A 232,628-nucleotide genomic window follows, 5' to 3' on the forward strand; every position below is an offset into this window, starting at 1 on the left:
AATCTGTGGACATTGTGTTTTAGAACTCGTACAAAAGCACCCAATATCTCTATCATGCCATGGTTGTGTTAAGGACACTGGACGCTATTGGTAATTGTCTAAGACCAGTCTTCTCACTTGGGGTATCTCAACATATGCATAAAATAACAAACCTATGAAAATTTGAGCTCAATCGGTCGTCGAAGTTGCGAGATAACAATGAAAGAAAAAACACCCTTGTTACAGGAAGTTGTGTCCTTTTTCGATGCTTGATTTCAAGACCTCAAATTCGAAATCTGAGGTCTCGAAATCAAATTCGTGGAAAATTACTTTTAAAGGAATCACGTGTCCACATTTTGGAGCATAACTTGCCGCTGTAATAAAATACAAAGTAAGTGATGCGTATCAAACAATGAAATGACAACGATTTGTAGTTGTGCTATATTATGATCTAATTTAGACATAATTTTCACTGAGTCACGGGACACGGTTGGTATTATGGTACCTAGCAAAATAGCTATAGATTATTTTTATTCAAAACATCAAATTATTATGAATACAAACACCAAATATACAGAGTGCGACAAAGACGAGAAAACACATTCATTGAATAACATACGTCATTGCTTGCGTGTCAATAACTCAATAAATAAATAACAAGAATTACTATAATAATAATAACAATAATATAACAGCATTTTTAAAGCGCTCTTAATCTGTAAAACATTCAAAGGCGCTGGTCAAAGACCAAGAAGAAAGTTTCACTCAATATCTGCAAAGGCTAATCTGAAGAGATGGGTTTTGAGACTGTTGGAATCGTGAGATGTCATGTGTGTCCTTGAGATGTTGAGGCAGAGAGTTCCAGAGGCGGAACAATATGGCACTAAAGAAGAAATAACTACACCATCCTTGCAAATCTGGACAGCGGGAAACTTGGTCAAAATTTCAGCCGATTTTTCTCGTTTAGTGGCATTTCCTGGGTGTTTTTTTTTTTCGTTTTTTTTCGTATAAGTCCAACCGTTTTCGTGGTTCAACAGTTTGTTGTTGTTATCATTATTTGATGCTGTATCTATCCTTACGAATGCAGAACTGGGAAAAGTCGAAAATGTTGACCGCCACCTGTGTAAAGTTTAGCTCTCTGTGTCACACTATCGGTGGCACGCTTTGTGGTAACAAATTGCATATTTTGTTATTTTAATTTCAAATCAAACTAAAGTCCTTAATTGCAACTTTATAAAAATAAAAATAAACATATTAATGCCCACATCAGAAGCCAAACACACAACCATGTCTTTTAAAATTATTCTCTTTCCAACTCGAAGGCAACTGATGTAGGGCATGTCTACGCATTCAAACCGAGGACTTTAACAAAAGGGGATCCGGGAAAAGTCACACCGAGGACGTCCTCAATTCGATTTCGTGTACAAAACCAATGGGGACGTCTGAAAAATAAACTATGTCCAAACAATGGGAGAACAAAGAGAAGTCCTCGGTTTACACCATAAACACAGCTGTGTGATCTTGTAGCCGTTTGTCACCACACAACGAAGCATCATTTCATGACTCTGCTTATGGCGGAAGTACGCTAAGTTCCTCAGTCCTGCTTACAGTTAACGTAACTTTGAAGTGCGCACAAGCAAAAACACAACCGTAATTAAAGTGCTTACATTATTCACCAGTGAAAAATGCTACCACAACCTCTAGTATGCCCATCATTTTTCCCCTTTTCTTTTCTGTATACAAATAATGTTCACTCGCGATAAGCAGATCAATGAAGTTGGGCCAAGCATAATATAATACACACCTCATTTTTTAAACAAATATTTACAAAGAAAACAAGACGGGTAAGATTCGTTCAGCGAGTCGTCCTTGAGAATTTAGCATTTTGACTTCATATGCCTATTGTTACAACCGGGTACTGATACTCTTTACTAAAACAAACATCCAAGTCAGAACTCTTTAAATTTACAGAAGTGATCAACCTTGCCAAGTTCTATGACATTTTAATTTTTTCAATTTTACACCTCGTGACTTCTTCAATTGCCCATTCCAGCTGTTTAACGCGTTGATCCTTAGGCTATTTTTTGTAATTAAGTTGTTTTAATTAATTGGTGCCAATAATAGGAACACAAAAATTAAAACAACTTGTTAGAGGTTTAGGTCTGAGCAGCACTTCTGCAGGTTTGTCACTAAGTACTTATCACTCCCAGCAACTGCTTTGTTTGTCACTAAGTACTTATCACTCCCAGCAACTGCTTTGTTATTAACAACCAATTCTGTAATGTTCCTTATAGGATTTTAATATCCACGAGCCGTGAAGTTGCAGCGCTGTCCTCTCTTGCACCGTTCGCACAGGTCACTGCGATGGGGCTTGTTAATATCAACATGACGCTTGCCCCGGTCACAATGACACAGGCTGCCGCTCATTCCGCATATAGAACACTTCAGTCTCTCTACCTTGTGTGGTTTGACCATGATTTTGCAAGTCTGACACTGTTGACCGGACGACGGCTGAAACAATGAAGAAAAACATACATAAGATTATTATTCTAGTTTGAATGTTGACACACAATCACCATGAAAAAAAATATTAAAAACGCATTTTCCTGTTGTATGAATTCCGACTAAGTCACAGGCATGCAGTTCTTTACACACATCAGCAAAACAATAGCCTTTACCTCCAATGCAAATTAAACTCTATTTAATTAAAATAACTGTTGTAGTATTAGATTCTAAAAATTAGGATTCAAACTGTTTAACTACTTTGTTAGACATCTACTATTGAATGGCAAAGGTCGTGTACTGTCGTTGGGGGTTCGAATCCCACCCGAGTAATGACACCCGTGGATTTTGTCCACATAACTGGGAAAATAAAACAGTATGGAGTGCTTTTCACACACTACTAAGGGTTAAACAAAAAATAACAGTTTCCATGTGTGTGCATAGATCTGTACTTAAACAGCCATGTCCCAGCACAGATATTATCATAATGTGGTAAACAGAAGGGTTGTAAATGGTGCTGTGCCCCCAAACCAAGGGTACACTTCTCATAATTATTCACCACCAGAAGTTTACTAAATGAATATCAATGTTTAAAATCTTGTTGTTGTTTTTTTACCAGGATGCTCTCCTTTCAGTGGAGCCCGCCCGGGAAATGACATGGAAAAGTTTTGATTTTTCTTTTCAAATAACATTCCGAATGAATTTAATAGTTCGGTTTTAGTTCAAATGTGCCAGTTTGTTTCTAAAGATGTTTGTGGTATAAACGTACGTTATATGTTCCTTTGAAACACCAAGCGTAGGAGCTCTCCCATCCACGGTTGCAGCTTGGGCATGTGTAGAACCCATATCGGCGCTGGTCGTCATTCGGCATTATTGCGGTCCTGGGTAATTCGTGTCGACGGTTTTTCTTGGCAAAGGAAGGAGTTCCGTGTCCAATAGGTCGTCTCTGATTAAGTTAATAAAAACAAGGATAGTTGTAAAAAAATACTTTGTACACCATAGGTTTTCCATCCTATGTTCACAGTACCAACAACTCAACTCAAGGGTCAACTCACGGGGTCATAATTGACCTGTATTCTGGATACCAGGGATCATGACCATCCCCGGGTCAGGCCGACCCGGGGATGGTTTAAGAAATTAGATTTTAACTCTGCGTCAGCTTTGACCCATTTCGGAGTAATTTGGCATTGATCCGGATTATACTGACACGGAAACTGGTCAGACCCCACTGGAACCGGTAGTTTTAATGATGCTGGACATTAGCAAGAGACTTTCACAATATTATACCACTAACTGTTTCGTATCCTTGTTTTGTATGCGGTTTTCAAACTATGTTTGCTTTGACCTCAAATTTTGACCCGGGAATGTTTTGAGTGTAATTAAGTGTCATGTCAGAACATAGCCCATAGAAGCGTCCATACTCATGTTCATATTCATTTGGTAAACATGAAACAGTGTCATTATGAAATTTTGTCCCCATGTGTGTGTGATTCCTCCATACTATAACATGGTATAAAGAAAATGTTGAGACGACAAAAGAGGGCACTATCCGACAATTAATTCGCTCAATGAAAGATAAATCACAGTACTAGGGACAACATCCAAAGTGACACCAAAATCTGAGACATTAAAAGGTTTTGGTTTCAGATTTCAGCTAGGTCTGGACCTTCAAAAGCAGGTCAAGTTGACTCGGAAAATCTGACCTGCACTAGAGTGATAGGTTCAGTAAATTAAGGTGCATTTACGAACAGGACCCAAATTCATAAGGCTAAGCAGAAAAACTCCATTTGCAAATTCCTTTGCTGAGCAAACCTTGAGTAACAATAATAACGATAATAATTAAGCAATCGAACAATTAACAAATAAGATAAAGAGATACTTCACTGAAAAAGAAAACCCAACCCCATAAAAGGCAGTGTACACTATTGGTAATTACTCAAAATAATTATTGGCATAAAACCTTTCTTGGTGACCAGTAATGGGAAGAGGTTGATGGTATAAACAGTTGTGAGAAACGGCTCCCTTTGAAGTGCCATAGTTTTCGAGAAAGAAGTAATTTTTTCACGAATTTGATTTCGAGACCTCAGATTTAGAACTTGAGGTCTCGAAATCAACCATCTAAACGCACACAACTTCGTGTGACAAGGGCTATTTTTCTTTCATTGTTATCTCGCAACTTCGATGACCGATTGAGCTCAATTTTTCACAGGTTTGTTATTTTATGCATATGTTGAGATACACCCACTGTGAAGGCTAGTCTTTGACAATTACCAATAGTGTCCACTGCCTTTAATGACGCATATCGAAATAGTTGTCAGAAAAGGTATGTTATTCATAGAGCTAATGCAGGTTAAAACAATGAAATCAGCAATTTCATCTAGCCAATTATCCAGGTGTAAGAAGTGCATCCCAAAATAATTAGTACGTGTCCTACCTGGTAAACAAGTGAAGAGCGTTCCAGACAAGTTGAGAACACAACGCTTAGCAGACATCTAACACTGACGGGTTTGTCGATCAACAAGCCAATTTATAGGAGTCTGCAGATTATGATTGCGTGCCCGAAGGGAATTCCCCCTGAACGGGCGCGTGGAGGTTAGCCTTTATTCAAGAAGCACGTAGCCACTCAGCGTTTGTGTTTGTACATGGTGGGTGTTATGCAGTGCCGTGTGCGCCTTGACTAAACGCTAATGATAACGTTGTGTGCTTGTAGGGGATTCCCCATGACATAGCGGAGAGTGGGAATTCTGATGAAATTAACATTTCGCAATCTCGGAGATCCCAAAATATATGTAATTGACTGTTTGCAAGCTCGTTCAAGAAGTGTCAACAATCTCAAAAATAGAACGTTCGTTTTGTGTGCATTTCTTTTGATGATAGGCATTATGGAATTTGATACACTGAGTATCGTTAAAGTAGGCCTGTGTCATTAGACAGATTTTAGGCCTACATCGCAAAATTTGTCTTTAAAAAATGTCATAGGTATGTAGAAGAAAGAAACCATTCAGCCATTTTGGAATTTGAGACACAGTCAGTATTTGAGAACCGTCGCAGATTTGTCTTTTTGTAGAATAACAAACCAAAACATGCAGCCATTTTGAATTGTTTGTTTAAAATAGTGTTGTTATTCTATCTACATTTTGTGAAAGGCCACATAATGTGGCCCTGGGGTTTTGAAACCGTTCATGGTCATGACATGAATCTCTACTCACTGTGAATGAAGATGTATGTAACCAAAACGGGGTCATAGTCAGAGCGATGTTTTCAAGAGAGTGGCGTAAATAATCGTTGTACATTGAATAATCATTTAAAAATTTAACTCCGTCACTTTTATGCTTTCCGTGTAGGCTACTCGAGGTTTTGGGGCAATAACTTCAAGATCTGGTCGAAAAATGTATACTCCCAAAGTATTGCGAATTCACACAAAACAAAATGACTTGAGGTCCAATAATATATACTTGGTCGAATTAGACCCACTTTAAATTTTCACAAAAAATTCCAAATGGCCCAATTTTCCGGAGCTGTGAGAACATTAAATTTGGAAAAAACACAACATGTTGAGTTTATCTGTCTCAATGGGAAAATGGGTGGGGTACATCATATTATAGTGGGTGCATTCAGCTGAGATTGATACATAATTTATACAATGTGTGCAATTACTTTTAACAATACTGACAATTTGAGGGTGGAGTTCCCTTTAATGTTGCCGCCCACTTTCATTATTTAATAAGTGCGCCCTCTTGTGAAATACAGGGATTGAGAATGAGACTAGATAGGAATGGTGGCAAATTTAAGTTCGCAGACGACACCCTCGATCTTGCCAATTTTTGTCGCTCTTTCTTTACACTTTGAAAAGTTCATTGTATAATAAACTAACATCTTGCCCGCCAGTTGTTGATGTAACCGATTAAGATTTAATTGCACAAACTACAATGAGTGCGGCCCGTCAAAGACAAACGTCTGTGTGCCCCGTGTTTACATTGAAACTAAGTAAGCGCTGCACCGATTCCGTGAAAAAATGTCACCACTGCCAGTCTATACTTTCGTTTGCTTCAATTCACTCGTCACAAGTTTCATAGAAGTGTGTACGTGAGCTCAATTAAATCAATGTAGGTATCAACTTCTGAGTCATTTTGTAGAAGATGGGTTGCTTCTTACTGCAAACGTATGTGTTGTTCGAAGCTGTTGTCAAATTGCTGCTTGTCTTCCATGCAGCTGGATTAGGTGAGCCGAAAATTTATAAATGGTATATTTTAAAAATGTTTTCCTTCTAACTATCTAGTTGGACTCATAATTGATCATGTTGTCAGACAAATTATTCAATGCTTTATTGAACAGTATTAATAACTGTAAAGTGGATTGCAAATTGTCTTTTAATTAATAATTGATTATGTGTACAGTTATTTTGCATTGTCTTGATTGTTAAACCCGGTTTTCAGGTGTGTGTTTTTAAATTGCAGACAAACAAAATTGCAATAATTATTGAGAATGTTTTTTAACAAATTCAAGAATGAAAAAATAAATTATTGACAATTGTGTTTTATTAGAAGAATTCAGCTCAATTATTTTGTGTGTTAAAAAAAAAATAGACTACACCGAAAAAAAATATCAGTTTAAAAAAGGTGCAACATTTCAATTGCAATTTTCTCAAAGCATCTTCTTTTTTTTGCTGTGAGAATAGGTAACATTGTGGGGACCAACTCTACACAAGGATCACAGAAGTTTGTTTGTTGATTTACTGTTCTTAAAGGGCGCCACAGCAAAAGCACAGGGTACCACGGCAATTGCTCTGGTGGAAGTGTGGGTGCAGTGGGTTTTAATTCGAGGCCTGCATCTCCACACAATCACCATTATGCTATTAATGGTCCTTATCTTGCAGTGAAAGCAGGGTGGACGCCATGGAGCAGTTGGACGACATGTTCCATGACATGCGGAGACGGGGGATTTACAACAAGAAGTCGTACATGCCTTGACGATGGATCACCATGTGTTGGCGATAACTTTGATGCAGGCCTGTGTAACATGGATCCATGCCCAAGTATGAGTGTTCGTTCTAACACTAACAGCCATTTGCAAGTTAGATTTAAATAATGTCTGGTACAATGACTTGTTTAGTCACACGTTAACTGCTTACATTTGAATTCCTCAGACTACAGTAGACAGTTGCTATGACAAATGGTTCAGGGCCAGGTATGAAAGCAACCTCCAGATGAACCTCCAGATGAGCAGACCCCTATAACATTGTGTGATACAAATTCATTCAGAATTTTGAATGGGTGTTCACCAACTCTCTTACGTAGCTACGCAAATCTTGTGCCCCAAATCATGTGACATAGCAACTGTCTGAGTCTCTATCTAGGCTTAATACAAATTTAAGTGCAACTTATGATCAAGCACGTCATTGTACCAGACAGTGTTCAAATCTAACACACACAAGCTTCAACCTAGTCTTGGTCAAAGACATTTGACTTCATTCTATGTCGTTGCCGAGCAGTCTAGTTCACGGGACCTACGCTCTAGTGTTGTCAATGTAAAGTATGGGTTCGAATCCAAGTCATGACACTTGTGTACCTGAGCAAGGCACTTATTTATAATTGCTTTGTAAAGAGTTGGGAAGGTGTGCATTCTGCTCTACCAGCCAGGCTACTAGTGGATGATACCCATACCCTTGCATTCTGTCAAGGGGGTAATCATTAATGCATAAAAATACGCCTTCTTCCAAAGGGCTATGTCAGTTTGGAACCGGCTCCCACCATCTGCTGTCCTACACATAGCTCCATCCATACAGGTCTTCCAAACATCAGCCATCCCTGCCATCAGAGCAATGCAGCCTCTGCATGGCAATATCGCCCTTTAAATTCTTTCCTTTTTTTTCTTTTCTTGCACCTGTAAAAAGTGCACCTTAAATCTTTTTCTTTTGGCACCTTATTCACCTGTCTGTTGCCGCACTTTCCTACCATCCCAGTTTAGCCCAAATGGGGCTGTTAAGGGATTAATTAACCAAGTACCAAGTACCTTGATTCAGCCCCAGGGGCCAATTTCATAGAGTTGCTTAAGCAAAAATCTTGCTCAATCACGAAAATAGCTCACCTATTTTACACGTGTTACTGGCAAAAATTTCATGCCATATACATTGCTCGAGACTGGTATTTAGCTGTTGTTCACTTAGCATAACAATTGAGTGGAGTCTTGGCCGGTAATCTGATTTTACTAAGCAAGGATTTGTTTGCTTAAGCAAAATGTTGTGCTCAAGCAGCTCTATGAAATTGGGCCCAGGTAGTAGGTGGCAACATATCCCTTGGTGGCTGATCTGGGAGGACAGCCCAAATCAAATAAATGTAGCCTTGTGATGTAAGGCGATCTCTCAATAATGAAATATACAAACAAATACATAAGAACTGTCACTGGTAGAGGGTGCTATATAGGTCGAGATACACGGCTATCACAAGTGCTTCGTCTAGATATAGGCTTAGTGCCCTCATACTTTTCACAAATGGATGGTTTGAAAATGTAACTTCTTTCTCTCTTTTTTTTTGACCAGTCGACGGTGTGTGGTTAGAATGGACTTCCTGGACTAACTGCACCTTAGTCTGTGGTTCTGGGACTCAGTACCATCAGAGGGAATGTACGGAGCCGAAGCACGGGGGGATGCCCTGTCAGGGAAACTTCAATGAAACAGAAGCCTGTAATGTAGACCCATGTCCAGGTAAGTTTAAAGGGGTTGTGTGTTCATGATCAAAGCAAATCCCCAATCTCATGGTGATGGTAACGAATTCTGCTTTAAAGATCATCATTTTCTGCTTACTGTGCAAGCAATTTAACATGGAGTATGCTTGCGCACTCAATTGCAAAGCACAAAATTAGGCTTGTCCAGTCCTAAAACCTCGGGCATAAGGCCTGCAGCCCAGTTTTGATTTGGTACCTAATTTGGTGGATGAAGGGTAGGTCTTAGTGAGTTTTTTTCCTGAATTTATTTGGTAGTATTTTACTCATTTAATGCCTGTGGTTGGGTGTCGTGACCGAGTGGATAAGAGCTCCGAACTCAAGCTCTGGTGGTTCTGTTCATCAGCAGAGTGTGGGTACGAGTCCCGGGTGTGAGCAAGCGATGTGAGCAAGTGGGTGTGAGCAAGTCCTGAGCAAGCGATAAACTATAATTGCTTCTCTTCACCAAGCTGAGGTAAATGGGTACATGTAAGGGCACATATTTGTTGCACAGGCCGTATACCCCCCAAGGAGCTGAGATGGATTAAGGAATTAATTAAATGACCCTGTGACCAGAGGTAATAATGTTGGAAGCGCATTGAGAAGCCCTAAGGGTGTGAAAAGCGTGATATAAAAACCAATTATTGTTTTTATTGTTGCAGTTGATGGGAACTGGACACAGTGGAGTGATTGGAAAGCTTGTCCTGTCTCCTGTGGTGGAAGCACCCACGCCAGGAATCGAACCTGCGTTGGTCCGTTCCACGAAGGGCTTCCTTGCGAAGGAGTGGGTGTGGAAGAGAGAGACTGCAATCCTGACCCATGCCCAAGTAAGTGTCCTCGTCTCAGCACAATTCCTTACAATAACATGAAATACGTACTACAAAAGCAAAGATATTTGAATCTGAGAAGAGCCTTTCTCAGGCATCTGAAAGCACACAAATTTGTGCAACAAGGGTTTTGTCCTTCATTATTTTCTAGCAACTTTGATGACCAATTGAGCCCACAATATTTTTTGAAGTGCATAGTTTGGTCTTTGACCGGGGGTAATAATGTTAGGAGGGCTTAATAAAAATATATAAAAACTGGTTAATTATTGACAATTACCAAAGGTGTCAATGCATTCAATTGGTTTTTCATTACAAGATGTTTTTCTCTTCTTATAATTTCATCTGTTGTATCGCAGTTGATGGGTCATGGGCAGACTGGGCTGACTGGTCTGAATGCAGTTCCAGCTGCAACTTTGGAGAACAATTTCGTCGGAGGACATGTGACAATCCCGCACCGCAGTATGGCGGAGTACACTGCCCAGGCCAAGGGAAGGGAGACAGGTTGTGCTTTTTACTATTTTGCCCCCGTAAGTTGAGGACTTTTTTGTGCTACATGGAAAGATCGGGCCCAATTTTCATGGCTCTGCTTGCTTTAGGCAAAGAATCAACATATTCGGACGTAGGGAATTTCGCCCTTGTGTCAAGCACGGGTTAGCAGGGAACTTTTGCTTGCGTGTGTGCATACTCCATGTTAAGAATTCTTTGCTTACACAGCTAGCACAGAATTTCAACGTTTGCACAGTAAGCAGAGAATGGTAAGCGTATTAGCGCATAGATCAACAGGTAAGCAGAGCCATGAAATTGGGTCCTGTCTGTATGTCTTTTGGACAGCCTTTCTTCAATTTGGACAATTCTGTTGTAATGTAATGTAATGAAAACCAAAACGAGATGTGAAGTAAATAGTTTAAATTCCTGTCAGTTTTTGGCACTTAAGGGGGTACTGTTGTCCTGGTAATGGCACGTCTGTGGCTGTTCATAAAATTATGTACCCAAAGCCAGTATCTGCTTGTTGGCTTGCACATTGCAGTCAGTATCACATGATGCACATCCTGTAAGTTTAAGGAATAGTCAGAATCTATCCGGTTTCCAGTGTAATCTTAAGTCATACCTTCTTCAAAATTGGTTTTCTTCTTTCTGTTATGTTGTCCCAGGTCTTTGTTAATTGTGTGCTTTGTCTAATCTGTATAAATGTACATGGTTTCTTTTGTGATTGTTTTTGTATAGGCACTCCCTAAAACAAGTTGTGCTTACTTGGCTGTGCCCCAAATTTTCTAAAATCCTTGTATTACTTTGTATTTATATTGATTGAAGAATTTGGAAATAGATGTTGATGATGATGGTTTTTAAACGCAAACCAAATAAATATTTAAAAAGTTTGAACTATTTGAATTGCCTCGTTGTGATTCTAGCTCAAACCTGTTTTTTGTCATCATACTTTCCCTTTAAGAGCATGGTGGCTGGTCCTTATGGTCCCCTTGGTCAGGGTGTTCCGAGACCTGTGACTGGGGGTTCCGTGAGCGATGGCGATCTTGTGATAATCCTGAGCCCGCCTGGGGAGGGTACTACTGTATTGGAACTGAGACGGGTGGAGAGAGCTGCATGGAAACACCATGCCCAGGTCAGTGCAAAATAATTCCCAGGTCAGTGTACATGGATATCCAGGTCAGTGCAAACAAATGCCCAGGTCAGTGCTGATAAATGCCCAGCTAGATTCTCATTATAGTATGCATTGGTCAATGCAAAACTAATCCCAGATTGGTGTAGATGGTTATTCAGGTTAGTGCAGACAAATGCCAAGGTAAACACTGAGTTTAAATATATTCATAAATACCTCAGACAGTTTCGCTATTCCTATTGGTGGAGAGCGCGTCACGTGGGTGTGTTTAAACCTTTGTTTAATGACCAGTAAAAAGTGTTGAAACATGGGCGTGACACGCGAGCTTGCACCTGTGCTTATAAGACAGTTTCTTCATTCCTATTGGTCGAGAGCAGTCTCCTTATAAAGAGTTGTTTACACGAGGGCCTTACCATTTCATAGCTGGAGGGGTGTTGTGTTGAAAGAAATCATTGAACAATTATAATTTTTGCATTTATTTTACCTTTTGACTAAAAAGTGTTTATGTTTTTTTATTGACCGAAAAGGTATTACTGAATGGGAATCATTAAAGTGTGTTGAATCGGTTTTGTACTAGTGGTTTAAGGCCTGGTTCTTGATCATTTACCTCGACTTCGTCTCGGTAAAATTATCAAGTCCAGGCCTCGGCGCGGGTTTAAACCAATAGCTGAAAACCTCTTCACCACACATTGATTCCCTTATTATATGATTTCAAATTATGAGATCTAATAAGATTCTTATAAGAGAGTTGTAATCAAATAAGAATCTGATAAGAATCTGATAAAGAATACTCTTAGCAGTTAAATACAGGTTCCTATGAGATTCTTATAAATTTTTTAGAATAGTATTTCATAGGGGTTGTGTACCATTGTTACAAACAGTAGCTTTCTGCTTCTTGTTTTGCATTTATAGCTTTCCATAGTTTTATCCTCGGTTGGCAAACAATTTGGGCTGTGACGTTGGAAAAGAAAGGTCTATACACCAAGGGACATTGACTCCCAAAATTGGGCAACCAAGATTTGTCATGACGATGATGTTAGGTGAATTTGGTTGAAATGAAATAGTAACAATCCAGGTTTTGTGCTTAATATAAATTTAAAAATAGTATTTCTTATACACAGTTGATGCAAGTTGGGGTGTATGGTCTGAATGGAGCATATGCTCACAGTCATGTGGCTCTGGAGGTAACTACACTCGTACCAGAGAGTGTGACTTTCCACCACCTATGTATGGAGGTAAAGACTGCAGCGGGTCGGACTGGCAAATGGCAGACTGCTACGTGGACAGATGTGAAGGTAAACATCTAGAGGCCTGGAATTACATGCAGGCTGCAGAGGCCTTGCCTCCGTTGCCCAGCCTTGGTGCCAATGTTTCACATCAACTTTGAGATTTTCCAATGAGTGCCCTCTGCAGCTCTATTTAAGATGAAATTTCACGCCTGCGTTTGACCTCAATTTTCACTCAATTATTTTCAGTAATTAGGACTTGTAAATTGCGCCACTACACATTGCTGTATTATCTCATATTAGTATGATAAGGATCTAGTGGTTAAGATCTGGGCCCAATTTTATAAAGCAGTCGGGCAGAAAATACTGCTTTACATGTTTCTTTGCTAGGCAAAAATTGAGTCGAGCACCACCCACAGCAATGCAAACTTAATGTTTTTTTTACTATTCTGTGATTAGCGAGTTTTTGTGCTTACACATTCTATGAAATTAGGCCCTGTTGTTTTGGGAAGTCTCACACGGAGTTAATGAGAAGGATTCAAAGGAGGGCGGCAATAGATTTATGCATTTACAAGTTTTCCGTAAGCGTACAAGTCTGTGGTAAGACGCCATGAAAAATTACTTTAAATGTTTTTTTGACTTTGAGTTTTGTTTTTGTTCCCAGATGATGGCGGCTGGTCTGATTGGACTGAATGGAGTAGTTGCAGCAAAGAATGTGAGACCGGAATACAGGTCAGGGATCGAACCTGTGATAACCCTACGCCAACCTTGCCTGATGGTGAACAATGCCACGGACCTTCTAATGAAACTAGGGTTTGCAACACGCATATATGTCCAGGTGAGTAGAGGTTGAAGGTGAATTAAGTCCCCATTTTATCAGCCTCGCTACCATGGGTATTGCGCAAAATTGATACCTCTCGTCACTAACCTCTAGGAAAACAAAAAACCCTGACATCCAACAGTGATGGGCTAACCAAATGTCACTGCGATATGCTTTAAACCAGCAACACAGAGGCGAACCCCTTCTCTTTCAATCAGTGCACTGGGTTCTTTTACGAGCATTAAAGCCATTGGACCCTTTCGGTTCAGGAAAAAAAAATAAAAGTTCACAGATTTGCAAATAACTTACAGGGTTTACAGAAGGCAATGGTGAAAGACTTCTCTTGAAATATTATTCCATGAAATGCTTTACTTTTTGAGAAAACAGCAAAACAATATAAATTCTCGTTAACGAGAATTACGGATTTATTTTAAACACATGTCATGACACGGCAAAACGCGCGGAAACAAGGGTGGGTTTTACCGTTGATTTCTCCTGACTCCAATGACCGATTGAGCCTAAATTTTCACAGGTTTGTTATTTGATATAGAAGTTGTGGTACACAAAGTGTGGGCCTTGGACAACATTGTTTACCATGTTTACCGAAAGGGTCCAATGGCTTTAAACAACATGGGCTCCATTTGCAGGAAGAAGCATCACAGTAAACATGGTTAAGTGTCTTGTTTAAGGACACGGTGTCACGACTGGGACTCAAACCCACACTTTGCGGATCAGAAACAACAAAGTTTGAATCCGGTGCTCTTACCCACTATAGGCCATAACACCCCACATATTTGGCTTGAAAAAGCGCATAAGAAATATGAACTATCATTTCTAATGTTTTGGCTGTTGCAGTACACGGTGGATGGTCTGCCTGGTCCATCTGGACCCTGTGCCCAGTCACCTGCGGTGGGGACATAGAGACGCGTTATCGCACCTGCAATAACCCCCCTCCATTATTCAATGGTGACGACTGTCCAGAGTCGGCTAATGCGGAGAGAGACTGTAGCACCAATGGATGTCCAGGTAAGGGGAGGGAAATGGGAAGGGGGAATGGGTTAAAGGGAAGGTACACGTTTGGTAGTTACTCAAAGCAAATATTAACTTAAAAATTTACTTGTTAATGAGCAATGGAGAGCTGTTGATAGTATAAAACATTGTGAGAAACGGCTCCCTCTGAAGTAGCATAGATTTTGAGAAAGAGGTAATTTCTCACTAAAATAATAAAAGACTTCTAGCCAGAAGTCTTTTATTCCTATCTGAAAGCACACAAATTCGTCCAACAAGGGTGTTTTTTCTCTCATCATTTTCTCGCAATGTCGGTGACCAATTTAGCTCAAATTTTCACAGGCTTGTTATTTTATGCTTATGTTGGGATACACCAAGTGAGAACACTGGTCTTTGGCAATTACAAAACGTGTACCTTCTCTTTAAGGCAGAGTTGTTTAATGAAAATAGTTGTTTGGGCGGTCTGGTTGGCGTAGTAGTATCTTTCCTCGCCTTACACCTGCAGGACCCCAGCTCCAATCCCCCTGGGTGTACTATGTGGGTATTCACAGAAATCAAACTCGTTTTACTGTCGGGTTTGTTAAAGAACAAAAAATGAATGTTTACTTTTGTTATTCCCCATTCGAACACGACACCACTTCCATGTTCTTGTCCTCAGTTGATGGAGCCTGGACAACCTGGTCCTCTTGGGTGGAATGTTCCACAAGCTGTGGAGGGGGGATGACATCCCGAACTCGTACCTGCACCAACCCTGAAACAGTATGGGGAGGGATCCCTTGTCCTGAGGCAGACCCCAGTGAAGAGTGGGATACCTGCAATGAGTTTCCTTGTCCAAGTAAGTAATAATAATAAATAATAATAAAGAAAACTTATATAGAGCCTAAGTCTGCCTAAAAGACGCTTAAGGCGCTTCACAGAGAAACAATTTAAAAAGCAAAGGCCAAAAAGTACTAGTCTAAGTAATTAATCATGAACAAGCCTAAGAAATTTAAAAACAGCAATACAATTATAAAACACACTAAAAAGTCTTAAAATGAACCATCCCCAAAACCTGAACAAGTCAGAAGCAGTTCTAAGCAAACAAATACGATATTGAGTAAACTTAAACTTAAACCAAACAGTAACTAAAACTTGGAAGGAAATACAAACATTTAAAGAACGGGGGGGTCTTCAAAAGGATTTTGAAGGAAGCCATGGTAGCAGTTCTCAGCAAACAAATGAGTAAATTGAGTATAAATTTAAACTTAAACCAAAGTCTGAATAAAATCATACTGTATGGCCGTTTCTCAGACAGGGGTCAGTGGCCAGTGTTTTTTGCACCAGGCCAGTAAACTAACGATGTTACAAGTCCGGCGAACTTGTGTTTTTGAAAAATAATAACTCACTGCATTTTTTATTGAAACTGATAAATAAAAATGTCTTTCAATTCCTTTGAGTATTGAAGTATTACCCAAAGCAAGACAAATCTTCTCTTAGTGCTTGTTTCCAAAAGCAGCTGAAATTTGAAACAGTGTAGTTAGTGACCTATGACCTGTTGTTATACAATGTGACATACAAGAATGACAGGCTGCCACCAGTGTTTATCAATATGGGTTCTATTAGCTTCCCCGGGTTGGCTCCGATCTGCCCCGAGTACGTTTGAATAGCTTTGACGTCATTCCAGGGGCTTACCCGGGTCAGCCCCTTGCTTGTGGAACGGGTCACTTGGGGCTGGCCCCAGGTGCATGAAGTCACCACAAGAGGGTGCGTGATCGTTTGATAAGCTTTTATCAGGGCTCACCTGAATGAGCACCACGGTCGACACAGGGAAGCTTAATCCCATTATTAGGCTCAATGTGAGGTAAGTCCAGGCGTTCCAAAATTCCAGCGTACTATGGCAGATTTTCAGCTATTAGTCATGGCCAAGTTTCTGGAAATCACAGTGACTGCCTACTCAATTTGTTCACACGGCAGAACATTTAATTTAAATTTCTTTTTGTAGCATTGCCTATTGTATCACTTTATAATACCTTGTCCGAATCTAAAATGTTGCTATCACTAACAGTTTCCGGTGGTTGGTCTGAATGGTCAGCTTGGTTGGACTGTCCAGTGACCTGTGGAGGCCATGAGCTGTTAAGAGACCGAGTGTGCGATGACCCAGTACCCCAGCATGGTGGAGAGACATGCCCAGGGGATTCTTAGGGCACTACGATATGAAGCCACTATTATTATTATTATTATTGTTATCGTTGACAGTTCCCGGTGGTTGGTCTGAATGGTCAGCTTGGTTGGATTGTCCAGTGACCTGTGGAGGCCATGAGCTATTAAGAGACAGAGTGTGCAATGACCCAGTACCTCAGCATGGTGGAGAGACATGCTCAGGGAATTCTCAGGATACTACTATATGCAACGACGACCCATGCCCAGGTAGGGGAAAAAGAATTAAAGGTGTTAAATACCGGATTGGTAGAGCTGACAAAATAGTTGATAGCAGACAGTGTTGATTTTTTGTGGTGATCAACCATACATGGAATTACCAGGGATGAGCTTTTTTCGCCTTTTGGCGGAATTCCGTCTTTCCGATTTTTTAAATTCGTCTTGTTTTCACAGTTCTGACTGTTTAAGTTCTGAATTTCATAATTTTTGTTTTAATTGTTTGCATTTTTACATTAGGGCTAGTGAACAAAAATTGCAGGCCACCCAAAATTAAATTGACTCGTCCGGCCAGCGAGTGAAAAATAGTTAAGTGCATTATAGTTTACAAGTGTTCACCTCCTGCAACAAATAAACTTTTATTTTTTTTAATTTTTTGAATATCATCCCTAAATTGCAGACCTTGCATCATGTTACTTTTATTAAAATGCTGTGAGCATAAACACAGCTAAGCACAAATCAATTCTGCTCACCTGCAAAAAGGTTACCAGTCAAAATCCCATGTCAAGTGAATCATTTGTAAATGGCCCTTTGCTAATTTATGTGCAGCGGAATGTTTTTTAAACAATATTTTAAGCAGCTCTATGAAACTGGGTCTTGAATTTTACTAAAGTTTTTGTTTCATTGTTCAGGTTGTTAAGAGGAAGTTTCGATTTATCATTCACAAATACCCCAGACAGTTTTTCTACTCCTGTTGGTGGAGAGCGCGTCACATGGCCGTCGCACGGCCACCGACCCTGCCTGCTTTATTCCCTTATTTAAAACACTTTTATTGATCTCCATCTTGAAATTAATGAGTTTAGTTTTTCAGTTTCACTAGTCTAGCTAAATAAAAATTCATTTTTTTGTCTTTTTTTCTGTTAGTGAATGGGAGTTGGACTGAGTGGTCCTCATGGAGTGAGTGTAGCGTCTTATGCGAGGGCGGACTTCAGTCGAGGGAACGCACCTGCGCTGATCCAGCCCCCGCCCACGGCGGTGCTAATTGCCATGGTAACTGGACGGATACGGACAGTGGAGAGGAGACAGAGAATGAGGAGAGAGAATGCAACCCTCAGATGTGCCCTGGTAAGTTAGCAAAACATATTAGGAGGATATTGCTGAGTAACTTGGCCGAGGGGGAATCGTGATGGTAACCTCTCCCATCTCGTAGTTTTATATCGACTCTTTTTAAATTCCTATTTGTTATTAGTAGGTTTTTTTTTCTTCTTATCTGCTTATTGTCAGATTTTTTGAGTGTTTTCTCTTTGTATTTTAATATGTAGCTGATTTTTATATTTGTGTACAGCGCTTTGAGGCGTTGCATAAGGCGCTTTATAAATGTTTAATTATTATTATTATTAGGTAGGATTTGAAACTTTGCATGATGGAAATGTAATTATGTGAGGTAGCACCGAGTGTAAATCTCTTTTAAATAGTTGTGGTTCAGCATTCTGGTTGTTGAAGGATGTAACCCTCAGATGTGCCCAAGTAAGTCTCAAGAATATTATACGAACAACGAATGTTCATGAGTGCAATGGTGAGAATATATTCAGTGTTTAAAATATATGGAATGTTCCATTCAATGAGGTGACAGAACACGGTGCGCTATTTTGTAAAATCAAATTTTGTACTGCACAAAATGGCAGAATGTATGTTCTCTACAAGTTTTTGTTTAATCACTGCTCACTAACTACATACAAAAACACTGTCAGTGTTTTGAGGCATGAACAACTCTAAAAAGGATAAGCGGGTCTTCCAAATGGCAAAATGTTGAGAGACTTGAAGAAAACGTGGCCCTCTAAACTCAAAACTCCAAATTTTTGTAACTGGGAGGTAGCAATTACGTGTCTAACTCTGTTATGATTCTTTATAGTTCATGGAGGGTTTACTCAGTGGACGGAGTGGCAGGATTGCCCCGTGTCCTGCGGTGGTGCTACCATCTATCGTCATCGCAACTGTACAGATCCCGCCCCCATGTATGGTGGTGTAGATTGCGCTGGGAGTAACCGGAGTCACAAGATCTGTAACGGTGACGTTCAGTGTCCAAGTAAGTGACATGAGTGTGCTTCTCAGAGTCAAATCCTGAGGGCATAACAACTGACATATTTTTAAATATCCCAATTAATTTCAAGTGGCTTTTTTTTTAAAATGTATTATAGCTTCTTTAGACTACCCACCAAAAGTTTTATGTTGACATTCATTTTAAGAGTGATTATTAAAACAAAATGTATTAATGCTGCTTTAGACTTTCCACCAAAAGTTTTATTGTTTAATTTTAAAAGTAATTACCAAATGTATATATTCCCTTTAAAGCCATTGGACCCTTTGGGTAAACAGTGCCCACAAGGCCCACACTTTGTGTACCACAACTTCTAAATCAAATAACAAACCTGTGAAAATTTAGGCTCAATCAGTCATCAGACTCGGGAGAAAACAAACAAACAAAAACCCACCCTTGTTTCCGCGCATTTCGTCGTGTCATGACATGTGTTTTAAGGAACACGTTGCCTTGGATCGGTCGAGTTGGTCTTTGAAAAGCGTTTGTTATAATATGCATATGGGTAGAAAGATGTTGTAAAAGTAGAATACAATGATCCACACAAACATGCCTCGAAATTGCACGGTTTTCCTTTTACCTCGTCAACTAACACGGTCGGCCATTTATGGGAGTCAAATTTTTGACTCCCATAAATGGCCGACCGTGTTAGTTTGCACAGTAAAAGCACAACCACGCAATTTCGAGGCAAACTTGTGTGGATCATTGTATTCTACTTTTAAATTATCTCTCCAACCATATGCATTTTATAACAAACGGTTACAAACGCTTTTTTATAGACCAACTCGTCCGATCCAAGGCAACGTGTTCCTTTAAAATAACTCCATAATTCTCGTTAACGAGAATTTATATTGTTTTGCTGTTTTCTCAAAAAGTGAAGGATTTCATGGAATAATATTTCAAGAGAAGTCTTTCACCATTGCCTTCTGTAAACCCTGTAAGTTATTTGTAAATCTGTGAATTCTTTTTTTTTTTTGAACCGAAAGGGTCCAATGGCTTTAAACATCTGACGTTCAATTCAATTCAATTCAATTCAACGCTTATTGGCCATAAAATAGAAATTTGCTATGTCGAACATGCTTATAACAGTAAAAATATTTATCAATATATATAATTACGGAAAACCAAATCTCTCCTTGACATCTCTCCTTGGTTCGTTCATAGTTCATGGGAACTGGGGAAGATGGCTGGACTGGGCCCCTTGCTCCAAGCTTTGTGAAAACGGCACAACGTCCCGCATCCGTCTGTGCAATGATCCTTCACCTCTCTACAACGGTGACACCTGTGAAGGAGACATGAAGGAGTACACAACCTGTAACACACATAGATGCCCTAGTATGTCATTTTTGTAAATGTGGTTTAAATATGGGAATAAAATGGTTGCATCGAGTTCTCCAATGTACGTTATCGCGCGGCAACGACCCTGCAAGGTTTTAAACAGATGTTTAAGAACGAGTCACTACTCTTTTATTCACACTCATAAATGCCCTTTTGCTAAAAAACGTTAAAAAATACAGTTACAGACACTTTAACAACTAAAAATTTGAGGGTTGAATAATTGTTTTCCAAAAATTTATGAAAAATCTGTTCGATGCGCCTGGGATGTGTGTACACGAGCGCGCTTACATTACGCGCTGATAGCTATGAATTGCGCTGCGCATGATAATTTTGCGTGCCCAACATACGCGGAAGCCAGCTCAGTGTACATAAACAGAGCTCCAGGTTTATGCACTTCAACGTGACACGCTCTCCACCAATAGGAGTAGAGAAACTTTCTGGGGTATTTATGAATTTTGTTTACATGCAAGTCGCCATACACACAATGCCTGAAGTTCTGTCAACCATTATATGGTGCTAAGGATTGGGTCTCATAATTCAAACTTTGCACCGCTCACCTTGCAGTAAATACTTGGCACTTTGTAACCTTTGGAAAAAGGTGTGTTATAAATACAGTTATTCTTATTATTAAGGTGTGGGCTACTATGTTTTCAGGGGCTCTTGCCTCCTACTCTTGAGGTTCAAACAGGCTTACCTCATTTAGTGTCCAAACTGATGTACATTGGAGGCTTGGGTATCATCCATCAGAAGCCTGGCTGGTAGAGCAGAAAGCACTAGCTCCCCAAATGGGTCTTGTGGCACAATGTGGCCGAGCAGAGGGCCCAATTTCATGACTCTGCTTACCGCCGAATTCTGCGCTTACGATCACTTGCAAGGCAATTGCAGAATTTCTGCCCTAGCGTAGTGTAAGAGTAGAATGCCTAGTAGCTTGGAACAAGCACACGCACTAGCCAAACTCCCCGCTAACCTACCTGTGAACTACGCTTGACGTGATCTAAGATTTCCCTGCTTTCGCAAGCGCAGATTCTCTGGCTACAGTAAGCAGAGCCAAGAAATTGGGCCCGATAAGAACACCGGACTCAACCTCTGTCGTTTCTGATCGACAGATGTTTGAGTATCGGTCGCGACACTCGTGTCGTTATGCAAGACGCTCAATCTTTAGCCGAAGGTCCTGTGTGTTGTGCAATGCATGAAAAAGAACCCAGTGCACTTGTCGAGAAGACAAGGGGTTCGCCCCGATGTTTCTGGGCCCAATTTCACAAAGCAATAAAATTCATCACAAGACAACATTTTCAGTATTACCAAAGTGATTTGTATTGTGACATCACACTTTGCTTAACAACTATGATTAGTTTGCATTTAGATCAATCTTAGCTCTTTGTGAAATCAGCCCCAGGTCTGATTGGCAGCATATTGCACCACAGCATCTTGTAAACCACAGGGTGCTATAAAGAGATAGGTCTCATACTTCAAAAGGTAGCTCCACATACCTTCGCTCGTCCCCAGCGCCTTGCTTTAACCAAAGGTGCTGGGATGGGCAAACGCATCATGCACTGTCATTGGTTTAATAATGCACAATCCCATCATGCATCACACTCACACTGCGCCATATTTCTATGCACTGCATACGTGACGTACTTCCTGAACAAGAATCTGTGCAAGCGATTAGCCCATCCCAGCGGTCCTGGATAGACTGGCCGCTGGGGCCGAGCGAACCACATACCTTGCAGAAAAAAAACACTGAGCGCGTCTTGATACTCATTTAGCTTGGTCTCATCAGATATTTATACTATTTTTATAATTGATTGCAAATTTGTCTCTTTCAGTTCATGGTGGTTACTCCCTGTGGACCCCTTGGAGTCAGTGCACCAAGTCTTGTGGTGGAGGCCAGACTCAACGCACTAGGCAGTGCGACAGTCCAGCCCCCTCGCTTGACGGAAACCCTTGTGTAGGTACAACCATAGAGAAGCGGCTGTGTTCAGCTTTCTACTGCCCAGGTAAGAACCATGCAAAACAGATACATTTGACCCCAAATCTCATGATTATTTTCAAAACATTACCCAGCCCAAGTAACATGCCTGTGATATTTTTTCACAGGACTAAGGAAAGTACTGAGTATACAGTGCTAACACACATCGGTGTATGGGTAAATAAAAAAAAAATAAAAAAAAAAAAATTAATATTCTTTATCCCCGATGCAAATTTAACATCTATTATATCAGCTCAGTTTTGTACATGCAAGAAGTATAAGATGCTTAGGTGAGTTTTTTTTTTATTACATGTTTACAAATACTTTTTATTTTTTTAATGACGTTTTTTTGCAACAGTACTTACAACAAGTAACAAATATACGCCAATAAACAATGCTAATTAATAGAAGCATTTTTATGCAAAATGCAAGTTTTGTTTTGCATAATCAATAATCAAGACACAATAAATTTCTGAATATGGTTACGACGATATGTTACTTTTCATCTTTTGTTTGGAGTGGAAGCTGCATTCAAACTTTTTTTACAGAAATGAACTTATTAGTGATATTACTCCTCTTGATTTTCACCTCCAGTTCATGGTGGATTCTCGTCCTGGGGCGAGTGGACGCAATGTCCAGTCACCTGTGGGGGCGCTCAGGTCAACCGTTCTCGTGTCTGTAACAATCCCACTCCCCGACACGACGGCCGACAGTGTGAGGGACCGACGGTTTCAGGCAAACTGTGTGCCGGTGTAGCCTGCCCAAGTAAGTTTCTATGGTTGTTCTTAATCTATTCTCAACATTATTTACCTACAACCTAGTATATCAAACCAAACTGTGTGCTGGGATTTGCCCAAATTATTGTTGTGACTTGTTTTACACATTTCACAAAAACTACAGCACCTCACCAAGTAATATCTTCAAACTGTGTAAGTTTAATGTCAATCTGTTTTTGTGTCCTACAAAAAGTGCCCAAATCCTTTAACGGTACCCAAATGCCAAATCCTTTAACTGGATTTCACCAGTACATCATGAGACTCAAACTCAACATTAAGACATCTTTTTGAGAGAAATGCAAAGACGTTGAATTGAAAATAAAACAAGACCACGATTTGTCCCGTCTTGCGCTTACTGGCATGACACTTAAGTCAGTGTCCTTCGGGTCAGTGTCCAGTGTAAAAGTTGAGCCTTGTATTTGTTACAGATTTTTTTAAATATAATTTTGACAGTTGATGGTTTGTGGACATCGTGGCTACCATGGTCCCAGTGTTCAGTCACATGCGGTGATGGTCACCAGTTGACCAATAGGAGTTGTTCAGACCCTAGTCCTGCCTTTGGAGGATTTGATTGCGTGGGTGAGGGTTACAGAGAAATCATGTGCTACAATCAAGACCAGTGCCCAGGTAAGTAAAGACGGCTTATGATGGGATGTAAAGCCTGGGCTGGATATCACAAAGAGTTAAAGGCACTGGATACTATTGGTAATTGTCAAAGACTAGTCTTCAGAGTTAAAATAGCAAACCTGTGAAATTTGAGCTCAATCCGTCGTCGAAGTTGCGGGATATTACTGAAAGAAAAAAACACCCTTGTCGCACCATGGTCACATGAAGTTATGTGCTTTCAGATGCTTGATTTCGAAACCTCAAATTCTAAATCTGAGGTCTCAAAATCAAATTCGTGGATAATTAATCCTTTATCGGAAACTACGTTACTTAATAGAGGGAGCCGTTTCTCACAATGTTTTATACTATCAACTTCTCCCCATTAATAATTATTTTGAGTAATTACCATTAGTGTCCACTGCCTGCACCCATCCCAGTTTAGCCAAATTTGTGCTGCAAAGGGATCACACTACTCAAGACTCAAGCCTCTAAGATGAGTCTTATCTTGAGTTAGGACGAGTTACTAGTCCTAACTTAGGACTAGCCTTAAGCTTTTAATATCTCCTACCTTACTCTTTGTGAAATCGACTACAGGCCATATGAATTGTGGGTTGCATAATGCATGTAAAAGAACCCAGTACAATTTTTATTTATTTTTTTATTTTTATTTTAGCTATCTAACAGCGGATAGCCTCCACTTATACATGTATCATTAAAAACTATGTAGAAATATAAACATGATTTTTGGGGTTGAACAAAGAATTGACTAGAGTGGGATTCGAACCAACGACCTCCGGATTAACGTGCCGGCGCTCTACCAACTGAGCTATCTAGCCCTATATTGGCGGTGTCCCTATTTTGTCAATATCTTTGTTCGGGGGTGCCAGTCAGAAGCCATACAACCGTTAACTGCCGTGTAGCCAGGGATCACACCCAAATTACGATACAACCTGAGAAGCGGCAGCCAGTCTGTTTCCCTTGTGAAATACAAACATGTATCAACTATCGCTAAGAGTGGGGGTTTGCCCCGGTTTTTCTGGCACAGCATCTCATAACCTGGTTAGCCCATACACAGCGCTTTCAGTTTCATATTTCAAAAACTTGGCATGTCTGTAGCAAAATCTAGCCCATCAGAGTCCATCATTCCCTTGAAGATGATCAGAGCATCTGATTGAACATTGAGTTGTCAACCACTGGTTCTTTTCAGAACCAACACTACACAAGAGAAATTTATGCATGGTGCTACCACAAACCTCACCTAATTATGTCAGTCTTAACAATTCTGCACCTCAGAATATCAAACTAGATCGATGGCACATCATCACAGTTTGATACTGTTAGTATTGCTAAAGTTTTTCATGATTTAAATTGTTTATGTTTCCGTTGTAGTTCTACCTCCAGTACCATTTAATATCACCTTTTCTGTGAGTAAAGCCATCAAGGGAGGTCTGGTTTCAGTCTATGTCAACTGGGATGTAAACCAGACTGATGTAGATTACTTCATTGTGCAGGTATTTCAATCTCTCAATTAGCTCAATACGTTCCATTTTTATCTTGTTGCATCCCACTTTTCAGGTATTTTCACAATCAGCAAATCTCCTCCTTATTATACATGAAGCTCTCCCCGTAATTCCTTAAATGAAGGACTCTATTCTCTCTCTTGCAAGACCCTTGCAGACAGCAAAATGCTACCCAGACGCTGAGGTCACACCCACATTTTTTGCACAAAGAACAGCTATCACCCAGTAAATTTGCCTCCTTTGGCCTAAGTGAGGGCATTTTTTGATAGTGTGACGTGTCGTATGCATTAACCGATAGCCTGTTTTTGGACAGCATAATGGGAAAGTCCCGTTAAAAGCATAATGGGAAAGTCCCGTTAAAGCCATTTGACACTTTCAGTAAACATTATTGTCCAAGGCCCACACTTCGTGTATCACAACTTCTATATAAAACAACAAACCTGTGAAAATTTAGTCTCAATTGGTCATCGGAGTCTGGAGAAAATAACGGGAAAACCCACCCTTGTTTCCGCACGTTTCGCCGTGTCATGACATGTTTAAAATACATCTGTAATAATATTTCAAGAGAAGTCTTTCACCATTACCTTCTGTAAACCCTGTAAGTTATTTGTAAATCTGTGAATGTTTTTTTTTTCTGTACCGAAAGTGTCCAATGGCTTTAAAGAAATAGGCTAGAAAAAGATAACATATCCTTTTCATCTGACAAATAACACCTGTTATCTCCATGTAGTTCCTTCCCAAACAGTGTAAAACCAAAATAAATATGAACACTTGTCTTTGCTGTCAATGTCTTCAGGCTAAACGACTCCACACTCAAGGGGTACCCAAAGGTAATGCATCAGCCTATGAGTGGCAGACCTACGGCACCGTTATGGGCATACATCGCCTTGTTCCGGTCCGGGATGATCCAACGACCGGTGCGGGTTTATTCGAGGGAGACTTCAAGGTCAGGGTCATTGCTGGGAACCAGTTCTTGGAGTCTAGCTCAGAGGAATTGTCTTTCAATGGTGAGATATTTTAAGTAGGATTTGAAACTTTGTATGGTGGTAGTATAATCAGGTGAGGTTTGCAGTAGCACCATGTGAAAATCTCTTTTGACATGCATGATATTTGATACTTGGAAAAAGTAGGACAAGTTTTGTAAGTACATGTACAAACAGAGAGCAAGGTTCCTTGCTCTATGCTGGTACAAGGGCTGACCTACACGACCTGTACACATAGAGCAAGTTCGAGTGCGGACATTTTGTCCACCAGTTGTCGACCACAGACTAGCAACACACATGCGCAGTGATGCACTCACTCGAACAATTCATTTGGAAGTCGAGTCAACCTTCCGTCTTTTCGCGTTAGTGTCACTGGTTCTTCTCTTTTGGATGGGGCATTACTTTGTCTTGAAAAAACGTTGATGGCTTGCTTTAGGTTTATTGTATTAGCGGAAATTGTTTTCTACCAGCACCAGTCTTTGAAAGTACACAAGCGTCATAAAAACTTTCCTATTCAGTTATTGACTGCTAAGGACCAATGCCTTTCCCAATACTTTTGCCTTTATTTGCATCGCTTAATTAATGTAAAGTTTCTTGAGAAGGTCTGTGGTGTAAGCGTTTCTAATGCCAATTATTGTTATTATTGAAGTACTACTTGTAATCTTATTTCTTCATGCAGTTATAAAATATTTGACTGGCGGATCGCAACCTTCTGCTGGCTTTAGAAATCCTGAATTGGTGATTCTGCTAACGGCATTTAGCGTCTATCTCCAATTGTATTCCTCATAACAGTGTACAGGATTCAAGGTGAGGCCCAATACTGAAAATAGACTGGTGCTCTTGATGATGATTTACTTTCAATGGCCAATTGGAACTTGTGAGACAGGGAGCCCGACTTGTAGAGGTAAATTTAGTGGTATCTGGCCTTGCCTTCCACCTCTAGTTCCCTGGTTCAAATCCTGCCATTGTCACTATTATGTGGATTAAGCAGAGTGATGAAACTGCACCTCCCTGCTCCGTTAAAGTCTTTCATTTGAAAGATTTGTTAAAGGCAGTGGACACTATTGGTAATTACTCAAAATAATTTTAGCATAAAAACTTACTTGGTATTGAGTAATGGAGAGCTGTTGATAGTAAAAAACATTGTGAGAAACAGCTCCCTCTGAAGTAACGTAGTTTTTGAGAAAGAAGTAATTTTCCACGAATTTGATTTCGAGACCTCAGAATTATATTTGGAGGTTTCAAAAAAAAACATCTGAAACCACACAACTTCAAGTGACAAGGGTGGTTTTTTTCTGTCATTATTATCTTGCAACTTCGACGACCAATTGAGCTCAAATTTTCACAGGTTTGTTATTTTATGCATATGTTGAGATACTTCAAGTGAGAAGTCTGGTCTTTGACAATTACCAATAGTGTCCAGTGTCTTTAAAGACTCACATTTTACTACCCCCCCGCCCCCCCCCCCCCCTAGGCAGATTGGTTTACTCCTCAGCCTCCACCAAAGAAACTCTTTGTATACATGTAAGTCACCGTTTCTTGCCATATTCAGTTGTTTCAAATAATAATTTACTTTACAATTTACTTTACAATTATTAACTTAACTCCAGTTTACATACTTCAATGTTTACAGACTTTGCCATTTAGATTTATCTGAGGTGCTTTCACATAATTGTATATGATAGTTAAAATGCATTCCAAAAAAGTGATATATTTTTTATATCACGATACTTTAAGTGAAAAGTTTCTCAAAATTCATTATACTATCCAAGGCTGATAGAGATGTGCAGTTTAAATACAAAATATATTGTTAATAAATTTATTAGAATTTCATAAAGTATTTGCCAAAAAATTTCAAACTTGTTGCAATAGTTTTCATGTTGTTCTATGTTTACTTTAAACTCAAATGCAATCAAGAGATGTACAGTACAAATTTATAAATAGTAATTTGTTAGAATTTTATAAAGTATTTGCCAAAGATTTTTAAACTTGATGCAATAATGTTCATATTTTGTTTTTTGTTTAAATTGAGCTGAAAGTTTGAATTGAAGAGTTGTATGATGTCAAAGTTGTTTTTTAAAGAACCAATAAATCCTTGACAGGTAATTTCCCAGGATTTTTCCTGATTTAAAGATTTCCTTGAGCCTTAAATTAATAATAATCTTTGAAGATGTTAAAGCAGTCACCAAATGGAGAAAGAAATAGTCCATATTGTGTCCAATCCTGTAGTCTTGTATTTCTGGTGATTCACAGAGTCTGTGAACCTCCTGAATTGTAACATCTGAGAGGCTCCGGTCAAGGGGGAACTCCAGGCATGCAAGCCATTTTCAGGAATTTTCACAAATTTCAACTCTTACATATATTTTGTAAAATCTTTGCTTGATGTGATTGAATAGACGGCAGGACTTGCAATCACAAGGTTGTGGGTTCGAATCCCACCAAGCCAACCGCTGATTTTATAAATATTGTTGTCCAGTTTACTGAACCACAATTTCTAATTTGTGCAATTCATAATCATAGATCTCAAACCAATGTTTGCCAGCTTGGTATTTATATCCTCATGTAGGAGTTTGCCGAGCTCCCTTGACAGGAATCTTCACAGAGACAACTGATGTTCAGTGTGGCTCTTCCATTATGCTTCTGTACCCCCTCTGGTCATCCACCATTTTAAGGAAGACCCTGTGCTTTCTGTCGTGGAATTGCTTTGTCTTTGGATCAGGGTGGATGACATCACCAGCTCCTCCCATAGACTTCATAGCATCCTGCAACATAAGAACATCAAATTTGTTGGGGCTGTTTGGTCATTGCTCTTACATGCTTACATGCGGTAGCGAGGATAACAATGTAACAATACAAATCCATGGAAACTGCACAAAATGGCAGCCGTTTTTTTTTGCTAACCAGTAAAATACGTTTACACCTTCAAAAATTTGCTCCCCAATAAACAGGGCTATGAAATTTGGCCCTGAACAACTGCGCTTCCATTATCAAACTGTCTTGCAAGCTTATATGATAGTGAGTAATTGGTGAATTATGTTTAAAATGACGTACCTGAACAGTTGGGAACCAGCCAGAGGCACGGGCACCAAGTAAAGATGCACCAATCAGAACAGACTCGCTCTCCTTGGGAAGAACAATGGGAAGACCTATAAAACAAAGCATTGGAGAAAACAATGAAAATCTACTTAACAATTAGACTATTGACCCCTTGCACGCGTGTCACACGCGGCGACTGATGCCACGCTCACCATGTTGGTGGGCAGTTAGGTTTACATGTAATAATGCCGCGTCGCCTAAAATGCGCACTTCACTGCATAACGCACAGCATACTCTATAGAATTATATATGAAAACGCACAGTGAAACTGCCCAGCAGTATGGCGTATTCAAGATTTTTATGATGATGACGTCAGGTGAAATGGGTCAATAGTTGAATACACAATTAACCTGTCTTGTCCTCACTAAATTGCTATTTTTATATTTCAATCCAAAAACTGCAAGTTATTTCAATGACTGTTTTTATCAGGTCATAAAAGTAACCACAAACATTTATTGTGAGAAAGATATTTTTTTTCCTAAAGCTTGTTTGCACGAAGGTAAAAACAGTAGTGAAACTTGCCCTCTGCATTTATCCACCCCCTGCTTATTTTGTGGTGCAGCCTTACCCTCACATCAATAACACCCCTGAGCAGGTTTTGCATCAGTCCAGATTCTTTTGTTAACCCCCATCCATTGTGGAGGTAAATTCAAACGCCCATGTGCTTTTGCTCTGCCAGTATGCAAGCAAGGCAGTGTGCAGGCGTGGCATGTTATACAGGCAGTACAGAGGCAGTATGCAGGCAAGGCATGGTGCTGGCACTGGCAGTGTGCTTTGTACTGTGCTTGAGGAACACAAGTTCAGGGAGTGCTGTGCAGATTTTTTTTTACCTGGATTTACCTGGATGAAGAGACTAACTAAAGCTTACGCTTATTATTTTGTCCATTTTGACTGGAAAACTGTAATATTGGTGTTATCCAGGGAGTGATGTGCAGATTTTTTACCTGGAGTTATACATGTAGAGCTTATGCTTATTTGCCACTCTCGACTAGGAAACTGTAACATTGGTGTTATTCAGGGAGTGCTGTGCAGATTTTTTGAACTGGATTTAACCTGGATGTAGAGACTTAAAGCTAAATGCTTGCCCCTCTTGACTGGAAAACTATAGAATTGGTGTTGAAGGGCTGTGTTTCAATGGATGGTCGGAACAGTGATTCTCAAGTCGAGATGTGAATTGGTTTACGGACGAAGAGCTAATGACTGAGTGGGGTGTGGATGATGAAATCCCAACTGCTATTACCAAGTACGTAAGTTTTGTTGATTTTAGAGCCCTCTGAATAAGTGTACGGAAAAGTTTCCGTATCCACAACTTTTTTATTTGTTATAAAATAGTATCTAAGGGGGCAGGATACATACTGTTTTTATAATATTAAATATTTGTATCCTTCCTGCTATTGGCGCTTGGGCTGTTTGGATGCCGAGCAAACAAAAAATAAAATAAAATTTTAAAATAATATATAAATATTGTGCAACATTGTGAGTTTGGAATTTTGGTCCGAAATTGAAAAAAATCTGCCATGCCGGCATGGTCAAATTTTCAGATTTGGGGTCAACATTTGTTAGGTGATTTTATGGTTTCAAAAGATAAAGAACGGACTACTCAAGACATATTTGAACAGAGTGTGGACTGGGTATATTTGCAAAAGTTTGAAATTTATTGAGAATTTTGTGAGTGGCCCACATTTTACAAAATGGCAGCCCTAAAAATATTGTTTCGGCGCTGGTTTGGGGCTGTCACAGAGTAGTTACAACTTTTGTTTCATCTTTTTGGGGAAAAAAATGTTAATACTTGTTATAAATGTAGAACATATCACAAGCAACCCTATTTGTGACTCATTTAAAATAGTTATACAGACTACAATCTGTCTAATACCTGTGACGTCAGCATGCGTTTGTATAAAAAGTTGATTCTTGCTGAGTCCCCCGCAAGCAAACACCATTGATATACGATGGCCAGCGCCCTCCATTGACGATATGATATGCCTAGTACCGTGCTGCATGCAAGCAATTGACAAATAAAAAGATATTAGTATTCAATTAAAACCATTCTGTGATAGATTTGAAAAATTAACATGAGGCGGAAAAATTCATAATTAACAGATTGCTAATTCGCCCGGGCTGATTACTTATTCACAAGACGGAGACCTTTGTCTCCTACCAAAACAACATACAAATGGGATGGTTTATTACCGGAACTAACCAAAAACTATGGGTTTTTTTCACAACCTCTCTTTGCCCATAATCTTTCGGAAGGTACCGCTGGAATTAGTTTAAAACTCCCCGCACTGTCTAGTGGCTGTCCTTATGGCTAAACACATCGCTAATTCACTAAAGCTTTATTGGGCAGCCTGGACAAATGGCTTTATGTCCCATCCGAAGGATGATGAAGCATCGTGGTAAAGTGTCTTGCTTAAGGACACAGGTGTCATGACTGGGAATCGAACCCACACTCTACTGATCAGAAACACCAGAGTTTGAGTCAGTTCCCTTGTAATTTTGATCAAACTTACAGCAATGGCTTGCACTGTTGCTAAGTAGAGTACAGCAAGGTCACTGATGGAGGTAGACAGGGACTGTCCACTTATCTAGATGGTAGAATAGACAATTCATTTAGAACAATCAGGTTGAAAGTGTGGCCATATACATTGTACACACTGGGTAAGTTGGGTCATCAGGTCAGGTCAGCCAGGTCAGTCTGGAGCAGTCTGGTAAGTCTAGTTGGTCAGTCATGTCAGTCTGTCCGTCAGGCATCAGTTAGACCATAGAGCAAGGTCATGTCAGTCAGTCAGGTCAGTCTGCAGCCAATTTCACAAAACACTAATCCTATCTCGGTAACTCGTCCTAACTTAGGATGGGTTCAATGCGTCCTACTGCTATGGATACGGAAACTAACTTGTCCTCAGTCCTAAGATTAATCCTAGTTTAAAATGAATTTGGTGAAATTGACAGCTGGTCTGTTAGGTTATGTCAGTCAGGTCAAGTCATCAGTTGGTTCTGTTGGTCAGGTTAGGCAGGTCAGTCAGGAAGGTCAGGTCGGTCAAGATGGTCAGGGAAGTCAGTCAGGTCTGTCAGGCAGGTCGGTTAGATCATCATTCCGATCAGGTTGGTCAGGTCAGGTAAGCTCGGTCAGGTTGGTCAGGTCAGGTCAGGTCAGGTTGATCATCACGTCAGAATGGGCGGTTGGTCGACCAGGTTGGATTGATCCGTCAGTTTTTCAGTTCGGTCAGTTAACAGTTAGGTCAATTCGGTCAGTCTAGTCAATAGTTTGGTCATTCAGGTCAGGTCGGTCAGGTCAGCTGGTCGGTTGGGTTGGTTAAATATACCATTCCTTTCAGACTTGAATCTGCCAGTGGTGAGCGGTTTCCATGGAAATCCGGCCATATATGTAAATCTCTCGTCAATTCTGCCATCGACACTGTTGGTTGAGATGCTGACATAATTTCAAGTAAGTTGAACAAGTGCTGATATACAGTTACACCACTACGGAAAGAACACATTGATTTTGTAGATACTTTTATTTAGTATGAAAGAAGTTATTGCCTCCAAAGTTTTGCAAAAACACTAAATCAGGATTTTTATTTCTTCTATCATAATATTAAACCCCATCCTAAGTCCTAAAATATATTCCAGATGGTTTAAGCATCTAGCCAGTAACTTCATGACTGGACAAGTCTCATGGTCTTGTGATTGTTTTCAAATGTTGAATTTTAGTCAAAATGTAAAAAAAAATTAAATTTGTTGATTTATTGCAGAATACTTATACCCACAAAACAATTAGATAAATTTTCTCTATTTTTTTAAATTTTTTTTTTAATCCAAACAGTTCCAATCCCTAAAATGTGAAGGCATGTTTGCTTCTCTTTTCAATGGAAGACTTTTGGGACGCTTGGTGGCAGCAGACTTACCAGGTCAATCCATTGTTCTCGGTCATGTGCGCATGCTCAGAACTACTTAAACAATGGAAATTTACCTGGTAAGTCTGCCGCCCCCCTAGCGTCCCAAAGTCTCCCATTCTGGTCTTGTACACAATTTTCTGGTCCAGTCAGTATTTTGAGCTAAAAGCCCTGTGGTCTGGTGGTTTATTCCCCAAAATTCAAGCCCTGGTCAAAATAATTGTTTTCTCTTATCACGTCTGAAGAACCATCTTGGTGAAGGATGAAAAAGATAACTTACTTGTTTTCAGCTTCCGTCTTGAGTGTTTGGTTTGCAGGATGGGATTCAATAACGTGGTCTATGAGTTTACCAGACACACTCTGCCCTCCTTCATTCAGCCAATAACCTGGGACCATTGCACTATAGTAGGGTCCCCAAACACCAGGGACAAATGTTGGCTCATTGCTGATCTGAAAATAAGGAGAAAGGGTGAAATTTGAGTAATAAGGCATATCATGGCTGAACGATCTAGTTCACTGAACCCAAGCACTGGTGTTGTCAGCAACAGAGTGTAGGTTTGAGTCCCGCGGTCAGGACACTTGCCCTTGATCAAGGCACTTAACCATAAATGCTTCCTAAACAATTCAGCCCCAGGTAGGTGGCAACTTGTCCTGATGGTAGTTGGTTTGGATCTATAGCTCAAATCAAATTAGTGTAGCCTTCACCTTGAAGTGATGTACATGTATAGGCGATCTCTCATACAAAAATAAAAAATCAATAAAATATCAATTGTTTCTATGAAGTTACAGGAACACGTTGCCTTGGGTCGAGTTGGTCTTTGAAAAGCGTTTGTAACCGTTTGTTATAAAATGCATATACAATGTGTGGTTAGAAAGATGATTTAAAAGTAGAATACAATGATCCACTTGAATTTGCCTTGAAATTGCGTGGTTTTCCTTTTACTCTGCGATCTAACACGGTTGGCATTTATTGGCAGTCAAAAATTTGCCTCTCAAAAATGGTCGACGAGGTAAAAGGAAAACCGCGCAATTTCGAATGATACTAATTTTAAAAATATCTTTCTAACCACATGCATTTTACAACAAACGGTTACAAACGCTTTTCAAAGACCAACTCAACCTATCCAAGGCAATGTGTTTCTTTAAGTTTCTTAGTTATTGTTCACCAATTTTGTTTAAACCTGCTTTGCTAGGCTTCTTGATTCAATGTATTGTTCTAGATACAAAATCTGTTATACAAATGTTGTGTTGGGTGGTTAAGTAAAACAAAGAATGCAAAAATAAATACATTTAAATGGGAAGTTTTTCACTCACTGCCATATGGCAAGATGATGTTCCACTTATGAGAGCTAACCGTGATGTCATTGTGACATCATCATTTGACATTCCGCAGCAAGATACATCAGCACCAAGCACACCTGTTAAACAAAAGGGACAATAACTGGTTAACCTGTTAACCATAAGAAAATATGTTGAAATCTGTGGTTCAAAAACTTCCCTGGAGCCAACAGTAAAAAAAGAGACCTCTACTGGTCCCAATTATTAAATATTAGCTACATTGTACCTCTGGGATTTACACTTGTGGTAGCCACAAAACATAGCTAATCGAAAGTTGCAGTGTTTTTCGCTTGACACTCTGGGTGAATTGAGGACAGCTCTGTCGTCTGCTGAATTGGAACAGTTTAATTATATTGCACAGAGCCAACGCTGATGGTTGTTACTGACGTCGTACTGAACTTGTCCCACGCCATCTTGTCATTGTACGCCTGCAACAGGGAAACTGCGTCATTACATTCGAGCCTCCACCAGACACGAATTTCACAAAATGGCCAATGAAATGCTCTTGTGTAAGTTTTACTTGCACTTGTAAGCTAATTTAAACGTACCCATATTTTGATGATTCTACAGTTGTGATGGAATGTCTTTTACATACCTAGACCTCCAGCATGGGCATCAATAATGGAGGTACCTACAGGCGTTCCTGGCAGGAGGCCAAGTTCTGCTGCAGCCTGATTGGTCAGCCCAGAGCCAACGGGCTCCCCTGGCGACAAGACAGTAGCACCTGTAATTTCGAAAGAAAGAAAAAATCCTTAATAACTTCGGTCCTATAAAAGCAATGTATACCTTTGTTTTTTGGAATAGTTTGATTATTCTAATCCTATGTAGATATTATATACAATAAAACTTACCTGAGAAAAATTTCATTTCTAAAGGTTGTAACATTTTTGAGATAGTGCTGAAAATCTGGAGCGGAAAATCCTTACCAATTTTAGCGTAATTATTTTCCTTGAGATCCCCAAGACCGATTTCTTCCCAGAAGGAATCACTCCATTCAGTCCTCCCGTTCTGGTCAGCTTGGTACGTCCATTTACAAACCACTGAGCAAAGAGATCTATCCATTGACAAGTAAAATATAAAGGGCAAACACTCTTTTAAATAAAAAAAAAAAAAGATACACTGCCAGGAAATATTACTCGGTCAAACTTTAAGGATTGTGCACATTGTAGGTTCTTTGTGTTGTGTTAAAGAACACAGTGCTCGAGGGCTCGAGTTTGGCAGAACTATCCACAAGACTGCAGGATTTGTAGATCAACATTTTTACTTCACTAGGTATTTATATATTCCACTGATATGATAGGGAATAAAAGGTACCTTTGAAGCCGGCAGGGTAGGCAGCCGTGTGGTAAAGGCCCTCGCCTTCGGCTCGGGCCTTTATCGCACGGCAACGACCCTGCAAGGTTTAAAATGGACGTTGAAGAACGAGTCACTACTCTTTTATTCCCATTCATAAATGCCCTTTTGTTAAAAACATAAACAAATACAGTTATAGACATTTTAACAATTGCAAATTCGAGGTTTGAAATATTTTTTTCCAAAACTTTGTGAAGAATCTGTTTCGAGGCGCGTGGGTTGTGTTACGCGCGCGCGCTTAGATTACGCGCTGATAGCTATGATTTGCGCGTTCCGCGTGATAGCCAGCTCAGTGTGCATAAACAGAGCTCCAGTGTGCATTAACAAAAGGTTTATGCACACCCACGTGATGCGCTCTCCAACAATAGGAGTAAAGAAACTGTCTGGGGTATCTATGAATATGTGATAACTACCTCAAGGGACTATAATGTCCCAGGGGTCTAGTGCAAACTCTGTGTAGTTTCTAGTAGAAATATTTGTACTTTAAAAGTTTACTTAATGAAATCCTCTTTTTCATCACCTCGATAGTGTTCCAGTTGCCCTCCACGTCAAGTAGTCTGGCAGATCAAAGAAATGGGCAGCTCTGTCCCAACACTTAGCTTTGAGATTCTGGGATGAGAAGAAATTGAATGGAGTTGGTGAGTACCTTTAGATCTACATGTAGTACACAGAATTCTGCACTTATTTGTAGCTGGTTATTCACACTCTTGTCTTGAGCACGATTTTCTGCTTAGCAACTTTCATGCGAACCCATTGGTCTATACCCCTGGGATTAGCAGGAAAACAGATCTCAAAGTCGAAACAGATAACTCAACAGCTTTATAGAATTGGCACTACAAGTGTAGTGAAATTAGTTGCCATTGGGTGCATGGCTGTCTTCTGGATCTGCTCATTGGCTTGGCATAAAACATGTAGTGAGCAGACAAACTTTCTCATCACCATTTCTCTACAAAACAGCCTTACAGAATTGGGTCACGACTGTGAAGTAAAAATCTGCTCACCTTTGGGGAACAGGTTGGCTCAGTGGTTCCTTTCCCTGCCTTTCACCCCTGTGGACCCTGGTTCGAATGCCACTTAGACAAAAGCCTATAGTCTGGCATTGGATTTTCAGTCTTCACCTGGGCCCAATTACATGGCTCTGCTTACCGTAAGCACAGAATCGGCGCTTAAGGAAGCAGGGAATTCTGTGCTTACGGCAAGCGTATTTCATGGTTTAGCGACGAATTTTGGCTTCTGCGCATGCGTACTCCACGTTACTAGGCATTTTGCGCTTACAAGGCTAGCGCAGAAATTTGGCGCTTGCACATAAGCGGGGAATCGTGATCGTAAGTGCAGAATACGGCGGTAAGCAGAGCCATGAAATTGGGCCCTGATTGCGTGGGCTTTTCCCCTTTGGTGCTTTCCTCTCACATCTAAAACTTAAAATATCTTCATGTTTCCTATTAATCCTGTAATTGGCGCTTATTGTGCTGATGGATGTGTAATCATATACAAATATAACAAATAAATTAAAAACCTGTTTCAACCACAACAGTTTAGGAGGTTGCATTTCCAGTGATATTGTCCCTCCCACATAGCGCAGTACGTCATGCTTTGTCAGATTGATCTCAGCGGCCTGCTCTGACGCTCTGTGATCCATCCACATAACTATATTCCTTTGATTATCTCCTGAAAGATAGAACACCAAAAAAAAAAAAAAAAATAGAAAATGTTACTTGAACTACCAAGAATAGTAGTGTAGCAGTACAGAAGGCCTTTATAGGCAAAACAGATTTACTAACACATTTTGGTTTCTTATATGAAATCATATCTGGGTAACTTGAGGGTGTTTTTCCATTTTGCAAAATATCAAAGGCATACTATAATATACCCAAGGCACCCACAGCAATGGACCCTTCCCATGAAATATGCTAATTACATTCACGCATGCGTACAGACCCTGTTGGTTGGCAAACGCCATAGAGTTGTGCACTAAGCAGACGCGCAATCGCGCCATGTACAAAACAGCGCGATTTTCCCTCATTTTGCCAACCAAAATGTTAGTGCGCACGCGCTGTGTGCAATTTACATATTTCATGGAAAGGGTCTATTACAGTAGTGACCTTTGTTGTGGCTGTGGTGCCTTTTCAAAGTTCCAATACAAATTTAAAAGTTCCCTCACAAAAATGTCCATTGCTCCTTCAAGAATGAAATTCAAAGCCTGGTCCCATACCTTAAAACTGAGCATTTCTTCTAGTTTCCCATTCATATTGTTATCGCCACTGCTTTTGCTTTTGGATAGAGCAGTAAAAAAAAAAATGAATTTAACTATATAAAAAAATGAATAAATAAAAAATAATGATTACAAAAATGAAAGTATACATATTATTTCTTACAAAAATGGTTTAGAAGGAACAACATCCCATTTAAAAGTTACTAATCTTTACTTGTGTAAAGACACTAGACTGGGATGTTCCAGAATATATCTCACCACTCTTGCTGACTGTGATTGGTTGGAAGTTGGTATCCATGGCAACAAGGGAGCAGGTTGCATCAAATCCAATTCCCTTGATTAGACTTGCATCTAGTCCTTCCATCGCTTCCTGTTGGGAAAATTCAGGCACAACTGTGAGGGCTAAGTGTTACAAGAGGCGATATTTCTGTGAAAGACCCTTGAGCCTTGACTTGAGGAGTTACCGGTGTGGCGGCCTCAGCGCTCCGGCGGTCTCAGAGCTCCGGGTGACGTCACCGGGGATTTTGGCACGCAGTAATCACGGTCTCAGATCTCTGGCGTGCCAAGCTCTCCGGGATGACGTAGCATGCTGTCGTTGCGAGCGTGAGTCTCCACTGACCTCCCCCGTTCCCCCCCTCCCCCTACCGCCACAAATAAATATTCGAGACCTGTTTTGTTATCGTACGAGTGCTTTTTCGAGGGGGCAACCCAAAATCCTTTTCTGGCTTTCAGAAGAACCTGAACTTTGTAATTCCCACTCCTCAAACACTTATTACGTGATTACTTTTTTCACAATATTGTCCATACGCTCCACTCGTTCACCACACGATATGGGCGCTGCCATGACAGCTACGAGAGTAAACTTGTGGACAAGTCGCTTATGGTCCCACGCGGTGAGATAGTCGAGTTGCAGCGAACTGCTGGTTGCGCGACTACTACGAGCTGCCTGGAGTCGGGCAGCGCAGTAGTTGCGCAACCAGCAGTTCGCGCGTGGAGAGCATCGCTGCAACTCCACTATCTCACCGCGTGGGACAATAAACGACTTGTCCCTAAGTCTACTACGAGAGTGTACACTGCACGGCGCATTAATCAACTGGCATGGCATGACGTAATTCTACCGTATTTGGTAATCTGGAGCTCTGAGAACGCCGGAGCTCCGAGACCGCCACACCAGCACAAAAGAAAGTGATTTTTCTTTTGCATAATGTGATAAAATATAATAAAAACAATAATAAGGTGAGGTTTGCGGTAACACCATGTCAAAGTCTCTTTTGAGTAGGGTAGTTGATAGCTATAGACCTTATGCACATGACGTCATTTTAGTAGGGCGCCCTCAGGAGGTTGTTCATCGGCCAATCCAGTACAAATCTGTGCGTTTTGATTGTTTCATTACCGTTTTACCTCTAAGATGGAGGCTGGATGACGTCGCAATGCATTAAGGTCTACAAACACTTTTCAAAATAGATTTTCACATGGTGTTATCACAAACCTCACCTACATATTCTCTTAGTCTCAGCATAAAGTTTCAAATCCTACTTTATAATAATAATATTAAATAAATAACTAAATTAAAATATACTTTTTTTAAACATCTATTTGACTGCCTATTTCTGAGAGTTTTACAAATATAGAGTACTTCATATAAAGCTTGTAAATAAATTTAATCCATTTTTTTTAGACGTACGTTCATAGCTGCACAACATTCTGACCAAATATTCTCTGAAGATTGCTCGTAGATGTCTCCTTCCGACTGCCAAATTCTGATTGGTCGACTCGCTGTCCTTACCATAGTTCCAGTGTTGTTGACAACTGCTGTCCGTACGCTGGCTGTACCAACATCCACGCCAATAAACAAACCAGCCGAGGCCTTGCGGTCAACCATTTTCAGCTAAAAATAAATGTGGGGTCACTGATAACTTGTGGGTACAAATAACAAAACTGTGCGATTTCCATTTCATAGCGCTACAAACCGTAAGCATGAAAAGGCATGCTTACCGCAAATAAATAAATGACGCCACAATGCAAATCCATGGTAAACGCGCAATATGGCACCCAAATTTTCTGCTAACTGTGAAATACGCTTGCACCGTAGCAATTTTTTCTGCTACAGTAAGCACAAAAATGTGATACTATGCTGTTAAGCAGCGCTATGAAATTGGGCCTGGCAGTTGGGTCATAACCAAAGGGATTGATGAATGATGACCTTTTTTTTACATTTTAATTTTATCGATCGCCTCATTTAATTTCTACCTTTTAAGTCAGAATTTGAGTGATGAAACAAAAAGACACACTTTCAATGTTAATCCTCACATTCACAACGTTGTTGCCATACCAAATAATTACATCTCCTGAATTATCTTATATCTTTTATAATTACCAAGCGCTAGCATTAGCACTACTAGCAGACGATTCCAATCCTCCAAAACAAAATTCATAGTCTGGTACTTTTTAAACTTAGCACCAATCAATTACTACAGAACACGAGGTCCTGGTTTTAAGGCGAATAAGAAAAAACCAATATCACGTGATTGTCACGTGCCTATTGTTTTTTGGCCAGTGACTTCAAAGTTCAGTGCTGCATCCTGTCATACTCACAGAATAGAATGAATTTGCGTGGGCCGGCTGATATTTAAGCCCCCAAATCCCTATTTTATGAAACCGAAGGAAACACACTGGCCCTGCCATTTTGGATCACCATGAAGCCTTCCGTGACCGTGTGTATGTTGGTGCTACTTTGTTGTTACAGATTTCAGTCTGCCGTGTCGCTGCCGTCTGTGTTGAATTATTCACCGCAAGAAGATCACGACCATGAAGACGAAGTCAAAGTATTCGTCCAGAAAAAGAAAGGTAAAAAGGCTTTTCATCATACCACCATGGAAGAACTAAACATCAGATTTATAAAATACTGATTAAAACAGTATTACTATATTGTAACTCTGTAATAACATTTTGACTAATTATAGTATTACTATTATTAGTAATAGTGATGATGACGGGGGTTGGTATACTTGTTTTGTACATGTATATTTAATTTTAAAGAGCATCTTGCAATACATCATTGCAATACAATAATTTTAATTAGCCTCTAGTCTCTACTTTTATACAATAGTAAGGACAATAAGGACACTTTGAGCCAAGTGTCCTTTAAGCAAGACACTTAACCATTGCTTCGTCCTTCAGATGGGACGTAAAGCCATTGGTCATGTTGGTCCCATGGATGTGTTGTGTAACGCATGTAAAAGAACCCAGTGCACTTATCGAAAAGAGAAGGGGTTCACCCCGGTGTTTCCTGGCTGTGGCTGCTGTATGCGCCATACCACATTGTACACCCATAGGCCTATATAAGGTGCTAAATAAAATTCATCACTGCAATTATCTATCTTTCTGAAAGTTTGTACATGTATTACAGGGCCTACTCAACGCCTTGAGTAAATGTACCTTGTTTGGTAGATTCGTGCGCTAGTACATGCATATAAATATAATATTATATTATTATTATTATTATTATTATTATTATTATTATTATTATTATTATTATTATTATTATTATTATTATTATTATTATTATTATTATTATTATTATTATTATTATTATTATTATTATTATTATTATTATTATTATTATTATTATTATTATTATTATTATTATTATTATTATTATTATTATTATTATTATTATTATTATTATTATTATTATTATTATTATTATTATTATTATTATTATTATTATTATTATTATTATTATTATTATTATTATTATTATTATTATTATTATTATTATTATTATTATTATTATTATTATTATTATTATTATTATTATTATTATTATTATTATTATTATTATTATTATTATTATTATTATTATTATTATTATTATTATTATTATTATTATTATTATTATTATTATTATTATTATTATTATTATTATTATTATTATTATTATTATTATTATTATTATTATTATTATTATTATTATTATTATTATTATTATTATTATTATTATTATTATTATTATTATTATTATTATTATTATTATTATTATTATTATTATTATTATTATTATTATTATTATTATTATTATTATTATTATTATTATTATTATTATTATTATTATTATTATTATTATTATTATTATTATTATTATTATTATTATTATTATTATTATTATTATTATTATTATTATTATTATTATTATTATTATTATTATTATTATTATTATTATTATTATTATTATTATTATTATTATTATTATTATTATTATTATTATTATTATTATTATTATTATTATTATTATTATTATTATTATTATTATTATTATTATTATTATTATTATTATTATTATTATTATTATTATTATTATTATTATTATTATTATTATTATTATTATTATTATTATTATTATTATTATTATTATTATTATTATTATTATTATTATTATTATTATTATTATTATTATTATTATTATTATTATTATTATTATTATTATTATTATTATTATTATTATTATTATTATTATTATTATTATTATTATTATTATTATTATTATTATTATTATTATTATTATTATTATTATTATTATTATTATTATTATTATTATTATTATTATTATTATTATTATTATTATTATTATTATTATTATTATTATTATTATTATTATTATTATTATTATTATTATTATTATTATTATTATTATTATTATTATTATTATTATTATTATTATTATTATTATTATTATTATTATTATTATTATTATTATTATTATTATTATTATTATTATTATTATTATTATTATTATTATTATTATTATTATTATTATTATTATTATTATTATTATTATTATTATTATTATTATTATTATTATTATTATTATTATTATTATTATTATTATTATTATTATTATTATTATTATTATTATTATTATTATTATTATTATTATTATTATTATTATTATTATTATTATTATTATTATTATTATTATTATTATTATTATTATTATTATTATTATTATTATTATTATTATTATTATTATTATTATTATTATTATTATTATTATTATTATTATTATTATTATTATTATTATTATTATTATTATTATTATTATTATTATTATTATTATTATTATTATTATTATTATTATTATTATTATTATTATTATTATTATTATTATTATTATTATTATTATTATTATTATTATTATTATTATTATTATTATTATTATTATTATTATTATTATTATTATTATTATTATTATTATTATTATTATTATTATTATTATTATTATTATTATTATTATTATTATTATTATTATTATTATTATTATTATTATTATTATTATTATTATTATTATTATTATTATTATTATTATTATTATTATTATTATTATTATTATTATTATTATTATTATTATTATTATTATTATTATTATTATTATTATTATTATTATTATTATTATTATTATTATTATTATTATTATTATTATTATTATTATTATTATTATTATTATTATTATTATTATTATTATTATTATTATTATTATTATTATTATTATTATTATTATTATTATTATTATTATTATTATTATTATTATTATTATTATTATTATTATTATTATTATTATTATTATTATTATTATTATTATTATTATTATTATTATTATTATTATTATTATTATTATTATTATTATTATTATTATTATTATTATTATTATTATTATTATTATTATTATTATTATTATTATTATTATTATTATTATTATTATTATTATTATTATTATTATTATTATTATTATTATTATTATTATTATTATTATTATTATTATTATTATTATTATTATTATTATTATTATTATTATTATTATTATTATTATTATTATTATTATTATTATTATTATTATTATTATTATTATTATTATTATTATTATTATTATTATTATTATTATTATTATTATTATTATTATTATTATTATTATTATTATTATTATTATTATTATTATTATTATTATTATTATTATTATTATTATTATTATTATTATTATTATTATTATTATTATTATTATTATTATTATTATTATTATTATTATTATTATTATTATTATTATTATTATTATTATTATTATTATTATTATTATTATTATTATTATTATTATTATTATTATTATTATTATTATTATTATTATTATTATTATTATTATTATTATTATTATTATTATTATTATTATTATTATTATTATTATTATTATTATTATTATTATTATTATTATTATTATTATTATTATTATTATTATTATTATTATTATTATTATTATTATTATTATTATTATTATTATTATTATTATTATTATTATTATTATTATTATTATTATTATTATTATTATTATTATTATTATTATTATTATTATTATTATTATTATTATTATTATTATTATTATTATTATTATTATTATTATTATTATTATTATTATTATTATTATTATTATTATTATTATTATTATTATTATTATTATTATTATTATTATTATTATTATTATTATTATTATTATTATTATTATTATTATTATTATTATTATTATTATTATTATTATTATTATTATTATTATTATTATTATTATTATTGTTGTTATTATTATTATTATTATTATTATTATTATTATTATTATTATTATTATTATTATTATTATTATTATTATTATTATTATTATTATTATTATTATTATTATTATTATTATTATTATTATTATTATTATTATTATTATTATTATTATTATTATTATTATTATTATTATTATTATTATTATTATTATTATTATTATTATTATTATTATTATTATTATTATTATTATTATTATTATTATTATTATTATTATTATTATTATTATTATTATTATTATTATTATTATTATTATTATTATTATTATTATTATTATTATTATTATTATTATTATTATTATTATTATTATTATTATTATTATTATTATTATTATTATTATTATTATTATTATTATTATTATTATTATTATTATTATTATTATTATTATTATTATTATTATTATTATTATTATTATTATTATTATTATTATTATTATTATTATTATTATTATTATTATTATTATTATTATTATTATTATTATTATTATTATTATTATTATTATTATTATTATTATTATTATTATTATTATTTTATATCAGTCAGAAATGGTACATGGTTGGCTGGTATAAGTGGTATAATTGTTATATAAGCATAGTGGTATAAGCATAGTTTAATTGCTGTCTAATTTTTTAGACGCGATAACGACGGTGGGAGAAATGTTACGTTATCGCAACTACTACCTTTTGTGCTTAATTAAAAGCAGCTCTTTGAAATTGGGCACTGATATTTAAGGTTAAGCCTGCAAATGTCTGACAGTTCAGTTATGGTCAGATTGATTTGAATTGAATTTTAATGTTTGGTGTTTATCCTTTTGTAGACAGACCCCAGTTAAATGGTACCCTGCCCTTCCTTGTCATCGGTGATTGGGGAGGGCAGACTCTACTGCCGTATACCACCGAGGATGAAGTGGCATGTGCTAAGCAGATGGGCGTGATTGCAGAAAGAATTTCTTCATTGTTTGTCCTCGCTCTGGGGGATAATTTCTATGAGCAAGGAATTCAAACGGATGCTTATGACAAAAGATTCAAGGTATACAAATTAACAGTTTGTACTTAAGACTACCTGGTATGTTTCGGTTTGACCTCATTTAAAAGGGTATTGTGGAAAAGTATGCAAGAGTTGATTTCACAAAGAGTAAGACTAGTCGTAACTCGAGTTAGGATAAGTTACTCGTCCTAACTTAGGACGCCTTGAGTTGTTCATTTCATAAGACTGAGTCCTAAGTAATCACTATCTTTGTGAAATCGAAACCCCCCCCCCAAAAAAAAAAAAAAAAAAGAAAAGTATAATAATATAGGCCTATGGCTACAGGACGTAGGTAAGTTCCAAGGACCAAATATTATGTCTGCAGAAAAAAAGTTATATATCTTGAAACAAAATACTGTTTACTTTTAACACATTTCATAATATATTCCCATGCAAACTCGATGATTAAATTAACTTCAAAATGTTAACTGAAATTTTTTGTGGTGTTTTAAATGAAATGAACTTGTCTTTTTACAGGAAACATTTGAGGATGTTTTTACACATCCATGGTTGCAGACGCCATGGAATGTTATTGCTGGCAATCATGACTGGCGAGGTAATGTCACGGCCGAACTGGAGTACACAAAGTTATCAAAGAGATGGTAAATTATTATTGTTTTTGAGAAGGGTTTGGGTACTTTTTGAAAGACACAAAACACAAACATCTACAGATTTCCATTAAACTTATACGGGGTTTGAAGATAATCATGGTAGTAAGCTTAAAATATTACTTTCTGAGGTGCTGTAGTTTTTGAGAAATGAGTATAAAAATTTCACAAAACTAATTTTTGTCAAATAATAAACTGAAGCTGGGTTTTTTTCAGGAATTTCCCATCGTTGTATTATAAACTGGAGTACACCATTGAAGGTACAAACTCAACTGTGGTGTTCATCATGATTGACACTGTGGTGCTGTGTGGTGTTATGGACGAGTGGAGTACACCTGAAGAGCTAGAGGGACCGGCTGATAATAACGCTTCTGAAGTCCAGTGGCAGTGGATTGAGACCCAGCTTAAGAATTCTACGAGGTAAGACTGACATGGGTGTCCTCCTTTTCAAACCTTTAACCTCTATTGTTTGCTCTGAAACTATACTTATTTACTTACTCTGGTTGTGAAGCCAAGGATTATAGGGTTTGATGCATTGCATGGTGAGGTATCAATATATACTTGGTTTGCGGCATCACCATGTGTGTATCTACTTGCCATTGCCAGGTAGAGATTGTTCTTTAGTATGTTTAGAGAACTGTCTTTCTATACTCTACTACTGCGTAGACCTGTGGACAAGTCGTTAAATCGGCCCCACGCGGTAAGTCGAGTTGTAGCGGTGCTCTCGCAAGATCACTGCTCTCGCACGAACTGCTGGCTCCCCGATTTCTACAGGAGTAGAAATCGGGGAGCCAGCACAGTTAAGTTAGGGCGAGAGCAGTGATCTCGCGTGAGAGCACCGCTACAACTTGACTATCTTACCGAGTGGGGCAGATTTAACGACTTGTCAACAAGTCTACTACACTACCGCGGAGTAGATTTATCGGATTGTTTGGGAGACTTCTCATTTCTGAAAAGAACTGTCCTGCTTTTTAACTACTACCTGGGCGGAAGGTACGGAAAATTGACTGGGACTACTACTTAAGCCGTTATTAACTGCACTACCTCGGAGTCAGTTCTTAAATTTGTCTCAATGTTTCGACTAGCTTGCTCTAGTCATCGTCAGGAGACTAGGATTCTTAGACTTAAGTGAACACAATCACTTGCCAATAACCCTGGAGTGAAGACAAGGAAGGAAGTTTCGGTTTCAGATGTTTAGAGGTGAAAGGGAGGGAAAGACCTGATTTATGAAGAATAAATTTAGAGGTCAATGGGTGAATAAATTGCTTGGTAATGTAGATCCCAAAGATAGCTTACATTAGCTTTATATTATTATGGGTCATCAGTAAATAAACTTGGCTTTCAATATGAAACAGAAAGGGCAGGTTATTTCTAGTGTTTGAATAATACGCAGACAGAAAAAAATACCTCTATTTTTCTTTCTTTATCAGAACTACACACATGAAATTTATAGGGACTAAAAATGTATCAAAGTTCAAAAAGGGATTTATCAATAACTTAGTTGATCAAGTGCTCTGGTTTTGCTTATTTGAATATATTTATGCAGCATGCCTGGCACAATTTGTTTCCACAAAAAAAAAGGAAATTGCATTTCTCCAATAATAATAAAGGATGAACATAACCCTGTTTTTGTGTGTATTTATCCTCATGCAGTGCCGACTATGTGATCGTTGCAGGTCACTATCCAGTATGGTCAATAGCAGAACATGGTCCCACAGAAGGTCTAGTATCCCGTCTCAGACCCTTGCTTACCAAGTACAAAGTCAGTGCTTACTTTAGCGGACATGACCATAATCTTCAGGTAATTCAGGTTTCTTTTTCTTACGCCCGCCTACATAATCTCTGTCACTGTTTATTCAATCTTTTTATATTTCTTCCTTTTTTATTTTATAAGTTTATCTTGTGCTTTTTATTGTAAGATGCACACTGGGAAAACAATTTTCATGTTTGTTAAAGTGACGTTTATAACTAATTTAATTTAATTGAAATGTGGACTACCCCTCACAAACATTATACAATCTCTTTTCCTCCTCCAGCATATACGAGAAGACTCCTCAACTATCGATTACTTTGTCATTGGAGCTGGGCACATCGTCAACGACTCCCAAGAGCACATAGATAAAATCCCTCCAAACTCCCTCAAGTATTGCTTCAGGGATGTCACAAGTAAAGGTGGTTTTGCCTACATCGTTGCTACCCCCATCAGCATGCAGTTTATATTTGCAGATGGACTGAAAGGACAGGATTTGTACATGGCTGAAATTAAACCTCGCACCAGAAGCCACAGTGAAGTAAAAAATGGAAAGAAAGGCTTTTAACAACACCGATCGACGCAGCAACTAAAAAACACCACCGTCTCGTCCAAGTTCGTTGCCCTGCGTCTTTTAATATCACTGCACTAAAATGACATGTACTAACCCTTTTTTATACTCTGTGTCTTCCCTCAAGGATAATGGTACTGGGTTACTCAAAGCAATTGTAATATTAACATTACTGCCAGTACTAAAATCATGTAATTTTTATCAATATTTTTAGTCTAAATATGCATGCAAGTTTTCACCTGATCAACTGTTTACTTAGTAAACTCATGGTTCTTTCCTCTTTTTTGCTTGTCTTGTCACAATGTTGTATACATCCTACTTAAAACTTTGTACATAAATAATTAAACTGTTGGTTTAGTCCAAGAAAAGAAAAAAAAGGTTTCTGAGAAAAATTGTTCGGTGTAAATACTTATTCCAACTACTTGCATTATAAATAGAGAATTAGAACAGCGCAATCTGCAGGATGTTTTTATTGGCCGTAAATTACATCTTGTTGTTATTGGGTCGACCAATCAGAGGCAAGGATTCAAGTTTGCTGCTGGAAGTGAGTAAAGATTACATTTCGGGGCCACGACTGTGGATTGTTCTTGACAAATTGTTAAAAACTCAGACTTCTGTGGGTCGCGTGCCGCAAATTTGTCATGTTTGGAGAAAACCCAATTGAAATTAATTTTTTTTTTATTAAATCATTGTTTCGGACACTGTTTGCCATTTAAAGGAACATGTTGCAGTGGATCAAACAAGTTGATCTTTGAAAAGCGTTTGTAACCGTTTGTTATAAAATGCAAATGGTTAGAAAGATGTTTTAGAAGTAGAATACAATGATCCACACAGGCATTACTCACGGTTTTCCTTTTACGTCGCGAACTAACACGGTCGGCCATTTATGTGAGTCAAAAATTTGACTCCCAAAAATGGCCGACAGTGTTAGTCGACGAGGTATAAGGAAAACCACGCAATTTCGAGTGAAACTTGTGTGGATCATTGTATTCTACTTTTAAAACATCTTTCTAACCATATGCATTTTATAACAAACGGTTACAACACTTTTCAAAGACCAAATCGACCGATCCAGGGCAACGTGTTCCTTTAAAGGACGAAAGTGGACTGAGTGAAAACAGTTACGAATTACAAACTGAATTATTCTTTTTATTTAAAGAGTTTCAAACAGAATAAAAGCTACTCAAAACAAGTAATCTCATTCTTAAATCATGTATTTATTAAGCTCATACAATCTATTGCATGTACTCGCCGGTAACAAGTTACTAATAAAAAGATTAATTCATCCCACTAACAAAGTTTGTTTTAAATGGCAGCATTCTTTTGTAATAAACTTGGTAGGAAAAAATATTACTAAAATGTTAACTTAAAAAAAAAAAATACAATTTCTAAAATGTGCTAGACAGGTGGTACAGTGTTCGGTAAACCTCAAGAAAAAATGTTCCCATCCCGCCACCACTTATTCATTTGTTATGAAATAAATTAGTTACGGTTGTATGGTTTCTGACTGGCACCCCGAACAAAGATATTGGGAAATTAGGGAGACCACCAACATTGTGCGCTAGATAGTTCAGTTGGTAGAGCGCCGGTACGTTTATCTGGAGGTTGGTTCTAGTAAAATTGCCTTTGTTCAACCCCAAATAAATAAATTAGTATCTAATTTACCCAAATGAGATATTCCTTTTAGTAAAAAATGAGTGACTAAGTGGTGGCAGGATACAGAAAGCTTTCCACCCTCTATTGTGTATCGAATGCATCATTATCCCCCCAACCGTTTTTTTTTTAATAAAGAAAGTGTCATCTGAAATCAAAATTACAGTTGATCTCTAAAACAAACGCAACACAAAGCAAATTGTGACATAAAAAGCGCAGATGTGCACAACAACAGGTGCCGAAGAGATGCATGAAAACTTATTGGAAATCTAGCACTTGCTACATATATGCACCGTCCTATTATTGTTCAAAGCTAATTTGACCTTTATTAAAATGATAGTAACTAGATATTCTCACAAAATACTTTCAACCCATTGGCAATGTGTAAAGATAACATTAGAGCAGTAGTATGATTTGAACTCCAATGTTCTTTTACTGAACATAGCTCAGTAAAATCCCATTGACTTGCTTAAAATAGATTGCTGCTAAAAGGGACCAGTTGCAATCATGACATGACTTTAGTTTGCATGGAAGGATCCTCCTCAGCAAGATAAGCTGTGCTTAGCGATTTTGTATTTTTAAACAGCTTTATAAAATTGGCCCTTGCAACTGAAGTATACACAACAACTCATGCATACTACATGTATAAAACAGGTTATCAATGTAAATGCTTAGTACTGTACAGCAATTGGTATAACCTTTCATTTTCGCTAAGCACTTGTATACAATTGCTAAGCAGCAGCTTTTTTGTATTGTTCAGCTTGTACACGGCCTAATTTCATAGCTCTGCTTAACGCAGAATTCCGCGCTTACAAACCTAAGTAAAACACGCTTTACAGGGGACCTACTGTAAACACGATATTCTTTGGTAAGCAGCATCATGACATTGGGCCCTAGTCCCTCTTAGTTAAATAAAAACCGTCTAGATGTTGTTGCGACTACACTGCCATTACTTTTACATATATAATTAAGTAGGATACATCTATACTGCTCACCACCCCAATAAAAAAATAAAATAAATAAAAACTGTTAGAATGTTTGGAGCCTTAACCTTTCAGTCCCAAATCCTTCTACATCCAATTGCCAAAATGGAGGGATTCAAAAAGACTGGGGAATGTAGACCCAACCAGTGTGTGTGGTTATTATCAAGGGTCAGGCCTACCAATCATATCCAAGTCCAAAACAAAAGTTGTCGCATAGTGACATAAGAGAAGAGGCTAATGGAGGACCGAGTCCACACACTAGCAAAGCTACGTAGCCTGTGATCAAAATACTGCACTTTCGGTAGCATCTGTAAATTTTATCATCAGCCATTTCTTTACATTTTACTACTTCAGCCAGTGTTTCTTTTTAAATTTTCCCCAAAGCAAACCTACTGATGTGGGTAGGAGAAAGTCTTTAATTTACTTCAATAAAGTACTTCTATTTATTAGTTTATTAAAGTGACCCAGACTTTTTCTTCTACTTTTTCAAGTGAAAAAAAAAAACACATAAAAATTAAACAGTAGAAAATTCACAATTTCTAGCAAACGATAAAAGTATATTTTGTAACACAACTATTGGCTGATAAACAATGTGTCAGTTATCAGATTGTTTTTAATCATGTAATGCGATAGAAATGATATCTTTACTAAATAAATTTCGCCAACGCAACTCAATTCAATTCATTTCACAGATTGATTGTATTTAGTTGTGCAATAATTGTACATACATGTAAACCTTTTCAAATTATGTCACGCTCTAACTATTTCAAACCAGCTGCAACTGGCATGGGGCACAGGGAACCAGACTGAACTCAGTAGCTTAACTGTTCATAACATTTTGAGCACCAGAATCCTCAAGAGAAAGGTCACTGGTAACCCAAGCATAGCCCAGTTCAGAATATCAAACGACACTGGTACTTGACTATTGTATTATAAAACTTATTTGACACAGCAAGGCTTTTAAACCAATCTTACTTTTTGTAGTCGGTGGTCCAAGCTTCCCTCAACAAAACAACAGTGCATCATCAACCTCGCAGGATTCCACTCCTAGAGAAAAGAAAGGGGAATAACAAACAAAATACTGAAATTAACATTTTGTGGTTGGAGTCATTTTGATGTTGATAAGAATTAAAGGAGGGGGTCATAGATTGGTTTGTGTCAATTTAATGCGGATATGTTTGCAATATCAATTAAGAAAGATACAATAAATGTGAAAGTTTCAGCTAAATGCAGTGTCTACTTGTTGAGTAAACAGCAAAAAACTGTCAGTATTTCCAAAAGAACATTGGATCCATCCAAGTTTAGTGAGACAACACGCGTACCGACCTCGTATCGCACGAGTCGTTCTCGGATTCAAATGATTTTATCGTTTTCTAATTAATGGGCATATCAGATGCAATAGTTTCGCAGGATGCCTACTACCAAAACTATCTTTATAACAAAGCTTTCAGATAGAAATTACAAAAGTTTTTTTGGAGGTCATTACTTAAGTATGATCCTACCTTCAACACAAAAGGATGCTTTCGAGCAGCATTTTAAGAATTTGTTACCCATTAATTTGCAGCAAACATGTGTTTAAGATAAGAATGACAAATTAAATAAGCAAGTAATTTCTTTTTAATAATAGATGATACAAATGAATTCAAAGAGTCAACAAAGTTTACTAAGCAGCAATGAAAATTTTTCATAATTTGTTAAATTGCATTTCACCAAATTACGAGTACCACCAAAAACTTAAAATAGGAAATACTAAAAATCGACACATACATTTTGCACCTAGCCTAAACCTAGCACCCAAACCTGAATACCACGAGTTGCACTGCAGGCCGCCCATTGCCGTTTTTTTTTATCGCGACCTGGAACGATGTCGCATCCTCTTGGGGTTGTCTGACCTTTCCCTGGAGCGAGATCGTCGCCTTTTCTCTGGTGTCCGACTTCGCCTCGAATCACTTTGCCTTCGATACTTTCGATCACTGGAGCGTGATCTAAAGTTGAGGGGATAAAACGGTGATTGCGAAAAAAAAAGTGATTTGTCTTTTTTCTTCAAGAGGCAACAAGATGTTTCTTCAGAATCTTTTCATTGCAGTGTGTTATTTAACCCAGGGATGAGAGTCATTACCAACGAAAAAGTCTGAAACTTGGATACAAATTCAAGGGTATGTTGAAATGATGCCATTTCTACTGTTTGGTAACCCCTGGGGTTATAGATTTTAAGGAGCTTTTGGAAACAGTATCCAAAGCACTAGAGAAGTAGACCAACGATCAGGATATCTTTATTTTTGGAAAACCTTTTGTCTGATTTTCTTCACCAGGCCGACATAAAAAGTCTGAATTCAGCCAAAATAATAACCCTGTAATAACCCTCCTACTTTCCATAAGTTTCGGAAAATTTGGAAATATCCAACTGTGCAGTCACCACATGATATTATATTGCAGAGTGGGATAGTGTATTATTATCTTCTCATTATCAACTTCTCATTATTAACTTGTCTTTATCACTGTCAATGGACTCAGTTTCTCCGCAGAGCAGCAGAGTGGCGTTTGACCCTTGGCAGGCCTCCATCGTTTACCTAGACCTAGACTGGCTGTAGCTGCTGAAACCACTACTTGGGCTTAAAGCCATTATACACTTTCGGTAAACAGTATTGTCCAAGTCCCACACTTCGTGTATCACAACTTATATATAAAATAACAAACCTGTGAAAATTTAGGCTCAATCTGTCATCGGAGTCGGGAGAAAATAACAGGAAAACCCACTCTTGTTTCTGCACGTTTTGCCGTGTCATGACATGTGTTTAAAATAAATCCGTAATTCTCGCTTTCGAGAATTGATACTGTTTTAACGTTTTCTCAAAAAGTAAAGCATTTCATGGAATAATATTTCAAGAGAAGTCTTTCACCATTACCTTCTGTAAACCCTGTAAATTATTTGTAAATCTGTGAAGTTTTTTTTTTTTCTGTACCGAAAGTGTATAATGGCTTTAATGGATCGAGGGGACTTATCAATATTAACTTGTCATTACTACCTTCTAGTTATTAACTTCCTAGTTATTATTTTCTTGCCATTGACTTCTAGTTATCACTGTCAATGGATTCAATTTCTGCGCAGAGCAGTTTTTGACCCAGGTCGGCACCGTTTACCTGGACCTAGACCGTCTGTAGCTACTGGAACCGCTAGAGGACCTGGAACCAGAAGACTTGGATGAACTGGAGCTTGACGAGGACGAGGAGGAGCCAGAGCTACCCGATGGGGTCTGAGAATGGGACCTTGAGACCTTCTCATTGCGCATCGTCGTCGTCTTGGTGTATTCAGCTGAGGGTTTAGAGGTTGGGATATCGTCGTCCGCGTCTAGATCGTACTTTGATAAGTCTTCATCGTCATCATCCTCCTCCTAAAAACAAAAAAGTACAACATCACCAATTTAATCGATGGATATTCGCAATAGAGATAAAAAATATTAATTTGGGTTTTACCAGTTACCCATATACACCAATGTATCTTAGAACCCTGTACTCACAACTCTCACGAGCTCTTTGAAAAAAAAAAATCACAGGCATGTTACTCGGGTGGGACTCGTTGAGCAGTGTCTTACCAACTCGACCACTGAGATTGCCCAGTAGCTAGAGGCAGTTATAATTGACATTGCAGGATAAACATCCAGTTTCTGAGAAGAAAACTAGAAAGGAAAAAAGGAAAAACAATCTTTTTGTAAATGAATACAAATTAATAATGAAAACATACATCTGAGTCTAGTTTATACGCATCCAAGTCTCCATCATCCCCACTCTCCTCCTCCTCTTCTTCTTCTTCTTCTTCTTGAGCTCTCGTTTCTTTTTTCTCATCTTCTGGTTTCGGAGGAAGACTCCCTCGATACTTCTTCTTCTTTCTTCCATACTAAAACAAAAATCAGAAAACCATGATGATCAACTTTGCATAAAAAGACATTCTTAATCTCTGTTTATCTTAAATTTGTCAAAATTTCTTAATCTGTTCAAATTTGTATCCTCTGTAAAACACCCTGGAAGAAGAGCGTTATACAAAAGCAGTTTTATGATTATTTCGTTATGAATGATTTTCATAGACTTACAATATCAAATTCGCCGTCTGAATCGTCATTGTCCGACTTGTATTCCACTCCTAGTCTCTCATTGTAGCCGCCTCCGTACCCTAGGAGGGAAAGAAATCACAAATCACAGCTTTTTTTTTTAAACGCAATCATTTCCTGTTGGTGCTACATTTTTGGGTGTGTAAATAGTTTGCTTCTACCATTACACCAATTAAGCACTGTACACTCAGTAGTAACCCGAGTTCTGTGGGGAAAAAAATCCACAGGCATATCACTCTGGTAGGATTCGAACCATCGACCTTTGCATTGCTAGAGCAGATGTATTACCACTTGATCACAGAGCAAGCCTGGTGGCTAGAGGCAGTATCAGAGAATACCGCAAAAAAATTAATAAATTCTTGTTTGATTTTTTTTGTGGGTGCATTATGTAATTTTATTTTGCATTGACTAACAGCTGACAGCTTCTCTTGTTTATTTGCGGAGCTGCATGTCTCAACAGTCAGAACGGAAGAACTTTCTCATTGGATTAGAACTCAATGTGGTTTGTGAGGGAACGGTTCAGTGTAAAATTCAAGCCCAGGACATTTCAATTCAATAATTTGTTTGTCCATTAAAAAAGATAAAAATGAAAAAATTTAGATGTCAAAACATTGATAAAAAGCTCCAAGATGGAGAAACAAAATACATAAATATAAAACTATGATTTAAATATACAGTGATGAAAGACATTATCATCATTTCATTTTACAACAGATACACATGAAACAAAGGCGCAGTGAGTTATAAGAATACTTGGGAACTGCTCAAGCCTCAAGGTTTGTCTCCACTGATTATGAATTTGATTTCTTACCTGTTCGCGCTTCCTGCTTGCCAAACTTTGGTGTCTTGCAAAGGTTGCAGTCAGATCGTCGTGCCCAGTTGACATTACCGCAGCTGTGAACATTATATAATCATAATAGTTATATGGATTTATTAAGCGCACAAAACACATTAATCATGGTGCTTCGTCAACAGATGAAATAGATGTACAATGCACTTATTCTGCTTAAGCAGCTCTATGAAATTGGGCCCAGGTCAGCTGAAAAAAATGCTGAAAAGTTTATGATACAACCTGGGGAGCAGCAGCCAGGTGATTCCCTTTATACATGTTATAAGGGGATTTAATAGAGGAACAGTTTACGTTTTGCACTGCCAGTCGTCCGCACTGAAGAGACCTTTACTCTTCTCCGCCAGCTGTTTACCGATCGCAGTACCTCCGGCTTTGATTGTAGTGTGACTCTTCTCTGTGAAAAAAAAGGGAAAACAACAATTAACTTGAATACATTTCTATCATATTATATGTAAAGACCCATTGAAAAGGACATCAAAAGCTGAGGTCAATGAAGAGCTACATGTATCCTTGGCTGAGAGTCGTGCCAGCGTGTATACAGGTATGTCATGATGTGCATGCTTCCATTGTTTAACATCTCCAGCCAATCGGGTTTATGCTATTCTATTAAAGAATGTGTTTCAAATCCGAATGACGCAGCAATAATGATTAAGTGTCACAAGCATCATGACGGGACTTGAATTGAACCCACACTCTGCTGAACAGAAACACCAGAGCTCGAGTCTCTGGTGGTCTTACGCTCAGCCTCCTCAGCCATGCCACTGACCGAGTCCGAGGTGGTCTTGTAGTAAACAATACTCACCTGCCCCACAGCGATTACACTGATGCCTACGAGAGAAGTTTACATTTCCACATCTGGGGAAAGAAAACAACATTTTAATGTCACTGTCAAATCAGGTTAGATTAATTTAGCAATATTTTCCAGGCATGACAAAATGAACATGATTGACAAATAATTGGGAAAAGTTTCCGTATGGCGCCACCACTTTTTCATTCGATATGAAACAATATAGTATCTAATTTACCTCAATGAGATATCCCTTTTTGTAAAAATGAGTGAAAAAGTGGTGGCGCCATACGGAAGGTTATCCAATGATTGTCCCAGCCCACACTCTCATCCGATTTCCAATATTTTTGCCATCGATCATGATACATTTACACTAACACTTACATTACAGGGCTCAAAAACTAGTGCACCTAATTAAATAACAGATCACACCACCAACCCGACTGCAACTCAAGAGTTTTTTCCAGCTATCCCACCTAACCCAAACTCGACCAAGCGAAGCCCCTAAAAAAAAATTCCCCAAAATGGCTATGCCCAACAACAAACGAGAAATTTGTAGCCAGTTAAGTTAGCACTGCAGTTGCAATCGAGATCGAGTAACAAGAAAAGGGGCTATTCTTTACAGTGCATACTGTTCATAGAAGGAACTTCTGTCCTACGTGTCGGACTTAACTACTACAACACAATCCCTGCACTTGTCTTCAATAGTTTGAGTTAACTTAAGAAACTCGTTGACAACTTACTTAGCATCCCCACACACCCAGTCTCCATCATTCGTCGACCGCTTTCGCGACGACATCTTGAAAAAAAGCCGTCGTCTGTCCAGAAATTTCCGGGCTATTTTGAAGCTGTCACATGAGGGCGCGATTTCTACTGCCGCTGTTTTCTTTTTGGTCCACTTTTTCAGTTCGGCCACATGAGGGCGTAATTTTTAACACCGTGGATTGTTTTTGTTTGCAATGTGTCATCATCCAAGCCCCCCCCCCCGTCTCGTTGTTTGTGCTTGCTACGATGAGTCTGTGTGTGTGGCAGGTTAGTGCACGATGCATGGGGGATCGGAATCGTACTGTAACTTCGTAAAAGGATCACAGCGTGGAGATCTGAGCTCAGAGGTAAGTCCTCAGAATTTCTCAAAATTTATGTTTCACTTTTTATTCAATGTGTGGAAGTTAAACGAAAAACTACCCCTTTGTATTTTTGTTTGGCTGGAGTAATATTTTGTTCATTTTAAGTGAAGTCCCGAGTGTTTTTTTCGACGGTTTCTGTAAGCATAAAACTGTCGGTGATGGGGGATTTTTTACTTGCCGTGCGTGCTGGTCGTCGGCCGTCGTTTGTCGCGATGAAGGGTCCGCTTGGACTGTAGTGTGGTGGTGGTCGTCGTACGATCATGGTACGATAACTTTTGGATGAGTTGTTTTTACCATTTTTACTATCTACGGTACGAGCGGATTTAGCCTCGAAAGTGGGGCTACGAGAGGGTTCTGACCATGGGGTAGACAATGTGATTTATTTAATATTCAATTAAGAACTTCATTTTGTTTACCAACTTGTTGTTTTAATTGCTCCATCATGATGATGATGTTTTAATAAAAAATACATTTTTGATTTATGATTTCTTACCACAAGTACAAGGCTGCAAGGCATAACAAGCAATTTGAATCACTTTGTGTTGGTTCTACCACCATAGTGACCCTGGTCGTGGAGAAAGGGTTCTACCACCTAATAAATGTGTTGTGCTGATTTTTTTGTTCAGTTGCTGAGTGCTACCACTACTAAAAAAAAACTAGAATAAAATTATTCTAAATTATTTCTAGACCTGTGTACATGTAAATTCGAGTCAACTCATAATCAATACTCCAACCATGGGAGGAATATGAATTAATTCAACCAACTCGTCTAAACAGTTCATCTTGGCACCATTCTTTCAACAACTGATTTTAGTTACCCATATTTTATGCTTCTTAATTCTTCAACACAATTTTGAGTCTGGAGTTTTCGTCCCGAAAGGAAGGTGTTTTTTGCAGATTGCCAAAACCAAAAACTAATATTAATAAACAACAACAAAAAGAAGACACTTTTTCCCTCTTTTTAGCCAAATAAAATAATAAAAAATCTTGACAAACAAAAAAATAAATAATTAATCTTGACAAACAAAAAAATAAATAATTAATCTTGACAAAATCGAGGTGTTAAAAAAACCAAAAAAAAAACCACCAATAAACAAAAGGGAAAAAGAAGACCTTTACATCCCCCACTTTTTGTAAAAAAAAAATCAGATTTTTTTATTATTTGGCCTTGTTTCACCTCAGCTTGGAAAACAAGTTGACACTGGACAGAAGCCCCACACAAGATTGATCCCACTTGGCTTCAGGACTTCTTACTCAATGCAAACTCCTTGATGTGACACTGAAAAGACTTACTCAATCCACTGAGATAATCCCTTCTGTTCACATGGTGAATAATATACCCTGACAAAACTGGTAGGTGTCTGGGCAGGGCCACTTGTTGTACCCCTAATTAGGTGTCTACTCATATCATGGCTTGTTGGAGGCTATGAATGTTGATGGACCAGAGGGGCCAATTGAGTTTCAGTCATTATGACCTAATAATGGATTGATCTGGTGTTGTTTGTTGTTTGTGCGGGTTTGTTGATGAATGTTGAGTGTCCTTAAAAAACCAGTACAAGGTTATTTACAGTTGATGCTTTAAAGGGTGTGGGTACTTTTTTGTAGGACACAAAACACAATGTCCACAGATTTACATTAAACTATAGTTTGAGGATAATGATGGTAGAAAGCTTTCCATATACTTTTTGTGTTTTTTTTGTAATAGGGTGTCACAATCGTCTACCTTTAGTTTTGGGGAGCAGTGTTATAAAATCCTGTCTAAATGGATACAATAAAACAACCTATGATATGGAAATTTAATTTTGAAAAAGGTAGCAATTTTTTATACATTTTTGGTTTGCGGTAACACCATGTGTGTATCTACTTGCCAGGTAGAGTTTGTTCTTTAGAGAACTGTCTTGCTTTATATTCTACAACCACTGAGTAGATTACTGCCAAAACCTAGAGTGGTCATGAAGAGTTAAATCCATTATTTGGAATACACAATCCGAGAATCTGAAAGAAAAGATAAAAAGGCATTTTCCCCTGAAAAAAAGGCAAACCAAAAGCTTTGTTTTGTTGTAAATTCACTGTTCTAATCTGTCAAAGGCAGTACAAATTTGATTTAATATTATTGCGTTTTCTTGAGGGAGCTCAGATTACTTCATAAATACATCGTTGTAAACCCTCTTATTGGATTCAGGTTTCCATATTACAGCCACTTTTAGTGATCTCATTGGTGACATTTCTATTGAGGGGTTATTATTAACAAATACTATCCATCAACTATTGGCATTTAGGCCATGAAAAAAACAAAAATAGTTCTCTGTCACCATTTTGCTTCAATTTCTGCAGATTGGAAGAGAAATCTTGTTCTCCCCCTAAAAAAAAAACTAAAAAAATATACATTTGGGCCAATAAGTCTAATAATTGTATTTATTGTATTGTATCGAATTTTATTCCAAAAACGGAAACGGAATAATAATAGTACAAAAATGTTTACAAAAAATGCAGGCAATGAATTTTTCGCTTCCATGGAGTGCGAAATGTTCTGGAGTTTCTACATTTTAAAACAAAGTGTAAACAATATTTTTGTTTAACATGGCCTAATAGTAGACAAATCCTTCATGAACTGAAGGAGACAAATTGAGAGATTTCTGTCGCCATGTTCCTATCGAATGTCTGGAATTACAGACCCTAAGTCAGTGGGCTACATTTATTACAGCTTGCTGATTAATTTAAGAGCAGATCCTTTCATGTTCTTGATATTTTGATATGATGCGCTTTTGTCAAATGCAGAGAGTACTGGTAGTCTACGTAGATCTTCAAACTGACTAAAACCACCAAGCACACACATACAACAGTCTTTCACATTGACTAGAGCGGGATTTGAACCAACGACCTCTGGGTTATTGGCTGGTTGCTCTACCAACTGAGCCATCTAGCCCTATGTTGGCGGTCTCCGTATTGTGTTTTATCTTTGTTCAGGGTGCCAGTCAGAAGCCATTTAAGGTTGGGGGGGGTCAGAAGTTTTAACTGCTGTGTGGGACACCTTCGGAAGATGCAATTTTTTGTTTTAGAAATCAAAAATAAAAAGAAAAAAAAGGGAAACTGACTTGGTATGGTATATCCTGTCAGTTTCTCTTGAGGTTTATTTGTTTGATAACTTTAACGTGTCGTTTAAATCCATCAAAGTTTTTTCCGCCTCTGATCTTTTTCACATGTTTAAACCATTGTTTCAAACTTGTTCCTTACTCTTTACTTGAATTTCAAAAGTATTCCTTCCTTTTTTTCAAAAGAGTCAATTCTTTCCAGTTTTCAATGCTTTATGACCAACCTGGTCAATATTGAAAACCAGTTTGTTTTGTTGTGGAGTTTGTGCTCCTGATATTTAACAGTAAATGAACTGTAATCATGGATAAAATCTAGGCCATCTAGATATTGGCTGAAGTAATTGTTTTCTATATAATCATGGGCCAGCAGGGCTCCAAATACAAGGCCATTGTCACCGACTCTACATCTTACATATTCCAAACCAAATCAAAATATTTATGGAAAGAAAATATTTTTACCATGTATGAAATGAAGTGTATCCTTTCATAGAACTGAACGTCCAGTTGAAGTGTATCCTTTCATAGAACTGAACGTCCAGTGTCAGTGCATCAAAGTTAAGGAATTTCAGACTTTTATCGGATTTGATTTGTTTATTAAAAAAAAAGAGATAAGACTAGTCTGACGGCGTGTTACTCGTCCTAACCTAGGACTAGCCTTGAGTTTTTAATAACTCCTGAAAAGGACTATAGTCCTTAATGTAAGTTAGGGCTACCTTTTTAAAGCCATTGGACCCTTTCGGTAAACAGTATTTTCCAAGGCCCACACTTCGTGTATCACAACTTCTAAAGTAACGGGAAAACCCATCCTTGTATCCGCACGTTTCGCCGTGTCATGACATGTGTTTAAAATAAATCCGTAATTCTCGCTATCAAGAATTGATCATTGTTTTACTGTTTTCTCAAAAAGTAGTGCATTTCATGGACTAATATTTCAAGAGAAGTCTTTCACCACTACCTTCTGTAAACCCTGTAAGTTATTTGTAAATCTGTGAACTTTTTTTTTTTTCTGTACCGAAAGGGTACAATGGCTTTAAAGTGAAATCGACCCCTGTTCACATATATGTAGCTTCTTGAAAATATGACTCAGTTTTTATTAAAAAACTACAAATTATGCCATTTTTTCCAACATACCTCGTAAATACTGGGACCCTACTTTAAACCCTTTTTGTCAAAAAAATTTGACTACCACAAACCCTGAGTTCCTCTGACTCAAGCACCTTCCAATTGGCATCCCACTGAGGTTGCTATAAAAAAAAATAAAAAAATAAATCTCCTGAGTCCAGCATTGTAGAAAAGCAAATCATCCAATTTTGTGGTTGAATCTGTCAAAGCCTAAGAAACCACAGTGTGTTTCCTGAAATGATCCTGATTCCCGCAAAATGATTTGTATTCAATGGATTACACCAAGGTGTGACTAAAAGGGCAAACAGAGAGAGAGAGTGGTGGGCGTTTTCTTATAAACTGTCAGAGAACTCTCTAATGTTTACTTTGAAATTGTCAAGCTGCTACAGTCTAGTGCAAACAAAGAGTTAAGAACATGGAATGATATTTCGACATGTTGCAAACGTAGAGTTAAGAAAATGGAATGATATTTCGTCATGATGTGTGGTCTGTTTTTCTTGGGAATGAGAGTGTAGGCCCTATTGAGAGGCTTTGTTTGATCTCAAAGAAAAGAAGAATAGTTTTTTTTAAGGAATGATTTTAAAAAATGGACTCAATTTTTTTCACTCTTTTTTTCTTTTTTTTAATACTCAAATTTAAAAGTTGTTTTAGGATAATTTATTCAGGTCAAGCAGCTACATGTATTTTTGTACAGGCATGAATGATAATTTGTTAAGTTAATGTCTGATTTCCAGTTAGAATCCTATTTATCTGTAACAACTTCTTTTGTAATTTAGAAAACAAATCAGTTGTACTGGCATACTTGACACAGTAACTTGTTGCTTGCTATTAAGATTAAACTACTAAATCTTTGCAAATTTTCAACAAAAGTTGTTCAGAACATCTTGCATGGTTTTTCTTTTGTCTGGTTGCAACATTCAACCCTCCAAAAGACCTGTACAAAACAGCAGTGGAGCATTTGTCACCTATACAATGTGTTTAGAACCAACCCCATGAAACGTAATATAATATTACGGTTTATAAGATTCTTGAAATGCTAGCAGTGTGTGTGTGTGTTGCAACAGACCATTCTGAAGGCCACATTCAGTACTTGTTGGAAGCTCAGACAGTCTCCTGCTGTTAGAGCAGATTATGTTCAGCATTTCACAACTTTAGCAAGTAGGCAATACAATACATGTAAGCATCACTCAGTCTTGTTTTCTTTATCGGATTCAGGTAACCGCTGAAAATAAAATACATTTTTCCTGGAGCGGGAAGAGGCTGAACATTAAGGAGGTAGTAAGTTGTCAACATGTCTATGTGATAGGAATAGGATCTGACGTGTGGACAAGTCAGTTATGTTTTGATATCGCAATAAACTCAGAAGCTAGATCTCCGTGGTTGAAGACTGCTTTTGCGAGATCACTGCTGGCTCCCGGACTGCTCTCCGGTTACATTTTGTAAATGAGACCATACATGTAGTCGCTAGAGCAATAGCCTCGCGACCAGCCATCTCGCGAGAAGATCGCCAGTGTTTTCAGAATCACGGAGAACGCTATCATCGCAACAAACATTGACAAGTCTAGGAATACTTATGTATGTGTAGGAGACAGTTAGGAGATAGGGGAGAGGAAGATAGAAGGGGCAAAATCTGAAGTTTTGGTGAGGGATGTTTGTCGAGATGAGAAAAAGGAATCTTTAAATCTTGATCTTATCGTGTAGACCAGCGCGCAGTGCGGTTCAACTATACCTTGATCCTATGAACCTACTATGTATTCAAAGTAGAATGCAATGAAATTTGATTATGGCAAAGTTGTGGCAAGAATTTGACCTGCAGTTCAACTGAGTTCTCAAGTTTTCCAAAATGTTTTGCTACAAACCTCCGATTTCCTGTGCTGTGAGGGGCCTATAAGTTTATTTCCATGGAGTACAAACCAGAGCCAAATTTTATAAAGACGCTTAAAAAAACTTTAAAACAATTTCTGGTAAACAGAAATGGGCAGGATCCCAGTCACAAATTCTACATGTGAGATTGTGGATTGACTGTAGCCATACTAACATAATTTTGTTGGGCTTTGTACATGTAGCTTCTTTTAGTGAGTGGCTCTATGAAATTGGGCAGATTAATTTTATTTAGCACCTTTTTTCTACGATTAAACTAGGTCCCCCTGCTTGTCAACAAGTATAACATGTATTTTGTTTCCTTTCTTGTCTCTCCCACACAGAGGTGAACTACAGAGTGTTGAAAGAATTTACATGCACCGGATCTACCCGTTCCTGATTACTTCGTTCCCGACAAAGACTTTAAAAAAAAACTTAAAACAAATTTATTGGTTTGTTCCACGTCACCGGAGTGAGCTGACCTACCTTTTAGTGAAGACTCATTGTTCGTTCAAGACCGATGCATCGGCTGTATAAGAGCCTTTGTTGTGAATGTATTGTACGTGTGGACTAAAACGCACACATGTTTGCGGAGACCTTGTGGATAGGAGAATTTGCTGGTTGTGTGTTTGTTCATGTTGATGTAAACATCGGGGGCTTTCTACTGTGACCACGAGACAGTTTGGTTTCCACTATATGGTAAGTACAAGACACCAGGTAGGCCCTAAACAATGAAAGAAAACAACAGTTTAGAATTAAATGTGTAGGCCTGATACTTCACAAAGGCAAGCAACAGGGCGATTACCTCCATGCCTTGGTGCCCTTATAACAAATGTCCAATTCCTTCATAAGGTGCCCTTTACCAAGGAGAAAATGCGTTGGTACCTTTGCCCTTTCAAAAACAAAGCATAGGCTACAGTACAGGCCTTGTAATACTAGGGTACATGTACAGTTGATGTTACATTATCTGCACCGATGCTACCATTGACAACTCCACCTATTTAAAAAAAATAAGCATGGCCACAGGTACATGTAGAGAATTTAAGCAAAACCAGTTTGTATCAAGTTCAATAAAGGCAGTGTACAATTTTGGCAAAAATCTGCAGTTAAATGTCATGGTTGACCTATTGGCAAGGTAACAATAGGCTGAACCAGCTTTCCAAAGGGTGAGGTCGCTTAGAAGGATGAAGTGAAATTAATTGAGATTTATAACATCGGTCATTTAGACCATCTTGTTTACAAACCTCTTTTTTCAACGATTTACCCTAACATAGGTAAGTTCAAGAATATTTATGTTAAGGGTTCTCTCCATTTAAAGCTAGCGTATTAGACCGATGTGCGTGATTTGTGTGCCATTACACTTAAATTGTGTGCCGAGAGCGAAAATTTTGGCCGAAATAAATTAATAAATAAATAAAAAACAAATACATAAATAAATAAATAAAATTCATCAAGATAAAACCATGCTCCAAAATGCACACTAGAGCATTTAAAACCAGGATTAACACCAAGTAGAAAACATTCTGAATACCTTGTTTCAATTTAGCGTCCTTTGGCCAAGACGCTCAAAATATGGATCTGGAATGCCCCACAGTTTTGAAAAATCCTGCGGAGAACCCTGTCAATGATTCCAAGTGTTTTATTTTTCTTCAAATGTTGAGGTTATCAAGTAAGGCCTATCTTTAACCTTACAAATATTTGTTTTTGATTAATAGTGCTGACTCAAAAAATATGGTGATTCATATTTTTAGTAATGAATCGGAAACTGAACTTAATTTATTATTATTTTGTTTAGATTATTTATTACAAAAGCACCGCAAGTGACCCCCCATGTAAGGTCGCTGTTGTTGCCCCAGAAATGACCTAAAGGTCACGCTAGTCATGAAAAGAGAATGCATCATAAAATGCTATCATGTAGAAGACCTATTATGAAGGAAGCTAAATTACGTGTGTGGCTTTGCAAAGCTCAATAACGTGGTGTTTCGTTTTGCTGGTACGTACGTAGCAGGGCTTGAAGGCTAGTGATTTTAGCGTTCTGGCCTGTAAACTCTGACTGAACAAGCCTGATGTTTTGTTTATGTTCTTTAAGTGAGTAATAATAGGCTACCTCATTGTGTAATGTCTTTGTGAATGATGATTCAATCCAATTGTTTTTATTTTTGTTTTTTAGATCACTTGACACTTGTACTTAGTTAATAATTGAAAAGAAATTCACCATTCCAGATAGAGAGGCGTCTTTCGCAATTTTTACTTCTATATTCTTTCTCTGAAAAGTTGTTGACTACATTTTTACAAGACCAAGTTGTAAGAAAGCTCACGTTATGTACTTTGCAGTTGACACTTAATGTGAATTGAACTTTAATTCAGAACATTGAAGAAGTCAGGGTTGTTTTGAGACTCGAAAAGTGACACAGCACCCACACCCCATCCCCTTGATTTAAACAAATTGCTTCTCATACAGTCGGCCGTTACTGACACCTCAAACGCCATTGGTGTCCAGCATCGTATTACCGCCGACCCAGCCATTTTCCCATGGTCTAGATGAACGCGATCACTGGTACCCAGTGCCAGCTGTGGTCCTAGGCAACCGCTGGCGAGTAAATTGAGACCAATTATCTGTCTCTTCCTGACCAATTAAAGTGAAATGAAATGCATACCGTGATAAATTGAATGCAGACGATCAGACCGTTTGCCTGCGAAAAGATTTGTTCCAATTTGCAAGTCCTGAGCAGTTTCGAGACAAACTGCAGCTAAAACGATTTGTTTTCTAACTTGTTGACATTCTGAGTGAATGATACAGAACATGATCCATGAATTGAAGAAGTGTGGGCATACAACTGTTTGTAAACACTTTCTTAAATTAATAGCATATTTCTTGTCACATACTCGTAAATTCCTTGTAACGAGTTTGTGACAAAAAAATATATAAAATTAAATGCACAAAAAAATCAAAAGTGCATAATTCTTGATCTTTTTTTTTTACACTCTTTTGAAGACTCCAAATTCTGTAACTTAAAAGTTTTCAAAAGTGTGTTTTAAAAAAAAGATCCAGAATTATGCGCTTTTGATTTTGCGCTTTTGATTTTTTTGTGCATTTAATTTTTATTTGTTTTTCTATATGTATTAACTGTTTAATTTTCACAGTTGTTCTTTTTTTCCAACAAGAGTATGGAATAAACAAATTATTGAATTGAGAATCTGTGGATAGTATTGTTGTTGTAAAGGATTATACTCAGTGTAAACTTTTCTTCAGCAAACCAAACTCGGGCACTTTCCCAAAGAAGGGGTAAACTCCAGGGGTGTCACCCAGCAACCCATCATAAATGGTTATACTCAGTCAGCATTTTTGGGACCTCAGGTGTGGGATTAAGCTCCAAATCATGTTTACTTGTTATAATAATAAGAAGAATTCAAAATAGCTTTTATATAGCGCCTCTAACTCCCAAAGGGTCCTAAGGTTCTTTACAGGGGTTAAAGATTTAAGCAAGTTAAGAAAATACTGAACAATTTTAGATAAACCGATTGAAAATGCTTACGAAAATTAAAAGCATCCAATAACAATGACTACAAATTTAGGCTAGTTGAGAACAATTTAGAACAAAATCAGAAGTTCAGTTGTTTTGAAGAACACAATCAGGCCTTGAAATTTACCCCTTGGACCATTTGCCTGAGGACGGTGATTTGAGCATAAGGCCAGTAAACTCATAACTGGCTAGGACATAAGTCTTGTGCTCTTGTTGTTTTTTTCAATTGAATAATATTACCTCTTTGTAAACAACTGATCAATATCTTTCAATTCTGTGGAGTATCAACACAAGCCCTTTTCACACTGTAGCTCTTATCCCCGTGGTATACAGCCCTGGGGAAACACTTGGACTTTTTCACCCCTCGGTTAGGAGCGCACTTTCCCTATTCCACGGGTTCTCTTGTTCATGGTACACTGTGTTCTGCAATCAAGGCGGCAGGCAAATTCAAGTTGGTTTCACACCTTATAGAGAATGCACAATTCAGCCCCTCCTTGCCCAAAAAGTCTGTTCTCTTTAGAGGAACATTACAGAATTGGTTTTGCTTGCAAAACAGTTGCTGGCAGTGTAAGCACTTTATGTAATCATAGTACATGAACTGACAAACCTGTAGAAGTTTGAGAGCGATCAGCCATCTGGGTCAAGAGAGAATAGTGAAAAACATATTACAAATTTTGCATTGTATCGATGCCAAAACAAAAATAAATAAAGCGCTCACTGAGCGATAAACTCCAAACGTGAAAATAGATTATTTATTTCTCATCAAATGTTACATTTCAGACAAAAATATTTCAAGGAATGTTTTCTACATTCATTAGCCCGTGTAAATCTGTGATCTTCACAATTTTTGTTTCTCATTTTATAATCATTCCTTTAAAGATCACAAGTTTTAGTTTGTTTTAATTTGTGTTCAGTCAGAAAGTCCTCCTGCTTTATCCAGTTTTTGCTGAGCAAACTGATTGTTGCTCAGCAAATTATCCTTAGCCTGCCAGATTCATCAAGTTGGAACTTATGCCATGATCCATCTTTACTTGGTGGATTTCCTCCAATATGCCTATCATGCAGATCTTTTATGAATTCCAAAGCAACATGACTGTGTATATATGTAGAAAAGTTACAAGTGGAGAGCGAAGTTTGTTTGCTCCTTGTTTGTTTGTTTTATTTGTTTATTTGTGTTTTGAAAGTGCTTATAAACTGGATTACAAAGTGGCTTACTTTTGTTAAAGAAGCCAGGTCTGTTTTTGGCTGGTCTTAGCTCAAAATGTACAATATAGATACATAAATTTTCCGTTCAAAGTTTTTTAATTATATAAATTACAAGGTAACACAAAACAAAAATTCAGAGAATAAAACAAAACAAACAAACCCCCAAAAGTAAGTTTCTGTTAATAATCATGCCATTTAGCTTTAACTAGCAGTTGACGTAACCTTGAGAAAATACACATGATGCAGCATTTAGCTTTTTGTTATGCATCAACATTCAAAATACATGGAACATTTGTGAAGGTGTGGCTTCTATATTACATGTAGTCTATTACTTGACAGTCATCCATTTCACGGGTCTAAGGGTTTGGCAGTCATTTCCAGTCCGCAGGATTGGCAAAATTAATTTCAATTGTAGTTTGGTAATGGTTCTGATGTTAACTTTACAAATGAAAGTGAACTTAAATTGTGTGTTCATTTCCCTTTATCAGCCCGATGCATAATGTTTACCTTTCTATATTCTAATCAGAGTTTTATTGTTTGTAATCATCACATGAAAGTAGACAAATCATGTGACTATAAGAGACATTTTAAATGTTTGTTGAGAAAAATGAAACTATTACAATCTATTCTAAACGGATGTAAAATATTCAATGTAAGCAAAGAATATCAAGAAAAGTTGTGGTTAGTTTGGTAAATAAAACAATACTTCAGGTCTCAGATAGCTCCGTTGGTAGAGCGCCGACACTTTAATCCGGAGGTTACAGGTTCAAGTCCCCAAAACTTCAAAAGAACGTTACAGAATTGGTAAGAAACAAAAATCATGAAGATCACAGATTTACATAAAACTTACACGGTCCACAGATGATGATTGTTGAAAACATCCCTTGAAATATTTCTGTCTGAAATGTCATAGCCTATTTGATGAGAAATCAATAATCTAACTTCGCGTTTATCGCTCAGACTTGAGCGTTTGATTCATTTTTATTTTGGCATCGATGCAATGCAAAATTTATAATCGTTTTTTTCCACTATTCTCTCGTGACCCAGATGGCCAATCGATCTAAAACTTTTACAAGGTTTGTTAGCTTATGTGTATATATGGTGGGTTACATAAAGTGCTTACACTTTCAGCAGCTGTTTTGTTAGCAAAAACCAATTCTGTAATGTTCCTTTAGCCAAATGACACCTTTTGCTCAGCAAATAAAATGTAGGGCCCTAACTGTTGTTGTGAAGCAAACTGACAAGGTTTTCAGGGTCAAGTCCTCACAAAGTGGAATTAAATTTCAGTCATGCTTGGACCATTTTTATACCTGTGAAGCTGCCTAAAAAGCACAACAAGTAGTACGTGAGCAAAGACAGATTATGCTAACCCGAATAAGGTTACAAGTCAAAAATAGAACTTTCTTGCGCTGAGTTACTTTTAGTGCCATAAAAAGCAGTCTAGCTTCAAAATTGAGCACTGAAGTAAGCATGCCTACAAGCAAAACTTTCTCTTTCAACTATGAAGTAAATGATGTTTAGCTTAGTAAGCATACATGTAGCCATTAAAGGCTAATAGCCATGAAATTAGACCTTGAGTTATCAACATTATCAAGTGCTTTTATAATAACGAACAAGGTAAAATAATATGATTACATGGGATATGTATGAAGCTCCCCTTAATGGTTTAAAGTTAACATCGATCATAACCTCGCTTGTTGATTCAACTCCATTGGTGAGTCAATTTTACCTCCCATATACATGTATATAGGAAGTCAATTGCGCAGAGATTGAGCAATGGACCAATTGAATACAGGAAGTAATCGAGGATGGGCACAGTGGGTGTCACACTGATAACATTTCACTCCATTCAACGTAGAAGCCAACCCGCAAAAAAACTGAAAGTGGTATTTGAATCTAGTTTGTATTTGTATTTGATGAAGTGGAAGTGATGTCAGTGTAGTCTTGGCTCAAGACGTCCTGTGTCGATAGTGGATAGTGTACTTGGCCCGGTTGTAATATCGCAACAGCGTGCCCTTTCACGGAATGATTTAACCGAGTCAGTCAAGTTGGTGAAATCATGCCGTAAGACGATCACTGACGTCTTGGGCCAAGACTAAGTCCAGTGGTGACTGCACTGACTGGTGAAACAAAAAGCAATAAATGCATAAACCAACTAGTTGAGAGTACATGTAGCATTCATTTTTAAAACATTGTGTTTGAACATTCTGAAGAGGTACACAAGCCGAAACAAGAGGGCAGTCTCACAGATTCGCCAGAAGTTTTACTAAATTAAAACCCATACTTGTACAAAACACAATGTTACCCTGTGCATTGTATTGAATAGTGGCCTTTACCACCATTGAAAAGACTTGCAACATTGCACCTTGGGTAGGATAGGAATCATTTTTAAAACTTCGTGTCCATCATGTTCCAAGGGTCCCTCTCTTGCAATCTCCCCATCTGCGAGGGAAGGTCGGTATTGAAACAAGGTTGAATGCTGGCAGATAATCTGGAAGAGGTTGACCGCTAGGTATTTGTAATCACGTTTTTAATTTGAACTTGAAGTAGAAAACAGTGCACACAGTGACCTATAATGCTAAGTGTAATTTAGCTTGCTGGCAAAACATGCCAGATGCATGCATTGTACTGTAAACATATTATTCACAATCATGTTCTTTTGTAATTTGTGTACAAATGATGAATTACATGCCTGCCCTCCTCCCCCCCCCCCCCCCTCACACTACACTGATTAAACACTCCAATCAATGCAAGCACGCAATCCACAGACTAGAGAGAGAAAAAACATGGAACACACTGTATTTCAAGGAACCCTGTGATCTGTTAAAGCCAACGTGTGCTTAGTATCTATCAGCATGAGGTGTCTTGTGGAGGTATGTGATTTATATCATCCTTGGAGGCTTCATTTGGATCTTAAAGAGATGGGGAAGAGCTGGAAATTGGAAAGCCTTTCTTCCTTGGAACTTTGACTTGTTCATTGGACTGACTGTATCCGTCAAGTAGTGCAACCGTCTCTCATACCTGGAATTTCACCGAGGGCACTGCCTCCGTTGCCATGGTCTTGGCCTTAGTGTCCCTTCAGAAAGTTCCCCAGAGACTTTGATGTTTTTTCCAATGGAAGTGCTCTTTTCAAAAAACGAAAATGTGCTGATTTTCACACGTTGACATACTAGTTGCAGGCGCAATAGCGGGCAAGTGAATAAAACAATGCCCCCCCCCCCCCCCCCCCGCGCTACATTTATGTTCACATGAGTAGCTAACTTCACTGCAATATTTGCTGTACACAGAGCAGGGGTTTCGCTTGACAAAATCACTTACATAGTATACATACGTACATGTACAGTAGCTAAAATTGATACCTTGCTCTGGGGGATAGCCTTGCTCATAATAGAAATAATAATAATAATGATACAGTTCTTATAGCGATTTATCACACCTGAAGGGCCTCTCATATCAAGCACTTGTTTTTTCTCTCTATTATTTTGTCAGGTGTGCGGAGCAATTTTAATTATAAGACACGTTCTACACCACGTACATACATGTAGCATGTTGTTTTGTTTTAAACAAGGTGCTGCATGCGGACCATGCCAGAAACACTTGTTAAATCCCTTCTCTTAACGTTTCTAAGTTAATTTTCCTTCATGTACATGTACTTACTTGTCTCTATTTTCTTACCTTATTGTATTACTGCTCAACCTTACTTTCTTGTATTAACTGCTCAATTTTTTTTTCTTAGCGCATAAAGATTTCTGTGATCAGCTATACAAGAATGGTTCATTATTAAAAAATGTTTTGTTAGGGCTTATACATGTTTTATGTACATGTCTTACACTCTATTTTAAGGACTAAGTGACAATGATTTTAGTGTCTTGCTTAAAGACACAAGTTTAAGCTCGGGACTAGAACCACAATCTGCTGCTAAGAGTTTGAATCCAGTGTACTTGACTGCTTGGCCATGACACACCATTTAGTTCTTCACAATACGATCACCCCCCCCCCCCCCACCCACACTTTCCAAGAATGTGTGGGAAAACTTACTGCAAGAGATTAACAATTGGGAGGAGTCCAATCAGTCAGATTTCCAGGTGGTAGTTATTTGCAGAGAGGGATATTAATAGTGGCTTGTTATATCTATTCAGTGGTGTGGGACTACGTTTAAATCATGAGACTTCTTCTTTTATAGCACCATGTAGAATGGTTTAGTACAAGGAGCTGGGGCACAATATGCTGCTGATCAGACCAGGAACACCAGGGCGAGCCCCTTCTCTTTGCGTGCAATTACACAACACACAGGACCTATGGGTACACAAAGAGAATTTATTTTTGTTCAACAACTTTCTTGAAGGCCAGATGCCACGGGGGCGGTGGGGGTCTATGGAGGAGAAGACGAGCTTTCCTCATTCCTGCTCATAACCGATAACCACTAAATTATCGGTATTGTCATCATACAGCAATGCCAAAACTATCCAAAAGTTCGCTGTATTCTCAACTTGAACAGAATGTCAGCTGTGGTTGATCATCAACGCTAAACAAAATGTTTAGGGCCTATAGAAATATAAAAAATATAAAAAATATCTGAAATGAAACCGGCGGTCTTCCATGATGGAAAGAAAAAACCTTAGTTTCTTGGTATCCAGTGAGGCTCCAATTAGAGGGGCAGGAACCAGACCCAGCATCCCATGTTGCTTCGGTCCAGGGGTGCCGGTCTTAAGAAAGCAGAAAGTCTTGACCTCCGAAGATGCCTACGGGATGACTTGGTGGTGTACGGTTGCCGACAACACGCCCCTTTGGCTTTAGTTTCATTGATGGGAAACCAGCGGGTGGTTGTGAGGCTTTTTATTTTTTTACCTCCCTATTTTTTCTTTCTGCTGAGAAGAATGCGTCAGGCTGAGGTTGCTTTAAGGGAGGAGGTTATGGAGAAACATAGACCCTTGGGTGATCTCATGGGATGCTTCATCCCTCTTGTTTTAGCAACTTACGTAGAAACTTTGGTTGTTGGTCAGCAAGCTACATTTGTAATTGTAGTAGTTGCTGCAAAAGTATGCATTTTGTACAAGAGGCCTTTATGTACAGTACAGTGTGTCTAAATTGTATTCATTTTAATTGCGAATTAGTCAAACTAATAGTAATAAAACAATTATGTACCTATAAGTAACTGTATGTACCCTAACATGTGGCTACATACAACATTGTACTTTATGTACCTCATATAGAGTCCTCTAATCTGAATGGTTAGAAGTGGAGTCATGGAAATAGCTATGCCCGCTTTGTCTATCAAGATGACGTCATAGTTGAGTATGCCTGGGGCATAGTCAATCGACTGTGCTCGCCCTGAAAATAATGGTCACAATATAGGTTGTTCTTGTGTGCTGATGTACATGTACATGTACGGCTTGCGTTCCTTGTCACGACGCGACACAGATGACCTTTCATCATTGTCACTTTTGTTGATTTGAAGAATCTTTATTGAAATAGTGACTGCTTAAAGGAACACGTTGCCTTGGATCGGTCGAGTTGGTCTTTGAAAAGCGTATGTAACCAATTGTTATAGAATGCATATGATTAGAGAGATATTTTAAAAGTAGAATACAATGATCCACACAAGTATCACTCGAAATTGCGTGGTTTTCCTTTTATCTCGTCGACAAACACGGTCGGCCATTTATGGGAGTCAAAATTTTGACTCCCATAAATGGCCGACTTTGTTAGTTCGCAAAGTAAAAGGAAAACCACGCAATTTCGAGGCAAATGTGTGTGGATCATTGTATCTTACTTTTTAAACATCTTTCTAACCATATGTATTTTATAACAAACGGTTACAAACGCTTTTCAAAGACCAACTCGACCGATTCAAGGCAACGTGTTCCTTTAATAATCGGGGCACAGTTAAAATTATAGGCCTTCGGTGATGTCAAAACCATGGCTATGCTCTCAGCTTCGCTTGGGGCATAGTCATGGTTTTGACATCACCTTGGGGCACACGTCTCTATATGCACACAGCCAGGGTTCCCAACGGCTCGGGTTCCCGACATGACGTCACATGAAGGCTCCCTTTTAGGGGCGGGGTGGGTTCCCCTAATCTCTTGAAAACCATTTTTAACAAACTTGCGCATTAAATAAAAAAAAATTAAAAATATTTCAGGTTTAAAAAGTCATGTTTAATCGTTTAAATTTTTAAAAAACCCACTGCAGCCACCCTTTAAGTTAGGAAGAGTTTTGTGAAATCGATGGCTGTACTAGCGCACCACTATCGCAGTCAAATTTGGCCCTTGTCAAGTAGACCTGTAGACTAGATGGGACTGGATCAAGTACTCTGTCACCATATTGACCAGGATTTAAAACAGGATGACTGATGTTGTCTGTGCTTTTCTTGGTCAAAGTTTAAAGCCATTGGACACTTTCGGTAAACAGTGTTGTCCAAGGCCCACACTTCGTGTACCACAACTTCTATATAAAATAACAAACCTGTGGAAATTTAGGCTCAATCGCTCATCGGAGTCGGGAGAAAATAACGGGAAAATTTCGCCTTGTCATGACATGTGTTTAAAATACATCCGTAATTCTCGCTACCGAGGATTGATATTGTTTTAATGTTTTCTCAAAAAGTAAAGCATTTCATGGAAGAATATTTCAAGACAAGTCCTTCACCATTACCTTCTGTAAACCCTGTATATTATTTGTAAATCTGTGAACTTTTAATTTTTTTTCTTTACCGAAAGTGTATAATGGCTTTAATAAAGAGAAACAGGCATTGGGTCACTTGTGTTGCTCAAAATGCCAATGGACTAATGTACATTATGAATCCTCATAAATGCACCTGTGAATTTTTTGTGCACAGTGCACAGTGTAAATATTACTTTATTAACAACAAAAAAGTGTTACTGTTAGTCTTATTTCTCAGATGCGCCAGTTGTGTTATAACGAATAGTCACAAAGGTTTTGACTAAATAAGGAGACTGCCAATATTTGTGCTGTATGTGTAATCTCAGTCGGTAGAAACAGTTTGCATTTTTACCTTTTGGTACTTTACACATGGTCGAGCATCTCTGTCATGCATTCAGCTATAAATTAACCAGTGTGTCACAAAGCTTCTCAAGCATTACGTACAAAGAAGCAAATTCTCACAAGAGATTTAATTATGGAAAACTCAATTCATACACTAAGTAGCATGTTCCCGCAGATGTACTTTATTAAATAGTTCAATGCCTGTACACTGCACTGAAAGCAAGAATTTCATTTTTTCATGGCTGCTTTATATTAGCCTTGCCTATGAAATATGTTTTTACATACATTTACATTGTACTACTATAGATGCATTCGCTATTGATTGGCAGACGCCATACATGCATAATATTAATAACAACAATATTTAAGCAGACATAGGTGCGCTCCCACTGTTGGTTGGTAAACACCGTAGAGGGCCCCATTTCACAAAGCCTGCTGTGCACTGTATAAATATCCAGTCAGCAAAAACAGCTTACCAGCCAACATTTCATAAAGTTTACATCGTTTGCAACTGATGCCCCACTCTTTTTGTACTTATCAAAGAAATTGGTTTTAAAGTATTTTCTGCTATAAAGCTTTTATGAAATTAGTCATAGAGACATGAGAGAAGAAGTGCATCTTAAAACCGAGTCACACTGCAGCGATAGCGAAATTGATAAGGCTCACAACGCAAAGAGAATGCATTCTATTGGTTGAATTGCTCAACGCAGAAGCATGCACGCTCATTCAACCAATCGAGGGCTTGCATTTTTATCGATCTTGTTCTCATTGTGTTACCGCGCCTTAGGGATAAAAACTCTGCAGACACCACCCCTGCATCAATTCCCATAACTAATGTAAATTTCCTTTTCCCCAAATAATTTACATAATATCTGTGCCATACCTTTTGACGGCGGTAAAAGCACACAGAGTTCCATACTTGAAAACGACAGTGATAAATGAGGAGACATGATAAAGACAGTCATTTTAAAGCTTCAAGGTTTGAGGGGCAGTCTGTTGCAAAATTTATTCATGAAGTTTTTATCACCATATGGCCATTGACATTGAATGATGATGGTTTCTGTTTTGAAGACCAGGATGTGGGGACCACACACAAGCCTTTAGTTGGATGGGTGAGAAAAATGATGTGGTCAACCAGATGACTAGAAAATGTGTTATTCGATGCGAACACAAAACATGTACAGGTATGGGACAATTCATAAAAGAGTTAACTGGGCCCAATTTCATGGCTCTGTTTACTGCTGAATTCTGCGCTTACTATCACGATTCCCCACTTGACATGCTAGCGCCGAATTTCTGCGCAAGCCTTGTTAGTGTACATGTAGAATGCCTTGTAATGTACATAGAGTACGCACGCGCACAAGTCAAAATTCGCCGCTAAACCGTGAAATATGCTTGCCGTAAGCACAGAATTCCCTGCCTCTGTAAGTGCCGATTCTGTGCTTACGGTAAGCAGAGCCATGAAATTTGGTGCAGTATAGCTGAAAAATGGGGTCATGTAAAAGTTCAGGCCTGATACTCTAAGAGGCAATGGAGGTGATTGCCTCTATGCCCCTTGGTCGTTGCCTACAGGTAGGTTCTCTTTCCTCATAGGGTGCCCTTTACCACAGGGGAAAATGGTGCCCTTGCCCTTACAAAAATGAAGCAGACATGCCTGAAAGTGTTCATAAATTATTAAGGAGATTTGACAGCGCGTACGTTTGCGTTAAAGATGGATTGCATTGATGCACCTTCAGCAAGTTAGCGTGCCTCTTGCTTTACTTATAGAGGTGAACTGTGGGGACAGACTCCAGTAGAAGCATACAGAGGAAATTGTGTAGTATGTAGCTGCTGTAAGAATGCCTTTTTTTATGATGGAAACATTTACGAAGTTCACTTGCATGGGCTGCAACTGTTTGACAACATCTCACGTACATATTACGTATAAATGTTGTGTCATTCGGTTTTTACCATAACACCGATCTGTATTTAAAAACATTGTACGTTTATGTATTAGGCCTACTGGTGTTGTGAGACGAAAAAACTTGTGCAATTCATATTATTAGAGTTTCTATAAGTGGAGTATGTCAATGCAAGTGTTTACGAACATTTTAATTTAACTAAGTTGGCAGCCGTCGATTTCACAAAACTCTTCCTAACTTAAGACTAATCTTATGACTTAGGACGAGTCCCAACCCTGCACTGTAGCATGCAGACCTTAAGATTAATCCTAAGTTAGGACGGATTACTTGTCCTTACTCGAGATAAGACGAGTCCTAACTCTTTGTGAAATCGACGGCAGACTATTGCCTAAATTTGCTATGCATTTTGCAATGCATTTTGCTGTTGCATGTAATGGGTCAACAATCTTGGGTACATCATAGTATTTTTTCTAATGTAATACACTTACTGTGAACTGATATAAAATGCCTCGTGGCATAGGACTACATGATACAAATTGGGAAAATGCACTAGTTAGTGGTATTGTCTGAGACAGCTACTCTTTGCTTTCTCATGGTTTTAAAGACAGTGAACACTATTTGTCAAAAACCAGTCTTCTCACTTGGTGTAGCTCATTATGCATAAAATAACAAACCTGTGAACATTTGAGCTCAATATTGGTCGTCTAAGTTGCAAGATAATAATGAAAAAAAACAAAAAAACACCCTTGTCACACGAAGTTGTGTACTTTCAGATGCTTGATTTTGAGAACTCAAATTCTAATTCTGAGGTCTCAAAATCAAATTGGTGGAAACATTTTTATTTTCTTCGGAAACCGTTACTTTAGAGGGAGCTGTTTCTCACAATGTTTTATACTATCAACCTCTCCCCATTACTCGTCTCCCCATTACTTGTCTCCACATTACTCGTTACCAATTGTTAGTGAGGTTTTATGCTAATGATTATTTTGAGTAATAACCAATAGTTTCCACTGCCTTTAAGAAATAGAAATTCTGCTGAATAATACACGTAGTATTCCATTAGAGGAAAATTCCTGCTGGGACGTTTTATGAAACAATTAATGTACAATTACCTTGTACTAAATAGGTTTCCATATCTTAACCAGTTGTTTAGGTATGTGCTGGTACACACATGTTTGTCAACCCTGTTTATCAAGGATTTCTCTTTGTTCTCCTGCGCTTTGGAATTTTTTTTAAAGTGGCATCCCCACTGGTTTTGTACAAGAAAGCGAAGTGAGGTTGTCCTCGCTCTGTCAAGATGTGCGGATCTGTTTTGTTAATGTCCTCTGTTTCAATGGGTTATAAATACTTATGGGTAAGCTAAAATTTCGGTGTCACATCCCTGTTTTCGTTGTGAATGTTTCGCAGGAGTTGAGCTACATGTAATATCCACTCTTACAAAATATTCCTTTTGAATTTGTTGACCTCAAAATTTGTATCGCAGATCCACTACCGCAGGGAGTATACACCAGGCTTTATAAACCAAGTGTGAACCAGAAAACAAGAGTGGTCCACACAATGAAGGGATATGAAACACGAACTGTGGAACACTCCCACATTATTTTTTTGCCAATGTTGAGGAATGTTTGCTAATTAGTGCACAGAAATAAAGAATATCCACAGTGTTGTTTACACATTGGCTTGATCATTTTACATTATCAAGGTTGGAGACAGAGACAAAAACAAAAGAGGGGAAACAAAAGGTCTCAGTGTGGACATTCTACAGACTGGCCCGCTCCACAAAGAAATGGGTAAAAATTCTATGTGGAAACAAAGGAAATAACAAAAGAATGCTCCACAAGGATGCATTTTTAAAATATATGTACCTACAATGGAATTATTACCAGTTATTACTAGTTATTTGGTTCATTGGAGATCAATGAAAACAGAACATTTAGTCAAAGAAATAAACGCATTGTTGTTGTCTGTAATACTCAAAAGTGTTTAGATTTGATTCAACACTTCAATATCAGTACATGTACATCCTGAAAATTTGTTCTGTTTGTACAGAAGGCTGGGTGAAAAAATTATATGTAATCCCTCAGGATTTGTGATTTTTGAAAGTTTGTTACATTAGCTTACAAGCTCAACTTTGAACAAATCAACCCCATCGGACATGGACCGTTGTAGTACTAGTAGGATTCCTCAAAGCTATATTTGGAGTCCGTGACTTTCCCAACATTCTCCATGAAAGTGTACCCATGGAGCACAGTGGCACATCCCAATGGTAACCAACGAAAGCCCCCCCCCCTCCTCCCCTTCCAACCCTCCCCCCTCCTTCAATCTGAAACTCATCTTTAAACACCTGTCATATCTATCAGTGATTGATATCTAATATTGTAACCTGATCATCACCACAGAGCAGTGAAACCAGCTCTCAACAAGATAATAAACACAGCAATTCCCACATGGTGTTTCAAATCACCATCCTTAGCTTTAACGCAAGGAGACAGTTGATGAGTTTTTGTAGTAGAATACTGAAGCGTTCGGGAGATATTCATAAAAGTCTGAAAACACCTGGTCAGGGAATTCTTTTTGAAGATCTGTAGATGACATTTTATTTAGTGATGTTAGCACATTGCGGAACACTAGTAATTTTAGGTGTAAACATAGGATCGCAATGTATAGGCCAAGTCTATTATTAATGACTGAGATCTGCAATTCTACTCTGCTTCAAATTCATTTTCTTTTGACACGGCATACTATCAAGCATTGGTTAGAGCTTAATTGGGGAATGGTATGAGATGATCATCATTAGTTGTTTGAAGAGTCACACCCATTCTGATCATCTACACTGTAGAAGGAAGTAACTAAAAGTTACCGGGGAAAGGACGCAAGCAATTAATGTGCAAAATTGTACTTTGAGAAAACAAAGTATGAAAGTTTTATCGTTTTTCTACCATTTTTTTAGTCATTATACATGTTGGAAAGTTCAATTCTTCATAGGAATTGGGAAACATCATCTGTGGGGTAATTTTAGAAAAATGGAAATGATGGTGGCATATTTTTGACAGAGGCCATATTAGTATTGGCTCTCATATTTTTTAGTTACTAGAGAAAAATCTTTGTGTGTCTAGACGGAGGATGAAAGGTAAAGCCTTATGCCATTCTTCCAGGCACATGATGACTTGTGTGTGTATGTTGTGTTATTCACTCTTTGAGAAAGACTCTGTGTACTAGGGTAGAAATGTCAGACCATTAACCATTTTTGCGTTTAAACCATGACCATAAAGCAATTATTAGCTCTTTATTTTTTTTTTCTCCCAGTTGGTATTTTTGAAGTTTTTAGGCACAATGCAGTGAAAGTGTCCGAGCTAAGCGCTGTCTATTCTTCTGAGCCTAGCATCATATTGTCGCTGTTATGGAATGGGCACTTTGTACCACATTAGACTTCATTGTCACTGCATCAAGGCCATGAATGTGTTTTTCCAAGTCTGCCATTATGATTATGTAGTCTCTGTATGCAAATGTTCCATTGTGTGCTCAATGGGTTCATACAGCTGTGGTAAAAAAAACCTCTTTTAAAACCCATGTTGTCTGCTGCTATGTATTCTGCGGTCTAATCTTGTGCACAGGCACTACAATACACGTATTTTGGACAAAGACGCTATTGCCACGTACACATGTATGTATAATTTCAACAACATTAAATAATAATGTTGTGCCAAAAATTGAGAATTTATTTTTTTCTTTATTGATGTCGACTAAGGGTGGTTGGTTACTTAGGCTAGTGGGAAACTGAGATTTGTAAACAGATGCAGTTTTCTAGGCAGTATACATGTATAGCCAAAGCCAGAAGAAAAAGCCAAAGCAAATAGCCAAAGCCCTTGCCAATAGCCAAGCTTTTGTGCTCTAGAACACAAACCTTTCTGGTTTAAGTCATGATGTATGGAGCTTCACTTTCTGGGCTGATATGAACTTTATCAATTGAGGCCCCTTGCCCCTGATCTTTGCCTTGGTGCCCTTTGAAATGCACAATGAAATACATTAAAATATTTCCATAATAGAGGTACTCTTTTTACCACAAAAAATCTGCATCGCAAAACCAAACCTTCCCAATATGTTCAGTTTTGTTTTGCTCTACATAAAAAGTGGTGCCGTTCAGGATATATTGATGACGTCTCTCTGTAAGTGATTTCATAATTGCGTTAATGTGTGTCTCATCCAGCACATCCCTAGAGCTCTGTTAATTTTAAACCCTCATCCCATGTGTCAAGCAACATTGCCTTCTCTGGGGAAATAATTACGCTGTGGCAATATCTGTTTGGATGTTAATAAATTACTGGACTTGGGGCCCTTAATTCTGAGTGAGTTTTCAGACAAACTAAAGAGTGTCGAACCATCTGTGGGGTTGGGGGTGGTATTTGAAGTGGCGGTACCCGACATAACAGTCACAGCCGAATATGACAGAGCAGTGCTGCCCGACAGCTCTGATTAATATCCAATAATAATTTTCTCTGTGAAATTGTTACATCGTTTCCATCCAGTTTTATTTTATAAACACACCATCCAGCTGACCTGTGATTTCACTAGATTATGGGATCCTATTTGAAACAGTAACATGTTTATAATAAAAAAAATTCCATTAGAATTGTTGCGAGCTAAGCCAAAAATGTTCAACTTTACATAAAGCTAATCTTCAAGCCAGCACATTGATTTCTTTACAACAACAATAGCAATGAAAAATCCGCACGACTGCAGCTTGCCAGGGTTCTCACCAAACACAAGCTTTAGCATATCAGACCGATACAAGTGAATTGCAGGCCGATACGCTCGTATGAGGGTCTTTAGATGCTACAAAATTTACTTAGAAATTTTCTTACTTCGACAAGTAGTTCAAATACTTCTCTGGAGGACTGGTATGAACTGTACCATCAGTATCTTCAGATACCGCTATTAGTTTGACTTGAGAATAAAATTTCAGTTTTATAATAATTTTTGATATTTCTCTTAGTGATTTTCAGTTGTATGGACTTTATAATGGGTGCTTTCAGATTAGTAAAACAAAAATGTGATTTGCTTGTTATCATTCAATTGTGTATTTTGTTCATTTGTTACAGCTGTTGACGTAATTGGGGGAAGGGGGGGGGCTGGCCCTCAATGCCCATTAGGAAAAACAGGTGCATGGGCAATGTATACTTAGGAAATCTCAGTCAACAAACCAATTCATTTATTTGAACGGTAATTTATTTATCTTATTATAAAGCCCCCTTCCTCAGTAACATTGGGAACGGGGGAGTGGAGTACACACACATTGTATGGCCTGTCATAACCAATAGAGACATCAAGCATCCTGAGATCAAATGTCTGGATGATTCAATGCAATCGTCTCCCCCACAAATTGATCGTTTAATCAACGCAGCAATATTATGGTGAAAACCGCGGCGAGCTGCGCTTTCATCAGGAGATCGAGACCCTCGGAGCAGGACTCTGTGGAGCCTAGCTAGGTAGTCATGCGGAGCACTGGGACTCCTTTAAAGTGCAAGTTTACATTTCCAATCTTAAAATAAGTGGCAAATGTAAACTAATGGTCAGAAACCTACATCAGCTTTTGAAAGTATTTATAAAGTATTTTGAGAAACATTTCCCTTCAAAGTAATGGGGTTAATTACAGGGAATGATTTTGGGAAGTAATAGGGTATAACATTGATTGTACCCCAAATTTGAATCTGAGCAGATTGTGTATTCCTATAAGGGATTATTCTACCTGCGGGGACATTCACTCCAGTTTGTCAGGCTTTTAATCTCAAAAATGCGACCACCTTTTGAAATGAAATTTCAATTGGTTTTATTGTTTACATTTATATTTATATAAAACAATCAAACGGTTCCAAAAACGAAAAGTATACTTTGCCTTTAAAGTATCCCTTTACAAATTTGTGGGAGACATTGGAAAAGAGAGAGAAGGGCTTTGGAGACCAAATCCTCTTGTAATGTGAGCTGTCGACAGCCAGTGGTCGAAATTACCATAGATGGGTTTTGGGGATCCTTCTAGTAAGACAATCTTCCATGCCCTCAGGTTGTAGATTTAATACATTGTAGATTTAATACATTGTAGAGGAAGTTAAATTTTCTGAATCCACTGTAACATCATTTAAATCTGTACATGGCCAGCTATGTAAAAGAAATTGTGGTTTAAATTGAAATATATTAATTTCTAATCTTCAGACAGAACAATTTGAATTTTTTATTGAATGAAAAATAAAGCAGCAAGACACACAGTGCTCATAAAATGCAGTTTGTGGAATTTAAAGGATTTTTTATAATAACAAGTAATAAACCACAGGGGAAACTGACAGGCTAAAATTTAATTAATTTTAGCTTGAACTACGAAGATAAACACCAAGTAGAAAACATTCCTAAGATGTTGTTTCAGTTCAGCATACTTTGTCCAAACATTTGAATAACCTGGGAAAAACCACTGTGGCAGTCTCCCTAATTTTATCAATATCTTTCATCAGGGGTGCCAGTTAGAAGCCAAGTTTGTACCAATTTAGATTTTTATTTCCTGCTCACCCTCTTTTTCTACGACGCAATTTAACATGGTTAATGTCACAGATACTATTAGTCTGGGCTTTTTTTAACCTCATTGAGAAAATGCTGCTCATTTTGTGTGTGAAAATACTTTTTATTTTTATTTTTTTATTTTATTTATTGCATTCTCGTAAATTCTACTTTGTTAAAAAAAAATATATATTTTGAAGTCAATGTGGCAGATATAAAATATGGCATTGAGTAAATCTGTCAGATATAGATGACAAAAACATTTTGTTACCGAAAAATTTAAAATTAATAGGCACTATACAATGTAAATAAAATTCAAGTGAGCCGCTTGTATTTGTCGCACAAACACTAAGTGCAGTCATAAATTTGTTTTTAGCATTTCTACAGCGTGAACTAATTTTCATTGCAACATCAAAATTTCTGAACTTTGCCCTGAAGAAAGTGATAAAATAATAGATATTAACGCCGCCTGAACGTATGCAAATAAATACCTTTTTCCGAGAAAGGTGGTCTGTACAGAGTGACTCATCCTATAGAGTTGTACAGTGGAGAATGCGTGTGTCGCTGCATATCAGGAGCAATGTCTTCATCGCGCTCTAGGTACAATACTCCATTATCATAATTAAGTTGTAATGGCATTTAGTTCTCAGGTATGGCCAGCTACACATGTGCAGCTTCAATTTAATTATTTATTTCTTGTTAATCCTGTAATTTGTTTTTGACCTTGCACCAATGTGTACAAAGCACTGTATACTCAGTATTTTTTAGAGTTCTGTGAACAAAAATTCCACAGCAAAATCACTCGGGTTGGATTCGAACCTGCTAAGTGGAATTAGCAGGGAGCCAGTCGGTACTTTTTTGGAGTTCTGTAGAAAAAAATCCACAGACGAATTACTCGGGTTTGGATTCGAACCTGCTAAGCAGAGTTAGCAGGGATCCAGTCACACATAAATATTATCACATGGTGGCATTCATGCTAATCAAGACTTTTTATGCTTAGCAGTTTTGTTTTTGCTTACCAGCTTTATGAAACTGGACCCTGTAAACAAACGGTGTGTAATCCACATTCACTATTTCTACTTTACATTGCGGCTGAAATTATCCAGTCAAGAATTGATTAATGAGTCATCTATTGTTTTAGCTGTTCAAATATTATGGGTACAGAGTCGATCAAAATGTAAATTTGCTCAATGCAATTATTTGAAAATTCTGTCAAAGTTGAGGGTTTTACCAGTGGTAGGCACAACTCAATTGTCAAGCAAGCATTATTGCTATAAAAACAGTGTAACATTATGCCAAATCATGTACATGTACATGGGGAAAACAGTATTTCAGAAACAATCTGAGTGAAGTGTACATTTATCAAGTGTAAAACCATGGAGTAGGAACACCAAGTGCTGAAAATAAATTCACACCATGGTACATAAAATAACCTGCATGCCTTGCTGAATGGTAGAAATTTCTACCTCCATGATTATATAGCAATTCTTTTAATCCTATACAAATTATATACTTGGGCCCTATGCAATTAGAGTGATAACCAAACTTCTACTATATCTTGAAAACACTCAAAGGTTAATCCTATTTCTACCTCCATGGTTTAATCCGAGCTTTCCAGTGTACATCAAAGCGTTTCATATTTACCCTCGTTGTTTGACAGCTCTACAAACCTTGACAAGCTCCTTATCCTGCCAAAGAAACAGGAAAGACCCATTATCCAACGGGACTGACTTTTAAGATAGAAGGATTATGTGGGATATTATTAGTTTTTAGGTTATTATTACACAAATCTTAAAGTGTGTTAAGTAAAAGGGGTTGCAAAGAGTAGTGGACCTTTCCCATGCAATATGCAAATTGAACACGACGCTACTGGTGGGCAAAATGAAGGAACATTGCACCCTTTCGTAGTGGGTTGATTGATGGTGGTGCACAACATGTAGGCCTACTCCCTATGTAATTTTGGTGGAACCTTTTTTTATTAAGGACTACATGTTGTTCGGGTAATTAAGGGTAAGGGTTATAATAACAATGTTTTTTGGGTGTGGGAACATACAATGTACACGTACATGATAAAGGAGTGTAATACCATGGGTTTCAGAAATTTGTGTATTGTGTTTTTGACACTGTTTGCTGTAGATTAAATTCTATGCCTCGAACTGGTGACTAATATTACTATTATTATGGTTTAAAGGCAGTGGACACTATTGGTAATTACTCAAAATAATTATTATCATAAAACCTTTTTTGATCACGAGTAATGGGGAGAGGTTGATAGTATAAAACATTGTGAGAAACGGCTCCCTCTGAAGTGGCGTAGTTTTCGAGAAAGAAGTAATTTTCCACGAATTTGATTTTGAGACCTCAGATTTAGAATTTGAGGTCTCGAAATCAAGCATCTGAAAGCACACAACTCTGTGTGACCATGGTGCGACAAGGGTGTTTTAGTCTTTCATTAATATCTCGCAACTTCGATGACCGATTGAGCTAAAATTTTCACAGGTTTGTTATATTATGCAAATGTTGAGATACACAAAGAGAGAAGACTGGTCTTTGACAATTACCATTAGTGTCCATTGTCTTTAATATTAATACATTAGGACACTTACTGTTTTTGAAAGGAAAAATACTCAACAAACAAAACCAAAACATTTTAAGAGTTGTTAAATTTAAGTGTTGGGGTCTGGGAGATATAAAGTTAGTAAGCCGTTGTAAATCATTTTACTACCAAGCATTTCTTTCCATATTACGCAGACCATTTAAGGCCCTTTCCTGTGAGCTTTGTTCAGGCAGCTCATGAATGTGAACATGGCGAGATTTATGACTTTATTATTTTCCCCATTTATATAGAAGAAAAAAAATGCACCTGTTTTAACTTTCTCCTACTGTATTAAGACGAGAGAAAAAAAAACTTCTGAAACTTTTTTTTTCTTTCCCACAACTATTTGAAAGCAAAACAAGATTGTGCTGGCTCTGGAGTTTCCAAAAGGGTGTATTTATGTGATATGAGTCACCACTGGTTATTATCTAAGGTGCTGTAAAGCTGTCACAACTAGAGAGTAATCGGACTCTATTGACATGCATACAATGAAAAGAAAGAAAAGTGAAGTTGCTGATGTCTGTGGGGCTTGAACTCCTGCAACCCCTGAGGGGGATTAGTTTGCAGGGTATACCAGTAGGCTACACACATGAGCACAGGGGCAGAAAGTTTGCGTTTTTGTCTGGGATGTATTGTACTCTTAAACAGCTACCTGAGCGGAATGTATTCAACGGAAATGGTAATTTTACTTGTTTATAATGCACTTGTTCACCATTTTAATGTAATTTTGATATGTATACACTTCTGAATTTTTCGTAATTATCGAGTAAAAAATCAGGCCCCTACCTAAAGGTTTTTTGAAAAACTAAAAACACTTCTGCCGTTGAGAGCAGGCGTCAAAGGACAATGCCGCTGACGTCATTTGTGGGAGTTTGCTTTGTTATACATCCACGCTGCAACAAAGCGGCTTTATCTACTTAAACGTAATCGTTTTGAGAGTGATTACGTAGCGGGGCTTTTCGCAAATTTCGCAGAAAAGCTCTGGACAAGGGCATACAAAATGATTGTTATTTTACACAATTGAAACCTATTTATGATCATATGACTCGATTTCCTTATTCATCGAAAACATTTTATGTGGAATTCAACAAAGTTCACGACTTGACATTTTCGTTCAAGCAGGTCTTTAACAATGGGGTGGAGTCTGTGTTTACTTTGGTATACAAACCAAGGATCCTTCCATTGGCTTAAACCTGATCAATTTAGACCCAAGTTTACAAAGCTGCTAAGTACAAGGCAAAGCATACCTTTGGTTTTTGGAACTGTTTGATCGTTTTAATCCTATTAAAACATAGATTTATGGTGTGTCTGTTCGAATGCTGCCCTCAATGCTGCTAGAGATGCAGTCCTTCCTCCATTGTCTGACTACACTTGGATGGATTCTATGCTCTTGATGAAAATACTGTGATAGGTTTTTATTGATATTTTTCTCAACAATTAGCAAACTATTTTCAATTAAACCATTCAAAGGTGACTTTTATTCTATTTCTTGATAATTCGCTTAAAAAATCAGCATAACTTCTGACAAAAACTGAATGATGACCTTAGACCGTTTTTGTTTAATTACTTCGGTTACGGAATCACTGCTCAAAAAAAGATTATCTTTCAGAAAAGAAAAAAATTCCTGGCGGGAAAAATTAAACTTTGTGTAAAAAAAAAACTTTAAATACAGGATGCTTTTGCCTACTTGATAATATTACAGTATCCAGTGTGTAAGGAACGCCCAATTTCCTCAAATACTTAGGTTTCTTATGATATGTCACATAGCGGCCACAGAAAAAACTTATTTGAAGATGTAGACGTGTTGTGACTTCACATTACTTGCACCTATGCAGCCATCGTAGAGCAAGGATGCGGCAATTTATATTGATTCATTGGCTAAGTCGTCTTAAGATGAGCTTTAACACTTCTTAATCATGCCCATCGTTTCTTATTACCAAAAATACTTGAACAGGCGTGCGCTCAAGTTAGTATCTATGCATGACATGGACATTTTGTTTTCACTGAGCTAAATGTATATAAAACTATTAAAAGTTCACAGATTTACAAATAACTTACAGGGTTTACAGAAGGTAATGGTGAAAGACTTCTCTTGAAATATTATTCCATGAAATGCTTTACTTTTTGAGAAAACATTAAAACAATTATTAATTCTTGATATCGAGAATAACGGATTTATTTTAAACACATGTCATGACAAGGGGAAACTTGCGGAAAATTTTCACAGGTTTGTTATTTTATATATAAGTTGTGATACACAAAGTGTGGGCCTTTGGACAATACTGTTTACCGATGTTGTGCGATTGCTTTTACATTATTATTATAATTATTTGGTGTGAAGTCAGGTGCAATGGTTTGACATGGGACTAGTCTTGGTCCCAAGACCATTGGTGTTGCGCGGTCACACACAACCAACGTTCCGATTATGCACGGCAAAAACTGTCCACGCTTGTAATGAACGAACGCTAGCGGGCGCTCTGTTTCTCTGATTTAGATCTCACCATGGTCTTGAATATTTGCAACGACGGGTCTTAACTTTTTTATTGTTTTTCGGCAAATCTCCCCCGACTTTCCGGTGGAGCCAATCAGAGGCTGCGTTGCGGTTGGCTCATGAATAATTCATCAGTGTTGTGCATGTAGTGTACAATGCATGCAGTAATTCCATTGCATGACTTTTGCTTTACTCTGTGTGTGGGTATATATGTTTTTATCGGAGTATAATAATGTCCAGATCAGTAGGATTTGAAACTTTGACACAGGGTGGAAATACGATAAAGAAAGGTTTGTGGTACCAGCACAAACATTTCTGTGTATAATGTCCAGATCCAGACACCTGCATTGCCATGATATGCAGCTTGAAATGCGATCGTGGCGTTATGCTCCCGACGTGCCAGGGCCCACACTGATGAAGCCTGTATTGGCTAAACAATTTGCTTATAGTTAGCACAAAATAGTATTGCTTAGCAGAAACTGGTTGCCAGCCAATTTTTAATTAAATTTGAAATTTTGTAGTGCCCAAGTAAATTTTTGGATAGTAAAGAAATTGTGTACAGTATTTTCTGCCAAACAGATATTAACTGGTGGGCCCTGTAGTGTTATTCACAGTGAAAGTTTTTTAATCTTGGGGGAAGGAAATCTTGAGGGATTCAAAAGCATCTTTGTGAGAACGTATTTTGAAACGTAACCGTAGCTGCATATCTTGGAACGTAAGCGTAGCTTGACTTGGGATTGAAAGCGTACTTTTTGATATTGTAGCGTAACCTATTAGTATCTTGGAGTGTATAAGCGTAGCTGAGTAGCTGCGTAGCTTGGAACGTAACAGTATCTTTTGGTGGAGCGTAAGCATATCTTGGAACATAATTCATAGCTGCGTATCTTGGAACGTAAGCGTAACTTGACATGGGATTGAAAGCGTACCTTTTGATATTATGGCGTAACTTGAAGGAACGTAAGCAGATCTGTAAGCGCAGCTGAGTAGCTGTGTAGCTTGGAACGTTGACATCTTTTGGAACGTAAGCATATCTTGGACTGAAGCGTAGCATCTTGGAACATAAACGCAGCTGCGTATCTTTGAACGTAGGCATAGCTTGACTCGGGTTTGGAAGCGTACTTTTTGATATTATAGTGTAACTTGAAGGAACGTAGACCTAAGCGTATCTTGGAACGTAAACGTAGCTGCGTATCTTGGAATGTAAGCGTAGCTTGACTCGGGCTTGAAAACATACCTTTTGATATTATAGTGTAACTTGAAGGAACGTAGACCTAAGCGTATCTTGGAACGTAAACGTAGCCGAGTAGCTGCGTAGCTTGGAACGTAACCAAATAACATTTTTTGGGAATGTAGTCGTAACAATATCTTTTGGAATAACTCATGAGAAATTTCGAGTTTTGATTGCTTGTCCAGCGGCGACTACTGCTATTCAACTCCCAGTTATTTGAGGCGAATAGTCGGGTCATTAAATTCCACTAGTTGCCCAGTTTAATCATTACCTCAAAAATAACTCTTCATTCACAGAATTAAAAAAATAATACTTTGTTTGACAAAATTATGCTATGAGGGAATTTTGTTTTAGCATTATTTTTATTTAAACCTTTTATAAAAAATTCTCATAATTTTTTTAAGCTACTCACACAATAACACTGTCAATATAACAATATGCGATATTCCTAGGTTTTGACATCATCAAAATTACCTGAAAACTCATAACAAAAAGAAATTAGGGGCCATGAATTAAAATGGAGCATATTGGAACGTTGCGATCATAAGAAACAACGGATTCGACACCCGCAAGCTGGGAGTTCATAGCGCCTGGGATTTAACACCTTCAACCCCACGAGACACGGCATGGGCGGTACGTGATATTCCACAAGGCTTATTTCACGTTCGGATTGCTCCACGCCGTGGGGCCATACAGCGTCCGATACACGGACTCTCTGAATGCTAATTTTACGTTCGATTTTTGACCATTATTTACGATTTCAAATCGTCACGTATCCATAATCTGAATAGGTACCTATACTTAAAATTTCACTGTTTTCCTTTTAATAGGCCTATAATGACCACGGAATCACTCTTTGAGCAAAGATTATTAAAAATAGACCGCCGATCATATTGACCTTTGACTCGATCTAGTTTGAATAGTCATCTTCAATTCGTCACATGATATGAATATTGCATGCATTAAAAGTAATTTACATAGTCTGGCCACGCCTTCAATTTGCAAATATCCAAGACCATGGTGAGCACAGGACATGGTGAGATCCGTAAATCAGAGAAACAGCGCCCGCTAGCGTTCGTTCATTACAAGCGTGGACAGTTTTTGCCGTGCATAATCGGAACGTTGGTTGTGTGTGACCGCGCAACACCAATGGTCTTGGAACCAAGACTAACATGGGACATGTATATGTACATGTACATAATAAGGAGGAGTTGGTGGACTAATCTTAAAACAAAACACCAGTCTCCCACATTGGCATACCATAGAGTATTAAAGTTATACCAGGGGTGTGATTCACTAGGTGCACCACCACTGAGAAGGAGGTCCATGGTGTTTGGTGAACCTTTGTACTTTCATATCGACTCTACTCTCCAGACATTTCATTCATGAAAAAAATGATTCACCCAAATATATTAAGTCAATAAAAGTTAAAGAACTTTTTTTCCTTTTTTTTCTTATTTGTAGAGTGCACAATCCTAACCCTATAGGTTATTGTGCAAGCAAAGCACCCTGTGTAATCAAAGTTCATGCCCGCTGTCCGTGACTCATTCTTTTGGAATTTGATTTCTGTACTCACCAGTCAGATTAAGCCCCCCTTGTTGTGAATAATAAAGAGAATTTATGATATTGGGAAAGTTGCGTTTTGGCACTTTGGTTTCGGGGGAAGTGTGTACGTGTGTGGCTGCCAGATGTTAGGTGATCCATGCCTAGTGTGATTGTGTTATTCTAGGGCTGTTGAGATTATTATTTTATTTTGAGGGCAATTATATTTGTTGACGTTGGATTGATACGTGGTGGGGAAATGAAATAACATGATGGAGTCGACTTTCAAGGCAAAATGTGTTTTGGATCGTTTTTGAGGACTTTTTACAAATCGTCAGCTGTGGAAGCGGTATGTGTTATTAGTTTCCAATATGTTGAAATGTTCAGAATATTTATTGTCAAACTTGCTGGAGGATGGTATTTGTGTATGAAATACTAAACATACTGATGTTATCAACAAAGATTGTATTTCCCGAGGACTTGCAGCAATATGTATTTTCCTTTGCTATAACTTTCTACCAGGAAGTTATATACATTCAACATTCTTTGCAAGCCAATCCATTTCACTTAGAATTTTTATATTAAATCTTTTACTCGCTTGAATTATTTACTGGGTTGGGTGGGGACATGGGGGATTTTTGATGGGTTTGGTATGGTTTACTGTTTGTTTGTTTGTTTTGGGGTTTATTTAAATGAACTTTGCAATGGAACTTGGCAAAAATAGGGCATATAATTTGTCTAACATCTATGATAATGAGCTGCACAAATCAATAACTTGTGATTCAGTAACTAGTGGATGACATGGCAGTAGTTATTTGAGTTATTGTGAAATCAGTGGTTAGCCGGATTCGAACCCACAATGTTGTGATTACAAGTCTAACTATTAAAGGGAAGGTACACGTTTGGGAATTGTCAAAGACCAATCTTCTCACTTAATGTATCCCATCATAAGCATAAAATAACAAGCCTGTGAAAATTTGGGCTCAATCGGTCATCAAAGTTGCGAGAAAATGATGAAGGAAAAAACACCCTTGTTGGACAAATTTGTGTGCTTTCAGATAGGAATAAAAGACTTCTAGCTAGAAGTCTTTTATTATTTTAGTGAGAAATTACCTCTTTCTCAAAAACTACGTTACTTCAGAGGGAGTCGTTTCCTACAATGTTTTATACTATCAACAGCTCTCCAATGCTCAATACCAAGTCAGTTTTTAAGTTAATGTTTGTTTTGAGTAACTACTAAACGGGTACCTTCCCTTTTAAACCATTTGACAGTTAGGAATAATTGGGGTTAGTATGATGTAGAATTTAAAGTTGACAACAGCAGTTATTTTCTTTCAAAACGTCTCCATACATTTTTCAATTCTGAAACTTTTCATCTGCACTTCCAGCTCAACTGCTATTCCGTGTCCCACAAATAATTGCAATCATCACCCGTTTTTAATAGCAACATAAAACAGTTACAAAACAACACTCCAGGATTTAAATATACCCCTGTCAATGATTGACAAAAAAAATATTATAATTGATGGAGCAGACTGCGGGTCTGGCCTTCGGACATTCCTGGTAGCTGTAAATCACTTTTCTCTGACCTTCTTTGCTGTTCATAATATACATTCACAGTACTGTACCAGTGTCTTGTGGTTGCTGCAAAGTTATTTTATAGATTAGGCGGCTGACCCAGTTTTTAAACCATTTAGTTTTAAGTTATAAATGTTGCATGTACAGTTAACAATAAAACCAACATATGAAAGTTTCGTTTCAAATGGTGGTTATGTTTTTGGGTTATTGCCAAAAATCCTGGATGAAATTGTCCGCGCAGGAAGATAACCCCTAACAGGAATACACAATCTGAGTTACGCTTTTTCTGATTCAAATTTTGGGGGATAAATTTAATGTTAAGAGTGATTATCAACATATTCCTTCCCTTTAATAATTGTACCTGAAGTACAGTATAGGGTTCAAGATATGGCTTTATTTAGTTTCTTCCACCATGATTCAATTTGCTTGTCATGCTTCTATGCAGAATCAGATGTGATTAGCGTTAGCCTACTTCCAATCCTGTGCACAACTTTGATGTCTAGATTCAATCCCTGTGTGGTCTTTGGCCAATGGAGTGTTTGTTTCTGGCGCAGTAAACTAGCAGGTACATCTACCGAAGTGTTAAAGATGATATTCACTTGAATAAGTTGCCCTTTTTATTGATAACTTACTGCACGTCATCAATTTGAAAACCATCTACTGTCTGTAATTTTTTAACCCTTCTCCTATGTCCCAGAAATGGAAAAATGGAAGATTTATCAAAATGATATCGTAAACAACTTTATTAAAATAAATCTGGTGACTTTTAAAATGTCCAACTTTTTCCCCTTCATGTAATCACATAGTTCGTTCATTGTATAATGAATGGTCTTAATTATTTTGTTATAATGAATGGTCTTAATTATTTTTGTAATAAAAAAATAATTTAGACCATTTATTATACATTGAACGAACTGTGTGAATAGATGAAGGGAAATCGTGTACTGATGTTTGTTTATAGTTGCTGGGCACCTCTGAAAACAGTGTTTCACTGAGAGCTCTCCCAAGGGTAAAGAAGAATTAAACAAAATAAGAAATAAACATCATTATTTAAACACCTTTCCTTCTTTGTTTCAGTAACTTTCCTATGCCCTCTTTCTTAAGATTTACTTTCTTGGTACGCTTGGTTCTTAAAAAGTTTAATAATCACGAACAGCGCGGAAGGAATGGTCCATATCAGGATTCTGCTTTTTGTCAGTTTGATGGTCAATAAATTCCAGAGGTGTACTTGAGTTTCATTGATCCACGCAAATGCTCGTCTACAATTTCAGCGAAACCACCCCCCCCCCCCACACCATGCAAAGGCATTTTCATTATAGAGTTCTCGTACCCTCCAGATGCATGGGAGTTGTTCGAGCTCTGTGACAGCTTCTGCCTGAGCTTGTTTCTAGGGTGCCCAGCGAGGGGGAACGGGTTATTATTGGAATTCATGTCGAATCCTTGTGAAAAAAATTGATCGGTGACTAGCAGTATATTGTCAGGATAGTAAGCTGTGTCGGGATGAAGTTTAACTTTTGCAGTAATTGCTTGTATGATAGTTAAAGGAACACGTTGCCTTGGATCGGTCGAGTCGGTCTTTGATAAGTGTTTGTAACCGTTTGTTATAAAATGCATATGATTAGAAAGATATTTTAAAAGTAGAGGATAATGATCCACAAAAGTATCACTCGAAATTGCGTGGTTTTGCTTTTACCTCATCGACAAACATGGTCGGCCATTTATGGGAGTCAAGTTATTGACTCCCATAAATAACCGACCGTGTAAGTTGCAAAGAAAAAGGAAAACCACGCAAATTTCAGGCAAATGTGTGTGGATCATTGTATTCTACTTTTAAAACATGCATTTTATAACAAACGATTACAAACGCTTTTCAAAGACCAACTCGACTGATCAAAGGCAACACATTTGCATATTACTGACCTGGAGAGGTGCGAATGGCTTGATGGGACAATATTGGGTCATATAAAGAGCTAACAGTCACAAGCCATTTGACCTGACCACAAACAATAGGCCTAACTGAGCACAGTTATAATTGTGTGGTTGGATTGTGCACTATAGTGCCAATAATGCACTGGCTGATTGTGGTTTTCTCTTTTAACTGCCTGCATTTGTTTAGCAGCTGATTGTGAAGTGTTGGGTCATTTATATTTTGCTGAATGCAATAATAGAAAGGTGGACAGGCTGTGGCTGTTTTGTCCAAACCAATGGAGGAAGAAATCACTTAGCCTTTGAAGAATTGTGGTCAGATAGGGTTGTAGTTGAACTTTCTGGCTGACCTTGCAGTTTGGTATCAGAGGAGGCGGTTGGAGTCATTTAGCCTGAAAATGTACACATATTTTGTGGCTTATCTCTAAATTTAATATCATATAAGACAAGACATGGGTCAATTTCATAGACTGCTTTTAAAAACAGTTTACTGCTTAGCAATTTTTTTCCCGAACCATTTCCTGTGGAAGTAATGTTGTTTGTAAAACAAAAGTTAAGTGTTATTGCACAGATTGTGTATAAATGGATTATTTTTTACTGCATCAGCATATTCGCTACAGGTTTTTGGTGATATCTCGAAAATGCTACAAACTTTTAAAATTATATTTAAGCCTGTATGTTCAAATGTATTTAACAATCGAATGGTTAAAACAAATCAAAGGTATACTTTGCCAACAGATCCATGACCTTCTTAACACCCCACCCCTCCTCTCCTTGTCCGTCACCTTCCCCTCCCATCCTTTCCCCTCAAACAGTAATCCCTGAAAGATGTTCAAAGTTGTTGGATGACCCTAACTTTTATGAGTTCAACCTGTACTCATCCCCAAGAGACTAAGGGAAACAGACAGCCATATTCAGTGACAATGACCAGTCACTTTTCCTCTACGTCCCATCTTCTAGAGTTTACTAACCCTCCCATTCATACTCCACTCGCTTACACTTTTATCTCCTGCAGACACACTTGTAACCACAACCGGACTGACTGTACGACCCACTGGGGGTCTATATTTGTAGCCGAGCCCGGGCTATTGGATTAGTCCTGTTACCCGGTTGCAGTAGCTCACTCAACGCCAGCGTTGTCCCGACTAGAAACACCAAACTCGTGGTCTCGTCACTGCTGATGTCGTAGGACGTTATTGAAACACGGATAGTAACACTGTGAACCTGAAGCTGGCAGACTCTACTGGAGGAATACGTTTTTGAAGGTGGTGTGTACCAAAGTGAGGTCGGAAGGGATTTTTTATATATTTCAAGATGGCCGCCTGGCCAACGAGGGGAAGGATTTTTACGATGAAAGAGGTATGCTGGTTTCTACTGGTACTCTGCATGGTGCAGCAACAAGTTGGTAAGTTTCTTTTTGCAATAAAAAAAAACACACTCCTATGCACTGGTCTGGTACCACAAGGTGCCATAAAGTACCATACCATCTACAATCCCGGCCATATCTCCTTGGGCTTCCAGCCCCCTCCAGTGTTGGCTCTCATTGCGTGGTCTCCACTCAAGTGAGGGTTTTGAATGGGGGACCAGGGGAGGGTATATTTTGTGTCACATTGCCTGAACATCTTGGCCCAGATTGAAGACTAGCATTAGGTGTTGGTTTTCTTCTGTTTGTTCATGGGTTTCAGTTTGTAAGGCTGGTATTATAAGGAAACCCCACGCCTTGTGCATTATGGACTTGGTCACTGCATTCTCCTGTGGAACTTTGTGGCACCGGGCCAGTTGGGTAACAAGTACACACCGTAGGGTTTTTAATCTGGTGAGGGGGTCTATTTATATGCAGTTTCTCAGGAAACATTGTGCAATTTATTTTCTATTTTGGAGAGTGGGGGAGGGGATACAGGAAATAACACAACTTCATGAATACCCACTTCAGAAATGAATAGCTAATTTGGCCTTGACTTATCAAGTACATTTTTGACAGTCTGACTTTTAGAAGGAACCTTTATCTCCAGTCTACCAGATGAAAGTCTTGTTGGGCCTTTGATGTCGGCCAGATTTTTTTTTTTTTTTTTTAAGATTTTGGTTTTGTCTCTATACTCAAAAATTTGACTGTATTCTGGATTTGTCTTTTACATGTGCACTGAACTGTCTTTTATGTTTACAATTGTAGGTGGCGTACCAACAAACAAGAGACAGAAACGTGTAGCTCAGAACACGCTGTACAGCAGTGTGTGCGAGGGCAAAACTATGGACCTCCGCTGCCCGCCAGGACTGCAGATTCTCATCGAGTCCGCCAACTTCGGACGGACTGACGCAGAGACGTGCCCACGGGCCAACACCAAGAACACCAACTGCATCGAGCCACTGTCGTTTGATATCGTGTCACAAAAGTATGATTAAAACCTTTTTTTTTTCAAATCCCTTTTAGATGTCATCCAAAATGTACAACGATCAGAACGTCCTTATGATGCGTGCCAATGTTTTCTCTTTGTTTTATTTTTTAATGAATGTGTTATTTAACCACCAAATTGACTACAGACTGTTTAGTGAGTATTGTTCAAAACACAATTTATGTTGGTGGATTGTTGGCTGCTTTTACTTCATCACCCAACATTCCCCAAAAAGGGGAACCTCACAACAAGCTAAGAAAAAAAATGAACCAAACATGGGGGAATGTTGGTATAAAAAAAACATGACTCCATCTTGTTTTCATTATCATTCCATTGGTAAACCTCACTCCACAACATTAGCTGTGCTCTCCTGTTAGTAAGTCATTAGGTCACACACGCTTCATTTGCACTCACAAAGTTTGCACCACTTCCAGCTCCAAAATTTGCACACCTCTGTGTGTAGTAAAAGAGCACCCCTTTCACCGTTCAAAGAGTTTTCTTATCCATCCATTCTAAGAAGACCTTGAGTCTTTGAAGTGCAGTAAAAACCAGGTCCAATTGGGGACTTTTGTGATGCTAGGTGGCAGCAAACTTACCAGGTCAATCCATTGTTTTTGGTCTTGTGCGCAAGCTCAGAACAAGGTAAACAATAAAATTTACCTGGTACAATGTAAGTCTGCTGCCACCTAGATGTTCCAACGTTTACCATTGTTCAAGTTTTCTTGCATACATGTTAATCGTCAAAGAAAAACTCGTAAAAAAAAAGCTCAATGCAACTTCTATTGGCTTCTGGTAATCAGTGAAAAAGTGGGCTTGTTGTTACAATTACGCTGTACTTACAAACAGGATACACTACACTACATGTAACTCTTAGAACTATGAGGGTGTGTTCCGCTATCGTTCATTCTGCTATCATTCATGGAGAAGATAGCAGAACGGACCCTTATAGTTCTAAGAGTGCAGTATACACTACACTTCTCATTTGTTTATTTCATGTTATGCACTTGCACTTCGTTTTTTTCTTCGGAGTTGATCGTCTTTGAATCAGATGATTGGTGAGGAACCTGGGGTGGGTTTCACAAAGAGTTAGGACTAGTCTTATCTCGAGTAAGGACCAGTTACTTGTCCTAACTTAGGACTATCCATGCAATTTGTATATCTCCAACTAGTCCTAAGTTAGGACTAGTACTAACTCTTTTGGAAATCGACCCCTTGTCTTGCAAACATCTTATCTTTGGTGCGTTTTTAAGGAATGTTAAATTTTTATGCAGTGACATTGCTAAGTTTGAGGAACAATATGCAATTCTTGCGGTGATTTACTTGAACATGCATGCCATGTGTCATTCCCAATGCGCATTGATTTCAGAAAACTTTTTGAAAACAAAAATTATGAGGTTAAGTTTTGAAACATGCATATAAGAAAACAGTCCACAAACTAAAGACGTCTGGTATATGCATGGAAAGATATGAAAAACACCACACTACAAAATTTGCATGCAAAAAGAGGTAATTGTGAACACCAATGCACAGGGGCCTAATTTCACGACTCTGCTTACCAGAAGCAAAGAATCGGCGCTTACATAAGCAGGGAATTCAGCACTTACATCAAGCGTATTGATTCACAAGGCAGATGTGACTTTTTGCTTGTTCACTTACTGTACACACAGCTTGGGCAGATACTTGCACTTTCCCTGTAGATGGTAGACGGAGCATGGTGATCGCTAGCGCAAAATTTGGCGTGAAGCAGAGCCATGAAATTGGGCCCTGATGTCCTGACGAGGCAATGTCCTGTGTACATGTAGTGTGCATTTTATGCAATGCAGTGTTTATACTTCTTACGCGCAAGTTAACTTCCAAAATTGAGAGTGTGGCAGACAGAAACTGCCTGTAATGTGACAAGGGTGCAAGGGGGTCAACGCATTATGTATTCACTTCACTTACACACCATCAATTTGACCATCATATACTTTTCATTTTAGCTGCTATCACACAGCCTCCAGATTGCCGCCCACTTTATTGTTCTATGACCCTATCACCATCTTCACCCTTCACTTTTCACTCTCATAGTCCTTGCACAGTGTGTCATCACCACTGCGACCTTGCATGTGTCCTGTTTATAATATGGAAATGTTTTATATTAGTTTGACCTCCAATGATTTTGATTGACTATATTATCCTCACCACCATCACCTTCCATTCGAATCCAAAAGTACCTCTCACCCCCATGACCTCTCATTTGACCTCTTTATACAATTATTTTTTACCACCATAGCTTCAGCTTGGACCATGTTATTATCCTCACTACCATTACCTTCCATTCGAATCCAAAAGTACCTCTCACCACCATGACCTTTCATTTTTCCTCTTTACTTGTTGTTTTTACTAAATATGTATAGTCCAGTATCTGACCATGGTGACGGTTTTTCCTTACAACTACGGACCCCATTCAAATCTCCTCAATGATTCTTATTTTACCATGATATCTTCACCACTGTAATTGTCCATTTGAATCCCAAAGTACTTCTCACCCCCATGACCTTTCATTTGACCTCTTTATTCAATTGATATGTTCTGACCATGGTATTTCCTCCCCATCATGACCCTCTCAATCAAATACCCCAATCACTACCATTTGACCCTGATGACCAATGTCTTTAATACCCCCTCTGTAGCTGTAATAACGCGACACATTGTACGATTCCTGTAATTGTTGACGTCTTTGGGGACCCCTGCCCTAAGATTTTTAAGTTCTTAGAGGTGAGGCTCTGGTGTTTACCACAGCGTAAGTATACAACAACGGCACTTACTGCAACAGTGCATGGCCCTGTATCTATAATCACCCGAAGCCCGTGGAAAAGGCTTGCTTTAGAATTCCTAGAATCCTAGAATGAAGAGACATTGACAAAAAAAGGCTCATTAATAATAATTGTTAAAAAAATGCTGCATGACAATTGACTTACCGCTGTTTTTAAAAATACACCTATTACAACTAACTTCAGTGTGTGTTTGCGTGTGTACCAATCATGTAATTTAGCTACTTCAATCTTTATCTCGTTAACCCCTCATAAAAAATCAACGCTGTGTGACCTCATGAATAATTCATCTATTTTTAACGAATGTTGTTTGTGCTGTTTGTGGCCTGAGTCATAAAAAGTGTGTTCCTCCATCGTTTTAAGTGATCAATCATAACATCTTTGTATTGATGGATCATGTTTACTGTTAAATTTAGATAATATTTATTCATGCCATAATATGAATGATAGATAATTTACTACAATCACAAGAGTAGGCAACTTCACGGTTTCGAAATCTCCCGTCGACTTTAATTCATTTTTTTTTTTTTTTTACCCTTTTGGTTTTTATGGTAACACTTTAATGTATCCATACCAAAGGCCAAATATCTCTCCCACCTGTTGTACTTACAAACACAAATTCTGTGTAAAGTTGTGAAACGATACTTGCAAGCAACAAGGCCAGTTTGTACTCAAGTGCCAAAGTTGACACCACAGGTTTCGCCCTGAAGGATTCTTGCAGCGGTTGAACTCTGCTCAACCTTTCGGAATGTTTCGGCCGCAAGTCTCGGTTTTCTTGTGTGTACGTCACATACTTCCCTTTGTATTGGCATTTTTATGTTTGAGTAAAAACACAACATGGTAATGTGTAAAATGTATGGCCTACACAATTTGTAACAATCTTTGGAGTAATGCAAATCTTGAATAAGAAATTTGCATTCGCTATGACACATGTGTTGGATGCCATTTGGCTGCTCCTTGGCTGCTTAATTCAGAAATATAGGTGTTGATTGTCAATAAAAAAAATAAAAAATTACAATACAAATATTCGCCGTGACCCAATGTGATGGATACCATTTGAATGTTCCTTCAAAGCTAAATTCAGAAATCTAAGTGAATTGATTATTAATTAAGAAAAAAAGAAAAACAAAACAAAACAAAAACAAAAACACCCCCATTAAACATTACAAACAAACACTATGGGAGTTTCTTAACCTGAAGTGCCTGATCGTTGAAATCCATTTGCATTACAAAATCACCATCATGTTAGTCTTCATTGCATGTTCTTGTGTTTCTAACTCCTTCTCCATATCTCAGATGTGACTATCGGTCTGCCTGCTCTGTACGTGCCACCAGCGGGGTCTTTGGCAACCCCTGCCCGGGCACCTTCAAATACTTGGAGGTACAGTTTGAGTGCACCAGCCCGCCCAGTAAGTACTTTGCCTCCCCTGGCTTTCGGTGACAGTACGGTTTGTTGGTGATGGGTAGGAGAAAGTTTTGTTAAAAAGTATGTTTGGGATTATGGTGCGTGGACAAAAATAGAGCATCAGGAGAATTTAAAAGGCAGCCTGGTATACATGGCAATGGGTTCTGGGTATAAGTTAGCTGGGTTCTGGGCGTAAGATAGCCTCGTTCTGGGCATAAGGTGGGCCTGGTTCTGGTTGTAAGGTATCCTGGCAGGTTCGGGGCATAGCAAGGACATTTTTCTTGTGAAAGATGTACAAAAGCCAATTTGCTGACTTGCTTTCCTTTTTCTGGCAAGAAAGTGTGCTTCCGTGGTCCTGTGGCTGGCTGACGATGGCACCCTTTACAAGCTTGTGGAGCAAACAAGCCTACGGAGTAAACATGTTATATAGCTGCATCCTTCGCAATTCAGCTTTTCAGCTGCGAGTAAGGATGATTGGCCTCCCAAATCGTCATTACTATTATTGAAAGAGGAAAGTAAAAACTTTTTTTTTTTAAAGCAAAGTGACCGAACGCTGTTCTTTTTAAGTTGGGGCTTCATTTGCCAACAGGGGCTCAACATGCCAACTGAGAAAGTGCATTGATGGGGTGTCACATTCCCATGACCTTGTTGGTCTTTGCCCCCCTGGTTGTTTAGTGCAAAAGACTTCTTGCATACTCTAAACAAGTTCAAGACACATAATGAATTCTCTACATGGATGTATGTAGGTTATCAAAAGGTTAGTGTAAACCTTATCCAGCGAAACAAAACAAACGATTCGATGCAATGAAATGGAAACTCAAATAAAAGATTCATGGCGACTTTTTATTTGAAGATTTGTTTTCTTTATCTGGAGGATATAGTTGTATGAAATCTAAAACACAAGTTATAATGTCATTTAAAAAAACAAAAAACATATTTCAGTCTTAAAGGGAAGGTACACGTTTGGTAATTACTCAAAACAAATATTAACTTCAAAACTGACTTGGTAACGAGCATTGGAGAGCTGTTGGTAGTATAAAACATTGTGGGAAACGACTCCCTCTGAAGTAACGTAGTTTTTGAGGAATATGTAATGTCTTACTAAAATAATAAAAGACTTCAAGTCTTTTATTCCTATCTGAAAGCACACAAATTCGTCCAACAAGGGTGTTTTTTCTTTCATCATTTTCTCGCAATTTTGATGACCGATTTAGCCTAAATTTTCACAGGCTTGTTATTTTATGCTTATGATGGGATACACCAAGTGAGAAGACTGGTATTTGACAATTACCAAATGTGTACAGTGCCTTTAAGGGAAGGTACATTTGGTAATCACTCTTAAAATCAATTGCAATCAGAACTTTTTGTTGAAACCCTTTCAGCAGCTTGCATTAGGGTGAAGCATTGTGAGAAACATTTCACTTTGAAGTAATGTGGTTATCTTAAAAGATATCAGTTTTATGCCTCAAATTTGAATCTGAGAAATGTTACTGTCAGTAATGTTTCTCAGAATGTGTATCCCTAATGGGGTTTATCTTCCTGCGTGGACATACATGTACTCACTCTGGATTTTCTGCGATGTATCAAAACTTAAAGGGACACACCGGCCGAATTGGGCTATTTTGGCTACAAAATAGACTAAGATGTGACTTCAACAGTCTTCCAGGAATGAAGAAGAACAGTCCTTAAAAAAAAATCATCAAATTAAGCCGTTTTTGAGCATTTTAAGACAAAAACGCAGGTCGCGTGATTGTTCTAACCAAAAAGTGGTACAAACAATCACGTGACCTTCCGGGCTAGTTTTACTTGCAGCCGTCTAAAAGTAACTTACTTAACCAAATTTAAATCTTTTTTTTACAAAATTATGTACGATAATTGACGAAAAAGATCACGTATTCAAATTATCGCTACAAAATGTAAATAATGGTGAAAATTCTAACATAAGATTCACATTCAAAGAGTCCGTGTAACTGAAGCTTGTTATATGGCCACTTTGGTTTTTTAAATCATTTTTCGCTTAATACGTGACATTTTGATGATTTTTGTTTACAGCAACCATCTATAAACACATTATTTATGATTCTCCACCCCTAAATTGCGTAAACGGTGAGCCGGTGTGTCCCTTTAATCAGGAAATGAGATTTTCTCATGTAAGTTATATTGTATTTTGTACATGTACATATACATTTATATAGGATTAAAACAATATAACCTTTCCAAAAACAGCGTAAACTTTTCCTTGAACTGATAACCGAGACAAAATATTCAGAGGGTGTGAAAGTTTCTGTTTATTTTCTTTTAATGAAAGTGCTGCAATGTTAGTGTTTGAACAGAAAGCAGAATTAGTTTATTGCCTGATAGGTTGAATCCAGTGGCTAACCACCATCCCTAATACCGCTTTGCATGCAAGAGAAACTACTTGTCATTTTCATCATAACAAATCTAACCATTATTGTTATGTTTAAAAGCAAGGATATGTAAACATATACTACATAAATGTTTAAATTACTTGGATAGTGGAAGATTTTTTATATCAGTTTTGTCTATTTATAGTTTTTATTACACAGTCAATTCTGTCATTTTTCTGTGAGAACAAAAAGTTGTTGAATGAGACACTTTTTTTTTTACAACTTTAATCTTCTTTCCATATTTTGTGAAGATATTTGTGAAGTATCTTTTCATTTTTGGAACAAACATTAGATAAAGATTAGTATATTCAAGCTAAGAAATATCTTTCTTTTTTCCATTATGGAAAAAAAAACACAGAGTTTTTGCATTAGAATTTGGCTATACTACAGCTTTTGCCTTTGAAAAACTTTAAATGCTCAAATTATAAACAACAACAACTGGAGTTCAACTCTATAATTCATAGAATTTTGCATGTAATTCAGGTCAGGTTTACGGAAGCACCATGTATACATGTACATATATCTTTTGGATAATGTTGGTTCTAAGAAGAACTGGTGATTGACAACTCAACATTTCAATCTGTTAAAAGAGATAAACTCATGATGCTCCCGCAAACCTCGTCTAACTATACTCTCACCATGCAAAGTTTCACATCCTACTTGTTCTTCAGGTTGTGTTTCCCCCCCTGTCCCGTGCCTTTTTCCTTTGACTTATTCGTTCTGTGACTGTTCGTGTACTATTTATCGCAGGAGACACAAGGAAATATTATCTTGTCACACTTGCAGATCGCCCCATCATCGGTAAATATTCTGATGATTCCACAACAAATAAAACCCTCCCCCCTGGCGTTTTCAAGCCTTTGAAAGAAAATCCACCCTGAAAAAAAAAATACCCACCCTGCTTAGCCCCAAAGACAGTGTTCTCTCTTAACAGTATTCCGCTGGCCAAATTCCTATTAAAAACACGTGAGGACCAATCAAAACTCACTCCCAAGTGGTCCGACTGGCTTGTTCAGTGTTAAAAAGGCTTCCTATTCCATTTGAACTGCCGTGTTGTGGCCTACATGTAGCGGTTAAGAGCACCGGATTCAAGCTCTGGTGTTCGATCAGCAGAATGTGGGTTTGAATCCCTGTCGTGACACTTGCTACATAAAGTTGGGGAGGTAGTGCTTTCTACTACCAGCCAGGCTTCTGATTGATGATACCCAAGCCTACATCCGTATGGACTGTAAAGGGGGTAACCCTGTTTCAGCCCTTGGGGTAGGTGGCAACGGCCCCTGGAAGAACAAAAATTGTAGCCCACACCTTAAAGTGGCCTTCAGGCCTTGTGTGTCTGGCGAATTGCATAAAAAAATATAAAACAATATTGACCAGTGAAAAAGCTGTTGGACTAATGAAATAACGAGCTCTGGCCAGTCACTAAAAAAGTCTAAGGCAAACCCTGTAAGAAATTACGATAGGCCTTTTGTGTTCGGAGTTGTTGAATTACATGTTACATGTTGAACAAAATTACTGTTCTATTTTGGAAAGTCCTGGTCAAGTTCGCGCAAGGATCAATGGTTAACGAGTGGTTGTTTAGTGACATACGTAGAGCATGCACAAAGACCCCCAACTACTGTCATGTCATCTCAGGGCGAGTGGCAATTTAACGCTCGTTATCATATGGCTGACCAGAACTGCTGATTTGATAACCAGTGATGTGACCATGCTTGGGAGGTTGGTTCCAAATATTCGACTGGCGTAGTCCAACTAGATAGAGTTCGGGCAAAGTTAGTCAAACTATGGTCACAATGGTCCTTGTGCAAGCTTGGCCCATGTATGGTTAATTTCATTTTTGGCTACTGGAAGAAAAGGTGTGTTGTGAACTTGGTTTGCTGAGGTATTGTTTGTAACAACTTATCAATTATGTGTTACGTGTAAAGTTCTGGTCAGTAAGTTGAAACCAAGCTGTCATGACTGATTCACACTGCATTTTGAATGGGATGCAGCCCGTAGAAAGGTTATCTAAAACTTTGACTTCGTAAATTTGTTATCACCAGCTGTGGATGAGACCACCACGCCGCCTACAACAACCCATGCACCTGCGGCAACCACCGCTCCAACGAGGGCTCCAACTACAACACGCCTGGTGACAACTGAACCCGCCCCAACGACCCTTCAGGCCACAACCACGGTGACGACAACAATGACGCCAGCTACAACTGTGTCACCGACTACGAAGGAAGAACTCATAGGTTTGTTCAATTCTTGGTTCATTTCTTAGGCCGTATCCGAATTGACGTTTACAGCTACGACTACGGCTGTTGCTAAGGGTGTTGCTAAGGGCATCCTATACCTCAACGCATGATGACGCGGCAAAACTAGCCGTAGCCGTTTGTGTAGCCGCCAATTAGGACATGGCCTTAGTCTCTGTGCAAGGGCCTCCTTGCTGCCCAATTGGTAACTGTACCCTGTGTAGTGATCCACAGATAGTGGAGCATTCTGTACACATGCAGCTCTTTGAGCAAATAACCTGCCCAACTGCGGTTTCACAATATTTTGCAACCCAATTAGGTACTGGATACTGCACAGTGGTCCAGTGGTAAGACTGCAGGACTTGCAATCACAAGGTTTCGGGGTTGAATTCCTATCAAGCTAACTGCTGATATTCTGAACTGTGGGAGATTTTTTTTAAAAGCATTTTTCATCAATCGTGTCTTTTTTGTCTGGTTGGGATGTTAAATTTGTTTTATTTTTTAACTTAAATTTTTTAAACTAAACTAAGAGAAGAAACATCTTGTACACATGACCAATACACACACTACTCTTTAAAAAAAAAAAAAAAACGGCGAAGAAAAACATTTCTTATCCAAGATGTCAGAAATATTTGTTTGTTTCAGGGCAGTTTTTTCTTATCTTTGTCTTTCAGAAACAACTACGATGAACCTTGACTTCTGTGCTGCCACCAACCAGAGGGGAGTTAATTGGCCTCGTACACAGACCAACAAGCTGAGCATACAGCCATGTCCCAAGGGAACGAGCGGTAAGTAGTCAGATTGAGATGGAGGTTGCTATGGGAATGTCCAATACCTATAGGGCTCCTATGCAGTATTCTTAAGGAAAATTGGTTGTAACATTCTTCGATGCGGGATTTGAGGCATTGCAATGGCTTGGTGAGGTATCAATATATATTTGGTTCACGGTAACACCATGTGTGTATCTACTTGCAAGGTAAATTTGGTTCTTCAGAGAACTGACTTGCTTCATATTCTACTACCACGGAGTAGATTTTCTTCTACCGCGGAGTAGTTATATTCTACCTCCACTATATTCTACTAATCTACTATTACAGATAAGAGTAGATTTTCAGAATGCGGAAAACTTATCAGTTCTGAAAAGAATTGTCCCTTTTTTTTTTTTTTTTACAAAAGGTATCGAAATCCTTAGTGGTCTGGATCTGAATAATTATTATCTCAATGCTCTAAACATGTCTAAGGTCTTCGTGTAATAGTTGAGTATCAACGCAGTTAACCTCAGGGCGGCCTAGGTTCTAAAGGAAACGGAGGCCCTGGTTTATCAGCGCTGTTGACCATGTTCCTGGGCAATTAGACCCTGATGTAGAGCAAACAGGTGCTTGACACCTGTCAAATACAGGTCATGAACCCCCATCGTCTGCTGGCTAACATCCCAGCTGGTTCTAATCTAGAAAAAAACTGAAAATCTTATTGAGGAGAGGAAAAAAAGGGCATTGGGCTGAAGAGGAATGAACTTTTTCGTCATCACTTTACCTTGCTGAGATGAGGTGAGAAATTTTGTGTGACATGATGGTGACATGCGATCTGTTGGCTCTTTCTTTGTGGTTGGATTGAGCACAGTGCACCTTCATATCTGCTATGGATAGCAATACCAAAAGGGGAAAACAAATACAGGGTCCCCTAACGTTTTCAATGACAGGCCAGTAGGCTATTTTTGGCAATGAAAAATTGTATCTTGTCTAATAATAATCAAATTAGTTTATTCCCGTCATCGATATCTGTTTTGCCTCATGGATTTTTTACAGTTATTTTGGTGTTTTTTTGTTGCAAGATTTTTCAATCATGTGATAAACACTTTAAAAAAAACCAATCAACCGCGCATCACAGCAATCCAAACGGCACAACTTTGAGTACACATTGGAGTGATGTGAGTTGTTCCAAGTGATCTAGTTCACTGGACTCGAGTTCTTGTAATGTTGTAAAATAACCCAGAAATCTAGTTAAAGACTAGTGGTTTGCTCCGCTGTCACTGGTACAATTGGGCTTCAAGTTGCTCTGTCGTGGTTCCCTAGTTGACGCTTTGATGGTTGACAATTAATCATTCCATCTTAGCAAACCCGTCACCTGCTCAATTCTGCACTAAGCACTAAGTATGCCCAGCCGTTGATTTCATCAAACTCTTCTTAACTTAGGATTAATCTTAGGACTTAAGATGAGTTAAATTCCATAATCATAGACATTAGGATGCATTGAGCCCATCCTAAGTTAGGACTCGAAATAGGATTAATCCTAGCGTTTCTTGAAATAAGCTGCAGGCATCCATTCCTATATGTAACCTTAACACTAAGGGAAACTCTCAAAGGGAAGCTCTTGTTAACCTGAACTCAATGCTGTCGCCTTCTTTGCCATTGACCCCCCTGCCCCCCCCTCCCCTTAAAGGGCTTGGGTAATTTTTGTACAATGTCCACAGTTTTTGCATAAAACTTACACAGTTTGAAGATAATGATGGTAGAAAGCTTCCCTTAAAGTATTACTTGCTGAGGTGCTGTAGTTTTTGAGAAATGAGTAAAACAAATCACAAAAATAATGTTTGTCTCAGTGAGGGGACAAATATTCTAGCGTGTAAATCGTATTTACCGGTTATGGTAATATGCCATAACTGGTAAAAACATTTACAATACCATAACCAATAACTGGTAAAATATGTTTTACATGCAGGAACTGAGATGAAAATTATATTTGGGACATTGTTTTACTCTACAGCACTTCCGCAAGTAAAAGTGAAAGGGAAGCTTTCTACCATCATTTTATCTTTAAACGGTGTAAGTTTAATGCAAATCTGTGGACATTGTGAGAGCCTTTAATATCCTTTCCCCTCTATGACAGGGCACGTGAACATTGACGCACATTGGACCAACAAGTGCCCCCTTTAGGGGTTAGTGCCCAGAATAAAGTGACCGGGTGACGGGGGAGGGTTATGATACCTACTAATTAGTACCCTATAACAGGCTTCCTGAAATCCCCTTTCTAGGTCAGCAGAACCTACACTTAGAAAATGGGGAGTGAGTGGGTACACTTCACAAATTATGAATACAGGCTTGCAACTTTTCAGCTGACCAGCTGATTTCCTTTTTTTTTGGTTTTCAAAACAGTGTCATAGAAAACTGAAAAACACTGTACAAAATTTAAGTATGATCAGCCATTTCATCTTTTTATTTTGCATTTAGAAAGTTGTATGTCTGTGAATACTTTCTTGTCCAATATAATGTTTGTCTAATGACGGCTGCCGTTCCATGTATTTATGGACCATTCCAGGCTTAAATTTTACCATCAGATTTTATCTAGTTTTCTAAGCAAAAAACTACATTTCAAAACCGTTGAACCTAACCACCGAACTCTGCGCTTGCAATCACCATTCTCCGCCTACCGTGCAAGCTTTGAATTTCTGCGCTAGCTGTGTAAGCAAAGAATGACTACTGAAGTGGAGTACGCACGCGCACATGCAAAAATTCACTGCTAACCTGTGAAATTTGCTTGACGTTCATGTAAGTGTGGAATTCCCTCAGCGTCATTCCTTAAGCGCCATTCCTTTTCTTATGGTAAACAGTACATGAAATTAGGCCCTGATGGTATGACTCTCTTTGAATCAAGATAAGGTATGGCAGGGGTTCTCTCAACAAAACAACTGCTACTGAAGTACTTTCAGTTTCAACAATTAAACCGTTTAACTTTTCATGAGGCCAAACCGAGTAAAATTTCAAGACCTCAAACTCCAAGCTTTAGGTCTGGAAATCAAATTTGTGGAAAATTACTTCTTTCTCGAAAACTACGTCACTTTAGAGGGAGCCGTTTCTCACAATGTTTTATACCATCAACCTCTCCCCATTACTCATTACCAAATAAGGTTTTATGCCAATAATTATTTTGAGTAATTACCAATAGTGTCCACTGCCTTGAAAGCTGATATTTCATGTTTGAAAAGCTAATGTGAAAAGCACCTATCCTTCTTTAACCAATCCAAGCTGCTCTTTAACATGTTTAACATCCCCCAATGGAGATCACCATGAGCTGAATGTAACAAACTACATGTACAGCAACGAAATATGCCGCTCTTTTAATTGGCTTGAACAAACAGGATATAAATGGGATCAGAATAAATGCTCAGAATCCCCCAAGGGAATAACTGTTTTACTCTGTTACCAATGGAGAGCCGAGAGTCCTCCCCCCCCCCCACCGCTTATTCATGATGATTAATGAGGAGGAATTAGAAATCATTTGCTTGTTTTGCCCTCATGGGACGTGTCAAATAGGCAATACATGTAGTGTTACTTGTCATGATATCAAGTGATGTGGTACCGCCCCAGTGGGAAGATTTCAGACTTGTTCATTCATCAGAGTTTATACTAAGAGAGGTTTGCCGTAACACCATCATGTGAATATTTCTTTTTCGATGTGGTTTTGGTTGTGAAAAGAAATTCACATGGTGTTACCACAAACCTAAGTTATATTTCCACCATAAAACAGTTGTAATTTTACTCATTAGTGTTCTTTAACTGATACGGCAAGACATGGTATTGTCTTTCAGTGCTAGATGGTTTTTGCGTTTTGTGTTTTTTTGTCGTATTATCTTTATGCCATCTTTCCATTGATGTGGATCATCACAAACCGCTTTGATCTTGATGACATGGCAATACATTCAAAATTTGTTAACATATGGATGTATCAAATCCAATGCTAAACCTTGGCCTTATTCCCTCTTCATTTAATGCATGCGCAAGAGTCACAGACTTGTCTTTGACAAGCTTGGAGTTAGAGAAGTCCTTGCCCTTAATTCATCCGGCATACCCAGACCATGTTACCATGGTAGTTGAATCACTGAGTTGTCTGCTCTTGTACTTGAGGATGAAATGTTGATCTGTAAAGGAGAGAGAGAGCTCACTGCGTGGCCGTGACACAGGAGTTTTCTCTGTGGAGTCTGCTTTACATTCAGTGGGTATCAGGTACATGTAGTCATTAGGGACTAGGGGAGGAGTTTCCTGCGTCATTGCTTCAGTGTCATTCATCAGGGTGGCTTAGCCTGAATATCTGACGTCACACTTTGAGGCTCGTGAATTACGCCAGATATCTGCCTGGAGCTAAGTCAAGATTTGTACAAATGTATATGTACATGTACCTTTGACCCTGGCATCCAGGAGATTCATAGTCAAATCCCGAATACATGTATACATATATGTACATGTGCGTTATGCCAACTGCAGGACGATCGAAAGTACAGCTGACAAACACCTCGGACCAATGAAAACTGAGATATAGAAAGCTAACGACATTGCACTTTTATCCAATGAAATCATTTTATCCACTAATAAAAATCATTGGTCCCGTAGTACAAGTGCCTGTATTTGCGGATCCTTTCTCAAAATGTTGAGAATGCGCGAATACACAAACAGTATTTTAGACTATACAATGTGTATGAGATCTGATAAGAGTTTGGAGTGTATTAAATCAGTTGAAATGTGAGTTATATATAACGATTCATATTGGTTTTTAAACCGGGTTGTCTCAGTAAGTACACACTGTGTTCAATTGAAACTTACATGTGTGAGTTTTATTTTATATATACTTTTATAGTACACATACATGTAGGTCTCTAATTTTGCCTTTAAATATGCATTTTGTTGACAAAAACAACTGAAAAACCAATCTATGACCCCACTTTAAAAGCAAGAATTCTGATGCTGTCATGGCACATTTTGTTATGTTGGAGAGCCCCTATTTTTTAAAACATTTGTCAACCCTCAAAACACATGACATTCTCTCACTAGGCTTCTCATCATGGTGTCCCCTGTCTCTAACAAGATGTCAAAAAAAGATTTATTTCTCCTCAAAAACCTTTCAAGCCTTGATGAGCCAAACATCTGTAAATAAGTTGATTTTACCTTGGGGGAGAAAAGTTCATAAAATGGGTAACAAAACTCAACCTACCCAGAAATTGGTCTATTGTAGGGGGCTACCCAATCAGGCCTGACAACTTTATTTATACCGGACCTTTTGTGTTGTATATTTGACCTTGACGGGTCAAAGGCCAATTGAAAACAATTCATTTTTAAATTCGATAACTTTAATGATGTAAACACCTGAGTTGTTATTGGCTTAAGCTTCTGGAATGTTAAGATCATTACGATGCCCCCCCCCCTCCCCTTAATGGATTATACAGCAAAAGGTATAAATGAGATCAGATTCTAGTCAAAGCATGACATCAATAAACACTGTTTTATTAAAAACAGGGGCATACAATGTAGATTAAGAGATGACATTTCAAAGTAGGGTTTGTTTGTTTTTTTGTTTGTTTGTTTGTTTGTTTGTTTGTTTGTTTGTTTGTTTGTTTGTTTGTTTATTTGTTTGTTTGTTTGTTTGTTTGTTTGTTTGTTTGTTTGTTTGTTTGTTTGTTTGTTTGTTTGTTTGTTTGTTTGTTTGTTTGTTTGTTTGTTTGTTTGTTTGTTTGTTTGTTTGTTTGCTTGCTTGCTTGCTTGCTTGTTTGTTTGTTTGTTTGTTTGTTTGTTTTGTTTCAATTGAGGAGATTAACTCTCACAAAAGACAAATCAGTATTGAGGAAGATTTGGTCAATCCCTTGGTGTTATGAGCGTACAAGAGTTAAACCTGTTGCATAAAAATGTGAAGCTCTGCTGCATAATATTGTACTAGTTCCCTGAAGTTGGTACACCGTATCTTATTGTCAGGTGGACTGGCTGTCAGATATGTGGGCTTTTGGGGCTTTGTCATTACTTTCCTGCCATGACTTGCATTGGTAGTACCGGGTTTTCTGAGTTAAGGTTGACCAGCGGCCAATTTCACGAAACGCTAGGATTAATCCTATCTCGAGTTAGGTCGAGTAACCTGTCCTAACTTAGGATGGGTTCAATGCACCCTAACGTCTTTGGATAAGGAATATGACTCGTCCTAAGTCCTAAGATTAATCCTAAGTTAGGAAGAGTTTGGTGAAATCGTCGGCAGAGGTGATAGGATTGCTTGTCCCACAACCGGGACAATTTTCAGGGACCCCAGATCCGAATAGAGGATGAACTTGGGTCTTTACACAGTTCATCCTAATAAGCAGACATATGGACCCAGGCGGGGTAACTTCCACTGTCGATAAGAATATCTCACCATCCACATCTATGTATTTGAAGAGCTTGCAAGAGTTAATCTGCAGAGTACTGCATAGAAATTGACTCTTTTAAACGACAGACCGGTACAAATATTGTGAAAGTTTTGATCCACCTGCGAATATTTTACAAGCTTACAGTAGTTTACTTATTGCAATAATTGGACTCTTCCAAAATTTAAATTGGTACAAAAAAAGAGGCCCTTCCCATGTTGGCATTTACTGCAGTCTGATCATTTCTAGCGATAATAAAAAAGAAACACCTCTGCTAGCCAAGAAGGCAAGTGTTGAGCCACATTACAGCCTATGACATCTGACAACTTCATGGAGAGGCCATGTATGTCTTTGCGTTATGGCATTGTACATTAGTACCACAATATTATTGTAATGTGATCATAGAGAAAGATGTGTCTACCCCACTGGGAGTACCAAAAGAACTTGTTACCTCATGGTGTGATCACCTTTTTTAATAATTGATTGGTCTTTGCTTTGTAACCAACAGGTGCAGTCAACGCCAGATGGCACTGTTTAGGGAGACCAGCTAAATGGGTTCCTGAGACCGGCCCCGATCTCAGTCTCTGCACATCGGCATGGGCTGAGGATATCAAAAAACAGGTAGGTCACAGAAAAAGTTTATTCGTGCTTGTGTTTGTTTGTTTGTTTGTTTGGATGCTCTTCCTTCCCATCAAGGGAAATCGGCAAACTCCCACAAGGAAGACTAATCCAATCGGCAGCAAATTGCGCCACATCATCTTGTAAAGCATTACATGGTGCTATCAGAATTAGGTCTCATAATTCAAACGTAGTCCTACAATCTGGCAGGAAATATTGTATGTTACAGCACCAGGAGCGTCACTGGGTGACGGACATGTGCGCTTTATAAGAAGCCACAATTATTATTATTATTATTATTATTAAGAAGTTGTGTTTCAGTAACTGACAGTACTCATTTTAGTCATTGTGAAATCAGTGGTTAGCTTGGTAGGATTCAAACCCACAACCTTGTGATTGCAAGTCCTGCAGTCTTACCACTAGATTATAGGCTAGTCAAATACTCAGCGTCGTAATTTGAACAAAGAAACAATACTTTCAATTACTTTGCGAATAACCACCATTTTCTCATCCCTTTTCTCATTCCACGTGCAGTCCAGCAATACCTCAGCTACAGACCTCTCTGATGTCATGGCAACAGCCGTGGGGTCCAACAATGAGGTCTATGGAGGAGATCTCCTCATCGTCACTGACCTTATGAACGGAGCAGTCGGGAACTTGAAGCAAGAGCTGGTGGGTCTCAATAAAACAGCACAGTTTGACATGGCCAAGAAAGTTACACAGGTATGTAGTGAATCAGTATGGTTGGGAACAGGGATCAATGTCGTGGCTCTGCTTACCAGAAGTAAATAATCCGCAGGGAAATAAGCGCTATTGTCAAGCGTGTTTCACAGGTTAGCAGTGAACTTGTGTTTTTGCGCTTACTTACTCCATTTTGCTAGGCATTCAGCCCTGGCATGCCTTGTGATGATGTCCTCACCACATGCTAAGCGCAAAAATTATGCTTACCAGATAAGTGTTTTTATACAAGCCAAAAAAACAATGTGACATCTACCATTTGTGACCGGTATCCTGCTCATTTCTGGTCAAGTAGCTCTATCAAATTGGACCCTGTATTGATCCAATTCACCCGATTTTCGTCCTTTGAGCAAGGATGGATTCTAGTTAATCACTCAAATAAGCTGTGAGTCTGCTAATTTCTTTTTCAACCATTACCATCCTTAAGCTTCAAAACAAGTATGCTTTTAATTACAGCGTGTAAAATGTACACACTCCAATACGTCTTTAAACTGATCTGTCAGCAATGAACATTAATTTGTTGTGTGTTGTTTTTACTCCCCCTTTAAAAAAAGTGTGATGGGTTGGGTCCCCTGAGAGCCATGAACTTGTAGTTGTCCTTGTAAATTGGAACGTCAGTTAACGAGAAACTTCCTTATCATCCCCCTCATAATGATTAAAAGAAACGAAAAGAAAGGAAAGAAGAAACAAGAAATCACAACAGAAAGAGAGAGAGACTGAAAGTGTGTTTTCCTGCGGGACTACATGTATCTCTCTAGTTTTTTTTCTTACAATGTGGACAGTGATTGATGAAGAAAGTCTGGGTTTGCAAGTGGTTGTAGTTAAGGGAGCTTGTGATTTGCCAAACTGAACTCTTGGGGTGATGTGTCATTTGTCAACTGTAGACAGTTTGGTTGGCAGAAGCTGTTGCTAAAAAGCTATAGTACATACATGTGTACGTGCGTGCCTTCACACAATTGGGTAAAGGTTTAACGTACATGTATGTTTTATTTTTATTTTGGGGGTTGAACAATTTTTTTTTTACTAGAGTGGGATTCGAACCAACGACCTCTGGATTAGCGGCGGCACTCTACCAACTAAGCTACATGTATCTAGCCCTATTTTGGCGGTCTCCCTATTTTGTCAATTACTTTGTTCGGGGTACCAGATCAACCCCGTATGTTTTTTGGGGCGATAAATTTGTCTCTTACGGCAAAACTGAAATGGTACATTTGTGTGTTCTGGAGCTCCACTAAATCAGTGATTTCTCAGGATAAGACTTCAATTTTATTTTGTCCCGAACTTTTCTGTTAGTAGAAAAGTCCAACTTTCAGTGTGACTTACGTTTATAGCAGACAACTCTCCAACAAACCTGTTAGTTACAGGCCTCTTCTAAGTAATTGTCAGAATCTATTTCGATTTCAGTATTTTCGCAGATCTTTTTCTTCTGTCAAAATAGATGTGAACTACCCACCAACAGAATTAAAACAAAACATTATTTTTGGTGACTGTCCCTAGATTTTCGTTTGTGATGATTCGTTTGAGAGATTCTGTAGATCCAAATCCAAGGGGACTGCCACCCGCTTGAAAGTATTTATTTATTTTTTGCACAATCATACCCTTTGTTTTTTCAAATGTGTATGAGTCTGTGTGGATGATGTAACTCAATAGCTAACCCTTAAGACTCTGTTGTTCAGAATGCCTGGTCTCATGCCAAGCCTACTCGCTTCAGCTGTGGGGTGGAGTCAGCCTACTCCAGCTAGACTTAGGGAGGGGCTGAATTCTTAGTCAAGATAACAAGAGACAAGATGTTTCTTGATCTGAGTTCAGAGTTCCCGGTAAACAAAAAGTGACAACAATTTTCTACAGTGCTAAAGAAATTCTGCCCTTTGATCGACTTTGTTTGTGCTGAGGATACCGTTCCCAAAAGCTCCTTGGAATCTACAACTCCGGAGGTTATCAAAAGACGGACATGCCATCATTTAAATGTACCTCCCAAGATCGGGATCCCAGTTTCAGATTTATGTGTCAGCAGTGACTCTCACTCCTATGTACATGTAGTATACCCCCACACACCCACAAATCAACTGAATTGGTTTAAGAATAGTATAGTTATGCATGGGTTCTCAATGTTTCAGCAAAAAAAACCATCTAAATGTATTAAGCAGTGTTGTAGCAAGACCAATTTTAGTGGTGGGCTCTAAATCCAATTTAGTCGACCAAGGGCGAGCAGTTCAACAAAATTATTCATGTTTAGATATGGGGCCATCATTGCTGAAGTGCAATCGTGGGGAAATCTGTGCTGGGCGGCACAGTGTGCTTTGCTTAGAGTGCTGGGTGAAATTTGTTAGAGGTAGTTCTGGGCAGGCCCGCCCAGCATGACCCACGGTGGCTAGAACACTAGTATCAAGGTAGGATTCGAACGGACAGCCCCTCACAAAATTAAGAAGTTGACCACAGAGCGTTCTCGGTGATAGGAGCATTACAGGCATATCTCAAAAAAGGCCAAGTGTGTACATGTATTACTCCTTGTCTGCCTACAAGTTCATACCAGTATCTGAAAGTCAAGTTGTCTTCAGCCCTTTGGGAGTTTTTTATTTGACGGGGCAGAATACGGAACTTCCTGTGCTCCTGTACAGGTTGTTATGGGCAAGAGTTGGGCGATGTAACTTGATTAGAACACTATAGGTTCGACCGCCCGTTCACGTTCCCCCCTCTCTACACGTCTCAAATTCTCACCGGAGACCGTTCATTGTTGGACAGCAAGATTGTCAACTTCCTGTGATTGACAGAGAAATTAAATAATGTATCATCGAGGAGAGTCACCGGGGTTGAAGTTTCTTTAAGACGATCTCCTCAAGACCAGAGTGGGCCCCCGAGTTCATACAGCTGCTTAAAGGCACTGTACACCTTTGGTAATTGTCAAAGACCTGTGTATCCCAACATCCAAAATGCATAGAATAAACAAATCTGTGAACATTTTGGAATCTGTTGGTCATCGAAATTGCAAGAGAATGCCGAAAGAAAAAACTCTATTGTTGCACAAGTTTCTGCCCTTTCAGATACCTAAACACCCTATAAAGATTGCAATGAACTCACAGACTTCTACATAAACGGTCCCTCATAGACACGGCAGACTACATGCCTGATGCGGCTGAATGACAGGGGGCACATCCTGCTGAATCTTCAGAGGATTACAGGGACATGTGCTAGTTATCACTGGATATCCTCTGGGTACCAGACCAGGAAAATTAAAGATTTCCTTTTTAGTGATCAGTCTGCAGTCAGGTGTAGAATAATAAGAAAAAAAAATAAGTCACTGCAAACCAAAACATTGATGTTGTATCATTTCATGTTTCTTCAGGGGTTGCTCGAAGTCGGTTTGGTTTTCCTTTACCGAAACAAATTTACCCTCTACTCACTTGAGATTCCCTCCCCCTCACATATCATCCGTACTGTTCCCAATAGTCCTTTAGTTTGAGAACTCTTCTAAACCTCCTTTTAACATAATTTGTGACTGGTATCCTGCTTGTTTATAATATTTGCTGCTTAAGCAGTTTTTTGAAAATTGGGCCCTGTCCAGATTCAGAGAGTGCCAATTTCTTCTTCTTTTCCACTTTTTTTTGAGGCAATGCTGTTGTCTGCTTGTTAAAGCCCTGTGGTCTAAATGAATTGGTGCTATATAAAAGGCAAATTTACAAATGTATGTATGTATGTCTGACAATCCAAGTGCGAGTAAAACTTCTTCTTTGCGTTCTAGGGGTGAACAACTATTATCATGCTAAATAAGAATAGTTTTTTATTTTAAAATTTCTCACCATCATTTTTATTTATTTTTATGATTTAAAAATAGCCTGTGCACCGTTTGAACATGAAGGTTAGCCTTTATACTCAATACAACCAAACATCCAGCCTGTAATATGCTTTAATTTCTATTCCTGATCTTAGAACTACGTAACGATCGGTAGCAGCGTCCTCCAGGACTCCAACTTGCTTTCATGGCAGGACCTACCGGGATCAGAGAAGGCCAAGACTGCGACTAATCTACTGACTTCAATTGAAGAGATGGGTTTTGTGTTGGCCGACAATCTTGGGCCAGACGACACTCTAACCAGTGAAGAAGGCAATGTTGGTAAGTTAACCTATCTACACGTAATAATAATAATAATAATAATAAAACCATTCTTATATAGCGCATATCACCGTGAGGTCCCTATGCGCTGTAAAAGGAAATCAACAATTATTGTACAAAGTAAACAGATATGTTTTCAACCGGGTTTTGAATTGTTCTGATGTCTCAGCCTGTTTAACAACCTCTGGAAGACTGTTCCATAACTGAATTGCTGCATATTGGAAAGAGCGGGAACCGTACGACTTGGTTTTGATAACTGGGGGGGTCAGAAGGGATTTATTTGAAGATCGCAGATTCCTGGTTGTTTTGTACTCCTGAACTAAGCTTTGAAGATAAACAGGGGCAATACCATGGATACATTGATAAGTCAGAACCAAAACTTTAAAATCAATTCTAGCCCGTATTGGTAGCCAATGTAGATCCTTAAGAATGGGTGTGATGGATTCCCGAGTGCGAGTTCTGGTGACAAGTCTGGATGGTGGGAGTATAATCTGGAAGTTTGCTGTAGTGCCATGTGTAAATCTCTTTTGAGTAGTTTCCATCAGTATTCTCGCACCATCAAGCCTAGCCAAATTTCTAGTTAATCTCAAAGGCAGTACTTAAGCAGCATTCAACAGCAAAGTCCAACATTCTCCTGAAGATGATCCGAGAATACTAATCAAAATGTTGAGTTTTCAGAACCAACACTACTCAACATAGATATACACATGGTGCTACCGCAAACCTCACCTGGTTAACATCTAATTACATTGATGTGTGTCAAGCACTGGGTAAAAACAGGGTAAAAACAAAATATACTCTCGGGAACTTTTCAATGCCTGAAAGAAGTTACACAATCCCCTAATGTCTATCATTCTCTGCAAAGAAAACAGTTCAATTAATATAAACTGTTTTATCCACAGCAACATGTAATAAGAGCTTATGGTGACCTCATCTGTCCTCATTAGGCTAATTAATAGCTTACCTTAAAGGGAAGGTACACTATTGGTAATTGTCACAGACCAGTGTTCTCACTGGGTGTATCTCAACAAATGCATAAAATAACAAACCTGTGAAAATTCGAGCTCAATTGGTCATCGGAGTTGGGAAAAAATGATGACAGAAAAGACACCCTTGTTGAACGAATTTGTGTGCTTTCAGATAGGAATAAAAGACTTCTAGCTAGAAGTCTTTTATTATTTTAGTGAGAAATTACCCTTATTTCAAAATCTACATGTATGCTACATGTACTTCAGAGGGAGTCGTTTCCCACAATGTTGTATACTATCAACAGCTCTCCAATGCTTGTTACTAAGTCAGTTTTTAAGTCAATATTTGTTTGGAGTAATTACTAAAGGTGTACCTTCCCTTTAACGAGGGGAAATGTGATACTGTGTGAACTGAGAGGTGTTTTCCAGACTACTTGCACAACAGGGGTTTTAATTACTGCTTTGTCTTTCATACCTAATCCTGGGCTTCCAGGGACTAAGGCTTGCGTCAGCAGCCTGGAATTTGATCTCTGTATAATGGTTCTGAAACTAACCGGTGCATGGTGTTATGGCTCATGTCAGTTTCTTGAGTGTTCTTTAAGCGAGCAAAGTTACATCCTCCTGGCATATCTGACTGAACTTGATAAAAGCACAGGCATTGGTACTTTGATCTTTTCAGGGTATGGGACTTTGGCATTGGTAAAGGGCATCTGTATTCAGAGGGAAATGAAAATGTGTACAGGAACCGTTCAAGTGGGACCTTAGTCTTAAAGGGGTACCTTTGTGAGGGAAAGTGGTCGGGTGGTAAGACTGCATGACTTGCAATGGACCCTTCCCATGAAATATGCTAATTACATTCACGCATGCGTACAGACCCTGTTGGTTGGCAAACGCCATAGAGTTGTGCACTAAGCAGACGCGCAATCGCGTCTGCGTCACGCACCCATTAGCCGTGTACAAAACAGCGCGATGTTCCCTCATTTTGCCAACCAAAACGTTAGTGCGCACGCGCTACGTGCAATTTACATATTTCATGGGAAGGGTCTATTACAAGGTGGAGGGTTCGAATCTACCAAGCTAACTGCTGACTTCACAATGACTACAGTAGTTACTGATTCTTAACTTCTTGCTTTGTTCAATTCATAACCAAAGAATTCATAATCAATGTTTGTGTGCAAGAGATTGGCTGTGAAATGGGTTACTTGAATTTATTGTTTTTTTTCCAAATAGTAAACGGGAAACAGACTCCATCAATTAAAATAAAATGTACAGATTTTACAATTCTGATAGCTTTCTTTTTCAGTTAAAAAAAATGGCTTCCTATAAATGTTATTGAATATCTATTCCTTTTCTTTGTTCTTCCTTCCTACAGTTCTTGAAGTGATTGTTCAAGACACGTCAACGGGAGACTTTGAGGAAGTGATGTTTCCACGTCCCTCTCAACTGATATCCAATGACTGGCAGGACGTCACAGATTCTATATCCATACCCAAGGCCAGCCTGATAGAAAGAAGCAAAGACGGTAAATTATTGATGAAGGAGGAAGAAAACCCAAAGAAAAACACTTACATTTATTGGAAAGTAGATAATCTACAAAAATGTGTTTCTTCGTTTTAAATCAAAATCCCTTTTTTTCCCCCTCTTTTTTTTAAATTATTTTTATAAAGGAACCTACTATCTTAATCCTTTGGTGCACAAAGCGGTCGCTAGTGACCACCAAAAACACACCTAATTGGACTTTAATAAACGGTCAACATGGTCAAAACTTTAAAACTACAGCACCCATAATACACCATCCTCATTCGGTTGTTTAGAGCGATTGTTGAGCTTTTGTTTGGTGTGATGTGCAACAGGGAGCGCTTATGAAAAATTTTGACAAAAACACGAACATTTTTGTATATCTATATTTTATTTTTATTTTTTTTATTAATCGGTGCACCAAAAGGTTCAGAGCGAATACCAAACACATACCTTCCCTTTAATAAAAACTGACTTATCATCATTTCAGGTCAAGCCAAAGTTGTCTTCCTAGCCTACAAGAACTTGGGTAGCCTTCTGGACTCCAATGAATACAATGACGCTGACACCAGCGCCGACTACATCATTAATTCCAACGTCATATCAGCGACTATCGGTGATCCCCAAGAAGCCTCAAGTCTTCCTGAGCCTGCCGTCATCGTCTTCCAGCATGCCGCTGAGAATCTGACCAGCCCCATGTGCTCCTACTGGAAGTTTAAGGCTGAGTAAGAACCTTTGGCTTGCTTGCTTTCTTTGTACAAGATACCTGAACATTAATTGCTTCTCTGCACCCAGGTGTATTAGTCATTACCTTTGCAGGGCTTAAAGTGTTGCCTCTCATTAAGACAGGATTTTTGTTATTTAAGATACATGGGCCTAATTTCATAAAGCTGTTAAGCTGAATAAACCACCCGACAAATTTCTTTGCTAAGCAAAACTTTAGTAGGGGCACCAGTCACAACTAAATAATCTGAACGTAATTTTGAATGGTAACCTGTTTCTTGTAAGCAAAACTTGAAATTGGGCCCTGAACATTAGTTGCTTCTCTGCACCCAGGCGAATTATTCATGACCATTGAGGGACTTTAAATGTTGCCTGCATTATGACATGGATTTTAAAGCCATTGGACACTTTCGGTAAACAGTATTGTTCAAAGGCCCACACTTTGTATATCACAACTTATGTATGAAATAACAAACCTGTGAAAATTTAGGCTCAATTGGTCATCGGAGTCGGGAGAAAATAACAGGAAAACCCACCCTTGTGTCCGCATGTTTCGCCGTGTCATGACATGTGTTTTCTGTAAATCCGTTATTCTTGATATCGAGAATTGATAATTGTTTTAATGTTTTCTCAAAAAGTAAAGCATTTCATGGAATAATATTTCAAGAAAAGTCTTTCACCATTTCTTTCTGTAAACCCTGTAAGTTATTTGTAAATCTGTTAACTTTTTGGGTTTTTTTTTTTTGTTCCGAAAGTGTCCAATGGCTTTAAAGAGTGGTATGTTGCCACAAAAACCCTTCTTTTCTTTATTCCAACCACTTAATCATCACTTGCTTCTCTGCACCTAGGTATACAAATCCTAACACTTGGGGGTTCGCCTGATGATGGGGGAGGGGGATTCAGATTTTGTGTGAATTTGAAATATACATGTAACAGCTGCATGTTGTTCACTTTTGTGCTAAATTTGGAAATAAGTCACTCTTTTGGGCCTAAATGTACTTCTGAAGCTTGATTTCTGTCAAATCTGTTCAAGAATAATATGGAGGTCGCCAGCTGAGTGATTTATATTAATTATGAAAGGTGCCCCCAAACAAAATAAATAAAAAATCCATCTGCCCATCAGATTAACTTCCTAAGCAATCAGTTACATTGTAGATGTATGTTAACTCTGCTCTACCAAAGTATGTTAAATTTGCATCGGGGATAAAGAATATAAATTTTTGGTTTTTACCCAAACACCGATGTGTGTTAGCACTGTATACTCAGTACTTTCCCGAGTCCTGTGAAAAAAATATCACAGGCATGTTACTCGGGTGGGATTCGAACCCACGACCCTTGCAAGATTTCGTAGGCTATATGTACCTATAACCTTTTTTCCTTGAAATCAGGAATCAGTACTAATAAATCTTTCCGTTCAGCTTACCTTGGAATTAGCGCGATGATATATTTATGGGCCGCTGACTTAACTTGACTTTGCCCACATTTCCTTTGAAGAGCTGTAAGGCTTACTTTGTCTTTCGTTTTAGTCATTTTATGGCTGGAAGTTAAATAGTGAGATAAGACGAGGCCTTGGACTGTAGAAATAAGCATCGGAATAACTTAGCATATGTCTGAGGTGCTTATAAACCAAGGATCATGACATGGCTGGCTTGTGCATAAAACGCTCTCTTGTCGCAACGGTAACAAACTCGCGCATGCGCAAAGTTGCAAAACAAAGTGACTGCACATTGAATGGGGCTGTAACGTACCTGACTATAGCCCTGGTTCCATTCCTGGTAAAGGCCTTGATATAGTTGTGTTTTGGTTTCCCTCTATGCCATGAGGGTATTTCTCCGGGCCCTCCGGTTTTCTTTTCTCCGGAAAAATCAAACACTTTTGATCTCTGGCTGTGCTCGGTCGTCACGTATGGGTTTTTGTGGTTGGCTGCAAAAGGCAATACTTATTCTAGTCATTGTGAAATCAGCGGTTAGCTTGGTAGGATGCAAGTCTTGCAATATAAATCACTGGATCACTGACAGTGAACTTTTATTTTGAGCATGAATGCGAAGTGCTAGTCGCTGGCAAGCAGAGTCGCGCACAACTTTGGCCATGTTGCTTTGTCTTGCATTTAACGAGCAGATTCTTTGATTCATGTTTTTTTTTTTCCTTTTTTTTAGTGCTCCAGGGGAATGGTCGAACACCGGCTGCACATTGGTATCAACCAACTCAACCCACACTGTGTGCTCCTGCACCCATCTAACTAACTTTGCCATCCTCATGAACACAAAGGGTGTCTATGTAAGTCAACCATTTAATTTTTCTTTAACTTTTAATTTCTTTGTGACAATCAGAAGTGAAGTATTGTTTACGTTATTTATTTATTTTTTTTCTAAGAAGTTTTACAAAGGAGTGATTTGGGAATATGAATTCCTTGCAGAGAGAAGAAACTTTCACTTTCTAGAACCGAACACTGAATTGAAATGACTCCTGAAAGATACCAACTCTTTGTCAGATATTCAGCCGACTAAATGATTTTGAGAATAAAATCTTTTAATACCCAAATCTTAATTATGAAAGTAAGGATGCATTTATTAACAGACACAGGCCCTTTAATAGTTCAGTCTCAATTTACAATTACATGTAAGTTCCTGCTGGAATCGGTCAAATCTGATAAACAATAATATTGTGTACGACAGTAGACGTAGACGTCGACACCAAAATAACAGTTTGAAAAGTGTTTATTTATTCACAAGTGGTTTATTCTTTAAAAACAGATTTACAATGTCGACCAAGGGTTGAATTACAGCAGAATATACAAAGAATTGAAATTTTGGAAAGATGATCAAATTACACAGTTACAAAATCAAAACATCAAAATCTGTTTAGGAGGGAATGGATTTTTTTTCTTCTAATGTTTAAACAATAGTTTGCAAGCCTAAATAAACAAAAAATTGCAAAAGATCTTTACAATAGAAGTTGTTGACTCTGATTTACATTCATGTGTTCGTCCCTCTACACCCCAAATCTTTCCTTCCATCTCATCGTTATCTGAATCTAACCTGCAGATCCCTCGAGCTCATCACTTTGTTCTCTCCGTCATCACCTACGCTGGCTTCATCATCTCATGCGTTTGTCTACTCATAGCCTTCTTGACGTTCTTCTATTTCAAGTAAGTCTTGGCTTCAACCGCTCTTCTCTTTGGGATTTGCACTTCCCAGTTAGGGGTCTTAGAGTTTTGGACCTGTGCCTAATTTCATAGAGCTGCTTAAAGGGTTAAGATACCTTTGTTTTATCAAGTTTTTTCCAAGTAAGTCTCGGCTTTGACCGCTCATCTCTTTGGGATTTGCACTCCTCCGTTGGGAGTCTGAGAGTTGGACCTGGGTTTCATGGACCTGTGCCCAATTTCATAGAGTTATTAAAAGGGGTTTGATACCTTACGTAGATCAAGTTTTGGGCCCTCATACATGTAGCCTTCTTAATGTTTTTCTTTTTCAAGTAAGTCTTAGCTTTGCCCATTCAGCTCTCTGGGATTTGCACTCCCCCGCTAGAGCTGCTTAAAGCCATTGGACCCTTTCGGTACAGAAAAAAAAAAAAAGTTCACAAATTTACAAATAACTTACAGGGTTTACAGAAAGTAGTGGGGAAATACTTCTCTTGAAATATTATTCAATGAAATGCTTTACTTTTTGAGAAAACAGTCAAACAATATCAATTCTCGTTAACGAGAATTACGGATTTATTTTAAACACATGTAATGGGGACACGGCGAAACGCGCGGATACAAGGGTGGGTTTTCCCGTTATTTTCTCCCGACTCTGATGACCTATTAAGCCCAAATTTTCACAGGTTTGTTATTTGATATACATTACATGTAGAAGTTGTGATACACAACTTGGACACAAGTGTGGGCCTTGGACAATACTGTTTACCGAAAGGGTCCAATGGCTTTAAAGGGTTTTGATACCTTTTGTAGATCAAGTTTTGAGCCATGACATGAATCCCTACTCACTGTGTATAAAGAGATGTATGTAATATAATTTACCTGTAGAAGTTTCATTAGTCGTCAAGTTTTTGAGAAAAAAGTGCAAATCACAGAGCAATGTTTTGGCTGATTAGCTTGTGTTTAAAAATTGGCAAATAACCATTCATATAAAAAATAGTAGTCAATTCCTAGTTCTGGCTGGTTAAAATATTTTGGAGGGCCTCTAAAAAAAGATCTATGAAGATAACTTTTCAGTAACAAATTGAACTGTACTTCAAGCCAGTGTGTTTCACAAGAATGGGTCCGAAGGAAAAAAAAAAGTGTAATGGCGCCAGCCTCTTTTAATCAGGACCAAGCCAATGTTTGATTTCCTGAAGTTGTAGTTGCAAGACATGAATGTCTGGGTTTTGAGAGGTTTGGTTAAAGTAGTAACACTAATCACCCAGCTCTCAACACCACTATCGGCCTGTGTCTGGTTGCATGAAGCCTGAAGCGCAGGAAACTACGCTGGATGCTTACTCCCATTAAGTACCTTTTATTCATGTTGGACTATCTCACTACACCAATTCGTTGCCTCCACCACCTCCAAGCACAGTCTGTGTTTTGCAACTAGTACCAGACTCGCCTTAAAGCGGAAATACATCAGTAGTTCCTGCAAGAGTAAATTCTTTTCTTCACCAACCGCACTTTACCAGGCATCTTAAGGCCAAGTCACACAGGCCCGATAACGAGAACGATAACGATAAAAATGCACGCCCTCGATTGGTTGAAATGCTCCACGCAGAATTCGCCAACGCTCATTCAACCAATCGAGTGCGTGCATTTGTATCGTTTTCGTTTTCGTACTCCTTATCGGGGCCTGTGTGACTTGGCCTTAAGCATGATCTCAGATTGTTTTGCCCTCACTGACAAAAATCAGAACATTTTTGATTAAATAGCTTGAAAAACACTTTAAACCCTGCATCATTTGAACAGTTAGGTCAGCTCTTGTTCTCAAAAATATTGTCCAACTTTTTTTCCAAAGACCAAACATCATGCCTGCTTTACACTGTGATGTCAAGTGGGAACTGTCTATTTATTATAGGATTTGAGGCATTGCATGGTGAGGTATCAATGTATATTTGGTTTGCGGTAACAGCATGTGTGTATCTACTTGCCAGGTAGAGTTTGTTCATAGAGAACTGTCTTGCTTTATTCTACTGCCGCGGAGTAGATATCTATTTATTAACACTATGGAGTCTTGCTACATGTCCTGTGTGTAGACATGATTGTTTAAAGGAACACGTTGCCTTGGATCGGACGAGTTGTTCAAAACAAAAGCGTTTGTAACCGTTTTTTATGAAATGCATATGGTTGGAAAGATGTTTTAAAAGTAGAATACAATGATCCACACAAGTTTGCCTCGAAATTGCGTGGTTTTCCTTCTACCATGTCTACTGTGCGAACTAACATGGTCAGCCATTTATGGGAGTCAAAATTTTGACCCCCATAAATGGCCGACGTGTTAGTCGACAAGGTAAAAGGAAAACCACGCAATTTCGAGGCATGTTTGTGTTGATCATTGTATTCTACTTTTACAACATCTTTCTACCCATATGCATTTTATAAAAAACGGTTACAAACGCTTTTCAAAGACCAACTCGACCGATCCAAGGCAACGTGTTCCTTTAAAGTTCAAGGTATTGATATGACAGTACAATAGGCAAGGTGATTAAGGACTTGATACAGACCATACAGGTTCTCTTGGCTGTCACCCAGCTATGGGATGACGTCTTAACACTTGCCTTCCTGTGTGTAGACATCATGACTCTACACATGTAGGTCCGCAACCTGAGACCTGACCTCTGGCAAATAAATGCCAAGGAACTAGAATAGCTGGAGAGTAAATCCAAACATCTCATTGAAAGATTTTTGTTTTCGCTACTCCCATGAATTTGTTAATAGAGAGAGTCAGCGATTTTTCTCATAAAAAGCAATCTTTGAATTGACATGATAAGTATATTTATTATGAAAATATGTACTTATTTAACCATGCTGAATGTAAGGAATACCTGGGCCCATTTTGAAAAAGTCTGTAAGCACAAATAATTGCTTAGCACAGACAAATTATTACCTAGCAGTACTGGTGCCCAACCCATTTTCTGCTTAACAGCTTTATGAAATTGGACCCTGACTGTACATGTATGTCAGTAACAGGTTCTTGACTGGCACTCCCAAACCAAGATATTGACAACATTGGGAGACTGCCAAGATTGGGGTAAAAAAAGAGGTCACGGGTTCAAGTCCCACTCCAGTCAATTTGTTTTTATTCATCCCAAAGTTATTTGAGTTGCATGTCAATAATTTATATTGTACCTTTTTGATTGAACTTTGGATACAAGGCCCTTAAGAAAAGCATTTTCTGGCTGCCTTTTAAAAACAAAATAGAACAGCAAATACATAAATAACATTAGTGTGACTCTAATTCTGAGATTGTTTTTTTGTCGTTTTTTTTAGGAACCTGCAGAATGATCGTAATACCATCCATAAGAATCTGTGTCTGTGTCTCCTCATTGCTGAGATTGTATTCATGGCTGGAATCGACCAATCCTCACGCACGGTAAGTTTTATGAAAACAAAATTGCCTAAAAACTCAGGTCAGAATGTCTATAGCACTGTTTATTGGTAAGAAAATTTTTGTGCGAACTATAACAGACAGTTTTGGTGATGCGTTATAGCATATTTCACTGGTGAGCAATAAAAGTAGGCAGCCAGCTTGCGAGTTCACCTTGGATTTGCATCGTTACGTCATGCATTTTCATACAGTAGGCACCGGTTAGTTTTCCTTATCAAGTGCTTACATTTAGCAGTGATATGAAATGGAAATGGTAAACCCATCTCTAAAATAAGTGTCCGTGAGCAAGATGCTTTGCTATCATTGCTGTTCTTCAACAAGGGGTTTAGATTGGTACCTGCGAGGTTAGAGGTTGATATTGTGTATGAAAAGCCAGGATGTGGCCTCCCCATGGAGCTGAAAAAGATTAGAAGGAATGTTATTGGCCCTATGACCATGGCACTAATGTAAAGCGCATTGAGATGGTTATTGTGAAATCCGCTTTATCAGAACTTGTTATTGTAGTTGATGTGTTTTTGTTGCTCCTTCATGCAGGCAATGTGCACAGTAGTGGCTCTGTTTCTACACTATTTCTTCTTAGCAGCCTTTGCCTGGATGTGTCTTGAAGGTATCCAACTCTACGTCATGCTGGTTGAAGTCTTTGAAGCAGAGAGCTCCAGACGCAAATACTACTACCCATTCGGCTATGGTGAGTATTCCTGCAGCCGATTTCATGATTCGCTAGGATTAATCCTATCTCGAGTCATGACGAGTAACTCATCCTAAGTTATGATGGGTTCAAGGTCTATGGATACTGAACTTAACTTGTCCCAAGTCCTAATACTAATCCTAAGTTGGGAAGGACGGCAGGGGGCACCAAGGCATTTTCTCCTTGGTAAAGGGCACCTATGAAGAAATTGTAAATTTCAATTGGAGCATTTCAAGGGCACCAAGGCAATGACCAGGGGGGGGGGGCATGGAGGCAATTGCCTTTGTTGCCTCTGTGAAGCATCAGGTCTGAGTTTTCCATTTCTTGGGTCAACTTTCATGAGAGAAAAAAAAATATAAAAAATTGTGCCATGGAAGTACATTGATAATAAAAAACATATAAATAACCTCTGAGAACCAGACAACACAACTTTAAAAGCTCATTGAAGTGAAGCACACTAAAAAAAATTGACCATGATCCAAATTACATGTAGGTCTACACCACTCATACATCACTCATCCATTACCCGTAATATTACATTATTACACATATTTGCATATTTCCCTAGGCCCTCTGGCGCCCCCAAAATGCCCTGTGGCATTCCCGTCACATGACCTTCCTCTTTTCTCTTGGCCACTTAACAGGTGCTTGCTTAGTTTTGGGTAAAGAAGTTTTGTAAAAATATAAAGGTATATTTTTATGAAACACTCAAGAAGTCAGACTACCCATCACTGTTACATATGATTACAAATCAATTTAATGAGCGGCATTTTCGGTCAGCATTTTCAATGGATAATAATTTTCCTGACCTACCTCGACCCCCTTTCCTGTGCAGGTCTCCCGCTGCTGGTTGTTGGCATAGCAGCAGCCATTGATATCTCAAGCTATGGAACTGATGAATAGTAAGTACTTGAAAGCAAATCATACCTTTGGTTTTTGCAACGTTTGGCTGTTTAATTCCTATAGGCAGATAAATGTTGTTGTATAGACCTTTCTTTTGCAACGTAACAGCCCAAGTTTTTGATAACCCAGATGGAAAACCCTGATTGGAAAATTTGCCATAAGTGCAAATCAAGAAAAGATCACTATTTTTGTAACAATTTAACAAAGTTTGTTGATTTTGTTTAAGACAAAAAAACTAATTATTAGAGGTATTTTATTTAATTTAAAGTTTGCAGAAATGTTGAATTTTGTTGAAACATCTGTTTTTACAATTTAGTGTTTACTAACATTTGGCCGACCATGCCAACCGAGGCGGTTTGTTTATCAACAAAAGAAAGTTCTATACAAAAAAATTAACCTCAAAAGGAGGTCGAGTTTTTGAGATATCACTGAAAATCCAGAGTAAATAATGTCCACGCTGGAAGAATAATCCCTGACAGAAACACATGATCTGAGATGCGTGACTGCTGTAGGGTTTCTCAGATTAAAAGTTTGGGCCGGCAAAAACTGATGTATTTGTTCTACATAAACCCCACTACTTCTCAAAATGCTTTACACTATCGTATACCTTCCCTTAAACTCATTAAAGGCAGTGGACATTATTGGTAATTACTCAAAATAATTATTAGCACAAAATCTTACTTGGTAAGGAGTACTGGGGAGCTGTTGATAGTAGAAAACATTGTGAGAAACAGCTCCCTCTGAAGTGACGTAGTTTTCGAGAAAGAAGTAATGTTCATCGAATTTGATTTTGAGACCTCAGATTTAGAATTTGAGGTCTCGAAATCAAGCATCTGAAAGCGCACAACTTCGTGTGACAAGGGCGTTTTTTCTTTCATTATTTTCTCCCAACTTTGATGACCAATTGAGCTCAAATTTTCACAGGTTTGTTATTGTATGCATATGTTGAGATACAGCAAGTGAGAAGCCTGGTCTTTGCCAATAACCAATAGTGTCCAGTGTTTTTAAGGGGCAATCCAATATTTATGATCAACTTAAATGGATGTGAAAACTCTCTTTACCACCCACCACCCTCTCTGCCCATCACCCCCAACCCCCTTGAACCCGGAAAATGATTTAATTTATCTGCCCAAGCTGAACTCTTGACTCAAAACTGGGTCAAGAACACGGTGGGATGTAAATTAATTTTGAATGCTGATCGTTTTACGTGTAGTCGAGATTGTTGTTTTTTTCTTTCTTATTTCTAATTAATCATTAGGCCCATGACTCACAATTTCTGGTCACTAATTGAAGAACAATCGTTTGTTTTTTGTTTTTTCTCGGCTAACATTTAATTGTGATCGATGATGAAATGTAAAGACCACCACAGAATGATTTTTTGTTTCCTTCCTTTTTTTTCGTTTTAATTGCATAACAAATTGAACTACAAGGCAAACTGATTGTGTAAATTTAAAAAAAATAAAAATGTTCCTTAATTTCTGTTCTGCGAAAATGAGCAGGATACCAGTAACATATGCTATCTAGGATTGTATTTTGGCTGGAGACCTTATTCTGTTAAGCATAATTTTGTTGTGCTAAGTAGATTTTTTGTGCTTACCGATAAGCAGTTCTATCAAATTGGTCCAAGGCTTGCGTCACATGCTTCTTTGCCAGCACCAACAGAACTTTTATTTCCACCATGCTAAGTTTCAAAGCAATGGTCTTATCTTTGCAGCTGCTGGCTTGCTGTGGAAAACAACTTCATATGGGCCTTTGTAGCTCCTGTGGTCGTGATAATCATTGTAAGTAGCAAAACTTTAAGAAAATATTTATCCGTTCCCTCCCCTAAAGATTAAAAATACGTAATTGTAATTTCGTTTGAAATATTAAAAGATAAAGTAGCCCTACACGATTGGTATTCATAAGAAGAAAAAAATTGTTCCAGAGCCAATTGTGGCTCACTGATGTGATTTCTCAAGATTTCTCCTGATTTCTGGGTTTTCTTAAAATCTTCTTGAGCTTTTGCATTTTCCTGAAAGAAGTGAAGCAGTCATCGAAGGGAGAATGAAAGTAGATCAGTATTTCTTGAAAGCTTTGATCATCGACCAAAATGCTTTAAATGCAAAACAAGTTATAAATGAATAACGTTTACTTTTTTTATTGTTGATGTGATTTTTGTGCCCGATGTTTCTGTTGCTAGGTGAACACCATGTTCCTGTCCATGGCGATACTCATCATGTGTCGCCATAGCACCATGCAAACAAACCAGAAAGAGAAGACCAACAAGGAGAAGATAACGTAAGTACATCCATCATAGTCTCATCCAACAATGGTTGGTTACCATGGCAACTTATGTAAACAGATATTTACAGGTTGTGATACAGAATTGGAAAAAGGTACTACCATCATGAAGGTACAATGTACTACCATTTTTTTAAATCATCTAGATTCAAGTATTCATTCTGTATTTTAATGTGCAAATCGAGAAAGTGATTTTCATGCTGGGCGTGACGGATAAAGAATTGAATTGAACTGAATTTAATTCAATTCAAAGAAGGTTTTAATTGCGAGGTTCTTCAGCCTGATTTTAAAAATATAACATTTACAGCGAAAGTCCTGTTGACTGATTCCACAAATGTGGTGTGTACCCCCCCCCCATCACCCGCAGACATACTGTATCACTAGCAATCTGCTTCTGATTGTTATCAAATAATCCCCTCCAGTAGGCCCACTTCATTCAAATCCAGGTCAGTACATCAGATATCCAGCCAATAACTTATAAAAAGAACAAGTAAGAATACTAGTCTAGTGAACATACAGGGTAGTTATACCTATAAGTCCCTCTTATACCCCCTCTCGTTATTTCTCTGCCCCAGGGCAACTCATATAAGATTTGTCCCTCAAATGTTGTTTTTGTCTGACTTTCACGTCTGGACCCCCCCTCGTCAGCTAACCTGTGGCGTTTCCTTTAATTTCCTCTTTGACTTCCGCTGGCAGCGAGCCTAACTATGGAAGTAGTCAGCAGATTGTGTAAGACTTTTTTATCCTTTTTTTTTTCTTTTTCTGTGTCTATGTTGGGTTAAAGTCCTGTCTCACGGTTAAGACGGGGGAAAATGTAGACAAGGTTGATAAATGAAAGAGAGAACTTTTTTATTGAGTTTGACTTCAGCTAATGAATTGATTTATCTGCTTTTCTTGGTTTAAAGGGACCTGTATACGTTTGGTAATCACTCTGAAAATTAACTCCAGTAATTAACTTACTTCGCAAGAAGTACATCAGCTTTGGATAGTAGAATGCATTTTGAGAAAGCTTTTCACTTCCAAGTACTGTGGTTATGAAAAAAGATATCCGCTTTTATCCCCGAATATTTGAATCTGAGAGAATTGTACTACTCAGATAGTGAATTCCATTTGCAGATTATTCTTCCTGCTTGATCATAACTGCTCCAGGTTTTAGGTTATACATGTACCACTAAACAATACCACTTTTCAATGAAATTTTCACAGGTTATGCTTATGGTATATATCTACAACTATACAGGATTGAAACAAACAGTAGGTTCCAATTACCAAGTAGTGCAGTTATTACGATCCTATAAGCTAAAGTAGTAGTCCCAGGCTATTTTTTATACCATCCGCTCGGGTAATAGTTAATAAGCAGGACAGTTCTTTTCAGAACTGAGAAGTCTCTCGAACACTCGAACAATCTACTCCGCGATAGTAGAATAAGAAAGAAAGTTCTCTAAGAACAAACTCTACCTGGCAAGTAGATACACACATGGTGATGCCGCAAACCAAATATATAATGACCAAATTACCAAACGTATCCAATCCCTTTAAGGAAGCACTAGGTAGCAACTTGCAGTCACGTTAATTTTGAGTTAGATTTGAATAATGTCTGGTAAAATATTGTACAATGGCTTGCTTAGTCACAAGTTACCGCTTAAATTTGAGTCCACTGTTCTAGACATTTTTTCAAATCTAAACTCACAATTGAGTTATTCATATTGTTCATCCAATGGAGGAATTTTTCTTTTGTGGTTGTGGTGTTTTTGTTGGTTGTATGGTGGAATAGAGATCTGTAAATGTACATTTTTTTTTGTATTTTTTGACTAGGATTTATTTGTTGCAAGTCTGTCAACAATTTCTCCTGCACATAGCTATTGAGTGCACTGCTTTTTGTGATGTTTTATTTTGATTTGCGTAAAGCTGTAATGGTATTAGTGTTGTAATGGTTTGGCTTCTTTTTGGGGGGATCACCTCTGCTAGAGGCAGTTTGAATCCTATATTTTAGCAGTGGGTACCATAGATGTTAAATTTGCATCGGGATTAGGAAAAGAATATTGGTTTTACCCTTGCACCGATGTACAAAGTACCAAATGTTACATTTAGCACTGTATACTCAGTATTTTCCAAATTCTGTCAAAGTCTAGTTCAGTTATAGGAACACGTTGCCTTGGATCGGTCAAGTTGGTCTTTGAAAAGCGTTTGTTACGGTTTGCTATAAAATGCATATGGGTAGAAAGATGATTTAAAAGTAGAATACAATGATCCACACAAATTTGCCTCGAAATTGCGTGGTTTCATTTTACTTTGCGAACTAACACGGTCGGCCATTTATGGTCGATCGTGTTAGTCGACGAGGTAAAAGGAAAACCACGCAATTTCAAGTGATACTTGTGTGGATCGTTATATTCTACTTTTAAAATATCTTTTTAATCATATACATTTTATAACAAACGGTTACAAACGCTTTTCAAAGACCAACTCGTCCGATCCAAGGAAATGTATTCCTTTAATACAATGGCACAATCAGCCTTTAAACTAAGGGTTGAGCTGAAAGCCAGCTACAGTTTCCTAAATTGTTGTTCAAGTAAGGACTTGTGTTTTCTTTAAAGTTCCACCATGTGTTTTTAGTGTCTGCTGACCTTTTCTCACCAGTGATTTTTGAAATGTTTGCCAACTGATAAAAAAAAATCTGAGAAAATGGCAAAAGTCGGACAAAGTTCACTGTAACAGGTGATCAACAGTGTTTTGTGTGTACTCCAGGGGTAGCAGAAACTGCTGAAGGGTCCCCATGGGAAAAGGATATGTGTGTTTGTGATAGCGGCAGTGTACACATAACGGGTAGACTTTCCATTATTGGTCAAAGCGCTAAATGCCTTGTCAGTATGTTGGGCTTTTATTGAAAATTAACCTGTAAACAAGGGCGTTGCTGTTTCTTAATCAGGCATTCACCGGGGGTTGCACCCCTTCCTCTTTTTATCAGATTTTAAGAGATTATTGTTTTTACTTCAGGCATAATTTTATTGTGCTGCATGCTCAATCGAGAGTATTCTTTGTTCTTAGTTGCTAAGCAAATACCAACTAAAAACAATTTGTAGGACAGACACCAAACCGGCTCTTTTCAAAGCCAACACCCCCACAAAAGAGATTTACACATGGTTGTACCCGCAAGTTTACTATTTGTTTATAGTTTCTTCCACAATTTATCCACAATATGCAAAGCATCAAACAATACTTAATAATATGCAATTCACTTTTCGTAAAGCCTCTGAACACAAATAAAACTTACTTAGCAAGAAATCGATTATCAGCCAAAAATCCATTAAGTTTACATTGTTGTGACTTCTGCTCATCAATGTTTAAAACAGATCAGCAAACGACATACACAAAAGATAATGAAGTACATGACATATTAGATCAGTTGATTTTATGCTAAGCATGGTTGTTCTTTTCTTAGGCAAACTTCTCTGCTTAGCCAGCTCTCTCATTCAGCCTGTTGCCTGTGGACAATATGCACTTGTTCAACATGCAGCTTTGATTATCACTGCACGTGGTTGTTGATTGAATTGGATTTTAAGCTACCTTATCCATCTTTTAATGCTAGTTAATTAAATCTTGCGTCGGTAAGAATCTGCAATAAAGCGTCTTTGGCCCTTTGCCCAATTTCACAAAAGCTTGGTTAGTATGCTTCAGAAAATTCTGTGTAGTCAACTGCTTCTTCAAATTGATCCCTTGTCAATAAACTTGAACTTGGGAACCATCCAGAAATACCACTGATATGACATGGCATATTGCCTGGTAACCTTTTTTTAAAGTAGTCTTCAGGGTGAATCCTTTGCTTTTCTTAAAGGAAGGTTTGTAACCCAGATTTTAAACAGTGAGGCATTGTCATTAAATGTGAGCGATCAAAGCTGGTTTTGTTGCATGGAACGACATTCACCCACTCCATAGGAAAACCATCACTTTTTTCATACCTGAAACAGAAATTTAAAGACACTGGACACTCTTGGTAATTGTCAAAGACCAGTCTTCTCACTTGGTGTATCTCAACATATGCATATAATGACAAACATGTGAAAGTTTGAGCTCAATCGGTCATCGAAGTTGTAAAATAATAATGAAAGAAAAAACACACTTGTCACACGAAGTTGTGTGCTTTCAGATGCTTGATTTCGAGACCTCAAGTTCTAAATCTGAGGTCTTGAAATCAAATCCGTGGAAAATTACTTCTTTCTCGAAAACCTCCACTTCAGAGGGAGCCGTTTCTCACAATGTTTTATACTACCAACCTCTCCCCATTACTCGTTACCAAGTAAGTTTTTATGACAATAATTATTTTGAGTAATTACCAATAGTATCCACTGCTTTAAAATGGTTAGGTTGAAAATTTGTATTTAGTAGCCTGTTGGGAATTTATTTAACAAGTGGTTTTCATTAGATACTGCGGTTTGTTTTTAACAGTGTGTAGCGCACATCGCTCGGCGCTCATTGTGCAGCAGGCTTGTGTAAATGGTGCAGTAGACTAGGAGTGAGCCATTTCTATGACGGAGAACGATGTAAACAAAGTTGCTCCAAGCTACATTCTATTTTTAAGTTCATTATGGACGAGGCTATAAACCAATGATCACTGGGAGATTTAAAGGATTACTATTGACCGGGGGCAGTTAATCCAGAAGAAATCCTGGGTATTTTGATCGACCTTAATGGATGGAAAAAAATTAAATACCCCCCTCTCAGCACCCGGATGGGTTTCAAATTTATATTTCATTTGGAAGGGGGGGGGGGTGAGGATCTTTCACCTAATTTCCTTAGGGGGAGTGGTAAGATAGAAGTTTGTGGTCAAAAGTTATCGCAAGGGGATTTAAGGATAAGTCATTGCCTAATTGTTATTGGTGCTTTGCTACGTAATGGTGCCAGGATAAACTGTAGGAGATTGATTTTGTAAATAGGGTACTGAGTGAAATGAAGATTGAGTTACTGTGAGATTGTAGATTTGGCCTAAATCCCGCCCGAGTGATTTGCCTGTGGATTGTTTTCCCCACAGAACTGGGGGAAGTACTGAGTATAGAGTGCTTAATACACATCAGTGTAAGGGTTTAAAAACTCATTATCATCGATCGATTCTCTTTAGCACATGTATTAGCTTAGCAAGGTACCAGCTAAAACATGTGTGAGTGACATGACATTTTCAGCAGGTGTCCTGTTTGCGCTGACCTGGATTTCTCAGATGCCTTGCAGATAATTTCACTTTTTAAATGTTTTTATAAGAGATAACAAAAGTACTGCGTTGATGGAGAAAGTCCAGAGTAATTGAATTAGGGTCGGGGTGTGTGAGAACATGTCAAACTCGTAACATAGGTCAAAACTTTGACAGGCAAGAATTACTTAATCTGGACGATTAGATTTGTTAATCTCACAGGCATCATGATGTTGGATGAGGGAGATTATAGTGTATTAAGTCAAACTGACATTATTTTGTGCGACTCTTTATAGATTGTTGATTGAGATTAATTCAAGTGGGTGCCATTTTGAAAAGTGTAAAGTGCAGCACTTAAATCTACAAATTATAGAAGAAAAGCAATGGAGATCCGGTAAAAAAAGGATATTGCTGAGAAGAGTTTAAAATGTTGGCATAATTTTCATCTGTAAATAAAATAGGGGGGTTGTGTGGGATCGAATTTTTACAGAGCCGGGGTCAAACACCCCTTACTCATCAGGCACCATCAACTTAAACAAAGCCTCACCCTCCCCACAGCCCCAACCCTCATCTCCTACCACCTACCCACTCCCCACTGTCCACCATCCCCTACTGCCCTGACCCCCACCTTTGACTCCTGTCTTCCCCTACTGCCCCTACCCCAAGCTACACTCCTACCCTCCCTGTCCTTCCTCACCCCACCACAACCCCCAGTAACTATCTCAGCCTAATTCTACATCCATGCTCGGTAACTGACATTATCCACACCCCCTTATCAGTGTCGGCTTGTAATTTTGTTCAGTGGTCTGCATAGTGTATTACCATTTCTCTACGATATTAAAAGGTGTAAAGACTTCACAAGGGGATTTTCAAGTTTACACCCTCCCCTCCCTCTGGTATTCTACTCTCATCCCAATTTATCTCATTGCACTGAAGTTGGCATTGATGGGCAATGCCTCACCAGTGTTTGCATGTTTAACAATTATATCAAGCAATTATAATATTTATTGTACGTGTCAATGTCACAGGGAGGGGCTTGTAATTGGACACGTATAGATTAGGTAATCCCAAAGGTTCATGTTGACCTTAATTCACCTCCCCCTGTCCCTTCTTCTACATGTATCATCACCCTACATGCTCTAGGCTGTTACTTTTTTCACTGTAACAGTTGACAGTGATTGAAAAACTTTTCCCTGGGTTTGCATGTGAAGCATAGTGTATAAGTATTGAGAGTTACTGTTGAGTATAGAGCCAGAGATTAGATAATCCAGTACAGTTCATGTTGTCTTTAATATCTTCAGTCACATCTTCCTTCTCCCTCACCCTATCCAATGTTCTTTGTCTGGCAATTATCTTTGTCCACTGTCACAATAATGACAGTGATTGAAAACTTTTACCAGGGTTTGCATGTGATGGTTTCTTTTTTAAGCCAGAGCATAGTTTCAAAGTCTCTGTTGGGTATACGCACAGAGATTGGATAATCCTATAAAATTCATGTTGACCTTAATTTCTTCAGTCATCTGTTCTGTCTGGTCTACCCTCCCCCTATGCAGTTATCTTTGTCCACTGTAACAATAATGACAGTGATTGAAAACTTTTACCAGGGTTTGTATGTGATGGTTGCTTTTTAAAGCCAGAGCATAGTTCCAGTGCCACTGTTTGGTATAGACACAGAGATTAGGTAATCCAATAAGATTCATGTTGACCATAATATTGTCAGACACATCTTCCTTCCTCTTCACCGAAGTTATCTTTGTTCAATGTATCAATAATGACAGTGATGGAAGACTTTTGTTAGGGTTTGCATGTGATGTTATTTTTTTTTGTTTAAGCCAGAGCATAGTTTTACATGTGTTAGTGTCATTGTTGGGTATAGACGCAGAGATTGGATAATCCAATAAAATTCATGTTGACCTTAATTTCTTCAGTCATCTGTTCTGTCTGGTCTACCCTCCCCCTATGCAGTTATCTTTGTCCACTGTGAGGATGTTGACAGTGATGGAAGACTCTTGTCAGGGTTTGCATGTGATTTTTTCTTTTAAAGGCAGTGGACACTATTGGTAATTACTCAAAATAATTATTAGCATAAAACCTTACTTGGTAACAAGTAATGGGGATAAAACATTGTGAGAAACGGCTCCCTCTGAAGTAACGTAGTTATCGAGAAAGAAGACATTTTCCACGAATTTGATTTTGAGACCTCAGATTTAGAATTTGAGGTCTCGAAATCAAGCATCAGAAAGCACACAACTTTTTGTGACAAGGGTGTTTTTCCTTTCATTATTATCTCGCAACTTCAACGACCAATTGAGCTCAAATTTTCACAGGTTTAATATTTTATGCATATGTTGAGATACAGCAAGTGAGAAGACTGGTCTTTGACAATTACCAATAGTGTCCACTGTCTTTAAAGGAGTTTGATACCTTTGTATATTGAGTTTTGGCCATGACATGAATCCCTACTCACTGTGAATGATGATGTATGTAATATAATTTACCTGTAGAAGTTTCAGTTTCATGAAGATTACAGTGCAATGTTTTCAGTAAGGTGATTTAAAGTTGGTCCATATATTTTGTCACAGTAGCTTTTAAGTTGGTTTATTTATTTGTCTTTGTAAATAATGTGTAGCAAGGTTGCACCTTCTTAATGTGTTGTTGTTGTAGGTTTGGTGTACTTACACATTGGGTACGCATCGGTATAACCCTTGTAAGATTGACATTATTAAGTTACTGAATATGATTTTCCCAACTGTTAACAAGGGCCAAAATAAATGTCATTAAATAAATGTGAGCAAACTGATGTTAAAAATGCTTAACAAATTATGGTTCCTGCCAAAGTAGCATAGTGTTAAGCTTTTTGGGAACAGGCAGACAGGTATGCCACTCATAAGATATTTACTAAGCATTTGTTTTCTGCTTAACAGCCTTATGAAATTGGGCCAAGGTCATATCCACCTTAAAAACTTTAAAACGTACAAAAATGTCTGCTAGAAGTGCGTGTGCTCAGACCTACACGGCGCGCAATACTGAGCAAGTGCGTGCACGCTCAGAGCAGGGCCCAATTTCATGGCTCTGCTTACCGTAAGCACAGAATCGGCGCTTACTGAAGCAGGGAATTCTGTGCTAGCGTATTTCACGGGTTAGTAGCGAATTTTGAGTTCTGCGCATGGGTACTCGTTACTGCGTTACTAGGCATTCTACGCTTACAAGGCTAGCTAGCGCTTGCATGTAAGCGGGGAATCGTGATCGTAAGCGCAGAATTCGGCGGTAAGCAGAGCCATGAAATTGGGCCCAGCGAAAAAACGATATGTCTACTACCGCCAGCATCTCAGTAATCTCCCATTGGTTTTGATGCGCTAAAACCATAGAGTTATTTTAAAGAACTAGAGGGCGCACTGGCCTATATACGCGACCCAGCATGCGCGCAGGCGGCCATTTTCTAAGTTGACAAAACAGGCATTGCTTAGTGTGTGTTTGTGCGGCCATTTTGTAAGTTGAAAAAACAGCATCGCATAGCGTTCAATAAACAAATATTTCATATTGAACGCTCGTACAGAATGGCGGGCGCGTGTCTCCTTGCGGTCCCGTCGTGTTTGTGCAAGAAACATCACCAGTGCGCCCTCTAGTTCTTATATATACTGTAACTCTATGACTAAAACACAGTCTATATGTGACTTTTTATGACATTTATTTTTCCCCTGGTGCAACAGAAATATACACTGATTGTCTGAATAGTGTTTTCAATTGTTTCTCTTTCTGTTTAACTCGCTCTGCCATTCCAGTCTAGGGGAGAGCAATTTGGAAGTAGCCGCGTAAGTAAAATCTTATTGGCTTAATGGGCTGGTTGATGCGTAGCTAAAAGGAGTTTAATATTCCCTACTTTTTGAGTGTGAAGTTTTCCTTTTCCTTTCGTTATTTTAAATTCCTTTACCTATTGGTTTCTGTTTGATTGAAAGGTTTTCTACTCTCAGGTTTACCATGAGAATTTCCTAAATGAACATTGAATGTTGTTTTTACCGTTCCAAATACCCTTGTTCATCCTGTTTGGTGTTTACACCCCCTCCCTCCCCCATGCACAATGGTACAGCCTAGGTTTTAAACCCCTACCCAAACCCTTTTAGGTTTAAACTAAAGCAGTTGTTCTTTTCATAGGAGCTATTGATAGCAACCTATGTTTTTTTGTTGCATGTTGTGTTTTAAAAAGTTTCGTCTAATCATTTTTGTCAGCATGGTTTTGGAAATGTAGTTGTTGGTAGTTTCCCCAAGTGTTTTACCTTGGTTCTGCTGATAAGAAGAATTTTTTAATTCTAAACACTTGCTCTTGTTTTCTCTAAACAGAACTTTTTAAATGTTTGTCTTGGTGTAAATTTTGTTTTAAAACAAAAACCTGCCCAAATCATGTACATTTTGTTTTGCTGTATTTTTAGTTTAAAGTAACCCTCTCTACATCACTTTTTCTTTTCTTCATCCATCTTTAAATTTCATTTTTTACTTTTTAAAAGTATGATCATCAAAGCGATGTTTTCCTGAGTGTGGTGGTTAGAACCATTTCAAGTGCCCAAGGTTTAGAGGGCACAATTATATTTGCTTGTTTAAAGTCTGACCAAGTTTCGCTGTTGTTTGTTTGTGGGTTTTGCTTTGGGTTTATTTTTGGGGTACTTGCATCCTGAATGGTTGTGGCTTCTATTTTATCACCGCTTGAAAGCTTATGCACTTTCACAGTTATATGCACCATCTAGTTAAAGAACGCACTCTCCTGCCTTCAACTCAGCATTAGAACATCATGCGCACGTGCGTGGCAGTTCGAGCGCCGAGTTGCGTGTTCGAAAATAACATCCTTTTTAACACTGAATTACTAGGATCATCAAACCTAATTGATGAGTAGTTAATCTGCCCTGGCAGTCAGCACCACTGGTTTGTGCATGATTCAATTAAGTCCACTTTTTTTGAAAAGGATTTACATGGAGATAACAGGTGTTAGTTGTCAGATGAAAAGGATGTTTTATTGTAGGCTTTTTTTTTTTTAAAGGGGCATTCTGGTGTAGCGAAGAAGATAATAAAATAAATAATAATAAGACTTGTAATGCACACGTATCCACCCTGCTGGGTGTTCAAGGCGCAGAATATTATCACAGACATGTTACTCTGGTGGGATTCGAACCCAGGACCCTTGCAATTCTATAGCAGTGTCTTACCAACTAGACTACCGAGACTGCCCAGATGGTGGATATAACCATGAAGGTGCTTATTCAGAAATTCATCTCAAGTAACGATAATAAATAATTAAGTTGATCACATCTACCAGAGTAATAAGAGAGTGGTACATAATTTTGTTGACAGGTCGTGGGTGCGTGGAGCATTGGTCTTACTCTGTCTCCTGGGTATCACCTGGGCGTTTGGTCTCCTCTACGTTACCGAGAGCCTGCTAGCCTTCGCTTACATCTTCACCATCGCCAATGCATTCCAGGGAGTCTTCATATTTGTCTTCCACTGCTTCATGAACGAGAAGGTAAGGTTTAGAAGAATCAGAATAATGATTATGGCTTCTTGTAGAGTGTAGGCCTGGGCACTAGTGAAATTTACTACTCGACAAGTTTTGCTTCAAATAGTCGTGACTTCAAATAGTCGTCAAATAGTCGTGACTTAGACACTAGTCTTCACGACCAATTTTGAATTCGCAAGATGCATTGCGGCATAATATTTGCTGCAGTCGCATAAGTAAAATTAGCGCTAAAAGGATTGAAAGACTGTGTCACTGATGTCTGATTTTGTTTCATATCAGTTATATTGTCGTGTGTAGTCGTGAGCGACACAATTGGTTCACCAAACAGGTAGTCGCGACTATTCATGTAGTTGTTGCAACTAGTCTTTTAGTACACGTGGCGACACAATTAACAGAGTAGTTGTAAAACGGTTCTCTCAACTGGACGAAGCAGTCAATAGTTGCGACTATGACACCAGTTGCACTAGTTACCCAGGCTTAATAGAGCGATATCTCTACTCAGTGACGATGTGTGTGAAATTGGGTTTATGCAGTAAGTTTATTCTTTTGTCATTGGATGAGTGCATTTTTCTGTCCCCTCAGTGCCAGGAAATATTTTAATTAAAATCATTCAATCTTACGGGGGAAAAGAGAAGAGAAAGAGCAAATCCATAAATAAATTTCCAATCTAGTTTTTAAGAAACGTTTCTTCTTTTTTCTGGCCCTGCATTACAGGTAATAAAGGAATATCGACGTTACATACGTAACAGCACATGGATGCCCGACTGCATACGTGATCGCTATGGAGCAACGTTCTTCACTGGTTCCAACCAACATCGGTCAAGTTCTTCATCAGGGGTTAGTACACACAGTATTAGGCCTAGGCGACTAATTTTTAATTCCCAAGCAATTTTGGAGCATAATGTTTGCTGCAGGTGCAATAGTAAAATTCACGCTGAAAGAATTGAAGGATTGTGTATTTACTGATATCCGATTGTGTTTCATAAGTAAATTATGTTGTCGTGAATAGCCTTAAGCGACACAAATGGTTCACCAAACAGGTACATGTAGTCTTGACTGTTTTTTTAGTAGTTGCGACTATTTTTGTCGTAGTCGTGGCGGCACAATTTACCAAGTTGTTAACGTAGCAGGTATGGTCATTTGTGGCAGCCTGTGGTACCAGTGTATATGAGAGTTTTGTTTATTTCTTTATTAATGTATACCAATTTCAAAGCTAACAATCTTGATTTTGTTCTCGTTTTAGAAACGGCGAATCTGGAGTAATGAGGAGAAGAGGTTGAGTAACACCACAGGTTCCTGCAGCGTGGATCAGGGTAACCGTAAACTCTCCACCTCATCGAATGGTAGAAACTCAGGTCAGTTGAGTCATGTACATGTAGAAATAGCTGTCTTGGTCTACTAATTTTGACGTCACAAATTCACAATGAATAATTCACATCAGTTGAAATGTGCTCAACTCCTGCAAAACATTCCCAGTGAAAACAGCCCTGTGATGTCACAATGCGAAGGTATTGCATTTGCATTCTCAGGAAGTATGAACCTGGCTTTAGGGGTGGTCCAATCTTGGTTTTATTCATCTCCTGGAATTCTGACTAGGAATATTTCTCCTGAAGACCAGCAGAGTGTATTGAGGGCCTTTTTTCTCTCAAAGCGAACGGCCGCCCGATTTAAAGACAATCGGCAGGGCTATTTAAAAAAAAAAAAATTGTTCATCTGAGACCAGTAAAATGTAGCCTTTTTCCTGTTGTATTCAATAGGTCAGAGCATCAATTTATTATTTGCTTAACTGCACTTGGTATTACTGCTGCAAGGGATGGCTGTAGTTGTAGACAAAATACCTGCCTTCTCCTTGAATTGTGCTCTGCTTACTGTGTTTCCTTTGCTTAGAGTAGTAGCAATGACCTGTTGGGTGGAGGGGTGTGTGGGGAAGATCCAGGATGACCGAATAGAGGTGTACATGTACCCTTTATTAGGCAATGACATTCGGGTGACGGCCCCTCATTAGCCCTTTTCACACTGTATCTTTTATCCCCGAGTAATATAGTCCAGGGGAGACCTCCCCCCTTTTTTTTAATCCACGGTTACCCCAGCGCATTTTCACAATGTCTCCGCCTAGGTCCCGCCTGTCTCAAGAATACCCCAGGGTTTTACCGCTACCTCTACTCCAGGGCAGTGGTGGCTATTCCCCGGTGTTTACCAATTTGCCAGGTAGACCAGGGGTAAAGTGACCTAAGTGTGAAAGGGCTGGCCGTTGTTTCCCCGGGTTGCCCCAGGGGAATAGAGTAGTGTGAAAAGAGCTCCCTCTGTCGTCTTCCTCCCTCTGCTTTCTAGATCAGCAAATTGTACCCACTGTTTCCCCCCCAAACCCCATGGCCTAATTATGTTAACCAGCAAAACCAAAACCCAGTAATTCCAAACAATATTTTGGTCTGACAATTACACAATGGAGTTTAGATTGAAATCTATGTGAAAGAAAATGGCAAACAAAACATAACAACTGAGCATAGATGTTCTTCGCAGAGCAAAATTCCACCTATGGTGGAGGTGGGGGGGGGGGAGACAAGTTAAAGTAAACAAAATTGGCTTTGATTTATTGATCTTTTTATTTAACTCATTAATTCGGGTTGTGAAGACAAGAATTTTCAGAAAAGCCAACTTGATTACTGTTCTAGCTCAGAACTCAATGAAGAGAAGTCAAGGAAGTGAGTTTCAGTTTGACATGTTGGAGGAAAACCCCAAAGAATTATTGCAGGGAAAGACCATGCAATCACATCTAGGGACTAAAAGCCAAACCCACAAAGTGTCCTCAGGGGGGGGGGGGAATCAAACAGGGCAAAAACCTGATTGCCCAAATCCCCCGCCACCCTCTACCCAAACTCTGCCAAAGTTTTTTTTTTGAAATTTCCTGACGTCTTTGATGTTTACCCGTCCTGCCTTCCTCTGCACCTTACCCTTCCTTCCAACTTCCCTCTATGTCTGCTCCATCAGGTTCATGTATCAGACCCAGTGCTGTGCAGTACGCATCGTCCGTCTAGCGCCCTCTTGTGAGGAACCAACATCAATCGAGAAGTAATATATACAAAACAAACACACAATGATCTCAAACTGTTCTCTAACGTTCAGCAACTAAAACAAACATTCCAAGCAGTTTCTTCTTTTAATGCATTTGCATGATCACTTCATTTTATCAGTTCACCGAGACGAAGGTTCTTTCCTTGAGATGAACTTTCACCCTTTTTTTAACCTTTGACCTTGTGGAGCAGGCTACCCTGGCTGGAGATACATTGTGGGTTTAATGGCTGCTGCATGTGTCACTGAATTGTTCCTGCTTGGTTTTGAAGAACAAAAACTGAAAGTTGTTGGCACTTTATAGTTTGGCTTCCAGGATGTTTTAGTTTTGTTACATCTCCTGTTTTAGTTTTTTGTTTTCAACTGTTCTGGTGATAGGTTGACTTTGAAATGAACTTTCTTCCTTTCAAGCATCTGCTTGTTTCGTTAAGATTAAATGTTTTTTTCCAGTGCAGATAACAACAAATGTTCGTTTCTAAAGCGCAAGCAAAGAACACCATTTTGGTTGTTGTACCGAGCTGTGCATGTTTTTAACTGCTTCTCTAACCCATTTTTCCTCAGACGAGTTTCTACCTTCTTCTTGCACTTAATCCATATTATAGAGTTATCTCCGTTTGCCAGTCACACTTCTGATCAAACCAACCCTTGCTCTTAGTTTCCAGGCTAGTTAGTGTCGAGCTGCACTAAACAGTTCAATTTACTCCTGCGTATTAACTGCTTAATAACTAATCCCCAAATCGTTCCAAGTGACATTTTCAGATGGAAGTCTTATTCCATGAAGTTTCAAATGAAACAAATTGTAATATGCTGTTGCAGGCCCGATACTGCACAGAGGCTCTGCTCAAAATTAGATTTTAAAAAGTTTCAATTTTGAAGTGTTTCGGCATGACACTTAATTGCTAAGAAACAAACAATTTTGGGACCAGTCAAAAACTCGGTTAAACATCTTGGCTGATAGCCTGTTTCTTAGCGAAAGTAAATTCTATTCCAAGAATGTGAGAATACCCCCCCCCCCCCCCCCCCCCCCCCCCCCGCCCTAGCACTCCATGGTCTCAAAACTAAGGAGAATGGGGGTAAAAATGTTCGGTCAATCATGATCAATTTTAGTGAGCTTCATGAAACTTTAGCCAAGTTGTCTTTTTATCGTTGAGTTTAACTGTTTGTACTAAATTTGTACACATTCAATTAAAATTAAGACCTACCACAAAACCATGGAACAGATTAACTGCACATTGTGGGTTCGATTTGTACTAACATTTTTCATACTTTGTTGATTACTGTTGGACTCCTTTCAAGTACCACTTTGGTCGGTCTAGTTCCTTAAAGACACTGGACACTTTTGGTAATTGTCAAAGACCAGTCTTCTCACTTGGTGTATCTCACCATGCATAACAAACCTGTGAAAATTTGAGCTCAATCAGTCATCGAAGTTGCGATATAATAATGAAAGAATAAACACCCTTGTCACTCGAAGTTGTGTGCTTTCAGATGCTTGATTTCGAGTCCTCAAATTCTAAACTTGAGGTCTCGAAATCAAATTTGTTGAAAATTACTTCTCTTTGAAAACTACGTCACTTCAGAGGGAGCCGTTTCTCACAATGTTTTATACTATCAACCTCTCCCCCATTACTCGTTACCATTTAAGGTTTTATGCTAATAATTATTTTGAGTAATTACCAATAGTGTCCACTGCCTTTAACCATGGAGGAAGCCTCTATGCTTTAACCCTACCAAATCCTCTAAAAATGTTTACTCAAGGCCTTTCATTCTTCTCAAAACTACTCAAGCATAATTTGCAGAAAATGTTTATTGGCCCTTGCATACTCTCAGAAAGTGCCATTCCTGAGGCGGCAGATCATTGGATGATAGCTTTTTTTTCTTCTTTTTTTTACGTGCACCTACATGTAAATGCAGCATTCCTAGTGGTGTTCCGGGTCGACCCCTTACACAAAGCAGAATACACCTCCCAGGGTTCTGATTTAGCTGGTGGCACCAAAGTCACGAAGACTACAGTTAGCTTATTGAAATTTTAATCGGGCAAGCATTATTGAAATTGTGCAAGCGTTATTAAAATTGTGCATGGTCAAATCCAAGACACCATGGTCGCACTGACTGCATGTACATGTATGATCCATCGGAGTCACCTTGTATCATGCTCAGTTTTACTCAATAGTTTGTAATAGTCAGTGTTTCTTTGGTCATTTTGATGGCATTGATCTCACGAAGGAAGCACCTTACACTAGCCTCTGGGTCAGACCTCGGCCGATAGGGCATCACAGGCCTTTGTTAGAAACCTGGGAGACATAGGTTTGGTGTACCAGTTCAAAGAGCTGTGTTCTACAAAAACTTATCAAGCAAAGTTATTTATTTTAGGCGTAAGTCAGTTAGCATCAAAGCCATCCCATTGGTGTATTTCAGGCCTGATACATGTACTTCTTTCTTATAAGGGCAAGGCGATTCACCCTTTAAAAAAACGTCATCTCTCTGAGATACATGTATATGAACAAACTTTATTGGAACTTTTAAAAAGTCAGTGACATGGGGCATGAAGAAAGTTACTTCCATTTTCTCTGTTAAGTATCGAGCCTGATATTGCTTTTGTCAACAAGGCAGCACTTTGAAATTTGGTGTCGGTGATCCAATGTTTGATTTCTAACATGTCATATTTTAACTATTTTGTTTGTATTATAGGAGAGTACGTAACAGTAAAATACAACCCAGCAAACAAAGGGGGCAACCCTCGCCTGTCCGATGAAGGTATCGGACTAGAATTGGAGGATGCACACATGGAGATGGCCCAGGAAGCAGCCAATAGCTCTGACAGCCAGCAGAGCACCCCAACTCCCATCCCAAGACGGACCCACAGTTCCAGCAATTCGCCAGCGAGTCCCAACGAGATCCGACCACTACTCCAGTCACCGACCGAGCCCCCAGTATATAAGCAACCCCCACCACCACCATCAAAGCAACAACAGCAACAGAAAAGTGGGAATTTCCGCAGCCTGCCGGACCTGCTAAACGTGGAATCTGACGACGGTGGACAACACCCCAACGTGACCAAGAAAAGCAGCTTGCCTGATCTTCCAAGATCCCCTAAAGTTCCTAAGAAAAAAGTAGCGAGGATGAATAGCGACTCCAAGAAGGTTGGCCAGTGGTCACCTCTCGAGGAATACAGACCCAATGATGAGGATGCTGCAGACAGTAACTCCGGGGTGGAGTTTCTTGGCATCTCAAATTTGTCCCCCAGAAGAGAAACACTTATATAAGAAGCCTTGAATAGCTGCATGAAAAAATCCTTCCAATCGTCAGAATTAGCAGATCGGTGTATGTAGAGAAGTAATGTGTAGTCTCCACTCCTATGCCTTGTGGTAGCAGTTAAAGTCATGTCATTAATCAGGACAAAAGATGATCAGTATAGAATGTTGGTGTAAGAGACTCCTTCTACTTCTCTTCAACACCTGCTGGTATAAGAGACTACACCTCAAGGGTGAACAGGGGTCAAAGGTGACTATACATGTACCTTTGAATAGGTACAGATCCTGTTGATGCAAAGAACTGTCTTTGTTTGTGCACGACGCTAGTCCCAGCCTTGACAACTTCAGCTCTATATGGACACTACACATGTACGCTTTGGAGACAACCAGTGTTGCATGGACTTTCATATAACCTTGATATTGTACATGTACATTTATATGAAATAAGTCTGTTCTCATGCATATTCATGAGTTCAACTTCAGAGGTCAGGGAAGGCTGATTGGTCAATGAGTACTACATGTATATTCAGTTTATGTACATAGATTGTGTTTGTGTGATTCTGTAAGTGTCATCTTCTTTATATAATACTTTTTTGGGGGTCTCTGTTTTCCGCACAGAAAGTGCAAATAATTATGTAAATGAAGATGTGTTTGCTGTGACAAAAAGAAATCAAGTATTGTAAGTTCTATTAGTTGAGATTTGTAAATATTACCAACTGTAAATATGCTGCAATCCCTCAACAATTTATGTATAAGTTCCTTTGATTTCAATGAAATCCACCCCCCCCCCCCCTCCCCACAGCTGTTTGTAAGCAGTTGCATTAGAGAGAACAAAAATGTGTTTTTTTCCTGCTTTTTTTCCCCCTGATCTGGCAAACTTTTGTTGGCCCAGAAAATGATGGTATCAAAAATGTTTTTGTTTTTTCAGAATTGATTTTTTTTTCTTCAGAATTGATGTAAATTATTCCGTTAAATTTCAGGACAAATTGTTGCCAGACAACCTTGTTGGTTCTCAAATAGTCACAGATTACACCTATTTTTCCTTGATTTATGATGTAAAATGAAATGTACATACCCCCATTTGTTGAAAACTCAGAAAAAAAATTCCTTTGAGGATGTTTTTGAACTTTTTTCTATTTTTCGTTTAGAGCATTGAACAATTGAAAAGCAATCAGAAATATTTGATCTAAAATTTTGAACTTGTTTTGAAAAAGATTGCGACAGAAAATTGAGTGAAATACTTGTAGACCATTCCCAGTGTGTGTTAATAGAATGAAATCTTTTGTACGTGTCAAGGCAATCTATATTTTGTAAATGAGCTGGTCTTATAGTGCAAAAAGTGAGTGAACGCCGACAAGAATTTGCTATAAAAAAAATGGAGGCCATATGCAGCGGCAGCTAGGCCTAAACTAGATGTGTATATTGGTTATTGTACATGTAGATGATCGAACAAAAAAAGGTTGTAGATTTTACGAAGAAGAAAAAAAAAAATGCTGAGAAATTTATAGAGACTGTAGAAATATGTAATTTTTGTAGATAATTTAGTTTGTGAAACATATATAAAGTTCTGCATGGTGTTTGTTAAATAATGCACATTTCGAAGAAATTTAAGGTGTTTTGTTGGTAGAATATTTGCGCCTGCCAATGTGTAATGGTTTACTTGTACGCAGTGAAAATAAGTGGGAAGCCTTTGTCTTGCTGTCATTGCACAGTAAATTGCATGCTTTTAGAAACGTATGTTGTTGTGTGATGAAAACGTTTATTGGTGCTAACCGAGAGTAAAATTATGTGATTTTATTTGGAGAAGAAAAAAAATGTAAGAAAAACAGGCCTTGAAAGTAATCTGCTTAGCAGATCTGTGACACTACATGTTTACAAAAGAGCCTGGACTTTCCTGCGGGCACAATGTTTCTCAACCCGATAGAACAAATCATCAAATCTGACATTTCTTTGATGATTTTTTTACGAACTTTTTGATATGAAGGGAATTTACATCTCAGAATTTGTTCAGCTGTTACTTTTTTATGGATCTTAAAGTTATGTGGAAGTTATACATCAAGAGTACATTCCCCATATAACCAGTACAAAATCTTGCCGGCCAGAAAAAGGCCCAGGAATGTACAAGAAGTTACTTGTTTACTTTTCTGTTTATAGAGTTGAAGGTACTTGTGTTACTATTAAAGGGAAGGTACACATTTGGTAATTACTCAGAACAAATATTAACTTAAAAACTGACTTGGTAACGAGCATTGGAGAGCTGTTGATAGTATAAAACATTGTGGGAAACGACTCTCTCTGAAGTAACGTAGTTTTTGAGAAAGAGATAATTTCCCACTAAAATAATAAAATACTTCTAGCTAGAAGTATTTTATTCCTATCTGAAAGCACACAAATTCGTCCAACAAGGGTGTTTTTTCTTTCATCATTTTCTCGCAACTTCGATGATCGATTGAGCCCAAATATTCACAGGCATGTTATTTTATGCTTATGATGGGATACACCAAGTGAGAAGACTGGTCTTTGACAATTACCAAACGTGTACAGTGCCTTTAAGGACACAGAAAGTGACCTAGCCCTTTCTGTCCCCTTAAAAAAAAGTTAGTATTGTCAAGCAAAATTATGATGTGAAACCTTGATTTTGGCGATATGAACAATCTGGACAATCACCAGGTTTTATTCAGAAAGAAGGGCTTGATTAAATTGTTTCACCCTCTCCCCCTTCTCCCCATTTTATTAATGATAACAGAACCAAGTGTATGAATTATGTGTATTTGTAAAACTTAATCGCATTAATTTGTTATGACAACTGGACAATTTTGTTGTGATCGTTATAAAGATTGTACTCAATAGATTCTCAAGTTAAGCAGTAAAAGCAATACGACACTAATCCAAAGATCTTATTGATGTATATTTTCTTTTGCAAGGGTAAAATTTGATGTGTACACAAGCCTACTGTACGCATTTTCAGAAAAAAATTTTCAGACAAAAATTGACAAGAACACAAGGCAAAAATTGACAAGTACACAAGGCCATAGCCGGGCACTGAGATGCGTAGTCATAGTAAGATTGCGTACACTTTCTAGCTGGCTGCCAAAACACAAAGGTTTTGCTCGGCGGTATGCGCGCAAATCATGTTATGTACACATTTTCATACAAAAATTGACAAGAACACAAGGCAAAAATTGCAGGTACAAAAGGCTATAGCCTTGTACACATTTCCATACAAAAATTGACAAGAACACAAGGCAAAAATTGACAAGTACACAAGGCTATAGCCTTGTATACATTTTCAGACAAAAATTGCGCCTTGTATACATTTTCAGACAAAAATGACAACTATACAGTACCAGCTAACTCTCATTCAACATGTATTACAATCCTTGGATGGTTTCCCGCTGTAAGAGTAGAGACCAGCTAACTCTTATTTAACATGTATTGCAATCCTTGGCTGGTTTCCCGCTGTAAGAGTAGAGACCAGCTAACCCTCATTCAACATGAGGCCTTTTACACATCTTCAGGCATAAATTTGACAAGTGCACAAATTTGATAAGTGCTTGTACACAAGGCTCATAGCCTTGTACACATTTTCTGCCAAAATTTGACGAATACACACGGCTAAAAACCAGACAGTAGTTGCCTGTTATAGTGACAGATATATAACGGTATCACATCTTCCAACAATATTTCTAGCTGCTTAATCACCATTATGTGGGATGATCCTACACCCCAAAGTACACATTTATTCACACATTCATTGTCTATTTACAAGCTTAAAAGCACTTCTTTTGTTTGACAAATAAATAAATAACTACCAATTCCCTTAGAATTCTGCTCTGATCATGAGTTTGTCTGAGGTAGAGTAGTTTCAAGGGCACCTTGTCTACCAGACACCTCGCCTACCACCAACCAAGCAAGTATCTCTACACAAAGTCAGTGAGTGTCCACAAAAAATTCAATAATGTTTGTACACATATTTACAACACTTAAATACTTCTTATACTATACACATTAAGGATTCCTAACACCAGCTCAAGGTACAAACCAGTGCCCAATTTCTTACAGCTGCTTAAGCACAAAAGAGTAGCTCAGCGCAACAAGAAATGCGCACAAGAATAAGGTTACCAGTTACAATACATGTACAATGACAACATGTTCAATCTGTGACTGGCATCTTGCTTAATGTTTGCTCAACTGAAGATTTGTAACAATATTTCGGAAGGTATACGATTGGTTATCACTCACAAAATCAATAGCAATACTTTTTTTTGTGTTAGTAGCCTACAGAAGCTTTCAATAGTACAAAGCATGTTGAGAAACGGCTCATTTTGAAGTAATGTGGTCATAGTGGTTATGTAAAAAGGTTTTTATGCCCCAAAAAGGTTGAATCTGAAAAAGTTACTGCGGTAACCTTTCTCAGGTTATATATTCCTATTATGGGAACCACATTTTTGAAATGAATTGTTCACATGTCAGTTTTATTGTATACCTCTATGGAACTAAAACAATCAAACAGTGGAGGTATACTTTGCCTTAAAGGGAAGGTACACGTTTGGTTATTACTCAAAACAAATATTAACTTAAAAACTGACTTGGTAACGAGCATTGGAGAGCTGTTGATTGTATAAAACATTATGAGAAACGGCTCCCTCTGAAGTAGCAAAGATTTTGAAATAGAGGTAATTTCGCACTAAAATAATAAAAGACTTCTAGCTAGAAGTCTTTTATTCCTTTCTGAAAGCACACAAATTCGTCCAACAAGGGTGTTTTTTCTTTTCATCATTTTCTCCCGACTCCGGTGATCAATTGAGCTCAAATTTTCACAGGTTTGTTATTTTATGCATATGTTGAGATACACCAAGTGAGAACACTGGTCTTTGACAATTACCAATAGTGTACCTTCCCTTTAAAACAGCTCCATGAGATTGGGCCTCATTGGTTTCCTAAGTCTCCCAAGACGCCGTGGTGATATTTCTGTCGCCTGTTATTAAGATGTCCCAACACTTGTGCAATAGGTTCTTTTAAGACAAGGCCACGAGAAATGTTTACTGATATTCCATGGATGTTCTGATTAGATTATTCAACCAGTAGCTGTACAATTACCCTGCATCTAAAAGCATCAGTCCCGCCTAAAGATGTCAGTCAAGTCTCCACTATCCTTGAAAGCTGTCCCCTCTACATACAACAGTTTCCTGTCGCCACCTTCTCAAGGAATTCTACTAGTAATCAACTTCAGGGTACTCCGAATCTTTAAACGATGACTTACGATTTTTGAATAGCAAATTTGGAAACTCTGTCATTTGGATGCTCCCTCTTAACGCTGTCTATCAAATCTCATAGTCCTTGAAAGCTGTTTTCCCCACCCCCCCCCCCCCAGAAAAAGGTAAAATATTTGCTGTACCTTCTCAAGAAATTCTACTCGTAATCAACTTCGGGGTACTCCATACCGCTACTCGCTGATTGAGAATTTTTATTTGTCATGGCGAATTTACATGCTCCATCGTCTTTGTAAAGCCACGAGTTGTTCTCTACGTTCTGCTCCTCACCGTTTGGGTTGTTCCCATCGTCCGTGACCGTGGTGACCACGTCGTCGTCAACCATCTGCACATTGACAACGGGGTTTGTGAAGCTGACTCCACTGTCTGTGTCCATGTGACCCTCGTCAAGGGTGGAGGTGAATTTAGTAGTAGGTGCGTTTTGATTTACTGCAAAGTAAGAAACAAACAAAAATCAGAAAAAGGTAATACTGAATATCTTAAGGTTAAAGTGGGGCTCCCATTACAAATGGAGTTTTGTGATGCACTCATATCAATAGAAAGAGTCTGCAAGAAAGTGGGGAAAAGTATACGTCTCTAATAACATGTTAAAATGGTGTGTGTGCATAATTTGATTCACTGACAAGTTAATAGCAACAACAAAAAGAGCAGAAAGGTAAAAAAAACAATGAATATTCAGAGGTTAAATTGGGGCTCCAAAGTCAAACTGAGTTATGTGATGCACTCATTTTCAAAAAGATAAAGTCTGCATTAAAGTTGGGGAAAATTACAAGCCTCTAACCCAACGTTAAAATGGTGTACAATTCTGATTATACATACCGTGGTAAATTTCATTACGGCACTTCTGACGCTTGCTCGCTGTAATTCCCTTTGCCTGGCTCTGAAATAAAATGACATTAAAATAGAAATGACTGAAAGATAAATTGCCTTGGTTAAAATAGTTTGTTTGATACAACATAGAGAAGTTAGTGCTGAGCTTGCCAACACGTCTCAAGTGCTATTTGATCAACCATTGAAAACTAGTCTTAACAGTCATGTAACATACAGTCAACCCATGTTCCTGACTGCCTTTAAACTAGCCAAGGGTACTTGTGAATTTTTTTTATAACCATATTTCCACATCAATTCTGGTTGTGAGGCCAAGGACTTTCAGAAAAGCAAAACGAGAGAAGAAGAGAAGAGAAGACAAGAAAGGAAGTTTCTGTTTTAGATGTCGGAGGAAAACCCAAATAAAATACATTTTAGGGAAAAACCACACAGTAGGTTAGGGACTGAACACCCAATCCTCTCAGTGGCCCTAGCAGGATACGAACTGGGGTCACAAAGTTTGAAGGCCAGAAACAACCCTCAACCAAACCGATGGAACTTCCTCACACTTGAAAAAGATTGATACATGTAAACGAATGGTTACCGTGGTACTTGTAGAGGAGACATGCTTGCCGTAGCGTTCCCGAATGCTGCTCGGCAGCCACTTCTGGCGCGTGATGCACTTCCGCATTTCTGTATTGACACGCTCGTTGCCGAGGCAATAGAAAACAAAAATGAACAGACCCTGAAAGGAAACAAAGCAAAATGGAAAATCCGTAATGTGAAATACCGTCATCCTTGAGGTACATATTATTTCTATATTATTAAATGCCTAAATTTTTAAAATTTCAATATTTCTCTGCACCCCACCCCCTCTCTCTCTCTCTTTGCATATAAATGAGTTATTTGAAACTTTACCTGAAGTGAGTTGAGAACATTGAAGATGTATGCAAAAACCAGGGACTCTCCATTGATGAAGAGAAACCCAACGCCCCATGTGATGCCAAGAAGAAACAAAAGAGTAGCGGCTCCTTTAATCCAAGGCCTAGGAGTTAAGAAATACAAATATTCAGAGTGCAACATTTATTTCAAACAAATCCTTAAAAACTGAGAAAGATATCTGCTACGAGTGTCAGAACAAGGAACTATTTCTAGAGTGTTGTGAGATATTTATACAGAAACACTCCTATCGAAGACACTGGACACTATTGGTAATTGTCAAAGACCAGTCTTTGAGGCATATGCATAAAATAAACCTGTGAAATTTCAATTCAATTGGACGTTGAAGTTGTAAGATACTAATGGAAGAAAAAACACCCTTGTCACACAAAGTTGTGTGCTTTCAGATGCTTGATTTTGAGACCTCACGCATGATCAATTAAATATTTTAATGAGAAATTACTTCTTTCTCAAAAACTACATTACTGTAGAGGGAGCCATTTATTACAATGATTTATACTATCAACAGCTCTCCATTGCTCGATCAAGTAAGTTTTTGTGCTAACAATTGTTTAACTTAACTTAACTTAACTTAACTTATATGCATTTATAAAGCGCTTTAACACTGTTTCAAAATGCTGTACACTCAAGAAAAACATTAAAATGCAGGATTAAAAAACATGAGCAAAAATAGCAATATGTTTTTTTTTAAATACACAACGGTTAAAAAAAGTAGAATTTTTTTTTAGTAAAAACGATGCATTACAAACAATCATATTACACGGATTTCAGTATTAAATTACCAATGGTGTCCAGGGCCTTTAATGATAGTCTCCAAATGTTGTGATCAGTTTTAAGACACACTCATTTTCCAATAGATAGAGTCCTTATGAAAGTGAAAAAAAAGTATCTCATCTCCCGTTGCATACGAGAAGGAGAAGCCATTTCTCGTAACTTGTTATTAGGCAAGTCTTTGTGCCACCAGAACCACCAAGCACATAAAGTAGCTCAGCATAACAAAATTATGCTTACCAGATTTAAGGTTACCAGCCAATACAGGTTTCCTACTCATTTCTGCTAAGCAGAACATTATTAAGCAATGTTAAGCAATGTTCTGCTTATAGGCATCGAGAGCTATGAATTTTGGCCCAGACATTATTCAAATCAAACTCACACAAGTCTTATTTGATGGTGTGACATTGCCCTAAAAGTAAAGAAAGTGTTATCTTACCTGATGTCGTTGTTCTGAGCCACACCCTTACTGATTGAAGACCTAGAGGAATATGCCTTATGAAGAGATACAATCAACAATACCACGTTGGCCTGCAGGAACAAGGACAAATAATTCTCTTAATAATAACAAAAATAATAATAGTATAACAGCATTTATGTAGTGCCATATATCCAAAACATTGCTCAAATGCACTGTTATTAAAAATATATATATAAAACAAATATAAAAAGCAAAACAAATGCTAAAATGATATTATTACAAATTAAACCAGGCAAAACTTTACACAAAAAATAAAGATTGAACAATTCACTGGAAAAAAATGCATGAATCCATGTAACAAAATAATTTGAAAAATTAAAAGGCTGTAAAGTATCTTACAGACTATAAACTATACCAAAGGTTTCCCCCAAGTCAATTTCAGGGACAATTTATTCAGTTTCACAAACAAGCCTTCAATTTCATTGATGTCTCTCTTATTCATTCAAACTAGTCTTTCTTTTTCTGCCCCCTCCGGACCAAATCCTTGATCCCTCTTGATTGACAACCCCACTAGGACATGTGGTTTGGTCATCCAGTATAGGATATCATGGTTAATTGGCTGACCAGTCAGTTCAACATGGTAAAGACAGTGAAACAAATCAAATGTGTCATGAGCACATGAAGACAGTGACTTGTTTGAGATGGAGTTTTGGGAAGAATAATAAGCCTGATAACGGCTCGAGATTTTTTATTTTTTTTCATTATCTCTCCTGAAGACGATCAAAACATACTTTTTGAATAGTCCAGACCAACCCCAGCTCTTTTTTGGAGCCAATAGTCCCTCAAAAGAGAATTGTTACATGGTTGTACCCACAAGTTTACTATCATTTTATAGTTTATTCTTGGCTAGAGAATCCAGTCCTCTGTGTTGCACTTACAACAATAATGGCAGCGACTGGTCCAGTAAAACTCCAGATGAAATAGTCCTCTGTTGATAACCAGCAACTAGGTCCAAATAAATGTAGGAACAATAAGTCAATGAGTGTTCAGCCAAACAAATTAAAGTTTGTCCAAATCAAACATCACCATGGGACAAAATAATAGCTCAAAGTATGTACCTTACCAGAACTTGATACCTTCATAGTTAAAGGCAGTGGACACTATTGGTAATTGTCAAAGACTAACCTTCACAGTTGGTGTATCTCAACATATGCATAAAATAACTAACCTGTGAAATTTTGAGCTCAATCGGTCATCAAAGTTGCGAGATAATAATGAAAGAAAAAATCACCTTTGTCACACGAAGTTGTGTGCGTTTAGATGGTTGATTTTGAGACCTCAAGTTCTAAACTTGAGGTCTCGAAATCAAATTCGTGGAAAATTGCTTCTTTCTCGAAATCTATGGCACTTCAGAGGGAGCCGTTTCTCACATTGTTTTATACCATCAACGTCTCGTCACCAAGATAGGTTTTATACTAATCATTATTTTGAGTAATTACCAATATTGTCCACTGCCTTTAACATTGTACTACTATTTTTATTTAAACAAGCACTAATTAAGACAATTTGGTCTAATTTGTCTAATTGGGCAAGTATACTTCTCTCAACGCAATCAAGTTCAACATTTGAAAATAAGAATATTGATGATAATACATAGTTAAGGTATTCAAATATTCAGTTGAAAAACATAAGTCCACCGAACTTGTCTGGTCTGAAGTTTACTGGTCTAAGGTAAAAAAAATCACTGGCCACAGTCTTGCGGTTCATTGTTAAATTCATGCCTTCATAGTGCATCAATAACATTAAATATTAGGATCGTCTGGTGAAAAATACAACAAAAATTATAAACTTTGAAGTGGCGCTCCTTTTCATGGATACCAATTGCATAAAGTGTCAGTGTTATTTACTTACTATTTATCAGTACCATAGCCCGATGGGTTGATGCCTGCCGAAACACCAACAATAATCGCTGGGACACCTGAAATTATAACACAGACAAAGGATTATAATTAAAATACCAATCTGGAGTATTTGTATTGCATCAAAATTAATATGCTCAAGTTGCACATATTAAACTAAACAAGCTCTTAAAGTGTAATTCTGAATATCAACTACAAAACACAGAATGATTATATCTCATTTTTTTTTTAAACAAGCCCTTTTTGGCATGCTTGTAATGCCACCACCTCATTTTTACAAGGTAAACCGACCTTGGTGTAAAAAAAACAAATACCTTGTCCCCTTTCTAAATAGTTTTTTTTTTATTTTTTTTTTTATTTTTATTTTGATGTAATAGGAAACAGTTATAAAAACTACTAAATGTAACATTTATTTTTAGTTGTTTCCAATCTCAAAGTTCTTTTCAAATGGGGTTGGGGGACACCAAGAAGGGATGGAGGATATGGGGACACGGACATCAACAGTTTTGCAGGAACTTGATAATCTATGCCTGGAAGAGGTCAGCCAGTTAACATCATTTGCATCCCCTGGGTTGACCACACCCTGGATTGACCACACCCTGGATTGACCACACCCTGTATTGACCCATCCTGGATTGACCACACCCATATTAACTGATTCTCCTGATGAATGCTTGTTACATGACAAGTTTATCTTTTTGTGTAATTCTTGGTCAATTTTACTTGCAATTATTTAATTTGTGTAATGTGCATTTTTATGTTTTCTGCTTTTTATCATATTAAAAACTACCTTTTGTACATTAGATACTATAATTCAATATTTTTACTGCAGGTGTCTTTTTAACCCTAACGACCACCAAACACACGTTTTTTTTTTTAATTTTGTTTAGTCTGTGCACCAAAGTGTTAATCAGTTTTCATGAAGTGAATAAACCATTATAATAACAAAAGTTAAAGTCATACCATATCCAGCAAGGTAGTATGGCCAATATCTGGACTGAGTAGAAAAGACGTGTACGAGCATCACGTAGAATTGGATTGCCTCCAGTGACATCCAAACAAAAGCAGCCAGGAAACTATAGTGGAGAAGACCAGCTACTATGGAGCAAAGAACCTGACAAAAAATAAGAAGAAGAATTGAAAACCTTCAGTAAAGCTGTCTTTAAAATACTACTTGAAAGAGTTCATCTGATTATTTCTTACTCATTCAATCTTACTTGACATGTTTTTTTTTTGTTTTTTTTTCCTCCTGACTCACAAGGCTAAAGATTACAGTCAGACATCAAGGCCCCCCCCCCCTGTGGATTCAGCTTACCCCTTTACCCTTTTTGTTAGAGCTCAATTATTAAATTGATTAATGCTGGAGCATACTTACTATTATCTGAACTTTTTTGTATTGTTTTCCCCCTCAGATTATTTGTTGATCCTGTATCTTTTTAATAATTGTTTGGTTTTTACACTGGTGCAAATTCTTTCACTCAATTCAGCCTTCGACTGCCTTGTGATTTTTAATCAACCTTTAATGAATGAAAGAATTAAAGCCATTGGACTTTTTCGGTACAGAAAAAAAAAAAAAGTTCACAGATTTACAAATAATTTACAGGGTTTACAGAAGGTAATGGTGAAAGACTTCTCTTGAAATATTAGTCCATGAAATGCTTTACTTTTTGAGAAAACGATAAAACAATATAAATTCTCGTTAACGAGAATTACGGATTTGTTATAAACACATGTCATGACACGGCGAAACGCGCGAAAACAGGAGTAAGTTTTCCCGTTATTTTCTCCCGACTCCGATGTCCGATTGAGCCTAGATTTCCACAGGTTTGTTATTTGATATAGAAGTTGTGATACACGAAGTGTGGGCTTGGACAATACTGTTTACCGAAAGGGTCCAATGGCTTTAAAGAATAGAGCTGTGAACAGCTTTTAAAAATACCTGAAAAGCTACTTTCATGTATATCTCAAATTATCTTAGTTGTAAACTCTTGAAATGGCTTATATATGTACTAATAATTACATTCAAATGTAACAAGTCTTGTATCAAATTTCTTATTTATTTCTCATATGAAATCGGGCAAAGGTCTTTGACTATTAACAATGTTGGACTTTGATATTAAGTGATTATATTGTACAAAACTAAAGTGAAAGGTACCTTAATTTGTGTCTTATCTACTGCAACTAGAAACAGTGCATTGGCAATGAGTAGATTGATGCATAAATTACGATGAATGGTCACTCGAAGACTCCATAGGTTCCTGAAAACACAAATGTACAAAGAAACAGAAATTGTCTCAAATTTAGTCCATGTTCAAGGCATTACTGATCGTTTTTAATCTCCGATAATAAGTGTATTATAAAGGGCCTCTACTAGGCAACCGTGTATAATTCAGACAGGGTTTTCATTCACCAATGTATACTGTGGTGCTGCACTGCAAGTCTACTTTAAAGCTGTTCTATTTTTAAGTAGTAAGCAAGGCAAGGCAAGACATTGAGGGCAAGTGTTTAATTGTAAAATATATTTCCCCAACTCCTTTCCAAACTATAACAAAATTGAAAAAAAGAAAATTCTAAAAGAGGTATCAATGAACATGGACAAATAAAAATAAATAAATATATAAATTCGCAAATTGAATTTGATCAATAAACTCAACATCCTACTTAGATGTGTGACTTACCTGAAAAATGTGAAAGCGAAAATGGAGATAGCGAGACAAACGATAGACACAGAGCATCCAATTAAGGTCAGAGCTGTCAGTATATTATTATGGGTATCGGAAATCTGTAAAACAGAAACAATTTGTTTTTGTAATGTTACTGTACTATTGCTCATACTACCATTACTGTGACTGTAATTTTAGTTTTGGTGTCTACTCATATACACCGATGTGTGTCATTGTATACTCAGTACTTTCCCAAGCTCTGTGAAAACAATCACACATGACCAACAGCTTTACATCCCGTCCGAAGGACCAAAGCTCGTGGTTGAGTATCTTACTTAAAGGCACTGGACACTATTGGTAATCGTCAAAGACCAGTCTTCTCACTTCCTGTATCTCAACATATGCATAAAATAACAAACCTGTGAAAATTTGAGCTCAATCGGTCATCGAACTTGCGATATAATAACGAAAGAAAAAACCCCTTGTCACACAAAGTTGTGTGCGTTTAGATGGTTGATTTCGAGACCTCAAGTTCTAAATTTGAGGTCTCGAAATCAAATTCGTGGAAAATACTTCTTTCTCGAAAACTATAGCACTTCAGAGGGAGCCGTTTCTCACATTGTTTTATACCATCATTCTCTCCCCATTACTTATTGACCAAGAAAGGTTTTATGCTAATAATTATTTTGAGTAATTACCAATAGTGTCCACTGCCTTTAAGGAAACAGGTGGGAAACCTAAACTCTGCTGATCAGAAACACCAGAGCTTGAATCCAGTGCTCTTAATTGCTAGCCATGAGCTCTTAATTGCACAGTATAAACTTTAATATTTGGAATGTTTAAAGTTGTTTTAGCACTTACACTTTCATGGGTGCCAGACACGTCCATGAGTATGGCAAAATTAGTCAGATGACTGCAAGCACAAACACTATGGGATTGGTTACTGGATACCAGACGACACCCTGCATCCGACCACGCCCCACCACCAGACCTACCAAGACTGTAACCAAGAAAAGCAAAACTTTCCTTCAGAAATATTTATGTAGGCCCCAAAGGTAGTTTGTAGAGGAGATAAATGAACTTAACTTAACTTAACTTAACTTAAATGCATTTATAAAGCACTTTAACACTGTTTCAAAGCGCTGTACAGTCAAGAAAAACATTAAAATGCAGGATTAAAAAACATGAGAAAAATAGCAATATGGTTTTTTAAAAATACACAACAGTTAAAAAAGTAGAAATTAGTAAAAACATTGCAATACAAACAATCATATTACACAGAATAAAATACAAAACAATAAGCGTCAGGCGGACCCAGAGTAAATCAACCCCATTTCTGATGAACTTTATGAATGATTTAAAATTGTCTATTAAAGTATTGGATGATTTTGCACAATATCCTTATCTCAGGAAACATTGCCAATGTCTCTTTTACAAGAGTACACAAAATAAAGTCAAGTTAGCAAAGAGCGATCCATTTTTTCTTTACTAAACAAAAGATGAGGGAAATAAAAGAGAATCATCTTTTGCAAACTGCCACCAACAAAAATAATCTGTGGTATAAATGCAAATATTTTTTAAACAAACTAATGTTTTTACCCCAGCTGAGTCTTTCTCTGAAGCTAAATGACAACATAACCAACACATGGAATGATGGAAGTATACTTAGTGACAATGTAACACTTTCCCACAAGAAAGGGAGTGACAAAATGCACTTAAAGGCATAGTTCAGTAAACACAGTATGTAGCTCTTGCAGTGAAATAATGCTCAAAACGTTTTTTTACTATCGAATGTTGCTGTATGACTTCTTACCTTTTTATTTATCTTAATTTTAACAGTGACTACCAAACATCAAAACCTCCCTTTATCGATGATATTGATTGAGTCTATTTTTGTTTGTTTAAGGCATTCCGTTTATAAGCTTCGGCTTCCTGGGTAATGCCTCCACGTATTAGTTTTATTGTATCTATTGTTTTGTTTTTTATTAAGTGATTACCCTTTGTGGTAATAAATGTTCGTTGAATTGAAAAAAAAAAATTGAATTGATTATATCGATAAAATTTCAATTACCTTTCTGAGGCGTTCCAGAAGACGCAAGTCACATTTCCATTTACGCTGGCCTGTTGAACATCACAAGATAAAAGTTTAATAACTAAATTGTTTATACTTTCTTTGAAAACATTATGTTGAAAGGAACCCAATGAAAATAAGCCTAAAATATAAAATATTGGTGTTTTGGGGTTATCCCTGGATAATTTTGTGCAGTCTTTTTTTTCTTGTGTTCTATTTTGGTTAATCTTGTTTCATCGTCTTTTCTCGTTGTGTATGTTTTTTGGACACATTTTTTTCTGAATAAATTCAATCAATCAATCAATCAATCAATCAATCATTGTTATTTCAGGCTGTTACAGGGACAACAGTCTATTGAATCGGGCACTTCTTGGGATATAACAAGCGTTTGTCATGAAATTCATATGGTTGGAAAGATGCTTTAAAAGTAGAATATAATTATTCACACAAATTTCCTTAGAAAACCACAGCAAAAAAAAACTGCCATACTATAAAGTCACTATATTTTTTCAAGTAAAAAAAAACCTACATTGGTATGCTTCATGATGAGCAGTGCCTCCTCGCCCTCCTGAAACGTCTTGACATCTTGGTCTTGGTTCCTTGCAGAGGCTGACACAACGGCTGAATTCAAGACTGGCGTTGTTGTCTCATTACTCGTACTATTTAGTTCTCTGCGTTTGGGGAAAATACAATACACAGACCATAATACTTTGATAATTCGCCAAAAAATGAAATTGTGTAATAAAATTTCTATCCAATAGCCTCCTCTGTTATAAAGATGTTAGTTGTAGTATAAGCACTGGTTGCCTTTGATATGCCCTGTTGATTAGAAATCTATACAAAAATGTAGAACAATTTGAATCTCCTTTAGTTTTTATTGTTTAAAGATGCTAGTTTTTAAAAATTATTATAAATAATGGTTTATAAAAAAATACTGCACTACAGCGGCTACAAGCCGAAATGTACAGTTTACAAAAAACAGTCATAAGCATTAGCAGTATTATGACAAATTCACACAGAATTGACAAATTTGGCTTTTTAGAAGTATTTAAAAACACTTGTTTGCGAGAGCTTAAAATAAAAATTACATTTTGAACTAAATAGAATTTTACCATTGTTCAAAATCCATAGAGAACGTCAATGATAAACATGTTTTAGTCAACAGAGAGAGAATCATTTTGAAATCCAATATGACTAACATTCCACCTTTTACTTAAAATTGAAACTATTATATTTGGGGAAACAACATACAGGAAAGGCAAACTTCATAATCATTGTAACTCACTTTATTTGGTCTTCCATGCCATCACTGAGAGCAAAGTCGGTTAGGTACTCTCCAAGCGTCTCATACACTAGAAACACCATCTCTGTAGATGCTGCTGCAAAATGAGAAAATTAAATTAGCTTATGGAATCTGCTTACTAACCAAAAGTATCTTATGGTATCTTTGAGAAACATGATGTTTTTTACCCTATAGGCTTCGAAAACTTTGCTGTGGAAAAAAAAAACCTTATAAGTTTAGTAAACTAACATCTATTAAATTGTTGTGGTATCACAGCTTTGTCAGGTTTATGAGACCCAAGCGGAAGCTCCCATCACACCCCCTCCCAAGGAAGAAGCAAAAAAAAGGTCTAGTAACTTGCTCAGCAAGGATACAAAATGTCAAAACTGGGGTGTATTTTGGCAGTCGTAACCAATAACTGTTTAAGTTGAACTTGCAATTGGTTAATCATTGGCCATTGACTGATATAGTAATTGGTTACGACCGTGAAAACGCACCCCTGGAGTACATGCATTCAGTAAAAAAAAAATGTAATAATCCTTACTTTTGTTTTGAGGGACCCCAGGCTGAGGTAGTGTTGCTGATGGAGGGAACGTGATTGAATAACGTACGCCATCTCCTGGTTCAGTCTTCCTGGTGTCTTGAAGGATTTTGCTCTTACCGGCGTCTTTGTACGGCACTGCTTCTACAACCATCACTGCAGAGATAATGTCAGTGTAAAATTTTGTGTGGATTTCATTAAAAAAATAATCTGAAATCTGAAATCTAAAATCTCGAAGTGTAATTAATCGATCAAGAGTGGCCTCCAAAAATTATTGTTTAGCAAAATGAAACTTTCCTTCTCTAAGAAAAACCTTTATTTATGGATTTTGATTCTAATTACCAAACTTTTAATTTTTTTTAATTAATTGCACCTTATAGCACAGACCTGAAGAGATATATGGAATTTGTGTGTCTGATTGAATTTTTATTTACTGATTCAAAGAATAAAAAAGAAAGTAAATACATTTACAAATAAAATAGGCATAAATATAAGAGATAAGTTAATAGAAATGGTCTGTGAATGATAGTATTTGATACCAAGGCCACCAAGTCAATCCCTTTATCTTCAGTTGACAGGAATTAACTATAACTAGGTTAGGTAATTTGTTCAACCTTCACAATGAAAATTCACATTAGAATGCCTTGAGTCAGTCCAATTGATCAGAATGTTTTGCTTTGAAGATGTCAACAAAAGACTGAAGCTTAAAACATAAAGCTTTAAGAAAGGTATGAACATTTGCACTGTCTGACACGCATCAGTCCAAAGGATTTGGAGCTTAGGCCTATACAACCCGCAAAGAGCACTGGAAGCTTTAAGGGGCATATTGTCATCAAATCTCTCACAATGTTGCTGTTTGGAATTGCTTCTTATCCTTCTTAAGAGTTGTTCTTTGCACACAAAAAATTGTTTTTGTAGAATGTAAGAAGTGATTGAACAAAAACCACATAAGTTTGCCTCTTGGAATACAACCGCTATTTTGTGAAGTAGAAAAAATTTGGCTCTACAAAACAGCAGACTGTGGCCATGAAATTACACAAAACCACACCATTTGTCAAGGAATACACTTGTAAATCTTTTTATTCCTCTTTTAAAACTGTCTGTCCAACCCAAATCATATAAAACCAAAAAGTTTTTTTCATAGCACAAAGTAACTAAGCCGAATGCAATGTGCCCCTGTAAAAGCTTTCAAAATCTTAATGATGAATTTTTTGCATCTGTCACCTCACCACAAATGACATCTGTTATCTGAATTCCCTTTTTTAATATCTTTATTTACCTCAAACTTTCGGGCATAAGTGCATTTTATACATTGGCCAAAGTGTTAAAGTGTTCTTACATATATTTGTTGATTCAAAATTTAGTGCGGAGGTATTTTCGGTGATAAACTTGGCGACCAAGAATCCAGTATCCTCCATACTCTCAGCCACAGAAGTTGGAGATGTAGAAGTTGTGGAAGACGCTGCGTCATCCTGTCATTATAAAAAAAAAATAGCAACAACAATAATAACAACAACTCTACAATGACGTTTACTTTCCTTCAGTGATGACTTGTGTTTTTTATTATATTTAATGCTATAGGGTATTCCATACTATCATGTATTTATTAGTTATTGTCTTGCTCTTCTTAAGGCACTGGACGCTATTGGTAATTACTCAGAATAATTGTTTTGATAGTATAAAACATTGTGAGAAACGGCTCCCTCTGAAGTAATGTAGATTTCAAGGAAGAAGTAATTTTCCACTAAAATATTTGAATTTGATTTCGAGACCTCAGAATTAGATTTTGAGGTCTCAATATCAAGCATCTGAAAGCACACAACTTCATGTGACAAGGGTGTTTTTTCTTCCATTATTATCTTGCAACTTCGACGACCGATATAGTTCAATTTTTACAGGTTTGTTATTTTGTGCATATGTTGAAAAACACCAAGTGAGAAGACTTGTCTTTGACAGATACCAAAGGTGTCCTGTGTTTCTTTAAAGACACTGGACACTATTGGTAATTGTCAAAGACCAGTCTTCTCACTTGGTGTATCTCAACATATGATTTAACAATAATTTCTTGTTTAATATCCTTTTCTTTGTTAACTTCTACTTGATGAAATTTTTTTAAACATATGATGTTGACATGTGCAATTCAGTTTGTAACTGCGAGACATGTTTTAATAAACCATTTTTGAATTTGAATTGAATATGAATTTGAATGAAAATTTGAGCTCAATTGGTCGTCGAAGTTGCGAGATAATAAAAACACCCCTGTCACACAAAGTTATGTGCTTTCAGATGCTTGATTTTTGAGACTTAAAACTCTAAACTTGAGGTCTCGAAATCAAATTCGTGCAAAACTTCTCGAAAACTACGTCACTTCAGAGGGAGCCGTTTCTCACAATGTTTTATACTACCAACCTCTCCCCATTACTCATTACCAACTAAAGTTTTATGTTAATAATTAATTAATAGTGTCCACTGCCTTTAAGGGGATACAATTTTTAATTTAAAATACCAAATAATAAACCACAATGGAAACTGACTAAATTCTGAATTGTTTTTGGTTTGAAACATAAAAATTAACCAGAAAAATATTAAAAGGAAGGGTGGTATATACATGTAATTTCAGTTCATAAAGTCTTACCGCATTTCCTGACGCTATGGAGTCCCAAGTACTTTGCTTGGAAGAGTCTAAAAGATTGCTGCCAAAATCTAGCAAAATCTGTGGAATAAAAATACAAAATATTAAAGTGAACAAATAAACACATTTTACAGTGGTAAAAATGTTGTTCTGAGTGTTGAATCAATTTTAGGCTATAAAACAATACATTTTTATATCTTTGCTCTTTAAAAGAACGTTACAAAATTGGTAAGAAACAAAAATCGTGAAGATCACAGATTTACATTAAATTTACACAGTCTAATGATGATGATAGTTGAAAACATCCCGTGAAATATTTCTCTGAAATTTTATACTTGATGAGAAATAAATAGTCCAACTACGCGTTTGGAGTTTATTGCTCAGTGAGCGTTTTATTCATTTTTGTTTTGGCTTTGATTCAATGCAAAATTTGTAATCTGTTTTTCACTAATCTCTTATGACCCAACTTGCGCAACTTAAGCATGTAAACACATTGTCCTTAGTTTTTGTTGCAACAACCGAAATCAGCTTTTGCATTTTTTCAAGTTTTCTCGAAATTTCAGGGGGAAATATTTCATAGGAAAAAAATGGTTCTAGTACATGTATAAACTTTTCAATTAGTTAACTTTTGGGCTAAAATTGCACAATGATAACTTGTATCCTCACAATCTTATACAATAAACTATAGTTGGTATGACACTGCTCTTGAGTTGGAAAGGTCGTTGGTTGTTGGTTCAAATCAACATATTGTCGCTGAAGTTGCGAGAAAATAATGGAGAAAGATGCTTGAAGTCGAGACCTCAGCTGAGGTCTCCAATTCAATTCCAATTTTTTGTGAGAAATTACTTCTTTCTCAAAAACTGTTGCTTCAGAGGGGTCGTATCTCACAATGTTTTATACTATCAACAGCTCTCCATTGCTCATTACCAATTAAGTTTTTATGCTAACAATTATTTTGAGTATAATAAAGTCTAGTGCCTTTTATTATTAAAATTAAAATAAAATAAATATAAAAAAATCAAGTGCGGATTCTATTTTTTTTTTGGAGGGGGGGGGCAAAATTACCTCCCCAAACTCTGCAGCCTCTGATTCTTGCTCCTTTGGTTCCAGCATCTGAAGCTTGGTTTCTTGTACCGTCACCAGCTCCTCCATTAACGCCACGCTATCGATCACATCTCTGTATCGGGAAAATGGCAGAAAAGATTAAAAGGCTAACCAGACTATAATTATCCACTCAGTTGATCTAAGTTAGGCCACATAAAAAATAAAAATTGTTGATCGTCCCCGCCCGACCGTTCAAAACCCCCATAAAAAACAACCTTTTCAGCTGATTTTGTTTTCAAAATGTACAGGTTTGAAAAGATGTTTAAAGAAATTTTTTATTCATGTTGGCAAAGCAAGAACAATTCTTCAAATATTTACTTGGGCTACACTGTGCTTAGTTGTTTGAAAAAGTTTACAGAAAATGTCATCTAAGAGTTAAATTTGCTTGACAAAACTATTGAAAACATCAAAAATACACAAACCCTCCGTTTTATGTGATTGTGATGATTTCTTTATTCTTGATTTCATATATGGCATGTCAACAAAACTTAAAAAAAAAAAAAAATTCCTCCCTCCCCCATCCGCAAAAAAAAAGGACGATCAACAATTTTTTGCTTTATGTGGCCTTATATAGCCTTAATTATTATCCAAACAAATTTCAGCTTTCTGAACGCAGTGTACAAATTGTCCAGAGATACTGGAGTCTATTATGACCCACTGCCTGCACACTACCAAAGTTACCCCAAGGTGACTGAATAGAGAGCTCAACATTTAAGACAAGTTAATCGGATAAATGCTTCATATGAAGTCCAGACAGGCTCCTCTACTATACCAGCAGGCAGAAACTTGAACCCACACTCCGAGTCAAGCAAGGGCGTCGATGGGTGAGGGAAGGATTCCTCTCACTTTTTAGACTGGAGGGGACAGCACATCAGATGTCCCGCTATTTTTTTGATTAACTGTTCATTAGAAATATGCAACAGAGTATATAACCATTTTTTGTTTACAAATAATTGTTAGATTAGCAACCAATTGGTGAATTTGTTTTCCTGATGGACCTTGCGCAGAACAGTATTTTTGGCCTATTTCCGCTTCTATAATACAGACAATAGACAAGTTTCGTCCATGACATGAACGCCAAAATCCCCATTAATACCTTCGTTTGCATTCAAGTTATAAGTCTTTTGAGTATGCAAGACTTGCTAGCCTGCCCCCTCTTTTTCAGTAGCTATCGACGCCCTTGGATGTACTTGACTGCTCAGCCACAAAATGACAGGACAGATGTTTCAGACTGATGAAGTCACAAATTAAAATCCATAAATCCTTACCTATCAAGTGGCTCTGTATTGGCCAATGTGTTATTAAGAACTGTTTCTGCCAAGACATTAATAGGCACAGTCCCTTCATAAATCTGAAATCATAAAAATGTAAGATAATAATGTTCAGCCTAAACTGGCAACTACAAAAGCATTTGAGTAAAAGATAAAGGCACTGGACACTATTGGTAATTACTCAAAATAATTTTTAGCATAAAAACTGACTTGGTAACAAGCAATGGAGAGCTGTTGATAGGCTAAAACATGGTGAGAAACGACTCCCTCTGAACATAGAGAAAGAAGTTACATAGTTTTCGAGAAAGAAGTAATTTTCCACGAATTTGATTTCCAGACCTCAGAATTAGATTTTGAGGTCCCGAAATCAAGCATATGAAAGTGCACAACCTCGTTTGACAAAGGTGTTTTTTCTTCCAATATTATCTCGCAACTTTGACGACCAATTGAGTTCAAATTTTCACAGGTTTGTTTTTTATGCATATGTTGAGATACACCAAGTGAGAAGACTGGTCTTAACAATTACCAATAGTGTCCAGTGTCTACTTTGTTGGATCGTCACTGAAATCTTGATTTGCAAACAAACCTTTTTGGTAAACATACCATTGGTGAACTGGGCAACGAATGAAAACATGTTGCATAGAGTCTGTGAGAAAGGAACATTGAGCATGATTGTGCACCGAAATTGTTCCATGCCAAGTATAAAGGATTGTATAACATTAATTTGATAAATTATCTGATGAGCTGTGGTGGTTTTGAATAGAACTGCTTGGTTGAGAACACACTGGTTCTTCTCAGAACCCCCAAAACTCATAAAGAGAGATTATGAATATGGTGTTTTCACAAACCCCATTAGGCCCAATTTCATAGAACAGAAAAAAAGCTTAAAATTGTTTTGCTGAGCAGAAATGAGCTGGATACCAGCCACTCGGGACGTGTGACACTTTAATTTGACTGTTTTATTCTGGTACGCACAACAGCGACTTGTGCTTAAGAAGCTCTGTGCCTTTTGGACCAGGGCCCAATTTAATAAAGCTGTTTAGCAGAAAATACAGCTTGCCAAATTTCCGTGCTAATCAAACTTAACACAATTTTGGCTGGTAACTTGTTTCTACTAAGCAATACTATTCTGTGCTAAGCAAATTTTTGTGCTTAAGGCTTTATGTAATTGAGCCAAGATTGTATTCCCACAAAGCAAAGTTTTCAAATCCTGCTTACCTGATCGTAGACATCAGCTATCCAAGCTGCCTGACACTGCGTAATGTTAGGCCCTGATGTATCCCACCCATCGTGGACATCACCAACGCATAGCCAGGTTGCTGTACCTGTCCATACATACAACAAAGTTAAGTTTAAAAATTTGGCAGTGGACACTATCGGTAATTACTTACTTGGTAACGAGTAATGGGGAGCTGTTGATAGTATAAAACATTGTGAGAAACAGCTCCCTGTAAAGTAACGTAGTTTTCGAGTAAGAAGTAATTTTCCACGAATTTGATTTCGAGACCTCAGAATGAGGTCTCGAAATCAAGCATCTCGAAGCACACAGCTTCGTGTGACAATGGTGTTTTTTCTTTCATTATTACCACGCAACTCCAACTACCATTTTAGCTAATTTCACAGTTTTTTTATGCATATGTTGAGATACATCAAGTGAAAAGACTGGTCTTTGACAATGACCAATAGTGTCCAGTGTCTTTAATAACAAAACACAAAACAAGCAGGGTTGACCATGCAACATATTTAATGAAATCACACATTTACAAAAGAGCCAGCAGAGCCTGGACTTCCAGTATGCTTAATTTATACACAGCAATGGAAGAAAGCATTTAACATTTTATTTTATATGAAGATGGCACTGAAATTTCTAAACTTTCAGTACAAAGAAAAGGGGGGCACACCACAAATTACTTCTTCAGTGTTTGTCATAATCGCAGGCCTGGAATTTCATCTTGGAAAGGGCAAGATTTTCATTTTGCCAAAGGGCACTTCCATTTGGAGTCAATGGGAAACCTTCGAAGAGGGACAACGGTCAAGACCAGGGCAACGAAGGCCCTAGCCTCTGTTGCATGCGTGTAATACCAGGCCTGTAACTGTAATGCACAATGTGAAAGATTGCATATGATCAGGGCCCAATTTCATAGAGCTGCTAAGCACAACAGTTGCTTAGCATGAAATTTCTTCCTTGATAAAAACAGGATTACCAACCAAATCTCCATGTGATTTTCAGGATAAGCAATTAACAACAGCTGAGTACCAGTAGCAAGCAATGTGTAACAAATGGAAAGAAATTTCATGCTAAGCAAATTTTCGTCCTAAGAATTCTATGCCTTGAAAAAAGTCTACTTACCACTCTGACCGGGAGGACAGCTCTGGGTGTCTGTTCGGTTTTCCTCGGTGCGACTCCATAAGATCCCAGAGTGGTTTGTGGACGGACAGTAGACGGGTCTGTATATGCCGTAGGTCATCGGGTAAGAGGCTGTGGCTTCCGCAAAACCTAAACAAATGGATTGGTTAGTTATAGAACTTTCCATCGTTGATAAACAAAGTGCAACGGTTGGCATGGCTGGCCAGTTAATGTTGGCAAAACAATCAATGTGTTAATTTTTTTTAAATACAAAATTCAACATTTTCTGTAAAATTCATCATGAGCTGAAATATCTCTTATGACTTGTTGAATTGTTTCCAATAAAATCAACATATTTTTTAATTTATTGTGTAACATTTCTACAAACTATGGCTATCTGTTTTTGGTTTGCATTTGTGGCATTTCATAGTTTTCTAACCTAGGTTGGCAAAAAAACTTAGGCTGTGACATCCTACAGATTGGCCCAAAGGGCTCCCCAAATGTAGTTCCCACATAGTTCAAGGGGAAATATGTAGTTGAAATATGATGTTTTTGCCAAGATGCAGGAATTTCTGGTGTTGATGAAAAGAACATAAAAAACTGACTGAGAGAGAAAATTTTCTTAAAATGTCGCTTACTTGACAGACATTGGTAGCTGACGTATAGATACTTTGCAATGCCAGTGCACGGATCTCCAAACATGTCAAATGAAGCGTTGAGGGCGCAAGAATGGTAACCATTACAACTGAAGGAATTGAGGTACACAGAAAATGAATTATACTTCTTTAAAGTTCACTTACACTTTGTTTGTATAAGGTTATTTATCTTCCCCATTCTAATCAAATTTGCTAGTAGAGAGAACACTTTGACACAAGAAAAGAACAAAAGGACAGTCATAATTGAACTCGTATGACTTTTCCTATATGTCATAAATTTAAAATTAGCATTAGTTATAATAATGACCAATTCCAATTAAGTCATATTTATAACATAATAAAGATAATATTTGAGTACTAGAAAAATGTATGTGTCAAAAAAAATAAAAAAATAAAAGGAGTAGTCCTCCAAATACAAGAGACAAGTTATTGGTTATAATCTCATTATTAATTCATTGTATACGGGTCATAATGATCACAATTTTGTCTGTCGAAATGCTTCCATACTTTTCATTATTTATGCAACACATCGTCGCAATGGAAATGTACTTCCCTACAAGTACTTGATATTTGTGAGTGTTTTACCAGGCTGTGTTTACCTAGCGGCGGCGATATCCAGCGAGGTGATCGCACGGCAGTCAGTCGAGGGTGGTACTGTGGCAGGAGTATGGGTTGGTTTCTGGCAGTTCAGCTCATCTCGAAGCCGTCCGTAAGCTGCGAGGGTTACCCGGAGGTACGGACGCTCGGGTATGCTTTGGCAGCTGAGCTCGGCTGATTCAGTTTCGCAGGCTCCGTTGTGAGCGTCTGGAGAGGAAAAGAAATTGCTAGTGATAATAAAATACACCCCTTCATCTACTCTCAGACGTTCCTGCTATGGCGGTGCACCCTTCCAAATAGTCCCATTTTGGGTCATGGACTGGACCCAACTTCCGAATTGCAATCCAATTTGTATTCTCAGCCCACCACCAACACATCCTTTTTTTTTGCCCAATGAAGTTTTTGTTCTCGAAATTAAACTTACCGACCGACGCTACTGTACTTGTTGATAGCGCTATCTGCTGGAATTTGTTCCAAAACATCACATGTATGGTGTTTTGGGGGAAATCAAAAGATTTTCGAGAGGTGAACTTTTCTCAATGATGTCTTGGTAACTTGCTCGTTGCTGTCGAGAAGTCGTACACCCGTTCTCATGAATGCGTTAACAAATGGCTTTTCAACGTTATCGTATAACGAAACCGAGCGCCAGAGTTGGGTTAGAAAACTAGGTTGCAGAAATAGAAGATTACTTTCATCCATACATACCTTTGGGGGAAAAAGGTACCCTACAAAAAAATACATTATTGCGGGTTGGGCTGTTTGCCATTGAAAGGTCCGACTTTGTGTTTCCTGACCACACAAAAAGGCTGATCAAACATGAAGTGTGACTTCAAGATGGTACGGAGCTCTGGAAGTGCCACACCCGACATCAGATCATGAGACGGATGTTCATTCATTCATTCAAATGTTGGTACAAAATTCCCATGGCGACCAGTGGTCGAATGACAGGTAAATATACAGATAATAAAAACTAGGAAGGAATTATATTCTTACAAGTTAGCGTCGTAAACGTGAGTGATGATATACTGAGATGCTTAATGTCTTGGGATGACATTAACATCTTGAACGTAGGTTGTCGACTACCTGATATATAATTCATCTTTGGATAACATCCTATTTTAAGTCAACAACCAGAGATAAATTATCCTGGGCTGACAACATCACACTCCAAAAATGTTGTTATGCCGAGATAAATTATTTACGTACATAATATAAAAGGCACTGTATGGACACAATTGGTATTTACTCAAAATTGTTCTTAAACATCCAAACAGAATTCATGTTTTATTTGATTGATTCCCATGGTGATATACGAACCTCTAATGCAAATATGGTTGCGTACTTATGCAAGGGGCAAGTTGTCGTAAGCGGCAATCTCGTCCGTCACGTTGAACACATACATTTAATTAAGTAAAGTTGAGTTAATTTGTTTGTTGTAGAACATCCAAACAGAATTTATGTTTTATTTTATTCCCATTGTGGTATACGAACCTCTAACGCAACTGTACTTGATGGTTGCGTATTTATGCAAGGGGCAGTTGTCGTAAGCGGCGATCTCCTCTGTTACGTCGATACTGCAGTTCCTCTGCACATCACATCTTCTTTTAACAATCTGGGAATTTTAAAGAGAACGATAGTGTTAATTCAAATCTTTTTGAAAACGGACTGTTAAAGGCACAGGACACTATAGTGTCCAGTGTCCTACTTGTTAACGGGCATTAGAGAGTATAAAATATTGTCCCCCAAAATTAGGGACGTCTCTCAAATTGTGTATTCCAACTACGATTTATACTAATCTTCCCGTGTGCACCAGGAGCCAATTTCATAGAGCTGCTTTAGCACGAAAGAGATGCTAAGCACAACAAAATTGTGAAGGTTTCTAGCAAAACTACCTTGTTATGTACAATTTGTAACTGGTATCATGTTCATTTCGGCTGAGCAGAAAATAATTAAGCCATATTTTCAGCTCTATGAAATCATAGGCCCTGCCGGTAATTTCTGAGAAAGACGCCACTGCGGTCGAAACGTGGGCGGGGTCATTACCAGATAAAACTATTATTACAATTAAAACTGACCTCAATTAGCAACAGATCTAGGCCATTTGGGAAGACACAGCTGTCGGTGGGGAGCACGACATTTGGGTCGGCACAGACCGTACTCTCCCCGGTCCTAGCGAAGAAAGCCGTGTCAACCTGGATCAGCCTACCCGGGCCACAGTCGATCTCAAGGGGCTCATTCCGACATAGGATCTCAGTCTGGGGCTGAAGAGCTACGATATAAAACATAAACAAAATTCGATTGCGGAAGTAAAAAAAAAAAAAAATGAATGTCCCTTTACGGCCTCCGTAAGACTCTAAGTTTGGTTGAAGAAAGTAGTTGATTTCAAATTTAGTTTGCGGTAACACTATATTACCGCAAACCAAATATAGGCCTACATCACGATGCAGATCCCATAATTATTATAATTGATTTTCTGCTTATCAGCGGTACATTCAAAAACGGGTTATAAAAGAAAACCTCAAAAATGGACGCAATGTGCCTTTAAATTTGTGCGTCTCTGTGTGCATCGATAGCCTACTTGCAGTGTCCTTTATAGAGGCTATCCAAGGCCAAATTCAATGCTGTGTGTGACAAGGGTGTTTTTTTCTTTCATTATTATCTTGCAAGTTCGATGATCGATTGAGCTCAAATTTTCACAGGTTTGTTATTTTATGCATATGTTGAGATACACCATCTGTGAAGGCTAGTAGTCTTTGACAGTTACCAATAGTGTCCACTGCATTTAAACGGTGTACATTTCATTTTGTTTGAATGATACTCTTCCAGAGTTGAAACATGACGTCATCGGGTATCACACTAATAACGTAAAAAGCGCAAAAATTTCCAACAAATATTCTGTGTGGTGTATGTGTATGGCATGCAAGTAGTATTACACTGCAAAATACTTGACAACATGGGTGTTGTCATATTATACATACAAAAACAGAATCAAACTTTACACCGTGATCAATGTTTCACAATTTGATTCATTTTTGTCCTTTTTGGTGTCTAGGTGACGCACCAATGGACAGAAAGTTAAAATTTCACCAATATCCGCCAAAACAAATTCGTAGCCTGGTGTTATTTTTAACGCCCTAAGATCATGATAATTTTTTGATTCTCTCGTCGAGGACACCACTCGAAATAGAAGAAGAATCTAATACAATGTGAAACTGACAACTTTAACAGAGGACCCCAGTTTCTGCAGTGCTAGCTTGTGAGCTCGCGGGTACAAACACCTTTTACACACGTACAAAATAATGTACTTTGTGTTGACAAAACAAGCAGCGTCTGTGCGGCACCTAAATGTAGCCCGAGCCCTAAATGTAGCCCGAGCCCTAAATGTAGCCCGGACCTAAATGTAGCCCCAAACATGTACCTAAATGTAGCCCGGACCTAAATGTAGCCCCAAACATGTACCTAGATGTAGCCCGGACCTAAATGTAGCCCCAAACATGTACCTAGATGTAGCCCGGACCTAAATGTAGCCCCAAACATGTACCTAGATGTAGCCCGGACCTAAATGTGGCCCAAACATGTACCTAGATGTAGCCCGGACCTAAATGTAGCCCCAAACATGTACCTAGATGTAGCCGGACCTAAATGTAGCCCCAAACATGTACCTAGATGTAGCCGGACCTAAATGTAGCCCCAAACATGTACCTAGGTGTAGCCGGGACCTAAATGTAGCCCAAAACATGTACCTAGATGTAGCCCGGACCTAAATGTAGCCCCAAACATGAACCTAGATGTAGCCCGGACCTAAATGTAGCCCCAAACATATACCTTACTTTGCCGCACAAGCGTCTATACTGTTCGAATTAATGATACCAGGCGGCGAATTACAGGCATGCCACAGAGGCATTGGCCTCCGTTGTCCCCGGTCTTGGCCTTGGTGCCTGCCTTTGAAAAGTTTTAATATTTTCCAGTGGAAGTTCCCTTTGCAAAAGAAAATTAAAGGCGAAATTCCAGGCCTTTCGCAGCACAATAATAGGGAGTTTTCGTTTTCGACATTTTTACAAATGTAATTGTATGCTTTGAACCGTGCTACTGTGCGGACCGGGGACGGGTGGTCTCCTGCATGGGATCCTTGTGTATATTTATTATCACCCATAGCCACACTTGTTAAATTCCCCGCTATGGGATCATTTGTTTCGGTCGATACTGTATTTGCTGACCGGCAAGACTGTTGTGTGTGTTTTGTCTTAAGTCCAGTCCTCTGTTTGTGTTTGTTTTTTGTTTGTTTCAGTGTTTACTAATCATCTTTGTAAACGTACATGCATATGCATTGAGACCTGCTGTTATATTTTGTTCATTGGTGGCTCGACTCGACCACGGACCTCTACTGTTCACTTGACATTATTTTATAATCTCAATGCATATGCATGTCATAAGGGACCATTGCCTACAAGCTTTGCTTCTTAAATGGATCCCTCCGCAGTGTCAACATTGTTATGCAACATTGTTATTTCTTCAAACCTATGTTGTGAAACGATTATTTTTCATTGTTGTAATGATTTCTTGTGACTGCTGTTTGATATTGCTTTTTTTGTCTTTTGATACTGTGGAAATAAAATGAACCTTGAACTGTCTTTATAAAAATGATAACGTAAATCACCTAATAGATGTTAAATTTGCATCGGGGATAACAAATATTAATTTTTGGTTTTTACCCATATACACCGATGTGTGTAGCACTGTATACTCAGTACTTTCCCGAGTCCTGTGAAAAAAATCACGGGCATTTTACTCGGGTGGGATTCGAACCCACGACCTTTGCAATTCTAGAGCAGTGTCATATGGTATGACACTGCTCTAGAATTGCAAAGGTCGTGGGTTCGAATCCCACCCGAGTAAAATGCCTGTGATTTTTTTCACAGGACTCGGAAATGTACTGAGTATACAGTGCTACACACATCGGTGTATATGGGTAAAAAACAAAAATTAATATAAATCACCTAATTTAAAAGTGTCTTAAATAAATACGCTCAAGACGACGGATGGTTCAGCGACGGTAATGATTACATTTGGCGCCATATGCGCATGCGTCGGCTTTGAGGACGGTCGTCCCTCAATTTCTACGACGGTACTTGGGATGAATCTTCGTTGTGCTGAAAACGACAACGTTTGGCTGAAAACCGTCGCAGAACCATCCGTCGTCGAAAACGAAAACTCCCTAGTATGATCTGCTGTTTTCAGAACCAACACTGAATCCTTGCCCTTTTCGTCCAATCGTTGTCTCGTACATCAGTCTGCACCATTGTTGTCTAAAATCCTGTTATTTATTAATTTGATGATGCAAACATTGGCGCTGCACGGCTTCAGCATTTTGCTATTGTCTCTATATTCAGATAACTCATGTCGGTCTGCAAACAATGGGCTTCTTAATTGGTTGCGTGTTTGTGTAAAATAAAATACATTATCCAGCCGGTTATTACAACTTTTGTTGTCAAATTTTAATGTTTAGGGCTATAAATAACCGCTTGCATGTGCAATAGCAGGTAGCCAAATTTCACGGAAAATAGTTGGCCTTGGGAATTGGGATAAAAGTGCTTGTTTAGTAGATAATATTTTATTTTAATTTTTAATTTTTCCCCTTTTTGTGCGGTTAGTGGTGATGTTTTGTTTTTTAACTTAAATATATTTGTATTCATTTGTTCAGTAGTTTGGGTTCTTCTTTCTTTCTTACTTGTTTACCCCCCCCCCCCTTTTTTTAAGGGGGGGGGGTATAAGGGAGTCACCAAGGATGCCTCTTACGATTTCAGCATTATTTTACTAAAACTAACAACAAATCCAAACACACGTCTCCAAAAAGACACGTGCCAAACCACGACGGTGAACGCAAAGAAAGGGAAATGTACAAATGACTATCGGCCACATGTCTCGGCGCGCTATAATTTCATTAAGACATCAACACAGCCTTGGCTGTTATTTCATTATTAAATAACAATAAAATTCCATTCCAACGATGATTAATGCAATAATATTCATGCACTTGAAGGAAATGTTATACAGGAATGACCCAAGGCCGATTTTTTTAAATAGAATTCAAAATTAACAAGTTGTCAAGTATGGAGTGACAGGAAAAAAGAATAATGTAAAAAGACAGGTGGTCGAGTAATAGAAATGGTGTGAGATAATTAATTTAAATAATTATATACTCCATACCTGAGGTTTCATTGCAGAACTGTCCAGAATAGCCATCCTCGCAAAGACATTGAAACGTCCTCTCTTTATGATGGGAAACAACAAGGAAAAAAAACCCAAATTCAATAAAATGTTAATAAAAAAAAAAAACTGCACAGGGACGCTCCTACACCCATTTTGCACAACGCTTGTTATACATGTTCCTAATAATAGGACATCATTGGGCGATGGGTCATTTCACATGCTGGAACCACTCTCTGGAAAGTAAAACCACTTCAAACTCGTAATATTTCTAGTGTTGATACTTTTAAGACTAGTTCGAAAACTAGCTTGTTTAATATGGCTTATGTATTATTGTTCTTTGTCTGATTTTCCTTGAGCACTTTTATTTTGTGGACTTTGGCGCCTTACAAATATTCTATATTATGATTAGTATTTATCACAAGTAGCAAGTGGAAAATTGAATGGATTCTTTTATTTATTTTCCAGTACACTTTCCAGAACTGCCGAGTCCAAAACGCAATATTTGAAAACAACGCAAAGGTTTTTCCCGCTATTTTTTCTTGACTCCTTGCATGCCACCTGAATTACAATTAAGTTCATGCAACAACACTCTATAGCGTCTGTTCCACACAGTCAATAGTTCTTTGTTTTTTAAAATCAATCTTGCTGAAATATTCAAATAAACGCGAGCTTAATCTAAGATGGTAATCTCAAGTTCAACCCTTTTATCTTTAAACATTTATGAGCAGTCGTCATAGAAGCTCGACCAGCTACTGGTTCGCCATTGATCGGTCGAGAAATATTCACACAAAGCGGCGTCAGTCGTTGATTGCCAAGGTTGTGGTATTTATAGTAGGGGACAAGAGCTTGGGTTTCACCAATCTACGGGAGCGTGCTGGCGGGTCCTGAACCGCTCCAGGGCGGGCAGGGTGAAGGGTGTGTTTCATCACCCCGCCCGATCGTTTTGCGAGTTCTGTATAAGCCGCATGGACGCACACGGTAGCTGTTTTGAGGTGTACGCTTTGAAATGATTAATCATTTCCGCTGAAGCACACAACACTTGTATGTTAGTCGTCAATGATTGAAGTAGTCACATCCTTCATAAAGGATAATTAACCGTCATTAATCTCCATTAGAGCAACATTTCTGACAGTGTCATTAACACTATAATACTGACAACTAAACCTGCGTGCAGTGAGCGCCGCTGTCAGCACATGCTGACATATTTCAGTATTTCCATTATTTTAAACACATAGTGAGATGTAGGACCACACTGGTCAGCTCAAATTATATCCTACGTCCTATAGGGGTGTCAATCAACATGGGTCAAGAGATTTGGTTAAAAAGGGGGCAGGACAAAACTCTGCCAGCCTCGAGTTTGTAGAAAATCGGATATGTCAATTAGTGTTATGTGACTATAAACTTTATCAATTTAAGGATTTGGGTACTTTTTCAAAATGTCCACAGATTTACATTAAACTTACAGGGTTTGAAGATAATGATAGTGGAAAACTTCCCCTCAAATATTACTAACTAAGGTTCGGTAGTTTTTGAGAAATGAGTAAAACAAGTCACAAAATATTTGTGGTCTCATGCGACCAAAATTATTTTAGCATGTAAAATCCCCTTTAGCAGTTATGATATTATACCAAAACCAAAGCATAACTGGTTAATACGTTTTTACATGCTAAAACTGAGATGAAAATTATTACTTTTACTCATTTCTCAAAAACTACAGCACCTCAGTAGGTAAAATTTCAAGGGAAGCTTTCTACTATTATAATCTTCTGTAAGTTTAATGTAAATCTCTGTGGACATTGTGTTTTTTGTTAGGAAAAAGTACATAGACCCTTTCAGGATTTTAATTTGTGCATAGAAGAAGTATAATCAGGTGAGGTTTGCGGTAGTACCATGTGTAAATCTCTTTTGAATAGTGTTGGTTCTGAAAATAAAAGGTGGTTAATGACTCAACGTTTCGACCAGTATTCTCTGATCGTCTTCCATGACATGGTTAAAGCATGGTTAAAGGCAGTGGACACTACTGGTAACTGTCAAAGACTACACTGAAAACATCTAGTAGTCAATTTGGAGAAAAAATTAGTCAACTACGCAATAAAAATTAGTCTTTCCATTCATGACTAATTTATCAATCCGAACTAACTAATAGTAAACATTTTTACTAATTGAGCTAATGAAATTACTAATCAATATTTTTTAAAGACTAATACGAATTAGTTATTTCTAATTTTGTCCGTAGATAAGTTGATACAGAGTACTGATTGACTAATTTGTTTCTCTCCAAAATATGAAATGACCAGTCTGACATAGCAATGACAAATTTGTCGACTAATGTGTGAGAAAAATACTAATTGAATTGGCTCCGAAGGCGGGCACTCGATACAAAAGCCTGTACAGAACTTACTCGTACAACGTTCGGTCGAGTGCCACCGACCCTTCCTCCCTATCAAGAGGTTGTGAATTAAATACAATTATGTATTCTTCATCAAAGGGCATTTCTTAATTAATAAATTTAATACAAGAATAAACTCCTGTTTCAACTTTTGGAAAACATGGGCGCCGCTTGTAACCTTGGAGGTAGTCTGTAAACAGTGCTGTCAGTAATCAGCACGGTGAGTACAACTAACAGAACAGCCAGAACACAAATCGCACCCCCTGGTCAGGCCGGTTTCGCGCCGATATTGTTTAGTGCGCGATGGTCGCGCAGCATTGCAATTCAGCACAGTTTATTACACTGTTCAAAAACCATTATCGAAAAATAGCGTGTCATTTTCACTGTCGCGCAAATATCGCCCGCGCGATTCGTAACTTTCCCTCTCGTCTGCAGTAGAGCAGCACAAGAACGTCAGGTTATTAGTCCGTGTCAACGTGTGCTGTTGGTGGGTGGTGGAATGTGAAATAAATAAGGTAATTAATTTATTGTATTCTGTTGTAATTATTCAGAAATTTAATAACATGTTAATAAGTAACGCATAGAGGACTTGCCTGGCTGAGAATGAACAAACGTTAACTTACATAAGCAACATTTTTAGTTCCCCTTTTCAAATTTCAATCTCAACTCAAAAAAGTTTCATGAACTAACGTACTGCGGAGTACATGTATGTTGTACTGCTGTATGTAGTATAAAACTGCTATTGCTACACTACTTCTAAGTAAATACACCACCATACACGAGCAACCGGTTTCTGTTGAGCCAGTCACCAGTGCAGTGACGGCAAGTTATGAGCAATTCAGAAATTAGCTGTGAGTCACAAACTAAACCATAAAGAACAATTTTATTAGCATGATTTATAGTCGCCAAGTTTTTGGAAAAAAGGTGAAAATCACAAAGGGCAAAGCGATGTTTTCAGGAGAGTCGCGTATTAAGTAGTAAATACCAGTACTGCTATGTACTGGTACATACGTTGTACATGCTAAAATAATGTTTGTATCCTGAGGCGAAGTTATTTTTGTGACATTGTTTTCCTCATTTCTCAAAAACTACAGCACCACAGCAAGTATTTTAAGGGAAGCTTTCTACCACCATTATCTTAAAACTGTGTAAGTTTAATTTTTATTTTAAATGTAAATCTGTGGACATTGCGTTTTTGGTCGAACAAAAAGTACCCAAACACTTTAAGGATTTTAATTAAGAAACCTTTGTTTTGTATTTCAGGTTGACGTGCATGTACACAGGCCTACATACATCCCATACAACTTTCACCATGGACTCGACAAAGTAAGTTCACTGCCTACACAGACATAGTCAACAGTTTTTCACATTTTATATTTATTGATGGCAAAATTAAATTTCTGCATGAATACCCGAAGCAGGACGTTTCGAACCCAATCATTAATACTATGTAAGTTGCACAAAAGATTTAGCCACTACTAGTGTACGAGAGTAGCTACACTACTCCTAGAACTATTTCGGTTTCGTCTGGCTATTGTCTCCCGTAACCTCATAGGTTTATATCTCTCACGCTTAAATGATGGTTCAACCGTTGTTCAATGAATTTTGGAATCAAAAATCTCTCTTTATTTTTATTTTAATCTCGCATGTGTCCTTTGATATCTCAATGTCCAAGGGGGGCGACCAGAGAACCCACTCCGCAATCTCAAAAAATGTTAAAAGTTATAAATTCCTACCGTTATTCAGTCCCCAAATACTCTGTTTTACCACTACACTACAAATACTGATTGTCCCCGAACTCTGTCGAACGCATCGCGAAGTCACGACACATGACGAGCGTGCGCATATTTTTTTTTCCCAGGACAAACGTGGAGAATTATCTACACACATTTGTCCTAAAATTAAAAAACACTTGATCCGTGCTTTGCGTACAAAAACATATGGACACGCATCTGGGAACCAGACGTCTGATTCCTAGACGCGTGTCCATATGTTTTGTACACAAAACACGGATCAAGTGTTTTTTTTTAATTCTAGTGTAAGCGGTAATGTATGTCAACTGAATACTACTTGCATGCACCCCACCTCCTTTCTGGCAAAACCACCACAGAACCTTCATTTTATGACCCCAAATAAATTTTAATGGTTTTTGTACGTGGTAATCTGCTCTATCAAGCAGAGTTTTTTTCATGAAATTTCTGGAATGATGTTTTTTTTAAATCTTGGTCAAAGGTCAAGGTATTGTGTCAAAGATCATAGTTATTTTTTTACTTATTTTAAGGATTTTTGATTAGAGCATTTAATTCTGATCCAAATTTGCACAATTTTGTGGAAAACTTGTCTATTTATGGTTTATTTCTTTAAAAGGGGGGGGGGGTGATCACCCACGAACTCGTGGAATATGCACCCCCAAAAAAATCTGCATCCCATGTTGACATGCTTGTATAATAACTAATAGTGTTATGTGATGTCATGCAGTGGTCTCAAATTGTAGAAAAAAAGTTGCAAAATTGCTTCCCAAAGCACTGATGTGCTGTATTGTAGCATAAATTAAGTTTTGTCCATTTAGTACTTGAAGTATGAATAAGACATCTGGTTGCTTACAGCAATATTGAGTAACTTTACTTTTTACTTTTATTTATTAAAGGATGAAGACACCACACATCCTGTGTACATCGAAATGGATGAACAATCGGCACATGTGTCTACAGAGTTTAAAGGAGTTGCAGAAGGCGAGGTAGTTTCTGTTGTTGATGATGTAACAACAGCAGTCGCGTGCTACATTTCCTCGTTTTTTGTATTTCACATGCAGTACATCCCAGAACTAGTGAAGACAATTGCTTTTTATCAATATGGTGTTCTTAAGATTGACGACCAGACTGGTATTCATAAGTCAGTTTTAAGCCTACTGGCACGTTTAACTTAGAAAAGGTCACTTTCCAAGAAAATGTAAAAACAAACTTGATATGACCCAACATGCACATAAAATAACAAACATGTGAAAGCTCAATAAGACTTATGTGTTTTAAACTTATTTTCAAACATCAGAATTTATCCTGCAGGGTCATATATTTGGATTCCGTGACCATTTATTTGCTACCTTTTTTCTCGATGGATTTGACTTCAGGAACCATTTAAAAAGAAAATAAGGTCCTATGAGCCTCTGAAATGTAATAGGAACTTTTTTTATTGCGCAGTATTCAAAATGGCCACCGACGCCATCTTGAAAAACATAAATTGTAATAGCTCTGGCCCCAGATGACCTAGACGGACAAATGAGATGTCCTTTTCCACTATTTCTGGCATGCCAAATACACTGGAATGGTAATTGTAAAGTTTTGGGACCATCTTGACCTCTAAATCCAAGATGGCCGCCGTCGCCATCTTGAAAAAACATACAATGTAATAGCTCTGGCACCATATGACCTAGACGGACAAAAGAGATGTAATTTTCCACTATTTCTGACATGCTTAATACACTGGAATGGAAATTGTAAAGTTTGGGGACCATCTTGACCTCTAAATCCAAGATGGCCTCCTTCGCCATCTTGAAACATAACTTCCATATTAGCTCTGGCACCAGATGACCTAGACAGACATAGACTTTAACTATCAAATAATATAATAGAGGCATGAATAGGTTTTCATCACTCAGGATGGCCAATGATGTTTTTAGATAATAATCTTATTAAATATTATCCCTATAAACAAAACAAAAACCATAATTGATTTTTCATATGTTAAAAATGAAACCCTGATTGTTCTCTGTTAGTTTATCTTGTGCCAGAGCTGTCACATTTCATAATTTTCAAGATGGCGGAGGCGGCCATCTTGGATTTTGTGACCACGATGATCCCTAACTCTACAATTACCATTCCAGTGGATTTTGTAATGGCAGAAATAGTGGGAATATACACTTTTTCCCCGTCTGGTTCCATATCGCTAGTATATTTTTCAAGTTGGAGATGTCGGCCATCTTGGATTTAGAGGTCAAGATGGTCCCCAAACCTTACAATTACCATTCCAGTGTATTTGGCATGCCAGATATAGTTGAAAAGGACATATATTTTGTCTGTCTAGCTCATATGGTGCCAGATCTATTACAAGTTATGTTTTTCATGATGGCGTCGGCGGCCATTTTGAATATTGCGCAATATAAAAATAGTTCCTGTCACATTTGAGAGGTTCATAGGGGCTTATTTTTCTTTTAGATGGTTCCTGAAGTCAAATCCATCGAGAAAAAAAGGTAGCAAAAAAATGGTCACGGAATCCAAAGATATGACCCTACTGTAAATACTATTGTTTTACTCATTTCCTAAAAACTATGCCATTTCAAGCAAAACTATTTCAAGGGAAGTTTTCTACCATGACCATCTTTATACCATGCAAGTTTTGTGCAAATCTTTAACCATATATAAAACAGTACAATTATTTTTCAGTAGTCAAAGTCCACTTGTGAAAGAAAGACAAAATCATCATGGCCAATCTTACATTATTAAACTGTGTAAGTTTTAACTTTATTTGATACGCTTTCAGTGCAAAATTTGTTAGCACCCCCAAAACGTGTGCAATGTGCATGTAATTCCAATATAATTCCAGTTCTGTATACTAAATTTCCATAATATTGTGTCTAAACTGTGTTAAATTAAACTTTTTAACAATAAAATTCCTCTATGGAATATACCTCTTAAAGTTATTGTTGGCAGCGAATGAAGTTGTGTTCAAAATTTTGCACTGAAAGGGCTTACAAAATTACAGGTTTTCAGGTAAAATTAGAGACTTGTAATAACTTGTTTACTTTCATAATCGTTTTACTGTCGATTGAAAAATTGGTACATCACTGAATTTGACCTTAAATACCGCTTTATTAAAGTCCTGTCATCACGGTGTGTACTCTAGGTCGGACTAATGGGTTGTTAAAACAACTTTTTAACTTTGCAAGTTGGGAAAAAAAAATCTATTGAAGTTTGTTTAATAATGTTAAACAATTTTTGAGATTCAGTAGTTATTCAGCAGATTGTTCTCAAAGGAACTGATGGTTAACAAAGTTGCTTCAGTTGGAGTTGTGTTGGATTTGCAATAAATTTACAGTGACTAATTATAACAGAAGAGAAGTGTGTAAAAGACTAATTATTGGTATTGTCAGACTAATTGAAAGACTAAATAGTTGTGCTGCATGACTAATTAATTTTCTTGGATGACTAATTTAATTTAGTGTATTACCAATCTCCAGATCAATTAGTCATTTTAAACCATTTTCAAAGACAAACTATAATTTGTCATTTCAGTGTGTATTGACTAATCTTTTGATTGAGTGACCTATTAAAGATTAGTCAAATTAAACCATGTAAATGACTAATTTTTTTTAGACAATTGACTAAGTGATGTTTTCAGTGTAGCCTTTACAGTCGTGTATCTCAACATATGCATAAAATAACTAACCTGTGAACATTTGAGCTCAATCGGTCATCGAAGTTGCGAGATAATAATGACAGAAAAAACACCCTTGTCACACAAAGTTGTGTGCGTTTAGATGGTTGATTTCGAGACCTCAAGTTCTAAATTTGAGGTCTCGAAATCAAATTTGTGGAAAATTACTTCTTTCTCGAAAACTATGGCACTTCAGAGGACGCCGTTTCTCACAATGTTTTGTACCATCAACCTCTCCCCATTACCCGTCACCAAGAAAGGTTTTATGCTAATGATTATTTTGAGTAATTACCAATAGTGTCCACTGCCTTTAACAACACAATTGAATAATATAACAATTTGTTGGGGGGGGGGGGAGCAAAACAAAGCCTCCCGACTCAATGAAGAAGCTTGTCAGCATGGCTGATAAACGTAGCGTAGGATCGTTGAAACCAAACTGGTTTCTCGCTGCATGGTTTTCAAACACATTTTCTGACTCAGTGAAATTGCTTTTTGAAAAGAAGAAAAAAATCCGCTAACATCAGGAATGGACATTTAATCACCTGAAACGCTATAAAGGATCCCCTTTACTACCAGTTCAGCAATTTGCTTATACACGCTTTTAAAACAATCGACGATGTTTGCCCCTAGCCAAGCACAACGTGATACAACTACTTTCCACATGATTTAAATTTCTGCTATAGCTAAATTAATTTATTGTTATGGGCACGGTAATTAAATGATACATGCTCCATACCATTGGATGTGATATTTTTAAAAGTTCAAATTTGTCTCTCTCTTCGAAGACATTGTCCCATCTCGTCAATAATCAGCGGGTGAAGGTTTTATACACAGACTTGTTTGGAGTAGGGCAACGTTGTGGGATTCCCCATGTGCCGTCTGTATATCCCTTTTCTTAAAGGCACTGGACACAATTGGTAATTACTCAAAATAATTGTTAGAAGAAAAAAACTAACTTAGTATACGAGCAATGGAGAGCTGTTGATATTATGAAACATTGTGATAAACGGCTCCCTCTGAAGAAACGTAGTTTTTGAGCGGTAATTTCTCATTCAAATATTAAAGGCAGTAGACACTATTGGTAATTACTAAAAATAATTATCAGCATAAAACCTCACTTGTTCACGAGTAATGGGGAGAGGTTGATGGTATAACACATTGTGAGAAACAGCTCCCTCTGAAGTGACGTAGTTTTCGAGAAAGAGGTACTTTTCCACCAGTTTGATTTCGAGACCTCAAGTTTAGAACTTGAGGTCTCGAAATCAAGCATCTGAAAGCACACGACTTTGTGTGACAAGGGTGTTTTTTTTCTTTCATTAATTTCTCGCAACTCCGCCGACCAATCGAGCTCAAATTTTCACAGGTTTGTTATTTTATGCATATGTTGAGATACACCAAGTGAGAAGACTGGTATTTGACAATTCCCAATAGTGTCCAATGTCTTTGAAAGCTTTCAGGCCTGAAGCATTTTATTATGCACCCGAAAGCACACACATTTGTGCAACAAGGGTATGTATAGGTATTCGTACAATACGAGCACAAGACCGCTTGATATTATTGGTTTTTGTATTTCATTTTTCCATTGCAACTTCAATGATCAATTGAGTCAACAGTTTGACGGATTTGTTATTTTATGCATCAAAGTGAGATAATGGTCTTTGACCAACTGTCAAAGGTGTCTAGTGCCTTTAAAATAATTGTTAGCATAACAAGTTGACTCCGGTAACCAACACTCTTGGTAGTTACTAAAAATAATTATTAGCATAAAACCTTACTTGGTAACGACCAATGGAGAGCTGTTGATAGTATAAAACATTGTGAGAAATGGCTTCCTCCGAAGTAACGTAGTTTTCGAGTGAGAAGTAATTTTCCATGAAATTTGATATCAAGACCTCAGAATTAGATTTTGAGGTCCCGAAATCAAGCAACTGAAAGCACATAATTTTATGTGATAAGGGTGGTTTTTTCTGGCATTGTTATGTCGCAACTTCGACGACCAATGAGTACAAATTTTTACAAGTTTGCAATTGTATGGATATGTTGAGATACACCAAGTGAGTATTTTTTAAAGCAGAAAACGCAAAGCAGAAACTAGGTTCAGTTCAAACGACTCCTGCTCTTCGTCACACTTTTGTTCTGATTGGCATCCTTGTGTGCAGCTCAATCTTGAAATAATTGGGACAATAGACACGCAACAACATAGCAATATCAGAAATTAATTTAGTGTATGTAAGTCCTTCATGTTTTGTGACGGGATTTTGTACAAAAATTAACAACAAAGCAATATCAAAGATTAATTTGGGGGTATGTATGTCAGTACTGATGTATGTCCTACATGTCAGTATTCATCTTTCGACGTTTTTTTTTGTACAAAAAGCATTATCCAAAATGAACTTAGTGTACGTGTGTCCTACAAATTCATCTCGCTATAGTGACGGGTTTTTGTATAAATAGCTTCATACGTCTCTCGGGAGAAGTATGATAGTCCGAGTGCGATTGGTTTTGCCTTCTGTTGTAAAGAGACGTGGACATGTACTTAATCAACTCTAGTTTGACTTATGGTATTCCATTAACTTGATTAAAGGTATGGACACCATTGGGAATTGTGAAAGACCAGTATTCTCACTTGGTGTATCCATAGAGCTGGTGTATCCCAATCCCATTATATGCTGAAATAACAAATCTGTGTTAATTTTGGACTCGCTGTTGCAAGAAAATAATGGAAAAAAAACTTGTTGCACACATTAATTGTGCGCTTTCAGAGGCCTAATATTTGTGTGAAAAAAGACCTCTTTCTCAAAAACTACGGTACTTCACAGAAGGAGCAACAACAAAGCAAAATCAAAGATTAACTTAGGGTATGTGTGTTCTAGAAGTATGACAGTTCGAGTGTGATTAGTTTGTGGACGTGTACTTAATCAAGTCTAGATTGACTTATGGTATTCCACTAACTTAATTAAAAGCACCAGACAACTTCGGACATTGTCAAAGACCACTATTCCCATGGTGTATCCCATTATATGCATAGAATAACAAATCTGTGAACATTTGGACTCAGTATTGGTCATCATAGTTGCAAGAAACTAATGAAAGCAAAACAAAAAATGCGCCTTCATTAAGGGTGTGTACTTTTTTCTAACAAAAACACAATGTCCACAGATTTACATTAAACTTACACAGTTTGAAGATTATGACAGTAGAAAGCTTCCCTTGAAATTTTACTTACTGAGGTGCTGTAATTTTTGAGAAATGAGTAAAAGTAATAATTTTCGTCTCGGTTTTAGCATGTAAAAACGTATTAACCAGTTATGCTATGGTTTTGGTATAATATCATAACTGGTTAAGGGGATTTTACATGCTCATGAGACCAAAATTATTTTGTGACTTGTTTTACTCATTTCTCAAAAACTACACAACCTTAGTTAGTAATATTTGAAGGGAAGCTTTCCACTATCATTATCTTCAAACCCTGTAAGTTTAATGTAAATCTGTGGACATTTTGAAAAAGTACCCAAATCCTTTAAAGGCTGTATTTGGGAGCACAAGTGGTGCACGTTTTTTCGGGTCAATTCTGGCCAAGTTTCCATGATTACATGTTTCTTAAACAAGCCCGTTTGCGGCGCCTTTAAAAAAAAAGTAAAGGAGACAGACAAAAATGAATATTCAGTTGAAGGTTAGTATGGTGAACGAGGGACTTACAAACAATGTGAGGAAAGAGATTCGACCCCTTTCCATAGTGTGGTGACCTAATAATTAATGTCCTAATAATTGCCCTTGTTCAGTGACATTTAGGAGCGATTGTCTATACACAAAGTGACATTGATTTCAGACTACATGTATGAGATCTATAACTAGTATGCCAGTAAAAAAAAAATATTTACTCATTTCTTTGTTGATTTAGATCGTTTAACATGAACGGATATGCCTATCTCGTCACACGACATCGAAAATACATCAGGGTAATTGTCAAATACCAGTACACTCACTTGGTGTATCTCAACATTATTCATATACAATTTAAAATATAAAGTATGCTGTGAAAATTTGGCATTTTTTTTTATCGAAGTTGCAATAAAATAATGAAAGAAAACACCATTGTTGCACAATTTTGTGTGATTTCAGGTGCATAAAAAAAGGCTTCGGGCCTGATGTCTTTTCATATTAATTGAGTGAGAAAGCACCCCTTTCTCAAAAACTACGTTACTACAAATATTTTGAATGATAATACCAATAGTGTTCAGTGCCTTTAGGCACAACAAGGATCGAGCTAAGCACAATACAATTTTGCTTATCAGAATAAGGCTATAATAAATGCCAGCCAAAATACCAATCCACTCGCACCAGTTTTGCTTCTATCCTGCTCAGTTTTGATTAGCAAAAAAAATATCTTTGCAATATTTGCTGCTTAAGCATCTCTAGAAATAGGACCCATCTCTGCAATTAACTTTTCTAAGCTAAGCAACGTGTTCAGGATCCAATTTCATAAGGCCTGTAAGCAAAACACTTGCTAAGCACATACAAATCTTACTTAGCAGAAACTTACCAGCCAGAATTCCATAAAGTTTACATTATTGCAACTGGTTCCCCACTCATTTTTTTTTTTTTTTTTTTTGGGGGGGGGGGGGGGGGGGGGCTCATCAATGACATTTGCGAAGCATTATTTCTGCTTAACAGCTTTATGAAGTTGCTAGCAGCAAGCATGAAAGTTTTTGTTTTTGTACCTCACCTTCAAAAAGTAGATCCTTAGGAAGCTCACAGACGAAGTAGAGTTTCCTTTGACAGTCAGCCTCCAGTAGCCTGAAGTCACTATAATATGTCCGGTCTGTGTTTAACATGAGACAGTTGGTGGTGTATCGGTGCTGGTGGTTCAACGGGTACCACAACGGCTCGACGAGCACCCCGCTCGTTCCCCACTCCCAAGTCGACTCGTTCTGGAGGTCGTTCCCACCGGTCCAGAAACCACCTGGGTGATGCTCCTGTGGTGCGATGGGTTCTGCAAAGGTATTTGGTTTTTAGAACATTCAATTTTAACTCAATCATTTTGTTTTCATATTGCAAAATATATTAGAGAAGTATTATAGAGAAGGCTAATTGAACAAAGAAAGAACTAGTAAGTCAACTAAAGAAAGACAATAAATAAACACAGGCAAATACAGGAGGCAAACAAAAAGATGAGGCTTGAAAAGAAATGCCTTTGCACAAGAATGTATAGGCCACACAGGCTAAAATGTACCTTCTCACCCCCGCCCCCCCCCCCCGTTCCAATCTAGCCTTTTGATTTATTAAAAACATAAAAGAATGTAAAAAAAATAAGATACTCTGGCTGATTAGAGAAAAGATGTGTTTTTGAGGGGTAAGAGTTTTTAAAACATTACAATCAACAACCAGTGTTCCAACTGTCACTCTTTCTTTATCAAGATGAACAGGTCTGGCGCAACCGCTGATTTGGGTTAAATTTCGATTACAAATCTCTATTAATTTGGAGAAGAAAACGGAATCCTTTTGTAATTTTCACCACAGGTTTCCTCATCAGGCTTGGAAGATACAGTGTTTAAACTCTCTATGAGGCATCCTTGGTTTCATTAGTAGAAACATATAATTAAAAGAAATACTAGTCAAATAATGGTGTAGTTATTATTGTCCTTAGGTAGTTGTATCACCGTAATGGACTATTAATATTTTTTCATTGCTGCAATTTTATTATCATCGTAATTGTTTTTATTACTACCGAAACAGTTTCAATGTTCCCAGGGGTCAAATGTTTAAGGAGCAGCCACACTGTGTTGTCATTCAATGCTATTTGGATTACAAAATATTCATCATCACATCTCTTCGTCTGCCTCACAGAGAGTGTACATCTTAGCTCGGGCGGATAGTGCAACAGAGCAAAAGTAAAAAAAAAATAATAATAATAATATTCTTGATCCCCGATGCAAATTTAACATCTATTAAAAAAGTAAACAAAACACCAATAAATAAATGAATATAAAACTCCAACGTCTTGGCGCTAAAGGCTATGTCAATGCCCGTTCTTCTGTCAAGCAGAATCCGAATTGGCAGCTACAGCTATTAGGGCTACGGCTAGCTACGGCTAGCTTTCCGCGTCATCATGCATTGAGGATATAGGACGTCCTTGGCAACACACTTAGCACAAGCCGTAGCCCCTAGCTGTAGAAGCCAATTCGGATACGGCATAACGTTGCCGCTGCAACCAATAAGCCTGGTTGGTGGTCACTATATGGGTGCACTGTTTGGTTTGGGTGTAACCCATAGAAATAGGTTCTATTTCTATGGTTAAATAGGTTCCACGTCTATGGTGTATATAAAGTACAGACAAATTTACCTAGACAAAATAGTGTAATAGTAAGCCCTAATGTGTCAACCACATCTCAAACTGACTTATGGCCCTAGCCGTAGCCATAAGAACCTCCATTTTGAGCACACAGTCTCTTCTATCCATTGACAGTTTATAAACTTAACGAGGCATAAAATACTTCATTAGAGCCTTTGTTGATAGGCAAGTTGGCCTTGGCTAACAACGCTTAAATTGCAATAAAATTGCCGTTTCTATAGGAACCTTGTTTCAAAATAAAATACAACACACTTATTACACAGTTCGTGTGCCACGTGTTGTAATATTTAGCCTTCGAGAAAGACTCTGCTAGGGTCGAAATGTCAGGATATTAACTCTATTTATTATTTACACCACCACATTAACGTCGGTGTGTTTTGAAGTTCTCGACAAAGAGAGTGTTGTTCTGTGAGACCTTTATCATGACACGGCCATCTTATTATTATCCCATTCAAATGAATGTAACCAAACCGAGGCTGGAAGGATAAATAGTCTGGTTCCTTTTTTTTACACTAAATATTAACATCGATTACCGTAATTCGATACAAGGAATATAACCAAAATGGTGGCAGCATGATAAAAGTCTATAAGACAATATCCAGTATGTGGCGGATGAAGATAATTGTTTTGAACACCCAGCAGGGTGGATATGTGTGCATTACAAGTCTTATTATTATCATTATTATTATCATTATTATTATTCATTTGTTATTATTGTAATAACATGAGCCTCTATTTACTGTAAATGAACATGTATTTGATATAATTTACATGCAGAAGTAGTTTTTGAGAAAACAAAGTAATAATCACAGGGCATTAATTTTCAATACAGTTTTGTAAATACGATGAGACGGAAATTCCTATCGTGAATTTGTTTTACTCATTTCTCAGAACTCCCAGCACCTCATCAGCAAGTAATATTCTATGGGAAACTTTCAACCACCATAATCTTTTAAAGGAACACGTTGCCTTGGATCGGTCGAGTTGGTCTTTGAAAAGCGTTTGTAACCGTTTTTTATAAAATGCATATGGTAGAAAGATGTTGTAAAAGTAGAATACAATGATCCACACAAACATGCCTCGAAATTGCGTGGTTTTCCTTTTACCTCGTCGACTAATACGTCGGCCATTTATGGGGGTCAAAATTTTGACTCCCATAAATGGCCGACCATGTTAGTTCGCACAGTAGAAGGAAAACCACGCAATTTGGAGGTAAACTTGTGTGGATCATTGTATTCTACTTTTAAAACATCTTTTCAACCATATACATTTTATAAAAAAACGGTTAAAAACGCTTTTGTTTTGACCAACTCGTCCGATCCAAGGCAACGTGTTCCTTTAACCGTGTAAGTTTATTATAAATCTGTTGATGACGTCTGTGTTTTGTGTGGTACAAAAAGTACCCAAACCCGTTTGGTAATTACTCAAAATAATTGTTAGCATACACACTTACTTGTATAACGAGCAATGGAGAGCTGTTGAACAATATAGAACATTGTGAGAAACGGCTCCCTCTGAAGTAACTTTTTTTTTTTTTTTTTACAAAGAAGTATCTTCTCACTAAAAAAAAAATATTATTTGAATTGAATTCGAGACCTCAGCTGAGGTCTCGAATTCACGGCATCATGAAAGCACATAACTCGTGCGACAACTATGGGTTGTTTTTTCTTTCATTATTATCTCTCAACTTCGACGACCAATGGATCTCAGATTTTCACAGATACGCCAAGTGAGAAGACTGGTCTTTGACATTAACCAAAGGTGTCCAGTGCCTTTAAAAGGACACGTTGCTTGGATCGGAAGATGGTTTAAAAAGGTGTTTTAAAGGTAGAATACAAGGAGCCAGCAAATAAAATGAATTTAAATTTACACAGAAAGCACTAAATCGGCCGTTAAAGGCAGTGGACACTATTGGTAAGTACTCAAATAATTATTCGCATAAAACCTTTCTTGGTAGCGAGTAATAGGGACAAGTTGATAGTACAAAACATTGTGAAAAACGGCTCCCTCTAAAGTGATGTAGTTTTCGAGAAAGAAGTAATTTTCCACGAATTTGATTTCGAGGCCTCAGATTTAGAATTTGAGGTCTCGAAATCAAGCATCTGAAAGCATACAACTTTGTGTGACAAGGGTATTTTGTTTTTCATTAACGTCACCTGGAGATATATTTGTTTTCCTTTCGAACATAAGAGTATATTCTTATGAACAATAAAACAATTTTTTTTAGTAATTGTTTGTAACGAGATTTATATGTTAAAAAAATATATAAAGTTGTTTGGGGTGCTGACTCCGCCTACCCCTTTAGTGACGTCAATCGAGGCAGACTTTGCCTGCAATGCGTAGAGTAACCACACGTGCAAATAAGTACATGTACGGTCCAAGTCGTGAGTTGGTACGTTTCGAAACAGGTTTACCATGTGTATTACTGCTGGATGCAGCAAAACAACTAAAGATGGAGTCAGGTTGCATGTGTTTCCTGCAGATCCCAAGTATAGGCGGTTGTGGGCCGCGAAAGTCAGACTCACAAGAGCAATAGACGTCGGTCGTCTTTTTCAGCGCTGTGCAGCGAACACTTTCGAGTAGTCGTGCTTTCGAAATACACCACACATTTGATATGAAGAGAAAAGTTATTCTAAAACATGACGCCATCCCAACTGTTTCAGAGTGGGAAGCAAAAAAGGTACCTGTAAGACCTGAAAAAAAAACCTAGAGGAGCATATGCCAAACGTGAAAATTTGGGTAAGTTTGAACTATGAGGGCTTGTTTTAGCTTGCGATTCACCGTGCAGGGTAATCCGAGTGCGTGCAGTCTTCTCCCTGACCGTAGATCTGTACGTAGGCATCATACCGATCAGGTACCCAGACGTAGTGTACATCGTACGGAGCCAGACTACACATTTTCTCTTCAAATATCGCGCCTCGATTGACGTCACGAACAGCGCCGGGTCGGGGCATACTCTTAAATTTGTAAATAAAATGAGAACTAATTTTTTAGAACCTTAGTTCACATTCCACCCATCAAAACACTTATCTTAGTGACAAAAGCTTTATTTTGAAAAAAAACACTTAAATATCTCGCAACTTCGACGACCAATTGAGCTCAAATTTTCACAGGTTTGTTATTTTATGCATATAATGAGTTCCACCAAGTGAGAAGACTGGTCTCTGACAATAACCAATAGTGCCCATTGTCTTTAAGCAATTCTATGTGAAATCAAGCCATTTTGAATTGGGTCTCATAACCTAAGAAGAAAATACTCACGGTGAAGGAACTTGGCTTTGATGAATCCCCCAAGAAGGTCAGTTTCACCAGTTGCTTCCATGGCAACCAATGACGCTCCCATGGCTGTACATTCCGTGCTAGCCTCTTCCCAAGTTGCCTCTTGAAGGATGAACTTGTAGCAGGAGGCATCCTGACACAACGACAGGGAGCGATCGCTTCCAGGACCTGAACAAGAAAGTACGATGTTTAAGGACCAACAATGAAATAGGTCCTAGTCATAGACATTGCGAAAATAAGCGGCAAAACAGAAAACTTAACACTTTCGCCCATGGCATGACGTCTATCATTTCAACCATGTTGGGAGTAAATTCCTGTGTGTATATTTAGACTTCCAAAATGGCGGACAGTGCAATGCGCAACTAAACTACTATAAGCCATTTTGAGACATTACGGTAAAATTGTGGTTTGGGGTAAATTTGCCTGTAAACACGTGAACCAAAATGAGTATATAGGGCCTAGTTCTAAATATGACGTTCACAACTTCTCAAAGGCTGTGACGTTGCACAACGCGAAACGCATCAGCTTTCATTTTCATCAGTTTGGGGTTCTATTCTTTTGTAAACAATTAACAAAATTTTACTCAAAAAACGGTGGACAACAGGGTAATCAAGAAGAGAAAATGTTTACGCTGACTCCACAAAGGTAATATAACTGGTTTATTTTTGTTTACATGTCACTGAACAGTGAGCTCGAATGGACCAACGCATAAAGAGAAACAGAGACAACAAAACCTGCATCGAGCTAATAATTTAAATAATTATCTTGTCAATGGAAAATTTGTTTTGTCACTTCCCATTCATCATATAGTTCAAATTTCGTAACAAAATGGTGGAACAACTACAGCCTTTATTAGCGAGGTTTGCGGTAGCATTTGTACATCTCGTTTGGTTAATGTTGGTTCTGAATAAATACCGGTGGCTTACAATGCTAAGTAGCTTGGTTTTTTGTTACCATTATAGCAACAAATTAATCACAATAAATTACAGTAAATGTGCTACATAATACTCTTTTTACAAAAACCCTTTGTGCGTTTAATCGTTTATACCAGTGCTACAAATCATCCGTCAGACGGTATGTCTTGGCTGGTGTGAGGCAGAAGTCAACGGGGACACATTTACGGATAATGCTTATTACTGGCAATTATACTATTTCTGTGACGTCACTCTGTTGATGAAGTGTAGCTTATTTTTACGAATCTACACGCAGCGAATGTATACACTTAAACTGTCGATTCATTACAAACTTAAAGTATATAGTTCAACTTGAAAATTACTGCTCTTCCAAAGTAAAAGACAAAACACAGCTGAAATCATAACATCTTTTAATTTACAAAAGCATTTTCCATGTAAAAAAATCACTTGCAAGATTGATCAGGAAGCAGGAGTAGCCTTAACGTTTAGATGAGAAAAGGGCAGGTGGAAAAAATACCAAATTGAAGGTGTTATTTTTTTGCTGAGTTGTCAGACCCCCTTTTCGTACGTCTTATTTACTGAGTGGCCATAGAACATTCATTTGAAGGTTTTGAAACTGAGACGCGTTACTGTCAATATCCTATGTCAGATTGTGTTTTCCTTTAAAGCCATTAGACATTTTTGGAACAGAAACAAAAAAATCAAAAGTTCACAGATTTACAAATTACTTACAGAGTTTACAGAAAATAAGGGTGAACGACTTTTCTTGAAACATTATTCCATGAAATGCTTTACTTTTTGAGAAAACATTAAAACAATATCAATTCGCGATATCGAGAATTACGGATTTATTTTAAACACATATCATGACACGGCGAAAGGTGCGGAAACAAGGGTGGGTTTTCTCGTTTTTTTCTCCCGACTCCGATGACCGATTGAGCCTAAATTTTCACAGGTTTGTTATTTTATATCTAAGTTGTGATACACGAAGTGTGGGCCTTGGACAATACTGTTTACCGAAAGTGTCCAATGGCTTTAAGGGACTATTCTTCATATGTGTAGTATGCTCCTGATTTTCGGCGATATCTAGCAAAAATGCGCCCATGATGCATTTTGGTAAGCAATATTCACGTCTTTTAACGTGATTATTTAAAGGAACGTTACCAAATTGGTAAGAAACAAAACTTACACAGTCTATGATGATAGTAGAAAACATCCCTTGAGATATTTCTGTCTGAAATTTCATATTTAATGAGAAATAAATAATCTAATTTCGCGTTTGGAGTTTATCGCTCAGTGAGCATTTAATTCAATCGAAAATAACGAAACATCCAGGGCTCATGGCCTTGGGAAGGTGGACATCTGTCAAATTTTGTAGGCATGACAAAACATTATTTTTTTTGCACAGAATTCCAGTTTCCATCTTTATCAAGAAATAGTATTGTATGTTTGTTCGTCAGTAAACCAATCTTTAAGTTTGATCACAGCCTTGGCTTATCCGGGTAATCTGGGCATGATATCGCGTGCTGGCGCTTCTAGACATTTTCTTGGGATGGGTGGGGGGGGGGGTATGATAATTTGTAGGGGTTGTTGCTGTATTGATCCATCCATGGTTTCAATCTCACAGAGAAGTAGAGGGTAGGGCAAGGGTTCTGAGCGGGGGCAGTCATCTTGGTCTTCGTGGAAAACAATTCCCTGTTCGAGCAAAAAATAACACAGAATGTTGAGTTCCCCTAATTACATCCAAAGTGTGATGAACCTCGTGATGATTTGATACGATACTAATTGGCCACTTTCGAAACCACGGCTTGGGTTTTGGCTTGGGTATTGGCTAAGGCTTTGGTGGGGATGGGCTTGAGCTTAGGCTTGGGTTTGGGCTAAGGCTTTGTTGGGGATGGGCTTGAGCTTAGGCTTGGGTTTGGGCTAAGGCTTTGGTGGGGATGGGCTTGAGCTTAGACTTGGGTTTGGGCTAAGGCTTTGGTGGGGATGGGCTTGAGCTTAGGCTTGGGTTTGGGCTAAGGCTTTGGTGGGGATGGGCTTGAGCTTAGGCTTGGGTATTGGCTAAGGCTTTGGTGGGGATTGGCTTGAGCTTAGGCTTGGGCATAGGCTAAGGCTTTGGTGGGGATTGGCTTGAGCTTAGGCTTGGGTATTGGCTAAGGCTTTGGTGGGGATGGGCTTTAGCTTAGGCTTGGGTTTGGGCTAAGGCTTTGGTGGGATGGGCTTGAGCTTAGGCTTGGGTATGGGCTTTGGTGGGGATGGGCTTGAGCTTAGGCTTGGGTATGGGCTAAGGCTTTGGTTGGGATTTGGGCTTAGGCTTGGGAATGTTTTTTTCTCGATAGAGATGACTAAAACATGTATTTCTGACTCTTTTGTTTCAATATTGTGTATACTGTGCTTCCTTTACAATAATTATTTGAATATTTTAATAGGCTTTTCCTCTATTAGGGCTACGAGTCATTTTCGGATTATGACAAGGTAATATCTTTAGAACAAAGAGCATATGATATAAAAAAACGAAGCTTGTTGTATGGTCTTTTCAGCAATGACTATAACTCAAACAATTAAATGTATGCGCCCCGCCCCCCCCCCCTTGTAACTCAATTTCACCATGGAGGAAGGAAGAGAAGGAGCTCGAACGACCCGCAAAGCCGCAGCGTAACAAAAGAATACTCTGACAATGCCCCTGTCTGGCCAGTGGAAAAAGATAGGGGACCTCCAGCTGGACGGCCGATTAACGAGCGGGGTTAAATCTCTTTGTACAGAACGTGTGGTACCGCCAGTCTGCACTCTTGCCTGCTTGTAAAGTTGAATCATTGGAGACAAGAATTGTGAATGTACACGTTTTCATTTACCGTTTGTGGTGTTTCACGGAAACATCATGGCATATTTTTACATTTCTTAATTGTGACTTTCCGGTCACTAGCTAGTGGTGGTTCAAAATTTGGGTATTAGCACACAAGGGTGGTTGGTATTCAATTGTGTTTTTCGATTTGGTGGGCACAAGTGTACACATATTTTATCAGGTCTCAAAAAGTTGTTTTTTTCTGTATTATATCCATACGAAATACGGCACCATAGTTGAGTGAAGAACACAGTGCGCACGCGCAAACTCACATGCGCCAGGTCGCTCATTGTCTGTATAAGGTATGTGGGTGATTACGAGGGGTCGTTAAACGACCGCGGTACCACGGGTTCGACTTTTGAAGTCCCTTCGTTTGAGCTCCTTCTCTTCCTTCAGAGCCCATCATTATAACCGCAGTCTGAATAGTACATTTGCGGAGGTAATGCTTTCTGCTCTACCAGCCAGGCTTCTGATAGATGATACACACGCCATCAACCGTATAGACCATGTTAACTTTGTTTGCAATGAGTGTGACCTTGTTCATTATTTCAGTATTCTGGCAGGCAAGATACTACACTGGTCCTTTGAGAAAGTTGACGTTTTGTGTCATAATTTCCACATAAAATCAAGAGTTATGAAAATAAAATCTGGACAAGTTTTGAGATGTGACCCCTTTCATCATATATCAAAAGTTGATAAGAATTGGACAGTGCAATCTCCATAAAATATTGTCTATATATGGACTACACAGCTTGTTGCAGCCCACACGGAGCGTTCAGACATTGTGTGTCTGACGACTTGCAAACAAAAGAAATTTTGTTTTAAAGTAAAACAACAAGTATACGATTTGTTATTTTCTACTTACGAAGCATGTTGATGCATGTACCATTGTGCTGACATGGATTAATGACGCAGTACACACTGTTTGGGTCCTCCATGGCTGAAACTATTACCAGACAAAAGATAAAAACAGAAAAAAAGATTCATTAAGTTGACACACTCTAAAAAAGAACAATGGCTGGACCTAAAAGAACAGTAAATCGCACTCATATTGGGGAAATTTAATTTGTACACACTCACAAAAACACAGTTTACTAAAAAATAATACAAATTAAATTTTGTAATAAAGAAACAATATACAAGTTTCATTTGTAATTGCAAAGACTAGTATCCAAACTTTACTTCATGTTAAGTATGCACAACATATCACCAATGTGAAAAAGTAAGGTAAATCAGTCATCAGTCACGTGAAAATATATTGAAAATCCCCTTAGATGTTTGTATGTTTTTTTTTTTTATAAATCGAGTTTTTGGTCTCACGTACGACATCAAAACTGTGTTTTACTCATTTCTCATTTTTTTTTGCATTTTAACCAGAAGTATTTCAGTGAAACTTGTCCACAATAACCAGTTTTATAATAGATTAAAATTGAACTCCCATCTGTAAATATTTATGTTGTCATGATACTGTTATAAGCACACCCTAAAAACCTTTCAAATTCTCAGTGAAAGTTGTTATAAGAGACAGTGTGCGAGAACCAGTGTTTTTTAAGGTATCAATAAAACCTTGTGCGGACGTTACGTAGGTGTAATGATTATTGATCTCATAACGTCTATTGTTCTCGGCGACACCGTTTGTAACGCCTGCTCCTTGCGTACGTGGTACAGAATCACAGAGACCTAATTTAGTATCATTACCGGTGCCGAACATCAATTACGGACGCTATAGAAGGTATCTGTGAGTGACAAGTCGTAAAAAAAGCGTTTAAACTGGCTACCTAGAGGGCCAAGGCAGCACTTTGGAAATATATATAATTGGCAACTTAGCAAAGATAACGGTTGACTTTGGAACGCACGAGGGGTTGACTCTTAAAAGAGCCACATTCGACTCTTGGAAGAGCCACGTTTGACTTAACTCAATATGGGTAGAGCGAGGTTTGACTATAAAAAGAACAAGGTCTCTGGAAGAACAATTGAAATGACTAAAACAAAGAACAAACTTCTCTTTGTCCAAGGTAAACAAAAAATTCCCTTATTCCTATGCAGAAAAAGACAAACTCACAGTTCGTGCTCAGAATCATGTCATGCAAATAACACATTTGTTTTAAATGGAACATGCTCTCTTGTCAAGTCGCACACGGGACCGCACAGCACAGTACCAGCCAATTCGGAGATACCATCAGAAGATCGCCGGCTAAATGGATGTTGACAAAACAAAGACACCGACTACATCTGCCCACACGGTCACGAAAAGGGACTCAAATCTCGAGAGAGGAAAATGCAGTTTGATCCGATTTATTACTCGAACGAGTTTCTCATAAGTCTGGCTTTTTCTGAAGTCTACAGCGCGACGAAATTGCTGCAGACGCTGAGGGGGGGGGGGGGGGACAAACGCGGCATGCAGACAAAAAGAGAAAGCGGTGCCACTTGTTTTGTCAAAAAGCAAACTAGTGTTAAGGCCGGTTTATAGTCGGTCGCACAATGATCAACTTTGAATGATTTTTAGCGCCGTTTTGTTTTTGAGTTCCGCGACAATCGCACAACTGACTATTAACTGACTTTTACACATTTTAAAGAGAGCTGGGCACTATTATGTCATACAGCCCGTAAGCACGACAACTTTCTAGCACAGGGCAGTATTTTCAGGGGTGAGAGTCATTAGTAACGACTGAAACTTGGATACAAAAGGTATGTTGGAATGATGCCATTTCTACTGTTAAGGAGCCTTCGGAAACAGTATTAAAAGCACCATAAAAGTAGACAAATGAGCAGGATTGCTTTGTTTGTGAAAACATATAGTGTCTGATTTTCTTCACCAGGCTGACATAAAAAGACTGAATTCAGCAAAAACACTGAATAATCTCATCCCTGTATTTTGCTTTGCAAAAGCTTGTCTCCAGCTAAAAAAACTTTGAAATTTATATTGTTGTGACAGGTGCCCTACCCACGTTTTTGTTTAGTGTAGTATTTCCTGCTTAACAACTTTATGAAATTTGGCCCTGGTACTTACACAAGTTTGACGAGTGGCATTCGGGGTATAAGTACCTTGATAGCGCCCGTGAAACTGCCGCACAAAAGGGCTAGATATTTATTTATTTTTTTATTTGTTTTCACGGAGGATTTTTTTTTATTCACACTTAAGACCACTCCTCATAATTACAAACACGCTGAAAATACGTAACATTAACAGCAAAAAAATAAACAAAACACAAAATACGATGTTAACCTTGAACCAATAGTTTGAAAGAGTCCCATTTTTGTGAAAATTAACAGTTAAATCATTGGTGATGGAGATGTATTTATCCAAAGTATAATAAAGTTTTAAATCCAGTTTTAATAGTGCAAGGGAGGGTCTATTCTCACTAATTTTCATTTTATAGATATGGAAACGACGCAAAAGAAGGATCAGATTAAGAGCACTCCAATATTTTTTTGTAATACCAAAAAGGATAGCCTCATTGTCTAAGCGAATGTTAATATTAAGAGTACTCCTTATCCAATCCCAAAATGGGTTTCAAAACATAGTTGAAAACTTGCATCTACAAAATAAACTCTCTAATTGGCAGAATGTACAAAGACCGTTATCCCTTTTACGGGGTAAATATTGCACAATTCGTAAATCTATATAAAGGCATCACTATTATTCACTACTTGGGGCAGAAGTCGTGAATTGTGTATTGTGTATTGACGTCAATACTTCTATTCGATATCCCGTCAGGGCCACCATAAATAACAAATATGCCCCATAAGACTTAAAGGCACTGGACACTATTGGTAATTACTCAAAATAATTGTTAGCATAAAAACTTACCCGGTAGTGAGCAATGGAGAGCTATTGATGGTATACCACACTGTGAGAAACGAGGTAATTTCTCACTCAAATATTAAAGATGCTATGTCACTTTTTTTCCCAAACATTAAAAAAATAGATTTTTTTTTTGAGTGAATGCTATTTCAAAGAGTATCACCCGCTCTAAAAAAAAAATTAACTTTTACTTTTAATGCTCAGGAACCATGAACAAAATTTAAAACGTTTCTTATAAAACACATAAGAATTGGTCACGTGATATATTGTCGGGATCCCGGCAAAAACTTTCTCGACCCCCATAAAATTACCTATTGAATTTTAAATCAAATTTTGGGGGTCAAATGGGCAAACAATCTGACATAGCATCTTTAAAAGACTTCGGGTCTAAAGCCTTTTATTGGACATCTGAAAGCACACAAATCTGTGCAACTTCGATGCAACTTCGTTGACCAATTGAGTCAACATTTCACAGATATGAGAAGTGAGAATCCTGATATTTGACATATTCCAAATGTGTCCAGTGCCTTTAACATCAAACGTATTATTATTATTAGAGGTATATTTATTGTTCACGGGTTATCGAAGGGGCCGTTTAAGATAAACAGTTTCGTCGACACACGATTTTTAATTGTATTTTCGGATCAAATATGCGTGAGGATCTTCTTTCAGCCATGCAGTAGTGCGGACTTAATTATGGTCTACGAATCGACAGTGTCAATGTTTGTCGAAATGGGCAACGGCGCGAATTTCTCAAAACCAGCTGGTATTATTTGTTTTTGTCGCAGGCTCACACCAAATGAAATTCAATGTTAAGGTGATCCATTTCATTACGTGACGTTAAGCACACACGCTCAAACGAGAAGTCAAAACGGTGGTTCCCCTCTGCTTTTTACCCCCCTGCGGACCCCGGCTCGATTCCGGACCACGGTTCGATTCCCAGACCCGGTTCGATTCCCGGACCAAAGCATAAAGGCCCAGTCCCACTGCAGCGATAACGATAACATGTGAATTTGGGTTTTCAGTCCTAACCTGACTGCGTGGGTTTTCCCCCCTACAGGGGTTTTCCGTAAACATCTGAAACTGAAATGTCTTCATTGTCTTTTCTATATAGAAAAAGTTTGTGAGGTTCATTCCATCAATATGCTTTGTCGATTAATAATTCAGACTCAGAAAGTAGCTACATAAAGAAAACAAGTCGAACGAAACAATGAAGGTAAATGCCCTATAACTGTTGCAGTATTTAATATTCTCAAATAAACAAAAAGATTCCTCCTTTTCACGACTTTATGATTCAATTCAATTCAATTGTTTATTGTCACACATATAAATACATATACAGTGAAATTCACTTCGGCTTGCGAGTCTAAAAATATTAACAATCAAAAATTACAAAAAAAACAGAAAACCCTAAAACCACATAGGCATACAATAACGAACAAATAAACAGCATGCGCACATTATGCAGAGAGACAATAACAGTTACAAAATTGCAACCCCCCCCCCCAAAAAAAAAAAAAAAAAAACAACCAAAAAAACACACATTTGTAACCTTATTGCACTGGGATAACAACTATTGCGAGTACGGTTGGAGTCGGCTCTGATCGCTCTATATCGCTTATCTGATCTCATTAGTTCAAACAAACTATTCGCAGGGTGAAATTCATCTAAAATAATACATCTAGATTTCTTCAGAACCCGTGCAGCATAAAGTTTATCCAAAGCAGGAAGCTCACGACCAATAATAAAGCTAGCAGTGCCGACTACACGATTGAGTCATAGTTCTACCATAATGATTATTGTTTGACAATGAACGCGTCATAAAAAAAATCCCATTAAAAGCTTTTGAAACGTTCAACTCGATACAGTAAATTTACTACCAATAAATGCAATTTTTTTGCTGAATACTATTACCAGGGCCTCAAAATGAGTCAATTGACCTATTTTGTTTCATTAAGTGCCCTATCTTATTGCCATTGTTCATCCGCGGTGACCATAGAGACAGCATTAAGAACAGAACTATATATGTATAACCTCCAGTCCAGTAATTCAGTAATTAGCCTGTTCTTTAAAGGAACATGACATGTTTTTTGCTTACAAAAAAAGTTGCTGGTATTGTAAGCACTTCATGTAATCCACCAAACACATGCACATAAACTGACAAACCAGTAGAAGTTTGAGATCGATCGGCCGCGAAAATAATGAAAAACCGATTACACATTTAGCATGACATCGATTAAACAAAATAATAATAATAAAACGCTCACTGAGCTAGCGATTAACTCCAAACGGGAACTAGTTTTATTTATTTCTCATTATTTCATCAATATGACATTTCAGACAGAAATATTTCAAGGGATGTTTTTTAATCATCATCAATAGACCTTGTGTAATTTTTATGTCAGTCTTTGATCTTAGACGAGTTTTGTTCTTACCAATTGCTCCTTTAAAGGTATACGAGTACGGTAAGAAAATGAATTCACAAAGTCGGAAGGGATATATTAGTCGCTGTGTTCTAATTGTTAAGGTCGGTTAATTCTTAGATGTTAAATGAAACGGCAACGTGGCTACAGAAGAGTATAACCTTTCCTACTTTCAAGAGTTTATTCCACTTCAGCAAACAAAACTTTCGCCACAATTTGAAAGCATCTCAAGAACAACAGTGCTTCTACTGTTCGTGTCGCAAATATTACACCTAATTAAATTTATGGGCTAAACTGTGAAATTTGCAATGAAAACTTGTCTGTGTTAAGCGGAAGTAATGGTCCCTGTTAGTTGGTGTTTTTCCAACTTCGTTCCCAGGGGTGATCGATCTCACTGCGCCATTTTTTCCCAGCATGCCTTGCTCGAGGTATCGATACGGCGCGCTGCCCATGGTAGTTTTTCTGCTTCCTAAAGGCCCAGTAATTAACCGATCACTAACTACAGTTTTTGTTTTGTTAAAGGGAAGGTACACGTTTGGTAATTACTGAATCATACATTAACTTAAAAACTGACTTGGTAACGAAACGGCTCCCTCTGAAGTAACGTAGTTTTTGAGAAAGAGGTAATTTCTCACTAAAATAATAAAAGACTTCTAGCTAGTCTTTTATTCCTATCTGAAAACACACAAATTCGTCCAAAAAGGGTGGTTTTTTTCTTTCATCATTTTCTCGCAACTTCGATGACAAATTGAGCCCAAATTTTCACAGGCTTGTTATTTGATGCTTATGATGGGATACGCCAAGTGAGAACACTGGTCTTTGACAATTACCAAACGTGTACAGTGTACAATCCGAATCAACTGCAGAGACTGACATTGTCAAACAACTGTCTGAGTAGGCCTACCTTCTTAAAAGTGCGCTAAGCAGTTAAAACCATGCCGTAACACTAAGCACGTAAAAACAACCCTTGCTTGACGCATGAAGGTTACCAGACACCAACAATGCCGTTAAAGAAACACTGTTATATAAACTGGCTCCATGTCAGCTTTGGCCTAAGCCAAATATTCACCTATTTTTTGCATTTTTTTCCCGCCTAGGTGATAAATTAAAAGCTGGACCCTTCAGGAAGAAGGGAGGAAATATGGCAATTGGCAGAGAAGAGAGTAATGAGGCGTTCACTGACTGAAAGTCACGGGCGCATTGTATGAATTACACGGCCCAGGAAGCCTGGCCGTCTCCGCTTCACAACGCCCTTCACGCACAATTGCGACCAATCACATTTCAGGTCAATTAATAAAAACTTACTACTTCCGTCGTTTACCAAAGATGTTTTTTTTCTCCCAAGGTTGAAAACCCCCAAAAAACTGCCATAAGAAAGAACGACCTTTGCGGCACATTGACTGAAAAAAAACAACACTAATCAAAAACAATTATCCCGTTGGGCAGTTAATAAAGAGCAATTTAATTTTTAATGACGTGCCGTGAAACCTGATTATACCGTACCGTCCCCTGCTCAGATTCAATTACTTGGTGTTTTGTTTTCCCAATACGATTATATTTCATGTAATTATCAGTTAAAGAGAAATGAGTTGAGAGTTTAATGACAAGACAAACGACGCTCGCTTTGTTGTTCCTTTTTTAAACTTGAAATTAATGAAAATCACCGAGTATAATGGAGGTGTTTTGATATTTACAGTGGTAGCGACATAGGTATAATGTTTCATGCTGTGAACTGGTAATTATATACGTACTTTACTCCCCAAATCGATGGGGGTCAATCTTAGTATATTACATTTCACTTTATTATCCCGATGGGAAATTTTATTTTGTAAAATAAAGAAAATAAAAAATAACCCGTGTCTTTGTATTGCCTGAAAGAACAATCGCTCAAATTTTTCATAAATAATCCGTACATCTGAGGGAACATTCTTAAAGAGATGTTATAAACAAGACAGAGTGTTAGCATTTGTCTGTCCCCAGGCATACCTACATAAGCCTCGGCTTTCAGATGATGCCTCCACACTCTGATTTGTTTTCTTTCTCTCTGCCTCATTAAATAGCTTTGTTTATTGGTTATTCCTTTAAAAAAACAAAAACAAAAATTGTTTGTTCTCTGTTTTCATGAAGTATGGAAATAAATGTAAGTTTGAGTGAATGAATTATCCTGAAGACGATCAGAGCATACTGATCGAAACGTTAATTCGTTAACCCATGGTTAACCACAGGTTATTTTTAGTACCAACACTATCAAAAGAGATGTTCACATGGTGCTACCGCAAGCCTATCTTTATAGGTATACGTCCTCAATGCAAAGTTTCAAATAAACAGAAAATTTTCTCGAATTTCCTTAGGTTTCAAGAAGTACACGGTTCAGTTAAATTCGAATTGTCGGGTTGGCGTAGTGGTGCCTTTCCTTACCTTCCACCTCTGGACCCCGGTTCGAACCACGCCAAGGGACACTATGTGTGGATTGGGTGCTCATCAAGCCTGACTGTGCGTGGTTTTCCCTGGAACAATTATCTAGAGTTTTTCATCACACATCTTAAAGGCAGTGGACACTATTGGTAATTATCAAAGACTAGCCTTCACAGTTAGTGTATCTCAACATAAGCATAAAATAACAAACCTGTGAAAATTTGAGCTCAATCGGTCATAGTACTTGCGAGATAATAATGAAAGAAAAAATAACCCTTGTCACACGAAGTTGTGTGCGTTTAGATGGTTGATTTCGTGACCTCAAGTTCTAAACTTGGGGTCTCGAAATCAAAATCGTGGAAAAATACTTCTTTCTCGAAAACTATGGCACTTCAGAGGGAGCCGTTTCTCACAATGTTTTATACCATCAACCTCTTCCCATTACTCGTCACCAAGAAAGGTTTTATGCCAATATTTATTTTGAGTAATTACCAACAGTATCCACTGCCTTTAAAGACACTATGGACACCTTTGGTAACTGTCAAAGACCCGTCTTCTCACTTGGTGTATCTCAACAAACACATAACATAACAAACCTATGAAAATTTGAACTCAATTGGTCGTCGAAGTTGCGGGAGAATAATGTAAGAAAAGAAAAACACCATTGTCGCACAAATTGTGTGCTTTCAGATGCCTTGCATTTGAGTGAGAAATTACTTCTTTCTCAAAAACTAATTACTGTAGAGGGAGCAGATTCTCACAGTGTTTTATACTACCAACAGCTTTCCGTTGCTCGTTATCAAGAAAGTTTTTAAAGGCAGAGGACACTATTGGTAATTACTCAAAATAATTATTATCATAAAACCTTTCTTGATTACGAGTAATGGGGAGAGGTTGATAATATTATAAAACATTGTGAGAAACAGCTCCCTCCGAAGTGAATTAGTTTTCGAGAAGAAAGTAATTTTCCACGAATTTGATTTCGAGACTTCAAATTTAGAATTTGAGGTCTCGAAATCAAGCATCTGAAAGCACACAACTTCGTGTGACCATGGTTAACAAGGGTGTTTTTTCTTTCATTTATATATCTCGCAACTTCAACGGCCGATTGAGCTCAAATTTTCACAGATTTGTTATTGTATGCATATGTTGAGCTACACCAAGTTACCAATAGTGTCTAGTGTCTTTAAGCTAACATTTATTTTGAGTAATTACCAATAGTGTCCAGTGCCTTCGGACTAAAACTTTTCCTTCCTTTTCTTTTCTCCATCTGAGTAATTGTCTTTACAACCAGAATAAAGTAAAAGGAAATGAGTACAAGCAAAAACGAAGTTCGTACGGTACGGAATTATCGCAGATTCAGCCCTGAAACTTTTATCTGAAGAGAAGGGCTGAAGTATTTTTTTGTCACCCTTGCCCTCGACTCCTGATGACGTGCGGAAAGTTTGTCCCGTGCTCCGATCCGGGCCTACCCCATATCTGGGCCAACAATGACCTTGTTCTTATATCGGGGTGCGATGTTTTTGCGGGAAGTGATGGAGGATTGTTAAAACATAGATTTTCTGGAGAATCGGTGACAATCCGACAAGGTAAAGCATTTCTGAAAAACCTTGCTCGCAGAGCCAAAAAAACGTTGCTATTACGAGACTAATCAAATAACAACGTTGGTACATGTAACGACTGTAGCTTATGGCACCCACTGTGACGTCATAGCGGATACCACGGTCTGGAAAACCAAACATGTTCTCAAGAAATTAAGGCGTGGTGGAAAGAGAAGGTGATACTTCAATTTCATTATTTTCTTCTCTTGTCTCTTTTCTTGACTTCCTGTTCCTGGATGAATTTGATTGAATTAGTGCAATTATTGCTTTATACAACATTGAATGAAGACTATGGCAGGAATAGACGGAAGGTCAGCACGCTTCCAGTTGTAGCTTTTTAATCTAATTTCGCGAGGGACAACTTCACTTTGTCGCCAAATGGCAGGTGGGGTCTTTACTGCTGTTTTGTTTTAATCAATGTTTGTGGTCTTAGCAAAAAAATGGACTGACTTCTCGGTCAACATCGTTCTGCTTACCAAATCGAGTTTTTATTGCCACTGATATTGTTTACATTTCGCCAAACGTAAACTCATCACAAATTATATAAATTAGCTTTGTAACACAATACTTGTATCAAGGTTAACTCGATACTTTTGTATTGTGTGTTATCGGTTTTTGTTTTATTGTCATCGCTTTTCTGTTTTTTTAGTACCTATGGTACATCAATAACTGAGGTACCTAACCATTTACTCGGAGGAGTAAAAAAAATGCTCTGCCCTATTGATAAAAAATATATACTTTAGATACATGAGAAGGTTTTGCCGCAGATCAGTGTATACTTTGTCTTTAAAATGAAATATGCAAAAAAATTATTAATGGCCTGACGTTTCGACCCTAGCAGAGTCTTTCTCGAATGCTAAATGACAACACAACAAACATGAACAGGTAACTAAGTGAAACATGAGCAGTGAAGTGGAAATTCATAAATGGGGTTAGAAAGCATAAAAAAAGCAAGGGGTAAACAATTAATAGGGGACAAGGGGGGGGGGGGTGAAGGGAAGGGACTGGCTTGACCACACGCAAGAAGATGGAAACACAAAGGACAACATCAAGGGTAGGGAGGTGGGGTAAAAAAGTAATTATTTAGTGAATGAGGATCAGGCTAAAAGGCTATGGGGAAAATGGAAAATATGTTTACAAAAAGTGTAAAGACACATTTGTCGATTTATTTAATTATAAAATAGATTTTAAGTTGTTTTCGCCGGAACAACATTTATTTGTTTTTATTTAATTTAAAATCTTCGGACAGAAGTTCCAAATTGTCTGGGTCAAGAGACAAAAAAATATCATTACAATATATTTTATGCTTCGGCTTTTACCACTGCTAGGATTGTGTAACAATAAGTTTTTAGATTTACCAAACGAAGATTATTGGGTCGTATGAATAAAAAGTAGTATTTACTGACAAGTACTAGCAAAAAGTAAAAGCATAAACTTCCAAGTAGAAGCATTCAGTAAAAGCATCTTCTGAATTCCGTATGAATAAACCTATTCTTTTACTGCAAAGTATTCACTTTATGCTTTGGAGTAAATACTTCTGATATACCATGGCTGAATGGCTCTTAACAAAAGGTTTCCTTTGTATTACAACTCCCATTCACGTCTACGTACGCACTCACACACCACAGCCAAAGCGGCATTTGATTTAACAGAAACATAGAAATCTTCAAGTCAGCCATGAGGTTTTTATTCCGACAACATTTTGATGAAGACGACTCATCTGGACACACAGAATAAAAACGTTTTTGTTAAGCTTTTGAAACTTGGAGTGGAGCATGACAGCGCTGTATAGAGAAGATGAGAGCTGGATATGAGCATAGCTATTTAACTTAAATTTAAAAGTTTTAATAATAACACGAACAACATTCTATTGAAACGCATTTAATTGTTTAAAAAATTACTTCTTCTGATTTTATGAACAATAAGCCTTAATGATCGAGGCATTAATTTCTGAGTTGAAAAATTCTTTATATCTTTTTAAAAAGCTTACTGTAATGATGCAAAACGGATTTTTTACAAACGGTTTTATTTTATTCTCAGCATACATAAACAAGTTTGATTAAAAGCAGTTTGAGTTTGTGTGTATTATTTCTGTTGTGAAACACTGTGTATGTGTCTATTTAATATTTCAGTGATGTCTTTCCTTTGGACTAAAACATTTATCCTATGAGGAACATTCATAAACACTGTCATTTCTTCGGACGAGCCTTTTACTTCTGTGCCCAAGGTAGCTCTGGAGCTACCTTGAAAAATCACTAGTATTTAATTGCATTTTGTAGTATATTCTCCGTTTTATTCATATGGAAGTAAGTAAGTGCAAAAATTAAAAGAATTTACTTTTTGGTAAAAGTAGATACTTTTAGCATTTTAGTAAATACTTTTAAGTAACAGTTTTTACTTCCTTTTATTCATATGGATGGTAGTAAATACTTGAAATTTTCAAGTAAAAGTAAGTACTACTTTTTATTCATCACGACCCAATATTCCGTCGGGAATTTCTTACATGACATAACTTTTCACTGACTGTGTTCCTGCATGGTAAAAAGACCCGAATATATATTTTCTAATTCTATGCCAAAGGTTTGTTGGAATTCACGACAATTGGACCTCGAACCCGAACCGCATCTTTCTATATTTAATCTTAAGATGTTTCTTCATTCCCGATTACCTCTTTGTCGGGTATGAAGGACAAATCAGTTCCTCGGCTGCTTTGTCCTTCGCAAGGTGACGATATTTATGTCAAGACTTATTATATATTTCCTGACCACCATTCGATATTTAATTTGTGTTGAAGCACTCCGTAACATCAGCTGAATTGAAACATATATATGACTAAACTATACACGGTTTGAAGATAATGAAAGTAGAAAGCTTCCCTTATACACTTTCGGAACAGAAAAAAAAAGTTCACAGATTTACAAATAACTCACAGGGTTTACAGAAGGTATGTGTAAAAGACTTGTCTTTAAATATTATTCCACGAAATGCTTTACTTTTTGAGAAAACATTGAAACAATTATCAATTCTCGACATCGAGAATTACGGATTTATGACGGCGAAACTGCAAAAACAAGGGTGGGTTTTCCCGTTATTTTCTCCCGACTCCGATGACCGATTGAGCCTAAATTTTCACAGGTTTGTTATTTCATATATAAGTTGTGATACACGTGTGGGCCTTTGGACAATACTGTTTACTGAAATTGTCCAATGGCTTTAAACTATTACTTGCTAAGCTGCTGTAGTTTTCGAGAAATGAGAAAAACAATGTCACGAAAAATACTTTACGTCTCCGGAACATTATTTCGCCATGTACAACGCAATATTTTACGAGAGTCTCCTGATAGCATTGCTCTGTGTGATTTTCACGCTTTTTTCTACAACACTTGAACCCTTTCTCAGGAATCTGAAAGCACCGAGTTTGTGCATTAAGGGTGGTTTTTCTTTCATTAATTTTTTTACAACTTCGAAGACCAAATTGAGTGAAAGTTTTCACAGATTAGTTGTTTTGTACATAATGTTGGGATGCACCAAAATAATAAATAAAACCCAACATCATAACTCAGCAGCTTTTCACACAAATCTCTAGTTGCGCCTTAACTCTTCTAATTTTAATGCCGATTTCATCACGTCATGGTTGATAACAAAACCGCCTTGTATAAGTTTAATCGAGTATAAATAACGCTATATACATTCGCATGCTTCAACATTTTAAAAATTGAATGACGGCTTTTGAACGCATGAACGTAAAATAGATCCTCTTGGCAGAAAGTGGCCGGGACAACTTCTGACGAATAATGATATTACCTATAACTTGATTACGGAGCTTTTTAAAGTTTCATCAATATTTAGTACTTCTGTCATAGGCCTATAATGCATGATTCGTTTATTTATTTATTTTTATTTTTATTTATTTATTTATTTATTTATTTTAAATCTTTAGACATGCACAATAGCTACAAGTTGTACAGGGGCTGTCAAGGTTAAAACAAAAGTAACTATTCATACTATTCATTAGCAACTGCAAGCTAGACATTTGCAATGTCTTTGGGCTGACACATTTACGTAAAGACAAAGAAGAAAACACACGCAATAGCAAAATAAAAGATAAAAACTGACGATAAGTAAAGAAATACACGGAAACTTGTTTTGAATTTAAACAAATCAAATGAAAAAAAAACAGTGACATGACGACTGTTGTGATCTGTGGGGCCCAATTTCATTGCGTCGCTTAAGCGGAAATTACTTAACAATGTTCTGCTTAGCAGAAATGAGCAGGATACATTGTGCATTGATAGTTTGGCTGGTTACCTTCTTCTGGTAAGCATAATTTTGGTTGTGCTCAGTTGTTTTTTTCTGCTTAAGCAGCTGCATGAAACTCAGCCCTGAATTTGAACGACTCGTTAAGAGACCGGAGGGAGAGAAGGAGGGGATGGTATAGTGAAACGACGACAGAGACGTCCCCTGATATTTTCTGACCGTGAAAATTGTCTGCAAGGGTGTGAGGTATAGGAAAAACTTCTTCGGTTCGTTTAGCAGCCTGCCACGGCACGGCAGCCAACAAAAAAAGGTGACTGGCTCGAGGTTGACTCAAATAATAATAATCGATGAGTTGATATCGATTTGTCTTTTGAGAATAATAATGATTGTGCATGCAGCAGTTTGCTATCATATTATTCATGTTGTACCTTCACACATGCAATATTTTGTACAGCAATATCAGTTGATTGTGTATTCCCCCTCTGAAAAACTACAATAAACACGTCTTTCAGCCAGTGTGCTCAGATTTCGCCACATTATGGTGTAACATTTTGTACAAAATGAGTAAACAAGTTAATACATACATTAAAGATGCTATGTCAGATTTTTGGCCGATTTGACCCCAAAATTTTGATTTAAAATTCAATAGGTATTTTGATGGGGGTCGAGAAAGTTACAATTTTCATTTGAGCCATTGCTCGAAAAAGTCCGCCAATTAATAGTAGCAGTGAAATAAAGTGCTTAAAATTAGTTTTTGTCGGGATCCCGACAGTATATCACGTGACCAATTCTTATGTGTTTTAAAAGAAACGTTTTAAATTTTTGTCATGGTTCCTGACCATTAAAAGTAAAAGTTAAACTTTTTTTCGTTAGAGCGGGTGATACTCTTTGAATTACCATTCACTCAAAAAATCTATTTTTTAATGTTTGGGGCCAAAAATCTGACATAGCATCTTTAAGAAAATGAAAGGCAGTTTATGATTCACGTGAATTTTGTGAATATTATTCTGATGCCTCCGAACTTATTTCGTATAAATGCTATAATAAGCAGTTACAAGCAAATTAAAAATTAATCTTGGTTTCTGTAAAAACTAAGTTGCTTCAACGTAGACAAACGGAAATAATATTATTTCTGCGAGTGATTTACACTGGCGTAAAATTAAAACACAAAATGAGCAAACAAACTATAAGTTTTCTTGGTCAATTTCGGCAAATGAGCAGCCAATTTAACCACTGAGCTATTCTATATCGCGCGAAATCGAATGCTACTAAAAATGGTCGTTCGATTTCGTTCTATGATTAGTCAAGTATAATACTGCGTCATTCGATTTAAAGGAACACGTTGCCTTGGATCGGTCGAGTTGGTCTTTGAAAAGCATTTTGTGACCGTTTGTTATAAAATGCATATGGTTAGAAAGATGATGTAAAAGTAGAATACAATGATCTACAAAAATATGCCTCGAAATTGCGTGGTTTTCTTTTTACCTCGTCCAATAACACGGTCGGCCATTTATGGGAGTCAAAATTTTGACTCCCATAAATGGCTGACCGTGATAGTTCGCGACGTACAAAGAAAACCGTGCAATTTTGAGTGATACTTGTGTGGATCATTATATTCTACTTTTAAAACACCTTTCTAACCATATACATTTCATAACAAACGGTTTCAAACGCTTTTTATAGACCAACTCGTCCGATCCAAGGCAACGTGTTCCTTTAACAAAATAATCATTCATTTTAAAAATTCATCAAAGCAACATTCAAATTCGCAGACGCTTCTTGAGGCGTGTGTGTCACGAAAAAGAATGACGGTACGCTATATTAAACAGAGTGCCAAAGGAATTTGACTCGACTCAAAACGAAATTGAATGACCGAATTCTGAATTTGAAACGCAGTTACAACTGAAGAGGTAAAACAGCAAGAAAGGATTCAGTTTGAAACTGAATTTTCGACAAGAACTCTATGGAATGACAAAAATCATGAAGTCGTAAGGTGGAGAACCTTAATTAAAGAGTGGGTGGATTTCACAAAGATCATAAGACTAGTCTTAGAACGAGTTACTCGTTCTAGTTTATGACTAGCCATACGTTTTTCAATATATCTCTAGTCCTAGTCCTTAGTCAGGACGAGTCCTGACTCTTTGTGAAATCGACCCCGTACACGTTTGGTATTGACTGGATTATGGCAATACAAACTTACGTGGTACGAAGTTCAGCAACTTTGGATCGTATAATGAATTTTGAGAACATTTCACTTCAAAGTACTGCGGTTATGGAAAAAGAACCCACTAGTATTCCCAAAAAAAATGAATAATAATTATAAGAAGATTACCGCGCGCGGTACCGCTACTCAGGTTGTGTATACCTGCAGGGAAATATTCGCGCCATGAGTGTCGGCGATATCTCAAAACGTGACACCTTTTGAAATAAAATTTCCTCACGTTAGCTTTATTGTAAATTATATTCATATGATTAAAACAATCAAATGTGTACAATGCCTTTAAAGATTTTATTTTGTTGGTTGTTATTGCATTGCATTCCAAATCGAACTGGTTATTTAGTGGCTGGATAAACCGAAGAAAGCGACAGACTGAAATCAATCTTTTCCAAGAAGATTGATACCTTTGTGTAAGATAATAATATTTCTTATATGTTTTACCGCAAATCATGTGTTACCGCAAACATTTCCATATAATAATATTTCTGTCTGAAACACGGATATAATTTATCTCCGACTTGATTTATGATATTTCCTTCTTTTTGTCATGACACCGGGTTGAAACCACATCAAGAGTTTTACCCTCAAAGACACTGGACACTATTGGTAATTGTCAAAGACCAGTCTTCTCACTTACTGTGTCTCAACATATGCATGAAATAAAAAACTGTGAAAATTTGAGCTCATTTGGTCGTCGAAGTTGCGAGATAACTATGAAAGAAAAAACACCCTTGCCATAGGAAGTTGTGTGCTTTCAGATGCTTGATTTCGAGACCTCAAAATCTTAATCCGAGGTCTCGAAATCAAATTCGTGGAAAAAATACTTCTTTCTCGAAAACTACTCCACTTCAGAGGGAGCCGTTTCTCTCAATGTTTTATACTACCAACCTCTCCCCATAACTCGTTACCAAGTATGGTTTTATGATGTTAATTATTTTGAGTAATTACCAATAGTGTCCACTGGCTTTGAAACAGATCTTGGTGTAATATTTCCGTCTAAAAGATTCATGCTTTCACTTAAAACTATGATCTCCGTCCGTTAAATTATGATATTTTTGTATAATATAAATCAATTGTTGCGTCTAAAGTAAAAGAAATAATCCATCTAAAACAATGATATGCCCGTCTAAAATAAATAAGATCTTAAAATAAGATCTTAACAAATTAAGATCTGTATTTGTTTAAAACAAAGATATCTTTGGCTAGCATTAAAAAACAAAATAAAATAATATTTCGTACAAAACAACCGTTATGGTATAGCTTTTCTCGGTCAATTTCGGAAAATGAGCAGCCAATTTAACCATCAAGCTAATCTATTTCGCTCGAAATCGAATGCTACTGAAAAGGGTCATTCAATTTCATTTTATGATTAGTCAAATGTAATGTTGCATCATTCGATTTAACAAAATAATCATTTAGTTTAGCAATTCATCAAAGCAGCATTCAATTTCGCAGACACGCTTCTCTTGAGGCGTGAGTGAAACGAAAAAGAATGTTGATATACGCTAAATTGAACAGAGTGCTAAAGGAATTTATCCAGACTCAAAACGGAATTGACTGGCCGATTTCTTAATTTGAAACGCAGTAACAACTTGAGAGGCAAAACAGCTTTATAAATCGAAAATGAAAATGAAATTTGACTGCTAAATTGCCGTACTTGACCGAGAAAACATATAATTTCCGTCAATTAAAGCATCGGTTATTCGTCTAAGTCAGCTAGTTGTCAAAAGCAATGAAATTGTTCGTCTAAAGCAATTAAATATACGTATACAACAATTAAGTGTACGTCTAGAGCAACGATAGGCTCTACATCATTCTAAAATTATATCAGCGACTGAAGTAATAAAATCCCAAAGTAAATAATAGCATTGTTAACTTTGCCCAAAGTTTTAACTCGCTCTGCGAGAAGAACTATTTTAGTACTAACAAAACAAAACAAAATTTTCTAACACACTGCTTTCTTAAAGGGAAGGAGACGTTTGGTAATTACTAAAAAAAATTAACTTAAAAACTGACTTGGTAATGAGCATTGGAGAGCTGTTGATAATATAAAACATAGTGAGAAACGGCTCCCTCTGAAGTAGCATAGATTTTTAGAAAGAGATAATTTCTCACTTAAATAAAATAATAAAAGAAAGAGATAATTTCTCACTTAAATAAAATAATAAAAGAAAGAGATAATTTCTCACTTAAATAAAATAATAAAAGACTTCCAGCCAGAAGTCTTTTATTTCTATCTGAAAGCGCACACATTCGTCCAACAAGTGTATTTTTTCTCTTTCTGTAGAAGTTCAGATATCTCTTTAAAAAAAACCGGTTTGAAACAGACCGTTCTGATTGCTTCCAGCAAAAATGAATGTTGGTGACTTAAAATCAAGAACTGTTGTTGGCTCAAATTATTTAGGTTTTTCCGGCCAATTTCGGTAAACGAGCAGCCAATATTTAAGCACCAAGCTATTCTATTTCGCGCGAAATCGAATGCTACTCAAAAGGGTCATTCGATTTCGTTTTAGGATTAGTCAAATGTTATGTTGCGTCATTCGACTTAACAAAATAATCATTGAATTTAACAATTCATCAAAGCAGCATTCAAATTCGCAGACGCTTCTTGAGGCGTGTTTGTCACGAAAAAGAATGACGATACGCTAAATTGAACATAGTGCTGAAGGAATTTGACTCGACTCAAAACGAAATTGAATTGCCCAGTTCTGAATTTGAAACGCAGTAACAACTGGAGATGCAAAACAGCTTTAATTCGAACGCATGAAAATGAAATTGGCTGCTCATTTGCCGAATTTGACCGAGAAAACCTATATACATTACAAAGTGAGAATTACAACATTACTCGCAAACAAATTAGATCTACCAATGTTATAACCAGAAATGAAACCTTCACTCACCGATTCGTACCAGGGCATGAACTCCTCCAATAAGCAACACAAGACCGAACCACATCTTTAGTTTGGTCCCCTCTAGTTGGGAGTTGAAATTCAAAATCCTAAAACACAAGTAGTCTGCTCAGCGGCTCACTCGGCACTGACAGCCCGCCGCGATTGACGACTGGTTAACGGCGTGCGTGAGAGTCAAGGGCCGCGGCTATGTGATTACTGAATTATAGATGACGGTGACTGAGAACAATGGGAACATACTATACGAAACGATGAAGGGGAAGGACAACAGTGGGGGGGGGGGGGGGGGGGGGGGGCACCCAATCATAAAAAAAACCCAACTGCGAACGAACCAAGGTCAAGATGTAGACCAACTGCGAACCGAATTCAATTTCTTTTCTTCTGCACATTAGAATTGCCATCCTAAAGATATGCCTGATTTTTGTTCAAGGAATCCCTTTTTTTAAATCGATTTAGAATGAAAACAATTCCCCATTTAAAAGAACTACGACAGCAATGTACAGACACAAATTTCGGTAAGAAGGGGGTACCCAATCATGGAAAAGACCAACTGCGAACGTGATTAGTAAACCAAGGTCAAGGTATTGAATAACTGCGGACCGGAAAGGACCAACGGTGAAGAAGACCACCCTCGAACCGCCTGCATTTTTTTTTCCTGTACAGCAAAATTGCCACAGTCCGGGTTTTTAATGAGGATTTTCTTTTCTTTTCTAAATCTATTAAAAAAAAGAGAATCCTTAAAAAAAAAATTCTTAAGTGCAGAAAACAATTGCGAAGCAGCCAAAGAAAAGACCATCTGCGAACCGGAGCTTTTAACTTCCGTAAAAGACGAACGAGAAGAACCGAATAAAGCAGAAAAGGGAAAAAGCCAGCTGCGAACTGGGATGTTCAGTTAAGAAAAGGCGCCGAACCGAAGAAAAGACCAACTTCGAATTTGGATGATTAAGACCGAAGACAATAATGACCAACTGCGAACAAGGGAGCCCGACCATTAAAACAAAAGACCGACACACCGAAGTGAAAACAAATACTGACAACAAAATAGGGAGAACGCCAACAAATGGCTGTAGCCCATTGGTTCGTTAACCCGGAGGTTATTGGGTCGAGTCCCACCCTAGTCAATTTTCCTTTGTTCAACCCCAAATCCAAAAAAAAAACAAAAAAAAACCCACGACCATTAATAATGCGCAGGTAAAATGAGCGTCAAAAGAAGCAAGCTACTTTACATAATCATGAAGAGACAACATTATCTGTGTAGTAGGGGGATCCTTGACTGGTCCCCTGTCATTACATCAAGAGCATCTACGCATCACCCAGATGCAGTCCTTTGTTTCCAAATATTACGTGGGAGGAGTAATTTGTGCTCAGTGTGATTGTGTCTCGCCAATAATATTTTCCTAAAAGAAACTAAACGCTAGCTTCTTGAGTCATTAGACACGATTTGATGAGAGGGTGTGACTTCGGCCTGGTAGGGTGAATTATAGGGTATCGGGGTATGGAACAACCCAAGGTTTCATGTGACGGCAACATAATATTTCTGAATCTAATGTAGTCCAAGGCCTTTTTATTGTATATATATATTTTTTTTTCAATGTTTTATATGTACGGTTGTCTAACTCTGCCAATTAAAGGGTTTTGCTATCTTGTGTAGATCAATTATTTTGACCATGACATGAATCCCTACTTACTTGGGAATGAACATGTAATATATTTTTTCGGTAGAAGTATCGTCAATGTAAATCATTTTCGTCTCATGAGACGAATTTTTTTTCTCGTGAAATTGTTTTACTCATTTCTCGAAAACGACATCACCTCAGCTAGTAATACTTAAAGGGAAACTCTGTACCGTCATTATCTGGTAAGCCATGTGAGTTTAATAAAAAAGCAATCCTGACGTTTGCGATTTGCGTCGTGCAGAAAGTACCCCAACCCTTTAAATCACATAACAATACTCAGTACAGTAATGACAAAAAAATATTGATATAAAAGTGAATATAAAACAAACTGCAACATCTAGGTCCGGGGTGAAGCAACAGCTTTTGTTCCCCATACCAGCCTATGGACGGACAGACAAAGTGACTCACATAATTCAATATCAGTCATGCTAAATAGCGCCACCAGACGGCAAATTTAGAAAGGTGTGGGCGTCACCGTTGTTTAATCAGGGTTTGTTTAAAGTCACCTGGAAGTGGTATTTTTTCAAAATAAAGCTTTTGTCACTAATATATGTGTTTTGATGAGTGGAATGTGAATAAACAGTTAACTAAGGTTTTAAAAAAATCAATTTTTATGTTATTTACAAATTTAAGAGTAGACCCCGACCCAAGAGGGCGCTGTTCGTGACGTCAATCGAGGCAGACTTTGCCTGTAATGCGTTAGAGTAAACACAATTGCAAAGTACATGTACGGAACAAGTCGTGAGTTTGTACGTTTCAAAAAAAAAAAATTGTTTTTTTCCCGGCAATGCCGACCAGGTGTATTGCTGCTGAATGCAGAAAAACACTTTTTGAAATGTACCAACTCACGACTTGGACGTACATGTACTTTGCACGTGTGTTTACTATACGCATTGCAGGCAAAGTCTGCCTTGATTGACGTCACAAAAGGGGTAGGCGGAGTCAGCCCCCCAAACAACTTTTTAATATTTTTTAAACATATAAATCGTGACAAACAATTACTAAAAAAATTGTTTTATTGTTCGTAAGCATATACTCTTATGTTTGAAAGAAAAAAATTCTATTTCTAGGTGACTTTAATATATTTTGCCGTTTATGTTCAATATACTTGGCTTGGGTCGCCCCGGTGTTCCTGGCTGTGCGCCGTTGCACATTGTAAACCCTTATAAGGTGCTAAATAATTGGGTCTCAAAACTCTTCACTGCAATAACCTATCTTTCTTTAAAAAAAGTTTGTATATACTCAGCGCCTTGAGTACTTTGTTTGGTAGATACGTGCGCTCGATATTAATATTATTAACATTCTCTTAAAGACACTGGACACTATTGGTAAAAAAAAAACAGTCTTCTCACTTGCTGTATCTCAACATAATATGCAAAAAATAGCAAACCTGTGAAGGTTTGAGCTCAATTGGTCATCGAAGTTGCGAGATAATAATAAAAGAAAAAAACACCCTTGTTTACACGAAGTTGTGTGCTTTTAGATTTGAGGTCTCGAAATCAAATTCGTGGAAAATTACTTCTTTCTCGAAAAGTACTCCACTTCAAAAGGAGCCGTTTCTCAGAATGTTTTATACTATCAACCTCTCCCCATTACTCGTTACCAAGTATAGGTTTTATGCTAATAATTATTTTGAGTAATTACCAATAGTGTCCACTGCCTTTAACATCACAGATTGCACTCTTGCATCGCGTCATAACACGAACTGCACAACTAAACATGACTATTCCGGTTCAATGAGATCATGACACAGAACGTGTGACTGGAAAGTACATTATTTCTTAGTGTAAAAGGATTGTGAAATTCAACTGGAAGATTAACCTTCAAATCTGAAGGGGAAAAAACACAGATTGAAATACGGTGTTACGGCCAATTCAACAACATACTTAAAAAGGATGCACTTGATCACCTTAATGCCTGCTTTTAAGACTACATTTTCAAGGTAACCAAAAAAACAAAGAAACATTGAGATGTCTGCTGTCAACACACACAAGGTCCAGTTTAGATACCATTTCAAATGGCTGGAAAATAAAGAAAAACAAAGATATAAAAGCAAAAAACAAGAAGGTGCGACACTTAGAACAATCTTATTTTAAAACGCTTTCGTGTCTCATAGACATCTAAAAGCGTTGTAAAATTGTTCAAAATGTTCCCACCGTCTCCTATACAAAATAGATGTTTGTTTTGAACTCAGACCGCACTTTGCAGAAATTGCTCTATTCCGAAAATATTTTAGGGACATCCATCATAACAAAACTGTAATATTCATTTCTTTCTTGAGTGGTTGAGGTAATATTGCCACTGTAGCCTTGATGTTTGTCAAGGATGATCAACATTATCCAAATTAACTGACAAGAACACATTTGAGAGAAAGGCCTTCAATACTGGCTGTTGACCCCGACCCTTATACGGCACTGGACACTATTGGTAATATTGTCAAAGACCAGTGTTCTTACTTGATGTATCCCAACATTATGCATACAATTAAAAATCTGTGAGAAATTGAACTCAATTGGTAATCGAAGTTGGAAGATAATATTGGAAGAAAAAAAAACCTGTTTGCATTACTTTTTGTGCTTTAAAGATGTATAATAAATAGCTTCAGCTTTATAAAGCCTTTTGTTCTTTGAGCGACAAATAGTGTTACATCTTCCTCAAACACTGCGTTACTTTACTTTAGAGGGAGCCGTCTCACAGTGTTTAATTCTATCAACAGCTCTCCGTTGCTCATTACCAAGTAAGTTTTTATGCTTACAATTATTTTGAGGTATTACCAATAGTGTTCAGTGCATTTAATGGGGGAAAGTGTAGCGTGTCGTTGCCGAGCGGTTGATGAGAGTAACAGACACTAGCTCTGCTGGTGTTTCTGATCAGCGGAGTGTGGATTCGAGTCCCGGTCGGCGAAATCGTGTCCTTGGACACGACACTTTTTACCATAGATATTACTTTGCCCTTCGGATGAGACAAACCATGGTGGCACATAATTATCAACCACTAATTAAGTCATTTCTCCAAAGTGCAATGACCCCGGGAGTCATAATAATTGATGTCTTAGAATGGACGGTTCCACGTATCTAAGGGGGTGAGATTCCAAATGATTTATTACAGGAGTTTTTAGAAATAATATTATTGGATGATGTGGTAGTAAGGGGGCATTGCCATGCCCTTACGAACTTGGACAATTGGAGAAATGTATCAATTACTGCGTGGGTAAATAATCTGAGACAAAAGTTTTAGCTGGTCACGGGAAGAAATCAGTCTGATGTAAAAACTATTGGGAGATGAAAAATTTTGTTTAAAGACAATGGACACTATTGGTAATTACTCAAAATAATTATTGGCATAAAACCTTTCTTGGTGACGAGTAATGGGGAGAGGTTGATAGTATAAAACATTGTGAGAAACGGCTCCCTCTGAAGTGACGTAATTTTGGAGAAAGAAGTAATTTTCTACAAATTTGATTTCGAGACCTCAGATTTAGAACTTGAGGTCTCGAAATCAAGCATCTGAAAGCACACAACTTCGTGTGACAAGGGTGTTTTTTCTTTCATAGTTATCTCGCAACTTCGATGACCAATTGAGCTGAAATTTTATGCATATGTTGAGATACACTAAGTGAGAAGACTGGTCTTTGACAATTACCAATAGTGTCCATTGTCTTTAACAAAAAAATAATTGTATTGTTAAGTATTAATATTATTTTGTAGAAGCGTTAATTTTCATCGCGCACATGAAGCACGCCCTCTGCCGCAACAATATTGACACTTTCGCCCTCTTATGGGATGGGATAAAGTTGGTGTGTTTCCACGCCTAGCTACTGAATGAAATTAATCAATATTACTGGGTAACTAATGGACCCAAATAATTATATACATGTTGGCTTATAAGAAGTCTCTTAGATGAAAAAATAATGTGGAAATGCACAGAAAATATTGTCTTTCAGGATCAATCGGCTCTCGCAGGATTCGTTATAAGCCAAAGGTCCCGTGTACTAGGGTTGGTTGTGTATTTTTATGTACAATAATCCATATCACTGGAAGAGAAGTAGGAATTATCACAGTGTTTCTATTTCACATAGAAAGCACCATTGTTTACAGGTTTCCGCGGGCTTGCGAGCTACCTTGATTAAACGAGGCATCACTTTAGGGGCATCATTGGTTTAAACATAGAGCAAGGAACAGGCTGGTTGTTTAAATTACTAGAAATCTATATAATAACAGGATTCATTTGAGAGGAGCAGGCTTGCTTACTCGTTACATGTCCACTCTATCTGAGTACCGCAATAACATTCTTCGCACAAATACGAAACTGGTTATCGAGTCGTTCGCAGCAGCTGAAGAAAAAACGTGTGTAGCGCCCTCTCTTGTCTTGACGTCCACGCCAAATCGGTTAACCAACTCTCGTCATAAGCGGGCGCATGTTCGTGTACATTTCAAGACACAAACACGATCCGCTACCACTTCTAATGGGGTTTTATTATCAGGATTATTGCAACACGCAGTATACATCACCGTCAGTATACATCACCATTCGTATAGAAATTAAAACAATCAAACGGTTCAAAAAACCAAAAGTATTTTTTTGTTTTTAATCGGTTTTCCCTTCACGATCTTCAATGTTTTCAATGTCATGTCATAATATACACGATGGCATTGTAGCGCGACTGATTCTGGTTGTAGTATTCCCCTCAAGGCTTTCATTATGCGCAATTTGCGACAACAATAACACAACCATCGATCCTTCCATAGGGTAAAGCCACCTGAACCACCAACTACAACCATGGCGAGACCACAATGTAGAAACAAACAGTTCATGACTTTGGCCTTGTGATCATGATCAGTCAGTTACAGCATGATCATGTGACGTGCATGATCATGTGTTGTGCTTGGTTGGAAGGGCGTGACTTGAGTGAGTGGGACGGGCTAAAACGGGTGCAGATATTATTCAATTGTTTTCTTTCTTCGTATTGTTCTTGTTATTTTTGTACCCCACAACTTTTCTGATATTTACAGATCCAGCGTTGATCTTTCTTTAAAAAAAAAAACTAACGAACGGTTAATATTGTTTTATTATTATTTGAATCGCGCGTCAATTAACCCGGATTTCACATCGATCATTACAGAGCAAAGCAATTATCATCTCTCGGTCGATTGTTGCAAATTAGGTCGCGCATGATGGTAATAATAAATGTGACGGTTAGATTAGAGTTGCGAGGACAGCTGTAATTATCAATCGTTTACAATTTAGAGTACGAATGAAACACTGCAATTCTGTTCATGGACCCAACAGGGAACTATATGGAAAAGGGAATAATAGAACAACAACTGCAGAACACCCACAAGCCGGATCCGTAAAGTTGAGCGTGGCAACACTTGGAATCTATGACTTTAACAAAAAAAGAATCGGGGTAGTTGACAGAGCAAGGACGTCCTCGCTTCGCTTTCGTGTACAACACCAATGTGGGACGTCACTTAAAAAACTAAGTCCAAACAGTGGGAAAACAAAGAGAAGTCCTCGATTAGCGGGATTCACAAACATATGTGTGTGTATTTGTAGATCGTTAGGGAAAAATATTGATGATGCCGGCAACCAAAGCTTAAGCGTATACGTCGCCTGCAATAATCCCTTAATAACTGGTCGGGCTCATCAATTAACGCTGGCGGTCGTGGTACCAGTGCGGCACAATCCCAGGGAGGTTTTAATTGAGCCTGGTTATGACATAATGTACAAGGCTATTATGCATCCTCCTCCACCCCCGCCCCCAACCCCCCCCCCCCCGCCTCATCTTCCTCGATTAATAAGGTGGAAGGTTTAATGAGAAAACAACAATGTGTAATTCATTCACTGGTATAGGAGCGTGGGGAGGAAAAGGTAGGGAATCATAAAGCGGTACAGCACTCAATAAGAGAAAGGAAAGAAAAAACATAAATTTTGTGCATCACGCACAGGAAATGGGGAACGTTGGTGCGTGTTTTTGGCGATCAGACTCTGTTGAGTCTTCATGGGGACATTTAAATTTCCCATTGTTTAGTCTTAGCTTTATGTTCTCCAGTTAGACCAAATAAAATAAAAAAATATTTTGCGTCCCCGCTCGGTTCCTTGGCCACCTATTTATTTTATATTTTTCATTTTCTACTATTCATCTTCTTTGAATTATGATTTTTTTTTTTTATATCACAAAAAATAATAATATTGAAAATACAGCCGGTTGTCTTTAAAAATTTGTCGAGCGGCCATTGCAAAAAAATACATAATTAAATAAAACCCTCCTTCCTTTTTTCTAAAAGGCAGGACGCTAAATATAATTATTTTGTAATTGGCATTTACTCTAAGTGTTATAATTGTTCGTAAACCATTATCAACATTACACAAGTTCATAATAGTAAATATATACAGCTTCTCTGGTTTACAATGTGTCGGGGGAGCGTGGGTAAGGATTAAAATAATAATAATAATAATAATAATAATACTAATACTAATAATAATAATAATAATAACGCTTGATATTGCATTAAATAATGCATTCATATTTTAAATGAAATAATAATGAGAGATACCTCATCTCTGTGGAAAACATAAGTGCTGCGTGTTACATGACATTTAAATGCTGTATCAATATTCAAAATTCTCTGATGATTGACCCTTTAAAAGCATGTGTGTCTTTATGAGACACTTATAGTGAATTTAAAAATTTGGTAGTCACTCTTAAAATTAATGGCAGTAAAAAAACTGGTTTAAGAAGTAGTATAAAGTATTTTGAAAGACATTTCACTTCGAAGGAATGTGGTTAATGTAAAAAGATTTAAGATTAAATGCCTCTCAAAACACTTCTCAGATTGTGGTTTAAAAATACGGATTATTCTTCCTGCGTGGACATACCCGCTGTTTAATTAACATTCTGTTTGATTACCTTTTTTGTGTGTGTAAGACTGTTTTGGGGTAAACTGTACATATATTTTCGAGTTTTCGCCGCTGTGTTGCAGTATTTTAAATAAATTATGAATACGTGAATGATGATATCAACATGGAGGTAGAATTAGCAACCACCATGAGATAGAACACGAACTGCACGTTGGAAACTAAAGCGGCTTTCTTCGTAATAGCAATTTGTGGCACACACACACACGCAACTGAGTGGTGGTACCATTTTTTTCTCATCTTCTCAATGGTCCATCATCCTTAACCCTATGGACTATACGGGAGAAGAACACAACACACGGAGCGACTAAACGAGACCTCATCACACACACTACAAGATCGCGCACGGACAAGGTGTGTGCTCGTGCTGTGTGGCTCTCAACAATCACTCGTTCCTAAACGAGATGTAACAACTGACATGCACTCGTGTTGAAAGACGTTTTTAAGGGGATGACCAGTGGATCTTGTTGAGGTTACGGGAAAGACACACACTGTGTAAATATATCTGTTGAAGACCTACAGTTTGGATGCTCAAGCCAGTTTGAGATGATGTACTCTCTTTAACCACTGAAAGAAGACGAGTTACGAGTTTCCATATAAAACACACGGGAGACCTGTTCGACCAGAGTGAGCCTTGCGTTGGGATAATGAAACGCCAATATTGATCTTGTAATTAAAGACGTTCACCGAGTTTCAACCGTATTTTGGGATTACAAGAGAAGGGGCGAGGGGAGTTTCACCTCCCCATGACAGTATGGGATCATCATCACCCTCTTCAGTGGTTCACCTGTTAATTTGAACCCTGTGATAACCAGGGCTTGCAACGGGGGAACTTACCGTCGATGATCAGAAACACCGACCAGCATGTCTGATAATAACTGTCCGGAGCAAGCCGGGCAGCCCCAGGCCCTTGCGTTAGACCACGGCATGTCCGGTGGGAAGTAAGCAGCAAGGTTTCCCGTACAACCCCACTCCCTTGGATATCCATCATAAAAACTGTGAAACATGGAATCCGAGATCGCCTTTACCCTAGCGGTTTATATTTTCTTGAGGGAACTCCAGAGCTGGACTCATGATATTTCATCGTCTCTGAGACCCCCAAGTGAAACGCTACGATGATCTACTCAATCGAATTTTAGAAATTAAACTTCGATCTCAAAAAAACACAAGGCTGAATTTTATCCCATGTCGAGGTGAACTTGGCTTTACCGT

At 37.5% G+C, this 232,628-nt stretch overlaps 7 protein-coding genes and 1 long non-coding RNA gene across 21 annotated transcripts; 4 read left to right on the forward strand and 4 right to left on the reverse strand.

Annotated features, from left to right (window-relative positions):
• Positions 1-481: 481 nt before the first annotated feature.
• LOC139946549 (zygote arrest protein 1-like) lies at positions 482-4,988 on the reverse strand. Its single transcript, XM_071944245.1, is given in 4 exon segments — positions 482-2,490; positions 3,251-3,410; positions 3,412-3,427; positions 4,916-4,988. Coding segments are annotated over 4 exon segments (447 nt in total). The 5' UTR covers positions 4,974-4,988; the 3' UTR covers positions 482-2,277.
• Positions 4,989-6,251: 1,263 nt separating this feature from the next.
• On the forward strand, positions 6,252-27,752 carry LOC139946131 (SCO-spondin-like). 2 transcript variants are annotated; one of them, XM_071943745.1, is made up of 20 exons: positions 6,252-6,702; positions 7,358-7,516; positions 9,020-9,184; positions 9,843-10,007; positions 10,364-10,534; positions 11,455-11,625; positions 12,744-12,917; positions 13,513-13,686; positions 14,524-14,694; positions 15,335-15,511; positions 16,912-17,082; positions 17,953-18,153; positions 18,941-19,114; positions 20,288-20,458; positions 22,288-22,458; positions 23,025-23,195; positions 23,660-23,833; positions 25,202-25,323; positions 26,129-26,339; positions 26,995-27,752. In XM_071943745.1, the coding sequence occupies exons 1-20, from the start codon at positions 6,621-6,623 to the stop codon at positions 27,102-27,104; spliced, it is 3,285 nt and encodes a 1,094-aa protein (XP_071799846.1). In that variant the 5' UTR covers positions 6,252-6,620; the 3' UTR covers positions 27,105-27,752. The 2 variants fall into 2 exon arrangements, with proteins under 2 accessions (XP_071799846.1, XP_071799847.1); XM_071943746.1 differs by having other exon boundaries at positions 27,108-27,752.
• Positions 27,753-27,793: 41 nt separating this feature from the next.
• Positions 27,794-40,623, reverse strand: LOC139946132 (FGGY carbohydrate kinase domain-containing protein-like). Of its 2 annotated transcripts, none has more exons than XM_071943749.1 (14): positions 40,458-40,559; positions 39,892-40,095; positions 38,466-38,577; positions 37,512-37,663; positions 36,516-36,604; positions 35,569-35,696; positions 35,238-35,366; positions 34,619-34,722; positions 33,585-33,754; positions 32,735-32,891; positions 31,922-31,996; positions 31,285-31,405; positions 29,367-29,461; positions 27,794-29,077 (listed from the first exon to the last, which is right to left on the reverse strand). In XM_071943749.1, exons 2-14 carry the CDS (start codon positions 40,087-40,089, stop codon positions 28,931-28,933), a joined length of 1,677 nt encoding a protein of 558 aa, XP_071799850.1. In that variant the 5' UTR covers positions 40,090-40,095; positions 40,458-40,559; the 3' UTR covers positions 27,794-28,930. The 2 variants fall into 2 exon arrangements, with proteins under 2 accessions (XP_071799850.1, XP_071799849.1); XM_071943748.1 differs by lacking the exon at positions 40,458-40,559 and adding an exon at positions 40,585-40,623 and having other exon boundaries at positions 27,795-29,077.
• Positions 40,624-40,745: 122 nt separating this feature from the next.
• Positions 40,746-49,595, forward strand: LOC139945992 (tartrate-resistant acid phosphatase type 5-like). The gene is made up of 6 exons (XM_071943565.1): positions 40,746-41,054; positions 45,670-45,881; positions 46,356-46,480; positions 46,703-46,906; positions 48,140-48,287; positions 48,523-49,595. The coding sequence occupies exons 1-6, from the start codon at positions 40,904-40,906 to the stop codon at positions 48,802-48,804; spliced, it is 1,122 nt and encodes a 373-aa protein (XP_071799666.1). The 5' UTR covers positions 40,746-40,903; the 3' UTR covers positions 48,805-49,595.
• A 408-nt stretch (positions 49,596-50,003) lies between these two features.
• LOC139946151 (uncharacterized) lies at positions 50,004-58,027 on the reverse strand. Of its 3 annotated transcripts, none has more exons than XR_011787213.1 (9): positions 57,930-58,027; positions 57,202-57,254; positions 56,691-56,793; positions 56,361-56,443; positions 55,532-55,611; positions 55,186-55,338; positions 54,585-54,835; positions 53,211-53,428; positions 50,004-52,490 (listed from the first exon to the last, which is right to left on the reverse strand). XR_011787213.1 is itself a non-coding variant. In XM_071943771.1 (9 exons), the coding sequence occupies exons 1-8, from the start codon at positions 57,983-57,985 to the stop codon at positions 53,290-53,292; spliced, it is 918 nt and encodes a 305-aa protein (XP_071799872.1). In that variant the 5' UTR covers positions 57,986-58,027; the 3' UTR covers positions 50,004-52,490; positions 53,252-53,289. The 3 variants fall into 3 exon arrangements, 2 of the variants coding, with proteins under 2 accessions (XP_071799872.1, XP_071799870.1); XM_071943771.1 differs by having other exon boundaries at positions 53,252-53,428; XM_071943769.1 differs by having other exon boundaries at positions 53,244-53,428.
• A 181-nt stretch (positions 58,028-58,208) lies between these two features.
• On the forward strand, positions 58,209-153,441 carry LOC139945937 (adhesion G protein-coupled receptor L2-like). 9 transcript variants are annotated; one of them, XM_071943471.1, is made up of 26 exons: positions 58,209-58,298; positions 64,732-65,086; positions 96,943-97,332; positions 98,098-98,317; positions 100,990-101,099; positions 106,983-107,009; positions 107,043-107,177; positions 107,852-107,965; positions 114,842-114,954; positions 115,486-115,674; positions 119,617-119,800; positions 122,141-122,290; positions 122,777-123,011; positions 125,166-125,286; positions 126,054-126,157; positions 129,467-129,569; positions 130,119-130,272; positions 131,108-131,174; positions 132,890-132,956; positions 133,355-133,452; positions 134,152-134,184; positions 142,420-142,449; positions 143,978-144,146; positions 144,855-144,977; positions 145,384-145,495; positions 149,901-153,441. In XM_071943471.1, the coding sequence occupies exons 3-26, from the start codon at positions 97,242-97,244 to the stop codon at positions 150,473-150,475; spliced, it is 3,324 nt and encodes a 1,107-aa protein (XP_071799572.1). In that variant the 5' UTR covers positions 58,209-58,298; positions 64,732-65,086; positions 96,943-97,241; the 3' UTR covers positions 150,476-153,441. The 9 variants fall into 9 exon arrangements, with proteins under 9 accessions (XP_071799572.1, XP_071799571.1, XP_071799574.1 ...); XM_071943470.1 differs by lacking the exon at positions 100,990-101,099 and adding an exon at positions 102,427-102,539; XM_071943473.1 differs by lacking the exon at positions 100,990-101,099 and adding exons at positions 102,427-102,539; positions 147,129-147,209 and having other exon boundaries at positions 106,983-107,177; positions 149,901-150,040.
• Positions 153,442-155,870: 2,429 nt separating this feature from the next.
• On the reverse strand, positions 155,871-222,939 carry LOC139946430 (latrophilin-like protein LAT-2). The gene is made up of 30 exons (XM_071944077.1): positions 222,814-222,939; positions 204,060-204,140; positions 199,421-199,606; positions 194,534-194,800; positions 181,986-182,048; positions 177,854-178,047; positions 177,270-177,390; positions 175,781-175,985; positions 175,164-175,270; positions 174,529-174,675; positions 173,397-173,503; positions 172,176-172,258; positions 170,869-170,980; positions 169,807-169,884; positions 168,511-168,643; positions 167,175-167,327; positions 166,634-166,727; positions 165,878-166,019; positions 165,349-165,398; positions 164,139-164,277; positions 163,293-163,396; positions 162,770-162,872; positions 161,578-161,728; positions 160,607-160,673; positions 159,634-159,700; positions 158,714-158,805; positions 157,462-157,588; positions 157,148-157,288; positions 156,556-156,616; positions 155,871-156,165 (listed from the first exon to the last, which is right to left on the reverse strand). The coding sequence occupies exons 1-30, from the start codon at positions 222,866-222,868 to the stop codon at positions 155,876-155,878; spliced, it is 3,720 nt and encodes a 1,239-aa protein (XP_071800178.1). The 5' UTR covers positions 222,869-222,939; the 3' UTR covers positions 155,871-155,875.
• LOC139946431 (uncharacterized) lies at positions 184,753-188,562 on the forward strand. Of its 2 annotated transcripts, XR_011787239.1 has the most exons (4): positions 184,777-184,892; positions 185,472-185,525; positions 185,641-185,703; positions 187,025-188,562. It is a non-coding gene; the product is annotated as an uncharacterized lncRNA (long non-coding RNA). The 2 variants fall into 2 exon arrangements; XR_011787240.1 differs by lacking the exon at positions 185,472-185,525 and having other exon boundaries at positions 184,753-184,892.
• Positions 222,940-232,628: the final 9,689 nt, after the last annotated feature.

Source organism: Asterias amurensis, chromosome 13, assembly GCF_032118995.1.
Source record: "Asterias amurensis chromosome 13, ASM3211899v1".
NCBI lineage: Eukaryota > Metazoa > Echinodermata > Asteroidea > Forcipulatida > Asteriidae > Asterias > Asterias amurensis.

Coding starts and splice junctions, on each gene's coding strand:
- LOC139945992 (XM_071943565.1), top strand. CDS start 40,904: ATGAAGCCTTCCGTGACCGTGTGTATGTTGGTGCTACTTTGTTGTTAC. Junction 45,882..46,355: donor CTTATGACAAAAGATTCAAG/GTATACAAATTA, acceptor GTCTTTTTACAG/GAAACATTTGAGGATGTTTT. Junction 46,907..48,139: donor CAGCTTAAGAATTCTACGAG/GTAAGACTGACA, acceptor ATCCTCATGCAG/TGCCGACTATGTGATCGTTG.
- LOC139946430 (XM_071944077.1), bottom strand. CDS start 222,868: ATGTGGTTCGGTCTTGTGTTGCTTATTGGAGGAGTTCATGCCCTGGTA. Junction 172,259..173,396: donor TAGCTGATGTCTACGATCAG/GTAAGCAGGATT, acceptor TTATGATTTCAG/ATTTATGAAGGGACTGTGCC. Junction 157,289..157,461: donor ATGTTCTCAACTCACTTCAG/GTAAAGTTTCAA, acceptor GTTTCCTTTCAG/GGTCTGTTCATTTTTGTTTT.
- LOC139946131 (XM_071943745.1), top strand. CDS start 6,621: ATGGGTTGCTTCTTACTGCAAACGTATGTGTTGTTCGAAGCTGTTGTC. Junction 9,185..9,842: donor TAATGTAGACCCATGTCCAG/GTAAGTTTAAAG, acceptor TTATTGTTGCAG/TTGATGGGAACTGGACACAG. Junction 23,196..23,659: donor TGCCGGTGTAGCCTGCCCAA/GTAAGTTTCTAT, acceptor TAATTTTGACAG/TTGATGGTTTGTGGACATCG.
- LOC139945937 (XM_071943465.1), top strand. CDS start 97,242: ATGGCCGCCTGGCCAACGAGGGGAAGGATTTTTACGATGAAAGAGGTA. Junction 130,273..131,107: donor CTACTACCCATTCGGCTATG/GTGAGTATTCCT, acceptor TTTCCTGTGCAG/GTCTCCCGCTGCTGGTTGTT. Junction 145,496..149,900: donor ATCGAATGGTAGAAACTCAG/GTCAGTTGAGTC, acceptor TTTGTATTATAG/GAGAGTACGTAACAGTAAAA.
- LOC139946132 (XM_071943749.1), bottom strand. CDS start 40,089: ATGGTTGACCGCAAGGCCTCGGCTGGTTTGTTTATTGGCGTGGATGTT. Junction 38,578..39,891: donor AATGTTGTGCAGCTATGAAC/GTACGTCTAAAA, acceptor TTTTCCCAACAG/GAAGCGATGGAAGGACTAGA. Junction 34,723..35,237: donor TGCCCATGCTGGAGGTCTAG/GTATGTAAAAGA, acceptor TTTGTTTAACAG/GTGTGCTTGGTGCTGATGTA.
- LOC139946151 (XM_071943771.1), bottom strand. CDS start 57,985: ATGTCGTCGCGAAAGCGGTCGACGAATGATGGAGACTGGGTGTGTGGG. Junction 57,255..57,929: donor TGGGTGTGTGGGGATGCTAA/GTAAGTTGTCAA, acceptor TTCTTTCCCCAG/ATGTGGAAATGTAAACTTCT. Junction 55,612..56,360: donor CAAGCAGGAAGCGCGAACAG/GTAAGAAATCAA, acceptor TTTCCCTCCTAG/GGTACGGAGGCGGCTACAAT.